The following is a 288,358-nucleotide window of genomic DNA, read 5'->3' as shown; positions in this document are numbered from 1 at the left end:
CTGCCCAAGGGAATATTTAAAAATTGTAAAATACAATGTGATTATTAAATAAAAGTCCATATGGGGAAATAGGAAAGAAGGGTACATGAGAACTGTGTAACATATTTGTAATGCAAGGATAACTTTTCCTCAAACTAAGGACATAAAAATAAAAATAGAAAAAGGAGTGATTCCATGATCCCTTATATTGCATATGGCAAGGATAAAGAGTATCCAAAAGTGAAGTCAGGGAACAAGGACAGAGTGGAGATAGAGACAGAGTGGTAGCTTGAGATCTATCAAACCACTGCTTTCCACTCTTTGATATGCATTTTAAAATCCATGTTTATTATTAGTGTGTGAATAATGTGTCTAGAAGGTATGAATGTTTTACATATGTTTGAAGGTGAAAGATCAAATGTGTGTAGTCAATTATCTCATTCCATCTATGCATGGATTTTTAAACTTAAATTAGAAACAATCTTATTTTACATATCAATCCCAGTTACTTCTCTCTCCCATCCTCCCATGACCCCCACAGAACCCCCATCCTATCCCTCTTCTGCTCCCCAGGGAGGGTGAGGCCTCCCATGGAGGGTCATCAAAGTCTGTCACATCATTTGGGGCAGGGCCTAGGCCCTCCCCCATGTGTCTAGGCTAAGAGAGTATCCCTCTATGGGGAATGGACTCCCAAAGTCCATTCCTGCACTAGGGATAAGTACTGTTCCACTGCCTGAAGCCCCATAGACTTCCCAGGCCTCCTAACTGACACCCACATTTATGGTGCCTGCTTCTGTCCTGTGCTGATTCCCTAGATATCAGTCTTGGTGTCCATGAGCTCCCCCTTGTTAAGGTCAGCTGTTTCTGTGGGTTTCCCCAGCTTTGTTTTGACTCCTTTGCTCATCACTCCTCCCTCTCTACAACTGGATTTCAGGAGTTCAGCTCAGTGCTTAGTTGTAGTTGTAGGTTCTTGGGATTACACTCAAGTGCTTCCACTCTCTGAGTCATTTCCTCAGTCCACTTATTGATATTTTAAATCCATGTTTATTTTCATTACTCTGATATTTATATCCTCATGCTTAATGATGACCTAATACAAACTTTGTTGCATTTAATTATTAATGCCTGTCTCCTAGAAATATGTGGAAACAGAGCACAAGAAAAACATTTTTGGAAAACAAGTATCACATTTCTTAATCTAACAGTTAATAGTATGGGTCCTAATTCCTGCTACCAGATGAGATCTTGTTACTTGTAGGAAGTAGTGAACAGATAATGTAGGAAAGAGAAGAAGATCAGAAGTTGTCCAGGTAGGGTCACACAATCATTTTATTGTATGCTAGCAGATCATCACTGACAAACATGAACTCAGACATAATACTTGGCTGTCACCCACATGACCACTCAGGATCTAGTGTGGGGAAAGTTCTTCCTTTACTTTCAAATATGTGAGACAAAGATCGAGAGACTACAACCAGTCGTCCCTGGACTCAACATTTCCATGGGTCAAGTTGGGGACTAGATCAGTTAGTAAAATGCTTGCTTTTCTTTCAGAAGGCCTTGGGTTTGATTCCCAGCACCAAATAAAGCAGCCACTTTAACTGCTTTAACTGAAGCACTTGTGGTGTAGAAGAAAGAGAATCACAAGTTCAAGGTCATCCATGAAATATTCTTGATCTACTAAAAAAAAAATACCAGAGTTCCTTACTAACAATACACACTTGAATCTGTGTGCCCTAAAGCACTTCCTTGATGAACATTATCAAAGCAAGCCAATAGCTCTGATAGAGATGTATAATCGGAAAACATTACCAAACAGGATTAGACAAGCCTAAAAATGATAGTACCATGTAGGATTATCTTAGAAATGTAATAAAAACAAGGAAAAAAAGAAGAAAGAGAAACCATGAAATATAACATTAGTATTGTATGTATCTCCTTTGAAGAAAACATTACAAATGTAAAATCATACCTGTTGTGTTTATGTCTTCGGCAGAACTTTTAATCATGCTAGGATCTTTCCTGCATTGATCATCTGCAAAACCAAGCCTGTTAAGTCTACTAAATGTTGTGCATAATGGGGCAATGACTGTTTGAAACAAATGATCAAGAGTCATAGAGGAAATTGTATGTCTGCACATAGCTTTGATATCATCCTGTGCCATAATATAGGCATAAGGTTTTTTTATTAAATTTTTTTATTTTTAAATTTAAATTCAAATTAGAAACAAGGTTTCTCCACATGTCAATCTCACGTCCCTCTCTCTTTCCCTCCTCTCCTCCCACCCCCTCCCACCACCCACCCAATACTCTCTCCTTTCCCCAGGGAGGGTGAGTTCTTCCATGGGGGTGTCCATAGTCTGTCATTTCACCCAGGACAGGGTCTAGAACCTCCCCCAATTGTCCAGGGTGAGAGTGCGTCTCTCATTGTGGGATGGGCACCCAATGTCCATTTGTATGCCAGGAATAAATACTGGTCAACTACCAAAGGCCCCATAGATTGCCTAGGCCTCCTCACTGACACCCCCATTCAGGGGGTCTTGATCAGCCCCATGCTGGATTCCCAGACATCAGCCTGGGATTCAAGAGTTAACCCTTGCCAGGTCAGCTGTTTCTGGGGGTTAAACCAGCCCAGTCTTAATCCATTTGGTCATCAGTCCTCCCTCTCTGTTACTGGCTTTCTTGAGTTCTGCTCAGTGCTTAGCCGTGGGAGTCTGCCTCTGCCTCCATCAGCCACTGAATGAAGGTTCTGTTTCCCTGACTCTCTGGCCATGGGATTGTAGGCTGGCACGCCCAGATCTATGTCTAAAATCCATACATGAGAGAATACATGCCGTGTTTCTCTTTTTGTGACTGTGTTATCTCACTCAGGATGGTTTCTTCTAGTGTCATCCATTTGTCTGCAAATATCAGGATTCCATTTTTTTTTCTGCTGAGTAGTACTCCATTGTGTAAATGTACCACATTTTCTCTATCCACTCTTCGGTTGAGGGGCATCGAGGTTGCTTCCAAGTTCTGGCTATTACAAATAATGCTGCTATGAACATAGTGGAACAGACATCCTTGTTGTATGAATGGGCATCTTTTGGATATATGACTAAGAGTGGAATTGCTGGGTCTTGTGGTAGGTTTATTCCCATTTTTCTGAGGAGTCTCTACACTGATTTCCAAAGTGGCTGAACAAGTTGGCACTCCCACCAGCAATGGAGGAGTGTTCACCTTTTACCATATCCTCTCCAGCATAAAGTGTCCTTGGTGTTTTTGATTTTAGCCATTCTGACAAGAGTGAGATGGTATCTCAGAGTTGTATTGATTTGCATTTCCCGGATGGCTAAGGATGTTGAGCACTTTCTCAAGTGCCTCTCAGCCATTTTAGACTCCTCTATTGAAAATTCTCTATTTAGTTCTGCAGCCCACTTTTTAATTGGATCCTTTGGTGATTTGGAGACTTGCTTCTTGTGTTCTTTGTAAATTTTGGAGATCAACCCTCTGCCAGATGTGGGGTTACTGAATATTTTTTCCCATTCTGTGGGTTGCCTTTTTGTCTTGCTGACTATGTCCTTTGCCTTACAGAAGCTTCTTAGTTTCAGGAAGTCCCATCTATTAATTGTGGATCTCACTGTCTGTGCTACTGGTGTTATGTTCAGGAAGCTGTCTCCTGTACCAATTCGTTCAAGGGTACCACCCACTTTTTCTTCTAAGAGGTTCAGTGCGGCTGGATTTATGTTGAGGTCTTTGATCCAGTTGGACTTAAGTTTTGTGCATGGTGATAAACATGGATCGATCCACAGTCTTCTATATGCCAGTCTCCAGTTATAGGCATAAGTTTTAATTTGAGAACACAAAACATCCTGGGTCAAATCATGAGTTACAGTCACTTTAAAGAGATCTTTAAAAGTTCACCCCAATTTCCAGTTATGGAAACTTCTGCCTTTGGTTGATTAATCTCTAAAACAGGCATTAGATGATGTCTCAAGTATACCATAAATCAACACAATAAAATAAATAGGCCAACTGCTTGCAACATGCATAAAGATTATTTTTGGCAATAAGAAGTGATTGTTAAGTAAAGATAAGACAAAGAGAAGAAAAATCAGCTATGCTGATACTTTTAGATATCTTGTTCACTGTCTAGTGAAATAATTTTGGCCATGGACCACAAATATTTGCATGCTAATGAGAACACTACATATGCGCCATAAACAATTAATATTCACACAACATTTTCTGTAGTGAACATGGTAACTTTCTATGCCTGTTTAAAAACTGTCTGAAAGATCAGGACACAAGATTAGTTAATCTTTTTGGAAGTTAAGGGGTGAGGCTGTGTTGATGGCTTTGACATCAAAGCAGGCTATGGACCATATGAGCTGAACTTCTTTCTCACTGTTGTAAAAGAAGGGAGTTCACAGTCCTTCCATTAACCTTGCTCAGATATTACACAAAAGGGAGGGACTAGTGCCAGTACTTCAAAGCTGCCAGCTGTCAAGAAACAAAGGAAGACACGTGTTTTCCAGGTAGATAAGAATGATACAATAATGATTGGCATGGTGAAATATGCCCACTGATACAGTATTGGCACAAATGTCCTGGGAGCAGCCAATGACTTTCTGATTGGATTTATGGCATGTTTCCCAAGATGAAATTCATATCTGTCACCAAGAAGCCAAGAAGCTGTGGTTGACTGGTGATAAGCTTTTGAAGAGACCCCGCTACTATTACTCTGCTACATGGACATAGAATTAAACCCACTCCTAACCATTTATCATTATAAACACAGATTAGTGCATTTCTCAAACCTTATCAGAGAAACTTCTTTTTGTAGCAGAGGGCTATTAACACAGAGAGCCACCACTGGCCAAAGTGAGTTTCTCAACACTAAATTGGATATCTATATCACATCTCTTCTTCTTCTTAAGCTTAGAAATCATTACAGGAGAAGAGTTGGTGAATGGCTATAAGAAATAATACTTTTCAGGCACAACAGAGCATTTACATATATAAACTTACAGATATTGTTACAGTTTATGAAATACCAGTGGATAATTAAACTGAAGTCCCACCCCTAGCTGAGGAGTTATTGGTAACTGGAAGATATAGGAGAGAGTGTTAGTTTTCATTGCTGTTTGGTTGGCTGGTTTTTAGTTTGTGGTTTCTGATAGGTCAAATAAGCCATTCCTACAAGAGTGTTTAGGAAGAACTAATTAGACTTTATGGTTTTTTTAATGAGACAAAAACAAGTGGGTGTGAAATTAAAGGTGGACTTAAAAGTAATGTTGTATGAGAATGTAATAAAAATATAATGAATTGCATTCTCAAAGAATTAATGAAAATATTCTAAAAGACACATGAACTGAAGAGATGTCTCAGATGTTAAAAGCATATACTACTCTTGCAGAGGATCTGAGTTTGATTCTAAATACACTTGTCAGGCAGTTTCCAATTTTCCATAACTCTACCTTCAGAGAATCTGATGCCTTACAAGCATGTATTTGGAAAACAAGAAAATACTGCAATAGGTTTTTCCTTAGATTGTCAAATTAAACTGAGTTAAATACAGCAAAGAAGTAATGTAGCTTAATGTAGCTGACAAGAATACGAAGAGTAATCATTAGTTTGATAAAACTGAGAAATTTAGAATGAGATGGAGAAGGTGACAAAGATATACAAAAGAGAAAGAGAGAGGTGGTGATGTTATATGATTAGTTAGTAACAGAACTGAGGATGAATACATTGCTGCAGATACAGAGAAACAAATATTTAGCAAAAAGCAAATATGAATACCATGTTAAACAATCTTGGAGACTGAAAATTAAGTAGGTTCCTTGAAAAATACAATTTGAAATCTGAAAATCAATAACAATGAAATTAGTTACAACAACAAGCAAGAAATAAGGCAAAGTTGGAATCTAATCAAAACATCATTATATGTAATTACATCAAAGTAGCTAGCATACTTTCTCCCATATCTTTATAGTTTTGTCATTAATAGTTTCTTCAGTGTGTGTGTGTGTGTGTGTGTGTGTGTGTGTGTGTGTGTGTTGAATTCTTTTAAACTTCACATTTTGCAGCCTGCTTGTTAAGCATGAGGAATCTTGGAATCTATAAGAAAGAGAGAGAGAGAAAGAAATGTGTCTCCAAAATATTTCAGACATCTAACACAGTTAGCTATTTTTAAGTAAGGTTTATATTTGGGTAAGTGCATTTCTATATTCTCATTAGCCAAACTATTTCCAAACTAGTAGACATGGAAACGTTATTATCATCTGGCTGAAATTTGGCTCTGTTTCCACACACTATATTATTAATTCAGCTAGGGAGAAAATACATAAAGCTTGTGCATTTTCTATGCTTTTTAAAATAATTTCATTTGTGACAATAAATGAAAATGGATAACTTTTTCAAAGGCAAAGGAGGAGAATATATTATTGGCTAATAACAAAAGTATTCTTTCCAGTGGATTTACTCAATATATAACTAGGAGAGAAAGCAGATGTTAAGTACTGCTTGTAAAAAGTAGTGGGGGAAAATGTCTACACTATTAGAGCAAATAGAAGATTTAGATATGCTAATACACTTGTACTATGAATTGCTGACATCATATGCAAACTGATGGTAGTCTAGCAAGAAAAGTGAAAAATTGAAACAGTGTAAAAGCAGCATCCTGGAAGTCAACAGGAGACCTACGCATAGCAAACTGTTGAGTGCTTCTTCTAAGAAACTTAAATGAAAAACAAAAATAAAACACTGATGTAATAGTTTATATATGATGGAGTAAAATGAAGGAACTCAATAAAGCATAATATGAAATAATCTCTAATAAATAATCCTAATCCTAGTGGATTAGGATACAATGTAGATTATAAAATTAATGAGTTATAAAGAGTAGGAACTGAATTGTGGAGAGTAGATAATAAAGCAAAAGGGTGAAAGACAAAGGTTTCTAGAAAAGAAAACAGTGACAATAAATCTATAATGGAAAGCAAATAGAGGAAGTAACAGCCAGAGATAATAGCCCAGCTTGTTATTAAGTTTAAAAAAGAATCCTGAAACATAGCCAAATAAAATTCATTTTTAATCAGTTGATACAAGGAAGCCACATTGTTGGCAACAAAAGTAGGCATACTAAGGTCTCTTATAATTTTTGTAATTTGAATTTAATGATGAGCTAGCATTAACTTTTAACATCTTAAATATATCTCATATTTGCTTAGCACTTAGCACATTAGTTTGCAACTTGTAATTAGATACATTTTAAGTAAATTTAGAAATCAACTAAATTGTTTTACAACTTCATGATTTGGAATTCCCAAAATTTCACAGACCCATTTTTCTGATTTTAAAGTGAGTATGAGCGATTTACCTTTAAGCAAGTTAATATTTTTAAAATACTTCTTATTTTCTTCATTTCCCCTTCCATTTCCTCCCTCTCAACTCTTATGTATTACCCTCCTTATTCTCTTTCATAGTCGTGGCCTCATTTTATTTTGATAATTGTTGTTACATTTACAGATGTATATATTTATCCTTCTTGGACAGAGTTTCATTAAGACACAAGATGTTCTAAAGGGAGGTGAAACATTCCATTCTGTAGGAATGTGTCTCAAAACTCAGGAAGTAAACAACTCAGTTACTATGGCAAGTTTCTGAAACCTAGCAGATCCATTGGACCCTGCCTGGTCAGGCTTACATAAGCATTAAGGACTGCTGATAGAAACTCTCCAAGACTAGCCAACCTGTCTGGAAGAGGCTCAGACCAACTGAATTGTGTGTAAAAAGACACTCTCCAGCCCACCAAACTGCCTATAAGTGGAGTGGTGCAGTGTGCTATAGATTTCCAGCTGCAATGAGCCGTTGCCATCCTGACTTGTGTTTCTGGTGCTATAGCTGTCTGAATAATTTCTGCTCCCGTGAGTCACATACTGCCACCCCATATTCCTGTTAAGAAACCCCATAAAACTCATTTATTCACAAGGTTGGACTTTGGTGGTATCCCTGTTTTGGTTTGTAGTCAGTGTTATATATGAAGTAAACAGACCCTTTATCTCCTCTCTTCAGGATGGTGTCACACAGCAGTAAGTGATCACACTATGTCCTTCATCCATTTGAAAATTGAGTCTTATGTTGCAAAAGAAAGATAAGGAATTAGCTTCATTCTTCAAAAGATGATACTCAAATTCCTAGCTTCCTAAAGAGGCTGCCATTTATTCACTATATGTTTTGATATCTTAGTTTTTTAAGTAGGTAGTGTTAGCTTCCTGAGTTCATTTCTGTGCCCTCTGATCTAGTTCAATGCTATAATACTGTTTTTGTGCAATTACCATGTAATTTTTCCCCTGTAGTTTAACATGAAATAAAGTTTTTGAGTAGTTCCAGCATTATTCTTCTTACTAAACATTGCTTTGGCCCTTTAAGTTCCTTCAAGTTTCTATGGGAATCTTAAGATGATATGTTTTCTGGTTCTTTGAAGAATGCCATTGGAACTTTGGTGCAGCTTGCATTGAAGATATAATTTGTTTTCAGTCATAGCCATTTTCACATTAACTCTGCCATTCATGCATATATTATGTTTTATTCAGATCCACCTTCCATTCATTCCCTTCCAATTTCTCCCCCAACCCTACCTACTTTGCCCTTTCAACTTCTTATACCCCCTTTCATACCTTAAGATGCCTTTTTGTGATGATGCATGCTTGTGTGTCGGTCATAGGAGTAGCCAATGAAGTACTTGTCGTCTCTTGGGATCTTCATCCCTAAGAGCATCCCCTCTCCTTGCCACAGTACCCATCAGTTGCTGGTAGCAATTCAGTTAGCAATGAGAAACAACAAGTTCCTACCCCAACTATGCTGGGATTCTTGCTCCCTTGATCTTGTGCATACTGTCACAGGGACTGTGAATTTTCTTACAACAATATCAATATACACATTGCTGAATTATATGGCAATTTTATTTTAAAAATTTGAGGAATCTGTATGCTGGTCCTCCTGGGTTAATAATTTCTGATTTTCATTCCAGTAGTGTAACAATGTTTCCTTTTCTTTATAGCTTTACATTTCTCATTCAGTTTTTTCCTGAAGTAACCAAGTATAAGGTGATAACTCATTATGAATTCGTTCTGCATTTCCAAGATGAGTGATTTTGAGAATTTTTCATATGCCTGTAGACATTTGTATGTAACTTTTTGAGAAGTGACTTGAAAAGTATTGTTAATTTTTGAGATTAAAAATGCAATTACATAAGATTCTCATTTCTTTTTGTACATTAAATCTCTCCCATTTTCCTCTTTTTCAAATTCAGCACCCCTTTTTATGTTAACTGCTATTACACACACACACATACTCATTCTTAAATACATAGGTACAACCTGCTCAGTATGTATAATGTTACTTGTATTTATGTTTTCAGTGCTGACCTTCTGCTATTCAATAACTGATTGACATTCTCTGCTTGGGGAATATCATTACTCAGTAACATTGTAGAAGAGGGTGCCAAGATGTTATAAGAGCAAAAGAAATGGAAAATTTGCTGTGAGGTTACGTCTCCTAAGAATGTCAGAAGTTATTTCCATAAAGCTTCACCAACATGACTGCCTAAACACTCAACACAGACTACAGCAATAGACATGCTAACATGGACAAAGAAAGCTCACTATACCTCAGTCTTACATGTAGAACTACAGGGACAGTCAAACTTGAAGATGTTTAGTCTTTGTTTTCTTTGCAGAGAATTGGCTTATTTTATAAAGGTTGTATATCAACCACTTACCAGGATGAAGTTTGCAAAACTCTTTTCCCATTTTGTAGGTCCTCCCATTCATATATGAATGTTCAACAACGTTAGGACACTTTTATTCTGTAAAGTAGTTCATGGTTTCACACTTTGGTTTATAGTCACTTTCAATTTATATTTGTATATGATGTGAGGTAAAGGTTCAATTGCATATGAGTGCCCAGTTTCCTCAATTCATTTACTGAAGAAACTATTCTTGTCTTTATTATGCATTCTGGCACTGTTACTGAAAAATGTATTGAGCTTATATTAATGCATTTATTACTGGCTTTCAGTTACACTGTATTGGTTTATATGTCTGGTTTTGTACCAGTAGTTATGATGATGTTTTGATTTCTGTGGTGTGTGTGTGTGTGATGAAGCAACAGACCAGTGTTTCTACAAAGAACATTGTGAGATGGGATATGTACACATTATATTTATATCTTTGAAGAATTAATCTGGTTGACAATAGAGAGGCAGGGAGAAGGCATTTCCATAAGAAGAATGAGTAAACTACAAGGGAGATTGTGAGGATACTGAATGTTCTTTGGAGATTATTTGCTCTACAGTATGAAGCTAGATTTCCATCTGCTTTAAGACCTACCTATTATCCTAATCATGGCCCAAATAGGTAAGTATGTTTCTAAGAAGTAAATGTTATAGTATAAAATGATGGGATTCCTGAGTGTGGGAACAAATGGGCCTCTTTGTGTCTATATTTGTTTTTTGTACCTAAAATGGGCTTTTCCCCTTCCCCTTGATTTTTTTGCCATATTCTGATGTGTTAGTTTCTGCCTTACCTTTTTATTTTATTTCATTTATTATTATCCCTTAGAAACCTGATTATTTTCTAATGAGAGACAGAAATAGGGTGATCTTGATGGCAGAGGAAGTAAAGAGGAATTGGGAAGAGTGGAGGGAGAGAAAAACCTTAATAAGGATATTTTCTATGGGAAAGAAATCTATTTTTAATAAAAGGCAAAAATTTGAAAGGAAGTCATTTTCTCACTCATATACAGCTATATACCTTAACATTGTCTTATAGTCACTAATCTTGCTTCTTTCTTTCCTCTTCTGCTATCTCGCTAAAAACACAGAATATGAATCAACCATGGTTAAAATGGGATGATTTCTTCTTCTCGCTTGATTAGACAATTCATGGTTTGACATGCCAGGTCTTTGACACATCTAGGTCAAAAGACATATCATGCCATTACATCCACGCCATCTTTCTGAACTGGTAGCTTATTCCTACTTTGGGGAGTTTTCTTGTGTAAAAAGGATAATGGGATCTAGCTAGTGCAGACATGATATTTCACAAAACATCTTTTAAAAGACACACCTTCGCTATTATTCTTTATGTATATTAATTTTTTGTCTCTTATTGTCTTTTCTAGCTTTTTCCAATAATGAATTTATATGAATAGATGTAAATGTTTTATGATCAAGTCTAAGATGAACATATAAATGAACAGAAAACACAGAATATATGTTGAACCATAAAATTTTTATAAACCATAACTTTTCAAGCAAAATAATAATTAAAAATATTTGCAACAACATTCTTCAGTGGACATAGAAGAAACTTATTAATAACATTATTACAAGTCCATAAATTGAAACAGTTAATCTACCCAAGTGATTATTTTGGATCCAACTTAACCCATACTTAATACTGTAATTAGGGTCCAGAATCTGCTGCTAGGAAGATCATAGATTGTACAAGAGAACCTTCTATTATTTGCTGCTTGGACATAGTATTAAACTAACTCCTAATAACTAATCATTGTACCCACAGATTAGTACTTGTCAACTATCCTTAGAAAACTTTCTTTTCCCTTTAGATGGCAATTAACACAGAGGCTCACAAGTGTGCAAGGTTTAGTTTTTCCCTGAATGACTTGTCTATTGGCAAGAGTGGGCTATTAGCTGGACAGTGGTGGTGCACTCCTTTAATTCCAGCACTTGGGAGACAGAGGCAGATGGATCTATGTGAGTTCAAGGCCTGCAGGTTCGACAAAGTGACTTCCGGGACAGCCAGGACTGTTATACAGAGTAACTCTGTCTCAAGAACAAAACAAAGTAAAACAAAAGTCTGGGATACTGAAATCTCATACTATCAGTAGGCAACAGTCAATATGTACTTTAACCTCTTCTGATGTTTATTCTACAAGCTTTTCAAAGATTTCATTCAGACATTTTAAAATGTTTAATCAGGGCTTTAATTTATTTTTACCTAAGGGTCCTTCTCATATACATTATGGCTTCCATTTTTGTGTTTATATGAGATTCCTGTGTGTTTCTTGTGATTTTTCTTTGGCTTTTTTTCTGTTTTTTTATATCTTACTTTGATTCATTGCTAATTGTTTTATCTCATTATTATTCTTTAGATTGCTATTTGTTTTATAAGGTGAGTCTGAAAGGGAATGAACTTGAATGGGAGACAACTCTGAGGAGTTGGAGGAGGAGAAACCATAATCAGAATACAGTGCATGAAAAAAAATCTGCTTTTAGTAAAGGTAGAGAAAAGTAACTAGAACATCCATTTAAATCCATATACATATATACTTATATGACTATAAATACGTATACATGCACATGTATGTGTATGAAACTTCTGCAGCAGCAAGCTTCAACATGACATTTTGAAATGTTTTTCACATTAGTTACCTCTCTCAGTGTTCCCTCTTCTACTCTGCCTTCCTTTTCCCACTCAACTCATTTAACCCCTCCTGTCCCATTATTCCTCCAAGAGGCAATAGAACACAGTGGCATAAATGCTGAATCCTTTTTTGTATGTGTGTTCTTAAAAAATCTATTGTACATCTCTGTCTTGCAGTTTCATTCTTTTTTAAACATTCTTTGATTAGGTTTATACTAATTGAGATCTCTCTAAAACCTATTTTTATTATTGTTTAAGAAATCTTTGCATACTCCAGGGTCATGCATTTGTCCTCTTATGCTTTCCTAAAATAACCTTTTGATTTGAACTAAAGCTATGCTTTTTATATCAGCGAATTTGAACTAAAGCTATGTCATGAGATGGTCCAACACATTACCCAAAATGTTGCTTGGCTCTCTTTTGTATGTCATTGTTAATTGTATACTGTCTTTATGTTTGCAACGTTGTCTTATGAGTAGCTATTCAATACAAATCCCTAGGCTTGCTGTTGTTCTCTGATATGCCATGGCATTATTTTCAAACTCAGACTCTTTTTAAAAATACGTTTTCATTGACATAGAATTACATCACTGAATCTTGAGTGCCTATTTATTTGTGCCTCCTTCATTCCAGCAATGGTTTTCAGGACTCCTTGAGAACCATTTTCATATATTCTATATATTTTTCAAGATTTATTGACATCATGATGCCACTTCATTATATTATTTATTAAATTTTCTGTGCATTTGTTTCTGTTTGTAAATTAGATCTAGAATTCTTTTCTTATATTCAGCAATTTTATGAAATTCTTTTTAAGCTTTCTTTTTATGTACTCTTTGTGTCTTTCACCTCATGCATCTCGATCCCATTCATTTCCCTCTGCCCTTGCACACTCCCCCCAAATAGAATATAATTTAAGAGAAAAAACGAAAAAGTAAGGAAAAATATCTCCTCATGGAGGCTGTGGTGTAACACGGTGAGTCATCCAGTAATCACTTTTGTCCATATATCTTTACTTGCAAGTATTAATTACAAAGTCATTAGCCTGGTTAGAGGTCTCTGGTTTCTGCTACTCTATTAAACCTTGGCCCTCACTGGGACCCCTCTTGGATATCTTGCTTTTGCCCTGTGTTGTGAAGAACCTGCAGTTTTGGATCTGCAGGACCGGCCCCTTCTCATGCTCCAGCATATCATAGACGGTGTGTGTGGATGTTGGGTTGGGCCAACTGATAACCCTGGTTCTGGACCTGGGTAGTTTCAGGGTTGATCAGCCAGCCAGCTTTCCCTGGTCCTCACCACCAGAGGGAGCTATCCAGCATTGCCCTGGCAGCTGTGAGAAAGGAGTGGGCCTAATTCTCCTGCTCTCTTGCTTCAGGGTTGGCTCTCTCACACCTGAACCATCAGAACCAGCTCTGTTGTGCTGTTCAAGAGAGGTGCAGGGGCCACTCTCTCGAGTGCTGCCGCTGGTGAAGGGCAAGGACAACACTTCTATTCTTATTTCCTCAGGGTCATATCTCCCATCCACTACAGGCAGTGAGGGAAGGTGCAGGGGGCCGGCGGGGGTGGAGTGGTACATCTTTCCCCTACCCATACACCTGTTGAGGAATAGGAACAGATCTCTCAGACTCACGCTCTCTGGTGGTTCACCAGTATTCCTGTCAATAAGGTCAGCTCTACTGCGCTGTCCAGGCGAGTTGCAGGGTCCAGTCTCCTGAGCTCTGCAGCTGTCAAGGAGGAGGGTCAGTTCCATTACCCACCACAGGTGACAAGGGCAAGGGAGTGAGGGCAATTTTCCCTTGCTCTCACCGTCACACCACAGACAAGCGAGGCGGTACTAGCTATGCCCCTCTCACGCCCTCAGAGCTGGCTCACCAACCTCCCTGTCTACAGGATCACATCTACTATGCTGCACAGGCAAGGTGTGGGGCCTGGTCACCCGAGTGCTGCAGCTGGGTGGAGAGGAGGGCATATTTCCCTGACCCATGCTACCACATGGCATACAGGCTGGGTGCTACCTGCTCTCCCATTCTCACACTCACAGGGCCAGCTCGCCCATGCTAAGGTGGTTAGGGGAAGGGAAGCTATGGGCACTAAACTCTACAGGGCAATAAGAAATGCTGACATCTTCTTCAGGGAAGAGCACACCAACGGATTATCTAATACCAAGTAGTCATCCATGAATAGAAGCAACATTATACAAATTGAGTAGGTGGCACTTTCTGTGGGATAATCCATATGTGTACTGTGAATATGTATTATTCTCACTGATTAATAAAATAGTTAACAGGCCTGAAGCACAACAGGAAGTTAGGTGGGGAAGCCAAACAGAGAATGAAGGAAGAAGGACAGAGTCAGTAGAGAAACCAGTCAGCTACCAAGAAAGCGGGGCATGTAGAAATGAGATAACAAACCATGAGCCACAGGGCAATACATAGATTAATAGAAATGGGTTAATTTAAGTGCAAGAGTCAGCTAGTAACAAGCCTGAGCTGTCAACCAAGCTTTTGCAATTAGTATAAGTTTATGTGTGTTTCTTTGGGACCAGGCAGTTAGGATAGGAAAACTCTGCCTACAAATCGTGCTTCAATGTGGGGTCAGAGTTTCCACATAAGACCTAACAAAGCTTAAAAAATGAATCTGAACAAACAAAAATGGATTAAGAGCAGCTTCCTAGTCTTGTGTCTCTCATGCCTGCTGCAGTACAGAGATGCATTTCCTGACATCTGCCAGCATGCTATGAGCTAAGCCGCATGGCAGGTTCCCACAGTCTCACAAGGGCCGCGGCAGAGGGTCATCTTTCAGCCGTACACTGTGTGGTGGGTTTAGATTTTTTGCTCATGCAGACAGAAAAGGTGAGAAATGCACAGTAAGGACAGATTCAGACTAAAAAGAGCCTCAAACAGTTTACAGTGTTTCTAAAAATATGCATAGGCCTCATAATGGTGAAAGGTACTCAGAGTCTGAATATTGTATGTTATTTTGTCATCTTTGAATTTTTGACTGTGGAAGAAGAAGCCGGAGCTGCTAAGAGACATTAGCTTGTACATGCTGCTGGATTACACCAACCCATATATTTTTTTAATGTCTTGACTTTAAAATGGAGGTCAAAAATATGTTACTTTGGTTAGGTGATTCTGCTTTTATTTCCACAAAAAATAAAAGATTGTGAATTTGTTCAAAGTTAAAAAAAAAATCAGGTTTGATAGAGGAAGACCTCTTCCCCCTGAAATCCGGATGCAGACATTACAAAATAAATAAACCTGGAAGAAATGCAAGACACGTGATATATAACTTACCTGCTCAAACAGGTAACAAGAAACCATCTTTGGCTGACTTGTATGCTATACATAGTATACACTTGTATTAATGTAGATATGTATTTACCCTTAAAAGTTTATGTATTTTCAGAGTAAGGGGTTTAGACAGCAATAAAAATGGGTGGCCCAGGTGATCCAGCACACAGAACATCTTCCAGGCTGCTGAGTGAGATGATCCAGTCTCATAGGACACTACAGATGAGACTTAAGAATTATCCTAAATTTTCTCAGGGCCCAAAGATTTCTAGCACTCCCAAACAACAAGAAGAATCTAGAGAGCTGTGTCCACAACCCAAAAGAAAGAATGATGGAAATTTGCCTTTGTTTACAGGGGGTGGCTACAAATTATCATTGGTCATGGGGAAAAAAGCCTAACCAAAGAAGCTAGATTCAAAGATCTTTCTCTAGAGGAAAAAATGACGATAGGTTATAGCAATGATAAAATAAAATAGTAGATTATTAAATCTACTTTAATCCAAAAAACAATTATTAATCTCAAATATTTTACACTGGTATGGACATTGGTTTATTGATACAAATTTAAGTTAACTTTGTTATACTGTGCTTTTACTATTTTTTGTATGAACTCTGTAATTTATTTATAAAATCTTTCAGTTTGACTCTAATATTTGATCTAATTCCTGGAATTGCATAAGTAGTGTGTTAGTTAACAGCATCTTTTCTTTAAATTATAAACATTTACAATTTAATACATTCACCTCATTTATTTTTAACATTTTTTTTATTTTTAGACTTAAATTTAAATTAGAAACAAGGTTGCTTCACATGTCAATTCCGGGTCCCTCTCCCTTTCCTTCCCCTGCTCCCACGCCCGCCCAACAACCCCTCCAATATCCCCTCATTTCCCCAGGGAAGGTGAGGCCCTCCATGGGGGATGTCCATAGTCTGTCATTTCATACAGGGCAGGGCCTAGACCCTCCCTCAAGAGTCCTGGTGAGAGTGCATCTCACATTGTTGGATGGGTGCCCAAAGTCCATTTGTATACCCGGGGTAGTATATACTGATCTACTACCCAAGGCTTAATAGATTACCTAGGCCTCCGCACTGACACCTACGTTCAGGGGGTCTTGATCAGTCCCATGATGGATTCTCAGCCATCAGTCAGGTCACCTGTTTCTGGGGGTTAAAGAAGCCCAGTATTAACCCCTTTGCTCATCAGTCCTCCCTCTCTGTTACTGGATATCTTGAGTTCAGCTCAGTGCTTAGCTGTGGGAGACTGCTTCTGCTTCCATCAGCCATTGAACGAAGCTTCTGTTTTCCAGACTCTTTGGCCATGGGATCGTAGGCTGTCACTCCCCAAATCTATGTCTAAAAACCATATATGAGGGAGTGCATGCTATGTTTCCCTTTTTGTGACTGGATTACCTCACTCAGGATGGTTTCTACTAGTGACATCCATTTGCCTGAAATTTTCAGGATAACATTATTTTTTCTGCTGAATAGTACTCCATTGTGTAAATGGACCACAATTTCTCTATCCACTCTTTGGTTGAGAGGAATCTAGGTTGCTTCCAAGTTCTGGCTATTACAAATAATGCTGCTATGAACATAGTGGAACAGACATCCTTGTATGAATGGGCATCTTTTGGATATATGCCTAAGAGTGGAGTCGCTGTGTCTTGTGGTAGGTTTATTCCCATTTTTCTGAGGAATCTCCATACTGATATCCAAAGTGGCTGAACAAGTTGGCACTCTGACCAACAATGGAGGAGTGTTCCCCTTTCACCACAACCTCTCCAGTGGGTGTTTTTGATGTTAGCCATTCTGACAGGAGTGAGATGGTATCTCAGAGTTGTCTTGATTTGCATTTCCCAGATGGCTAAGGATGTTGAGCACTTTCTCAAGTGCCTCTCAGCCATTTTAGACTCCTTTATTGAGAATTCTCTATTTAGGTCTGTAGCCCACTTTTTAATTGGATCCTTTGTTGTTTTGGAGACTTGCTTCTTGAGTTCTTTGTAAATTTTGGAGATGAGCCCTCTGTCAGATGTGAGGTTAGTAAATATCTTTTCCAATTCTGTGGGCTGCCTTTGTGTCTTGCTGACTGTGTCCTTTGCCTTGCAGAAGCTTCTCAGTTTCAGGAAGTCATATTTATTAATTGTAGACCTCACTGTCTGTGCTACTGGTGTTAATTTCAGGAAGCTGTTTCTCCTGTACCAATTCGTTCAAGGGTACCACCCACTTTCTCTTTTAAGAGGGTCAGTGTGAGCCGGGCGGTGGTGGCACAAGCCTTTAATCCCAGCACTCAGGAGGCAGAGGCAGGCTGATCTCTGGGAGTTCGAGGCCGGGCTGGACCGACAGTTTCCAAAACATTACAGAGAAACCCTGTCTCGTAAAACCAAAAAATAAAAAAAGAAAAAAAGAAAAAAGAAAAAAAGAAGAGGTTCAGTGTGATGGGATTTATGTTGAGGTCTTTGATACAATTGGGCTTAAATTTTGTGCATGGCAATAGACATGGATCTATCCACATTAGTCTACATGCCTGCATCCAGTTGTGCCAGTACCACTTGTTAAAGATGCTTTCTTTTTTCCATTGTGTATTTTTAGCTTCTTTGTCGAAAACCAGATGTTCATACATATATGAGTTGATATCAGGGTGTTCAATTCGATTCCTTTGGTCTACCTGTCTGTTTTCGTGCCAATACCAAAATGTTTTCAGGACTACAGCTCTATAATAGAGCTTGAGGTCAGGGATGGTGATGCCTCCAGATGTTTTTTGTTGAGTAAGGTTGTTTTGCCTATCCTGGGTTTTTGTTTTTCTATAAAAATTGATTATTGTTTTTTCAAGGTCTGTGAAGAATTGTGCTGGTATTTTAATGGGGATTGAATTGAATCTGTAGATTTCTTTTGGAAGGATTGCCATTTTTACTACATTGAACCTACCTATCTAAGAGCATGGGAGATCTTTCCATTTTCTGATGGATTTTTAATTTTTTTCTTTAAAGACTCAAAGTTCTTGCGATACAGGTCTTTCACTTGTCTGATTAGCATTACCTCAAGGTATTTTATGTTGTTTGTGGCAATTGTAAAGGGTGATGTTTCTCTGATTTCTTTCTCAGCCCTTTTATCATCTGCATATAGTAGGGCTACTGATTTTCTTGAGTTGATCATGTAGCCTGCCACTTTACAGAAAGTGTTAATCAGCTGTAAGAGTTCCCTGGTAGAGTTCTTTGGGTCATTTATGTAAACTATCATATCATCTGCAAATAGTGAAAGTTTGACCTCTTCCTTTCCAATTTGTATCCCCTTGATCTCCTTTTTTTGTTGTATGGCTCTGGCTAGAAATTCAAATACAATATTGAAAAGGTATGGAGATAGTGGACAGCCTTGTCTTGTTCCTGATTTTAGTTGAATTGCATTGAGTTTCTGTCCATTTAGTTTGATGTTGGCTGTTGGTTTGCTGTATATAGCTTTTATTATGTTTAGGTATGTTCCTGTCATCCCAGATCTCTCCAAGACCTTTATCAAGAAGGGGTGTTGGATTTTCAAAGGCTTTTTCTGCATCCAATGAGATGATCACGTGATTTTGTTTTTCAGCTTGTTTATATGGTGGATTGCATTGATGGTTTTTCATATGTTGAACCATCCCTGCATCCCTGGGATGAAAACTACTTGATCGTGGTGAATGATTGTTTTGATGTGTTCTTGGATCTGATTTGCCAGTATTTTATTGAGTATTATTGCATCAATGGTCATGAGGGATAATGGTCTGAAGTTCTCTTCCTTAGTTGTTGACTTTGTGTGGCTTGGGGATCAAGGTTATTGAAGCCTTGTAGAAAGAGTTTGGCAAAGACCCTTCTGCTTCTACTGCATGGGATACTTTGAAAAGAATTGGTATAAACTGTTCTTTGAATTTCTGGTAGAATTGTGCACTGAGGCCATCTGGGCCTGGGATTTTTTTTGGTTGGGAGACTTTTGATGGCTGCTTCTATTTCCACAGGAGTTATAGGGCTATTTAAATTGCTTATCTGTTGTTGATTTAATTTTGGTAAATGATATTTATCCAGAAAAATTTTCATTTCCTTAAAATTTTCAAATTTTGTGGAGTACAGCTTTTCAAAATATGACCTAATGATTCTCTGGATTTCCTCACTGTCCATTTTTATGTCTCCCTTTTCATTTCTGATTTCGTTAATTTGCATGTTCATACTCTGCCATTTGGTAAGTTTGGACAAGGGTTTGTCTATTTTGTTGATTTTCTCAAAGAAACAACTCTTTGTTGTATTGATTCTTTGTATCATTTTCCTAGTTTCTACTTTATTGATTTCAGCCCTCAATTTAATTATTTCTTGGCATTTGCTCCTCTGGGGTGAAGTTGCTTCCTTTTGTTCTAGAGCTTTCAGTTGTTTGTTAATTCTCTAGTGTGACTATTCTCCAGTTTCTTCATGTGATCACTTAGTGCTATGAAGTTTCCTCTTAGCACTGCTTTCAAAGTGTTCCATAAGTTTGGGTATGTTGTGTCTTCATTCTCATTGAATTCTAGGAAGTCTTTAATTTCTTTTTTTATTTCTTCTTTGACCCATGCATTGTGGAGTTGTGCATTATTCAATTTCCATGAGTTTGTAGGGTTTCTGCAATTTGTGTTGTTGTTGAATTCTAATTTTAATGCATGGAGTTATTCAAAATTTTTTGTACCTGCTGAGGTTTGATATGTTGCCAAGTATATGTCCAATTTTTGAGAAGGTTCCATGTGGTGGTGAGAAGAAGGTATATTCTTTTTTATGTGGATGGAATGTTATATAGATGTCTGTTAATCCCAATTGGGTCATAACTTTTATTAGACTCTTTGGTTCTTTGTTGAGTTTCTGTCTGATATTCCTGTCTAGTGGTGAGAGTGGGATGTTGAAGTCTCCCAATATAAGTATGTGGGGTTTTATATGTGATTTGAGTTTTAGCAATGTTTCTTTTATGAACGTGGATGCCTTTGTATTTGGGGCATAGATGTTAAGAATTGAAACTTTATCTTGGTGGATTTCGCCTGTGATTGATTTTATTTTAAAATCTAATTTGTTAGATATTAGGATTGCTACCCCTGTTTGTTTCTTGGGTATATTTGATTGGACAATCTTTTCCCAACCTTTAACTCTCAGATAATGTCTGCCTTGAGGGTGAGGTGTGTTTCTTGTATGCAGCAGAAGGATGGGTTCTGTCTTCGAAGCCATTCTGTTAGCCTGTGTCTTTTTATGGGTGAGTTAAGTCCATTAATTTTCAGGGATATTAATGACCATTGATTGCTCATTCTTTTTATTTTTTGGAATGGTTGTTGGTGGCAGAATTATGTGTGGAAATCCGTTTCTTTTGACAGTTGTTAAAGTAGGATTATCTAATGCCTATGTTTTTCTTGTTGTAGTTAACTTCCTTGGGTTGGATTTTTCCTTCAACAACTTTCTGTAGGGCTGGGTTTGTGGATACGTATTGCTTGAATCTAGTTTTGTCATGGAATATCTTGTTTTCTCCATCTACAGTGATTGAGAGCTTTGCCGGGTATAATAGTCTGGGCTGGCATCCATGGTCTCTTAGTGTTGATAGAATGTCTATCCAGGACCTTCTGGCTTTCAGAGTTTCCATGGAGAAGTCAGGTGTAATTCTGATAGGTCTGCCTTTATATGTTACTTGCCTTTTTTCTTTAGTTGCTCTTAATATTCTTTCTTTATTCTGTATATTTGGCGTCTTGATTATTATGTGGCGAGAGGAATTTTTTTGTTTTCTGCCCCTTTGAGGTGGTTTTCTTCTCCTTCTTCTATACCTATTATTCTTAGGTTTGGTCTTTTCATGGTGTCCCATATTACCTGGATATTTTGTGTTAAGGATTTGTTGGACTTAAGATTTTCTTTGGTTGATGAATCCATTTCTCCTAGTGTATCTTCAACACCTGAGATTTACTCTTTTATCTCTTGTGTTGGTAATGCTTGCATATGTAGTACCTGACCATTTGTCCAGTTTTTCTATTTCCAGCCTTCCTTCATATTGTGTTTTTTCATTTTTTCTATTTCAGTTTTCAAACCTTGCATGGTTTGAATTGTTTTTTTTTTTTGCTATTTTTGGTTTACTTTTCGTCCATTTGTTGCATTTTATGAATTTTTTGGTTTGTTTTTTCTTCTGTTTCTTGTATTATTTGGTTTTCTTTTCCTTCCATTTTTTGGTTTGTTTTTTCTTCCATTTCTTGTATTTTTGGTTTGTTTTTTCTTCCATTATTTGCATTTTTTGGTTTGTTTTTTCTTCCATTTCTTGCATTTTTTGGTTTGTTTTTCTTCCATTTTTTGGTTTGTTTTTTCTTCCATTTCTTGTATTTTTTGGTTTGTTTTTTCTTCCATTATTTGCATTTTTTGGTTTGTTTTTTCTTCCATTTCTTGCATTTTTTGTTTTTTTTTTCTTCCATTTCTTTGAGGGATTTTCCTATATCCTCTATTAGGGCCTCTATCATTTTCATGAAGTTGTTCTTAAGGCCATTCTCTTCTACTTCATTTGCATTGGAATGGTGGAGTCTCCTTGTTGTGAAGTCTCTAGAATCTGGTGGTGTCATATTTGTTTGTCTGTTGCTGAGTTTGTTTTTGTATTGTCTCTTTCCCATCTCTTCTTCTAGTGGGTGCAGAAAGAGCCCCTTACTAGTCTGCTGGATAGGGGACCAGGGTTCCCTTTCGGTAGGTGCAAGCAAGTCCAATACTCTGGTAGTTCTTCTCTTCCTGGTCATAGTTCTGGTCCTGTGGGTGGAGAAGAAGCCCAGGAATCTGGGGTGTATAGTCTCTCACCTGGTCCCCTAGTCCCTTCGGGAGAAGAGGAGACCTGAGATCTGGGGTGCATTGCTCCTGCTGGTATTGGAGGCTCTGTGGCAGTCCCCAGTCGCTGCTCTCCTGGACCCGCTGGTGTCCCTGGACCCGCTGGTCCACTGTTCCCCTGGACCTTCTGGTCTCCTGGTCTGGACCCACTGGTTCCCTGATCTCATTGGTGGAAGAAAAGATCTGGGATCTGGGGTATGAGGCTCCTGCCGGGATGGAAACTTTGTAGCAGTCCCCAGGCAATCCCCAGGCACTGGAATGCAGGCCTGGATGCAGGGCCTGTTTTACCTAGTCCTGCTGTCCTGCTGGACCCGCTGGTCTTGCTGTTCCCCTGGACCTGCTGGTCCCCTAGTCTCGTTGGTGGAAGAGAAGACATGGGATCTGGGGTGCATGGCTCCTGCCTCTATGGGAGTCCTCAGGCACTGGAGGGCAAGTCCATATGTGGGGCCTGGTTTCAAAAACAAAGTTTCTGAATCCTAGCAATTAGAAGGCTGAGGAAGAACTCAACTTATAGGACTTCCTTTCCAACATCTGTTTCAACCCTCGGGGAACAAAAATGTGCTTTTACTCTTGTTTGGTGTATTGTGATTATGCAGCTCACATAAGATTGTTTTTAATTTAAATAAAATATTTTGAAAAGTAAAAAATCAAATTTTAGAATAAAAAAAGAAAGGAGTTAATAAGTCACAAGCCATATGGAAATATATAGATTAATAGAAATGGGTTAATTTAAATGTAAGAATTACCTAGTAACAAACCCGAGCTCTGAGCTCAACATTTGTAATTAATATATGCTTCTGTGTATTTATTGGAGCCTGGGTGGTCAAGACATAAATGCTCCACCTATAGGCACTTATGAATTTAGGTGTGTTTGTGTGTGTGTGTGTGTGTGTATGAAAGAGAGAGAGAGAGATACAGACAGACAGACAGAATGAGTAATGAAAAAAGACCATCAATTTGAAAGAGAATAAGGAAGGGTATATGGTAGAGTTTGGAGGAAGGAAAAGGAAAGAGGAATTGATCTATTTATATAATTTCAAAAATAAAAGTAATATTTTATAACATTTTAAAAATCCATTTAGTGGCTAAAATCAAAATCACCAATGACAGCTTATGCTGTAGAGGATATGGAGAGAGGGGAACACTCCATTGTTGGTGGGAGTGCCAACTAGTATAGCCACTTTAGAAATCAGTATGGAGATTCCTCAGGAAAATGGAAATCAGTCTACCACAAGATCCAGCAATTGCACTCTTAGGCATATACCCAAAAGATGCATATTCATACAACAAGGACATCTGTTCAGCTATGTTCATAGCAGTATTATTTGTAATCGCCAGAACCTGGAAGCAGCCTAGATGCCCATCAACTGAAAAGTGGGTAGAGAAAACATGGTACATTTACACAATGGAGTACTACTCAGCAGAAAAAAAATCAATGGGATCTTGAAATTTGCTGGCAAATGAATGGCACTAAAGAAAGGATCCTTAGTTAGGTAACCCAGTCACAAAAATACAAGCATGGTATGTACTCACTCATATGTGGATTTTAGGCATGAAACAGGGGACTGCCAGCCTACAATCCCACAGTCAGAGAGTTTGGGAACAGGGAGGTCCCTAAGAGAGATATGCATGGTAAGCCAGAGAAGAGGAACAGGACAGAATCCTCTGAGAGGGTTGGGAGCAGGGGGGAAGGGGGGAGGAATTTGGGAGAAAGAGAGGAGGTGAAGAGGGGGCAGAGTAGGACATGGAGGAGTAGGAAAGTTGAGCCAGGGGAAGAATAGAGGAGAGCAGGATGAGAGATACCATAATAGAAAGAGTCATTATAGGCTTGAAAAGAGGTCTGCCACTAGTGAGATGTCCAGAGACCTACAAGGATGACACCAACTGGCAATCTAATCAATAATGGAGAGGCTACCTTAAATGACCTTCCCTGATAACATGACTGACAACTACCTTGTATGGCATCCTAGAGCCTTCATCCAGTGGCTGAAGGAAGCATAGGCAGACACCCACAGCTAAACACTGAACTGAACTCCTGGAAACCAGTTGCAGAGAGAGAGGAATGATTGGCAAAGAGGTTAAGACTTGGTGGGTGAAACCCACAGACACAGCTGACCTGAACAAGGGAGAACGCATGGACCCCAGACTGATGTTTGAGAGGCCAGCATGAGACTGATCCAGACCCCCTGAACGAGGGTGTCAGTGAGGAGGCCTCGGCATTCTTTGGAGCTGCAGGCAATAGATCGATCAGCATTTATCCCTGTAATCTAGATGGAGTTTGGGAGCGCATTCCGTGTGGAGGGATGCTGTCTCCACCTGGACACATGTGGGAGGGCCTATATATGATGATATGACAGACTTTGCAGACACTCCATGAAGGGCCTCACCCTCCTTGCAGAGTGGAGTGGGGATTGGGTAAGAAGGGATTGGGGGAGGGTTGAAGGGGGGAGAGGAGAGGTGGGAGAGGGAGCTGGGACTGACATGTGAAGCAAGCTTGTTTCTAATTTAAATTTAAAAATGCTGGTGAAAAATTCCATTCAGCATTGTATAACCTTCACAGATTTAACTGTTTTTACCTAAAATTATATTGTCATCCTATTTTCAACCAAAGAAACTCTGAAGTTGAACAGGCACTATAATTCCCATCAAATTACCTATAAGTTTAGATAATTCTTCAAAGGTAGAAAATGACAATAAAATGAAAAAATAAAAGAACCAGAAACTAAAGCAAAATGATTTATGAAGTGTCCTCAATCTTCCTGTTTCAACCACACCAAGAATATTTTTTTAAATAGGGTGCAGGAGACAAGGCAGACAGAGGGAAAAAGGAAAAGAGAGATCATAACAATGATTTAGAAGAAAAATAATTAAGCATAAAAAATGGCTACAGAGTTACTGAAAAAGAAAACAGAACAAATTAAGAGAGAAACGGTGTTCCTAATTAATTATGACTAACTAATTAGAGAAGGATAATTTCGTATATAGTAAAGAAACAAAAGAAAACTTGGGGCTACTTCAACTTTCAAAACTGTGTAGTTGTCTCCATGATCTTAGACTCAGGCCTCTAGGACTATTGCTTAGATACTTTGGAAATGCTCAAATAGCTGGGATTCACATTACGGGGAGTAACATGTCAGACAATTTCTCTGGAATCTCTGGAACTCAAAATAACTTTGCTGTGCATTGAATTTATTCAAAAAAACAGTTGGAGAGTTAAAAGCATGTATCACTATCAATGTAAAATCTGTTATTCAAGAAACTCTAACATAGCAAGATTAATACATATATATATTTTACACATTCTCATATCTTATTGCCCTCTTATGCCATAGGAAGAAACTTGCTGTAGCAGAAATGGTGCCAATAGCAATTAAAGTTTATAAAATGAGATAATAGATCTCATAGGCAAAAACCTGAAAAATACCCACACCATTCATACAATTTCGCCTTGGAAATATAAAGAACAAAGTTACAGAAATCAAGTTGCTTAAAATAGCGAAGAATAAAGAGAACCATAGTGATTAATATTTATTTGACACTTTTTATAGATGAAGTTCTTGAAGTCAGGAATGATGCTATTCTTGACAGAGGTAGACTCTGGGAAGCTACTGAACTAGCTCGTGTGCTTAAAGCTTCATCTATTTTTTCAGATGTAGGCTGGATTTGGGGTTCTTCTTGATTTTCTTCCCTATGACGAAGAAGCCACCAAAGACAACATAATAAAATAAACAAAACCAAGAGCAGAAGTAGACACAGGTAACAAACCTTTTTCTTCCTCTTTATCTTGGGAGGTGGGCCACTGTCAATACTACCTCCATAGCCTCTTACCATGCAGTTAGGAGGATCCCACAAATAGTTGCAGTGGCAGTGATGTTTATTGTTGCAGATGCCCCTCCTATGACAGAATGTAGGTGAACAATTGCTATCCAGTGCAGATAAATGTACACAACGCCTACGGATGCAGATATGATCTTGACCACACTCTGTGCCATCTTTCACATCGCCAAAGTCGTCTAGGCGTGTCCCAATGTGGTAATCGGTGCCCCAACAAGGCAAGCCTTTGACCACAGCAAAGTGCACAGTACTGTGTTCTTTCATGTGAGGAATTTCTGTCACATTATCACACTGAAGTCTTCCACAGAGGGCATCATTGTTTTCACATTTTACGTACCCAGGTCCCTGAAGACCACAGTGGCCAAACCGATCACCTTTAGAGTGTACTTCTTTGTAGCAATTTGTATTTGCAGCCTTTGCTTTCTGGCCAAAAATCCTCCTACAGTATTCATTACGGTCATTGCATCGCTTTTCGTAGCAATACGCTGAGACATTGCAGGGAATTCCATCTTCCACATATACATCATCTGGACACGTGTGGGATGTTCCATTGCACCACTCTGGAAGATCGCATATGTTATCCTGCTTTCTACACACCTCCCCTGCTGGCAAAAATTGGCAGTTTTTACAACAAAGTCCAGTGGCACAGGTAGACCCCAAACTCAGAGTGCAGTTTGGCATACAGCAGAGATCTTTTGCACAGTGTTGTAAAGATCCACAGTCACACTGCTCTTCATCTTCAACAATACCATTTCCACAGTGCCCCAGATTAAAGATATCCTTTGTGTACATGTTTTCCATCAAACACCTTGCCTCCCTTGCAGTATGAGACCAAAAATAATTATAACTACAGTTGCTAAATTTGGTTATTGGTGGGTTACTAATGTCCATTATGCATCTTTTGTATCTACATTTACATGTCTCATCATCATGGTTCATGCCCAAATTATGACCTAAGTGGTGAGCAATTCCAAGGGCACGAAGGTTTAAAGTTCTGTCTATGAAAGTAACAAGTGCACAACTGCGGATTGGATCACACACCCCACTTGTTGAGGCTATGCCACTTAATCCTCTCAAATGCCTGTATATGAAAAGATGAGTGATGTCATGTTTTAATCGATGAAGAAAGTTCAAAACTTGCCACTGGCAATATAACTTAAGAGATTTTCTTACATCATCTACTACAATAGGGTTTTTTTTATTCCAAACCTCCAAACCAACCAATAATATTTTAATACCAATTACATCATAAATGGCATCCACCATACTTATCACAGAATATAGATTTGACATCATTACTGTGTCATTACTCTGATAGTGTTCATACAGAGTCTTATCCACCACCACTACGAATTCAACAATTCTAACATGGGTCCACCAGCCTTCAAAACCAATTTGCTTGAGTGCGGAATTACCAGTTTTTTGTAACTCTACTTGACATGTTATGTTATCTTGCATAAGGCTGGAAATACTTGATTTTGTGTTATTACTATCCATTTTATTTACCAGATGTTCAAATTTGGTAGAAAATTTCTTGGGCATGATTTCATAAGCAGTGTTATTTATCTCTAATAGTCCATGAAAGCCCCCAAAACAAATGTTGAGTGAAACTAAGGATTCTGTGTCACCCTCCACATAACCATGATAATAGCAGTCATCCTGTACAAAAGGGTAATCTTCAAGCAGAGAACCTTGGTCAGAGTAGGTGAACATTGGGAGGTTCCTGGTTAGAAACGGATTCTGGATCTTCATGTGGATAATATATCTCTGGCCTCCAAGTTTCAAGCTATAGGAGATCCAGCCTGGAGGTTCCATGCCACTGGATTTCTCAGGTAGCCTCAAGGGAATCACCACTTCTGTGGAACTGTAGTAGCTTTGATGTCCAGTCAGAGGGAGTCCAAGAAAAGACAGAAAAATTCCAAACAATTGTGTCAGGAACAAGATCCTTTTGAATAACCGTGCTTCAACCACAGTCATCATGAATATGTGCCTATAAAATCATTGTTTTCAATGAAGAACTAAGGTCTGGGAGTCATTGTTAATATGAATCCTACTAGGCTGTCCAGTGTGTGGGGTTCATAATCAGGCATCTGTCATCTGGAAGGGTCAAATCATTAGTTCTGTATTCCTGTAAGTAAAATAAAATAAAAGCCAATATGGACAAGAGTGGTTATGAAAGCATGGCTAGAAAGAAGGAAGGAAGGAAGGAGGAAATGAGAGAGAGAGGGAGAGGGGGGAGGGAAGAGTAAGGGAGGGAAGGAAGGAGGAAGGAAGGAAGGAAGGAATGAAGGATGGGAGGGAAGGAGAGAAGGAATAAAAATAGTTTGTGTTGTGGTCAAGGAATGATTAAAGATTTTGTTTGAGTGGCAGCAGTCAAGAATGTCAGCACTTTTAAGAAGAGGAAGGAGATAGAAAGTTCAAAGATAGATTGGGATATATAGAAAGACCCTGGAGGCAGACAGACAGTAAGGAAGGAAGGAAGGAAGGAAGGAAGGAAGAAAGGAAAGAAAGAAGAAATTGATTGGCATTTGTACTTACTTAATTCTTGAAAATCAGAGCCTGAAGAGATGATGGTTCAGCAGTTAAGTATACCACCTGGAAATTGAATATTGGGCAATTGTACCATTCCTGGATCAAAGAAGAAATAAAAAGACATTAAGCCTGACGTGGGTGGCACATACCTTTAATCCTAACACTCGGGAGGCAGAGGCAGGTGGATCTCTGTGAGTTCCACGCCAGCCGGGTCTACAGAGTGAGTTCCAGTACAGACTCCAAAGCAATACAGAGAAACCCTGCCTTGAAAACACACCCCCTCAAAAAAGAAAGAAATTAAAGACTTCCTAGAATTCAATGAGAATAAAGAGATAACATACCCAAATTTATGGGACAGTTTGAAAGCAGGAAAGGTCATAGCACTAAGTGCCCACAAAAAAACTGGAGAATAGTCACATTAAAGAATTAACAGCACAACTGAAAGCTATAGAACACAAAGAAGCAAACTCACCCAGGAGGAGTAGACAACAGGAAATAATCAAATTGAAACATAAATCAATAAAGTATAAACTAGGAAAACAATACAAAAAATAAATGAAACAGAGTTGTTTCTTTGAGAAAATAGACAAACCTTTATCCAAACTTACCAAACGGCAGAGTGTGATCATTCTAATTAACAAAATCAAAAATGAAAGGGGGCATAACAATGGACACTGAGGAAATCCAGAGAATCATCAGGCCATACTTTGGAAACCTGTACTCCACAAAATTCGAAAATTTAAAGGAAATGGACAATTTGCTGGATAGATATAACTTGTCAAATTTAAATCAAGGACAGATAAGCAATGTAAATAGACATATGACACCTAAGGAAATAGAAGCAGTCATCAAAAGTCTCCCAAACAACAAAAGTACAGATCTAGATGGCTTCAGTGCAGAATTCTACAAAAAAATTCAAAGAACAGCTTATGCTAATTCTTCTCAAAGTATTCCACACAATAGAAGCAGAAGAGTCGTTGCCAAACCTCTTTTCAGGAGGCTTCAATAACCTTGACAACCAAGCCACAAAAAGGCACAACTAATAAAGAGAACTTCAGACCAATATCTCACATGAACATTGATGAAAAAATACTCAATAAAAAACTGGCAAATAAGATCCAAGAACACGTCAGAAAAATCATCTAACATGATCAAGTAGGTTTTATCCCATGGATGCAGGGATGGTTCCACATAAGAAAATCCATCAATGTAATCCACCATAAAAACAAGCTGAGAAACAAAAATCACATAATCATCTCACTAGATGCTGAAACAGCCTTTGACAAAATCCAACACCCCTTCATAATAAAGGTCTTGGAGAGATCAACGATAACAGGAACACACCTTAACATAATAAAAGCCTTATATAGCAAACCAACAGACAACATCAAACTAAATGGAGAGAAACAATGAGATTCCTCTAAAATAAGGAAAAAGACAAAGCTACCCACTCTCTCTATACCTCTTCAATATTGTACTTGAAGTTCTAGCTAAATCAATAAGGAAAAAAAGGAGATCAAGTGGATACAAACTGGAAAGGAAGAAGTCAAACTTTCACTATTTTCAGATGATATGAAAATAGTGAATACGTAAGTGACCCAAAAAATTCTACAAGGGAACTCCTAGAACTAGTAAATACCTTCAGCAATGTGGCAGAATGCAAGATCAACTCAAGAAAATCAGTAGCCCTACTATATACAGAAAATAAAAGGGCTGAGAAAGAAATCAGAGAAACATCACCCTTGACAATTGCCACGAACATCATAAAATACTTTGGGGTAACACTAACCAAACAAGTGAAAGACCTGTATCTCAAGAACTTTGAGTCTTTAAATTAAAGAAGACATCAGAAAATGGAGAGATCTCCCATGCTCTTCGATAGGTAGGATCAACATAGTAAAAATGGCAATCTTACCAAAAGCAATCTACAGATTCAATGCAATCCTCATTAAAATCACAGCACAATTCTTCACAAATCTTGGAAGAACAATTCTCAACTTTACATGGAAAAACAAAAGACCCAGGATTGCCAAAACTACCCTGTTCAACAAAGCAACATCCGGAGACAACACCATCCTGACTTCAAGCTCTATTATAGAGCTATAGTCCTGATAACAGCTTGGAATTGGCACAAAATAGACAGGTAGACCAATGGAATTGAATTGAACATCTCCATATTAAATCATACATGTATGAATACCTGATATTTGATGAAGAAGTTAAAATTATACAATGGAAAAAAGAAAACATCTTCAATGGTGCTGGCATAACTGAATGCTGGCATGTAGAAGACTGCAGATAGATCCATGTCTATCACCGTGCACAAAATTTAAGTCCAAATGGATCAAAGGTCTCAACATAGATCCAGCCACACTGAACCTCTTGGAAGAGAATGTGGGAGGTACCCTTGAATACATTGGTACAGGAGACTGCTTCCTGTACATAACCAGTAGCACAGATACTGAGGTCAACAATTAATACATGGGACCTCTTGAAACTGAGAAGCTTCTATAAGGCAAAGGACACAGTCAACAAGAAAAAAATGCAGCCCATAGAATGGGAAAAGATATTCACTTACCCCACATCTGACAGAGGACTGATCTTCAAAATTTACAAAGAACTCAAGAAGCAAGTCTCCAAAACACCAAAGGATCCAATTAAAAAGTGGGGGACTGGCTGGGCGTTGGTGGCACATGGCTTTAATCCCAGCACACGGGAGGGAGAGGCAAGTGGATCTCTGAAACTTCCAGGCCAGCCAGGTCTACAGAGCGAATTCCACGACAGCCTCCAAAACAATACAGACAAACCCTATCTCGAATAACAAAAATAAACAACACCAACAACAACAAAACCAGAAAAGTAGGGGACTGAACTAAATATAAAATCCTCAATAGAGGAGGATAAAATGGCTGAGAGACACTTGAGAAAGTGCTCGACATTATTAGCCATTAGGGAAATGCAAATCAAAGCAACTCAGATATCATCTTACTCTTGTCAGAATGCCTAAATCAAAAACACAAGCGACAGTTTGTGCTTGAGAGGATGTGGAGAAAGGAGAACACTCCTCCACTGCTGGTGGTAGTGTCAACTCATACAGCCACTATGGAAATCAGTATGGATACTCCTCAGGAAAATGGGACGCAGCAATTCCACTCTTAGGCATATACACAAAAGATTCACATTTACATAACAAGGATGCCTGTTCCACTCTGTTCATAGCAGCATTACATTATATGTAATAGCTATATCCTGGAAGCATCCTAGATGCCCCACAACTGAAGAGTGGATAGAGGAAATGTGGTACATTTACACAATGGAGTACTACTCAGTGGAAAAAAACAATGGAACCTTGAAATTTGCAGGCAAATGGAGAACACTAGAAGAAACCATCCTGAGTGAGGTAACCCAGACACAAAAAGACAAGCATGGTATGTACTCACTCATATATGGATTTTAGATATGGATCAGGGGAGTGTCAGCTTACAATCTCAGTGCCAGTGAGTCTGGGAAACAAGGAGGTTACCAAGAGAGATGCATGATACCCCAAAGAAGTGGAATGAGGCAAGATCTCTTGAGCAGATTGGGAACATCGAGGGAGGGGTGAGGGAACCAGGAAAAAGAGAGGGGCATAAGAGGAGGGGAGAAGAAGGTATGGGTGAGCAGGAAGGTTTAGTAGAGGTAAGAATAAAGGAGAGCAGGATGAGAGATACCATAATAGATCAAGTCATTATAGGCTTGAGGAGAGAGCTGACACTAGTGAGATCTCCAGAGACCTACAAGATAACACCAAATGGCAAACTAAGCAATAGTGGAAAGATTACATTGATGACTACCTTATATGCCATTCTAGAATCTTCATCCAGCGACTGACGGAAGCAGAGATAGATATTCACAGCTAAACAATTAACTGAACTCCTGGAACCTAGTGACAGAGATGGAGGAGTAATGAGCAAAGGGGTCAAGACCATGATGATGAAACCCACATAGGCAGCTGACCAGATAAGGAGGAGCTCTTGAATCCCAGACTGATGGCTGAGAGGCCAACAGCGAACTGACCCAGACTTCATGAATGTAGTATCAGTGAGCAGGCCACAGAAATTACTGGGGCCCTGTGTAGTAGATCAGTGTTTACCACGGTGTATAAATGATCTTTGGGAGCCCATTCCAAATAGAGGGATGCTCTCTCAGCCTGGACACATGGGGAGGGGCCTAAGTCCTGCCCTGGATGAAATGGCAGTCTTTGGAGATTCCCCCCCCCCAAGGAGGACCTCACCCTCCCTGGGGAATGATGTGGGGATTGGGTGGGGGGTGCTGAAGGGGTGGTGGAGAGACAAGGGAGGAGGGGTCTGAGAGGGAGCTGGGATTGACCTGTGAAGCATTCATGTTTCTAATTTAAATTAAAACATATATTGAAGAAAAAAAGGGGCTACAGAACTAAGTAGAGAATTCTCAATAGAGGAGTCTAAAATGGCTGAGAGACAGTTAAGAAAGTGGTCAACATCCTTAGCCTTCAGGGAAATGCAAATCGAAACCACTTTGAGATACTCTCTTACTCCTGTCAGAATGGCTAAAATCAAAAACACTAATGACAGTTTATGCTAGAGATGATGTAGAGAAAGGGGAACACTACTCCACTGCTGGTGGGAGTGCCAAACTGTACAATCACTTTGGAAATCAGTATGGAAATTCCTCAGCATAATGGGAATCAGTCCAATGGGAACAGTCCAATGGGAACAAGATACAAAAATTCCACTCTTGGGCATATACCCAAAAGATGTACATTCATACAACAAGGACGTCTGATCCACTACATTCATAACAACCTAGATTCCTCTCAACTGAATAGTGAATGGAGAAAATATGGTACCTTTACACAAAGAAGTATTATTCAGGAGAAATAAAACAATGGAATCTTGAAATTTGCAGGCAATGGATGGCACTAGAAGAAACCATACTGAGTGAGGTAACCCAGTTACAAAAAGAGAAACATTGCATGTACTCTCCCATATATGGATTTTAGACATAGATCTGGGGAGTGCCAGCCTACAATCCCATGTCCAGAGAGTCTGGGAAACAGAAACTTCATTCAGTGGCTGATCGAAGAAGAGGCAGACTCCCTCGGTTAAGTACTGAGCTGAACTCAAGAAAGCCAGTAACAGAGATTTTCAAAGATCTACAAGGATGACACCAACTGGCAAACTATGCAATGAGGCATGCTCTCTCTACCTGGACTCTTGGGAGAAGGCCTAGGCCCCACCCTAAATGAAATGACAGACTCTAGAGATCCCCCATGGTGGGCCTCACCCTTCCTGGGGAACAGAGTGGGGGATTTGGTGGGTGACTGGTGGGACTTGTGGGAGTGGGGGAGGAGAGGAGGGAGAGGGAGCTGGGTTTGTGAAATAAGCTTGTTTCTAATTTAAATAGAAAAATAAATACGTAAAAAACAAAAACAGTTTCAAAACATCATGTACTTGATGATACAAAAATTTTATGTCAATTTAAAGTATAAATACATTTGATAGTAAACAATGTCATTGGGTCTCTTTTCATCATATTTTCTTTACCAGTTAATCATTAGTTTTTAAGATAATGCAGAATAGTATTAATACCTAAGTAAGGCAGATTATTAGAGACATGACACAAAAAGTTATTTGTAATGTTACAAAAGAAAAATACTATTACTCCCCGAATACACTGGAGAATCTTTGCTTGTCAAAAATGGATAACACTAGTTTTTGTGCTTAAAATAAATATGAGAACATGAATTATCCCCATTAAAAGTTTAAATTCTTACCTAATCAAATTTTAAGAATTAATTTCTATTTATATTATAAAACAGATAATAGAGGAGAAATTAATGATAATCTGAGAATAAAATAAATATATCAAGATATGGTACCATTTCCTAGACACCTAACTTGTTTGTTTTCAATAGGTCAATGACAACAAAAAGACAGAGGGTGGTACAGATTTAGAGTGAGAAAGTATAGATAGGGCAAATTTATGTAACTGTGGACTTTCATGGCTCCGGGTTAACATAAGCAAATGGTGTAACCATGGCATCTGAGATAAACGCAGTGAAAGAAATGCTTGATATGTTTGTTTTAATAATAACAGCTTTTGTGCTTTACAAAACAGCTATGTGGAGATTGCAAGGCCTGTCCAGGCTATTTGATAATTATCTTCTGTTTTGTAGCTTTCAGAACAGACTTAGATATTACTGTTTTATGTCTTGCATAAGCTACAACCCCAAAGATCTAAATGTGCTGCACTCTGACCTTTTGAAGTCAACATCCTTTCATTTTATCTATCTCTGTTTTACACACACACAGAGAGAGAGAGAGAGAGAGAGAGAGAGAGAGAGAGAGAGAGAGAGAGAGAGAGAGAGAGAGAGAGAGAGAGAGGGGGACAGAGAAACAGACAGAGACAGAAACAGAGAGAAAACCCTGATGGATAATTTCTGAATTGTTTCTTTAGTCATTCTCCTCTTCTAAGATATATAGGCTGATAATTTTGCCAAATACTCAATCTCTGATTCTTAGTTACATTACCAACCCCTTCTTCAATAAATATACCAGTTCTATTTACTGTAATCAGTCTGCACAAACCAGAATGTTCCTTTGAAATGTCACATACACATGTCCAAATGCCATCAGAGACTTATTCAGTCACATCACAGGACACTAGCTTCATCAAAACAAGACTTCAGCAAGATTTTTCAACACTTCATAACAAGAACTGTCTTCTATTACTTTCCAATCTACTGCTACCAAAATGTCTTTAAAAGCCCCATACCTCTGTCAACATCTCTGTTCATGATTGCTTTTATTCCTCCAGAAAAAAACAATGAATTTTTCTGTCTAAGCTCCCCTTTGTCTTTCTGAGCCATCACCAAATCATAATTGTTAACAGTCACATTTCTAGTTCGTGCCTCAAAATTAGCAGTTTCTAACCATCATTCAATTTCAAATCCATTTCCATACTTGGTCATGAGAAGATGTTGTTTCTTGGTACTAAAATCTAATGGATAATATTGACATCTCTGACAAAAATGTCATAGAGTAGGTTACTTAAGCTGAAAAACTTTGCTTTTTAAGGTTAGAGAAACTGGAGATTCTAAGGCAAGGGTGCCAATGCACTTGGGCTCTGATGACAGTACTCTTCCTGGTAGGAGAAGCCACCTTGACCTGTATCCTCATATGACACAGAGCTGCAAAGGAGAATGGAAATAAGGGAAGGAGGAAGAGTAGGGAAATAGAAGAGAAAATATGAAGGAGAAAGAATCAAAACAAACTCCTTAGTAGCTCTTCATAATGGACAGTAATCATGAGAGTCCCTCCAACAAGATCTCTTTTTAAACATAGTTCCTTACCAATGCTCATCATATTGGTCAGTACGGCGTTAACTTACGAATTCAGAAGGACACAGTTCTGCTCCACAACAATAGACTTGCCATTATTGTGACTCAGTACTTTCTATGATTATGACAAGTTTATGGGTTGCAATCTAAAGAACAGGAAATCTCATTTGCCTGTGATAACAGGTTAACGACACTTGACCTAGTACATAAGGACTCTGTTTAGAATCCTGAGAACCTGAGTGAAACTTAATAGCTCCCCAAATCCTCTTTTTTAATCACTCAGAGCAGGAGACAACACAGAATAGGATTTTTAGGGCTGTTTCTGTTTATCTACAAGACACGTATTTGAATAACTAGGTTAGTTAACGCTTTTTCTCCAAAATTTTAAGCTTAAGGGGATATGAGTATATGTCTTATATTTTTGGTCGTGAGCCCAGCCTTTAATGGCTGAGCCATCTCTTCAGCCTGACTATGTGTCTTAATGCAGACATAGCCATCAAAGGCAACTTGATAAATAGAGGGGTTGGAACCTTGCATGTAGTGTTTAGCATTGTAATCCCGAGTTCAATTCCTGGAAGTAAAATGTGAAAGAAAATGATGTGGGGATGGAAGAGTGTAGAAAAGAAGGAAGAAGTAAGGGATGGATGGGGAGAAGATGGAAAAAGGAAAAGAAGGGAAATGTGCAGACAATTCATTTTAAAAGGCAGAAGGAGAATGGGTAAAGGTAAAGGAAACTAGTGTAATAATAGGTGTCACTTGCTTTGAAAAAATGAGCATCATGTTCACTGTGATACGGGTACCTAACAGATGTTACCAATTTATTATCAAAACATATTCATGACACAGGTGAAACAAATGTAACAGAAATGAACGTTATTTTTTTCAGAAGAAAAATGTCCTTCTCCGAATCATGAAGTTAAATTACTGTTAAATCCACTATCATGTAGGAAGCCACTGTTATCTTTTAAGTATCCTTAAATATGTCATTATTGTTGACATGTGATATACAATCTTAATATTGTTTGCATATTTATGTTCATGTAAAGAAAGGAGAAAATCATTTAGCAGGTATTCAAACATTGATAACTGCTTTATTTTTGGCTATACTGATTGCAAAGTATGTGGTATATGGAATAATGACATCTAAGATGCGTAAAATTAATTTCCTGGAGTTTTCTCTTATAAAATTTTCTTAATTAGTATAAAAAACTCAACTTTTATGGTGAATCAGTAATATGGTAAGTGTATGTTGTAGAATATGATATATTAGGCTAAATACTTAAGATCTCCATGAAACAGTGTTTCTTTTTGTTGTTGTTATTGTTATTGTTTTGTTTTGCTTTTTAATGTCTTATGAGAAATGAAAATTAAAGCATGGGTCATCCCCAGCAAAACGTCTAAGATTAACACACAATCTTTATTTACCTTTTACGTGTTTCCATCACTACTACCACTATATGCACAGCAATTAGTAATCTGAACACAAGGCCAATACCTAAACTTATGTTTATTTTATTTTGTAGACATTGTGAATCAAATTATTTTCCTGATTTCTTCCATAAATAGTTTGTTGTAGTGAATAGAAAGTTACTGAGATTTGTGCATTAACTTTCTATCCTGAAAATAATTAATTATTCATGTTGATCAATTTCAATCTCATATTATAAAAGTTATCAAAATACACTCATCATAAATGTGATTAACCACACATATAAAATGAGCCCTTTGCTCTATTCTGTTGGTCAGTATATCTTTTTCTTAGGTCTTCATTCAAAACACACAAAAAATGTAAAGGGATATTAAAAGCTTTAGAAGTGAGGTTTTAGGGCACTGATTTTGTTTTTAAGAATAATTTCAAATGGTCAGCCCTGAAAACATGTATAAAAGTATCATTATAACTATAACTGAGCAAGTTATAGTTAGAAATTATGTGCATACACATATATATTTAGGCTTGTAATAACAATTAATAAAAGAAGAACACATGAATTTCAAGACATGAATTTGAAGACATGAATTTGAAAAAGAGCCAGAATGGGTATATAGAAGGGTTTGGAAGGAGAAAAAGGAAGAGAGAGATGTCAATAATATCTCCAAAAATTAGAAAATAAAAAATAATTTCAGCTGTTAACCTAGATATATTCTATTAATTCTTATTTTATATCAGTTCAGGGGAATACAAGTTACTTTTAAGTGCTAACACAGCAAACAGACCCATAGGGAAAATACTTCACTATATTGGGCAATATCTACATTAACCTGACATTTGTCAGACACATCAAGTGATTAGGTTATGGTTGCACTGACCGATTATTCTAGAAACGTTATTTTTAAACAAACAACAAAAAATACTGAGAGGCACCAAAACTAAAGACAAAGACATCAGGAATTATTGACTCTCAGAAGCAAACTATTAAAATTTCATTTTTTTCCCGTTTGCTCCATCTTCAATAGGTCTATGTATTTTGCATCCTCCCAAAAATGAATGTTTCTGCTTCTCCACAATCTTAATAGGATTAGTGTCGTGTGTGTGTGTGTGTGTGTGTGTGTGTGTGTGTGTGTTTTAGCAGTTCTAAAAAGTTTATTAAGATGTTAAGATTTCTAACACTGAGAGAAGTAGTACCCCAGGACTTTTTTGCCTGCTCTTGGTACTCTTCCTTTTTGCCTGCTCCAGCCTTGATATGAGACTTTGTGGCTAGTCTTATTGTTTTATTGCATCTTGTTATGCCATGTTTGGTTGATATCACTGGGATGCCTGCTCTTTTCTGAAGGGATATTAAGGATCGGTGGATCTGAGGAAGAGGGGAGGTAATGGGGAACTGGTAGGAGTGGAGGGAGAGAAGGCTGTGGTTGTTTAGCATGTATTGCATGAGAGAAGGATGATGATGATGATGATTATGATGATAATGATGATAAAAAGAAGTGACCAAGAGAAAAAGCTTTCTAGGTTTGGATCTACTGTGCTGGTCCTGCTTGGTAAGTTAGCTCTCCTACCTCATCAAAGATGCCATTACAGAAATCCACAATTGGCCAAAATCCAAAGAATATCTGAATGTGGTGTTCTTGGTCTCAGTGAGCACATGTACAACAAAGTTTTACACCTAAGTTTCAAGTAACATAGAATAGTAAAGACCAGAAGAGATACATGATCAGGAAACTGGCATTGAGTTTGTGTTTCTTATATAAGACAAGAAAGCCACACCTAGGAAATGTCAACAGTGTGGTCCCTAAATAAGCAATACCAGTTGACATGCCAATGTGGGTTGGGTACATCACAGAAGAAGCCGCCCCTAGGTGAAGAGTTATAGGCTAGTTAATGACTTCTGAGAGTAAGAGAATCAGTTTTCTTCAATGATGAACTCTCTTACAGGTTATCCAATACTCTGTAGTCATCAATAAATGTGTGTATGAATCATGAAATGGATTCAGCAGATTAATATATACATGTATATATATATATACTGACATATAATTATATATGAAACAGTGATAAGGGAAAAGATAATGAATTTAATAAGGAGGGGGCACAGGAGGGAGGAATGATGCAAATATAACACTAATGAGATTCTCAAAACTTAGAAATTGTTAAAGTATATTTCTAGTTTGATTTAAGTTGCATTTCACAAATGAAGGATGAATGTCTTTCATATATGTATTTGATATTTATGTTTATTCTTTAGCAATGTATCTGCTGAACTAGTCCTATATTTTAACTTGGGATTTTTCTTAACAAAAACTTTGTGAGTTCTCAATACATATCAAATACAAGTAAGAGATCATTATTAGTAAGAAAATAAAGCCATTTGAGTAAAAGTAAGAAAATAAAACCGTGAGTAAAAGTTATAGCCATATACATCATACTAGCTTTAACTGTCAATTTGATGTAAACCCAGATTCATCTGGAATAGGAGAAACTATTGTTATGAGATTGGCCTGCTGCAATGTCTGTGAGGCGTTTTCTTGATTAACAATTGACATATGAGGGGCCAGCCGACTCTAGGTGCCTCCATCGTTTACAGGTGGGTGGACAATAGAAGAAGGGGAGCTGAGCAAGTCAGAAAAAGTGCTCTTCCATAATTCTACCTCATTTTTTGGCCCCAAATTCCCGCTGTGAGGTAAGGTATTGACCTGGCTTCCCTTGATGACAATTTTACCCTACAAGCCAAATAAAGCCTTTATTGCCCAATTTGCTTTTTGGTTACAATTTTCTCAGAGCAAAAGAAAAACAAACTCATGCACAGTATAACTTATAGCATTATAGATCTTTAACAGAAATTTACATTGCCCAAATTGGAAAACAGCATTTTTGTTGACAAAATTCTCCTAGTGTTGTTGCCTAGTCTCAGTACAGAAGTTAAAAACTGGTATTCTAAGGCATTAGCAAAGCTCAATAACTATGCACTTTTGGAGCTTGAGAAAATATTTGCAATATAACCCTACTGATATATGAGTATCCTGAGTGTGTAGTCTTGTTTACTTATGAGTAAAAGGCCATGTTAAGAAGTGGGTCTGAATGAGCAGAAAAAAATGACGCAAATTTAGAGCAATGATAGTTGAGGAAGTTTGTTATAAGCAGTGTTTTCACCATGAAAAATGAAGTGTATGTATATGTGTATTTTTCTGTGTGAGTGAATGTAAACTGTGTGTGAGCACCATAGAGGATAGAAAATAGCATCAAATACCTTGGAATTGGAGTTACAAGTAGTTGTAAACTACATAATGTGGCTACAGAGAATTGACCTTGGATCCTGTGAAGAACAGAAAGTTCCCTAAAGAAAAAAAAAAGACATGGCTCTGAGCATCAGTTTATAGTAATGGTGCAACATGCAACATTCCAGGCAACTAACACCGGAGTACAGAAAACACTCTCAAATATTTGCCTGCTTTTCTAAAGCTGTGGAAATGCCTACTCATAGTGTATGCAATATAATGATTAATCTTAATTGTCAACTTGACATACTTTGGAAGTACCTGCTGAAGTAATCTAAAAAAGGGTTTGTGTAGATCAGCTTTACTTGTGGCTATGTCTATGGGGGTGTTGTCTTGATTATATTTATTTAATTGGGAAGACTCATACCATTTCCTAGACAGGGGACCCTTAACTGTGTCTGAGTAAGGAAATCTAGCTGAGTGCAAGTGTGGGAGTTTGAATGTAATTGTGTCCATAGGCACATAGGGAGTGGCATTATTAGGAAGCATGTCACTGTAGGGGGTAGACTTGGAGGTTTCATATATGCTTAAGCCATGTCCAGTATCCCAGTTCACTTCCTGTGGCCTGCAGATGAAGATGTAGGACTCTCAGCTTCTTCTTCAGCACAATGTTTGCCTTCATGCCACCATGTCCTGCCACCTTGATGATAATGGATTAAAACCTCTATAACTGTAAGCCAACTCATTAAATGTTTTCCTTTATAAGAGTTGCCGTGGTCATCGTGTCTCTCCACAGCAATAGAAACCATAGCTAAGATGGCAAGTGTACATGCAATAATTCATTCATCTGTACTTACTGATGATGATAATGTGAACAGTTCTCTCAAGCTCCTACAGGTATGGTTTTCCCACAACAATGGGTTGTATCTTGGTGCTATGAGTTAACCCCCGACCCTCCTCCTCCCCCTTGAGTTGCTTTGATTGGGAGATTTTGTAGCAGCAACAGAAACAAAACTGAGGCAGATTATTTGGTAATTGAACAAGATAATGTAAGACATTAAATATTTAGTACAATGAACGTTATATCAGTGTACTAGATGAAAATATTCTATCGAGGGCAAAAACACATCTTCTCAAATTTATAGCTGTTTTTGACTATGCAAAGACCTACAAATTATATTCTTTTGTGTCCTGCAAAACTTACACCCAAGTACTTCTGAGGAGTGCTTATTTTGCAAGAAAGAGTAAATTTAAAGGAAAGTCAATTTTCATTCCAAAGGGTGTGAAGCTTTTCTGCTGTCATTCACATGCCTAGAAACATCTATACCTGATACTCCAATTCGATTTCTCTTTCGGCAAGCTGGAAGGACAGTATTCTGCCCTCTGCTTCTGTGATAAAACACTGACCAAAATCGACTAGTAAAGGGAAGGGTTCATCTTAGTTCACAGGTTGTAGCCCATCATTGAGGAAACTAAAGCTGGAACTCAAAGGAAGCATCTGAAGCCAAAGCCACGCAGTATAGCTGCTTACTGGCTTGTTCCCCATCTTATGGCCAGGGAAAGGAAAAGTACAGGCTCAGGATCCCCAAGACCAAGTTCTCAGCACAGAGGAGATTATTTAGCCCCAGTGGGGACAGGGGTAGGGAATAAAAGGCAAAGACAGGAGATAGAGAACTAGGGATAAAGGAACAAGGGAGATGGGGAAGGGGCGTTTCCTGGGGCCAGGATGGGAAGACAAAGGACTGTCTCTGGATAGAGAGGAGACAATGGAACCCAAAGGCAAATGGTGGTTTATAAAGGTGAAGGGGAAACCCTGTATTAGGACAAGGTGTTTCATTTTAATTGGGAATGTTGATTAGGTAAGCCAAAGGGGGCTTTTGATTACTGAATTTTAGTACTTTGTTTTTTGAACCTTGGAAGTCAGCCTGAGGAGGAGGAAGTAGCCAAATAGGGGAATAGGGATGGGAGTGGGGATTCATAAGAAGGGACCTGCCAGAGCTGGTCAGAGTCCCTTCAACCAGGCACCTTTCTTACAAGGTACAGGCTCACCTGCCCAGTGGTCGGTCCGCCCACAGTGGGCTGTGTCCTTCTATGTTAACAACCAGGAAAAAATGCCCCGCATGTCCACAGGCCAATTTAACCAAAGCAATCTCCCCACTGAGTCTCCCTCCAATAACTCTGGGCTTTGCCGAGTTGACAGTCCAAGCTGACTATGAGAGACTGAGAACAGACCCTGAATATCTAGATATTTCTTAAACCTTCTGAAGCAGCTATTGCATCTAGTTTTCATCTAATATTTTGTTTTCCATCTTGTTTGCTCTCTATTTCTCAGAAAACCTGGTCTTTATTTAACAATCTGGGTAGCCACTTCCCTTTGAAATGGATAATTTTTTCTGGCATATTGATTTTGGCACAAGAAAAAGAAGTCTGAAAATTCTTCCAGATTTAATTATTTAGTGATCATTTGAATTGGACAGTTCTGAAAGAGAACACTACATAGAGTACTCTCTCTCTCTCTCTGTCTCTCTCTCTGTCTCTCTGTCTCTCTCTCTCTCTCTCTCTCTCTCTCTCACACACACACACACACACTATATTGTTGTGAGACACTTCATGCCTGTATGTCATAGAAGATACACTTTAAACCACCTGGAGAGGCATGATTATATGAAAATGAATTTCTATGACTATTAAAGAATTTTGTTTAAACTATGTTTAGGCTTATATTCATACAGAGTTCTCATACCTCGTAGTTATCTTTTTTGGCATAATTAAACAGCAATACTACAAGGAAAACATTTTCAGATTTCGTTAAATTTTACACAATGCCTGGTTTGAGGTCCGAAGTCACAGGACACCAAGTTCCACTCAGTTATTTACTCTTTCCTGTCTCTGTTGGCTACTTTCATCCTTGTTTTTCATGATTCTGAGAATTTTGACGATCCCAGCACAAATGGTTTGAAAGAAACTCTTTCAATTACTGTTTTGATGATTTTGATTTATTTCATAATTTCCCTGAGATATGTGGTTTTGGAAGAAAGGCCACAAGCATGAAATGGTTTGTCCTTAATATATTAACTGCATTTATGCTGTCGATATGCCTGGCACTACTGATCGTAAGCACCTGAACTTGATAGTGTTTCTTCAAATTCTCCCCTATGAAATTACAGTATTTCCATGCCATGCTGTCTGTACGGCTGTCACTGTACATGGCTCACACTGAAGGGACTGGGGAATTGAGCTTCTCCTCTCCCAAGAAACTTTGAACATGCACATTTTTCTTTCTTTTTTTAAACTGCCTTTTCTAGAATCTCATGGAAAATTATACAGCATGCACTGTTTTCAGACTGGGTTCTTTCACTTAGCACTATACACTTCATCTTTATCCATGGAGTCAAATTGTGTCTACTTTGACTATAGCTGTCCATATACTTTTTATTCTTCTATCATTATTTTTTTAAAGATTTATTTTTTATGTATGCAGCGTTCCAACTGAAGGCCAGAAGACAGTGCCAGATCTCATTACAGACGGATTTGAGTCACAATGTGGTTGCTGGGAATTGAACTCAGGACCTCTGGAAGAACAGCTGGGTGCTCTTAACCTCTGAACCATCACTCCAGCCCCATTTCTACCATTATTAATTCATTTTTCTCTCTTGGACTTTTCCAAAAATAATCTTCCTCATCTGAAATCTGAATCTTTCAATTATTCTATTTATTGTATTGTTGTAAAGGAACCCTATCAACATAGTGGTAACTGGGCCAAGTCAACTATACGTTTAAAATGAAATTTTAAATACTTAGTGTAACTTTGGCTATTACCAGTGACCTTTACATGAGTTCCTTATCTCACTCATACCCTTAGGTGAACTAGGAAATGTAGAGACCATCATGGGGAGAAATGTCTTCCTCCTATGTGAGATATAGGTCTGTCAAAGTCTCTCCTAACATTATGGCTTTTAATTTGATGAAGAATACACAGAGATTATTTAAAATATTTTTCCTCCTCCATGACCCCATTTGAACTATGAATGTTTCTGGTTTACCAAGATAATTTGGTGTAGTTCATAGAAGTAAATCAACAAATGAGAGAGAACAGTCATTAGGTGTCATCTGCCCTCAGGAGTTTCTTGCTCTGATAGGATTTTATATGTAGCCATCAGCAGTTCGTCAGAATTATTCAATTCCTTCCTGTGTATGGCTTCAACAACTTCTACTCCAGATAATTTGAACATAGCTATGGCATTCTATTAGCTTATCTATTTCATAGTTTAAGGAGCAAGCTTGCTGTTTGGTTTCAATTATCTGATTGGCAAGGCAACAGCATCCAACCTGACTGTCCTTTGCCATCATTAGAGCTGTAAAGAAATACTATAGGTAATTTTCTTTATGGTATTGATGTTCTATGGTGATATGTTTTAAACCTTTTAATTTATATAATTTTAGAAGGTACCCTCCTGGTTAATAAATTTTGATATTTATATTTACTTCTACCAAACCAATTCTCTAACATCCAAAATGATCATATGTAAATTTAATGGTTAGAATTCAATATTCCAGGTGAACCTGACCCTAAAATTGTTATAGAAATCTATGAATCAGCCTTCTTGACACATTCAGTTATTTCTACTGTTATTGTATTAGGAGTCTATTCAGACACTAATACTATTGAAAATTTTTGTTGCTCCTATATGCTAGAGAGACAGACACGCTTGGAAAATATTTTAAAATCCAACTTATATACATATGTGAGTACAATATATGCTACTATATGCACATAGTTTATTCTTGTGACTATTTTGAGTTGTACTTGATATATACCTTAGATGTATTGCATGTTTAGTAAAGTTTTAAAAATATACAAAAGATTTATATAGAAAATATTTTAGTCTCCTTTACTGAGAATACAATTGAAGGTGTCATCTCTTAACATTCAGGCATGAATCATTCTAACGAGGAATATGCCCCATGACAAGTTTAGATAACAGATATTTAGTGTCTGTGAGGGTAATAGAAATTGGTTGTTAGATCCACCTTGTGATCTGATCTATGTCAAAATACCCTCCAGGTCTCACTTCCACCCACACTCAGGACAGAGAGCAGAGGTGAGCACTGGAGCCCCCACTTAGACCCGAATTCCTCCTACTTGCCCTCTCTCAGATCCCCTGGCTTGGGGACTGCAGCCAGGTCGACTCATCCCTGGAGGGACGACCAAGCAACCAGGAGCCTAAGAAAGAGAGCTGGTCCACTTCCACCCAGACTCAGGGCAGAGGGAAGAAGAGAGAGAGAGCAGAGGCCAGAGAGTATTGGATTTGCTTGCACCCACTGAAAGGGAACTCTGGTCACCTAACCAGCGGGAGAGGAAGAGACTCTTTCTACACCCACTGGAAGAAGTGATGGGGAGAGGCAATATAAGAACACACTAAGCAAGAGAAAAACAAATATGACACCACTAGAGTCTTGATATTCTACACCAGTAGCACCCCAATGCAGATGAAGCAAAAGGGAATGATCTTAAAAACACCTTCATGAAAATGATAGAGGTTCTCAAAGAGGATGTGAGAAAATCCCTTAAAGAAATGGAAGAAAAAACAAACCAAAAAAATGCAAAAAATAGAAAAAAAGCAACAAAAAATCGAACAAATACAAGAAAGGGAGGAAAACCCAAAGCAAAAATTACAAGGAACAATTAAAACAGTACAAGGATTGAAAGCTTACATGGAAACACTAAAATACATAGTCTGTGTGAAGCAAGCTATTTAAAATTAAAAGAAAAAAGAACAAAAAATACAGTTTGAAGGAATGATGGAAACAGAAAAACAGGGGAAATGGCCAGATATTACAGATACAAACATAAGCAACAGAATAAAAGAGATGGAAAAGAGAATTTCATGTGTTGAAGACACACAAGGAGAAATAGATTAATCAATCAAAGAAAATCTTTAGCCTAACAAATCCCTACCACAAAATATCCAGGAAATATGAGACACTGTGAAAAGACCAAACCTAAGAATAATATGCATAGAAGAAGGTGAAGAAAACCAACTCAAAGGGACAGAAAACATATTCAACAAGATAATAGAAGAAAACATTCCCAACCTAAAGAAAGACACACCAATGAAGGTACAAGAAGATTACAGAACACCAAGTAGAGTGGACCACACAAAAAAGTACCCTCAACATATAATAATCAAGATCCAATATATACATAGTAAAGAAAGAAAACTTAGAGCAGCAAAGGAAACAGGTCAAATAACATATAAAGGCAAACCTATAAGAATTACACCTGATGTCTCCATGGATACTCTGAAAGCCAGAAGGTCCTGGATAGATATTCTGTGAACATGAAGAGATCATGGATGCCAGCCCAGACTACTATACCCAGCAAAGCTTTCAATCATTATAGATGTAGAAAAGAAGGTATTCCATGACAAAACCACATTTAAAAAATACATACCGACTAACCCAGCTGTACAGAAAGTTCTGGAAGGAAAACAAAAGTCCAAGGAAGTTAACTACAACCAGAAAAACATAGGCAATAGATAACCCACTTTACCAACAGCCAAAAGAGAAATGGGGTGGAAATCCACATACAATTTCACCAAGAACAACCATTCCAAAACAAATGAGATCGAGCAATAAAAGGTCATTAACATCCCTCAATATTAATGGTCTTAACTCACCCATAAAAAGGCACAGGCTAACAGAATAGATTTGAAGACAGAACCCATCCTTCTGCTGCGTAAAAGAAACACAACTCAGCTTCAAAGACAGAGGTTACCTCAGAGTTAAAGGCTGGGAAAAGATTTTTCTATGAAATGGTCACAAGAAACAAGCTGGAGTAGCAATCCTAATATCTAACAAACTAGATTTTAAACTGAAAGTAATCAAAAGACATGAAGGAGGTCATTTCATATTCATCACAAGAAGAATCCACCAAGATAAAGTCTCGATTCTGAACATCTATGCCCCAAATACAAAGACATCCACATTCGTAAAAGAAACATTACTAAAACCCAAACCACACATAAGACATCACACATTTACAGTGGGAGACTTCAACACCCTACTGTCACCACTAGTCAGGACTACCAGACAGAAACTTAACAAAAAAAAAAAACAAACAAAGGAATTTATAGAAGCTATGACCCAATTGGGTTTAACAGATATCTATAGAACATTTCATCCAAACACAAAATAATATACCTTCTTCTCAGCGCCACATGGAACCTTCTCAAAAAATGACCACACACATGGCAACATAGCAAACCTCGACTGGTACAAAAAATTCGTAATAACTCCATGTATCTTATCAGACCACCATGCTTTAAAATTAGAGTTCAACAACAACACAAATTGAAGAAACCCTACAAACTCATGGAAATTGAATAATGCCCAATTATACCACTCCTGGGAAGTAAAACAAAAAATAGAAATTAAAGACTTCCTAGAATTCAATGAGAATGAAGACACAACATACCCAAACTGATGGGACACTTTAGTGCTAAGAGGAAAGTTCATAGCACTAAGTGCCCACATGAAGAAACTGGAGAATAGATACACTAGAGAATTAACAGCACAAGTGAAAGCTCTAGAACAAAAAGAAGCAAACTCACCCAGGAGGAGGAGACACGAGGAAATAATCAAACTTAGGGCTGAAATCAAACTAGGAAAACAATAAAAAGAATAAATGTAACAAACAGTTGGTTCTTTGAGAAAATCAACAAGATAGACAAACCTTTATCCAAACTCATCAAATGGCAGAATGTGAACACGCAAACTAACAAAATCAGAAATGAGAAGGGGGACATAACAACGGACAGTGAGAAAATCCAGAGAATCATCAGGCCATACTTTGAAAACCTGTATTCCAAAAATTTGAAATTTTAAAGGAAATGGACAAGTTTCTGGATAGATATCACCTGACAATTAAATCGAGAACAGATAAGTTATTTAAATAGACTTATAACACCTAAAGAAATAGAAGCAGTCATCAAAAGTCTTCCAACCAAAAAAAGCCAAGGGCCAGATGGCTTCAGTGCAAAATATTACCTGAAATTCAAAGAACAGCCTATACCAATTCTCCTCAAAGTATTCCATGCAAAAAGCAGAAGGGTCTTTTCCAAATGTTTTAATAACATTGATATCCAAGCCACACAAAGACACAACTAAGAAAGAGAACTTCAAACCAATTTCCCTCATGAACACTGATGCAAAAATACTCAATAAAATACTGGCAAATCAGATCCAAGAACATATCAGAAAACTTATCCACCATGATCAAGTAGGCTTCATTCCAGGGATGCAGGGATGGTTCAACATCGAAAATCTGTCAATTTAATCCACCATGTAAACAAACTGAGAAAAAATTCACATGATCTTCTCACTATATCCTGAAAAAGTCTTTGACAAAATCCAACACCCATTCATGATAAAGGTCTTGGAGAGATCTAGGATAACAGGAACATACCTAGACATAATGAAAGCTATATACAGCACACCAACAGCCAATATCAAACTGAATGGAGAGAAACTCAAGGCAATTCCTCTAAAATCAGGAACTAGACAAGGCTGTCCTGTCTCCCCATAACTCTTCAATATTGTACTTGAAGTTCTAGATAGAGCAATAAGAAAACAAAAGGAGATCAAGGAGATACAAATTGGAAAGAAAGAGGTCAAACTTTCACTATTTGCAGATGATATGATAGTTTACATAATTAACCCAAAAACTCTACCAGGGAACTCTTACAGCTGATTAACACCTTCAGAAACTGGCAGGCTACAAGATCAACTCAAGAAAATCGGTAGCCCTATCGTATATAGACAATAAGACGGCTGAGAAAGAAATCAGGGAAACATCACCCTTTACAATTGCCACACACAACATATAATACTTGAGGTAACACTAATCAAACAAGTGAAAGACCTGTATCACAAGAACTTAGAGTCTTTAAAGAAAGAAATTAAAGAAGCCCTCAGAAAATGGAAAGATCTCCCATGCTCTCGGATAGGTAGGATCAATGTGGTAAAAATGGCAATCCTTTCAAGAGCAATCTATAGACTCAATGCAATCCCCATCATAATCACAGTACAATTCTTCACAGGCCTTGAAAGAACAATTCTCAACTCTATATGTAAAAACAAAAACCCCAGGATAGCCAAGACAACCCTTCTCAACAAAGCAATATCTGGAGGCATCACCTTTCCTGACTTCAAGCTCTATCATAGAGCTATAGTTCTGAAAACAGCATTGTATTGGCACAAAAATAGACAGGTAGACCAATGGAATCGAAATGAAAACCCTGAGATTAATCTACAAACCTATGAACAGCTGATTTTCGACAAAGAAGCTAACATTATACAATGGAAAAAAGATAGCATCTTCAAAAAATTGTGCTGGCATAACTGGATATTGGCATGTAGAAGACTGCAGATAGATCCATGTGTATTGCCATGCACAAAACTTAAGTTCAAATAGATGAAAGACCTCAACATAAATCCATCCACACTTAACCTGTTAGAAGAGAAAGTGGGATGTACCTGTGAACAAATTGGTATGGTATGTTCCTGAACGTAACACCAGTAGCACAAACACTGAAATCAACAATTAATAAATGGGACCTCCTGAAACTGAGTAGCTTTTGTAAGGCAAAGGACAAGGTCCACAAGACAAAAAGGCAACCCACAGACTCGGAAAAGATATACACTAATCCCACATTTGACAGAGGGCTGATATCCAAAATTTACAAAGAACTCAAGAAGCTAATCGTCAAAACACTAAAGGACCCAATTAAAAAGTGGGGGACTGAACTAAATAGAGAATTCTCAATAGAGGAATCTAAAATGGCTGAGAGACAGTTAAGAAAATGCTCAACATCCTTAGACATTAGGGAAATGCAAATCAAAACAATCCTGAGATATTTTACTTCTGTCAGAATGGCTAAAATGAAGAACACTAATGGCAGATTATTCTTGAGAGGATGGGGAGAAGGGGGAACACTTGTTCATTACTGGTGGGAGTGCAAACTTGTACAGCCACTTTGGAAATCAGTATGTAGATTCCTCAAAAAAATGGGAATCCGTCTACCACCAGACCCAGAAATTCAACTCTTAACCATATAGCCAAAAGATGCCCATTCATACAACAAGGATGTCTGTTCTACTATGTTCATAGCAGCATTATTTGTAATAGATAGATCCTGGAATCATCCTAGATGCCCCACAACTGAAGAGTGGATAGAGAAAATGTGGTACAATTATACAATGGAGTACTACTCAGAGGAAAAAAAAACAACGGAATCTTGAAATTTCAGGCAATTGGACAGTACTAGAAGAAACCATCCTGAGTGAGGTAACCCAGTCACAAAAAGACAAACATGGTATGTACTCACTCATATATGGATTCTAGACATGGATTAGAGGAGTGTCAGCCTACAATCCCAGGGTCAGTGAGTCTGGGAAACAGGGAGTTTCCCAAGAGATATGCATGATACCCCAGAGAGTATAATGAGGCAAGATCTCCTGAGCAGATTGGGAACATTGGGGGAGGGGAGAGAGAACCAGGAAAAAGAGAGAGAGATAAGAGGAAGGTAGAAGAAGACATGGAGTAGCAGAAAGGTTGAGTCAGGGTAAGAATAGAGGAGACCAAGGTGAGAGATACCATAATAGTTGGAGTCATTATAGCTTTGATGAGAGAGCTGACACTAGTGAGATTTCCAGAGACCTACAAGGATAACACCACCTGGAAAACTAAGTAATAGTGGAGAGACTAAAATTAATAGCTCCTACTTGATGATAAGTTTGATGACTACCTTATATGACATCCTAGAACCTTCATCCAGTGACTGATGGAAGCAAAGACAGCTAATCACTGATCTGACCTCCTGGAATCCAGTGACAGAGATGGAGGAGTAATGAGCAAAGGGGCCATTTTGAAACCCACAAAGACATCTGACTGGACAAGGGGGAAGGTCTTGAACCTCAGACTGATGGGTGAGAGGCCAACAGGGCACTGATCCAGACTCCATGAATGTAGTGTCAGTGTGGAGGCCTCAGAAATCCCTGGGGCCTTGGGTAATAGATTAGTGGTCACCATGGCATACAAATGAACTTTGGGAGCCCATTCCACATGGAGAAGTGATCTCTCAGCCTGGACACATGGGGAAGGGTCTAGGTCCTGCCCTGGATGAAATGACAGACTCTGGAGACCACCCAAGTAGGGCCTCACCCTCCCTGGGGAATGATGTGGGGATTGGGGGGAGGGGCTGGAGGACTGGTGGAGGGACAAATGAGAGGGGAGCTGGGATTGACATTTGAATCATGCATATTTCTAATTTAAAAACATGAAAAATACCCTCCAGGTTTATCAAACATAAAACAATTCTTTAGTACCACTTATCAAAGATAGTGTCACAACAGGCAGATAAATATATTTCCTCACTAATGTTTGAAAACTGGCCAATTTGTTCTGCATGTATGGCTAATGTATCACAAAATGCTTTAAAGATTTCATGTGAAGCCAGCAAGCAGCCATGGAAGGAAGCCAGACATTATTTCCACATTATGAATATACCTTTCTGCCTTTGAAACCAAAGACTGACATTGTAAAATATTTTACAGTATTGTCTAAGCTTTTCTTCAAAAGTAGGGTCTTTTGCAATATTTGAGATACTGAGATTCGAAGCAGGACAGTTCACTTGCTGTAATAGTTATCCAGGATATTCCCCATGGTTTTGATGTTCCCTTTTTAGGCAAGAATACCTCCTATGGATCCACTAGAATTACTACAGTACCCTAAACATGAACAGTTTGTTATTTTAGCCAGGTATGGTGGTGCATACCATTGATCTCAGTACTTGGTGAGTTCAAAGTCAGCCTGGGCTAATGATGGAGTACCTGGACAGCCAGGATTACATAGAGACACCCTATCTCTAAAAAGTTTGTTCTTTTAACAGTTTTTGAACTACTAAATACATTATTTTAAGCAATTTATAATATAGTGCAGTAGAGTAATAAAAGTTATTACTCTAGTCTAACTGAAATGTTGGCATTCTTAATCAGTATCTATTTATAATTTAAGGTTCTCAGTAAAAATAATCAACAAAGTGATTGATACATTAATTAGCCTGATGAAATTGTTGTATAAAATAACCATAAGCAAAAATATCAAACATTACCACATACCCACATTAATACAAAACCTATCAATTGAAAATTAAAGATAAATGTAGTCTACTAGCCATTTATATTTGATGCTCCTAATTAGATTAATTGTATTTTTGTCTAAAAGGCTTAACAAAGTCACAGCCTGTTACAAAGCCTTTCTATTACTAGTTTACATAATGACCTTCTCCAGTATTTACAATGTATGTTTCTTTTGGGGGATAGTTGATCACACTGTGAACCCTGAGTTTGCATTTGCATTGATTAAATAAAATTACCATTGTTCAGGAGGCTGACTTAGTAATTAGTTGACAGAAAGTAATCATAGAGCATTAGAGGGCATTGAGAGAGAGAGAGAGAGACAGACAGACAGACAGAAAGAGTACTCTATGCAGTGTTCTCTTTCAGAGCTGTCCAATTCAAATGATCATGTGTTGAAAGGTCATAAGTTAGTGGCAAGTTAAATCATATTAATATCATATTAATAGTATAAGCTTTCTGAAAATTGGATGATAGAGACTACCCAGCAATCTGGTTTGTGTAAAAGTACCCTCATGGATTATCAATGGTGTTATACCATATATATATATATATATATATATATATATATATATATATATATTTGTTTGTGGATTTTGTTTAGAATATGTGACCTACAAACATAAAAGATGAAATACACTATTCTATGCATGCTCTAGTATATTGATTGGTGTATTTTTATAGATACAATTAAAGAATAGCACTTAGGGAGACAAGAACGTTCATATCCCAGTGAAAGAAGAGTAGTACTATGAAAATACTAGATTATTATAAGTTGAAGGTAGGGAAAAGGACACAGCAAAAGTTTGCATTTTACTTAATTGTTTGGAAACAGTGAAGTGAAAGTTGGCAAGCTAAGACACCAGTTGGAGTAGATTGAAAACTCATACAAATCATTTCAATGGATGTTTCTTTTGACTCTCTATGCTATCTTTAAATAAGCAGGATTTTGACCTTATGCCAAAATAAATCATTTGTTTGACATTGGTCAGTGGTGACTTCTGAGTGGTTACAATTCATATGTCAATGCATATTTGACTTGTTTTGATCTCTTTCATGTGAATGGGTGACAGGATTTAGACAGAAGGGACACATCGCAGGTGGTCGAGCTAAGTTTGACCATAATGCCAAAGCTGGAGAGACGGAAGTTTGACCATAATGCCAAAGCTGGAGAGACGGCTGTAGAGTGAAGAGCACATCTTGTTCTTGTAGAGGACAGGAGTTCATAGTTCAGTGTTGAGCGCATGAGTTAGGTGAATCCCAACCACCTCTAATTTCAATCCACCTCTAACACCCAAATCTACACAAATTAACAATTAAAAAGAGAAACATTTAAATTGAAAAAATGCCTTAAAATCACAGGCAAGAGATTGTTTTTTATCAAAGACTTCCTAACTGACAGATGCTGTTTCAATTTCTGAGAATGACGCTAAATGGACTGTTAGAATTCAATAGTGTGAATGTCCTCTCTAATTACTCCTCTTATTTCTAGGCAAGGTTTTTGGACTTGAATGGTCATGTTATATTATATGTTGGTGGTCTAATTTTGTAAAAGTAATTTGATTATTCTAATTTTTTACAAGTCACTTGGTTTTGAGTGAGACTTACTTAATCACATGAAAATCATAAACGCAGGGGAGTATCCAGGTGACCACAAAGATACACAAAAGACAGTCTTGAGTACATTAGTACAGAGCTATTGCTAAGATACTCAGTGGTATTACCACAAGGAACTAAATTCTCTCAATATTAACAACACTTCAACCAACATAGAGTTCCAGAACGAATTGCTGTAAGGTGGTTACACCTTGCTTTTGACTTGTGAGACCGAACAGGGATTACAGCTAAGTCTTGACTTGTCTCCTCCTGTTATACAGAAACTGCACCATGTGTAGCAATTATTATCATATGCTCTTAAGTGTGTGCTCATTTTCTATGCAGCAATAGAAAATTGATGCATTTGGGAACCTATTGTCTGGTACAGCTAGTATCACTCAAGGAGTCATTATGTTTTTATTTTTTACTTTTTTGTTTTTTTCAACACAAGGTTTCTCTGTGTAGCTTTGTAGACTAGGATGGCCTCGAACTCACAGAGATCTGCCTGCCTCTGCCTCCAGAATGGTGTGATTAAAGGCATGTGCCACCACTGTCCAGGTTGTAAATCTTCTAAACTATGGGAAATTTATCTACTTTCAGTAATAGGCAATCAGGCTAGAAAAATTTACCTTCTTCTGATAAAGCATTACCTATAATCCTCTTTAATTTTATGATTTATCCTTCTTTTCAGAAAATTTATAGAAACTATATATAGCAGATAAAGCATGCCAGTCAGTGTGGGCTATAGATTAAAGTAATTCAAACAAAGATCATCTTATTGTGTAATTGAATATATGGAAGTTGAAGGTGCTTGGGATCCTGGTTGATGTTTCTGTTAAAAAAATCAGTGTCTCAATAAAACTTAGGGTCAGTTATGAGCATCATCTATTTTTCCATGAGATAGAAAGCAAATAACTCTTTTAGCTAAAAGACACCAAAAGAATCAGGAAAAATGTATAGCTCAAAATTGTGAATTGACCTTATACACTAAAGATAAAATATATTTACAACTACAGAGAAGCAGTTGAGCTAGATCTAGATACTTGAAATTTGAACAAATTATTTGACCATCTTTTAATTTTTTATGACACAGTTTGAAGTTAATAACTTAATCCCATGTAATATTGCAAAGTTACTATGACATATCCCCAGAAGAAAGGTAATTTCTTTTACCTGTGATTTGTGCTAACAGTACAGGTGTGTGCGTGTTAAATTACTTATGGCCTGCTTATGATGAAAGGTGTTCTCCAAGATGTCCAGGAACAGGCCAGAAGGTGAGTTTCTATTTTACACTGGACCCTTACAGCTTCCCATGTACTTAAATAGATGTGATGTCATAAAAGAGGAAAGAATGTTCCATAAGTAAAGGTCCGAAGATGGCTGTCATGGGTCACCAGAAATAATAAATATTTTACCATTACAGTTCCCTGTAGTATTAAAGCTTTGGATCTCATGATAAAGTTGGCTAAAAGTAATGGTGACTAGAAAAGATACCACCAAAATTCTTTAAGCTATTTTTTCTATGTAAACAAATCTATCCTTACAATTTAAGGTAAATATTAGGTATTTAACTGTTCATTACAGAAACTTCATGATCTCTTCTTTAGTTTGCATTTATTTATTAATTACAACAGTGTAAGTATTTTTCCAACACCCATTCATCTTAATGTGGAAAAATTATACTTATAAAGGGTTGTGCTGATTAATCAGATGAAAACATTATCTTTGCAGCAACAATATACCCTGAAACCTATTCTCCTTTGTCAAAAGACATTTTCAGATATTCAGCAGGGAGTTGATCTGCTAATTGGAACATTTCTTTGAAAGATTCTTGTATCAAAAGGAATTAAAAACATCCTTAGGCTGGATCAAGCAATAAAATTATAGGATCTGTTTTTTACTTCCCATAAAAACTTGTTCTCAAATATTTGTAAGAGAAACAGGACAGAAACAATGAAAAGAAAGACAGTAGTGTCTTAGTGATGAGACAGGCTAGGCTTCCATCAAGGACAGAGATTTTCAAATATTAACACGTAGTTACAAGAAACCAAGATGAAAGCAAGCAAACAAATAACATTCAGAATTTGGGAACTCAACAAAAAAGCAGTTGGACCTTAGTCTGTCCAAGAGACACTTGTGCTTGATGCAAAATGGAGGTCTAAATAGTCTGCTGTCTCTTCAGCCATCTGTAAGAGGAAGCATTCATCAGATCTTATTTGGATGTAAGAAAAGACTGACAAACCAAAATGCTTACAAAAGAAATCTCAGCCACTTCCTTGCCAACATTAGCACTATCATGGAAAAGGAAAAACAAAATTTGGATGTTTAACAACATCTCAGTTAAAACATGAAAAAGCATTGAAGAAAACTAAGTGAGTCTCAAGAATTCACGATTGATTTGAATACTTGGCATAATTCTGGGGTAACGTTCCACCATTATAACAAATGCTTGAGATAGCTGTCTTAAAAGCAAGATATTTATTTTGATTCTGAGTTTTAAAGTTTCAGGTCATAACCAGATGTTTCTGTTGCTCCTAGGCTGGTGATAAGGCCACACAGCAGGCAGGAAGCAAGGGTGGCACAAATCCAATCACCTTAAGGCCAGGATTGGAAATGACAAAGAGTCACAATCATCTCAAGGAGACTCCCTCTAACAAATTAAACCCCATCACACCCTACCTCTTATGGTTTCTATCACTTCCAGAAAGTGCAAGGATTATCCCTTAGCATACAGACTTTTGTCAGAGTCGTTCTAAATCCAAACTACAGGAAGGATTTTTTTAAAAAAAAATCATTCTATAATCAATTCTAGTTTTTCAAAAGTGCTTGTATGAAGAATGACACTGACATTTTAAAAGGATAAAACTAAATCTATACATTGTTTTAAATAGTATGAAAATGTGTTACCTGAATCAAATATATTAACCTATGAATACAGAACTTAAAAATAATTCTAAAATAACTCTAGCTAAAAGTGCTGGAGTCTAGGAAAGATAGCACCAAAAGGTGGGATACTGTGACAAGTTACTCCAAGTATAGTGGTATTCAAAATAGGAATTTATTGTCTCCTATTTCTAGATCAATCTGGATACAATGATTGACAGAAACTTATCCATCATCAGGACTCCTTGGAAGAGTTGTGCCTTTCCTTGCCCAGTTTCTATAGATTGTCCTTATTTCTTGTCCTACAACTGTGTCTTTCTTTTCTGTAGAACATACAGTGCAATCTCCATATCACAACACCTTTAACTATATCTTCAGAAGGCTGTTTCCATGGAAGGCAACATTCATTATTCCAATGATTAGAATATAGATATATTTTTGCACGATTACCATTTAACCCACTAGGATGGGAGACATAAATCAATCAAAAGTCTATATTAATCATATTTTAGAAATGAAGAATTAGTTACAGTCTTCTTGCTTCCAGAATTACAAGATAATAAATTTGTGTTTCAAAATCATGTTGTAATGTGTTTCATCATAAATAGGGACCTAGTTCAATAATGTACTTCATTTTGAAACTATATTTATGGAAAACATCTTACAAATCATATAATATGAAAATGCTGTTTCTAAAGTTTTATACCAATCTCTTTCCATTCATATCCATAAGTATAATCAGTAAAGAAAACCAAATTGGTGAAATAGTCTTTCTCCAGGAAAAGTACAATGCCAAGCTGTCAGCCCTGAAACAATACAAGTAACTTTAAATGGATTGAGCAGGTTGTCTTTATATAATTAGGAATATGTTTCTCTCTCTCTCTCTCTCTCTCTCTCTCTCTCTCTATATATATATATATATATATATATATATTTAGCGTCTTGATTAAATTAGTAAACATACACATTTTCTAATCAAATGAAAGCATAAAAACATTACATTAGAAACACTTATCAAATATACAAATTTAAAATCATAAAATTATTCCCTTCCAGCAAGGTGTCTGAACAGAGATGGCTGCTGGAGTTAGCCTCATACACAAAATAACACCAACATAAAAATGAACTACTCATCTTCAGCTAGCTCATTTGAGGGAGAACAAACATGTGACAGACACACTAACTTATATGGAACAGCAAATAAAGGAGGTAATAAACTCATCCATTTTGCGACTTCATATTTCTAGCTTGCAACAGCTTTGAAACAGGAACCTGTTTTGATTCCTACATCCTCAGTAGCATCATAGATTCCTATGGCATTCACAGGGACAAGCCCCAGCCAGGGTGATGCCGAGGAGTCAAATGACACTATATTACTTCTGAAAACTACTCAGCACACACTGCACCTCCCTCCATTCATGTCGCTCCCAAACAGCACCACCTTGAGAGCACTGTGGTCACATGCATGCTGAAATTCCCAAGTTAGCCTGAGAAACTGTTATATAATGTAATTTGTGTTCCAGGAAAAAAAAAACATTAGCAATCCTTAGAACTAAGGGCATCACATTTTCTAAACTCAAATATGCCGTGATTGCTAACTAAATGATACACAATAGCCAGTAAAATAGTGATAATAATTTAGTTTATGCTTACAGAATATACTTAAGTGCATTCAAATTAGCATTTAAATTATGATTAAATCAAAATTGGCTTTCTTCACATGCGAATGAACTATTGCCTTCACAGTTGCTCATTAGTGTAATTCTAATTAGGATACTAGTTTTGGCCTGTGATTAAGTATCTTCACTGATACGGTATATCTTAGTGTTGAGGTAACATTAGTGTTACATAATAGGAACACCTGTCAGAAAGTGTTAGCTTTAAAATACCTATAAGCTCATAGAGCATTCATCCATCATCTACCTTGTCAATAATGTGACATAATTTTAAACAGATTTGCGTAAATGTTTTAACACTATTTACATAACTGGGATATGATTACATACATATTTAAGTACCTTCCTCTATGAACATTTATTTTTATCAGTTATATAGAGCTGTTCCATATTTTTCAGCCAATGTGAATCATATCTCATCACTGTCTAAATTGGTAGACTTACAAGAGAAAACAAAATTATGGTAAATCTATTACCACCACGCTAAACTGTTAACAGTATTCTTTTTGTTTACAGTATTTACTTAAATTAAAATTTCCCAATATCTATGGTGATTATAACATAGTTTACAAATTTATAAGATATCATACTGAGGTATTGCAAATTCTATGGCCACTAGAAGCAAGAAGATGTATCTTTCCTTTTCTGGGAAGTTGATATATTATTAATATCCCATGGGACATGTCAAATATAAAAGGGGCATATCTACATCTACTCATTTAACACAAACTTGAAGTGATCTTAATAGGTACAAAGCACTATTTACTTTCCTTGAAAGCATGATCTCATTTGATCTTACATCATTTGAGATTTAAGTAGAATTGATGATCCAAATTTCATAGCTTCTCAGATCAGAAATTAATAGGTTTTTGCATGAAGACTGCAAAGCATGGTCACTAACATTAAAGACCATGATTGTAAGCAATGCTTAGCTGCTTCTTGGAACCTGGTGTGAAGCTATACCCATATCCAGCCCACACAATCTACTCTCATCATCCACACTGTATTTGCCTCAGTTTGATTTGAGTCATCTAGTAAAATTGGAGAGCTCGATAAGGACAAAGAAAGAATAAGATGAGAATTTTCTTTTACTGAAAGATTTTAGCTAATTTTAAAATACTTTTTCTTATTTCCAGCATACAACTTCTTGTTCAAACATTAGATAACCTCTACTTTGCTAATTTGATCAGTTATCATAAATGAAAGTTTTCCTATCTATGCACATATTTTTTGATTAAAAGACTTGATGTCTTTTTATCATCAGTTCTTGCTCCTTTTCACACCACTGAGAAGCATTTTATAAATTTTTACTTGTTAATATTGTTAATCCATCTGTTAACAGTCAGAAGTGAACTCTCTCATTGTGAATATTTTCGCTCTCATTTCGTTCATGTCTGTCACTTGGCATATCCATATAGGTAAAATCTCAGTCAGAAACTCTTTTAGGAGGCTCACTGGAACTATTTATCCAAGCTGCCAAGGGGTAAAGCAATCAGTAGCACTACCCAACTGTGAAGCATAGGTTACAACAATGACCTGCATGGCAAGACAGTTCCGAAGGCTCAGAGTTGCACTAACATCTTGGGGATAACGAGCCACCTTCTACTTAGATTTAAGGCTAACTCAGTAGGAGGGAATTCATTTATGACACGGTAAACTCAGTCCACTACCCAGGGCTGGTGGGGGTCACAGAACTGAGAGAGCCTACTAGAGCCACTTTCATAAACCAGTATAACATTCACTGCATTCTAATGCCCACAGACAAGTGTAGCTCTCATCTATCATCAAAGAAACCTCTTTTTGCAGCAGAGTTCATTACAGAAACCTCTAACTGTTCAAAATCCATGTGTTGGTTATCCCCAGATAATACATCTACATCTATGACACAACACATACACCTAAAGACTCGGGTACATCTTGGAAGAGAGGGAGTAAAGATCTTAAAAGCCGGAGGACTAGCATGACACCTGTGAGGCTGTATTGTGTAGAGGACAGGAAGTTCCCACCCAGGAGATCTCATCAGGATGCCTATCTAAGCAAGATCTGACCAGTGAAATTGTCAGGTGACTTTCCTACATGGATGAGTGAATTCTCACTGGGCCCCACCTCTAGATGAAGAGCTATAGACAATGAATGTCAGCTAAGACCGGGAGAGATGGTCTTTTCCAAGACAAGCATATATTGGCTATACAATACTAAATGCTCAGCAGTAAAATGTATACATAGGAAAAACACTAAAATAAACTATGAGCTAATTTATACATAAATTTCTCCCTTCCTTTTGTATTTCTGTTTGGATGTATTCTGCAGAATTAAGAACACTAACTCAAACATGCATAAGGTAAGAACTCTGGGCAGGTAATTTTTGAACAGACTGATGAATCAGAGTCTACAAAAGTTAATGCATGCAACAAATACCTTTTTTTAAGAATACTTCCATTTTTGTGATAATCTCAATGATTGACTTCACCTCAAAACTCGAAATTCAGGAAATCTTGTCCCTTTCCCCTTCTCCGGGGGACCATGTATGTCTGTCTCTCTTAGGGGGCATGGGGAAAGGGGAGAGGGAGTTAGAAGAAAGAGAAGGGGATGAAGAGGAAGGGAGGGGAGGACATGAGGATACAGGAAGATTGAGTCAGGGGAAGAATAGAGGAGAGCAAGAAAAGGGATACCATAATAGAGGGAGTCATAATAGATTTAAAGAGAAATCTGGCACTAGGAAATGTCCACAGATCTACAAGATTGGCACCAACTAACAATCTAAACAATAATCAAGAGCAGGCCTTAAATATTCTTCTCCAATAATGAAATTGATGACTACCTTATATGCCATCCTAGAGACTTTATCCAGTAGCTGCTGGAAGCAGAAGCAGACACCCAAAGCTAAACAGTAAACTGAACTCTGGTATCCAGTTACAGAGAGGGAGGGATGATGAGCAAGACAAGATTGGAGAAACCCATAGAAACAGCTGACCTGAACAAGGGGGAGTTAATGGAATCCAGACAGATAGCTGGGAAACCAGCACTGGCTTGATCCAGACCCCCTGAACGTGGGAGTCAGGGAGGAGGCCTGGGAAGTCTATGGGGTATACTCTCTCAGCCTAAACACACAGGGGAGGGCCTAGGCCATGCTCCAAATGATATGACAGAGTTTGAAGATGCCCCATGGAAGGCCTCATTCTCCCTGGGGAGCAGAAAGGGGATGGGATAGGGGTTCTTTGGTAGGCAGGGAAGGCAGGGAGGGAGAGGGAACTGGGATTGACATGTAAAACAGGCTTGCTTCCAATTTAAATTAAAAAAGGGAAAAAACCCTCAAAATTCTTTATTTGTCTGGTTTTGTTTGCTATTTCTGGAGATGTTTTACTGTATGGCATGCTTGTTTTTTCTCTGTCATTGCTTTTGTTTTTATAAACACCTCCACATTTTTTAAGTTTGTGAAATAGTAGTCATTAATACAGTATAAAAGCAATGTGTTGTTTTGAAATAATGTATTCCCTACTACTAAATGTGTTATACTGATAAGCTATCAGACTTAGTAATTAATGAAATGATTTCCAGAAGGAAAATTGAAGATATGAAGTCAATAGATACAATGGGCACTTCTAATGTTTCCTTCATTGAAGTGGCTAAATAAATATTGAAAGATAAAAATTAACAATTTAAAAGCATATATTTATGTAAAATTTCACAAAATAAAGTGGTAGCAACTACACACAGATAACATGTAATGTAAACCTATGTGTTTACATTGGTATAAGCAGAGAACATATATATATATATTATGTATACATATAATACATATATATATCTGTTGCAAACAGTACAAACAATACAATTGTGCATTTTGTTTGAACTATACCTACAATAATTAAAAAGGGAAAACATTTAGCTTGAAACAAGAAATAAGCAACATTTCTATTATTATGTTTGTACCAAAATATTATGCTAATCATAAAGGAAAAATAGACCATAAAAAACTGCTCCGGATAAACATGATTCGTAATGAAATGTACAAAATGGAAATAAAAGCATTGTGTATGCTCTAAAATACCACCACATAGAGATGCAGTGATTGTATTGATTAAGGCCATAATAATTAAATAGACTTCCTATAAATAGAAAGTAGTTAAACTGCCACACACATCAATAATGAAAATGTTTATTGCAGTATAATACAAGTGTACAGCAACTTTTATTCTAATTAAATCATTGGTCTATTTGGAGTAATACAGAGTACAAGACCCATTTTGTTTATTTAGGACAGTGGGCTTTTGTTAAGTAATGAGAAATATGTCAATCACAAATTTATTCTTATTAATCATTAAATTAAAGTCATTGTATTTGGTGGAATTACCTGTATGCTTCAAAATATGGGAATACATAGTTTAGCACACTTTATACTTTATGGCTCTTAATATATATATTATTGCATTTTTACACAAATTCATTTATTGCTCACAATTTATTTCTGGTATTTTTCTGGGAAGTAGTGCTATATGTACTCCTTGTACATATGCTATAGAATTTTCTCTCTCTCTCTCTCTCTCTCTCTCTCTGTCTCTCTTAGAAAATGAACATAAGCTTTTTCTCCTATAGGATATATTCTGATTATAGTGCCCCGCCCCAAACTCCTGCCACCTCCTATAACCACCCAAATCCACACCCTTTCTTTCCTTTCATTAGACAACAAGTATCACAAAATAACTAAACAAGTAAACATACAGACAAGCAAATAATCATGAAACTATAGCAAACAAATAAAAGAAAAAGTAATAGGAAATAACAGAGAAAATAAAAAGCCAAAGAAAAAACACAAGAAACATACATAGATGCTGAGAAACACACATTCTTAAACAAAGAATACAATAAAAATTCAAAACAGGTAATTATTATATATACTCCAAGGACTAGTAAGAAGGAAAACAAAATAAAACGAAGTCCCTTAAAAAGAATTATGAGACAAAGGACCTCCAAAAATGTCATTGAGTTTGTTGTGCTGGCTGGGGAACTGGCCTTAAGAGTGTGCGGTGCAACCTAGATGCCCCTCAACTGAAGAATGGATAAAGAAAATGTGGTACATGAAGTTACCAGCCCCCATGACAGGCTAACATGTGCTTGCATGACTTTGCGGCTCCTGTCCTGGTCACTAGAGGTCAGATGCTCTCCTCGTGGAAAGGAACCAATCAGAAGTTAGCTGGGGGGCTGTGCTTCATGGCTCTGGGTATGCTTTAAGGACAAGTGCACAATAGTGACATGCAGAGCATAGCAACCACCCTGGTAGGGCCTATGGGCCATAACAACCAGTTGACCAATCAACACAGGGCAGGCTGTCTAACCCTAGAAGTGGACCAATCCTGAGACTCCCCTTATGCTGCTCTATAAGATCCCCACCTCGAGGTTACTTGGGGTCTTTCTCCAATCATCAGCCATGGTGGATGGATGAAGGGCCCCAGTTAATGGGTTAGCTGGTTAAACAACTACAATTAACGATTCTTTGCTTTTGCATCGAAATGGGCCTCTTGGTGATTTTGGGGTTCAGAATTTGGGCACAACATTTGGGGTCTCACTTGGGATACCCTGATTTCACCACGACACCCCCTTTTGCTGAGTCACGTGGTGCCATGTCAAGTAACTTTCTGTTTTCATCTGGGCAAGTCTTTCAAGTTCAGAATTTGGGCACAACGGTACATTTACACAATGGATTACTATTCAACAGAAAAAAAAAACAATGGAATCTCGAAAGTTGTAGGCAAATGGATGGAACCAGAAGAAACCAACCTCTGTGAGGTAACCCAGTCACAAAAAGACAAAAATGGTGTGTACCCACTCATATATGAATTTTAAACATAGAGCAAATGATTACCAGCCTACTATCCACACCACCAGAGAAACTAGGAAACAAGGAGGATCCTAAGAGAGACATACATGGTTCCCCAGAGAAGGGGAAAGGGACAAGATTCCTGAGCTAATTGGGAACATGGGGGTAGGGGAGAGAGAGTTAGGAGAAAGAGAAGAGGAAAAGAGGAGGGGAAAGGAAGACATGAGAGAGCAGGAAGATTGAGTCAGGGGAAGAATAGAGGAAAGCAAGAAAAGGATACCATAGTAGAGAGAGCCATTATAGGTTTAAAGAGAAATCTGGCACTAGGGAAATGTCCAAAGATCTACAAAGATGACCCCAACTAACAATCTAAGCAATAGTGGAGAGGCTACCTTAAATGTCCTCCCTGATAATGAGATTGTTGACTACCTTATATGCCATCCTAGAGCCTTCATCCAGTAGCTGCTGGAAGCAGAAGCAGACACTCACAGCCAAACACTGAGCTGAACTCTGGAGTCCAATTGCAGAGATGAAGGAGTAATGAGCAAAGGGATCAAGACCAGGCTGGAGAAACTAACAGAAATATCTGACCTGAACAAGGGGAGTTCATGGACCCCAGACTGATAGCTGGAAAATCAGCATAGGACCAACCCAGACACGCTGAATGTGGGTGTCAGTTAGGAGACCTGGGCAATCTATGGGGTCTCTGGTAGTGGATCAGTATTTATCCCTAGTATATGAATGGACTTTGGGAACCCATTCCACATAGAGGTACACTCTCTCAGCATAGACACAGGTCTGGGCCCTGCTCCAAATGATATGACAGACTTTGAAGATCCCCCATGGAAAGACTCACACTCCCTGGGAAACAGAAAGTGGATGGGATAGGGTTTGGAAGGAAGGGAGGGAGAGGGAACTGGGATTGACATGCAAAAATGCTTGTTTCTAATTTAAATTTTAAAAAAAAGAGTGGATTGTGTACCCAGTGAGACACCATTGGAGAAAATCAGTTTTTCATTTGTAAACAGTTTTCAATTAGAGATAGCTTCTGGATGAGGGACCTTGCTCAGTTCTCAGCATTGGCACCTCTTGGCAGTAAACTTTTGTTACACCTAGCCTGTTATACCATGAGAAGAGAGAGAGACAACATTTTGGGTTCTAAAGATTTTAATAATTTACTATGTAAGTGAGTCACTGATTGATCAGGGCTGTAGGACAAAGACTTGTTTCTCCTGACAGCTCCAAGCAGGGACAGAAGTGGGGTTTATAAGCATAAAATTCACCAATATTTGTTGCCAAATTACAGGTACAATATTCACCGATCAGGAATCCTTGTATGTTTCATCATTGCCAATCAATATAGAATGCAAGACTTTCAGCCCGACCAATCAGATTCATTTGTTCCTTTCTTGTTGGGAACAGCCATGATGCTTCTTAAGAATGAGAGATGGATAATGACCATTTCTATGGTTTAGGAAGAGGGCTCATCCGCTGTTGGAAAGTTCTCACCTCCCCTAGAGCTTCAGAACCTGAACTTCATTTCATCCTGAAGGTAAAATGGAGTCTGAAGTCAAGACGGCCATACTCAGGCCAAGGTGCTTTTGCCTGCTCCCTTCAGTTTAAATACTAAGAATTTTTATAAATCCTTGTTAATCACATAGTTTCCTTGTTTCTATTTTTGCCCCACTAATTACTGAAACTTTTGTATCTTAAAACAATACAATCACTCATCTTCTTTCTGCACCATAATAGTTGACTACAAGTTGTTTGGGCCCTGTTGCAAGTGTCTCATCAGATTGAAAGCAAAGTGTTTCCCAGGACTGATTTAATAATTGATTATACACAGCCCTCATCCAGAGTCACTTGGGTGTTAGCAGACTTTAATTCTTTAAAGTAGTGGGACTGAGCTCTGTCTGTCTGTCTGTCTCTCTGCCTGCCTGCCTGCCTACCTGTCTCTGTCTGTCTCTGTCTCTGTCTCGTTTGTCTGTGTTTGTGTGTATAAATCAAGAAATGCTCTTGGACCACAGGCTACATTTAGGTCTTTGCCAATTTCTCCTTTATTGGACATCATTCTGAAGTTCCAATTTCTCAGATTTCAGGAAGGCCCAAATATGCTTTACAGAATTGTCTGAATGGGATACCCCACCAAGCACCAAGATAATCTACCTTTTGATTAACTCTAAGTCACTCTAAGTCAAGTGATTGATAATCTAGTTACAAGTGTGAAATCATATTTATAAATACTCTCTATATTCACAAGAAGAGTGCCAAGTAAGGGGGCACACACCAGGGGAAAGGTACCTTAGAAGCCAAAGTAGAACTATGCCAACTACACTATACATAGTTATTAGTAGTGTGCTCTGTAAAGGGGAAAATTTCCCTTGACGGACATAACTCCCTGCTTCACACTACAGCTTTCATGACAAGAATTTTTCCTCTTTTTTTCTTTTGTTATCTTAAGTTTTATGGGGGGGTGCTGAAAGGGCAGAGAGCAGATATAAAGGCATGGGAAGTGAATGGGATCAAGATGCATGAGGTGTAAGACACAAAGAATAAATAGAAAAGAAAGTTAAAAAACAAAACAAAACATTAAACCAAGCCTGGCAGTGGTGGTGCATGCCTTTAATCCCAGCACTCGGGAGGCAGAGGCAGGCAAAGTTAGTTTCAGAACAGCCTCCAAAGCTACAGAGAAACTCTGTCTCAAAAAAACAAAACCAAACAAAAAACCCAAAACAAATGAGGCCTGGTTTAATGTTTTTTTAGTTTTGTTTCTGTTTTGTGTTTTTTGTTTTGGTTTGTTTTGAAGGATTGTAGTGGTACCACATTATATATATATATATATATATATATGTATATATATATATACATATATATATATATATTCATTTTCTCCCAAAAGGTCTACGTTCATTATTCAAAGTAATTGCCTATGTTATTGTTTATTTTGAAAAGGAGGATTTGTAATTTGTCTTGAGCTGAACTGTTAGAAGTACAGCCTGTACTAGGCTTGACGTAGAAAAAGAAATGACATAACAAACTATCCAATGGAGTTAGGGTGGAGATACAGTATAAGAGATTCAGACAGCATCCATCTCTACAATTCTATAGATGTGATACCCCTTTCTTGTTATTTTCAAAGTCCCTGATTGTGCTCACAGTGATTTACCCAGCTGCTAGTAGAACCCCTAAATTTCCTCTTGTTTGTGGGATGAGAATATTATTGTAGAGAAGAATAAACAAGTCTCCAATTTGGACTTTTCTCCCTAGACAGAATAGAAATTCACAATGCTGTATTCTGTGTCAATTGATTGACTTTGAAACCAGATTGAAAGAATTAAAATTTCATTTTCCTTCCAATTCATATTTAAATTAATTCATCAACAGTGGCTTCTAAAACAAAGTTCAGCAAGCTATACCATGTGATAAGTGCAAGTTATGGCATTTAATTAGATAGCATATATTTTCCTGGAAGACAGCAATACAAATTCTTACTCAGTAGCTATTTATCGTGGCCACAATAATGAACTCATAAAGAAGTCCATTCCTTAAGTCCCTAAACCAGTGCATATGAAAAATTAAAAGAGAAAAGACAATCAAGGCCACTGAACAGGAATCTTATCCTGATGTGTTGACTGCAACACAGAACTATAATCCTGAAGCACACATAAAAAGGTCCTCTGAGAAGAACACAGACCACCATTGCTAGCAAGGTAAAGTGGGCAGCCAAAGAAGCTGGAAATGACCAACTAAGGCACTCTCCCGAAGGGTCTATGGAAAGAAATACACCTTGCTACTTTTTTACCTTATCTTTGTGAGATGCACATTAGAATGTAGGATAACAAATTTATGTCAAGCCACTAACCGTGCAGTAATTAGCCATACTCACATGCAAAAATTAATATGGTAGCTATTAACCAAGTACATGAATTTCATTTCATGGACCATCAGGGATGAAAATCAAAAGCACTCACTGAAGTAGAAAACACATAGCACATGATCTTGCCCCGGGTCCTGATCTAGTTTGCCCAATTCTGTCACAGTGTGTTGGAAGGGATTCTAATTTTTTTGGTTATTTTGTAGATCATCTGTTCTGATGTTTTGTGGAGACCTTGAGAAGCAAAAATTAGGAAATAATATGCATGTATTATTGAGATTATTTGCTAATACAAAGGCACTGCAACACATGATATTTTGATGTTTGGAATTTGTTTGCTTGCTTTATTTATTTATTTTTGAGAAATCTTACCCTGCATCCTTGGCTTGCAATTTTCCTGCTTCAGTCTTCAACATATTAGCACTACAGATATGCATTAGCATATAGCCTTTGATGAAATACTTAATGAGCTAAGCATCTATTATTTTCTGGGACTCTATAACTCCTTGCCACTAAAATGAAGCCAGCACTTAGAAGATACTTTGCATTACTGAAAAATATGTACCAAACCTGGGGATTCCTATATGAAGTGACATAAATCTGGCAATTTACAATGAGACTTGGAACACAAGGTAGCACAGCAGCTAGTATTTGCCATGTTATTTAAGTCACATCTACAACAGATCAAAAAAAACTATTGATCAAAGAGTACTGGTAAGCTGAAATCAAGTCTCTTCCAGAAATGACTTATGGGTGAATAGTTTAGGCTTGGAGCGCCTTGGGTGTCTCTGCTGTGATGATCAAATGCTTTTGACATACTACAACTATAAAATTCTATCATCATCACATGGGAGTACAAATGCAGCCCTGTTGTTATGATTTTCGTCAAGTGGTCATGATGTCAAATTGACTTTCAAATATTTATTTTTATATATCCTGGCTGCTGTTTACCTTGGTCAGAGAAGCTTCATTTTGCAGTAGGCCATGGTTAATATACAGACTCATAACTGGTGACAGTGCTGACAGTGAGTGACTGTGAGTGCTCAGCCATAAATAACACATCCATATCCACCCCCTACATGTAGATCATATCATAGGAGACGGAAATATTGTAAAATATGGAAAACAGAGAACATGTTACACCAGATGCACTCAAGAATTCTCAAAACTGTGGTACATGTAAAAGACCTATGCAAGCAGAAAAACATCCTACAAGAATTGGGGAAAGACTTAGGAGGTATACTCGTAGTTGAGGAGCTTTGGTAGCTGATGGAAAATGGGACCAGATAATTATCTTTCTTCGGGGTTGTGACTAATGATAGTTTGGTCATGTTCCAATTGACAGTGGGAATCACTAATTAGATATACTGGAATATATTGTTTTTAAAAAGAGAAAGGCAAAGTTAGGAAAGGAATGTGCTAGAGAGATCCAGGAAGAGTTAGAGGGGAAAATAGGGAATGGAAATGAGAATAATATACTATACTCATTAAATGAAATTCTCAAGAGATAAATAACCATGCAATAAGTGAAAATTATCATCAAGCAAGGATGACTGTATCCAAATAGAACTTTACAAGTTTGGTCCAGAGTCATATATTGCCACGGACCACATTATGCTCATCTATGATATAGAAAAACAACATTGTCTGACTCATCTTTGAAAAACTTATATAAAAGTGTTAAGGCACAGGCCAATTAGATTTTGGGATGAGGAATTTCTATCTTGTAATACAATCTCTAAATTTGGAGACATGGTAAAAACTGCTCCTGTGGAATGAAATGACTATATGATTCATACTCTAATCATTGGCAGATCTGTTGTATCATGACAATAAACAATAAACCAGCCAGAAGTTGAAGGTGGTATATGTGAAAACCAGTCCAAGCAAATATAAATAGAGTAAGTCAATTATATAAACAGATAATCATACTACCTACCCTGTTACCTTATTTTTGTATCCACTTCAAAATATATGGCCTTGCATGAGGTACCTATGCTTTTTCTTCACTTTACAGAAGAAGAAAAAACAGGAAGTAAAATGGGAGAATGAGGAGTCAACTGGAAGTGAAAGGACAGAAGATGAGAAACTCCAGTCCGTTTTAGAGAAAGATTTCCTGATATATTTCAGCGATGATCAATATGCGTGACAGCGGTGCAGGAAAACGTTCCTTTTAGAAATTGGTAAGCAATATACCTTCTCACTAGCTTCTATAGTAAATTCTCACATAAATATCATCATGGGTTTCTGAAAATATTTACCAGCCAAACACTTGAAAAATTCTAGAGTAGAAATTTAGAAAATTAGGAGTCTGATGTATGGAATCTAATAGAACATACTATGCAGCATCCAGCATGGCTGGGTCATGGAACGCTGACTAGGAGTAACATGACAAAGGAATGAGGAGAAGACAGATACACAGACACAGGGCCACCGGAACGCTATGGTCAGGTGGGCTGTGTGCACCCTGACAGGGGAGTGGCACCAGCTGTAACAATGGTAAGGAACCTCAGGGTATTTGTTAGGTACTGCACAGGGGTTAGCTAATCTTAGGCGGTTGAGTCTATAGGTAAGTAGTTCCAGGTTACAAAACTCCAGGAGGAAGAAGTTGCTAGTTTTTCACACATTGATCAATCAATCATAAATACTCTGTCAATATTCTCGCTTGGACCAAATAAAAATTTTGGTCATTTCCATGCCTGACCTATAGGAAAAGCTTAGACAATTTCCTGGGGGGAGGAGAGCTAAGGCTTTGGTTCTTGTCAATAATATACATTCACTAAGAGTTTCTTTGCTTTTCCAAGGTGTAGAGCACAGCTTTGTATCCTTGATCTTTTGTTACTGGAGAATCTTGAATGCTATCTGCATTGTATGAGCTTTGATTATAAGAGCAAGCCTAAACACATTGGTCTTGACCCTACATAGGGTTGTGTAATTGAATGTGTGGACTATGGAAAACTTGACAACAGAAAACATTTTCTGAACACACAACAAGAATAAAATAATTACAACTAAAAATGCAATAAATCTGAGGTGTGTCCAAAAGTATGAAGCTATATTACCTGGGATTCAAAGTAGTCTTTACTATTATAAAGCTTGTGCTCTGAGCATGTCATCAAATAGGACTGCCTAACTACCTCTGCAAAAGTCAAGTCTGCTGTATATTGTGAGCTGCTGTATATTTATTATATTGCAATGTTCTCTACCCTTACAGAAACATAAAAGTTTTAATACAGAAAACAATTATTTTTATTTGTTCATTTTCTAGCATATAAATATCAAATTAATGTATCTTTATGTTGCACTGTCAGAACATGTTATTTTAAAATTTCCCTTAAGTTTTTTAACTTGTGCAACTGTTATAAAATTTTTATTTAAATTAAAAACAATCTTATTTTATATACCAATCCCATGTCTCTCTCACTCTGTTCTCCTATTCCCCCATCCCTCCATCACCCCATCCCATCCCCTATCCACTCCTCAAAGAGGGTGAGATCTCCCATGGGGAATCATTAAAGTCTGTCACATCATTTGGGGCAGGGCCTAGGCCCTCTCCCCTGTATCTAGGCTGAGAAAGTATTCCTAGGGGTAAGTACTAGTTCCACTGCTAGAGGCTCAATATACTGTCTAAGCCCCCCCACCGACACCCACGTTCAGGGCGCCTGGTTTGGTATTATGCATATATGAATTCTGAAAAATGTTGAAGACATTTGATTTCCTGTATTATTAAATGTTCAGCCAAGATTTAATTTTCTTTGTATAAATAAACAAGCATATCTACCTCATTAGCAGGAAAATTGCTTTAATCTTTTATAAAAGGTAAAATAAAATTAAAATTCTGATAAAGTATTATCTTAAAACAATTTTTAAAGGTTAGTTACCAGTAAATATTTGATTTTACATGTGTATTATTTACACTTTACATGTTTATGCACTTATATAAAAAGTCATATAAAATATCTCAGATGAAAACACTCACAAGTGGGAAAGGAAATTTAGAGGATAGAAGAGAAAGTGTTATTGCCTGGATATTAAATGCCTACAAGATCTTAACCATTAGAGGCTTCTTCACAACATAGCAGTAGCATATAGCAGTAACATCAGAGAAGTAGCATCTCTGAATACAGATGTTATCTTAGGGAGGTGACTGGACTCTGATACCTCTCACCTACCTCATCGTTCAGTGTATTGATCTATCAACTGAATCACAGATAATGACCTTTAGGGATACTGTTCTAAAAGCAAGCTCTTTTTCTCTTTGCTTCCTGCCACTGGGAGATGAACATCATTCTTAAACCACACATTCTGATGGACTGTCTTGTGTCCAAATGTAGTTTGGCCAAGCTCCCATGAAGAAAATTCTGAATCTATGAATCACAATAAGCATTCCTCCTTTGTTACAATGTTTATTATGTCACAGTAATGTAAAACTCACTAACTCAAGACATAAAAAGGAAAGACTGATCTTAATATAGCATTTACCTGTTACTGATTCCTTCCTTTCATATTTCTATTTTTAAAACCCTTTTTGAATATTAATTAGGTAGGCTTTGAATACATGAAGCAGATATCTGTCAAATTCAAATTAAATGAAATATATTTTTAACTGCTATACGTATTTCAACAGGAAACATGAAGAGAGAATTACAGAAGTTGAGTTATGCAAAAGTCAGGTTTCTTGGATTTTTCTTCATTTTCATTTGAATCAGAAAGAGCATCTGTCTTTACCAATGCCATGGCAGCACCTTCCTCTCAGACACTCAACTTTCAGAATAATGAGAAATAAGGACTTTTATTTGTTTAACTATCCAGATTAAGGTTGTTGTTACAGAAGTATATACTAGTCTATTCTTTTTTGTTACTAATTACAAACTAACACAGGCATGTTACAAAGAGAAGTTTATTTAGGAACACATCTAGTCTTTGGATGAAGGAGCATGCTTACTGGGCAGTGACCTTCTGGATGACAGAGGCCCAGGTCACAAAGAAATACATGATGAGAGTCTGAATTTATACACATTAAAAAAATATGTGTCTAGACTATGGACACCCCCATGGAGGGCCTCACCCTGGGGGAATGAGGGGATAACGGGGGGGGGATGGGGGGAGGGCACGGGAGGAGGGGAGGAAAAGGGAGAGGGACCTCGAACTGACTTGTGAAGCAACCTTGTTTCTTATCTAAATTTAAAATGGAAATTAAAAAAATAATAATAATAATAAAAAAAAGGAAAAAAAATCTGTGTCTATATGGTCTCTCCTAACTGAGCCACTCATCAATCAAAGGTATTCCAACTCAGCAACCAAACACAATCTTAGTCAGTTCCTGGAGGCAACATATCCAAACATCATAGGTAGTTCAAGGTTTCTCCAGGTTAACATAAATTAAAACTCAATATATGATGCCATGTGGGGCACACTGAACTGTCTCCCTAACCATATCAAACACCATATAGCTTGTGCTGAGATGAGGTTCATCTGTTTCCTCGTAGGGTATTCACAGTAGTGAACGTCATGAAAGCATCATTTGCCTGAAGGAAGTAACAGTCCCGGATCAAAGGGCAGCGCTAGTTCTTACTTGTCTATCCATAGACTCCTTATAGAGCAATCAATGTATGCTTACAAATGCAATGCTAACATGACTCTTCGTGGCAACTAACTGCTTCCTAATTTGCTGCACAGGAAGAAATACATGTCTGGTACTATAAATCTGTTCTAAAGCATATGGCTAGGGAGGTCTCGGACTCTATGTAATCTACTATCCATATTTTGATAAAGTTTACTAAAAGTGGTTAAGCTGCTTGTAATATACCTGTAGACTTGTAAAAGGCTAACCTTAATCAAAGAAGCCTTGTAGCAATGGATAGCAGTCAAAGTAGACACTTGTAGCTCATACTGAGAAAAAGGGACTGACTGGTAAGGGCTCAGTCTTTAATGGAATATCGAGACCACCGACTCTGAGGCCCAGAGGACATTATGGAAGAGGATATGGGAAGACTGAAAGAACTGGGCGACTTGGGGAAGAATATAAATTGTTATCTTGAATATGACATCACTGTTGTAATCATAAACACATAGTAATTTGGGCACCTGCAAATCTTGCCCCCAAAAATAGAGATGTAAAAAATTGAAGTTGGAAGACGATGGACATCGTCTGGAGTAGAGAAAGAATAAAAAAAGGTAACAACAGAGGGGAATACTGTCACAGTACATTGTATATAAGTAACTTTCAAAAATTCATCTAATTTTTCATGCAAAGATATTAGTGCTATTTGCATCCCCAGAATCAGAAGATTCTTCTATGGTAAACTAAATTTAAACCTCAATGAGAATTTTGCTTTCATAGTTTTGAAAATTTTGTTTTTCATTTACTATAAATCTTATAAGCAAAAGGGATCAGAAGCTAAATAAGGCACAATTCTGGTATCAGTAAACTCCTTATCTACTGGGAAAAAAACAGCCAGGAAGCATGCAGGAAGAGTAAACATTTAAGTGTTAGCAAATAAAAAGAGATAGGAAAGTATAAAGTTCAGTTCAGATGAGGAGCTCACAGGAGGGTCAAAGAAGATGGCGGCACTTGCATTAAGACTTAATATATTAAGACTCCATTTTTTTCATTCAAGTCTTTAAGCAGCAGAGATGGGAAAGGTGAGGAAACCAACATCTCACAAGACCACTCAGTGCCTTGCTACATAGTCTCAAGTTCATTACAGGATCCACAGGGATTAGTGCCATAATTTAAATTAAATCTCAGTAATGTAACTAATCCCAGGCTAACATGATGGGTGAAGTGAAAGTTGATGTGCTCAGTTTCAAAGGAGGTGGACATAAGATAGGTACCCCCTTTGGATTGGATCAATATCATTTTTATGAGACTGTTCATTGAATAATCAAAACAAACAAGCAAAAAAACCCTGGCATTCCTCCCTCCCCCCATATATCTAAAACTCCAGTGTTCTCTTTCTCTGTTACTGAGGCTATCTACTTACTACCTCTTGGTGTAAGATTTCCCTGTTGTATAACAATTACTGAATATTTTCATCTTTAAAATAATTTTCATGTATTTATGCATGACTTCATATCAGGAGACAGAATGGTTTAGTTGGTTTTCTGCTTGGGCATAAACAAGACTACAGTCCAAGCATTAGATATGATGGTGTTCTTGTCAGAAGGTTCTCTGGGAAAAAATATGCCTCCACTATTCTTGAGGTTATTATTATTATTTTCACTATCATCATCATCATCATCATTATTGTAATGGTTTTTGAGACAGTGTTTCTCTGTATAGTCCTTGCTGTCCCAGAATTTTCTCTGTAGACTGAATTGGGCTCGAAATTAAAGATCTGCCTGCTTCTGCCTACCAAGTACTAGGATTAAAGGTGTGCACCACCATGCACCACAAGTTATTGTTGTTTAGTGCTTGAAGTTATGACCTTCAATTTCATGCCAGAGACTCACTCAAGAACTAGAGCCATCCATGGTTCTTAAAGCCACTCTTCTTCACCCTACAGTATCCTTCTTCAAACATATCACCCCAGAGAAAGAATCTCAACCTAGTATGCTGGAATGGTGAAGATTACAACACAATTGACATCTCATCAAATTTGCTGAATTACATCAGTACAAGCAAGTTATGAGTCCTATTAACAGTCAGTAAAAATATATGATATAAAGGTACATACAAGGAAGGACTCAGACAGACCCTATTACTTTTATCCAAAGTCTGTCTTCTGGCATTCAGATTCATATCACTTATATGAACAATGCACTCACAACCTATCAAAGCTTTCAAGGGTCTCATTTACTACAATATCAATCCAAAGCTCCAAAGCTCCTGTTCTAAACCAGGCCCAGTGACAATTGTGGCTTCTATTCATAATCTGCAAATGACAGCTCATAGAACATAATTCTCCATCTGTAGACACAAGAAACTAAAAAGACATGTTATCAAGCCCCAGGCCAGCAGCATAAAACAGAGAGATGGCATAGTCTAATAAACATGAGCAGGGCAGGTTTAACACCAACTGCAATGAGAGATCCAGAGTAGCTACTGGGTAGACAGATTGGAAACACACATGGTCAAATGTCTGGCATTGCTTGATTACTTTTCACACTCCAGGCGCAGCCAGCTCCACTCTTAACAGTTTTCCTTTTGTGGAAGGCTAACACATTTCTTTGCAGTTGAGAAGTTCATCCGTCTGACTCTTCTCCTCGCAGAGTTTTAGGCAGCTGACAACTTCCTTTCACTCGGCACATTTGCTGTCACTTTCAGTCCAATTATCAGTATTTTCTCTCCTATTTTTAACAGTTTATCCAAACTTTTATAGATCATTCCTGATTTCAAGGAAGTTTATTCCATTTGATAAAAGTCACTTTAGCAGATGCTTTGAAAAGAACCTCATCTCTCAGTCTCCTACTGAGGGAGTTGGGGATAATAGGTGGAGGAAACCCGAATTCCTATAGTTTAATTAAGGAGCTCTGGGAAACCCACTTTTAAATGATTCAAAAGGCCCGTGTGTTATCGAATTCTCTAGCTTTGGGGGGTTTTGTGCTAATTAAACAAAAATCAACACATCCACATATTGACACTCCCCCCCCCCCCGCCCCGTGCCAGGTTTTAAGATAACACATGTGAATTTCATCATCTTTTGTACTTGCATGTTGAGTGTTCAGAATTGTAACCCTTGGTCTGGCACATACTTGGGTCATTATCTACCACTTATCCATAGATTTTGATTCATCTGCTTTTGTATTAATAGTGTAAGAATTTGAAAATCAACTGTTAGTTAAATCATGGATGGCACGGTGACATACAGCTGACATAAGGGTTTTTTTGTTTATTTGTTTGGAATTTTTTTCTTTTATCTTTTTCTTCCCTTTATTTTTTCCTAATGGCGTCAGAAGTTTCAGGCCACGATTTGCTGGCTCCAGGACTGTGTGCCATGGCAATACTGAAAGTGAGGGTGATGGAAGCCTGGGGAAGAGAAGGAAGCTGATAAAACATGCAGGACACAGGGCACACCCTCTGTAGCGAATGCTCCATTGATGCGATCCCTCCAATTAGCCCTGCATCCTAGCTTTTTTTATTGTTTTTATTCCAAATAGGGTTTCTCTGTGTAGCTTTGTAGGTCAGGCTGCCTATGAGATCACAGAGATCCGCCTACTTCTGCCTCCCGAGAGCTGGGATTAAAGGCATGAGCCACCACTGCCTGACTGCATCCTAGCTTTTACCAACACGAAAGAACTCTAAAAATGTTGACTCCATCAACGTATTTAGTGAATTTCCCATGTCAGAGCCCTAATTATTCATCACTTTGCAAGATTCTATCAGCTAGCAACCAAGCCTTCAGCATGTAACTCTTTTGAGGGAACAAATAAAACTAAAATCCAATGCTTATATGAAATATTTTAGAGCTAAATTTATCTCAGTGTTCATGGGAACGAGAGACTTTTATAAGCAAGGGACTACTAAGGCAAAAGTGGGGGGGGGATCCCCAGTCCATTCAGTATTCATTTTAAATCAAGGACTGGGTGCACTGGAAATTCATGTAGCTAAGTACTCTCAAGATGACAGTAATCCTATGAAAATGAAGTTTCCACCAACTTCTTACTCTCAGGGTCAAGTTATAATTGACTGCATCTGCCGGTTTGTATTATGTGGAACTCTCCGACCCATCGCTTTCTATTGGCAAAAGAGGGAAAGGTAACACTTTTTTCAAATTGTTATGGAGTGGTTGTTCTTGTGTTTGGTAACATATCACAGTTTCCATGCTTAACAGTTCCAAAGTGTTATATGAAATTATGTTTAGACTTATATCATGAGGCTGTATTATACTGAAATAGATGGCAATGCACATAAATATTAAATCACCTCTTTTATGTTGATATATGTATGATATAGTTCTTACAATACTATGCTACTACACTTGTGCTAAATTTTAAGAAGATTAGTATATTAATATCCTATACCAAATACTTTGAAAAAAACAAAGGTTAAAAATTTATATGTTAATATGAATGTAATTGAAAGCAAGAAAGCAAGTGATTAATTTTTATGAAATCCTAGAAATAAGAAACAGTAGCTTATGTATCATTCTTTATAGGTTTACATGTATCATTTTCATTTTCTAGTTAAACAAAATATATTCCTGCATACAGTTTTGTAAAATATTAAATGGGTAATATCATAGGTAGAAGAGAATGCAATAACTATGGTGTAATTAAACACACACGAAGTCACACAGACACAGATGTGTACACACAATTATAACAATAAAAAGAAAATGAAGAAAATGTCTAAAAACACCGACCATCAAATTTGGTATTTAATTTCACAAATGCTCTTGAATTTTTTTATGAATTGAATTTCCTCTCAAAGGTCTCTATTTATTGTTAAATCTGATTTAAACGCACAATTATAATTTTACTTAAAGATACTTTAAAGGATTTTCCACCCTCTAAGGTAAATATCAGTTTGAATACAATGTAGATCCACATGGTATGTGAGCAGATGAAAAATGAAAATTTTATTTTATGGGATTCTAAACCTTAAAACTGAATATATACACTGAACACTATACTTAATATGTAGAATAAGGTGATAAGTCATACTAACTACATTAAAGTGATTGTGAAATAAATCATCTTCTCCATGCTATAAATTAGAAAAAGACATACAATAATACTTTGCATTGTTATTCACCAAGGCATCTACACACCATCAAGAGAAAAATAAAACAGAGCAATGCCCAAGACTAGTTTTCTCAGTAATTATAAAAGTTTGTTTTTAACATGGATCCATTTTCTTACAAGGATGCTAAAATAGACTGAAGAACATGAGTAAACACTGGAAGTCCTTTGCACAGCTGATGAGAGACACTGCCAACATTCAGTTAGCCACAAGTGAATTAGAATTGCCTTAAATTTCACATTATGATGAAAAATACTTAAGATGCCAAATAGGTATTTGAATATGCTTTATATAGAGGGAAAATCATGGAGCCCATGAGAATACTTAAAAATGTGAGGATATCCCCCCCTTTTTTTTACATTAAGTCGTAGATAACTTGGCTTTTGATTCAGGGAACTTGGAGAAGGAACTTAGTTACCCTAAACATGATGCTTTTCTGTATTCTCAGCCTGGGAAAGTTGCAAACATTTGGTATAGATTTTTGTAATTTTATGTGTACAGAAAATCTTTTGGGGTCATTTTGTTCTTGATCTTAATTCACAGTTTCTCTTCTTTTGAAAGAACTTACTTTTTAATTATGTATGTGTGTGCATGCCTGAGCACGCATGTGTTTCTGTGCACACAAGTGCTGATACCCTTGGAGACTAGAATTCAGATGCCCTGGAGTCGAGATGCAGCCGTTATAAGCTGTCTGATAAGGATGCTGGGAAAAGAGCTTGTATACCCTTGGAAAACAACACTACATGCAGTATATGTCACTAAACTGTCTCTTCAGTCCCTCTAAATTTATTTCTTAAATGATATATAAGTACAAATAATTTGTAAAATAACATTTATTTCTTACAGCTCAGCATATACCTATTTATTTTTCAGGAAATTATGCCACCTTCAGTTTCTTAATAGAAGATACTGAGAGGTCTATGAAAGTATCTTACCTGTTGTCCCCCAAAGTTAGCTGTCTCCATGGTTACAGCATGATTTTTTTAGGACATTTCTGTCTTCTTTTGTTTACTGAATATCTCAGTATATTTCTTCTCAGAAATGTCAACTATGCTACCAACTCCTACTAGAGACATAACTGCAGCTGCCACTGCCACAGATTCAATGTCTGTCCCTGAGGCTGACCTTGGTGATAATGTCTGCATCAATTATTATTTACTACCAATATTGAGGACCCCACTGACTATGCCAGCACTGCTGTCAAATCACCAGGTTCATCTCCATCAATCAGCAATGTTTATCATAGAAAAAGCTCTTCTCTTTCTGTCTCTTTTACTCTCTTTCATATTCAGTAATTGTGATTAAAAGAAAGTTAGTATTAATCATAAAATATTTTCACTTTCCATATATATGTGTATGACATAGATATAAATAAATGATAAATGTCAGACCGACAAGTAGGCAGATAGATAGATAAATACTAGGCAGATACTTTGCCAACTGAGCTATATCCCTAGTCTTAAATAGTGTTACTATCACTTCTTGAAGCACTTCGGGTTATAACCAAGGCTATGTCTAAGTTAGGTAAATAAACATTCTGCCATTGTACTGTATCCATATACCTCTGGCCCTAATTATAAATACTGATGTCTTCATCATAAGTTAATTAAAATTCATTTTATTTTAATTTAAATATTGTTTTAATATATATGCTCTGTTATTATTGTAGGCAGCAGAAAATGCAAAGGGATATTTAGCTTATAAAGGGGTGACCTAGCTCATGAGGCTTAGAAATGGGACAGAAAATAAGTTGACAGAGGTCATTATTCAGGAGTTAAGTGAATGATCTGATGGAAAACAGAAGAAAGTGTTCACTCTGTAGAGGATGACCAAGAATGCCTGCTATCGGCATGATTTAAGCCCAAATAATAGGAAAGGGAGGAATTATCCTTGTAGATTGTTAAATATCATGGTTAGAGAAAAGCACAATTGCAAATGTCTAAAGAAAGTTGTTTAAGTGTTTTGAAGAAACTAATTTGTCATTAATGTATACAAAGTAACTCAGGAATAATTTTATATTCACTTAATACATAAACATGGATCACTTTTTCTGCTAGAAATGCCTTAAAACATGCTTAAATTTTAAAAATTAATATGGTTCAAGCTGAAATTTTAAAAAGAAAATCCCAAATACACCCAAAATGTTACTGTTTTAAAAATACCTTAAATAATAAACGAGTTCTCATTAAATAGAATAATAAGTAGCTTCTGGTTTGCATAAAGCATGTGTGCATTTTGGAAGCCACCATCTTGTTCTAACAGCAATTGCAATGGTGAGATCACAGGGCTAATTAGTCCATCCCAAATCTGACAAGCATGTCAATCATACCTCAAGAAAGGAAAGACAGCTTGGAGATGACAAACAGTACTTGTCAGTGGAAACTGCAATGGGAACCACTATCTGGTTTGGAAATTGAAGGAGACACTGAGAAATTGCTTCAGAGTTTGTGTGTACAGGTACTGAGAATTTTAACACCACCAGGGGAACTCAGGCTTTTGAGCCCAGTAGATTCTCACATGCTTAGTTCCCGGGACTCTAAGAAGTTTGCCACAGTGACCACTGTACTTGTGACTGGGCAAGGGGAAAGAGACCGTTTTCAACAGGCTAGAGGACATTTTCTGAAAAAGGCAGTTCTCCATACTGACAACTTAGTGCAAACATGATGGAATTTTACCAGACTCTGACTGCTGTCACTTAGGTCTGAGTTATTCCTGCAAAGCTGGTATATTGAAAGATGGACCTCCAGAACAGCAAAGATCAGAAGCATTTGTGAAGTTCATAGCTCAGGACACATAGTTATAAACCCTGAAATCTAACCATAGGACTATAAGCCCTTCCCTAGTAGCACACTATACCCATTATCACTGAAACCTGTTCATAGAAATTTTGTTTACTCTTTATGCCAATCCTACCAATTAATAAAAATAATCACAGCCGGGCGGTGGTGGCTCACGCCTTTAATCCCAGCACTCGGGAGGCAGAGGCAGGCAGATCTCTGTGAGATTGAGGCCAGGCTGGACCGACAGCCTCCAAAACAATACAGAGAAACCCTGTCTCGAAAAACCAAAAAAAATCACAATGAACATATGAGAAAACAGTTCCAAGAGCCAGAGAAATCAGGTTCATATATGACTCAGATTGCAATGATCAAAGTGGCAATGTAAAATGTTTAATATGGTGAGGGATATAATAGATTAATTACACTTCATACAAAAATAGGTAAGAAAAGTAGAGATTTAGAAATTATAAGAATTAAAATATGCTAATAAGAAGTATAACAGGAAATAAAATTAAATATTTTTTATTTCTTTTGACACAAAGTCTAACTATGTTATTCTGGCTAACCTAGAACTCACTCACTACATACACCAAGCTAGTCTTGAACTCATCAAAATCTGCCTGGTTCTTCCTCGTTAGCAATGGGATGAAGGGAGTTAAAAGACGGTAGAAACATTTGAAGGAACTATGACCCGGATTTTCCAAAATCAATATCAGACACTAAACAACAGATCCAGGAAGCTCAGAGAACATCAAACAGTGCAAATGCCAAAACAATTATACCCAGGCAAATAATATTCAAATGCAGAATATCAAAAACAAAGAAAAAATAACCTGAAAGGGGCCATAGTTGAAGCATAACAGAGGGGAGAAAGATAGGAATTGAATCTGACTGCTCAGAATCCATGTGTGATAGAGGGCAATGAAACAATCCATACTCTTCACATCTCAAGCAACTGCACTTAAAATGTAGAAGAAAACCAATTTCTCAAGAGACAGAAAGTAAGATTGTAGCCTTCTTGGCAGGGGAGTTACCTTAAAAGAAGAGTTTCAAAAGGGAAGTGACAAAGGAACTAATACAGTTTGATATTAAAATTGGAAGAGCATTAGAAAAAAAGTAAATTAGGGCAAGATAGAAAGTTTAGTATTCCTATTCTTAATTCATCCTAATTATGTAAACATTATAAATATAGGCTTAGATATACTTACATAAAAGTAAAGTTAAAGCAAATTATATAAGGGCTGGGAGAAAGGAATTGGAACACATTATTATTCTGAGACCTTCAAATGGTTCATGAAGAGGAATATTGCCATTTGAATCATTGGAAATATCAATGACAACTCTACAGCATATGTGGACAAATATAGACATGGAAATAAAACAAGTGTAACCATTGTTCTTCAAATTGAAAGGAGGTTGAATCACATAAAATGTTTCAGAAAATATACAGACAGTTTAAATACAGTGGAAGACAAGGAGGAACATAGAATAAATAATACAAACAGAACTTGTAATATACTTAGGCATTAATTTAACTATATCTACATTAGAAACCTCAATGATGTGTGTGCTTATTCGTGTGCACATGTGTTTAGGTGCACTTGCACATGTTTGTATGGGGTATGGAAGCTAGAAATCATTGTGTCTTCCTCTATCATTCTCAACCTTGCTGTCTTACAAAATCTGATTGGCTAGAATGGCTGATTAGAGATCCCCAATGGTGTGTGTGTGTGTGTGTGTGTGTGTGTGTGTGTGTGTGTGTGTGTGTTAGCAAGAGAGGAGAGCGAGTGAGTAAGAGAGAGAGAGAGAGAGAACATTTATTATGGCAACACTATTTCATAAAGCAATTTCCAGAGAATTAATTCATTAGAGATGATAGACATTCCTAACTAATGATAAAAAGATTAGTTCTCCAGTTAATGATAATAATCACCAACATATATGAAGAGTCAAAAGTATCAAAGCCACTGAGACAAGAGCAGATTGTGAAGGAGAGCAATGTCTTAAAGCCATAGCTATCAAGATTCTAGTATTGACAAAACAGTAGACAAAGGGTCAAAGGAATATTGAGTTCAAAAATAATACATACAGAACACATTTTAAAAGGCAAAATGAACTTAGTTAAGAAAGTACAGTACTTTTTAGCAAATAGCTCTAGAGGTGATTATTTTAGGGGTCAAGTTGGCAAGGTTAAGAGATTGCTGCAATATGAGTAAAAAGCTATTTTAGCTTTTTGGTGAGGATGTTTCCTAAAAGCGACCATGCTGTTGGGTGGACTGAGTGGATAAAATGTACTTGAAGTGCACATGCAGCATTCAGTTGACTTGGTTTTTGGACCAAATATGCTATTTGCTTTCTGTTTTCTGGAGCTGGAATACATTTTCATTCTTCCCTTAGACATCAGAATTCCAGTTTCTCCAGCCCTTTTCCTGCGGACTTAAATGTCTCTTGACACCCTAAGATTCCTAGCCTCCGGCCTCAGACAGAGAATCATGTCAATACCCTCTCTTCACACATGGACTAACACAAACTTTTGGAGTATTAGGCTCCCCGGAGCATGTTATGATCTTATAACCTCCAGCATTATGTGAGTCAAATCTAATCAATCTTCTTTTCTGTACACATCTACCTATTAAAACCATCTATTGGTACTCTGTCTATTGTTAGCTCTCTGAAGTACCTTTACCAGTATAATGATGAAACAGCTGGAATACCATGCAGAAAAATGTAGCTGGATACTGACCTTACAGTCTTCGTAGGCGTTAATTAAAAATATATCATAGACCTAAATGTTAAATTCTGCTCCATGAAAGACACTGTGAAGAGAACAATGTGAAATCACATATTGAGAGAAATTACTTAATATACACCTCACCAGATATTAGGTTAAAAATTACATACAAAGATCTCAAAATTCAATAGGAAGAAAACTACCCAATTTTAATATCAGTCAAAGTCCTCAATGAACATTTCACCAAAAATAGGGGTGGGAGCAAATAGTTGCACATAAATATGTTCTACATCATACCACCAGGAAAATGTATATATACAATAATGGACACCATTAAACAATGCTAAAAATACCTCAATCTTTCATAATACAAAAGCTGGCATTGGATTAAGAAAAAACCTCCATTGCTTGTTGGAAGAAATAAAAAGAAATAATTTTGTTTTAGAAGTCAAACTGACAGTTTATTAAAAAGCACCAAACTATTTAATCCACAAAATTCAACAGTGTTGACCAATATTTACCTAAGATATTTATATCTGCTATATAGATAGATAGACAGATAGATAATTTGTAAAACATAGAAATAGCTAGATGAGATACAGTACAGCAATAAACAAATGGTTGTGTACTTCCAAACAGATAAATATTATTTAGTTTTAAAAATAAAGGAGCTATAGAACCATGGAAAATCATACAGGAGTCCCAAATGCACATATTAAAGAGAACATCGATACACATGCATGGAACTCCAGAGAGGCAAAACATCGAAGCAATTGAAAGTAGAGTGATTATTAAATAATAAAAGAAACAAAGCATGACTAGTGCATGCCTCTGTATAATTGTCCACACAGAGATAATGTAAAAATCAATAATGAACTCTAATGTAAACTATGGCATTTGTATGATAAGGATGCTTTGATGGATTTTTCTCAGTTTAAACAAATACTTCATTGTGTTATGGGATGTCAGTTACAAGGTGCAATTGTGGCAATGGTAGTGCTTACAACACCTCTAGGCATTCCATTCAGTTTCCTTTTTAGCATATCTACATCTTCTCTAAAATAGTGTTGATTATTACATATAGATAGCTCATTTTGAGAAATGTTTGCCACGCAAGCATAAAGACTTCAATTCAATAACCAGCACTCAAGAAAAACAAAGTGTCTGAAGTTGAGGACCCTTATAATCCCAGTGCTATATAGATAAAGACAAAGAGATCTCTTTAGGTGAACCCTTGCAAGCCATCCTGCCCTAACCTGTGAACCCATGTTCCTGTTCCAAAAAGCAAGGTAAATTTTAACTCCTTGTGCATGTATACATGCATACAAACTTGTTTGGCGCACGCATGCGTGCACACACACACACACACACACACACACGAACACACGTACAAACACACACACACGAACATGCACACGTGCACACACACACAGACACACGCATGATTCTTACACATTTTATTAGATAGGCATAACATTTGAGAATTCGAAGTTTTTTTCAGACAATCTGAAAAATATTAAGGAATCTGATAAACTGACCACTTTGTTCATGGTTTCATTTATAGGAATTTTGCAGAATAGGTCACTTTATGAAAGCAAAAAATAGCTTAGTTTTTGTCAGAGGCCAAAGATAGAAAGGAATTAAAATGACTGTCAAAGGGTATGAGGCTCGTTGCTAAAGAGTTTAAATGCTACAAATTCATTAACAAAATTACATAGAAATACTTAAGATCTGCTGAATTTTATATCCAAAGAGTAACTAATGGTATAAAATATATCTTATTTCTTAGTAATACTGTTATTTTAAAAGTTGCATCAACAAAAATATCTTCTTTGGTCACTAAATTGTCAGTCCTTATTATGAATACATTAAAAGAGTTACAGATATCTAAAATAATAATGAAAATTTAAATAATTCTACAGACAGAAAATTTTAAAAGGAACTGAGAAGAATAAGAAATATATGAAAACGAATATAAAATAGATGAATAATTTTACATATATGACACTGACGCTCACTAATAACACAGTTTTGAATGAGGTAGCAGGAAAGCAGGCACCAGTATTGGAAGTTGAACTTGAGCCAGAATAGGCAGTCTTCCAAATCTGCTGATGGCTTTTAAAGTCCGCTTAAAAACTCAGGTATCTCAGCAAATAAAAATCACACTCATGGTAATACTTATAGACACAAATAAATAATAAAATGCAAAATATCTCCTTAAAATATTGATTCGTCTAACATTTTTCTTTACTAGCCACCACAATAAGCAGAAAATGCATGTTATATATTCCAGGTAACTAAAAGTTCAAAACTATTCAGAAAACTATTTATAATAATTCGTCAGGAACAACTAAAATTCTAACTACCGTGACCATAATTTTCTAGCTGCCATGTGCTTCCCCAGTTTCAACACATGGGGAATCAGGATCCTGAGAGCGGTGCTTTGTAACCCAGTTCAGGAACATCTGGGATGGTGGTTTATGTTTACTATGAAAATACCAGCATGGGACCGATCCAGACCCCCTGAGTGTGAGAGTCAGTGAGGAGGCCTGGGCAACCTATGGGGCTCTGGGCAGTGGATCAGTGTTTATCCCTGGCATACAAATGGACTTGTGTGTCCATAACACAAAGAGGGATGCTCTCTCAGCCTGGAATCTTAAGGGAGTGCATGGACCCTGCCCTGAGTGAAATGACAGACTCTTGATATCCCCTATGTAGAAGGAAGTGGCGATAGGGTGGGAGTCTGGGGGGATGGTGGGGATGTGTGGGAAGAGGGGAGGGAGAGGGAACTGGGATTGCATGTGAAACAAGCTATTTAAAATTAAAATAATAAAAAAATAAAAGTACATACATTAAATGAAAAAAAAAGAAAAATCCCCCTTGTTATCTAAACAGGCTGAATTATTATGTAGGCCATTTACCACCTTTATCACGACTACATGCGGCAAATCAGTGTTCCCAGGCAGAAGCTGCAACTGACCACACAAGGTAACCTACCCAATGTTACTGAACATATACTACGACTACTTACTTTCTCCAGACATTTATTTGTCTATATTCTGTTAAGTTGTCCAGTAAAATTGAAGCATATGATATACACTTAGAGAATATACTGTTTTTAACAGTGAATCTCTTGGCCTTGGTGGCAGAACAGGATATAAATGAAAATCTCTAATATCTATGATAAATTCTATAAGTGATATAATTACACAATCTAGAGAAAGGCATGCTAAACCCAATGAACAAGTAGATGTACGCAATGTTTCACAATAACTTGTTGTTTACACTGCTACACATTCACACTTTAGGTAAAACCAATTGCCCTTCAAAACCACATGCATATTATACATGCCAAAATGAAATCAGTGTCATTTTACCAAGTCTGATCTCAAACTATTCATTTGTTTAAGGAGTTACATTATCTTCGAGATAATGTAATTGTCTGTTTACAGGTGCATAAAACAGAGTTTGAGAATCACTTGAAGGTTTGATACCATAGCAGTTTTTAATTAACACATCAACAAGTACCTTTTGAGTGACACGTAGCAAGAACCATGGAGATGGCTCAGTAAATAAAAGCACCACATAAGCCTAATAGCCTGAGTTCCATCTCCAGGCTCAACTAAAAGTCAGATGTGATCAAGACCATCATTGTGTACATCTGACAATAGGAAATAACCTATAGCTGTGATATAATTAATGAATGAAACTTCAAAATAATGTACCTAATGAATTAAACATCAAAATACTGTAACATGCAAAAATGAGTAAAATTGTTGCTGTTTTTTGTCAGAGATAATTTTTAGTTGAAAGAACTAAAGTATAGATACTGACATTTTCTTTCTCTTATTCTTTCTTTCTTTCTTTTTTGACACAGGGTTTCTCTGTGTTGTTTTGGAGGCTGTCCTGGAACTTGTTTTGTAAACCAGGTGGCCTGGAAGTCACAGAGATCCACTTTCCTCTGCCTCCCGAGTGCTGGGATTAAAGGTGTGCACCACAGCGCTAGGCTAGATGCTAACTTTTAAATTTCAAAATGAAGGTAATGATTAGTATTCAAATTCAGATTTGGTTAGTTCTGAAATCGGTGTCTTCAGGTTTTCTAAAATGAGGCTTATGTGGACCCCTCTAGAGCAGATATGAGTGGATATAAAGATCTGGGAAGTAGAAAAGATCCCAAACATAAGATAATCACTAGGATAACTTTTAGCTTCCATTCTTTAGCAAACTATCCCAAAACTTACTGACATGAAGCTTCATGAGAAGGACAAATTGAGTGTAGGTAAAGTTGTTTTGTTGTATTTGTTTTCTAAATCAGATGTGGTGACATGCATGAGGAGTTCCAAACCTCTTGCAGAAGAATGGGAAGCAGAAGCAGGAGAATGGCCCGAAGTTCATGGCCCATCTAGCCAAATGCTCAAGAGAGTGGCAGAGAAAGAGAGACCATGTCTCAAACAAGATAGAAGGAAAGAACTCTGGAAAGATTATCCTTTAATTTCCATGGGCATGTCGTAGCATATGCACACATGCAGTCTCAACACACACACACACACACACACACACACACACACACACACACAGTGTGGTGTAATAAAAACAGAACACTAAAAAAGAAATACATGGGAAAATTTTATTACAAAACATAAAAAAATCAACGTTATTATAATATCTGACTGGAAAAAATACTTTTCAAGAAAGGTCTTACATATTTTATCTAAAAGGAAATACATTAAAATATACAAGGTTAAAATAAAGAGTAATGTATTAATGGAAAATTTAGCAACATGAACATAGAGGGGTGCATTTATAAAAATTCTAACAATAACAATTAAAGAAAAAAGATCACAAATTTGAGAATGAGTGGGGGACACAGACATAGCTGTAAACAGGGGGAGGTTAAATAGTTTAAATATAGTACAATAGTATGAAGCTCACAAAAATATTTCAAAAATTAGAAGTTATTCCATAGGAAAATGTAATGATGGGGGATGGCCTTCTGTATGCTGTTAACATATGTTTCTCTTATTGACTGATGAATAAAACACTGATTGGCCATTAGCCAGGCAGGAAGCATAGGGGGGAGCTATGAGATGAGAATCCTGGGAAGAAGATAAGAGTGAACCTTGAGGAGACGCCAGGTAGCTACTGGGAAGATAGGATGACAGAAAAGACCATGTAGAAATACATAGATTAATAGTTATGAGTTAATAATTAAGACAGAGCTAGAGGTAAGAAGCCTAAGTCATTGGCCAAAGTTTGTAATTAATATAAGCCTCTGTGTAATTTTTTGGGGCTAACTGGCTCAGAACCAAGAGGAACAGAAACTCTATAATATGAAAAATAATTAAATGGTATTTTCACAGCATCTTTAAATGAGAGAATCTGGTTTAAATTGTAATATAAGGCTAATTATAAAATATTTTATGGATAATTCAAATGTGGGAAGAAGTAAATTATGTAATACATGTTTTACCTTCAAGAATAAATAAGTTCCACTTGAATAATTAGGCTTTTAAAACTACTGACACTTTTCCATTGTCTTAAATATTTACACAGAGTAAAGTTTAGTCATATTGTATGACTTTTCCTGGTAAAATATGAAGTAATGTCAGTTTGGCCACATAGAACAGTAACATAACAAGGAAATGATTCCACCCAAGTCTAGCTGAGTGAACCAATGAGTTTATTGGAGTTTCCTTCATGAGCATAGATATCTCGAAAGCATGGTTATTGCTGAATTACAAGAAATTCCAGCGCATCACGAGGGAGAATTCAGGAAATATGCATACCTGGGACTCCCCATGTGATACTTGGCAAGTTGGAATCATCGTCTTCTTCATCATCATCTTCTCATCTTCCTTCTTCTTTTCTCCTCCTCCTCCTTATTTTATATGCACACAAAAAACGGTGTTGTCACAACAAACTATATAGTTACACCAACAAAAGAGACATTTATTTTAAATTCTTCACTTTCTTAAAAGTGAGGAACCAATCATCAAGTACCCTATCCACTTTGAGGAGACCAAAGGAGCCAGAACCAGCACACACTAACAAATTTGGAAACCACATGGGCTGTGATGTCTAAAGATTTGGGGATTTTACAAATTATCCTGCAATAAAGTAATAAAATGGCTATTTTTGAAAGTCTTTATTAAAATGAACATGTTGTATGCTTTATTGAAGATTGGAGTCTTTTCCCCCCAATGTAAAGGGAAGCCTTTTTTTTTGAGAGAAGCCTTTCCGCCAGACTGGTTCTAGAGCCGCATCAGTTCCAAATAAACACACAAGAGGCTATATTAATTATGAAGCTGTTGGCCTTGCTTGTTTCTTACTGGATAGCTCTGACTTAAGTATTTATCCCATAATTGTTAATCTATGTATTTCTCTTACCAGAGAGGTTTCCGGGCCTCCTACCCCATGGCGTTACATCTTGACTCCTGTGTTTTCCCTTCCCAGAGTCCTCCTGGACTCCTAGTCCCACCTATTTTGATTCCCTATTGGCAAGCAGTGCTTTATTGACATATACACAGAACTTCCCCAACACCCCAATAACTATTACTGCCTCTATATATTCCCAGCAGAGGGACACCATGAATCTTGTAAGTTTTAGAAGCTTCCTGACACTTATGAATTGATTTGTTCCTGAACCATGGGAAGGTTTCTCTTTATTTTCTGGGTCATAATGAGCCTCCCTCCTGGATGAAATATTTCAATACTGAGGAAACAAGTCAAAATTTAGGAATGTTGCAAATTTCTAATAGCAGCTTAAGAAAATAAAATGAAATTTCAGAATCAATATTTATGTCATAAGTATTGTCTGTGGTTCATGGCACAGAATGTGTTAAACTTTTAATACACCAATTATCCCAAAATTCTGCAATGGCAAATCTTCCTTGAATGGCTGACTTCTACATTTCTTTCATAACTGGAAGAAAATAAGCGTGACTCTCTGTTGATACCTGAGAAGAGGATTTCCCCCAGAGCAATTGAGTTCAATTGTAATTATTCAATGCCATTTGCAAAACATGGGTGATAACATTTCCAAACACTGAAATTTGTTGACAGTACATAAATTTTTAAGTTACATTATACCATAAATAATCTTATTACATAAGTATAAAATGTGATCTTAGTATTAAACATATTAATAAGGCATTGATGCATTTTTGTCTTTCCACTTGAATATATTCTCTACTCCCCTCTCTCCAGTGTAAAACTATACTACTTTATTAGCTATAACATGTTCTTTCTTTGAAATTCATCAGAAGACTGAGAATACTGTCATTCCTAAAAGATACTCAATTTTACCTTCTTTTAAAATGGACAAACACATTTCATTATTTCCTGTGCCTTTCATCATTCCTACAATCACTAAGACATTGTAATATTAATAACGGACTAACTTACAATTTGTACTGTAGCATTTAGAACCCTAATTTAAGCATGATAATCTGTTCAGCAATTTCAAAGTATTTATTGCATTCAAAATTTTATTTGTCTACTTGGAATTTTTAATTTTTATGTGCTTATCAAACTGAATAAATAATCATGTGTTTAATTTCTTCAATTTTCATAACTTACTCTGGGGATTTATTTTTTCATTATTATTCTTTATTTCTTTTTTAGTAAAACATGCCAATATATGTTACAGGATTCCTGTCCAGATTCTGTTGTCACTTCAGCCCCCAAATAACACACAAGACACAATATTAATTATGAAGCTGTTGGCCATTTTATTATAAATAAGGAAAACTATAATTATAACTATCTTTCTTCAACTCCAACAAAGACCACAGAAGGATAATATATAAACACTACAGTTGACAGAGACATCTCGCTACCTGGACCGTCACCGAAAGTTCCTCTGCAATGTTGGGGCATCTATCTTCAGGCCATAGGCCACAGTGTACTTGGCAGACTTCTCAGCAAAGCAGAAAGAAGTTCCTTTCCCAAGTAACCCATCCTTATATTTAAATTTAGAAGTCAAAGCATTTAAAAAAGTATATGTTGGATTAATTTAGTAGCATTTCTTTTAGCACTTGTTATTTCCTTAGCAGTCAAACTTTTCAAAGACAACAGAATAGCATACAGTTTTCGGACTCTCTTTGTACTTTTCATCTTTATGTGGCTCTTTTCTTTTTACTCTATTTCTTTTACTTTTATTTACTTATTTTTCTCTGAGACAGGGGTTCTCTATGGAAATCTGCCTGCCTCTGCCTCTGCCTCGAGTGCTGGGAATAAGGAAGAGCGTGTGCCACCACACCCAGCTCATCTCTTTATGTTTTTTCTTTTTACTATCCTGTTTCTTTTTCTCTCCAAGCCTAGGTATATTTTTAAACACAGTGTAAACCTTTAGAGGCTTTTCTTCACCTGAATCTATCTCTACTGTAAATCTTTGTGTTTTTCTGGTCATGTGTCTGTTATCTGCTAAACAACATTGCTAAAATCAAAACTGTGGCTGTTTTAACTGCTGTTTTTGCAAGATGGCGATAAGTTTACCGCCAGCACTGGACAGCAAGTCTCAGCTTGTCTCTAGCAAAACAGAGCCCACCTGAGAAAATTCTGCTACCAAGAAGCCTTGCTTGTCTCTGTTCTTTTGTTTCTAAAATCCCTTTTACAGTTTTGTCACTCTACTTGAAAATTCATATCCCACACTGACACCATATTGTTGCGGGATTCCTGCCCAGATTCCGTTGCCACTTTAGCCCCCAAATAACACACAAGACACTATATTAATTATGAAGCTGTTGGCCATTTGCTATGGTTTCTAATCAGCTAGCTCTACCTTATTTATTTACCCATAATTACTAATATATGTTTTTATAAGGTTTTATCTTACCGAGAACACAGACTTGCATCCTCTTCCCAGGAAGATTACGTGGTGACCACTCTCTTCACTACATTTCCCAGAGTCCTCCTAGATTCCTAGTCCCACCTATCTTGCTTCCTTATTGGTCAACAGTGCTTTATTTATACCAATCAAACATACACATGACTTCCCCCATCAAATATACATATCTGGTTGAGTAGGAACTCTACATAGACCAAGTTTTTTTTTCCTTTTGCCTCTGTCTTTCAATTTATTGGAGTCCAGGCATTCAACATGCCAGAGTTCATTATATTGAAAAAGACCTGTCTCCTTAATGTAAGAGCTACTTGGTAATAAAATACCTTTTTCTGCTAACATGCTAACTTCTATTACATAATTTTTACTTTTTAGATTATTGGATTGAAATGTATGGAAGGAAGCTAAGGGTAACTTTTTACTACTTATAAATGCATTAATTATAGGAGGGCTTGAGTATCTTTATTTTCACTTAAAAACTGCCTAAAACCTAGTAAGACTCATCATTTTAATATTCTTAATTCTTCAACTCACTAAGCTATTTTATCACATATTATATACTTCTTATGTCTTAAACTTCTATCATTTCTTTTGTTTTATTATTTCATCTACTCTTGCATGTCTGGTTGCTTGTTTTTCTCTCAGAAAATGAATCCTTGTGCTAAGAAATGTTTCTTCTATTGTGTCTTCTCTATCACTCAATTAACTTGAGTTTACTACTAAGCTGGCCTTTAATTTACCTTCTGAAATAATTATTTGGCAAATCAGCATTTCTAAATTGAGAAAGCATGTAGGATTGCAATGCACTTAATTTTCTTTGAATTCTTGTTATTTGTTCAAATACTGTCTCAAAAACAAATTTATTTTGCTAGCATGAGGTCTGTTTGTACAGACTGATCTCTGTGGATGCTTGTTATCTCTTTTTAGCCTCAATTTTGACTGTAGGAATAAACAAGCAAAGAAAATCAAATTTCTCCAAAATAGCACTAATGGTGCAGGAGCAGGTGGTTTCCCATCCCAGAGAGGGTGTCAGAATAAAGCCCCTTTGTTTCATCAAAGTCTCAACTTTGGGATCTAGGATCCAGTCTAGTTCCTCCCTTGTCACATATAAAATCTCTCTCTCTCTCTCTCTCTCTCTCTCTCTCTCTCTCTCTCTCTCTCATGGTTTAAGAATTTATTTGAGCTCTTTTGTTATAAATTGTTGTTACTTACATACATAAATAAATATGTAACTACTACCTGACCATTTAGTGTTTGATAAACAATTGGTGTGCTCCCCTGGGGAAGACTATCACTCCCACTCTCATCATTCCTAAATTGACTACAGAGGGCTATATGGGAGGGTTTGGAAGGAGGAAAGGGAAAAAGGAAATGATGTAATTGTATTATAATCTAAAATAAATGCCCAAAAGACAAACAAATGGATGAATTAGGTTTTATCGACATATTTATGTGTGTGTACATACACCTGTATGAATTTTATAGTACAATATACAACTAATAATAATAATAATAATAATGAGGACATGCTGCCAACAGGAAAAAATATTCACCAACCCCACATTTGACAGAGGGCTGATTCCCAAAATATACAAAGAATGCAAAAAACTAGTCACCAAAATATCAAATACTCCAATTAAAACATGGGTTATAGAACGAGATAGAGAATTCTCAATAGAGGAATCTAAAATGGCTGAAAGACACTTAAGAAAGTAAGAATGACTAAAATAAAAAACACCAATGACAGTTTATGCTGGAGAGGATGTGGAGAAAGGGGACCTCCACTCCACTGCTGATGCGCATGAAAACTTGTACTTTTACTTTGGAAATCATCAGAAAAAAACATGGAATCTTGAAATTTTCAGGCAAATGAATGGAACTATAAGAAACCATCCTGAGTGAGGTAACCCTGTCACAAAAAGGCGAACATGAGCCTTCATCCAGTACCTGATAGAAGCAGAAGCAGACACTCACAGTTAAACACCAAGCAGAACTCCTGGAATCCAGTTGCAGAGTGGAAGGAGTGATGAACAAAGGGGTCAAGACCAGGCTGGTGAAACCCACAGAAACAGCTGACCTGAACAAGGGGGAACTCATGGATCCCAGACTGATAGCTGGGAAACTAGTATAGGACTGATCTAGACCACCTGAACGTGGGTGTGAGTTAGGAGGCCTTGGCAATCTATGAGGCCTCTGGAAGAGAATTAGTATTTATCCCTAGTATAGGAATGGACTTTGGGAGCTCATTCCACACAGAGGGATACTCTGTCAGCCTAGACACATGGTGGAGGGCCTAGGCTCTTCTCCAAATGATATGATAGACTTTGAAGATCCCCCAAGGAAGTTCTCACCCTCCCTGGGGAGTAGAAAGGAGATGAGATAGAGGGAGTCCATGGGGAGCAGGAAAGGAGGGGAGGGAGAGGGAATTGGGATTGACATGCTAAACATGCTTGTTTCTAATTTACCTAAAAAATAATCACCAGAAAAAAATAATGATATCATGAATTTGAGATGTAATGAGAAGGGAACCATATCAGCCATTCTAAGATTTACTAAAAAGCTGCTAGGATAGTAATCTTGAACATCTCCCAGAATGCAGACAATTCATCACATTTGTTTAAATCACAATTGGAAGCATCCTCTTCTTATTCATTCCCCAGCTTGGAGAATATATGCTTCACAACTCTAGAAAGTTTGTTTTTTCCTAGTAATCGATCTTATTTTTAAGGAATGTTTCAGAAATGTAGCAAGGTCCCTGAAGAACTCAGACCTAGAAACCAGGCAGATAGCTCTAGTAATGTACTCCATGATTTGAGTTTTAACCCTTAATTATGAATAAAGCTGACCATCGTTAATCCTGTCACTATTGTGCTAATGGCTCTTTGTCAACTTGACACACCCCCAGACATACTGGGAAAAGAGAATCTCAATTTAGGAGTTGTCTCCAAGGAACAAGTTTGTGAGGCCTTTTCTTTATTATGACTTCTGTGGCTGACCCAAGATGGCTGTGGCTGGCGGCATCACCTCTGCATAAGTGGTCTGTGTAGTATAAGAAAGTAAGCCAGTAAGCATTTTTTTCCATGGTTCCTGACTTTGCTTCAGTGTCAGTGTTGGGCTGTGGTAGGACTTGAAAAATGTATTTCTTTAACAATAGCTAATATAAGAAAAACCATAATGTGGATTTCTTTTTATTATAGTTTTTAAAGCTGTAATACTTAACCAAGGAATAACTAACTGAAAAGCATGTGTGTCTTGTAAGCTTTCACCAGATTCATTGAAGCAATTAGTTAATTGAGAATGGAATCACCTAAGAGACAGTGAGTTAGCTCAGTAGGTAAAGGCATTTATACCAAGCTAGATGACCAAATGTGATCTCAAACTCATAACCCTCCACAAGTTATTTTATGACCACCAATCATAGCATAAGCATGTGCATACATGTGTGCATGTATGCACATATACAAATATAATACGAGTATATAAAAGAGCTGTATGAACATATGAGTCTTCTGATAGTTTATGATTTAAATCAATAAACAGTCACATAAAAACATCTTCCAAAATACCGAAATAAATTCAGAAAACTTATTTTGACTGGATGAGAATAATGTGATCTACTAAATAGGAGAACTAAAATAGTATTTGCTGTAACTCCTTTGAGCTGGTTAGTACCTAGTGCTTTGTATTTGTCCCATTAAATGGAGTATTACAGAGGTACTTAAATTGCAAATTACACTTTGAATTCAACTATGAAAAATATTGTGAGACTGGTTATGAATACATTCTCAATATGCAGCTTAGCTGTTGAAAAAGTTAAGAGTTGAAGGGACGGCTTTCCGAATAAATTCCCAATGGATTTCTGAAAAATAGACAGAAGAAATGAACATTTTGATACCGACCAACAGCAAATAAATTTTTATATTGCACACACACACACACTAGTGGTAGTTGAATGAGAAAAAGGAAGAGGGAGCAAGGAATGGAGCACGGAGGAAACAGACAGAGCTCTGAAATTATCAAAAAGGAGATAAGCCCATTGGTACTATATGCTAGTTCCTCCCTTTAAAATCACTCTGAACCTTAGAAAACTGGGTTTGGGGGTGGGGTATATTCTAAATGATGTCTCTAGCAGCAGCTTCGGGAGAATTCATCCCTTAGTCTTTTTAGAAGTCTCATTAGCGTTGAAGTCAATTAACTGGCTTCAAGCTGGTCATGCCCATGAGATACTTCCAGAGGAAACTGATTCTGCTCTGCGCGGGCACCGCATATTCAGCTTCCAAAGCCCTTTTCAAGCATTTCAGTATAATATGTCTTGACTAAATTGTGTCTTTTCCGTGAGGCAAGGAACATCCCCACATAGCTCTGCCCCCTAATCCTGGAAACCTTTAGCACCTCCTTTTCAGCCCCGAGGCTTCGTTCTCCACTCCCTCTGGGAACCTAGTAGGCTCTGCACCAAATCTATTCTACCCCTTCCCTTTTTTACGTGGTGAAAGGCTGAGCACTCCCATGCGAGGTAAGTGGCCTGTCACTCTGTCCCGCTGTGCAGCTGTGATTGGCGGGAAGGACAAATCCTCTGGCCCCGCCTCCTTCTGTCTTTGCCGCGCTCCGTGGATTTTTTTTTGCAAAGGTGGAGAGCGATATTCTGGCGCTTGGACCTGATGGAGCAGCATTCCCAGTTTTGACTGCTGTTGTTCTGTCTCAAGCCAGTGGGGTCAGAGCCAAGAAAAAGCGAGTCTTTTCCTGCTGAAAAAGCTTTGGGGAACTGTTGCTCAGGACCTAGGCACTCCTGACGCATCGTCTCAGTCTCACTCCATTCTATGGCTCCACTGTGAAATCACTCGCATTCACGTTTGTAGCCCTGTGAATCCCTCTGCTCACTGCTTGGAGGAGGGGTCCAGGGAAACATCAAGTGTTTGGAAGGAAGGGCTCCTGAGTACTGCGGGAGCTGTCTGAGGTGCTGAAACCTTCCAAGTGTTTGTCTCCACGAGCCCCAGAAGGGGTTAGATGGCACGTTTTCATTTCTGCCCTTCTGGTCCCTCATGCCTCGGATAAGACTCTTTTCAGGATTGTGAATATCGCTCTGTATCATGGCACACGTGAGACACTTTCGGACACGAGTTTCTGGATTTTACTTCTGGGAAGCTGCACTGTTACTGAGGTAAGTCCCCAGGCATTAATTCTCTCATTAAGAGCTCAATAAGCCAATGTATTAAGCTGCAACCACTTGTTAATGAGGAAGCTGAGAAATGGGTGATTGTGTACTGACTTACTGAAATTCTCCTTTTAATCACACTTTTCTGTCTTAAAGACCCTCGTCATCACTCTATTGAGACCTGTAGAAACGTAATTTCCTGTTATTTTCGCTGGTTATATGTATTTAAGTAACTGAACTATTTCTACATTACTGTTTAAAACTTAATGATTTTTAAAAAACAGACATTTTTCCTTTTCATATATTCCCTTAGATTATTCTTTGAAATGGTGAATTGTGTGTTCTGAATGTTTATTTATTTTAAAAAGTTACAAAACATTAAGAATTTAGAAGTGGGGTAATATTAAATTAGAAGGAAACATATACAGCACAGGTATTTATTGATCAGAGAAATGTCATTTTCAATATGTGCAGAGATTGCATTAAAACGGGGACTTTGAGGCACTACTTTGCAATGACCTAATTCAATACATGAAGGCAAATTCATTAATAAATCATCAGATATGTTCTATGCCTACAGTTGTCTTTTGGAAGCAAGCAGAATAAAAGGCCTATCAACTTGCAAAATTGCTGTGATATGACATTTTTTACTATGTCCCAATCATGTTAGGTAGGCTTTCTACTTTGCATATTACCTAGAAGAAACTAATAGAAGCTAGGTGAGAGTTAAAATAGTTGAGACCCCATTGTTAAGCAAATACTGCTTGAAAGAAAATGCTCATATAGATATTTAAACTAGCAACATAAATTGTATGCTACTATAGTTGCTTAATGACTGTCTTGGGGATTTTCACTTAATGACTGACAACCTTTTCAGGAGTGCCAAAGTTAAATATCTAGAACAACTGAGTTGGTTAAACATATGCTGGTTTCCATCTGGTGTAAGAATTCTTCCTTGTGTTAGCAAATCAATTTTTAATCTTTTGGCTACCTTAATAAGTATGCCTCTCATGAGCTGCCCTGTATAAGATCATATAGTTCTGGCATGCCTGCATGTAACAGTTGAAATGATTGAGAAGAAAATTACATTTTGTACAAATGTTGACCGCCTTCTATATTGAGAGCTTGCAGCATTTCAGATCACAGTATTTTCAGTGGAAAGTGTTTTATAAATTTTTGGAACTTTCAGTTGACAGAGATTTTATATGAGTAACTTCTTTATCTGAAACTGGAATCAGATGAGAGTAGGTCATTATACTGTGAAAACTTTAATAACATATGAAAACTAAGTATTTTCACTCCCAGTGGTGGTCCTGAAAAGAGGATTTGCATGAGAATGAAAGACTACCTTACTAAAAATGATGTATCAATGTCTTTGTGGAAGTTATTCTTTGTTAACTAAATCTGTTTGTAATATATTAATAGAAAAGTAAAAGTAAAGATATTGACTTGAAATATGTACTTCATTATTGTTAGCTATAGTCAGTTTACAGTCCTACCAAGCAGCAGAAATCATTATTTTAACATAATGATATTTTAACAAACTCTTTCCAGAACAACATAGAAGCAAGAGCAGCATCAATCAAACATCAAAGTCATGTATAATGTTCTGGTTCAAATAATTTTTACAGGTTCTTAAGGTATTAAAAGTTGTATTTAAGTAGTATACACATTTTGAAAATAGCCATATACATAAATTTAGTTAAGTTTTTCATAATGGTAACATACCAAGATGATGAGATCATAGACCAAGAATTAGAAGTATCAACCAATACCACACCCCAACTACCACCTCTATCTCCTTCACCTTTCCCAATGGAAATCAATATCCTGATTTATGCCACAAATGTTTTCCTTGATTTGTTTATTATAAATAAAAATAATTTGCATCTTACTCATTTTTCAGACCACTATGCTTGAATGATTGTCCATAGTGCTGCACATAGCAGGAACTTATTGTTAAGTATTGGTGCACTTTATATGACCACACAACAATTAATTTATCCATTGCTCTCAGTAAATTCATGAGCTATATTCATGGACTAGTTTGGGCTAATATAACCCTACCATGAATATCCTTGAACATCTTGTGATGTGTGAATATGTGTGTATGTATGTATGTATGTATTTATGTATGTATGTATGTATGTATGTATGTATGTAGAATGTATGTGAGTACTGTGTGTATGCCAGCCCTGAGATTTTCTCTGGAATAATTGCTGGGTCATAGGGCAGGCATGAATATGGTTAAACAGTATATTAAACTTTGGTAGATGTTGTCACCTTTCCAAAACAGGTGTATTTAATTCTAATCTTATAAGTGATGTCTGAGTTCCTCTTGTTTACTAATACATAACTTGACTAATGTTAAGATATTATGAAATGTTTAATGTTTTCCTTGATGACTATTGCATGGCTACAAATTTTTTAAAAGTTGGAAAGAGTAATTAAGTTTAATAAAATCAGTCAAAATTATCAGAATGAAATACTTATTGCCACACTGCAATTAGAAGTAACTATGAGGAAGACATGTCAGTTTTGGGATATTTTAAAGAAAAATTTACAGGAGATGGTTCTTTATACTTACATTTCAAAATTGTATAGACATAGAATATTAATTTCTAAGTGTTAAGGGTGTTAAAGCTTTCTGGCTTTGCTAGAATATTGCTGTTTTATTAAGAACTTTTTCATGAATTTTAGTTTTCATCTTAATAAAACCAGAAACAAAGCATCACTGTTATGTTCTCTTTGAAATGCAGATAAGTGGTGATTAAGAAGGGTTTGCAGAATAAATGCCAAAAACATAAAACCACAAACAAAATTTTCTTTAACGTGGTGAAGCACTGATACCATTCAATTTTTTTACTAATAGAGGACCAACAGAGGTTTGCTACTTGACAAAATTATAACATTTTGTGGCTAAACCTGACTGTGTAAACTTCAGACATGAAAGCAAATGAAAAGAAAACAGGTCTTAATATATTACCTCAAAGTCTACCAAAATATTTTGTCATTTGAAATTCTTGGTTTTGCTTTTTATTATGCTCTAGAAGATGAGAACAGTCCTTTTAAGTGCCTTTTCTTGGGAGATCTGTTTTCTTATGTAACACAATGAAAAATAATATATTTCATAGAATAATCTTACAGATTATTATATGAGGTTACATACACTCAATTATTTTATAGCTTTAATGAATTATACCTCTCACACATGATTCTTCTGCTTTTGAAAGAAAAATATTACATACAGATAAATCATAGCCCAGAATTCCAATCTATGTTGCAGATTACAGAGCATTTTATAAAATTCCCTTTTTAAATAAACTTAATTCTTTTTTACTCATACAACCCTATACCAAGGTGTGACAATCAACAATTGTGTTCTTATGTATACCATTAAGAATTTCAGTATGATTCATTCACCAAAGTCTGCACATGTGTTTGTGTCCAAAGCATGCTTAATTATGCTTGGCTGGGGAGTTGTCACCACCAATCATAAGACTTAAATCACAGAAGAGAAAGTTGGGTCAGGTGTCAAGAAATAGACAAACTCTGTTTTCTGCACCTTGAGGAAGGGATGTGGTTGAGAAGACTTGATAGTTGTTTTGAGTTATGTCAAATATGCACTCAATAATCAGAAAAGAATATTTTGAATATTGAATGATAGTACAGTTATACAGTGTATTCTTAAGTTACTAGAATAAATCATAGTTTATGATTTAAGATTATATGCCTCTTGCGATAATTATTAACATGGCTACCACAATAAAAGTTGAGGGAAGGAGAGAAGGCTCGGGTTGAGGTGCTTGTTGCTAGGCCATATGACTCAAGATATAATCCTAGAAACAACATGGTAGAAGGGAAGAATAGACTCCTAAAAGCCCTCTGATCTCCAAACATGTGCTGTGGAATGTACATGCTCCAATACATAAATACTTATATAAGCACAGAAACACATACAAGTAAATAAACAAATAATAATAAGCCCTCCCTAGTAGGGAGACAATGCAATGAAATGGAATATGAATAAAATTGCAATCAGTTGACTTAAGTATAACTCAGTAGCATCTATTGTAGGGATAGTGCTAGATTAGAACTTGGATCAAAATACCTATGTATCTATTTCCTGGAGAGAGAGTTTCCTTAAAAACTATAGGCAATTACTGGGTGCAGTGTTATTCATGTGGCCTCAGCTACTCAAGAGGCTGAGGTCGGTAGGAGAGTTACTTGGACCAAGAGAGTTCATGTTCAGCCATGAACATATAATAAGACCCATTGTAATAAACCATGCAGATAATCTTAATGTTGATAATAGAAGCTGGTCTATTGTGGTGGTAAAATCCAGTAATACCAGCTACTCTGGGGGCCTAAGAAAGAAAGACTGAAAATTCAAGGCCTTCCTGGGTTACAGAGCATGTTTCTGTGTCAAAACTAAACTAAATAATGAATAAACAGTAAAGCTGGGACACAGCTCTGTAGTAGAACACATGTATAGCAATCATAGGCCTTATATTAAATCTTCTGTACAAAATAAAAAAGAAAAAGATATAAATACTGACAAAACTGAATTTTCAAGAGAAAATCCTTACATGTATTTTTATCATTTAGAAACTAAATTTGCATTTTTCTTCAAAAACTTGCTTTAAATATTAGAATTCCACTGAATGTTTGGGTCATTTCAAGACAAGGAAACCCTGAAGTGGTTTAGAATGTTTCAAACTGAGGTATTACATTTGTGTCCTGCCATCCCTTAGGTCTGCAGAGAGAGGTATAAAATAATTTAGCAGCTCCCAATTGATTTTAGCATATATATATAAATATATAAATAAATACATAATATATAAATACATATATTTATTATGTAGTATATATTACAAAATATATATAAAGAATGAAAAAAAACATGCATAAACAGATACAAATATTACAAATATAGGGCAGAAAGAAGTTACAAGGGTTACAAGGGCAAGAGTGACAGACTCAGGTCCAAACACCTGCACTCATGTGCACGCACATGCATGCCCACACACACAGACAAGCACACACACACACACACACACACACACACACACACACACACACACACGTATGCACATACTCTTTTCCTCATACTGGCTTGTCTCATCCATCCTTGATCTGGAGGCTTGTGTTTATTCTTATTGTAATTTGCTATGCAGTATTTGCTTGATATCCCTCAAGGCCTGCTCTTTCCTGAAAGGAAATGGAGGAGGAGTGGATCTGGGGTAGAGGAAAGGTGTCGGGGAAGAACTGGTAGGCATGTGAGGAGAAGCAAACTTCGGCCAGGATATAAAGTATGAAATAAAAACAAAAAATAAAGACGAATGGGAAATGCATTGGTGTTGAATGATAGTGGAAGACAAAACACAGGGTAGCTAAGAAGCGTTCCGCTTATATCTCGTGTATCTTTTGACTTGCCCAAATGGTTTTCATTGCTTCTCCTACTATCTTCTCTCTAATTCCCTTCCATGTTGTTTTCTTCATATTTAGAATACCAATGCTCATGGGAAACAACTAACACAGGCACATGTCTGCATAGAACTGTGAGGTAATTATTCATCAGTTGTCTTGGCTTTATTGCCTCCCATTCAAGAATGGTAGCTTTGTTTTGCTTGGAGGAGTAGCCAAGAACAGGGAATAATGAGTTATCTTGATTTGGATTGGAGGCAGGCATTCTATGACAGAACCCACGAAGTATGTGTATCAATTGAGTGGTTCAGACACAAGGGTGAACCTATGCTTAAACTGTGTGCCAACAGCATGCATTCCCTTGCCTAATTGTTGCCAACCTGTTGTGATAGTTCTTATGTTAAGACTGTACAGTTACATCACCTGGAGTCATAACTGAGAAATAAAGCATATGCTTGCTTTTTTTGAATTACTAGATCTTTGCAGCTTTGACAATAAAAAAATTGTGTCATTTAACTATTGATACTATTTAACATACAGTAGTTTCAAAAGCAAAACAGCAGGAATTAGCACTATCCCTTTTTATAATACATGATTTTAAGGAGTCATTAGGCTTTCTACAAATATATTTTAAGTCACAACTGCCCTGACAAATGTCACTATTGGATGACTGTCATATTTACATATGTTTACAAAAGAACACCGCCATTTACTGTATTTCTTTGTTAATTTGGACTGCTAATTTTCATATTGATCTCAAACGTGTGAAACGTCTTAGGTAAAGTTACAATGTCGTAATAAAGCATAACCCCAGTACATAGTATTTGTATTTGCTCTAGAATGTCTCCTGTTAGGTAAATATAGATAATCAAGTGTAGCTGTTATAACAATTTTAATTTTTAAATTAAGTTTTTAATTATAATTAGCTTTTCTCTCACTGGAAAACTCTAGAATGAGAGAAAAATCTAGAAGAAATAATGAATTATCAGTAGCATGTGAGACATCATCAGCTATAATGTTTGATTTGCAAAAAAACTTCTTGTTAAGATTTTCCTAATAATAGTTCAAATGTGAGTCTGGAAGAAGATAAACAATTAGAAGCCAGAGAAATAAAATCCCACTTCCTCCATGAAAGGACAGGAGAAAACATGAATTCCATCTCTTCACCTGGCTAAATTCTCCCCCATTTTTGTCACCTTATCTAAAACACTACCTCTGGTCTCATCCATGCCTAGTTTCAGTGAGGACGTCTCTTCCATTTCCCAGTGCCATGTGTGCCAAAGGCATGGGGGTTGTTTGAGTATGTCCCCTTCTCAAAGTGTAAGTTCCTTCAGAACAAAGACAGTGACATATTCCTAGTCTCTCTACGACTCACATGAATATCTTGCATACAAACAGTTCTCCTTGACTTCTGGGAATAAGTCCTGTGTTTTGTTTACTTTTCCTAAAAGAAATTAACAGTTTCAAAAAGACCTCTCTTAGTTGGGTGATGGTGGCTCACACCTTAAATCCCAGCACTCTAGAGGCAGAAGCAGGCAGATCTCTGTGAGTCTGAGATCAGCCTGCTCTACAAGAGCTAGTTCAGAACAGGCCCCAAAGCTATACAGAGAAAAAAAAAAAGATCATTCCTCTTTTCAAACATAGCCGTACACACTGTTGCCTTTTCCATTTCCTTACCCATGCCTCTTTTGTTCCTTCTGAAGATGATCCTGGCCTGCCTTTCTCTACTGCATGATACCACTTGTGAAAATTTACCTTTTCAAGTGCCAGTAAAGCATAAACCACCATCTCATTCATGGGATACATCTTCACATCAGTTTTGACTTTTGCCATTCACTCTCACAGATGTATGTGTTTGTGGGTAAATGAATGCATGTATTGGAAAACAAAGGACAACGTGTGTCATCTTAGCCACCACCTACCTTATGTGTTGAAGGAGAGTTGTTTTTTTATTGAACTGGAGCTCAAAGATTTAGTAGCTAGGTTGACAGGTCAACGAGCCTCAGGCCCTTATCTCTGCTTCTACACTGCTGGAATTTCAGGTATCTACCACCACACCAAGCCTTTTTACAAGGGTTCCAGGGGTTCAGACTCAGGCCCTTGCATTTGTATGTCACCTGCTTTAGTTATTATACTATTCCATACCCCTGGTTTATGTTTGCTAATGCGTCTGTACAGGAAAGAAGAAACACAACCGTGAAACAACCCTGAACACAAGCCTGGCATTAATCAATTGTTAATAAACATATAGAAGGTCACACTTAAATTTCTGTCATATATGTTACTTCTCTGAGGTCAGAGCCACTGGCATGTTTCCAAGTCCCTAGACACAGGGAAAATGTTGATAGCATAGATATCTGTTTCTTCTTTTAATCTATCTATTTATATGTATATAAAGATTTAGACCAAGAGACCATTTATTTATTTACTTACTTATTTAATTTTATTGTTGATAATCACTGAAAATATAACCATGGATAACTACCAAAAGTAGTAACAGTTACAAACACTGAAAAAAAGCAAGAAACTTTGTCTTTGAATGTGAACACGGACAAAATCTTCCTGAGGGTGAAGGAAATATAAATTCACATAGAGATCCGGATGGGACCTCAGAAGGAAGAAAAGAGGGAGGACAATTTCGAGTGGAAACTGCTTCATTAGCATGGATGACATTTCCAAAGGGGAGCGGGTGCAGTTAGCTTCACAGTGACATTTCTACCACAGGGGTCCACATTTTCTTTTAAATAAATGCATACTTTATGCTATTTTTGGACTATCCTCTCCTGAAAAAACCTGTAGGATATCAGCAAGTGCTTTTTAAAATATTATTTTCTCTATTCCGAAGTGCTTTATGTGCTTTCCTTTGATGGAAGATCACATTTTGAAAATCTAATTCATTTGTGTGTGTCTGTTACATGTATTTGTTAATTTCTATCACTTAAGATCTGTTTATTCGGAGCGTAGGAAGGTTAAGGAGTAAACTTTAATTATTGGTAAAATTTTTAAAAGTCAACAAAAGGTAGATGGGGATATGGCTGAGTCAGAATGGTGTTTCCAGAGCAATGAAGAGCATCCCAGTTCTATCTCTAGAGCCTTTGGAAAACTATGTGCTGCTGCATGATTGTAATTAAGCACTAGGGAGGAAGAGATGTATGATTTCAAGGACTCTTTGGCCAGACAGCCTAGCTATGTTGATGACTTCCACATCCCAGTGATAGGCCCATCTCCAAAACACACTATGGCATCTGAGGGGCAACAACCAACATTTTCCTCTGGCATTCACAGGTAAGCATACACATGTACACACATCCACATCCATAGGATCTTGCACACAAATATATTTATGACACACTGCACACACAGAGACCACCACACAAAATTACACATGTTTATGAATTTTCATAATATTTAAAAACTTATTATTTTCTTGACCAGAGTTTAAAAATTGAATATGTCAGATAACCCTAATTCTGAGAACTTTTGAAATTGTATCTTTGTGAACTACTTACTGGTTGTTAATAACACTAAGATGCATAGCCTGGTATATCCACTACTTATTCAATGATCCTTTAATAAGAGATTTTTCTTTAGTCTACTTACATACTGAAGAGCCTTTCATTGTGTAGCACATCCTGCAATCTAATACAAGTATATGAACATCTTCATGTCCCTTTATTCCTCTTATTTTATGTAGTGGGAAAAATGGAAGCAGCAGGATTATCTAGATTAGACTTTTGTACATTTTACTCTTCTTCAAGTTGCTACTTTGTAAGGATCTTAAAATACTTGAAAGGACTTTTGAATTCTTTTTTTCTCCCTTAAACCCTCGGGATTTAGGATATCTCTTTCTTCCTGAAAATCTTAAACAGTGAGCATCATCAAAGCAAGGCTCATTCTACTGCAGATCTCTGCTGGTGTCTTCAAGATTATAGTAGTGTTGAATCTTATGTCTAGCTCAAATATTTCTCCTTAACTAACATCACACAAAATTCCAGTGTTGCTTCACTTCTTACCATTTTCTGTGTATGACTCTGTGTTTTCATATATATATCAACACAGAGCTAAGACTATACTGGAAAAGTTTAATGGATATAAAAACATATCAAAGAATTAGAGACAACTAGCTCTTAATGCAGTGTATAATTATAAGCCTTCCTAAGAAACAGCTAGCTTCCTTTAGATTTTTTCTAAAATAGCACACCTTACATTTTCTGCTCTCTGAATTCTTTTGTCAGCATGCACCTAAACAAGAAACTTGGAGACAATACTCTAGGTCAAACTTCATTTCTTTTTTTGAGAGTCTCAGTGGCCTTCCATGGACTGAGTGATTGTTTCAACTGTGTTCCCTTTAAAGTAGAATGTATATAGCTGTATGCATCTATAGAATACATTGTTTAAACTGACATGATCAAAATGTGATCATCTGCCCTTAGCAGAAATATGTACTGATCATTGTAGTGATGGCTCCTTATTTATTTTAATAAAAATACCTGTCTTATAAAATCTATTTTATAACTAACATTCACTATAGTCATGCATTTAAAGGCTATTTAATTATAGCCAAAATTATCATTGTTTTAGTTCAGATAAAATTCATTTTGTGGGATTCAAGGAGCTGCTGAATAGTATCAATTGAAGGAATTTGTCTTTCTGTCACTTTTAAGGGACCTGTGGTCTGGAACTCTCTATGGCCATAATATCCTAAGACTCATAGCGACCCACCAGTTTCTGCCTTCCAAGAGCTGGCGATAAAGGTGTACACTACCACACCAACTTTTGTAAAAAATTAATAAAAACAATATGGGGAGGGTAAGGAATATGATCAAAATTTATTTTATGAAAAAATTTTAATTAAAAAATTTTAAAAACCTGAGGAAGTATGAACACCAAGGCTGGCATGGGGGGTGATTACAAACGCTTCTAATCTTTCTTTTTGCTGTTCTTGACGTGACATTGCTTCTGTGAGATATACAATAAGCCAGAGGAGGTTCATTTTTAGAAACAGTCCTAAAGCTCTAAAGTTTCCCATTTTTCAGTCAACTGTCCAGTTCTGGCCAGTACACTCAATACAGAAATTACATATTCACATTTCATTGGAAGTAACGTAGTGTCAAGCCTAGAGATTCTGCCTTGAGGAACTCTAGAGAAAGTATTACTGGAGAAAGAATGAGTTATGGATCAATAGTGAGCATGATCAGGTTGGGGTTCATATATAGAAAGATTGCTGCAATTGAAGGCTAGCCTGGACAGCAGAATAAGACTAATTCACAAATAAAATCAAAATCAACACCAAAACAAAAAAAGTAAAAGTGAGCTGTATCAAATGTGACAGTATTAATTAGAATTAAGCATTTTGATTAATCTTTCTGTTGGAAAATATGACACCATGTTTCAAAAGTTTTCTGTTCTTTACATTATTTTATGTCCTTGCATGAAAGCAAGAAATATTGGGCTATTATTTTCCCTCATAACCTTGAGTTATTTTTTGCTTAGTTTTTGTTTTGTTTGTATCTTGACATGGCCAGCCTAGTATTGCAAAACAGTCTGTGTGTGGTGGATAAAGACATGCTTTATTGAATAAAAACAAAATCTCTTAATGCTAAAGGAGATAACATTTATCATATAGGGCAAATACTTTCATATTGCCCCCCCAAACTATGCATCTAGATCAAAGGTTAAAAATAGGATGAGAGAGGGTGGAGGCACGGTATGTTGGTTAACTATGAAATGACAACTTGAAATGACTAGCTTGAAGTATAATGTGAACACCCTTGATCGTGACTTTTTCATTTCACTTTTAACTCTTGGAAGGAATGCAGATGAATAAAAACCTTGAAGTCTAGTATAATGTTAACTCTTGAGAAACTCAATAATACTGTATTTACTCTTATATCTATGTATTTAGTATTGCCCATCATAATTTTTATGGTATTATTTGATTTACAGTTTGTTCTGTGTCATTTTTTTAATCTCCTTCAAAGAATGTGATAGTGAAGTAGATGTGAGACTGCCTGAACCACAGGAAGAAATATCTTCAGTCTGCCTTAAATGTACTTTAGACACAACACCTTCCACTGCAATGCATCATTTACATAAACATTCATAGTCACACAAATGGGAATATCTATGAAAATCTGAGTATCGGTGTTCTGTTGACTCAGTGCTGCTTACAAAACATATTTTTAGCATGATTCCATTTTAAATTCTCTGCACTTTTCTTTCATACACTGGAGATTGAAGAGACAGGTACTTCCCTTTAAAATATCTTGCTTGTATATCTTGAATTTTTATCACATTGAGAATTTATTTTTAACATGTACTTTAAGAATATGTGTTGGGATGAGTACTGATCTACTGCCCAAGGCTCAATAGATTACCTAAGCCTCATCCCAAGTATACACACCGACTTTGGACTCCCATCCTACAATGTGAGGTGCACTCTCACCCTGAACTCTTGGGGGTGGGTCTAGGCCCTGCTCTGTATGAAATGACAGACTATGGACACCCCGATGGAGGGCCTCACCCTCCCTGGGGAAATGAGGGGATAATGGGGGGGCTGGGGTGAGGGCACGGGAGGAGGGGAGGGAAAGGGAGAGGGACCTGGAACTGACTTGTGAAGCAACCTTGTTTCTTATCTAAATTTAAACTGAAAAATAAATTTAAAAAAATAATATGTGTTGGTGTAAATTCAGTCAAAAGAGTAATCAGTAAGTTCAAAATAAATTAGTATTATTTCTGTTGTGTATATTTCCTTGGTGAATTTCACTAACTGTTAAAATATATGTGAAAAATCATCTGAGATAGTCCCGGTCACTTCTTTTTTTAATTTTTATTAAAATAAATTATGTCTTACAAACATGCATGCATGCTTCACATGTCAATCCCAGCTCCATCTCCCACCCCTCCTCCCTTGTCCCTTCACCAGCCCTCCCCCAACTCCCCACCCAACCCCCACATCATTCCCCAGGGAGGGTGAGGGCCTCCTTGAGGGTGGTCTCCAGAATCTGTCATTTCATCCAGGGCAGGGCCTATGCCCTTCCCCATGTGTCAAGGCTGAGAGATCCTCCCTCCATGTGGAATGGGCTCCCAAAGTTCATTTGTACTATCCAAGGCCCCAGAGATTTCTGAGGCCTCTTCCCTGAAACTACATTCATAGAGTTTGGATCAGACCCCCTTTGGCCTCTCAGCCATTAGTCTAAGAGCTCCCTCTTGTCCCAGTCACTTCTGATTGGTGAGGTAAATAACATTTTTCTTTTGCTGTAGTTTTTTATGTTTTGTATATGAACCACTTTGGTAATACTAAAAAGAAATTTACATTGTTTTTTTTAAACAAACTATTTTTTAAGTCTAAGAAGTAGATTTTTAGATAAAATTCAGAACAAAACCATCCCTCTTGGACAACTGTACACTGATTATTTTATATATCAGTTTTGACATTAGTCATTCAAAACATTATTAAAGCCATCCTCAACGATTCCATTTTGTAAATTAAGGTGTTTGATGTTTAAAAAAGAACAGAGTTCTCTTAAGCTACATATTAAACTACCTACCCTTTATCAAACAGAACACCAGAAGATTTTTTAGAAACTACAGCAAATAGTATATTAATGGTCTTTGTTCATCTCATTCTCCATGAAGAAAGTTATATAGTGAAGGCTCTGCCCTCAGTACTGAATTTTCCAGTCTTGTAGAGAATATAATGATGTACTATGTTACATATCAATAGTGAACACCAGTGAATGGCAGAGTTCTACATAAATTGTGTTCTGTAAGTGACAATTTGAGGAGGAATCCTTCTGGTTTGGCTAAGTAGAGGAAATGTGAAGTAGTATGATATTCAAGCAAAAAAAAAAAACTGGTAAAATTCCAGTAAGCAAAATGCGTAATGTAGTTCCCAGTGACCAAGCCTCAACCTATATTGTTAGTAGTTACTATTATAGCTTCAGTGGCCTGTGCCCATATTCCATATGCTAGATGCAGAACTAGGACTGGTATGTAAAAAACATTGTTTTTAATTTAAATAAAAAATAAAAAAGGCCGGGCGGTGGTGGTACACGCCTTTAATCCCAGCACTCGGGAGGCAGAGGAAGGCAGATTTCTGTGAGTTCAAGGCCTGGCTGGACCGACAGCCTCCAAAACAATACAGAGAAACCCTGTCTCATAAAAACCAAAAATAAAAATAAAAATAAAAAAGAAGTAACATTCATGGATGTGGTGAAAACTTCATGCATAGTGTCGGCTCGTGTATGTGTGCACATGTGCCTTTGCTGTGTGTGATGAAAGCTAGCAGAATAGGCAGATTTGTAAACCACCCTGAAGAAGTGAGAGAAACACTTCTAATGAAAGAAGATTTTGCATGTGTATGTCAAAAAGAAAAGAAAATTAAAATACTCTCTACCAAAAGGAAGAGAAGAGCCATGGTAATTAGGAGCAACATTCTACAGCATGCAATTCATTTTAAGAAGTCAGCAGTATTTCATACTCTTTTAAAGATAAAAGTTTATGTTGAAACACATTTCTATGACCTCCTGGGAGGATACAGAATAAATCTGCTGTTTTGTAGGGTTGAAGCTGTGGTTGCTAATGGAATGATTGTTGTGTCACTATTGTGATTGTATATTCATAATTTTTCATGCAATCACTGTAGGCATTTACTTCAAAAATATCCCAAAGTGTTTACGTGAATTTATTTTTGCATTTTCAATAATCACTTAGGTAATGCATGGTTTGTTTGTCACTAAAGAAATCCAAATACTTCACATAAATCAAAACTATTCCCCAATATTGCCTGGTCCTCTCCTTAGAGAGCATGGATAAAGAACCTAAGGCTTCTTTCCAGGTTACATACTTAGGGAAATGTTAGGGAAATTACACTGCCTTACTTGCATACTGTGAGAGAGACAGAGAGACAGAGGGAGGTGGGGGGAAACTGCAATAGAAAATCCAGTCACTCTTCTCCTAACATATTCTAACACAGTAAAGATGAGGGAGACTTCTGTTTGAGCAGTTTAGGAGAAGAACTCAAGCACACAGAGCTCAACTTTCCTCCTCCCTATTTTTTCCATGAACTTTTGAGTAACGGAGTGTGCATGCCTCAAACAAACCACAGAATGTCCCTTTAAAACGGCCTTAGCAATTGCATCCATCCTGTGCTTTCTTGTACACATTTCAAATAAATTACATTTTACCCACTCACTCATCATTTTTTTGAGAAAGAGAACCACAACTTTATTGTTTTCTAGTTTTAGAATTTAGAAAGCCCTGACTTTCTAATTCATCATCATATTGGGTAATTTCTTTTTTTTTTTTCTTTTAATTTTAAATAGCTTGTTTTACATGTCAATCCCATTTCCTCTCCCTCCCCTCCTTTCACAACCCCCCACCATCCCCCACAGCTTCCAAACCTATTGCCAATTACTTCCACATAGGGGCTATCTAGAGTCTGTCATTTCACTCAGGGTAGGGTCCAGGCACTCCCATAAGAGTCCAGGCTGAGAGAGCATCCCTTTTTGTGTTATGGACACACGATGTCTGTTTGTATTCCAGGGATAAACACTAGTCCACTGCTCAGGGCCCCATAGGTTGCCCAGGCCTCCTCACTGACTCTCACATTCAGTGGGTCTGGATCAGTACCATGCTGGACTCCCAGGTGTCGGTCTGGGGTCCAAGAGCTCTCCCCCCTGTTCAGATCAGCTGTCTCTGCTGGTTTTGCCAGCCCATTCTTTGCAAATTTGCTCATCGCTCCTCTCTCTCTGTCACTGGGTTCCTTGGGTTCAGTTCAGTGTTTAACTGTGGGTGTTTGCCTCTGCTTACATCAGTCACTGGATGAAGGCTCCAGGGTGGTTATAGACATCATGTTCATTATCAGGAATGGGCATTTGAAGTGGTCTCTCCACTATTGCTTAGCTTGCCAATCGGTGTCATCCCTTTAGATCACTAGAAGTCACAATGGTGCCTGATCTGTCTTCTAACCTATGATTTCCTCTTCCCCCTATTCTACCCCAACTCAACATTCCTGTTCCCCCATGACCAACTCTCTCTTCATTTTCTCCCCCATTATTCTTCCCAGCTCCCATTCCCCTCTCCCCTTGCAGTGTTCCCCATCTGTTCAGAGGATCTTGCCTCATTTCTCTTCTCTTGGGAACTATGCATATCTTTTAGGTACTTTCCTGTTTCCCCGACTCTCTGTCAGTGGAAGTGCAGACTGGCACTATCCTGATCCATGTCTAAAATCCATATATGAGTGAGTACATACCATGTTTGTCTTTTTGCGACTGGGTTACCTCACTCAGGATGGTTTCTTCCAGTGCTATCCATTTCAAGATTCCATTGTTTTTTTCTGCTGAGTAATACTCCATTGTGTAAATGTACCACATTTTCTCTATCCACTATTTAGTTGAGGAGCATCTAGGTTGTTCTGGCTATTACAAATAATGCTGCTTTGAACATAGTGGAGCAGATGCCCTTGTTGTATGAATTTGCCTCTTTTGGATATATGCCTAAGAATGGAATTGCTGGGTCTTGTGGTAGATTGATTCCCACTTTCCTAAGGAAACTTCATACTGCTTTCCAAAGTGTCTGTATGAGTTGGCACTCCCACTAGCAGTGAAGGAGTGGTCCCCTCTCTCCACATCCTCTCCAGCATAAATTGTCTTCGGTGTTTTTGATTTTAGCCATTCTGACAGAAGTTAGAGGTATCTCAAAGTTGTTTTGATTTGCATTACCCTGATGACTAAGGATGTTGAGCACTTTCTTAAGTGTCTCTTGGCCATATTAGCTTCCTCTATTGAGAATTCTCTATTTAGTTGTGTATCTCACCTTTTAATTGGGTCCTTTGGTGTTTTGGAGACTTGCTTCTTGAGTTCTTTGTAAAATTTGGAGATTAACCCTCTTTTAGATGTGGGGATAGTGAATATCTTTTCCCATTCTGTGGAATGCTTCAGTGCAGAATTCTACCAGAAATTCAAAGAAGAGCTAATTCCAATACTCCTGAAAGTATTCCACACAATTGAAGCAAGAGGCTCACTGCCAACCTCTTTTTACGTGGCTACAATTACCTTGATACCCAAGCCACACAAAGACACAAGTAAGAAACAGAACTATAGACAAATTTCCCTCATGAGCATCGATGCAAAAATACTGAATAAAATACTAGCAAACCGGATTCAGGAACACATCAGAAAAATTATCACCATGATCAAGTAAGCTTCTTCCCAGGAATGCAGGGATGGTTCGACATTAGAAAATCTATCAATGTAATCCACCATCTAAACAATTTGCAAAAGAAAAACAACATGATTATCTCACTAGATGATGAAAAAAGCCTTTGACAAAATCCAGCAGTCCTTCATGATAAAGGTCCTAGAGAGATCAGGGATAACAGGAACATACCTGAATATAATAAAAGCAATATACAGTAAACCAACAGCTAACATCAAACTAAATGGAGAGAACATCAACGCAATACCTCTAAAATCAGGAACAAGAGAAGGCTGTCCACTCTCTCCATATCTCCTCAATATTGTACTTGAAGTTCTAGCCACAGCAATAAGACAACAAAAGGAGATCAAGGGGATACAAATAGGAAAAGAAGAAGTCAAACTTTCACTATTTGCAGATGATATGATAGTTTACATAAGTGACCCAAAAATTCTACCAGAGAACTCCTACAGCTGATAAACACCTTCAGTAAAGTGGCAGGATACAAGGTAAACTCAAAAAAATCAGTGGCCCTATTATATACAGATGATGAAGTGACTGAGAAAGAAATCAGAGAAACATCACACTTTACAATAGCCATAAACAGCATCAAATATCTGGGGATAATGTTAACCAAGGAAGTGAAAGACCTGTATACCAAGAATTTTGAGTCTTTAAAGAAAGAAATCAAAGAGGATACCAGAAAATGGAAAGATCTCCCATGCTCTTGGATTGGTAGGATCAACATAATAAAAATGGCAATCTTTCCAAAAGCAATCTACAGATTCAATGCAATACCTATCAAAATTCCAACACAATTCTTCAAGGACCTTGAAAGAACAATAATCAACTTTATATGGAAAAACAAAAGGCCCAGGATAGCCAAAACAACCCTATACAATAAATGAACTTCAGGAGGCATCACCATACCTGACTTCAAGCTCTATTATAGAGCTATAGTTCTGAAAACAGCTTGGTATTGGCACAAAAATAATTATGTAGACCAATGGAACCGAATTGAAAACCCTGATTTTAACCCACACACCTATGAACACTTGATTTTTGACAAAGAAGCTAAAACTATACATTAGAAAAAAGAAAGCATCTTCAACAAATGGTGCTGGCATAACTGGGTACTGGTAGACAGAAGACTGCAGAGAGATCCATGTTTATCACCTTGTACAAAACTTAATTCCAAATGGATCAAAGATCTCAACATAAATCCACCCACTCTGAAACGTTTAGAAGAGAAAGTGGGAGATACTCTTCAATGAGTTGGTACAGGAGACCACTTCCTGAACATAACACCAGTGGCACAGACACTGAGATCGACAATTAACAAATGGGACCTCCTGAAACTAAAAAGCTTCTGTAAGGCAAAGGACACAGTCAACATCACTCATCAATTTTTGATGTCAAAAATTTTTACCAATTTTAATGACATCTACCTTTAGTTGAAATGGACACTCTCTGGTTACTACTAAACTTGAGAAGACTATTTTATGGTGAATGTGTTTATTTTGTGTAAACTGCTTATGCATGCACTCTATCCACTCTTCCATGAAAACTGTTTTCTAAATGATTTTAATTCCTTAATATAGTTCAAATAGTAATGTACTGTTAGATATATACTTTACAAGTGATCTACTAAATTTCTTTATGAAACGTAGGATTTCTTAGGCATACACACAAGTTTTTAATATTATGAACTATTGCAATTATGTTACATTTCATCTATGCCCATTGTGTTGTTTGCTCTCCAATGTTTTCTCAAGCCCATTCAGTTTGATTTCCACTAACTTCCTAACAGTGTACCATTCAGCCAATAGTGACCTCTATGTTGAAGAACAGAATGGCTAATTTTCTGTCTTCATCTATTTGGACTGTTAATAGCTGTTACTGGCTGGCTCATTGCTTCCTGCTCTTTAATGTCTTTGTTTTAACTGGCTTCCAGGACACGTTATACGCTGGTCTCCCTTCTTGCTCTTCTGTTCTTGGCCAGCTGGGCTGTTTTCTTGTCTAGCCTTCCATTTTTTCTCTTTTCTGTTTGTTCAATCTTTTCATGACAATATCTAGCCTCAAGTCTTTAAATAGATTCACATAATGTTATGTGGTATAACATAGTATAAAAATATTTATGTGGTAAACTTCTTGACCTCAGCAGTGTTTTGACAAATACAATCTTCAAAGTGAAGTTTATTTCTGCCTTATAATGCTCTGGTAGACTACAATCTGAATTATATGAGGTAAATGATTTGGGCCCATTTTGTTTATTGTGGAATCCAGAGTCCCCCAAATAGGACTTAGCGTATTGAACATTTTCTAGGAATATTTTTAAGAGAAAATGAATATGTGTAGGTATTAAACAACCCTTTTCTCTTAAGGCTTTTCACTTTTCCTTGTTTGTAAAAGTCTAATCTGAAAAATCTTAAGCAAATACTGCTTTACTTCTAATCCTTTACTTTTAAATTATTCCAAAAGACAATTTGCATATGGATTAAATTGTCAAAAGAATTTTGAAAAGCACCTTCATAGCACTGATTGGTCCTGCATCCTACATATTTGTGTTTCTAAAGAGCAGTATTTTCTTTCTTTCTTTTTTTTTGTTTTTGTTTTTGTTTTTTTTTTTTGCGACACAGGGTTTCTCTGTATTATTTTGGAGGCTGTTGGTCCAGCCCGGCCTCGAACTCACAGAGATCCACCTGCCTCTGACTCCCGAGTGCTGGGATTAAAAGGCATGTGCTACCACTGCCCAGCTAAGAGCAGTATTTTCAAACACATGCTTTAACTCTGATGATTATTTTCACACATTTAAACAATAACTTCATATTGTTTATTATTGGTTCACATTTTGTCTACCTTTAATTTTATAATTATGTCTCTGTCTTTATTGAATCTTATTAATAATTGTGCTGGGTAGGTTCTTAAATCAATTTGATACAGAATCCTTTTAGAAAAGAGAACATCATTTGTGAAAACGCTCACACCAGATTGGCCAATGGATAAAGCTGTGGCACACCTTCCTAGTTTATAATTGGTGTGTGTGTGTGTGTGTGTGTGTGTGTGTGTGTGCGTGTGTGTGTGTACCTTCCTAGTTTATAATTGGTGTGTGTGTGTGTACCTTCCTAGTTTATAACTGGTGTGTTTGTGTGTGTGTGTGTGTGTGTGTGTGTGTGTGTGTGTGTGTGTGTTTATTGCACAGGAATGTTATTACCTCTGTGCGGATAATCCTATATGGCATGGGAAAGCAGGGTGGGAAAGCTACTGGGAGCAAGTCAGTCGAAGCACTCTTCCATGGCCTCTGAATCAATCTTGCCTCCACGTTTCTGCCTTGAGTTTGTGCCCTCGCTGATTAAAAGCTGCAAGAGGAAATGAATCTCCTCCTTCACTATTTGCTTTGGTCATGGTGTTTCTTAACAACAATAGAAATTCTAATTAAGACAGTACCCTTTCTTCGTGTATTTCATTTCTCTTATGCTCCAAACTATTATTTTTGTCTTTGATTTATATTTTTGTCAGTGAAATATATATATAGGTATACTCCTTAGCAAATGGTTTCCTCCACTTCTGTAAGGCTTTTTGAGTTGATACTGTCTGTGGAAATCACAATGTGTGTTTCTAAGTTAAATAACCTCCTTCCTTGATTCTTTTTCTTGGTTTACTTTCTCAGTTTGCTCTAATCAGTCCCAAGGCTTTTCCAAAGAGAGCTTTTGTGCAGGTAATTGGCAAATGACTTGTGTTGTGACTGTTTAATCGGTCTTCTACCTTATTTGAAGATAGTGCAGGATTCTTCTGCAAAAGTACTGAGCAAACATGGGAAATTTAACTTATTATCTTATAGTATCCATAAATGATGGCTAAACAGATTAAAGTCATTCTTGCTTTGCTCTTTTGAATTTTTCTTTAAGATTTTATTTTGTTTTTGTGATTGTTCTTTCTACATGGAGTTGTGTTTCATTTATATACACATTAATCTATTTACTTTTCTCCCCCCAGCTCTGTCCAGATCATCCCTCCCTTTCCACCTAATCCCCACCATTTCTGTCTTTCCTTAGAAAACAAACAGGAATGTAAAGAAAAATAATAAAATGAAATGAAATAAAGCAATATAAAACAGACAAAAATGTAAACATAATAAGACAAAACATCCAAACAGAGAGAAGATTAAATAGTAAAAACTCAAGACGGACATACAGAAGCAAAAACACACATGTTAGTGCACATAGGAATCCCATAAAAACACAAAACTTGAAGCCATGATATATATACAAAGGAACTGTAATAAAGTTAAAAACAAACAAACAAACAAGCAACAACAACAAAAACCACTAGACCTAGCAATTCCACTCTTAGGCATATATCCAAATGAGGCAAATTCATACAACAAGGGCATCTGCTCCACTATGTTCATAGCAGCATTATTTGTAATAGCCAGAACCTGGAAGCAACCTAGATGCCCCTCAACTGAAGAGTGGATAGAGAAAATGTGGTACATTTACACAATGGAGTATTACTCAGCAGAAAAAAAAAACAATGGAATCTTGAAATTCGCAGGTAAATGGATAGCACTGGAAGAAACCATCCTGAGTGAGGTAACCCAGTCGCAAAAAGACAAACATGGTATGTACTCACTCATATATGGATGTTAGACATGGATCAATATAGTGCTAGTCTGCACTTCCACTGATAGAGAGTCTGGGAAACAGAAAAGAACCTAAAAGATATGCATATATGCATAGTACCCAAGAGAAGAGGATTGAGACAAGATCCTCTGAATGGATGGGGAACACGGCGAGGGGTGGGGGGAGTGGGAGCTGGGAAGAAGAGAGGGGGTGAAGAGGAAGAGAGTTGGTCATGGGGGAACAGGAATGTTGAGTGGGTGGGGATAGAATAGGGGGAAGAGGGAATCATAGGTTAGAAGACAGATCAGGCACCAGAGTGACCTCGAGTGATCTAAAGGGATAACACCAATTGGCAAGCTAAGCAATAGTGGAGAGATCACCTCGAATGCCCATTCCTGATAATGAATTTGATGTCTATAACCATCCGGGTACCTTCATCCAGTGACTGATGGAAGCAGAGGCAAACACACAATTAATCACTGAACTGAACCCAAGGAACCCAGTGACAGAGAGAGAGGAGTGATGAGCAAATTGGCAAAGAATGGGCTGGCAAAACCAGCAGAGACAGTTGATCTGAACAGGGGAGAGCTCTTGGACCCCAGAACGACAGTGGGGAGGCCAGCATGGGACTGATCTGGACCCCCCCAAATGTGAGTGTCAGCGAGAAGGCCTGGGCAACCTATGGGGCCCTGAGCTGTGGATCAGTGTCCATCCCTGGAATACAAACAGTCATCGTGTGCCTATAGCACAAAGAGGGATGCTCTCTCAGCCTGGACTCTTAGGGGAGTGCCTGGACCCTACCCAGAGTAAAATGACAGACTCTAGATATCCCCTATGTGGAAGGATTTGGCAATAGGGTGGGAGGGTGGGGGGAAAGGGGAGTGAGGGAGGAGGTGAGGGAGAGGGAACTGGGATTGACATGTAAAACAAGCTATTTAAAATTAAAATAAAAAATGATTAAAAAAACATTGTGAGATAAAGAACCTCCCCTGATAAAGCGGTTTTTCCTTTGGGAGTGTTTTATATTTGAGATTCTGTGGGAGAGAACTGAATTTCATTTTCAAGAGCTATTGAGAGAATCTCTTTATTTTTAATGTTTGACAGTTTTACTAAAAGTAAGTCATTCTCCATTAGTTCTACCTACTTTTGACTTAAACGAACTCCTTTTACTCTGAAAAGATATGCATTTTATCCATTTCCTTATATTATATATCTACATGATAATATGTATACTTTCAGGAAGAGATTATTTTCTCCCTTTTGTCTTCCAGGGACTTGAAAGTGAATGTTTTTGTGTCTCTTTTATACTGTTTTCTTAGACAAACTTATGCCTCCAGTCACTCAATTCTGGGAATTCAAACTCACATCTTCAAATTTGCATGGTCAAAACTAGTACCCATGGAGCCATCTGTTGAGGCCTCAACCTGTGGTCTCTCAATAAGCATGGAAGCCAATGATTCTGCAGGGCCAGCAGGACAATAGGTTCAAGAGGTCCACCTATTTCTATCTCCTCAGCCTTGAGATTGTAGGCTTGTATATGTGTTAGGATTCAAACTCAAGTCCTAGGACCTGCACGGGAAATACAGAATAAATCATTTCCCACATCCCCACATCCTCTGCATTTATAGTTCATAATAAATTTATTGGTTAGTTTAGTCCAAGAGTTTTCAAAAATTAGTTTTATGCTGAATGGAAATACTAAACATAATTTGTCTGAAAGACTCACACAAGAAACAATTAGTTTAATCATATATATTTTCTGGTACATTTATAATTTGATTTCAGTTTATGTTTTTCATTGTGAAGATTGAAACAAAGTATTTTTTGTTTTATAAATGTGCTCTATCATTGATATCTCCAGCCTGTATTTATAAAATTCAATCCAATTATTGTAAAAGCCGATTAAAAACAATAATCTTCCCAGACAAAGAAAAATATGACTTAAAAATGTTTAAATGAAATAAAAATAAGAACCATGAACATGAGCAGAAGTCTCAAGAGGAAAGATAACTTAACATTCAGACTTTCTGTCCTATCCTTCCAAATGTTCAGTGATATTCTAACACAAAAAGATTTTTTATTGGTCTCTGATACAGTACTAATTTAGCAGTTGAGAAATCATATTTTAAAAGCATATTTGCAAGAAATGTATCTTTATGTGAACTATTCTCCTAAAGACTATTTGTTTGATAAAAAACCCAATATATAACAGTAAATCATAAGATATAATAAAAATTTACTTTCAATCAATATCAATCTTTTGTGCTTACACAGAAATGTCTCAGTAATTGTTCATTTCTCTTAATATAAGTCATTTAAAATAGCAATGCATTTCATTAGCCTTATAGTTTCTGTGGGTCAAGATTGCTAAACTGTTTAATCAGGTGTCTCAGCTTAATTTCTCTTGAAATGGCATCAAATCATTAGCCACAGCTGTAGTCACTTGGTATCTTGGCTCTGGGTGATAATCCAGTTGGGGAGTTGCTAATGTCTACTGGGAACAACTCTTAACTTCTTCCATCAAACATTCAGTGTCTTTACAGCAGGATCTCCTACTTTCCCAGGTAGAGTGATCCAAGAACTCTCTGTAAGTTGAAAGTAACAATGCACTTCATTATATAACAAAAATATTATATGCCATCTTCCAGCCACCAGTCCAGTCAACACTAAGATGGAGTAAATTAGGAAAGTGAGTAAAAAGAATGACGTGCCAAAAGTTACATATTTTAAATGACTGTAATTACCATTGCAAAATTCCTCTACTTCACATAATGTAGAAAAAAGTTTTAATTTCTGTGGAAGCTCTTTATGAATCACCTAGATTCTTCTCGTCTTCATCCCTGAATTATATGGTACCCATCATGTTCTCCAGTCTCTTGGCATTGTGTTGACACCCTTTGTCTCTATTCTAATCTTCTTGAACCTTGGGTATTTCCTATGTGTCTTTGCATCTAGATGGCATCTGTCCTTTAAAACATTTTTCTGTCTGAAAGGTTGAACCACCCCAACAATTTTTACACATTTTCAGAGATGTATACAGATAGATTCACTTTGAATTATTTAAGATATGCTACGGAAAAAACCAATTTAAATAAATCTATTGAAAATAAAATTCAATCTAAACCCAAAAGCGTTTTTTAAGTGCAGATTCAATCATTGAGTTATAGCAGGTTCAGTGTCATGAATGAGAATTTTTAAAAAGTGACGAGACAAGAATGTTAGCTAGTGCTCATAAAGGCAGACCTCTTTTTAATGTGACTTTTAATCTTTCTTGCTGAAGTGGTTTCAATTACGAACTACATTCATAACCAGGGATGAGTCAATCTGATTCTATTTCTGCTTGTATTACTCATTCATTACTGAGATATCTCTGTATAGTCTCTAGTCAGGTTGCAGGATGCCACTGTAGCTACCCAGGCCATTTACATAAATTAGCTGTAGTCGATTTCTCTTGAGTTCAATTAAAGAGTCATGGTGCTAAATGCAAAAGGAAAATCTTGTCATAACATCTTGATGTTTTAATAAACATATTTGCACCTTTTGCCATTTGTTTTATTAAACTTTTCTGTGGAGAAAAAAATGGGTCTAGCTTTTACATCACTGTGTTCATACTGATAAAAGAAAGTCTAGATTGCCCAAGGCCAAACAACTAGTTAGTGACAGGAAAGGAATACAGAGTAAGACTTCTGACTATGCATCTGGAGTTTTTAATCACTGCACAATGAGGCCTTCTGTTCAATTATCCTGTGCATTCAATACATAATAAAAAACCATTAAGCCGATTCTAAGCAATTTCTGTATACTTTGAAATATTTAATTAGTTTACTTTAAAATAAATAAGTCATTAGGAAACTACAAATTAGTGAGTTAATTACCTGTGTTATGGCCTTTTGGTTCTTTCTGCTGAAGTAAAACCATGCCAAAACTAACAAGTATCCTACTCGTTAGCCATGAGATAATCAGCCTTCATGAAGCTACACGAGTCATCAAGAATTTGAAGCATAGAACTATTAAAGTGTTCAGTAACAATGAGTGATTGCATGATAGATATATTTTGTATAGAAATGAATATTGTTCTTTTGTACTTGTTACACTGTAGCTCAGTGGTACAATGCTTTCCTAGCATGCTTGAGACCTTGGACTTTATCTTCAGCATAATAAATAACAGTAGCAGTAATAAAATTTATGGTTCTCTTTCTCATGCCTGTTTTATGGTACATTGCATATACATCAAGATTATTCTTCAATAGTTCTTAGAAATCCTAGTACTTAGTGAGTCTGTAGCTAATATCTTTAGTTTCAGGGAATCTTCAGCAATTAATTCTTTAGTTCCTGCTTCTGTCTGAGTTCCCCAGTCATCCTTATTTCCCCACTTTACAGCTATTCCGTTTCTTTGCAGTAATTTTTGCTCTGTCCTCTAGTTTTCATTTATTATCTTTTCCATGTTGCCTTTTATGCATTTTCTTTTACTTTGTGTTCTAAGTGACTGATTCTCTCATTAGTTGTGCCTAATCTGTTGTTAAACTGAATTTATTTTGAAATTTTATCATTTTAATTTGGTTGGTAAATAAAATTAGACTCTCCTTCCTGAAAATTTACACCTTGTGCTTTAGTTCTTTAAATGTACAAAAGAGAATCATGTAAAGTCAGTGTGGTGATGTTGTTATCTGAATCTTCATTATATTATCGTGACTTTTATTATTAGTCCTTTCACTTCATCATATATATGCATGTTTTTATCTCTCTTCTCATATATATTTATTTTTCCAGATTCATTACTGTGCTTGTATGTATATACATACAAATGTGTGCATATTTATATGTATGAGACATAGGGTATTGGTTTGTTCTTTCTCCTTACATGTTGTGACATTGTTACATTCTTTTATTTACAATGGTAGTTTCCCAGTATCTAGAATCATTGTATTCCTATATAATCTCTGAAATAGATGATTCCATGGAAACCTTAGATACTTCTAAGTTTTCTGTATTTCCGTTTAATTTGCCAACAGTTATAATTCTCTGAGATCTTTCGTTCTTATTAATTTACATCTTTGATGAGTCTAGGATGTAATTGTTGTAATATTATGCTCATAAAATTTTCAAAACTTTTACTCTATTGATAAGTTCTCACTTGTTGCTCCTAAAATTTATTGCTTTACATAATGTAAATAGAAACCTAGAAACTGTGTTCATTTCCATGAGTTTCTTTACTCTTTATGTATTAGCCATGACAGTATTCACTGTGTATATTTTTGTGTATCAAGAAAAGTTTTTTTGTTCTCCTTTTGTTACAAAGAGAAAAAAACAGCATGGTTTGGACACCGAAAGAATGGTGCTATAAACAGGTGTATTTTGTGGGAGAGACAGAACCACATGGCATTTTTCATTAGCTAAGAACAAAAGAAGCATATTGTTACTCATCTATAGCAGTCTGGAAAATAAACCTTACTTTGATTTAAAATGTAGGCTGGTGGTTTTAGTGAGTGAATAATCTGGGGAATATTGCAAACTTTTGGAGATGTGCTCTTCTTCATCTGTAATGTATACATAATGATACCACCAAGGTTGCTGTGATACCATTACAAAATGCTGTACCTAAGAAACCTGGAGGCAGCTGTCATTTCTGTTGGCAGTGTAAAAATTCCCCATACTCATAAGAGTGCAGAGAGAAATGAAATCATTTAAAAACAATACTCATATTTTATTGACACATTGCCCAGAAGCAAGAATCAAGATTCCTCTAGTCCATCAATTTTTACTTATTTATGTTCCTGCAGAGGTGTTCCAAAATATTCCTGATTACATTTCTTCTATTTTGACCTTCTTGTTAATGATTAATATAAAAATAAAAATAACACATTTATTAATAATGTCTTAGCTACAGTAAGGTATTATTTTGGTTCAAATTGATCAAAATGTTACTTATTTGAAGATAGACTTGGTTCTCTTTAGTTTTCCCTATGGACACATAGAGAAATGGATAGTATGCTGATCTCTTCCATCTGGGTCCTATTTTTCAAACTGTGGTGGTTTTTACTTCTGTTCAGACAATGCCAAGCAGTAACAACTGGACTTTATAGTCACAAGGAGTGATAATCTTACGAAACTTGCTAATGGAGACAGAGAAGACACAGTAAACTCTTTCTCTTTCACACTCCACATTTCTGTTCAGAATCCAAACACTCATTTACTCCTCGCAGGTCACCTTGTGCAAATTAACTCATAAAAATTTTGGTTTTTATTTTTAAAAAAGTTTGTAATCACACATGCAAAGAATTCTCTTACAGATACATTGTTTTCCCCCACTATAAATTTCAGAACTCCTCTTAAGTTACAAACATTCATTTAGCAAGGAAAGTACAGCATTTGAGAGTTTTATGAAAAGACATTTATATGTGTCATTGGCATTGTTCATCCAAAACTCTACTGTTTATATTATTCAAAGTTCTTGACTACTTTGACGTTAGTTTAATTCAAAGAGTCGATTCTTCTAACCTTTTAAAGACTCCACTGGAGAACCCACTAGTATCATTATGCCAAAGAGACATAGTATAAATCAGTCTTGTAAATCCCCATCTCTACATCCATAGAGTAGTGCAGCTTTCTGACCTTATCCACGAAGGTTCTTTGTGTGCTAGGTGATAGTTAACACAGAAACTCACAACTAATAAAAGTTCAGACGATGTGTCAGGGGACTGCTCATTCTCAATGGGACATCTAGATCACATCCCTTCATAAGGCTCAGTGCTATCTCAGAAGAGTAGAAAGATCATAAGAGCTGGAGATCATGGAGAACCAAAATAAAACAGTGACTCCTGGACACAGCAGTATTACAGCACTCGTCAAGTCACAGCAGTTATGGCTGCCTGCATAAGATCTACCCAAGTTCAAGCCAGTCAACATTATAGTATGGAGGGGGCAGGGGACTCATGAACCCCCTACCTAACTGAGCAGCTATAGAAGATTGATGGTTTCCGGGTACAGGTCACTTTTCTCTAAGGGTGTGGTCCCTGGCATGCTGACTATGCTCAGATGATGACGGTTCCACTCCCTTGAGTGTGTGAGCAGCACTGACTGGACTTGCTGGATTATTTACATCAAAAGAAGAAAACACAGAGTTGAGGTGGGATTCAAAGAATCAAAGGTGTCGGGGGATGGCTGGGGTTGAAGATGAACAAAATCTCTTATATTGAAATACTCAAGGAATTATATTTAAGGTGTTTCTGAACTTTCCACTACTGTGTCTTTGTACAAATAACATGTAAATTACTTCGGTTTAAATAAAAAGACTTTGATGGGAATGTGTTTGAGACCACACATAATTTCCCACTAAAGTTAATGTAATAGAGCTCCTCAGTACACTAAAGAAATGAGCAGCAGCCAAGCGTTGACGGGAAGCTAATTAACACAGATTTTTGAGATGTTGCATAAATAAAATAGTCAAGTTTGCTTCTTTTAAAAGTACTGATCATGATTTTCCCACAGTCATAGTAACTTGCTGTAAATATCTTAGGTTTGTATATTGAGAGGTTTGAACCAAAAAATTGGCATTGATGATTAAGTCTATTTTCAGTAGTATCTTAAGTGAATCCTAAAACTTTCTCGTTGCCTATTTCTGTCTTGAGGTTTATATATTAATTTACATGTAATATATTGCATATGAATGGGCAGATGATGTTGACACTTTGAGAGAACATTTCAGATTAGTTATGTAGAACCTTCTGTGTGTTTTCTTATGAGATCTTTTAAATGACTATAATCCTCTGACATCTGACATTAATATGGTAAAAAGCTCATATACTACTATGTAAGAAGTAAGTTTTAAGAAGAACATGTAAGAACAAGAATTCGAGTTGACACAAAAACCTCACTTGCCTATGAAGTTTATGATTTTTAGAAAAGGAAAAGAGATGTTTCATAGACAATGATTCACTGTGTTTTTTTAGAATAATTCCTTTTCACTAAAAATTAAACTTATCAAAATAAAACAAAACACTTCTGTTCAGCTGTGTGGCTCTACATTAGCCCACTTAGGAAATGGTAATAGACTGATGGTAAATGTGGTCATATAACGATAGAAACTGACTTATCATGGTGCTGCACTCTGAAAAGCCCAACATTAAGCTAAAAAATATGTGTCTGGTGAAGGTGTGCTGGTTCAATGATCACTGCCTTATCACTGTGACCTCATATTTGGAGTAACTAAAGCAACTTCTGGAACCTCTCATATGATGACTTTATTGTCATGAATCTACTTAGTTGCCCAAAGTTCCATGCTCTATTACCATCAGCATGGAATTAGAATTCCAACAGAGAACTGGAGGAAGACACAAACACTTAAGTCATAGTAACTGTAAATAAAACTTGGGGTATTAATCTGCTAAGCGTTTCTGTATATTTTGTAGTCAAAACTTGCTTTGCAATTTTCATTATGAAGAGATTTTTATTTTATTTATTTGTTTATTTTACATCTCAGCCACAGTTCTCCCTCCTCTCTTCCTAGTCCCTTCCCCCAACCTACATCTCTGTTTCCTCCAGCCCAATACATTCCTCCTTTGTTTCTGTTCAGGAAAGGGTAGGTCTCTCATGGATATTAACAAAACATGATATATCAAGTTCCAGTAAGACTAAGCACCTCCCATATATTAAGGCTGCTTAAGATGTCCCAGCATGGTGAGTATGATCGCAAAGACAGTAAAAGAGTCTGAGACAGCCCTCACTTCAACTGTTAGGAGTCCCACATGAGGACCAAGCTACACAACTGTAACATATATGTGGAGTGCCTGGGTCAGTTCTATACAGGCTTTGTAGTTGTCAGTTCAGTCTCTGTCAGTCCTAGGAACCAAGGCTAGTTGATTCTATGAGTTTTCCTGTCGTGTCCTTGACCCCTCTGGCTCCTACAATCCTTTCTTCCACACTTCTGCATGATTCCACCAGTTCTGCCTAATGATTGGCTTCGAGTCTGCATCTGTTTCCATCAGTTGCTGGATGAAGCCTCTCTGATGACAGCTGGGCTAGACACCAATCTATGAGTATAGCAGAATATCATTAGGCATCATTACATTGATATTTTTTCCTCCAGTCATGTGTAGTTCTATCCTAGGCCTCTTGGTCATACAGCCTATTGGTCTTGGTGCTCCAGGGGTGGGCTCACTCTCCTGGCATGGCTAGATCAGTCATTGGTTGGTCACTCCCTCACTTTCCATGCCACCCTGACCCCAGCACATCCCATAGGCAGGATAGACTGTAGGTCAACGGTTATGTGACTGGGTTGGTTTTTAACTCCCCCCATATGAAGTCTTGCCAGGTCACTGGAGATGGCTAGTTCAGGCTACATACTGCTATTTCTAGGAGTCTTAACCTGGGTCATCCTTGTAGATTCCTGGGATATTTCCTTGCTCCAGGTTTTTAACTGATCCGGAAATGCCCCCCTTTTCAATACTCTTCCCCTCTGTCCCCCCAAACCTGATCACTGATGTTTCCATCTCCAGTCCATTTATTACATCTCTTCTATTTCACCTTCCTAGGGAGATCTTGAACCCTTCTTGTTACCTAGCCTCTCTGGATGTATGGATTAGAACATAATTATTCTTTATTTCATAGCCAATGTCTACTTATGAGTGAATACCTATCATGCTTGTCTTGCTGAGTCTGGGTTACTTCAGATTTTCTCTAGTTCCATCCATTTGACTTAAAAAATTAATATTTTTATTAGGTGAGTAATACTCCATTGCATAAATATACCACACTTTCATTATCCATTTCTCAGTTGAGGGACATCGAGGTTGGTTCTAGGATATGAATGTCTCAAATAAATCTTCCGTGAACATAAATGAGGTGTCCTTCCAGAGAATCATCAGGTCATATGCCAAAAAACTGTACTCCACAAAATTGGAAAATCTATTAATTATAGACAAATTTCTTGATACTACATACCAAAGTAAAATCAAAATTGGGTAAATAATTTAAAAAGACCTACAACCCCTAAGGAAATAAAAGCAGTCTTTAAAAGTCTCCCAACCAAAAACAGCCCAGGGAAGACAGTTTTTGTTTCTTTTAGTTTTTTCTCAATAAATGTTTTTATTTAACTTAGAAATGTGAATATTTCACATGTCAGTCCCAGGTCGCTCTCCCATCCATCCTCCCTTGTCCTTCCACCTGCTCCCGAGCCTCCCACCCAATCCCGACATCATTCCCCAGGAAGGGTAAGGCCCTCCTTGGGGGAAATCTCTAAAGTCTGTCATTTCATCCTGGGCAGGACCTAGGACCTTCCCCATGTGTCCAGGCTGAGAGAGCATCTCTCTATTTGGAATGGGCTCCCAAAGCTCATTCATAAACCAGGGTAAACACTGATCTACAACCCAAGGCCCCAGTGATAACTGTGGCCTCCTCCCTGGCACTACATTCATGAAGTTTGGATCAGTCCACTGTTGGCCTCTCAGCCATCAGTCTGGGATTCAAGAGCTCCCCCTTATCTGGTCAGCTGTCTTTTTGGGTTTCATCATCATGGTTTTGACTCCATTGCTCATCACTCCTCCATCTCTGACACTAGGTTCCAGGAGTTCAGTTCAATGTTTAGCTGTGGGTATCTGTCTCTGCTTCCATCAGTCCCTGGATGAAGGTCCTAGGGTGGCATATAGGGCAGTCATCAACCCTATCATCAAGGAGGGGTTATTAGAGTAGTCTCTCCACTATTGTTTAGTTTGCCACCTGATGTTATCCTTGTAGATTTCTGGAGATCTCACTAGTGTCAGCTCTCTCCTCAAGCCTATAATAACTCAATCTATTATGGTATCTCTCACTCTGCTCTCCTCTATTTTTACCTCAACTCAAACTTCCTGATCTCCCATGCCTTCTACTACCCTCCTCTTATCCCTCTCTCTTTTTCTTGGTTTCCTCTCCCCTTCCCCAATGTTCCCAATCTGCTCAGGAGATCTTGCCTTATTCCACCTTCTCTTGGGTATCATGCATCTCTCTTGGGAACCTCCTTGAATCCCAGACTCACTGGAACTGGTATTGTAGGCTGCAACTCCCCTCATCCATATCTGAAACCCATATATGAGTGAGTACACACCATGTTTGTCATTTTGTGTCTGGGTTACCTCACTTAGGATGGTTTCCTCTAGGACCATCCATTTGCCTGCAAATTTCAAGGTTCCATTGTTTTTCTCCGCTGAGTAGTACTCCATTGTGTAAATGTACCACATTTTCTCTATGCACTCTTCAGTTGTGGAGCATCTAGGGTGCTTCCAGGATCTAGCCATTACATATAATGGAACTGACATCCTTGTTGTGTGAATGGGCATCCTTTGGGTATATGCCTAAGAGTGGAATTGCTGGGTCTTGTGGTAGACTCAGACCCATTTTACTGAGGAATTTCCATACTGATTTCTTTCATACTAGTGGCTGTACTAGTTGGCACTCCCACCAGCAGTGGAGGAGTGTGTTCCCCTTTCTCCATATCCTCTCCAGCACAAACTATCATTGGTGTTTTTTATTTTTGCCATTCTGACAGAAGTAAGATGAATCTCAGAGTTGTTTTGATTTGCCTTTCCTTAATGGATAGTGATGTTGAGCACTTTCTCAAGTGTCTCTCAGCCATTTTACACTCCTCAATTGAGAATTCTCTATTTAGATCAGTCCCCCAATTTTAATTGGATCCTTTGGTGTTTTGGAGACTAGCTTCTTGAATTTTTTGTAAATTTTGGAGATCAGTCCTTTATCAGATGTGGGGTTAGTGAATATCTTTTCCCAATCTGTCGGCTGCCTTTTTGTCTTGCTGACTGTGTCTTTTGCCTTACAGAAGCTTCTCAGTTTCAGGAGGTCCCATTTATTAATTGTCGATCTCAGTGTTTGTGCTACTGGTATTACGTTCAGGAAGCAGTCTTCTGCACCAATTCGTTCAAGGGTACCTCCCACTTTCTCTTCTAAGAGGTTCAGTGTGGATGGATTTATGTTGAGGTCTTTGATGCATTTGGACTTAAGTTCTGACCATGGCTATAGACATGGATCTATCTGCAGTCTTATACATGCCAATATCCAGTTATGCTAGCAATATTTGTTGAAGATGCTATATTTTTTCCATTGTATAATTTTAGATTCTTTGTTAAAAATCAGCTGTTCATAGGTTTGTGGGTTAATCTCAGGGTTTTCAGTTTGATTCCATTGGTGTACCTGTCTATTTTTGTGCCAATACCATGCTGTTTTCAGGACTATAGCTCTATAATAGAGCTGGAAGTCAGGGATGGCGATGTCTCCAGTCATTTCGTTGTTGAGCAGTGTTGTCTTGGATACCCTGGGTTTTTTGTTTTTGCGTATAAAGTTGAGAATTGTTCTTTCAAGGTCTGTGAAGAATTGTTCTGGTATTTTGAAGGGGATTGCATTGAGTCTGTAGATTGCTCTTGGCAGGATTGCCATTTTTATTATATTGATCCTACCTATCCAAGCACATGGGAGATCTTTCCATTTCCTGGTGTCTTCTTTAATTTCTTTCTTTAAAGACTCAAAGTTCTTGCAATACAGGTCTTTCACTTGTTTGGTTAGTGTTACCCCTGGGTATTTTACGTTGTTTGTGGCAATTGCAAACGGTGATGTTTCTCTGATTTCTTTCTCAGCTCTTTTATTGTCTGTATATAGTAGGGCTACTGATTTTCTTGAGTTGACCTTGTATCCTGCCACGTTGCTGAATGTGTTAATCAGCTGTAGGAGTTCTCTGGTAGAATTTTGGATCACTTATGTAAACTATCATATCATCTGCAAATAGTGATAGTTTTACCTCTTCCTTTCCAATTTGTATCCCCTTGATCTCCTTTTGTTGTCTTACTGCTCTAGCTAGAACTTCTAGTACAATATTGAAGAGATATGGAGAGAGGGGACAGCCTTGCCTTGTTCCTGATCTTAGAGGAATTGCCTTGAGTTTCTGTCCATTTAGCTTGATGTTGGCTGTTGGTTTGCTGTATATAGCTTTTATGATGTTTAGGTATGTACCTGTCTTCCCAGATCTCTCCAAACCTTTACCATGAAGGGATGTTGGATTTTATCAAAGGCTTTTTCAGCATCTAGTGAGATGATCATGTTATTTTTGTTTGTCAGTTTGTTTATATGTTGGATCACATTGACGGATTTTCATATGTTGAACCATCCCTGCATCCCTGGGATGAAACTTACTTGATCATGGTGGATGAGGTTTCTGATGCGTTCTTGGATCTGATTTGTCATTATTTTTTTTCTTTTTTATTATTTATTTTTAAGTTTAAATTTAGATTAGAAACAAGGTTGCTTCACAAGTCAGTTCCAGGTCCCTCTCTGTTTCCCTCCCCTCCTCCCATGCCTTCTTCCCCAACCCCCTCAATATCCCCTCATTTCTCCAGGGCAGGGCCTAGACCCTCCCCCAAGAGTTCAGGGTGAGAGTGCATCTGACATTGTTGGATGGGAGTCCAAAATCCATGTGTATACTCGGGATGAATACTGATCTACTGCCCAAGGCTCAATAGATTACCTAGGCCTCCTCATTGACACCCCCAGTCAGGGGGTCTTGATCAGTCCCATGCTGGATTCCCAGGCTGATGCCTGGGATTCAAAAGTTAACCTTTGTCAGGTCAGCTGTTTCTGGGGGTTAAACCAGCCCAGTCTTAATCCCTTTGGCCATCAGTCCTCCCTCTCTGTTACTGGCTTTTTTGAGTTCAACTCAGTGCTTAGCTATGGGAGTCTGTCTTTTCTTCCATTAGCCACTGAATGAAGGTTCTGTTTCCCAGACTCTCTAGCCATGGGATTGTAGGCTGGCACTCCCCAGATCTATGTCTAAAATCCATATATGAGAGAGTACATGACATGTTGCTTTTTTTGTGGCTGCGTTACCTCACTCAGGATGGTTTCTTCTCGTGTCATCCATTTGCCTGCAAATCTCAGGATTCCATTGTTTTTTTTTCTGCTGAATAGTACTCCATTGTGTAAATGTACCACATTTTCTCTATCCACTCTTCGGTTGAGGGGCATCTAGGTTGTTTCCAAGTTCTGGCTATTACAAATAATGCTGCTATGAACATAGTGGAACATACATCCTTGTTGTATGAATGGGCATCTTTTGGATATATGCCTAAGAGTGGAGTTGCTGGGTCTTGTGGTAGGTTTATTCCCATTTTTCTGAGGAATCTCCATACTGACTTCCAAAGTGGCTGAACAAGTTGGCACTCCCACCAGCAATGGGGGAGTGTTCCCCTTTCACCACATCCTCCCCAGCATAAATTGTTGTTGAATCAAAAACACCGATTTTCCATTATTTTAGTGAGTATGTTTGCATCAATATTCATGGGGGATATTGGTCTGAAGTTCTCTTTCTTAGTTGTGTCTTTGTGTGGCTTGGGTATCAATGTTATTGAAGCCTCATAAAAAGAGTTTGGCAAAGACCCTTCTGCTTCTATTGTGTGGAATACTTTGAGAAGAATTGGTATAACCTGTTCTTTGATTTCTGGTAAAATTCTGCACTGAAGCCATCTGGTCCTGGGCTTTGTTTGGTTGGGAGACTTTTGATGGCTGCTTTTATTTCCCTAGATGCTATAGGACTTTTAAAATTGCTTCTTGATGTAATTTTGGTAAGTGATATTTATCCAGAAAATTGTCCATTTCCTTTAAAATTTCAGATTTTGTGGAGTACAGCTTTTCAAAATATGACCTGATGATTCTCTTGATTGCCTCAGTGTCCGTTGTTATGTCCCCCTATTCATTTCTGATTTTGTTAATTTGCATGTTCATACTCTGCCTTTTGGTAAGTTTGGATAAAGTTTGGTCTATCTTGTTGATTTTTTCAAAGAACCAAGTCTTTGTTACATTGATTCTTTGTATCGTTTTCCTAGTTTCTACTTTATTGATTTCAGCTCTCAATTTAACTATTTATTGGTGTCTGCTCCTTTTGTTCTAGAGCTTTCAGTTGTTCTGTTAATTCTCTAGTGTGACTATTTTCCAGTTTCTTAGTGCCATGAACTTTGCTCTTACCACTACTTTCAAAGTGTCCCATAAGTTTGGGTATGTTGTGTCCTCATTGTCATTGAATTCTAGGAAATCTTTAATTTCTTCTTTTATTTCTTCTTTGACCCAGGAATGGTGCAATTGTGTATTATTCAATTTCCATGTTTTCATGGTTTCAATATACTACTTGAAGTTCTAGCAAGAGCAAGACGACAACTAAAGGAAATCAAGTGGATACTAATTAGAAAGGAAAAAGTCAAAGTATCATTATTTGCTGATGATATGATAGTATATAATAGTGACCCCAAATATTCTACCAGGGAACTCTTACAGCTGATAAACACCTATAGTCAAGTGACTGGATACAAGATTAACTCAGTAGTCCTCCTATATATAAACCATAAGTGGACTGAGAATGAAGCCACGGAATCAACACTCTTTACAATGGTCAAATAATGTAAACTATCCAGGTGTGACTCTAACCAAGTAAGTGCATTTCTTTTCTTTTAATACAAATGGTGGTAGGCACAAAATCATTTATTTCACTTTCTTCTCATTTCCTAGTGTCTACTTACTTCCCAAGCAATCCAAAGATATCAGTGCATGGCACATTGAACATTTCAAAGACTCAAAGAACATACATTATATGGTTACTTTAAATTTTTTATTTAAATTTTTCATGCAGTATATTTTGATTGTACCATTTTTCCTACTCCTATTCTTCCCAGATTCTCTCTACATTCCTACTCGCCCAACTTTATGATCTGTCTCCCATAAAAAGGAACAAAATTCAAATTGAAAAATTTAAACTCAAAACACACAAACTAAAAAAAGAAAAAAGAAAACCAAAATTTCATAAAATACCAAAACATCAGAAAAATGAAACCCATTTTATATTGACCTGAGCATGGGGCATGCCTTGAGATGTGATTGATACACTAGGTGGCACTCCATTAGAGAAAACTGATTTTCCCTCTTCCGGAAGGTATCAGTTATAAATAGCTTCCTGACTAGGTGTGGGGATTGCATCGGCTTCCAGTTCATAATGCTGTGATTTTGTCTGGTTTGAAAATGTGCAGGTCTTGTGCGTGCTGCCATACTCTCTGAGTGATTGTGAGTGCATCCTGTTGTGTCTGGAATATACTGTCCTTGAAATTATTCATCACATCCAGATGTTACAACCTCCCCACCTCTATTCCTCATCCTGAGCCTTGGGGAGAGGGATTTGATAAAATTATTCCATTTCAGACTGAATAATCCAAAGTCTCTGATGAGAGTGTTGTCTAGTGTCAATTGCCATCTTTTCTACAATGAAGATTCATTGATGAGCACTGAGCATATTGTTATAAGTATAACAGTATGCCCTTATGAGTCATTTTATTGTTATATTTCTTTAGTAGAATAGTAGTGATAGGTTTTCCTCTAGGCCTATGGCTTATCTATTATCAAGTGCTTAGCTATTTCAACAGTGTTGGCATTGGCTCCATCTCACCTACTGGGCCATAAATCCAATCAAAAAGTGATTGGCTCTACTCAAAATATTCATACCACTATTTTGTCAGGTATTTTGTAGGCAAGTCTCTGTTGTAGGTCACAGGGTTTGTAGCAGGCTGAAATTGATGATTCATTTTCTCCAATGGTAGTGTGCAAAGTACTTTTCAGCACAATGAATGATAGTTAGCAGGGGTGAAATTTCTAATTGGGTTCTAGATTGATTTCTTCACATTCAATGAAGTGAGCAGGTTATGTCTTCAATGGGGTCCCACCATCACATTATAGACAGTAATCAAAAGCTTTGGCAATAGACTGTGATCTTTGGGAGGGGTCTCTGGGACCCCTTTGACCAATGACTACTGGAACTGGTGTTTTGGTGCCATAAAAATGTCTACTTGGAGCATTATCTCCCCCATTATGTTAATATTGGAAGGGACAATCAATATATAAGGCCTTTTTGAAAAGCCATATTGAAACCTAATACTCTAATACTCTAGGACCTTTCTAAAACCAACTCTGTCTCTCTCTCACACACACACATATGTATGTATTATACATAATGTATATATATACATATATATTTATGGAGTCACTACTTTACTATTCTTAATGTAGTGACCTCCATCAAATAAATTATACTCAAAATCAAAATTGGTTGCTTCTCTCTCTCTCTCTCTCTCTCTCTCTCTCTCTACATATATATGTGTGTGTGTTTTTGTTGTGTCAAACATAACACTCTATAAGAATTTAAGTAATAAGATGTTTAGTAATTTTATTATTAATGAACTTTTTCCTGTATAAAAGCTTTATGAAATCTTACATGTTTTAAGATTATTCATCATCTCTTTTTCTTCTGTCTCTATCTCAACTCTGTGGGTATTTCATGTATTCAACATAAATTAGTAATCAAGTTAAATAAATTATTTTAGATATTATGTGCTGTATCAAAGGATCCATAATTTCTTGCTTAATTTTATTTTATGATAAAAATAATTTATACCCAGCATAATAATAGGTTAATACTTGACAATCGAATCCACTTTTGCTTTTTAGGGAAAGTAGATCGTTTTATGTGTTTCCTGATGTGTATTGAAATGCCTTACACATTTAAGATTATTTGGCACAAATACATCTTTCATATTTCATACTCGTACAGTAAACTAAGAGATGCAGTATTTTCTCTTCAAATTATTATAAATATTAATTGTTTAAAAATTATTGCTGGTAATTAAGTGATATGTTTGAGCATGTGCACATATATATGTATATATGTGTATTTATGTATATTTAAATTAATATACTTCTCTACTTATAGTCTGTTCTCCTTTTAAATTCTCTCAGACTAATGCAGAGACTTTGCTAGGCTTCAGACATTGTAGCTTAATAAATAATTTAGTGAAGTTCTACTCTCAAAATTCTTGTCCTTAACAAAAAATGGATTATTATATGTTAGCATTCCTGGTGATCTGATGTTGTGATATTTTATGAAATAAAGCTAGAAACACAAAATTCTGTAGACAAAAGCATATTTCAATTTTAATTTTATAGGAGTAACTCGAACCAAATTTCATAAAAAAACAATGATTGCAATATTTGACTTATTGAAATGGAGCATAAACTTAACCAAGATGCCTTATTTGCATGTGTTAAATTTATTGTTTTTATTGTATAGACTAATAAAATAATGGAAGAAATAAAATATTTTAATCATTAATTATTAACTGATTAAATGATCAAGGTTTATTTTATCATCAAAATAATAATTGTACTTTCTGCTTTTTTAAATCTCAAAAAAATTTGAGATATTGAAGGTAGGTAGTGTTATTCAGCCAGGAATTTAGGGATGATGGTAATATAGTGTACCTGTGCACTTTGTGGTGAACTCATAGATGATCTGTTGAGATAGCAGGAAGCTGTCTTTTCTTCCTCCCAGATCTCACACACACACACACACACACACACACACACACACACACACACACACACTGCAGACACAACAAAATACATCTTACTGATGTCAACTAATAGACCAAAAATATTTACTGGTATAACTATGTCACATTAACCATATAGAATCCATTCTATTATCTTTATTATTTAATGTTTTTTCCTACTACTGATGTCTTTTTTAAGCAATGAAGTCACACACTTCAGATAATCGAGGTATAAAATTTAGTATTCTAATACCAACCCATATCTGTGTGGTGATATCTTGCTTGAACTAATAAAGCTTGTCTTGGGGTCAGAGAATAGAGTTTTTCTTTAGTTAGCCATAGAGGTCTGGAGGTCTGTACAGACAGACAGGAAGTGATGTAACTGGGCAGAAACAGAAACAGGAAGTCATTCTCTTGTCTGCTGAGATGCTAAGGAGGTAAGGTGTGCTGTAGCTTGCTCCTTCTCTTATCTCTCAGCATTTCCCTTTATATCTGACTCTGGCTTTTATTATCTAAACCAATTAAGAACTCCTTTTACATATCTGTGTTGGAGAGATTTTTAAAGAAAAATTTACATAGATGTGATCTTCATAGCCACTATTAGAAAATTTCAGTGAATCTTCAGATTGATTCAAATGTTAAAGTACTATGATAATTTGTTGCAAAGAATAAATACTTGATTATTATGAGATGAAATATGTAACTTTGGATCTAATAGTACATTTTAAGACTGACATTGCATTGTAGTATTTTCAAACTTTGTGTTAGAAATAAGCCAACAACCTATTTGAAAGCCACCAGACTTTTTGAAAGATAAGTCCCATGTGAACACATAGAATAATATTATAATTTTATTTTTTATCTACTAAAGAAATACAATTACTTTTTGTGAAAAATGAAGAAGACACCATAAATCTTAATTTAACATCTTAGTAATTTCATTTTCCATGATGCCATGTAGTACTATTTGATGTACCTGGAAAGGATATGCAGTGAAACTTTCAAACACCCAAATATTAACATCTAGTATTTTCTATATAAATAACCTCTTCTCATTTTCTTATAGAGATACCCATTGCTTGTGTAGGTATAGATGACATTTGGAGAAAAAGATGATAGATGATTGCTAACTTTGCTTGTGTAGGTAGAGATGATAGTTGGAGAAAATGAAGATACATGATTGCTAACTAGATAGATGTTAGATAGATAGATGATATATTTATTGATTTTAGTTCTGCCACTAGAATATCAATCAACTACTTACAAATATGCAGTTAATTAGTATGTTTTGACTTCTCAATTTGAAAACTCAAAATCAGTACCAATGCCCTTTTTTTAATATCAAATTTTGATGTTAGTTATTAGTGTCTCTATAGCCTAAAATAGCATTAAGGAATTATCTGAGGTTCTAAATAAAAGAAATAAAGTTATCCAGAATAGAAGGGAACTCTAAGGTAGAGACATAAGTGGTTGGATCTTTACAGGAAAAAAATAAACCAAACCATAAGGCCAATATGGCAAGAGGTCTAAAAGGTATGCTTGGGAATGCAGGGGTGGGCTTCAGGGTCATATGGACCTCTATCAACTCTTTTCCCTGGAAACACTGAGAAAACTGGAATCCACCATTTTCAAAACTATGGCAGTTAATCAGAGGTTTGCAGCAATCTAGGAAGTAGCTTAATTACTAAAAATATCTAATGAAACATTTGGAATTATAGCTTTCTGGATTCCTAGTACAACTTCTTGAGTGCTGTGGGAACACTATGAAGCAAGAACAGTCAATCACAAGGGGTAGAATAGAGATGCAACATTCAGTGCCTCATTCTCAGAGAGCTGCTGTTATTTTTCACATTTGAAAGTTCTCTGTGAAAATGCTTTGGCACAGAACCTTTTATTAAATGTAACTTGTAACTCACCCACTGCAAAATTCTTTTTTCCTGAAGACATTTATCAAAAGTATTTATAGATATCTTTTTTTTAGTTTGACAAGTACCTGAGGCAATATATTACAGCGAGAACAAATAATAGACTCATATTCATTCTTAAGAAGGGAAATCAATGGATTTGTATTGCATAGGGGTTTGGAAAGTTTCATATGCTCCTAAATATCTAGATGGTCTCATGCATGTATGGGGTAGTGAGTACATAATGCAGTGTGGACTAAATTGTGTCATTCCAAAATTCATATTGATTCCATAAACCCTATTATCTCAAAACATAACTTGGAAATGCAAGAATTAGGGTAAACTGAAGTCATATTGGAAGTGACTTATACAATAACTGATTATTTTTAAGAAGCCAAGAAGAAAAGCACACACAGACCCTGTGAAGAGACTGTGAGAAGTTGCCGTGTTTAAGAAGAGGGAGGAGGCCTTTTAGAAATCCAACATTGGTGGTTCCTTGATCTTGAAATTATTTTAATTAATTGTTTATTGTTGTGATAAAGCGCCATAACCAAAAGCAATGGGCAGAAAAAGGATTCTTTCAACTCCTAGCTTACAGTCCATCATCCAGGAAAGGCATACCAGGATCTCAAGACAGGAAGAGAGGCAGTACCTGATGCAAAGGCCAAGGAGGAGTGTTCTTTACTGCCTTGTGCTCCCTGGATTGCTTCTGCAGCAAGAAGATACCTCCAGACTCACCTATAGGCCAGTCATATGGAGGCATTTTCAAAGATTCTATCTTCCCAGATATGTCTAGTTTTATGTCAAGTTAATAAAAGAAGAAACCAAAAGAGCAGCCCACACAGAGTTCTATTCTTTAGAAAAATAGGAAAACTAATTGCTGTTTTTAAACCCCACTGTTAGTAGTACTCTATGGCAGTCCTATCAGCAAATAACCTCAAGCATGTAAGTGTTCAGGAAAGACCACAGAAGACCTCCTCAACTCTGTCTGACTCACACACACAGATCTCCACCAACATTTGGTGACTTAGCCTAAGAATTTATAGACACCACTTCCATTTTAAATACCTATGCTGTCAAATGATGATTAATGTAGGTATTATGGATTTAGTTCAAGAGACTTAGCCTTACAAAATACAGTTCAGCTTTTCTCAACACAGGTTCTATCCATTTAACAGCTAGTTTCCCAGACCAAATATATGGTAGGTTTTTCTACATTGACACCCATATTATAGATCTGTTTCCTCCCCTCTTTTTATTCATCCAGCATGTCTTGCACACCATGTATCCTGATCCCATTGCATCCACCTTCTGCCCCTGCAAGCCCGCCCCCAATAAGAGAAAAAAAGGAAAAAAATTAAAAATCTCATCATGGAAGCTGTCTTAAGCTGTCTTGTGATACAGCGTTCCACACAGTAAACCCTTTTGTCCGTATATCTTTACTTGAAAATGTTTGGAGCAAAGAGTCATTGGTCTGGTTCGAGGTCTTTGGTTTCTACTACACTGTGGATGCTCAGTACTCTCTGAGACTCTTCTTGGATATCCTAATGTTGCCCTGTGTTCTAGTGATCCTATATCTTTGGTTCTATGAATCAGGCCTCTTCACATGAATCCAAAAGATCATAGTTGGGGTGGATATTGGGGCAGGTCACATCGAAACCACGGTTCTGGGCCTGGGCAGCTGCAAGGTTGGTCAGCCCACATGTTCTCCCCTGTCCTCACCACCAGGGTGAGGTCTCCAGTATTGCCCTGGTAAATTCACACTTGCAGCAATGAAAGAGGGGTGGTGTCAGTTCTTCTGCTCACATGCCCTCAGGTTTGGCTCTCCCCTACCTCCACCATCAGGACCGGCTCTGCCGAGCTTCCCAGGTGAGGAGTATGGGCCACTCTCCTGAGTGCTGCAAGGCCAGGGTCAGCCCTCCATCTCTTCTGATGCCAGGGTCAGGTCCTCCATCTGTCTCAGGCATTGATGGGGGAAAGGCATCTCTCCTATGCCCATGAGTAATGAGGACCGTGCTCCCTTGCTCATAACATTGGTGCTGGGTCACCCACACCTCTGAAAACTGGTCCACCTCTGTTGTTCTGTGCTGCCTAGGCTGAGGTTCAGGACCGCTGCCCTTAGTGCTGAAGCTGGCAAGGGAGAAGGTAGTCTCATTCCTCTGCTGCAGGCAGTAAGGGGTAGGGGGTGAGGCAATGAGGGGATAAGGGGGGTTATCTCTCCCCCACCCACACAACTTGTCTGACTTGTCCACACCACAACCAATAGGGTAGGCACTATTGCTTTGCCCAGGTGAGGTTCAGGGTCTATTCTCCTGAGTATTGCAACTGTTGGGGATGAGGGGCAGCTCTCCCACTCTTATGGCCACAGGCATTGATAGTGTATGAATGTGTGTGGGGAACCTTAACAAACTGTATACAACAAATAAACAACATGCAAGTGCAAATAAATGAATTCAACGATTTGTTATTGATAGAGGAAACATTCTAAATGAATCAAGAATATTGCTATTTATATATTTTATAGTCATTTTGTTACTGCTGAGGAAAAATGCACAAAGCCTAAAAGGTAGGAGTTGTTGTCTCAATAGAAGCAATTAAATTATACATTACAGCTACACTTTCGTACTTTTATACCTCAAACACTAAGTATACTTTTAGCCCAAATGGCAATCTGACATCAGGTCTGAGTAAATAGATTCTGAAAGCTTAAAAATTTGTAAACAGAGTTTGTTTCCATGTACAAGACAACATAATGCCACCTCTAACAAATGAAGAAATACCTGTGAAATGTTATTGATAAGCATTGATCATAAATCCATAAACATTTCTCTCATAGTGTTCACTGTGCGATATTTAAATTTCTTTTCGTGTTGTTGCCTAAGATACTCTTAATTCACATTTTGCTTTTTATAGGAAGCAACGTTTGATTTCTGTTTGTAAAGTCTCTCATGTTTCTTTCATTTGCAGTTTGGTCGCCACTAAGGAAACAAACAGTGCAAGATCTCGAAGTGCTCCAATGTCACCTTCTGATTTTCTGGACAAACTAATGGGGAGGACATCTGGGTATGATGCAAGAATCAGGCCTAACTTCAAAGGTAGCTATTGTGCTTACTTCTTACTGTGCGGTGTGCTTAAAGAAGTTAATATTTCAAATTGCTTCCACAGGAAGTTGAGGGGGTGGGGGTAGAATAGGGGGAAGAGGGAATCATAGGATCGAAGACAGATCAGGCACCAGAGTGACCTCGAGTGATCTAAAGGTATAACATCAATTGGCAAGCTAAGCAATAGTGGAGGGACCACCTCGAATGCCCATTCCTGATAATGAACTTGATGTCTATAACTATCCGGGAGCCTTCATCCTGGGACTGATGGAAGCAGAGGCAAACACACAGCTAAGCACTGAACTGAACCCAAGGAACCCAGTGACAGAGAGAGAGGAATGATGAGCAAATTGGCAAAGAATGGGCTGGCAAAACCAACAGAGACAGCTGATCTGAACAGGGGAGTGCTCTTGGACCCCAGACCGACAGTGGGGAGGCCAGCATGGGACTGATCCAGACCCCCCAAATGTGAGTGTCAGTGAGAAGGCCTGGACAACCTATGGGGCCCTGAGCTGTGGATCAGTGTCTATCCCTGGTATACAATCTGTCTTCATGTGCCTATAGCACAAAGAGAGATGCTCTCTCAGCCTGGACTCTTAGGGGAGTACCTTGACCCTACCAAGAGTAAAATGATAGACTCTAGACATCCCCTATGTGGAAGGATTTGGCAATAGGGTGGGAGGGAGGGTGGAAGGGGAGTGCGGGAGGAGGGGAGGGAGAGGGAACTGGGATTGACATGTAAAACAAGCTATTTAAAATTAAAATAAAAAAATACACACACACACACAAAAAAGATATAACAAATCGCTTCCACCAGACACTACAATGCTTATTTCCAATAGTGTTTGAGATATACTGTGTTAATAAGAGTTGTACCTGCATCAGAAAAGCCTGGTTTTCATTTTCAGAGATAGCATAATGTGCCTGCTTTGAACAAACAGTACTATTCTTTCCTTAATATTTATTGGTTTGGTTTTGATTTTTCTAAGGCAAGATCTTGCTGTGCAGTCTATGGAGCCCAAGCTAAAATCAAGCATCAAGCTCATGGTCATTCTCCTGCATCAGTCTCCATAATGTAGTATTATAGGTGTACATCACCATGCATGGGTTCTAAATAGTTTTATTTCATATATCAAATTATATCACACATCAACTCTGTGTGTGTGCGTGCGTGCATGCACATGTATGTATGTATAAATTACTACCTGTTATTTCATCGTCTGGAACAAAAGCCCAACATCCAGAGTTTAGGTTTTATATCTATGTCTCTATAAATGAGAAGCAACCAGAAAAAAATAATAAATACCTTTTTTATTGACAATATGGGAATTAAACTGACATAGTTTTTGAGCTCTGATTTGTCTGAAAATCTTCATTGTAAAATTAATAGGCACTTGCTAGAGCAATTTATATTTTAGAAAGTACTAATTATAAAATGCATATACTTCCATCCTGATTGTTTGTTCACTATTCACATCTTCTATTAACATATTTACTTTGTCATAATCAATGAACTAGCACCCCTATCTTGCCCAGAGCAAGTCTTTATGTTGAAAAGATTTTACAGGCTATACACATTCATAAAAGCATGGTACCATTTCTACATCATAAGCATAGTTACACTGCACTAAAATTCTACCTCTAAATTTAAGATTGCATAGTCAAAGTCATACTTAATAATATTGCTTATTCATATCAAACTGCACCAAGTTTCTTCTGAGTGAGAGAGTGCAATTTAGTTCAGAACATCGAGTTGATTTGTGTGGGCATTATTGCATCTTTTGTATTTTCCTCCTAACCATTTTCTCTTTCTCTTTCACTCTGTCATTTTAAACATATTTTCTCTAGAGAATGAAATTGGAAAGGAAAGGCTTTCTGAGTCCGACCTTTGCTTGGTGTCGAGTGTTGAGTTTTGTCATGCAACGGTTTGGCTGTGAACGTTCCTTACAAACACAGGTGTTGAGCAGTTGGTCTCATGGGGTGTGATATAACTTCTAACTGGTAACGTCTAGCTCGAAGGATGGTTGCTAGAATTGAACAATTTAGCCTGGACTGAGCTCTCTGCTGCTCTGTAGACTTCTGAGGAAGCCATACCTTATTTCTGCCACCCAGAGCAAACTGGTCTCAGCCATCTTGTTTTTCTTGTCATGATGAAGTGTATACCCTAAAACTGGGAGCAAAATAAAACCTAGAAAAGCCATTCTACATGGTTTCTTTACTCTTCCACATTACAATGAATGCTCCTAATACACTATGCTTACTGGCTAGGAAAGAAGACTTTACTCTTGAAGCATGGAAAAGTATCATGTCTGTTCCAATTGTCACCAAAGTTATTTACAATGTTTCAAAAGCTCTGGAAGCCAATAACAGGCCTGTTACACAGGAAATGAGGAAGAAGGAAGTTTCTGATGTCCTTTTACTCAGTCCTGCTCCATTCACTTGTATTCTCATTCTTTATCTCATCTGACAATTATCTTTAAGAGCCTTTTACTTTTTATGCCATTAAACTAATTATGAACGTCCCCCCATTTTCTTTGGTACATTAATTCTCACTTTTGTTTGGCAATTTCTTCTTCTCTAGACAGAAAGAAAGCTGTTTTCAGGGCTTTATTGGAGTAAAAATTTTCTGGTATCATTTGAAACTTGAAGAAATCTTAATAGGACAATTGAACAGCAAATAAAAATTTGATCATATTATATAACAACACTGTAGTTAACTAAACTATTCTAGCAGTCACTTTTGGGATTCACTTCTCTTAGTTGTTACTAATCTTGGTTCCTTCCATTGGCCTTTCATGAACTTTAATAGAAATTGGACTTCAGCAGAGAGTATTATGTTAATTATCACTCAATTCTCAAATCCTCACAAATATTTATTTGTTTTCGCTCTGTTACTCTAGTGCCAGTGTTCACTCTTTTTATGGATAGAAATAACATTATTTTCATAGTATCGTTGTGATTTCTTTCTACTTGCAATATTTCTCTATATTAATACACTTCTGAACATATTACAAATCAATTAACACTGCTAGTGACTATCTGACCACCACATTTACATATTCACATATACAAAAATTAAATGTTTACATATTTATATGTGTGTAAATATATATAGATAATATTATATATGCTATCTGCAGGATAACAGTGCATTGTTCCTACACACACACAAACACACACACAATATATATATACATATATATATATGATGAATATTTTAAGGATTTTACTTTCTTATTTTAACCATTTCTATGCACCAAGACACTATTTTTCTTCCTACTTTGGGGAAACTGTTTTCTATTTGCATGTCTATGTATTGGAAGATCATTGTGACAGGGTTGAGGTAGATGCTTTTCTAAAATAATAAATGTCTACATGTTCAAAGTATATTTTACTTTTCTTCTGTTTTTACTGTTAAATATGTTTTGTTTTGTTTGGTTTTTGTTTGACTTAAGACAGGGTTTCTCTGTATTGCTTTGGAGCCTGTCCTGGAACTCTCTCTGTAGACCAAGTTGGCTTCCAACTCACAGAGATCAGTCTGCCTCTGCCTCCCGAGTGCTGACACTGAGAGATGGCTCAGCTGTTAAAGGCTAGGCTCACAGCCAAAAATCTAAAAATGTTTTCATTGAAATAGAATTACATCACTTTCCTATTACCTTTCATCCTTCCAGCCCCTCGCAGTTACCTTCCCTGTAATCATTCCTAAGCCTCCCAATCTCAACTTGATAGCCTCTTTTTCTTTCATTACTGTGCTATATGTAGATATGTACAAATACACATATATTTAAATTGCTTTTGTTGCATGCATATATGTGCAAATGCACAAATATATGAACACAGTCTGTTATTGTTGATTGTATATATCAGGTTCCAGGGCTTACCACTCTGCATTTGACAGCCAAAAGGCATGTTCATCACAGAGAAAGCTAATTATCCTCCCTGCAGTCATTCATTTCCTCTAGATCTTTGTGTAGGGATGAGGACACAAAAAATTCTCTTTCATGCTATCATATCCATTGATATCCTAGGAAATACTGTTTACAGATGACTTGTTGATCCTCTGGGTCTTACAGTCTTTTCATCCACTCTTGTAAGATATTCTCTGAGCCATAGATGGAGGAGCTGTGATCTAGATATATTAATCGGGGTTGGCTCCCCGCAGTCTGTTGACTTACCTTTAAATTACTATTTTATGTTACTTTAATTTCAAAACATCCTCAAACTAGCAAAATAACAAGAACAGTGAAACCCCCAGCTTTTAAAATTAAACTATTTCAATGTAAGTTGGTGGTCTGAAATTGTGCTAGAAGCAAGACCATTAACTTTGACAACCACTAAAACTAGCAACATACATGAAGATATCATTTCCATCTAACTTCTAAATTCTTAATCATATTTCATGTAATTTAAATAATAATGACTCCCTAACAATGTTATCCACTGTCAGTTATAATCACTGTCTCCTTCAGTCTGTGACATCTCTTCATTTTAAAACTTGAAGATGTAATTTTCATAAACTATATTCTAATTAGTTTCTCTCTCCTAACTGCTCCCATACCCTTTCAATCTTCTCACCTACCCAAATCCATACCCCTTCTTTCTCCCTTATTAGAAAGCAAACAGACACCAAGATTGATCTTGGCATTAAAATATTTTTCAGTACTTAAACTACCTTGCATTTGTCAAGTATTTCCTCAACTGTTTTTATAGTGCATATTGGCTGTAATATTATAGGTTGCATCTTATCAAACATAAGTCATGTTGGTATTTATCATTACTGGTAACTTTCACGTGTAATACTTATGTCGTATCCATTAAAATACACCTACATATAGGAGATATATCTAGGCACACATATACAAACATTGCATAAACACATTTGTACAGATGTCTGTATTTACATCCTTATATGTCATCACTGAAGGCCATAATTTCACATTGATATTTACAATACTAGTAAATGTAAGTTTATACTAGTTTATACTAGTTTCTCATTTTTCATATTTAACTTTCTCATCTGAGAGCAGAAACATGACTCCCATTACCCTCCATATAATTATTTGTTTAATCAAAATGAAATGAATCTTTGATGTTGCATTGTTTCATTTGTCCTCTATTTTGGTTACACTGTGAAATCCTGCTTGGTTGTATCATTAAGACAAGAGGGTCATTCACATTCCATCTCTACATGCTAAGAGCACACAAGCACACACTCTCTATCCTTTTCTGGGTCTTACATGCCTTACCAGTTTTCTCATTGTGATAACACGCTTCTCACTTAATCTCTACCTAACATGTGTGTCTTGTAGTCTTTCTTTAAAGAAGTGTTTCTCTCCTTCAGAAGGTTACCAAAACTCTAGGTACCCCTGGCACAGAAACCTATCTTGCAATGGTCACCTCAAAAAAAATAGAACCGCATTTCTGTGAAGCAACATTTTAAATGGAATTCTATTTTTATTCATAAAGTACAAACTATAAATCTTTATTTGCAGTCATCAAGAATATTTTGCTCATTAAAAAAACAGGACAGTTCTCCCAAGTGACATGTATATGCATTTAACTAAAATAAAAACAAATCTCTGGGTTGGGTTATTTTTCATCTTCAATTATACTGTCTTTAAGAATGTTAAAGCTTTAGTACAGAATTCTGGTAAAAATTCCTTAGAGTCATTCTTATGAACATTTGAGTTGTTTGATTGTTTGCTCTACATTGGCCTAATGAACGCTTTCTCCAGTGTGATTAAAAATAACATCATTAGCAAGTGTCTGAATTGCACTTTGATATTCTGCCTTTCCTTCATCTCTAAACTTAAAAGCCATGTCCTATGTCTTTAAGGGATATTTAAAAGAAAAATTGCCCAGAAAACATCTGCAACTACTGTCATTTGCCTTTCAGGCCAAGGATGTCGACTGTAATGAACAATTTAGAAGCACAGTTTGCCATATGGGTGCTGTAGCAGTTATTTGCTCTGTTGCTAAACATAGTGGTGTATTGGATGGATATAACAGCTTTTGCTTTGGCACGGAGAAGTAACAGATTGGCCAAGGATGTTAAACAGGTGCTGTCTGTGATAGCAAGTAGATTTACAATCTTCTCTGAGTTTCCTACTGCATAAAAGTTTTCAATAGATATAGCAACATTTAAGATAAAAGGATGCTCTGTAATTGCTAACTTACCTGACCTGTACCAGCCTTATGGGTAGATCACAGTTTCTTGAAAGCGTGACCTGCTATATTCATCTCATTCTTTGATTCGGTCTCCATGCTCACCATCCTCAGTGGGGTCCATTCCATATTATTCTAACACCATTACAAAAATCCCCTATATGCTACCCCCCAAAGCTTTATCCATAAGTAAAATTAAGGATTCCTAAATGGTTCAAGTCTACCTTATTACTTTACTTATTTTTGACAGTTTTGATTAAATGCTAAGAAGTAAAACAACTTGGGAATAAAAGAGCTCATTGGCATATAGGTCACAGTCCAAAATAAAGGGAAACCAAGGCAGGAAGTTGGAGACTGGAACCAAAGCAGAGAGCATTCAGGAATGATGTTTACTAGCCTGCTCAGTTTGCTTTATTATATAGCCTAGAATCATCTATAATTGGTCCTCCCATATCAGTCATTAATCAAGAAATGTCCCAAAGGCTCACCACAGGTCAATCTGATGGAGGCAATCCCTCAATTGAGGTTTTCTCTTCCAAGGTGCCTCTAGCTTGTGTCAAGATGACAAAATTTAATCAACAAACTCTTACATTATCAAAAATCTGTAAAGACCCCAAGATGACTATAAAGTACATATAAATACTTTGATATCAAAAGAGTCCTTGATCTAAAACACTGACCTTTATAACCAAATTGATATTTACTTTAATATTTCAAATGATTTATCAATATAATTTACATATGAGCATGTCTTTCGAATTAGTATATGCTGTATTTTTGAAAATGTAATTAGTATTTGATGCCTGAATTCATGTGTCCTTTCTTCTGTGGGAAAGAATGCACAAAATAATAAGTAGTTGGCTGAATACCAAATAGTACTTGTGTGCATTACATACAGGCAAAAAATATATCTGACATGACAGAGTATAAAGCTTAGCGCTGAGACCACTGACAGTTCCTTTACTTACAAATTAAATTTGAATGACTGTTTACTTTTGGAAACAGCTTTCTGCATCTTGTTGGTGACATGTTAGAGCGCCATGAGCTGCCATTTGTACAGTTATAACAGCTATCCTTCTTTTTGTCCTTGCTCTTTTGTAGAAACAGGTTAGTTTCCTTGTGACATTCTTTGACATTTATATTCAAACCTCTGTTCAACAGAGGATGGCATCACCATATTTTATGCACAAAAATTAACAATTTCATTGGTTTCTCCTCGTAATATGGTATTTAGCAAAGCCCTTTCTGAACTTTCATGGGATAATGAACAAATGCCCTGAAACACTGGTTCTCAAAAAATTTATTAAAGTAGAAGTTATTATTTTGCCCTGATTTTTTTCTCTACTACCATTCATACCTTTATGAATAAAAATCATCCAAAAATGGTACTAAAAATAATCAGAGAATACCTCACCTTTTACTCAATGCCTAGTAAAAATCAAAATTTTACAGCAAAGGCCCTTTCTGATAAAACAAGGAAGGCAAGTCGCCCCCTTCTGTTTTCTTTATCTCATTTTCAACAAATGAATGGGACTGGTAGTCCTGTTACAGCTCTTCAAGCTGTCTTCCCAGAGTACATGTGTATGCATCTTATTTTGCATCTTTATCTGCATTTTATTTGAAAGTGAATTAAAGCAACACTAGCAAATTTGCGGTTTTCTTTTCTAAAGGAAAATCAAGAAGGTATAATATAATTAATCTGAAACTAAAGTTTGATCCTGAGACTTGCAAGAGAAAACAGCAGTGTTTACTGTTAATGGAATCACAGAGTTGGAGCCTGAAAGTGTGAAAGGTTCCTTTAAGTTTCGAATGATACCAACCCCCTGTGAGTACTTTCAGAATATGTCACTTTAGACTTAGGCAGAGTGAAGGAAAAGCTTATCTCTGATACTTAATTGTGACATCACACTTTCCTTTTGATGAAATACAAAGAAACGGTAGAGCAAATTCCATTTTCTCTTACCACCAAATTCTTTGGGCATTTACCGCAAGTTATCTCAATAAGTTATTATTGCGTTCATTTGTTTGATTTTTCTTTTTTCAATTTTACGTTTGAGATTGTATGTAAATGTACATGTATGTTCCTAAATGTAACCTGTTGAACCATATAATATTACTTATATGTATGCTTTCCGGGCTGACCACTTAGCACTGTTCTCCTCCCTGGAGATGAGTACCTCTCCCACTCTCAGCTTTACACACTTGTTTAGACTTCTGTGTGTGTAGGTTTGAGGTCTCATGGCATTATCCCCTGTCCATGCTGGGGATTCTGTCAATGCTTCTTTATTCTGATCACATTTGGAGAGTCGTACTGGTGAGACCTTATGTGTGCTGCTTCTGATATTATTAGCAGACACAATCTCTCAGCAACTCCCTGCTCCTCCAGCTTCTACAATCTTTCCACCTCTTCTTTGCACCCTCCCTGAGCCATAGGAATGAGAGTGTTGTGTAAATGTGTCCAATATAACTAGGCTCTAAAGCTCAGCATTCAAATTGGTTTGGGTCTTATAAATAAGCAATTTAGTGTTGTAGGCATATGCTTTTATCCCCACCCAGAAGATACAGATTGAGTCTTTTTTATATATCCATCCATATCCCAAATGCAAAACTATTTTTTAAATTCTGTTACACAGACATAGTTAGAATTTCATATTTATGTCACTTTCTAAAATTATTATGGCAATGTAAATATTCTCCAAGTTTATCTTTAATTTTCCACAAGTTCTGAATATGGCATTATGATTCCTAGCTGACACAATTTTAGAAAGAAACGTAAGTCATATATAGGATCACAAATCACCATTTTGTAATTTTCTATGGCAATGCTGGAAAATGGAGGCATAACATCAAAACTTCGAAGCAAAACATTATTCCTAGCTTAAATTTTTATAAGAAAACCTATGAAAATGCATCTGTAGGTAAGGAAGTTCTAAACTGTTATGGCCATATGTACTTTCTCAAAAATTAACAGAAGACATCTTCAATTAAAATGAAGACATGAACCTACAAAGAAGAAATGGGCATCATGAAAGAGCATCCCACAAAACAAAGCAGCGGGAACATTTCCCAGGGCACTGTTGGCAACTTGTACACTCTAAACAGGTTGACTATTTTGCTATAGAGAAAAATATTCTTGATAGGCCCAAGAAAAATGAATCCACTATAATATCTGAAGGGTTTCATGCATAGATAGATAATTTATGTATTTCAGGCCTTGTGGTCAGGAATAACACACATGGGAGGAAGCTATGAGGAATATATAATACTATTATCAACTTCAGAAAAAAGGATTTGTAAGAAATGAAATGAAATTAAAGGTATTTTCTGACTTAGTGTGTTTCCCCAACAGTTTGTAAAAATCTAAATGACCTAATTTTCCTTTGAAAATTGCTATTCTGTAGGTACAAATTTGTTTCCTTATTTCACACATAAACCTTTATATTCAAACCCCTGATCAATTAGGGATGGTAATGCCACATTCAGAACTTGCGTATGAATTAATAATACACTTGAAGTATATTTGCATTGCTACAATGGTGTTAGAAAATGAATATTACAAAAAAAATTAAAATTTAACTCTGTACAGGTAATAGGATATTAAAGATACTTCTATGCTTGGAGTATGGAGAGAAATATGAAGAAAAGATTCAGTCCTTAACAGATACTGATGGTCCCTCATGGACAGCCTCACCCTCTCTGAGGAGTGGATGGAGGATGGGATGGGAGAGGTCAGTGTGGGGCATGGGAGGATGGAAGGGAGAGGGAAGTGGGACTGGTATGTAAAATAAGATTGTTTCTTATTTAAATAAAATTTATACAAAAAACAAACGAGATTCAGTCCTTAGCATTGTGTGAGCATCAGAACATATATACTTATACCATTAAGTCTCTTAGGTGAATACACAAACAATCTCTGTCTTTTGTTGTTGTTTTTGTGTGTGTGCACATGTATGTGTGTGTGTGTGTGTGCATGTGTGCGTGTGTGCGTGTGTGTGTGTTCTATGCATGTGAGTATGTAGGTCTGTATGACATTTGTTCAAATGTAATAATCATCTTATTTACTTGAGAAAAAAGTCCCTCTCCCTTGCTGAACTGACAGTTTGCTGTCTAGGCTGACATGACCACAGAGCTCCTAAAACCCACGGGTTTCCACCTATCAATGCTGGGACTCCAGGCACACACATGAATGTCTAGATGTTTTTCTTTAGGTACTTAGGACTGGAACTCAGATCCTCATCTTTGCACAGCACAAGCCTTTACTCACAGAGCCCATTCCCCAAGCTTTCAAAAAATCTGTAAAAGCAGTTAATTTTTTTCTAAAAAGAGGAAGGTACAGATGAGCTTATAGTAACCCTTCAAAATAAATTTACTCTTATGTATTAGCTAAGGAAACAAAATGAGTTATTCTCATATGTTAGTTTGTATATTTTCCTTCTATGATTAATTTAGATAAATTTTAAAGCAGAGAAATTTAACCTGTACAAAAAAACGCTTCATTTATATAACTATCAGACTAATTACAGAACTTGAGTGTTTATAGAATATCATCTAAAGAATATTAGGGAAAAGATCACACTGTTATAAAAACATAGTTTTTAAAATTGGATCTTACCATGCTACATATAGCACCTAAATTGTCCCCTGTGGCATTTGTTACTTTTGATATCCTAATGTACAAATGGTAGAACATTTTTCAGGCCTCGATTATTTTGGAGTAAGTAATATTCTATACTTGGCAAGAAGCACTCAAGAGTTAATTGATCCCAGATCTCCCAGCTCAGTTATCATTAGTGTATCTCTGTGAATCTTCCATTTGCTGTTCACAGGTTTTAGATATTTAATGAGGTAGTGAGTAAATGGAAATAACGAAAACAAGATTTCTTGAATTTATGGTGCCTGCAATCAGAAATTCAGACAGTAGTGAAGGATAGTAGAGTGGGGAGTCTCCTTTCTCAATGGAACATTGGCAGAATCATCAAAATTAGTCTTCAGAATCCTAAAAATAAAGCTCAAACTTGTAACATTCTGGGACGTGTTTATTCAAGAAAAACTGATGGATTCTTTAACATCAAAAGGCACTCAGATTTGGTCCATTGCCCAGGCTTATAGTAGCCTGAAATGCAGCACCATTTTAGCAGCTTCCAAGAGAATGGACAACCCTAGAGCTCTTTCGACAGTACATCCCAAGATTATTGTCATTCTGTGGCCTGTCTGGAGCTTCTCAACAGAAGTTACTTGATAATTGACTTGTCTTAGAACATGTTTGAGGAAAGCCTTGGTTCGGTGGAAGCTGTCAGAACCTGGTTGTGCTCTCTATCCATTCTGACTGAGCATGTGCCCTGTACTAAGAAGAGAAAAGCAAGGTAGAGAGTCAGAGGGTCATATCGTCTTGAGCATAGAAGCCGTGCCTTCAAAGAAAATGAAATTCCCTGACTGGAATTTCAGGCTCAGGGAACTCAAGAAACCTCTGTGCAACCATTCTGACCGCAAAGTTCACAGAATAAAATTTCAGTGACTAGAAGCCACTGTAACTCACTGAACAACAAATAATAAAACCTAAAAGCAATAAAAAGTGTGGATTGGAGGTGAATGTGTATATGGGGCTGGATGTGTACTGCCAAACATTGTCTAGCTATATACCACCATGGCCTACTTAATATTTCTTATTTCAACAACATTTTAGGAGACATGCAAGGACAGAAAAATATCCTGGAGAAAAGACCAGGAGAATGTCACTAAAGTGACTCATAGACTATATTCATCAGACAGTCCCCAAACAGCTACAAATTGGAGATGAAGGAAATGGGTTCTCCCTTCTCCCTTCTCATTTTCTTCTTGCCCGTACAAAGCCTGAGATTAACCAGAATTGTCACCATTTGGTCTTCATGGAGCATGAAAATAGACCTTAACATAATTAAATCTCTACCTCACAAGGATACATTTTTATATTTTAGACAGTGTCACTGTTCAAAGGACATCACACCAACCTTGAGATTTTTTCACCCACACTTGCAGAATAACTGCCTGCTAGGCTGCATATCTATGAACATACAAGAAATACCCCTACTCTTTTTTGTAAATATTGAAAAGCATAGAATAACTCAAAAATATTTCAGATGAGCATCTATCAGCCTTCATAATTTTCTTCTCTTTTTCAGGTCCTCCAGTGAATGTCACATGCAACATATTCATAAACAGCTTTGGCTCCATTGCAGAAACGACTATGGTAAGCCTGTCCACTTGATAACACGTTTCAAACTGGATTAATTTCTAATTACATTAGTGGGAATTTTCAACTTAATTTTATATAATGAGATTTTAATAAATGAAATTGTGGAATGACTAAATTGCTATCAACTGTAGATGGTAATGTCTATGTAGAAATTATATATTAAAGAATCAAAATAAAGCATTAAAAACAAGATTGGATTTTTCTAATTCAACACTATTGTGTTAAAATTCCACTTAAAATTAAAATCCTACCAGATTATTTATTTCTAGTACTCAACAATAGCTACCATATACATATTAGTAAATATCTTGATATTTAATTATTCTCCGTGCTTACAGTCTACTTATACCATACTTTAATTTGTCCTATGAAATTTTCAACTGAATAAAGCACTTTCCCAAACATAATACAGTTTTATAATAAGCGTTAGACCTAGAGACACAGGAGCCTAATCCCAGCTACTCAGGAGTCTGAGGCAAGATGATCACAGGTTCAAATGATGTTTGGGCTACATAGTGAGCTGCAAGCTAGCCTAAGAAATGTAATTAGACAACATCCAAATAAAAATGTGAAGGGAAAACAGAGATCTGGTAACATGTGGCTTCATGCAGGTGCTTCTCATAGTACTGAAGACTTAAGTTCAGACCTTAGGATCAAAATCAAAACAAACACATAACTAAAAGAATTCACACAAACTATAACTATGGTGTATATTCATTTCACATTGATGTCTAACTACATAAAATCGGGTTAATAAGGCCCTAGAAAAGAAAGCTGATAATTATAGACCAACTTTGTTTTGAGTTATTTCATATAAATTAAATATTGTATATTCTTATTTGATCTATCATAATAATTGAGATATTAAACATATAGAAAGGCAAAACTGTGTCATTGAACCACTGAGTATCTGTAAAATAGCCTAGCAGTCAACATTTAAGACAAATGTGTGATAGTTCTTAAATTCCATAATTATACTGTATTTCTAAGCTAATTTGCATTAACATGCCAAGTAGACTTAATTAAACTATCATATAAAATTCTTGAAAAATAGTATTCCCAAGTATGTCATAAGAAAATTACAGTCATTTACATATTTCAGACTTATATAATAATGAAATTTCTTATGAAATATAATGACAAAAATTGCTAATATGGAAATGATTTTCACTGTTGGTTGACTAGGTATTATACAGAAAAGAATTCATCTCAACAGAAAGAACTTTTAAGTACCATTTCCTTCAAATTGCTGCAATATTTATCATTAAACAAAATTTCCATGGTTCCCTTCAAGAAAAGCATTGCTGAAGAACAATTGGGTTTGAACAACACATGAAAAAGATTTGTAGAGACATCTTTAACACAGCATATAAATGTATATGATTTGTATTACTGCAAACAAAGAAAACTACAACTTCTTATATAAGCACAGTGTGATTCTGTCAAGAGTCTATCTTTAGAGTAGCTGTAATTGTTTCATACTGGCACATTCTAGAGTCTTATTGGATAGCTAGATCTGTTTCATTTCCTGTATATGTGTATGTTCTGTCTAAATCACCAAATGAAAACTACAGCTGGCTTTTTTTTTCTGTGTGATTCCTAAGTTAAATTTATGTCCTTAGCAACTCTGTCATTGTAACTGCAATCCTAAAATCCTGGCGGTACATTTCCTTTTATTTCTCCTGTACAAGATAGCTTCCAGAAAACACCTCCCATAACAATAGTTAGAAAAATTTGCTGTCTTGGTGAAGTAAGGTGTCAGTGGTTGAATAAAATAGAGAAACTCTGATTTTCAGGTTCCTGGAGAATTCTGGGTTTTATGAAGTAATTCTCGAGACCACACTAAACTGTCCATCATAGCTGCAATATGACTGTGCTGACTAAATTTGTTAATATTTTGTATTGTAAATTTTGTAAACATACAGACATAGCAAACATGGATCAGTTTTATATCCTTTTTGCAGCGTAGCAAAAATTTGCATTCCTATATGTTGCTTAGTAAATGTTAGCTCTATAGGCAATTTTAGCAAATATTTCTTACTTTTTGACAGTCAGGAGCAAGTATAAGTAAAGATAAATAAAGACCCCAGAGATTAAGTGCTCATTAAATACTTTGCATTGGCCTCTTTCTTTTTTATTCTTCCGTATTATTAATATGTGTTCTCATCCAAATGCTCAGATTAGACATTTTAAAAATTTCATACTGACAGCTACTACAGCTGAAATATGGTTTACATCTCTCAAAAGAATAGAGAAAAGCCGAACTTGCTAGTTTATTTTGATCACAAGCATCATAAATTATTTTGTTCCCAGTTGATGAAATTGTTATATTTTATTTATAATATCCACCAACATTACTCTCCAAATAAATAACATACTACTTACTGTTTATGGGCTGCCTTTGTTTAAACTAATTGTATGCTTATATATGTTAACATATTTTTAAATTAACTGTGCTAACAATATGTTAATATTTTATTACATTTTATTTATTTTTTATTCTCTGGTGCATTTGCCTGCACATGTAGATGTGGGAGGACATGTTGTGAGTGTTGGTTTCTTCCTTCCACCATGTGACTTGTGAGGATTGAACATTGGCTTTCAGAGTTAGAGCTAGTTGCCTTATACACCAACCAATCTTTCCAGCTCCATGTTTTAAAATATATTCACATTATTCAATTCTGTTGTTGCATATAATCTAATTCAACTAAGATTATCCATTAAATTAAAAAATTGTAAGATTGCTTAAAATTATTCACTAATATCTTTGTGTCTGAAAATTCATATATAAATGTGACTTAATAATTATTCTATATACATCTAGTTAACAACCTTATGAACTGTCTTCGTTGTTCTTATTACACAAATATTTGAGCACCCTCTGATGGAGGGAACTTATTGACTATTGAATATCCCCATTTCAATGGACAGTATTAATCTCACCTGACTTTAGCATTACTTTTCCTGTAGAAGACAATCTATTTTTTACATTTCATATTTCCTTTTTGGATAAAAGTATATTATTGTATAATATTCATGTTTTAATGGAGTGCTGAGTATTGGATAGACATCTGCCCTATAATTTGGTATAGAAACTTCTCATGGTTGTTTCTACAAAGCAAAACTTATGACCACTAAGTCAAATGATGTATATTCCTGGAATTAATGTTCGAATAGTAAACAAGGCTTACATGCACAGATGAAACACTTCTAAGGTAAGTTTTACATTTAACTAATAGGTATGGAAGTAGTCCTTTGGGTATGTATCTATAGCAATGTCTCAAATGGTTATATTGACTTAACTATGTATCCAAGAAAACAGTTGACACATGTGTTAAAGAACTGGAAATTTCTCTACTATATGGCAAAAAATCGGTATTGGCTCTTGAAACATTATATTCTGTCAACATTCATAGAATAAATACATTTTACAAAGTAAAAAAAAACTCAGGTTCTGTTGTGATGGCTTCACAGTTGCCTTTCTATGCATAGATGCAAAACAAGGATTTGAAGAAACTTAAGTGGTTGTTGTATTTTCAGAGAACAGTCAAACTGTTAAGTGTTTCCATATTGTATACAAAAGCTATGTTTAACTTCTTGTTGCTAAAATGAGCATGCACTACTTAGATTGTTTGGGGATTTTAAAACAATATGGGATAAAAATTAAGTCAGTACACATGTTGGCAGAATCATAAACTACTTATTCTTTTAAAAATATTTTAATCAATAACTTTAGAAACACAAAGATGCATTGATAATAAGCTAAGAACTAATATGCTTATAAACATGGCAGACAAATTGTAGCTATTTACTTTAATCTAAAGAGTGGCTTCCCTATGCGTTTTGTGGTTTTTTTTGTTTGTTTGTTTGTTTGTTTTTGGTTTTATGAGACAGGGTTTCTCTGTGTTGTTTTGGAGGCTGTTGGTCCAGCCCGGCCTCGACCTCACAGAGATCCACCTGCCTCTGGCTCCTTAGTGCTGGGTTTAAAGGTGTGCGCCACCACCGCCCAGCTTTCCCTATGTGTTTTAAAGAAACCTTTGATATCAAGACACAAGCTTCATGATATATATGAATATATAAACCAAATGATTATACTGAACTATCCACGTATAACCAGTTTTATTTTGTTTGCTCAAGCTTGTGTTTTGGGAGATGACCCAAATTTACATACAAAATAATACTGTTCAATTTTCATTTTAATAAGTTTTCCACAATATGTTTACTCATTCTGTATTTCATAAAACACTTATTTCTAATATTATCATTACTACAAAAGAACACTATATTTAAAATCTACCATTGCTCATTATCTAGTAATGTATATATTCTATAAAGTATACATACCCAAAATTGGAATTACTTGATTACGATAATATTAAATTTTTCCAAAGTGCTCATTTTCTCTTAAATGCCTAATAGCTATTTTTAGCAGTTTCTCAAGTTCAACCACATTTAGTATTCATTCAGATTTATTTTTTAAGTTATGACTGGCATCCAATTGGCATTAATTGATGCTTATCATGTTTTTACTTGAATATAAAGAATTGATAAATGGAACAATGTGATGTCTTTTGTGAAAAAGTTGTTTTTATATTCTCTGCACTTATGACTGTGTTTATTATGTATGTGGTATACACGCACATATACACTCCCCACACAATTACTGACAAAATACATATTTTTTTTCTTACATGTCAATCCCAGTTCCCTCTCCCTCCCCTCCTCCCGCACCCCCCACCACCCCCCCCAGCCTCCCACCCTATTGCCAATTCCTTCCACATAGGGGATATCTAGAGTCTGTCATTTCACTCAGGGTAGGGTTCAGGCACTCCCCTAAGAGTCCAGGCTGAGAGAGCAACCCTCTTTGTGCTATGGACACACGATGTCTGTTTGTATTCCAGGGACAAACAGTGATCCACTGCTCAGGGCCCCATAGGTTGCCCAGGCCTCCTCACTGACACTCACATTTGGGGAGTCTGGATCAGTCCCATATTTTTGAAGAAGTTGTTTTACCTCAATATGTTTATAATGTTTCCTTGATGCATGAATGATTTTAGATTTATCTTAAAATTTTTAACTTTGCTTTACTTGGATGATTGTGTTTATAGAAACCTGATTCTCACCCAAGCTGATAGATGTATTTTGTTATTCTTTATGCTAAAATACTTTGTTACCTAGACATTAGTTAACATGGAATGCTTCATTCTATTTTTTATTATAATGTAATTGCAACATTTTCCCTTCCCTTTCCTCCCACAAAACCTCTGCTGCTCTCCTTCAAATTCATGGGCTCTTTTTTTCACTAATTGTTATTTTATTCTCATATGCATATATATTCCTAAATATGATATGGAACAATTTGTTTTCATTTCACAACTGAATGGTTATCAACATTGTTTTTGATATAGCCTCTATCATACATATTTCTCCATTCTTGGCTTTAAGTCCATGTCAATGCTCTATTTATCTGTAGCTATTTAATATACTCTTAGGTTAAATACGGTATTTAGTAGAACAACTTTGCTAATGTATTAATTTTGTTCATTTCCATGCTTTCCTAAACTATTACTGTTTAAATTACTTTATCACAAAGATTAGAATTGTGTTTTGAAATTCCAAAAATAAACACTAGCATGTAAGTGACCAATGAGAATTGTATTTTCAAGCATTAAGTATTTCTATTCATAACTGTATTGCATAAATTCCTGTTCTGGGCTTAGAACAATAAGATTTTATTGTCTTTTGTGCACATGCCTGTTTTGACTGCACGTGTACACCACGTGTATGCCCGGTGCCCATGGAGGTCAGAAGAGCTCTGGTTATGCATGGTTGTGAGTCAACATGTCAAGTGCTGGGAAGTGACCCAGGGGCCTCTGCAAGAGTAATAGTTAGTGTTAACTGCTGAGCCACTTCTCCAGACCCTTTTCTGAATTTTGTCTTCCAAAACAGCCTATAAACTCTGATAAATTCTTATACACATTTTAAACCTAATTACTTTCACATTGCTTTTAATTTTTCCTTTGTTTTTTTTTACTTTATTATATATAACTTTTTAATTTTTTGAAATTAAAATATAATTATGTCTTTGCCCTTCCCTTTTCTTCTTCCAACCCTTTCCATGTACACCAACTTGCTCTCTTTCAAATTCATGACTTCTTATTTAACTAATGTTATATCTATTTTTCTGTAAATACACAAATTCAACCACCTCTGTCTGTGTAAGTTTCCTTGTATGTATATGTATGGGATAACCAATTGGGGGCCTCTTGCCTGGGAACTAATCCCTAGTTGCCTCAGTTATTTATCTACCATTGGAGCCTCATCAGATTTATTCTTCCATGTTAGTCTATTGTTGTTATCCTTGTTCAGGTATCATTTAAGCAGTTAGGTTGTTGAGACTTCATGGGTGCAGCTTCTTTGACATTTCTAAAAGATGCAATTTCGGAGGGATTTCCTGTTCCTTGGGTCTTGCATTGTCTTCACCCCCAGTTCATTTTTGAAAACCATATTTTAAAATTGCATTAGTAATCGTTTATTACTAATACATTAGAATGAGCTTTTTAAGCTTAATCTAATGTGTTCTAATTTCAGCAAAAAAAAAAAAAACAGAATTTTTGTAGGACCTGGGCCAAGTGTCAAATAACCTGTGTCCCATTTTATACTAAGAGGTTTGCAATTCTTTCATTCACTATAAATATCTAGGAATGACAGCATGTTAAATTCTTCACTCTCCCTTGGGAGCAGAGTGAAGATTGGGTGGGGGGCTGGGGAGGTTGGTGGAAATCAGGTGGGGAGCTAGGATTGACATGTGAAGCAAGCTTGTTTCTAATTTAAATTTTAAAATTCTACTTTTTGGCACTTCCATAATTTACATATTTTTATCTTGCTAATTCAACTGAAAGAGGGTTAAAACAATATGGTTTCCTGTCTTTTAAAAGACTACATACTTAATATACTTTCTGAATAAAACTGAATGCACTGAACTGAAACAAATAAACAATAGAAATGAATATTTAATCCATGAACACAATGACTCAATTTGTTATTTATAATTTCTCAGTTTCTGTTTTCTTTCAGTTACTCTTAACAGTGTTTTTGAGGTTGTAATATGTGGCAGTTTGAATGTAATTGGCCCCCACAATCTCCTAGATTATGCCACTATATGGAGGTATGGCTTTGTTGGAGTGGGTATAACCTTGTTGAAGGAAGTGTGTCACTGGTGAGCTTTGATGTTTCCTATGCTCGAGATACTGCCCGGTGTCTCCATCAGCTTCCCATTGCTTACAGGATGCATGACTTCCAGCTGCCTCTCCAGTACCAAGTCTGCCCATATGCCACCATGCTCCCACCACGATGATAATGGACGGAACCTGAAACTATAAATGAGCCACTCCAATGAAATGTTTATTTTTTTCATAAGAATTGCTGTGGTCATGATGTCTCTACACAGAAATAAAATCCCTAAAACATCATGTATTTCAAGTTTATTCCTAAATTTTTATATATATTTAATAAGATTAAAATATTTTATGAACCCCTTTTATTTTAGGGTAGTTAATAAACAATGAACATTTATAAAGGTACTCTGTGTTTGTGTGTGTGTGTGTGTGTGTGTGTGTGTGTATTAAAGCTACATTAAGATGTCTGTCTCAAAAAACCAAAAAAAAAAGATGTTATCTCACTCTACGTATTATTAATTAAGAAAATATGAAGCAGAAAATCCTAGCAACGACAGTAAGGGAAATGGGATCTTTTATACATAGCTGTGGGGAATGTAGATTAGTCCAGGCATCAGAGAAGTCAGTAGGTGGTTACACAAAACTAAGATAGGAGTGTTCCTGTGACTGAGCTATAATACTTCTGTGCATTTAATAGGACTCACTCTGGGTCAACATGTCACAGGTGTGTGTATATATCAGTGTTCACTGAAACACTGTGCACATTAACCAGTAGGTGGTTACTCACAAAACTAAGACAAGAACTCCCCTGTGACTGAGCTATACCACTTCTGAGTATTTAACAGACTCTGGGTCAACATGTCACAGGTTTGTGTAAACATCAGTGGTCACTGGAGCACTATACACAAATAACAATTAGGGAATGACCTTAGAAAGCCATCTACAGATATATAGAGGAAACGTGGTATATATCTGTAAGGAGATGAATTCACCTACAAAAAAAAATACGAAATTATGTCCTTTCTTGAAAAATGGACACAAGTTGAGATTATTGTATTAAGTGTAATAAAATATACTCAGAAAGACAAATGTATATTTTCTGTTTTTGATAATTCTTTGTTTTACATAACTATCATATATTCTACATGCATGCCCACACACACATGAGAAATTATCCAAGAGAATTAGATGGACCAACCAAAGGGGGAAGATGGAGAAAATAGGAAGGGATTAATTTGGCTGAAGTGTATAATATTCTTGAATGAAAATGTCTATAAAAACAATGACTATGTAAAGTACATCTGTGAAATTAAATATTGTATAAACATATCTATAACTTCCCTTTAAAAGGCTATCAATTATATCTTTCCTATAAGTGACATATATCAAATTGGGGATTTTTTATTGCTTGTTAAGTTTCCTTTTAAAATTGTATTGTGTGGTGTGTGTGTGTGTGTGTGTAAATACATGCCATGACACTTATGTGGAGGTCAGACAAACATTAACTAGAGCAGGTTCTTTCTTTTCACCCTTTGCAACTGGGGATCAATGTCAGTTTTTCATGTGTGGCAATAAGTATCCTTACCTGCTGAGCCACTTTGTCTTCTGAGATTAATACTGTGTTTTCTCCACTGATAACCCAGGACTGAATAAAATGATTGTATGAATTCTGCTTTATTTTGTTAATATTATGGAATGCATTGGTTGAGTTCCAAATAGCAAGGCATAAGTGATTTCTATGCATAACCCTCACTTTACCATAATTTGCTATATTTTTGTAATTGCTGTATTTAACTTTCCAAAATCAGTTTTAGAATTTGTGTCCAGTTTTAGCTGTGAATTCCAAATAATAATTTTATTATCTCACATACTTAGAAAAAGTTATCTAATGTCAATATGGTACCTATTTCCAAACTAGTTAGACGTGTTTGTTCTTCCTCTGTTGGTTAAGACACTTACTGTAAAGCTTATTTCTCTCATAAGTATTGGTCTGTTCCAGCAGTTTAACCTGTCCAAAGGCATTTAAAATCAAGTTTCATTTCTTGATCCCATGTATGACCACTTAGAACTTCCCTCATATTTTCATTTGTGATCCTAACCTTTACTGCCTGAGCCATCTCTCCAGCACTGTTCAGACTTTTCCACTGCATCTGCCTAGCCATAGCTTTCTCAAGCAATACCTCCATTCCCAGGATTTTGTAATGACTTCTCTATATAGTTCTTTGATGCTTTGGGTCTTCCTCTTAAGTAGTTTAAATAAGAGTATGTTTGTAATTGTTTATACTAGAATTTCTTATTACTGTGTGAACTTATGGTTAATATTTATCATTTCAAAATTGTATGTCTTTGTTTTTATTCCATGGATGTTTTGTCTGCACGTGTGTCTTTTCACCACGTGTGTGCCAGGTCCCTGTGGCATTCAGACTGGGCATCAGATACACTGGACCAGGAGTTATAGATGGCTGTGAGCCACTGTGTTGGTTCACAGAATCAAACCCAGATACTCTGCTAGAGAAGCCTGTGTTCTTAACTGCTGAGTCATTTCTCCAGCCCTCAGTATTTAACTTTGAAGACTAATCATGTTAATCTTTGCGTATCTGTTATTTCAAAGAGTGTACTATGCTGTATTTTCCATACCTGAAATTTTCAATCATTTTTATCTCTTCATATTCTTTTGTTTTCATTCTTTTAATTTCTGCATTGGAGAACTAGCACTGAAAAATACTTCGCTGAAAATTCCTACTTGTTTTATCGAATCTACATTTCCTGTTAAAACATTTTATATTCCTTCCCTGAAATTCATTCAATGACTTTCATTAAGGCTACTAATGAAATCACAGTCATTGAGGACATTTCAGGGGGCTGCTTTATAAGGTCTATTGACCCACATGCTCCTGGTCTGCAGTTATCAAATAAACTTCAATGAAATCATACTGTTGTACTCGATTTAGAATTCACTGTTTTTATTTTTCTTTATATATTTTGTACAAATTTTTACTAACAATTTTGTGACCACAAGATCTCTAAGGCAATGCTTCTCTCTGAGGCATTCTTTGCTATATCATTACAAGCTGATATAATGCTCATTATGGAGTATCTCCTAAATGCAAGCGATTGCATATGGACAGGTAATTTTTGTATTCTGGCTGATAAAACATATTTCCCTCCAAAGATAGTTTCCTAAAATATATTCAACATGGGTGGATAAAATATAATTTTGCTTTTGTCAATTCATGTAGGTCTACAGTCCTGAGTTTCAATCCCAGTATTAAATCAATCCTGTGACTCCTGAAATATGAGTTAAATATTTCATTGCACAGTAAAATGAATGTGGGCTAATAATATCTAAATACACTTGTATTTTCCCATCTGTCTTTCCATATAATTCAATATTTCTTCAAAAAGAATTTGTTTCATGCTATCTTGATGCAAAGATAATTTCTTAATTTTCTATGAAGAAATAAGTATGTTCAGAAATTAGAGACTCTGCAAGGTTTATGGTGATACAAGAATGCTTTTTTTACATCTAAGACATTAAAGAGAAATTACTTAATAAATTCACTGTGACATATTTTTCATGACAATGGTATGGAAACATGTCCAATTTAAAGGAAGTCTTTTTCATTCTTTTGTAACTTTTGCCAGAAATGACTTCTTGGTCCTTCAAATGCATTGCCAATGAGTTAAGTTCTCATAAAGGGATTGCCACTTTTTAGGAGTGTCATTACAATATTCAGAAAGCAATCCTATGTTACATTTACAGATTAAATAACTCATTTCCTTCTGGGAATTGCCTGGAAGCAAATGGATAGCCTTTTAATATTAACATTGAATCTGTTAACATCTCGACCTCACTATATTACTTTTACAGTAGTAAAGCCAACCAAAATGTAGTAATATCTTTGGTCTGGAATACTTTCAATTCCATGCATGAGTAACCAGTGACAGACAGCATGGATGTGCTCTGAACTACCATTTCTAAACATCAAGAAGAAATAGACTCATTTATGGGAGTATTTGCAGTAAATAGGTATATGAGATAGTCGCAAACCTTAGGGACCCCCATCCAGTTTATGAATAAATCTCAGCTTAATATATTCATCCACAAGATTTTCCTTAAACCATATATCTCAAAAAGAGACTCTCTGGAGATTTTTTCTGGTGTTAAATTTCTGGCAAATAATATTGCAAAATCCATAATTATTTATAAATAGTATAGTGTTGTTAAACAAATTGTTTAAAAACATTTTTTTTCTTATAGGAGAAAAAAATGTGCCAAAGACAAAAGATACTGATGACTCAGAGAGATAAAGTATAAAGAAGAGAGCTATTCCAGATCTTTATCTCTGGGAATCTATCTTTTAGACCATTTGTCTTTCTAGAGTTTCTTTATGATATGTAGATTAAAAAGTTAATTACTTCCCCTGTAATCGGATTGATAACCACACTAATTGTCATCATAGGATCTTCACCCCGTAACTGATGGAAGCAAATGCAGGGATCCACAGCCAAGCATCAGGCCAAGCTCCTGGAGTTCAGTAAAGAGAAGGAGGAGGGACTATATGAGCAGGGAGGTGGGTCAAGATCATGAAGGGGAAACCCACAGAGACAGCTGACCCAAACTTGCAGGAGCTCATGGACTCTAGAAGGACAGCTGGGGATCCTGCATGGGACTGAACTAGGCCCTCTGCATATGGATGACAGTTTTCTGGCCTGGTCTGTTTGTGGAACTCCTGGCAGAGGGACCAGGATTTATCCCTAGTGTATGAGCTGGTTTTTTTGAAGCCCATCCCATATGGTGGAATGCCTTGTTCAGCCTTGATGGGGCCGGGGGAGGGTTTGGTTCTGCCTCAAATGAATGTGCCAGGCTTTGTTGATTCCCATGTGAGACGTTACCCTTTCTGAGAAGTGGATGGGAGTGGGTTAAGGGGAGATGAGGTGAGGGGAAACTGTGGTTGGTATGTAAAATGAATAAAAAATATTTATCCCTAGTGTTCAAATGGACTTTGGGAGCCCATTCCCTGTAAAGGGACACTCTCTCAGGACCTAGGCCCTGCCCCAAATGATGTGACAGACTTTGTTGATCCCCATGGAAAGCCTTACCCTCCCCCGGGGAACAAAAGAGGGGATGGGATGGGGGTTAGTGGGAGGCATGGGAGGATGGGAGGAAGAGAGAACTGAGATTGATATGTAAAACAAGATTGTTTCTAACTTAAATAAAAAAATCTAGAAAAAATATTAAAAAGTTAATTATATAGTGTTTATAGAAATGAAGGTTTGTGCTAAATTCTTTAGTGTTAAATGTAAAGGTACAGATACATGTCACCTAATTTAATTCATGTGTCTCTAATCTGAATTTGAAATGAAGGTATTGTTTCCATGTAGATCTCTTTAAAGGTGGGTTTGGCATATAACTATTTGCTACCAGACCATCTAGCACCTTCTGTGGATGACCAAGTCCCACAAAAACAACAGTTCGTGAGATCCTGAGATTATTGGCAGTAGTCAGAATTTGTCACTTTGAGTATCAATTAATGTTAAATATGCACCAATTTCAATTGTTCCTCAGCTGCTAACTGAATCTGGCAGACACAGAAGGTAAAGTTAACACCGAAGTGCTGTTGCACCGGTTGTTACCTGACTCTACCAGTCTATCCACACAGCAAGTTTTGTATCAGAAGGGCTCAAAACATGCCAGGGTGACAAAAACGTGGGTCTACACTGAAGACAGGGTATTAATGAGTTCACTAGAGAGAGAGAGATTACGCCCTTCCCTTCTCCGATTTCCTGTCACATCAGCAACAGAAGCCACGCCCAAAGAGGGCATGGCCATTAACACCAATTCACTGGCAAGGCGAGGTACTACATCACTGTGCCTTGTCAAATATGGCACATAAAGGTTATGAGGTAAATAATACTTGTTACTTAAAACACCAATAGAAAAGGGAGATTCCTACTGGACAAGATCTTTCTCCCTCTCCATCTCTTCGAAAAGGAACTTGGTACATGGAAATTAAGTTTACAAGGAAAGAAAAAATGTTTTGCTTTACAACTCTTCAAGGGGACCTGAAAGTATAAAGAAACCCTTTGCCCTATGGAGAGCATGAAAACAAGACAGGATCAGAAACACAATAGGGCTGTAATAAGGGCAATCCTTTCTACATTATTCTGTAGTTGTTGTGGAACTTTGCCAACACTGTAGAGAGTAGCTAAATTGTAAGACAAATAATCCTGTCACAAAATAATATTAAAGGGCTCAGTCAACAAAAATGAGCTTATTAACATATGTCTATCAATAGTAAATAGATGCATCAAGTACTCACAAATAAATCCCGGGCAACTTTCATTTGTGATCTCATTTATTTTCTCAGTTGAGTTGAATGGAGCCTAAGTTTTATCCCGGAGACAGGAAATACACCTGTAAATTCTCCCCAGACCTTAGAACAATAAAATATTTCAAATATTCTCTCACTCTCTCTCTCTCCTTCCCTCCCTCCCTCCCTTTCTTCTTCTCTTCTTCTCTCACTCCTTTACTCACTTTTGTTCTTCCAAAGCTTTGCGTTTAGACTCTCTACCAGAGCTCTTTGCACAAACTGCCAGACCCTGCCTGAGCCCATAAGATAGACTTAACCCATTTCTCTGGTGGAATTCTTCTTTTTGCCTTGGGTTGTGTTTTCAGTTTTTTCCAATTTGTACAGTTATTCTTTTTTTCCATTTTTAAAATTTTCTTTTTCATTTTGCATTCCAACCAAAATTATCCCTCCTACTCTCCTTCTACTCCTTGGTCTCCTCCCAACTCTCTTCACCTCCCCCCTAGCTCACTCCAAGTTCACTCCTCATGGATATGGGTTCCCATGAGCAGTCAACATAGTCTGTCACAATAGGTTGGGGCAGGGCCAAACCCCTCTACCATGCATCAAAACTGAGTATGTCATCCCACCGTAGGGAATGGGCTAGAACAAGCTAGCTCATGTACCAGGATTACCTCATGGTCCTACTGCCACTGATCATGGCATCTCATCCTAAGGAACTGGCTCCAACAAACAAGTTTGTATCTTTGTCCTACTGACAGGGACCCCTCAGCTAGTCCAAGCTTCACGACTGTCTCCACATATGGAGGGCCTACTTCAGTCCCCTGAAGTCTTCACATTTGTAGGTCTAGAGTTCATGTGTTTCCAGGGGCTTGATTCAGCTGTCTCTGTAGATTTATCCATCATGATCTTGACCTCACTTGTTCATATATTTCCTCCTCCCTGTCTTCTACTGGATTCCCAGAGCTTGGCCTGGTTCTTGGCTGTGGATCTCTGTGTCTGGTTCCATCAATTACTGAACGAGGACTCTATGATGATGGTTGGAGTATTCATCAATCTGATTACAGGGGTAGGTCAGTTCAGGCATCCTCTCTACTATTTCTAGGAGTCGTAGCTGGAATCCTCTTGGGAGTCATCCTAGCACCAGGCCTCTTCTTATGCCCATAGTGGCTCTCTCTATTAAGATATCTCTTTCATTGAGCAATGAAAGACAGCAATGTGCAGTCATTTCTTCTGCGCACCAGCTCCTCTTGTGCTTTTTACTCACTGATTTTTTTAACTGTCATTTGCCAAGTTATAATATATCAAATGATTTCAATAAGCATTTTGAGAAACAGATTCAAGAGGTTAAAAACTCTTATATTTTGCTCTTTATCCCAATGTAGCGAGATATAAAGATAATTACTGCCCTTCATTCAATCGATCATGAGATTAAAATTATTAATCAGTACTTGACAGCAGACATGAAAAAAAAAAATATATATATTTGTGTGTCTGCTTTAGTTTCCCTAAGGTGATGATTCCCAAGCACTGTTTTTCATTATTCCTCCCTACACAGGCCCTTTTCATAACTTTCCCTTTAATTTACTTTCCCATGAAATCTTAACACTTCATTTATAACATGTATTTATCCATCTACTACGAGTTTTTCTTAAGAGGAAGATTTTCTCAACCGCCAAGAATGATACTTGTACTCCCTTGAGAATAACATACTTCTTGAGATTGAATATTCAAAAGCACAGATTTCATAATTGTAGTTATTGTTTTTGTGGTCCTGGCATAAAACTGATGGCCTCACAGATGCTAAGAAAATGTTCTATTATCTAGCTATATCTCCATCACCTAGAATACATATTTGTGTGACATTCATGAGTACAGATTGCACTAACTAATCTATCTGTGTACGGGGGTACATGGGATGAGCAAAGACAGTTAATATTCTGAGAAGGAATTAATATTATCTTCTTTCTCCATATATTTGCAAACATGTAAGCTGAAAGCCAAATTACATTCTCTCTTTTCTTATTATAGTGATAAATCGGTTCCAGATGCTTTTTCCCAACTTTACATGTGCGCATGTGTGCAAATTGACACCTGAATTAATTGTAGATACATTCAAACTACTTTCAGACTTATTCTCATAATGATGCATGAAAAAATTATCTCATTTATAGTCTGTAGCATTTCATCCTTTTATTTCATCTATGTAAGCATTATTAAGTCATATTTTTAAATATTTGGTAAAAATTACTCTCAAAATATTCTCCTGGTAGGTTTGTTCTTTGCTTTTTCCCCACTGGCAAAGGAACATACATGTATATATAATGAAATATAATTGAATCTATTCCTTCTTTCCCTCTCCAACACCCACATCACATCCCCCTCTCAACTTCATGGCCTTTCTTCTTCTCTTTTTAACAACTCACTAAATCTAATTTGTGCTGCCTATATGTGAATTAGCATGGGACCATGTACTAGAGCATGAAAAATCAGCTGCCATATCTTCAGTAAATAATCATTCTCCTATACCCAACAACTACCCATTGCCAATAGTTATTCAAGAAGGGATAGCTCCTGGAGATGGTCTATAGCCAGGATTTTGGCTGTCTTCATCTTATGAAGGTAACCACAGTTATTGTAATCGTCATGACATAGCCAGAAGATAACATTTCACAACTCCCTGCCTCTATGATCCAGCTCTCACATTTTTTCGTCTCCTCTTCTGGGGTATTCTCTGAGCCTTGGTTTTGGTGGTGACCGTGTGTGGTATTAATAAAGATGTTGTGTTCATGGCTGAGGGTGTAGGCTCATAGTCACTGCACTTTAATCAATTACACATCTCTCCACTGTCTGCTGTCCACGGTGTAAGACAATGAGAAGACATGGAATAGCAAAAGATAGATTGCAATCTAGAGTGATGAAAAAGTAAATGCATGGAGTCATAAAAAAGGCAACAAGACAGCAGCTCCTACCCTTGCCCCCTGTAGGCAGGAGAAGCTGAAGCTACAGATGCAAGGACATCTAGGTGGTCCTGGTGACATCTGTCTAGCAGCCCCAGCTACAAAATGACGATCCAGTTCTCATAAGCCTGGGTGCAGTAGAGGGTCTGATGGAGTGGTGACTTCCCTTACTTATGAGAAGTGGAAAAATGGAGAAAAAAATGTTCTCTGTTGCTCTCTGTCTGCCAGAGAACTATAACCCAGTGCTGTCTTCAGACAGGCGCCTATTGCTTGAGACTGAGTTGCTCTGAAAAGCTGTGAACAAGCCACAGCATAGAGACATGAAGATACTCTCCATATTTACTGATTGAAAAACCAGAAAAGACAGGAGTGGAGATAAAGAAGTTTTGGTGCATGCCCACTGGTGAATTTAGACAGCAGGAAGCTGATGAACAAAAGGCATTGGGTTAGTGGCTCGATATGATTTGATAAGGACTGAAACCAAAAATTTAGTCACTGCACATACGGAACTCCCTAAGCTCCTATATGACCAGCGGGTCACTTGGCTTCTGTGGCTGCCTCATTATCATGGGCAATTCGCTTCAGGTGGGACTTACAGTCTTGAGACCACTATAACATTTTATTTATCACTTTCCACCTTTTCGTGGTGTTGTTTGTTCTAAGAACACTAACTTATTTTTCAATTGTCAGTTTCACTAACGAAGTATCATAGATGGATCTGGAATATGCATGTTTTACCTGGGATATAGTTTTACTTAGAAGCTTTTTTGAATAGTTAAAAGATAAACTCACCTCTCAGTAAAATGTCTAACTTAACAATGACCTGGATCTACTGCGTATAGACCCTCATATTAATTCAATTATTCAGAACAAGTAGAATTTTTTTCTAATGAGCTACTCACAAATTTCAATCCACTGGCCCTATTGTGTTTATATGTTATGAAAACCTTTCTGAGGGAGTTCCCCTATGGTAATCGTGTTTATTTGACCTGGTATTATGCATGACAGAATGTTATCTATGGCACTAGCAAGTACAACCATCATTAGTTGGTTAATGAATTGTTGTCTTTGTGATAGCTGGGACTGAAGTGAGGTCATTGGGCAAGCTCGAAAACTGCACTAGCTCTGATTGTGCTACCATCTTTAATATTTGGGAGGTCATTTTGATGGCATCACATACCAGAAGCATTGAATTCTGTCTTTTTGAGAAAGGTGATGAAATGTTGTAAGACAGGCTTTACAAGGCATGTCTTTAGGCTATAAAAATGAAATGTCACAACAAACCAATGGGAAGATAACAATATTTGTTGTTAGGAAGCTGATAAGCTGCAGTTGAATTAGTGGGCTCAGTGTTTACGTGCATATTGACAAGGGGCTCCATCGAATCACTTGGTGTTAGAAGAATGTATTGTTTGGTGCTTTAATAAGCTATTTTGAGAAATAATTATTTAATTCATATTAAAAGTTTGAATTTCTGCCTACCTTCCTTTCATCTCAAAACAAGGAAGCAAAAGAAAACATTTGAAACAAAAGAGACAGTTTTTCCTCTTAAATTCTGCCCTGGGTTTAGAAATACTATCCCCTGCAAAAGCTGAGTAACTATTTGATTCTGGATGCAGACAATCTACTTTTTCAATCTTCTTTCTTTATGGGCCTTCTCTTTCTCATTACTTATGAGGGCTAGATTATTTGCCCTTGACAATTTTTAGTGCCTTGCTTGTGGAGGAATATGTTCTAAAACTTAATTCATTCTGAAGAATTCAGCCCTTGGAGGTAGTTTTATTGCCTTTAGTCTTCAAATCTTATTTCTCAAAATAGCTTATTAAGGCAAAGAACAATGCATTCTTCTACCACCAAATGAATTAAGTGAGGGACCACTTGTTAATATGCACATAAATATTGAACCCACAGATTCAATTGTAGCTTATCAGCTCCCTAACAAATAATATCGCTATCTTCCCATTTCTGCATTTAAATAAAAAGGCAAGGCATTTTGTATTTTGTCACACTTGGATTTTTGCCATTGCTTCGTTATTAGTTTCTAAATCACTGCTTCCATAAAGAATGCTAAAGACTGTATACATATTACCAATCTTCCTGCGTATCTAGGGAAAATAAATGCTTTCATTGAAAGCCAAAAAAATCTTGAGGTAGGAGATTGCTTAATGTAGTTTAAAATCAGTTCTTAGAAGTTGCAAAAAGAAATCTGGAAAGAGATATCATCCTAGACTCCTCAGCAAAGAGTGCTGGAACGCTTTGTCATCACCAGCAAAGAAAAATTTCTCAGCAGAATATTGATTCCAAGTGAGAAAAAAAATCCTCTGTAGGAGACAAAAACATGCTGCAGGGCCTTTCCCACATGATGTCATTAAAGGTCACACAGTGTTATCCTGTCAGGGGGATGGACACAGTACCTGACAGGAAATAACCTGTTTCCACACAGAACACCTTGCTTTGGAGACCTCATTGCTTGCAAAAGGCAGTACAGTGTGTAGCATGCTGAGTTAGTCATTAGCCTGGAGGGAAATGACAGTCTCTCAGGGTCCCTGCTTGCCTATCATGTGGCATTAGTAAAGCAACTTAATGGTCTCAATCTGTGGGAATTTGATCAGTTAGAACAACTTACCTCTTATGAAAGTAGTCAAGTACAAACACCAACTTAATTTTAGAGAAAAAAATTTATATAACTGTGAATTTGTAAATAGGTCAGGACAAAACCATGCTATGGGAATGCAATAATGGTACGTACATGTTTCTCAAAGTTTTAGCATCAGTATCATGCTAAACCCATTTTACGATTGACATCCAATTATAGTAACATTTTCACATTATATTCCACTAAAAGATAGCACAGATTACCAGATACAAGTATGAAAAATGAAACCATACTACAGTTTGGCAATATATTTTACCTTACATTCAACTGATACCTTACATTCAACTCTAAAATATGCTCTGTGTGTGTGTGTGTGTGTGTGTGTGTGTGTGTGTGTGTGAAAATATTCATGAATTTAAGAGTTAGCAATGTTGGGTACATGGGAGGAGATTGATGAAGGATTGGAAAAGGGAAATATGGGAAATATGGTAATATTTGAAATTTAAAAATTATAAAAAATGTCTACATGTTCTCAAAGGACATATAGAACTATTCATGCTAATGGTTTTCTCTAGCCAGTAAAAATAATATAGAATTATTCATTACATTTCTCTTTTAGTTCTGAATTTTTGTAGATTGTTTATATACTGCTTAGGCAACAGTAAATTGTAAAAAAAATTAAACATTCACTTCATTTGACTCAGAAGCAGCAAGTATTTTATCTGTTATTCTCAAGGACTATGTAAGTAAGGCTGCAGTATTCAATAATAGTTTCTAAAAAGAAGTGAATTCTGAGGCATCTGTAGGGTACAGTGAGCAGACTCCACTCAACTTCTTGGCCAACGTCCAAATCAATAAACAGCTTCTAAAGAATTATCTGAATTTCTCAGAAGAAAACAAATGCAAAACAACTTAATTTGTCCTGAACATGTTTAACTCTCTAAAACTTTTGCAAAATGGAACATTTGTTTATGAATCTTCAGCTCAGAATTGAGCATAGTAAATGGTATATCCCAAATAAGCTCTCACTAATTACAGAATTCCCCTGGACAAAAAAATGACTTAAAATTCTGAAATGTAAACAATGATTTATATTTTAAATGAGGAAGTCTTAGAGTTCAAAACTATTTGAAAATATTCAAAATAATCATTAGAATATTTTATTTATGTGTCCAAAATTTTATTTATACCAAAAATTATTTGCCAATAACATCTATTCCTTTGTTCTTGTTTACTAAACTGTGTTTTTCCCAAACACAACGCAGTTGTCTTAAGAGAATATTGAAGTTGTGAAGGAAATTGTAGATAGTATACCAAAATAATAGATTACACTTTGAAAATATGAGCATATACCAAAATATAGATACTGTGCGTGTGTGTGTGTGTGTATGTGTGTCTGTGTCTGTGTGTCTGTGTGTCTGTGTACATGCATGTATGAAGCCAGAGATTAATTGCTCAGGTGCTGCCTATGTTGATTTTGGATTCCTAATGAACCTGCTGAGTGGAGTAGTCTGGCTGACCAGTGAACACCAGTGATCTGCCTGTCTCCCCTGTGAGCACTGGAACTACAAGTATGTGACACCAAGTTGCCTTGAATAAAATGCAGGTTTGGGGGAGATAACTCAGGTTCTCATGCTTGTACCTACAAGTGCTTTGGTCTAGCTACCTAAACCCAGATAAATACCTTCAAAGTAGAATATTTTAAGTAAATAAGCTTGGTTTGTATAATTATGTTTTCCATTTTTTATTATACACAGATTCAAAATAAATCTTCCTTGGTTAGTTACTGGTGAAATGTTAGTCTCAAAATACACATTCTATTAATTAAGCCTAATTGCTTTAAATGAAAAGTGACACTGTGACTGTTACACTTTGCCACCATCAAATATGTTGATGATACAAGACAGATAGAGCTTGTAGTTGCTTACATGTTTAAATAGAATCTCAAACCTTCTATGCAAAATTATGTTATGAAGCAGGTAGATTCGTGTTTGAAATAATTGAATTTCATCAGTTAACAATACTGTTTTCATCTTTTATGATGATTGTGGTTTATGATGCAATGTATACAAATCTATGTACATATATACATACTTATACATGTTTGTGGACTTGTGATGGCATGTCACATATATATACATATATATATATGCATATCTTTGGAAAGTATGTCAACTTCAGGTAGAATTTTCCCAATAAGATACTTCAGTTTTTAATAAATTAAGCATGATCTCTATATTCTTAAATACACTTTACAGATCCTGTAAACATTATACTAAGTGAAAGAACATAGGCACTAAGGGTCACAGATTGTATCACACCCACCGATGAACTGAAGTGCCCAGTGCTACTGAGTCTATAGAGGTGGACAGCAGATCCCTGGTTATCAGTGGTTGGTTGGATGCAGAGATAAGAGACTGCACAGTGGGTACTGATTTTCCTTCTGAGGTGACAAAAATAATATGGAACTAAACAGTTATTATGGCTACACAATATTATTAAGGTATGAAATGCCATTAATGGCTAATCCTATGTGCATCCAAGAATACATTTGAACACTTATTGTACATATCTCAGTTTACAAAAGATATTCCAGAAAACTCACTGGCTGGAAGGTCTTCAAAATGATGTTCAACGATGATTTTATCTATCTTTAAAGTACCAAGTGCCTTTGGCCTCTTCAGAAAGTTTCTTTCTATGAGTTGGAAGGAATTTTCAGGCTTCTTAGAATGGTGAAGGACATTTTTGGTGCTGATAAAAAGCAAGATGTGCTCTGAAAACTTCATTGTCTAATGACTTTTACGATTTGAGTTATATGTTCTGGTAAGGAAAGATAATTGCTTGACAGAAGCCAAAAAAGGACAAGCGGATCATGCTCACATAATGTAAAATATGTATTGTAAATTAATATCATGCATGGATGGTTGCATTCATTGTAACATGTATTTGTGATTCCCGTCAAGCAACAATACAGTTAAGTAAAATAACTTGTTCTCAGTTGGAGTGAGTACGATTCCAGATGCAGATCTGGGGTTTTGAAGGAAAGTCATAGTAGCAGCAGGATTTTCATGTCTGCATTGCCTAAACCAGGAGGACTCCTGCTTTGTTTTCCTGTTTGGTGTATCATAAAATTAAGTGGTAGATAGAAACATAGTGTGGGAAGTTGAATGGATTTTAATTCTACTCACCAGTCTGTCGGTACAACTCTCTGTGAGAACGTCGTCTGCCTGTTTATCTAAGCCAACATAGAGAAGGAAAGTGCAAATAAAAGGAATGAATGAGAGTGTGAGCAGGCATGTGTGGTAGAAGCAAATAGCAAAAGTAGTGGGGACGTGTGGATTGCTGCTATGAACACATGAAGAGAGTGCCTTTCAACCCCAAACCTAAGAGCAACAATGATTATTAGTTTCCACTGCTATCCAACAGCTACTAAAAATACTGGCTGTGTGCCAGTGTTTCCCTACAAAACTAAGACTGCCCAAATTAAATGAACTTATTTATTGAAATAAACACCCAGATTTTGAAAGAATGTTTACAAAAACATGGTTGCCTTTTCAGCAATTCTGACCCCACAGTGTAAGGATTGAGACATGTTCTTAGTGTATGGCTTACAATATTGAATACAGAAAGAGGTTTCTGCCAGTTTAGCACATTTTATGTTCTAACCAATATTTCTTTTCTTTTGCTTTCAAACTTGGTACAAAATTATATGGCTTTATAGGTTTTGGTAATTTAAAAACTATTCTGACCTTTTCAAAGAGAATAAACATATGGAGTATGAAGAGGAACTCAGGAGGAGTTTTGAAATAACCTTTCAAAGACTCCAAATATTTTGTATAAAATGGCTTTCTTCCCTATCGGCTGAGTAACTGAGGAATAAAGCAGGCTTTTCCATTAAGCCATTATTTCAGAATCAGTGGTCCCAGACGACCACCCTCCCTGTGGATGCTCCTTGAGCAGATGGTACAGACAACATGGGGGATATTAAGGAGACAGTGCAAGAAGCAATTACATCACCATTGAGTATTAGTGCTCAGTGATTCTGTACAGTGCTTCAGAATTGGAGAAGTCTAGAAAACAAAAGTAACTGAGTATTTGGAGGACTTATATTTATTCTTATTTTTTTACAAATTAATTTTCTGGTCAGTTTTTAACTTGGCAGCTTTGGATAGGATACCTTAAAACAGGAAAAGCTCAGGATTATTTCTCAATTGGTCTATGAATTTCTAATTGTTATTCAAATCACATATCCTTTCTAATTAAAAGGAGAAATTTATTGATAGTAATATCAGAAATATCTTGAAAATAATATATATATACATATGCATATTAAAAATTACCTTGTCACTGTGCAAAAAAAATCTGTGTAATCCCAGGGGAGACCATGGAAAAGAACTATGAACACAAAATCCCATCCCAAGCTGAGCAGCTAACTATTGGGAATCCATAGCTACTGGGAGAGGGGGGTTTCTTTCCTTTCTTTCTTTCTTTCTTCCTTTCTTTCTTCCTTTCTTTCTTCCTTTCTTTTTTAGTTTTTTTGTGATTCTTTCACTTAAATTAAAAACAGTCTTATTTTACATACCAATCCGTTTCCTCTCCCTCCAGCCCTCCCACTCCCCTCACCATTTTGCATCCCAGCCACCATCCATTCCTCAGAGAGGGTGAGATCTCCCTTGGGGGATCATCAAAGTCTGTCACATCATTTGGGGCAGGACTGAGGCCCTCCGCATTGCATCTAGACTGAGAAAGGATCACAGCATGGGAATGGGCTCCAAAAAGCCAGGTCATGCACTAGGATAAATATTGGTTCCACTGCCAGCAGCCCCATAGACTGCCCATGCTCCCAACTGAAAGTCACATTCAGGGGGCCTGGTTCGATCCTATGCAGCTTCCCCAGCTGTCAGACTGGGGTATGTGAGTTTCCACCTGCTCAGGTCAGCTGCTTCTGTGGAGATTTCCCGAGTGCCAGATTTCTCCTTAAGCCCATAATGACTCCCTCTACTAAGGTATCTTTTTCCTTGCTGTGCTGGTCTGTTCATCCCCCAACTTGACCTTCCTGATCCCTCATGTTCTCCTCCCCACAAAGTTTGATGTTCAGGGAGGGAGGATAACTCTGGGGAGTTGGAAAAGGGGGTTAATATATTCAAAAGAAATTTCATAAAATTTTCTTAGAATTTATATATTCCTATTGCTAAATGCCAAACATTTACTGGTGCTTATATCTTTTCTGAAATACCAAGTACAGCCACAAGAAGAGACAAAAGATGATTCATGGAACATCTAGCAGGCAGAGGGGGGAAAGTCTGGTATGTAAGCTTAGTTGCAGTTGGAGGGAAGTACCACTGGTGTGCAAGTACTGATCAGATTGTGTTTTCAATATTCAGGGCAAAACATGAATTTTACTTGCGTAAATAACAAAGTGTAAGATTTCAGAAGCCCCTTTATGTCTTGCTTACTATATTTGATATTAAATAAATAAGAAAATGGTTGGGTTTTTAGTTTGTCTGTATAGCTCCAGTATATTTCAGATAGCCTAAGCTTTCTTCAAGCATATGCATAAACCATATTAAATAAAGTCCATAGGTTTACTCACTTTAAAAATGTAAGGAGAAAACTAATAATAAAACTCCCTGTTGTGTAGTGTGGTCAGGTACACCTGTAGTTTTTTCACATGAAAGGTGGAGGCAGAAGGGTTAGGAAGATCAGAATAATCCTTGGTTACATAGTGAGAGGGAGGCTATCCTGCGACTCTGGCTCAAAAAGCTGAAACTATGTGTGCAAAAACCACACACACACACACACACACACACTCTCTCTCTCTCTCTCTCTCTCTCTCTCTCTCTCTCTCTCTCTCTCTCTCTCTCTCTCATACACCATGCTAAACTTTGGTTAAAAACATTCACTCTTCTTTTACAATAATCTTTAAAATATATAGTTGGAAGATGTCAGTATAAATATCAATTTAAAATATTTCTGGGATTAACCATCATTATTATTTTTAGTATTTGTGAGTCATCTTTTATTTTCAGAAATTATTTATTTTATACAACTTGTCATATTAAACAAATTTTGATATTAAACAAAATTCAATAGTAAACAAGTGTTTCATGTCAGGTGTAGAGGTACACACATTCAATCCTAGCACTCAGGACACAGAGTCAGACAAATCTCTAGGAGTTCTGGGCCAGCCTGATCTACATGGTAAGTTCCAATTCTATCTACAAAGGCTGCATAGTGAGATCTTGCCTCAAAAAATATAAATAAAATTTTATGACTCTAAAAGTATACATTGTTATTTTTGCAGAACAGAAATCTTTCAGAATAAATATAACTGAATTTTATTAGATATGTAGAAGAAATGTTTCTTAAAGTATAATGGAGAAAATACTTGGCTTCAAATGTCTAACCACTATCTAATATTTTAATATGGCAAATCAGAAAAGTAAAATTTGAAGGAAAAAAAAGCAAAAAAGTGTGATGAACTGTTATCCTCCGTGGTCTTTTATTAGAAAACTCGAGGGTCACCGGTTAAAACAGTATTATATCGCTGCCGTTTCACAGCTTTCTCCATCGTATACATATTCCAGATTTCCGTATTGCAATTGGTGAAGCTACAGTGACATACATTAGTACACTACACTTCTTAAAGCCTTTCTCTATTTTTCTTCTGTTCTCCCCCCTCTTCAGGATTACAGAGTAAATATTTTCCTTCGTCAGAAATGGAATGATCCCCGTCTTGCCTACAGTGAATATCCCGACGATTCGTTAGACCTTGACCCGTCCATGTTGGACTCCATTTGGAAACCAGACTTGTTCTTTGCTAATGAGAAGGGGGCTAACTTCCACGAAGTCACCACAGATAACAAGCTGTTGAGAATTTTCAAAAATGGAAATGTCCTGTACTCAATAAGGTAAGCACAGACAGACTTAAATATCCAGTTTTAGTAAAACTGGGTTTGGTTTTTGCTTGTTTTGTTTATGCCTGTTGGCATAGTGTTGAAATGTGGGTGATTGAGCTGTGCCACTAAATGAGATTCCAAAGACATCTAATCAGTAACAACAGTCATAATTATCTAATCCAGGGACAATATGAACACCAAAATCTATCTTAATAAGTCAATGATGAATATTAAGGTAAGTAAGTTGGCAGGATCACACAGGCGACTGAAAAGTATCTGGGTCATATATCAAGGCTCTAGAACTCGTCCAACTTTGGTAGGCCATCAAATATCAAATAGGTACAGACTTAGTAAACAGAAAAAGTAACTATTTACAGGGATTTGCTTAATTAGCTTCACATTTTAAACACCTTCCAAAATATATGAATTATTGTTGAAAAAAGTATTTTGTAGTAGTTGTTTTCTTAGCTGTGATAAACAAAAGGCCAAGGACAGAATTCATGGCGTCTTTTTGACAGGAGACTATGCGATGCTTAAACCGACATGCTACGTTGAAATATCGTATCAATAGTAACATGTTCTTAAATGTAAAGAAACTTAGATGTCATATTTAGGCTTTAAGCATAAATTAACTCCCTTTCTGTCTTAGTTTTGTTGTTCTTATTTATTGTTCTTTTCGTAAGGAATAGACGTATTTCATTTTCATCTTGTCTTTCAAATATCTAAGGTGTTTCTACTTTTACCAAGTAGTAAAATGTGTATGAAAATGAATTTTTAATCTTAGTGGCATGGTGATTTTGAAACTTTTCAGCCAAGGGATTTTCCAAGTTATGTTGTTTTGTCTTTACTTTTCATCTCTTCCTTCTATTTGACTCAGATGGCTTTTCATATTTTCCTCTTTCATGTGCCTATACTCCCCTTTAATAATTTTCCCACATCCCAAAAGTGTCTACAATTAACTGGCAAATTCTTTAGAATTCTGAAACCTGGTAAATCATACCCATGAAACAAAGAAAGTACTAGGACTCATCTCTAGTTAAGACAATCCCTATTTGGAAGAAAAGTTTCAAGGTGACCCCAGACCTGGATAAGAGGGTTCTGAGACCTTTAGGGAAATTATCAAAATAAATAACAGAAAAGTAAGAATATAACTTCTGGGAAATTGCATTAGGCAAATATTTTCCTATTCTACCTAAACATAACTGAAAGCACTGGACACAATATATATAACAAGCTAAAAGAAATACTCAAGAGGTGGATGAAGCTGACTAGCTTACTATGGGCTCTGAAACCTGAGGACAATGCAGCATGGATGATTCTTGAAATTTTTTTCTGGCCTTATATATCCCATACTTGAATATTGGTTAGAAGACCTTGACTTCTACTTGTATATGATGAAATTCCAATAAGAAAAAAAACAGCAAAAACGGGTTAAATACAATAGATTTTTCCTTCTTATCCTTAGTTTGCTAAATTACTTTTGACAGCTGAGCTCAAATTATAACTGATGCAGAAAGAAAATGAAAATACAAAATCAGACAATTGCAGAAAATGCACTTCAACATGTCAATGGTGATTCTTAGCCTCAATTGGGTTCTAATTTTTATAACAAATAGACATTAGCAATGCTGATACTACTTAGTGGTGATGAATACTGATTCAGTAGGCATATATTGGTGCTATTAACAATTGGCAAGATGCTTTGTTAAAATGTGACAAGATTCATGTGTTTCCCAACTTGATAAATTTATTTCCAGGAATCAAAATTACATACTTACTGTATGTATGTAAAATCTGCATACAGAAGTACCTCTTATAGCAACAACAACAAAATAGCTTATACGTTCATTAATAAGGAAATGACTGAGGAGCTGGAGAAACACCTCAATAGTTAAGAGCTCTGACTGCTTTTCAGATGACCCAGCTTCCATTCCCAGAACCAATATGGTGGCTCACAATTATCTATAACTACAGTTTCAGTGGAATCAATAAATGTTGTCTAGTGGGCACCAGACACACATGTGATTCACAAATGTATGCGCAGGCCAATGTTCATATTCATAAAATAATATAATAAATTTTAAGAAAGAATATGACTGAACCCAGTGATAGGTTCATATTATTAAATATTTTGCATCAGTTATACATGAATATATTGAATAATAGCTGCCTAAAAGATAAATTTATGGATATATATAATGCATAAATAAAATATATATGAATATATCTTAATGGATATAAATTTTGAAGAGGGCAAGCTGAGGGTTTACATGGGAGAGTTGACTGGAAGAAAAGAGGATAAATTTTGTAATTACATAAAAAAGTATTTAAAGTATTACAAATACATATAAATACATACATATATATCTCCTAGTGTTAGGAAGGTGGAAAAAGGCATGTGTCTGAGATCTTGCTAATTGGTCAGAAGAGCCTACATGGTGATTCACAGGTCAAAATCAGAGAGCCTTCATCCAGTAACTCATGGAAGCAGATGCAGAGATCCACAGCCAAGCACTGGGTTCAGTTCCAGGAATTCAGCTCAGGAGAGAGAAGAGGGATTATACAAACAAAGAGGATCAAAATCATTAAGGAAGACTCACAGAGACAGCTGACTCTGGACTGACAGCTAGGGAGCCTGCATGGGACTTACCTAGGTCCTCATTATGTGGGTAAAAATTGTGTAGCTTTTTCTATTTGTGGGACTCCTAGCAGTGGAATCAAGACCTGTCCCCAATGCTTACCTGGCTTTTGGTAACCTGTTCCCCATGCTGGATTACCTTGCCCAGCCTTTAATGCAAAGAATAAGAACTTAGTCTTCATATATTCCCACATTATTAAAAATAAACTAGAGTTCTTCATGTGGGGAGAAACTTTTGATAACAATGTTATGTCTTGCAAGCTTATAACAATAAAGTATGTCCATTTTGAAGATTCCTCCACCAAGTTAGATCTATTATATATTTTAAGACCACACCAATTCCTCCATTAAAATACATTGTGCTACAATTGTCAAATTTTATTTAAAAGAGAATTCTATATTTGTCAGGACCTAGTTATTGTGTCTCTTGTAAATGCTGGAGTATTTTGTTTGAAAATAGAGGAAGATGATGGATTTATATCTTTTGTAAGTGGTATCATCCATTACAGAAAGCTTGTATTTCTTCTAATATTTGGAGAAAAGGCTATGGAATGATTCAGAAATGCATCTTTTATCTTTCAGTATGAATTTAGATGAAACAGATGGTCTTTTGGTTCATAGTCATTCCTGTGTCCTGGATCAAATGATCAAACAAAAAATATTTTTGTGAGTTGATTTTGGATATCTCACAGGACTTTGAAATCTTCAAATGCTCCAAATCTTCAGCTTTTTGATAGAAAAAACTATACTAGAAAACAAACTTGCTCAGTTTGCAAATGGAGCATCTGTGCTGTTTCATGTGAGATCTGGCTTCCTCGCCTGTTGAAAGAAGGCAGAATTTCCTTGGCAATCGCAATGAAGGGAACTTGAGCAGTCATCTGCATGCCATCTTTAAATCTCACTGAAACAGTTAACTGAATTGAAAAATGAGGAAAGATGCCACTGGTGTGCAGGAAGTTGAAACAAACAGACAATAAACTAACAACAGACATGTAGGGAGAACATCATCTAGGAGGCTTGGGAATGAATGTGGGAACTGACTTAGACAGACATGGCAGAGTGGAAAAATACCAGAAGGCAGAAAATAATTATGATCTTCAAACTTTTGGCAATTTTAGGCAAGAAGGACTTCAAAAATGCAGGAGAGCAAAGAACTAAAATGAAAAGGGGGAGGAGAAAGAAAGAAGGAGGAGGAGGAAGAGGAGGAGAGGGAGGAAGGAAGGAAGGAAGGAAGGTGGGAAGGAAGGAAGGAAGGAGGGAGGGAGGGAGGGAGGGAAGGAAGGAAGGAAGGAAGGAAGGAAGGAAGGAAGGAAGGAAGGAAGGAAGGAAGGAAGGAAGGAAGGAAGGAAGGGAGAGCAGATTTAAACTTTTAGGAACATCAGTGAACCTCCTGTCCTGATTTTCTCATCCATGGGCTTCAATCAAGGATTTCTTTTCTTGCCTTCATACCTGGGCAGAAGCAGGATAGAAAACAGCCCAGAAGTATTTCCAAGAGTTCCAAGAGCAAAGACATAGGCATCATCTTGTAATTCTCAAGAGGTATCAAACCAAGAACATGAGAATGTGATGAGATAGATTGTAAAGGAAACAGTTATGTGGCTTGATGAACACTAACATTCTGAAAGTCACAGCTAAACACCTCTTGCACAGTACATGCATAATATATTTCTGGTGGAACTTAGCTACCCTAGGGAAAAGAGCAACTGAGGAGCTAGCGATGCTGACAGTTGTATCGCCATATAATCCTATAGCTATGAATATTATTCCATAATCTTATCTCTTCAGCTGTACTACACAGAACTTTTACTGTCTCTGTCTCAGAAACAGCCACTTGAAAATATCTTCTCATTTTCTTTATGGCAGAGACCAGAGAACCAGGCAAAGAAAAAACAAAAAGAAAAAAAAACTAACAAAGACATGACTGAAGAGAGGCCCAAAAAGAGTACTTTTAAATTCTCTGGACAAATAAAATTGCATGTATAAATCAATACTTCCAGAAATTAAGATAAACACACATTAATACTCTATATGAGCAATAGTGGGGAGAATCAGGTAAGATAGAAGAAACTTCCAAGAAAGTAGAAAACATGCACACACACACACACACACACACACACACACACACACACACAACCAATCAGATGGCAGAAGAATGTAAAAAGTCTGAGCATCAGTACAGAAACCCAAACATGAATTGAAAGGCATAACAGAACAGAAAGAATTTCCACTGAAATAGCACATACAGATACCCTGCTGTTTTTAACCACTAAGGAGTGAGTAGCAGCTACACTGAGTAGAACTTGAAGCAGCTGTAAGAATATAAAAGTGTAAAGATACTTAACATGAGACTCTTATTAATACTAAGGAAAAAACACTTTTCAATAGTAGTAATTATGCAAATTACCAACCATAACACAAACATTAATCACAAACTCCTAAGATGTAAGTGTTTGTTATTTGTTTAACTACAAACTTGGGCTTGGTGGGATGTTAAGTATGCACAGAATATGTTATGAATTTTTTTAAACCTTATATTTTGCCAAGACTATTAAACAAGAATTTCAAGTATTGAGTAGCGATGCATCTTTTTATAACAGCATAAATGTATTAATATCAATAATAGGCAAATAGCTGAAGAAAGTCTAGCATTGAGGTATGAACGGTTGAAATAATGCTGTTAATTTAAGGAAATGGAGTTTTAAATTTAAAACTATATTTATTTTATGGGTATAAGTATTTTGCCTGTGTATATGTATATGCATCACACATGTGTCAGGGACTTGCTGATGTCATAAACGTGCATTAGATTCCCTGGAGTTATGGAGGGCTACAAGGTTCCATGTAGGTTCTGGAAACCAAACCCAGGTCCTCTGAAAGAACATCATGTGCTCTTAATAACTCAGCCAACTCTTCTGCCTTGGTCTGACTGGTTTTTATGATTTATAGGACTATTTAAATTTTAAATCTTATCTATGAATTATACTAAAAATGTTTAAATAAATTGCCTTTTGAACAAGCGATTTGGAGTCAGATATTTACCTCAAGATTAAGTTCCAAATTGTATTTTATCTTGCCTATAATGTTAGCCTATCTCTGTTTTATGGTTCCTTAAAACACAAAATTCCTGAGTCAGAAATAATGGAATTTATTATTAGGGGAAAACAAACAACAAGAATACTTCCTCCCATCTCCACAAGTGTCTCTGGACTAATGCAATGTGTTTAGATGAATAAAAGTGTGCAGCCACTTATGCGACAACTCTGGAAGACAGAGTTGGAGAACACACTATTTTTAGAGCAAATTGCAAATAAGCCTTCTGTTTTGTCCAAGTGCACAATATAACCCAGTGTCAGAATGTTAGCAGAGTCTATAATCCTTAGACATGGTGCAGGTAAAATTCTGGTGCTGCTGTCAGTCTTGGTATGCTCAGCCATAGATGTAGGGAGAACCAGAGACCCAGTGAAGACTGACTACAACTTTCAGCCCTGATTTGGACTGTGCTGGCTACTAGCTGTGATTTGAGACAACTCTTTACTTAAAAAAAAAAAAGAAAGACACCTCATTTTCCTTCTATGTATGAAAACAATAACACCAAGTAAATCAAGCCACTAATAATGAATGTGAAACACTTAGCATGGTGTTAGGCCTGCCTGCAATCGGCACTAAAGCTTTCACTTGTATCTTTCAAAAGAGAAAGCAAAGCAAAGTCAACCGAAGGATGAACTGAAGTACATGAGAGCCAGTTAACATTAAATACTGGCTACTCTAATAGCACTCTAGCGGCTTTGCTGCTGGTACCACAGAAGCCTCATCCTTTTAAAATCAAATAACAAGAATGTTTTTTTTCAGCGTTATTGCACACAATTCAGTGATCACAATTTCAACCTTTATTTTAGCCAGCTAAAATTTCTATTGCTATGAACTTTAATTGTATAAACAATTAAAATTAACCTGAATAATAGATATTTATTTCTGAACACTGACCGATACCATTGGATGTAATCAAAAAAGTAACTTATGTTAACTGATGCTTCTTAAAATGTTGTCCGTTCATTGCAAAGTCTATTTATAGTGCTGAAAATATATATTTGGGAATGTAGCATGTATATAAGCAAACGTGTTTCTTTTTTAAGATTCATGATTGTTCATGTCAGCTTCCCACTAGGATCATCATTGATATGGTTATGATAGGTTGGTTAGATTTATGATTTTGTTAACCTTTTGGTCAGTTGACAAAAAAATCCTCCCATATTTAACTGATAGTAACTGTTTGCAATGTCTGTCCTGGTGTTCTTACACTTGTATATATTTTAAGTTATTCATTCCCTATGAAATCATTCATAATCACATACCAAACCACTCAATGAGGTAAAATCACTGAGAAAATTTCTTATGCTTTGCACGGTTCAGACAAACCTTTATAACCATTGTAAAAAAGACTATGTATATGTCTTACTTCACAGTTAAGGACTAATAGTGTGTGCACTTTATCATTTCTGTGTTATGGTAATATATAAAACTGAAATGACCTGATGCTTTTGAGTAGTGTTCTTAAAGGTTAAGACCTTGGAATCTAGGCTAGACACACCCTTACCAAGTTGCAAATTCTGCCTTGCCCATTTCTGTTACATAGTATCAGATTAGTTATGTTAATTCTTATGTTTTCTCACTTAAAAGAAGTGAATATTATTTACCTATCTTACCAGTTTTTGCTACATAGCAATGCATTATTATCTACAAGATATTTTCATCCCTTTCTAGTACAAACTAACTGCCATGAAGGTGTTAGTATGGTATTACAGAAAATCTCTCAAAGCTCCTTACATCATCTGACAAGAGGCATTGTCTTTATGTTACCAAATTACAAAATATTGGGAAATATTGTAATATGTATTTGAGCACAAAATGTTCTTATGTATAAAATTATATACCAGTAAGTAATAAATATACTTATTTTGAGTTAAAAGACTACTATGGGTTCAGAAAATATATTTAATTTCAAACAGAGATTGGGACAGACATCACTCTATAAGCAATACTACTTTAAAAATAGATAATAATTAAATTTTAATAAGGCCAATAGTTTTCAAAGACAAGTAAGCCTTTTGAAGATCACTGTTTCAGTAATCCAAGATTTCTTACAGGGCAGGAAGCAAGAAGTGCATATCCTGTTTACACGTCTTGTCTCAGAGAGAGGACTCAGTGTCCTCTTTAAACAAGTCATCATTCATGTCCAACACAGAATGAGTCAGTGCTTCTTTACTTAGTTTAGCTTTGATATTCTCAGAACACGGGTCGGGACATATCTTTAATTTGCATGTTGTGTTTTAATGAGCAAATTCAATCTTGTAGCCAGCAGACACTTGTTTGTCAATCAGTGTTTTGTTTAGTCAATATTTTACATTAAGTAAAAGAAAACAGAGCCAGTCAATCAGTTTTTATAGGATGTGATTTGCAACAAGTTTTCTGCAAACTGACTTTGCCAAATAATTCTTCTGAACATTTTTGCTGTTGCTGGAATTATGTAATAGCTCCTGTCTTAAGCAAGAGAAATGGCCAGGTTATAAATTTGACAACGCATATGTGGTGAGTGTGCAGGCAAATATGGGAACACTTTTTACTTCCTCACAAAAGGTGAGAACCTTCTGCAAGCTGGTGCTAGAAAGTGGCTGGCAAGAGCCTTGGGTTTTTGGAAAATGAATGTGTGTGAATTTCAGGATGTGCATGTGCATTTTCTCCAGATAAACCCTTTCACGAGACAGGGAACATCATGTCCACCTAGTTCTAAAGTTGCCTTTTGAATAGAGTATGCTGTAAATACACTCTATTACTTAGTATCACTTAACCAAGCTACAAAGACCAGAAAGAAGTCTGGCTTTTGGATATCAAGATATGTGATTATTTTAGCTTGCTAAGGACTCTAACCTGAATGAATTACCCAACGATCCTTCTGGAACTGTTGAAAGTTCAGCAGTCCCATTTGTCTATTCATTTATGTCTCCCTAACACTGCTAACTGAACCTATGTCAGCAAAATATTCAATGGAGACTATATATCATTGTAACTTTATGTCTATGGTCTACATAAAAGTGCCATTTTAGTGAATGTAGCTATATTTACTAGATTGCTATTTTTTGTTAAAGTATAAACAACTCCCAGGTGTGACTTAACTAATTCATCTTTGTGCCCACACAATAGAATTTTGAGGAAGGGAATATGGTGGAGTCAACACTCAATCATTAAAATTTAATAAGTATTCAGTATTTCCTATATGCCAAGCACTGATCTAAGAGAATCCCACACCTCAATTCTCCAGTAGGCACCATTGTCATCTTCATTTTAGAGATGAAAAAGCTGTTGATTAGGGAAGTTGGAGTAATATGCCTCTGGCTACAAAGCTAAGGTACACTAACCACTTGGCATGCCCACTAGTACAATGAATTTCAATGAAGAAATTAATCAAAGTAGAGGATCAGGGTTTCTCAGAAAAGAACTTTGAAGAATATTGGTCATGCATCTGGTTCTCCCTCTGTTTCTCTCTCCCAGTTTCATTGACTATAAATTCTTGGTAAAAATGAAAGATATATCAGTAATATATTTTCTCTATATATATTTATATGTTTCAATATATAATATGAGGTGTATGTGTATATGCATACATGCATATGCATGTATGTAATAGATCATGTGGAACATATTTGCTAAATCTCTGGGAGTGCAGAGGTCTCTTTGCAAGGGCAGGATGCTGGTGGAGACCTTCTGCCTTTCCTTCATGTGAATAAAAACGAGAAATTGGTTTGATGTACACGAAATAATGTCATAGTGCTATAGAACTGTTTCCTGACTCCCATGGGACCTGGTAGAATGCCCAAGCCAGAAGCAGGAGCCACTGTTTACTCTGATAACAAACATTCAAGTTCTTCAGATTTGTTGTGCTCATTGCTTCTCTAACCCCTGACAACTTCAAGTTGTTCAGATTTTCTGTCCTCGATGGCTCTCCATTCACTGACACTTCCCAAAGAGATTTGCAAGAAAGATCAGAATTGTCATCATTTCATATTATTCCTCTACACCCCATTTTTCCATATTTAGAAGTTCACTTTCCTACATAGGCTGACCTCTTAAATTATTACAATGTAATTTTAAATGAAATATTCCTTGTGACATCTGGTAATTCCATAGAAGTCAAGTTCAGATTTATCTTCTGGAACTATTTCGAAGGAAAGGCCTCTTCTAGGCATTTCTACCCTACTATAAGGGAAAAAATGAATAAGCAAAAGAGTAAGTAATTGTACAGAATGTTATGCTTGCAATGGTACTTCAATATCTTTCCTGCCAAAACAGATTAATTTATAAATATAGCTATTTCAGAATAAATGACATTCTTAAGCTGAAGAAAATCTCATCTGCAGTTTCATCGTTCTCAACATAAAAATTGTTTTCTCTAGGCAATAGGATATTTATGTGTCGGTGTGAAAGAGGTGCCTTTAAAAGAATTCCTTCCATCCTTGCAGGCTAACATTAACACTGTCCTGTCCGATGGATCTCAAGAATTTCCCAATGGATGTACAAACGTGCATAATGCAACTAGAAAGCTGTAAGTATGAGCAACTGATGTTTTCCCGGGCACTTTTTAAATGGAGGACATGTAAGCTTTAGTGGATAGACAGATAATTTATTTTGTAATTCACAGGGCACATGTTTATTGAAAAAACAAAAGTAAAATGGGCACATCATTGGAAACAAACTGTCATCCATATTTGCTGAAAGCCTTAAGAGGTCCAGACACTTTCCACATGTCATTGCATAGTTACAACAAAAACATACTTCTTCCCAGGTTTTTGGTTGTTAGAATGATCCCTTACAGTGTGTAGGGAATGTGCACACAGTCAGAGGTGGTGGAACCTAGCTGCCTAGATCCACACCTTATAGTTTCCATTAATCAGCGCTTGGTATTTTAGCTGAATACGCTGTGTGTGCCCCATCAGGAGAAAGGGATTTTTAATGTATCAGATACTCGCCAGAGTTTTCAGAGTTCCTCCAAAAGTCTTCCTGGGAAATGGATCCATTAACACCATTGATCCATGCTAATACAAAACAGTGTGCCGCCAGGTGCATGTTTCATGAAACATTTTCATAATAATATAAGTGATATGATAGTACATGAATAATAAATATATATGTAGTAATAAGTATATGAATAGTAAAATGGTTTACAGTATTTAATCAAAGGGGAACTAGGAGTAAATATACAACTTACTTATATAACTATGTAATATATATTAAAGAAAGCTCTAATTTGAAATCTTTCCTGAAGAAAACTGGAAAATTTATCCACAGGTTCAGTCTTGACAGGCAAGTTTTGTAGTGACGTAGAGGTGTCACTAGATGGCGTACAAAACTCATGGGGGAAAATGACCTCACTCAGCACTGTTTTTCTTCAAGACATATAAGCATCTATTTCTCTGTTAATTACTCTTTTCTTTGAATTTTTAGTGTTTATTCTGAAAGTGTCTCTCAAATATTCAACACAGATAAAATGTCAAAGTAACTGAAAGGAAAACAAACGATCTAAAATTGGGATATTTAGATATTTTGCATATTGGTAATGCAAGTGGAGGGATGAGTAATGAAAGTTTCCTAATAGTAAATTCTTTGGACTTTGTGCAATAAAGAAAATCAGCAAGAGAACAGCTGACTATGTATCTTGGTCAATGCAACGTTAGGACACAGAGAAAAGTTCTCTCCTTCTCTCTGTCTCTGTCTCTCTGTCTCTCTGTCTCTGTCTCTCTGTCTCTGTCTCTGTCTCTGTCTCTCTCTCTCTCTCTCTCTCACACACACACACACAGAGAAGCACACACAAAGTGGCAAAACAGGCCACAGGACAAAGCAGTTCATTGGCGCCATGTTTACTGAAAGCTATTCAGAGGTCAGAGAGGAACTGTTCAAACATTAAGGAACAAAGAAATTATTTGGTAATTACATTTTTACTTATTTATTTAATGCATGTGTGTGCATGCCTGTGCCTGCGTGAACACATGTGTGCAGGTACACCTATACATGTGAACGTGTTCATGTGGAGGCCAGAGATGTAAGGTGCCTTCTTCAATTGCTTCTCTACTTCATTGGTTACTTATTTGTGGATAGGAGCTCACTGACTTGATGGCTGAGAATCCTAAGAAACTCTAGGGATCCTCATGTCTCTACCTCCAAACACTGTGCTTGAAGGTACACTCAGATTTTTATGAGTGTTTGAGGATTAAAATCAGCTCCTCATATTTGCATAGCAAGCACTTTAACAATGGAGCCCTGTATTAATGGCAAAGGCTTTACAACAAAGATTATTTTATCAATGATCCAAGTTTATGAAATAATTTTTCTTAACAGTCTAAGAATAGGAATAGAAAATAGGGACAGAGCAGGATGCTGGTTTTGAAATGTAATTTTAGGTGTTAGGAAGGCTGAGGCCTGAGGATCATGAGTTCAAGGTCATCCTGGGATGTATTTATTCTTTTAAATTTTATTTTACATCCCAACCTCAGTTCTTCCCCCCATCTCTCCTCCAGCCCCCTCCTCGACCCCAACACATCACTAGTCCTCTCCTCCTCACTAGTAAGGGCTCTCATGAGGAAGCAACAAAGTCTGACGCAATAAGTTGGGGCAAAGCCAAGCCCCTCTCCCATGCATTAAGGCTCAGTATGGCATTCCACCAAGGGAATGAACTCCAACAAGCTAGCTCATGTATTAGGTTTGTATTGTGGTCCTACTTCCAGAACCCCTCTGAAAGTCCAACCTTCACAACTGCCTCCCACATAGAGAGGACCTAGTTCAGTCCCCTGGAGTCTCTACCAATGTTGGCCTAGAGTTCATGAGGTTCCACAAGCTTGGTTTAGCTGTCTCTGTAGATTTCTCCATCGTGATCTTGACCCCTTTTGCTCATATGTTTCCTGCCCCCTCTCTCTGACTAGATTCCTGGAGCTATGCATGGTGCTTGGCTGTGGATTTCTGCATCTGGTTCCATCAATTACTGGATGAAGTTTCTATAATGATAGTTAGGATATTCACCAGTCTGACTATAGGAGAAAGCCAGTTTGGCACCATCTCCACTATTGCTTGGAGTCTTAGCTAGGGTCATCCTTGTGGATTCCTGGGAATTATCCAAGCACCAGATTTTTCCCTAACCCCATAGTGTCTCTCTCTATAAAGATATCTCTTTCATTGTTAGTGAGCCATTTTTACAAATGAAAGCACAAGAGAGGGAGGGCTTATGACACCACTCAGTGGTAGACAGAGCACTTGCTTAGCATGTTCCAGGAAGTCCTCAATAAAAATTCCACTAATTTCCCCCACAAATAAAACAAGAAAAGTAAAAAGGGGAACGAACGAATGTGGACGGAACAATGGTCCATATAGATGATTGGTATAAAGTGGATTTAAAGGTTCTGTGTACCTGTGAGTGAGAGCTAAAAATATCATACAAGTAGGATCATATAAGACACATTAATAAATAATTGGAATATATGAAAAGGAAATATTTATAGGACTTGCAATAAATGCAATATTAGCATGTTTGTGGTTTGGATTATTTAGTTCCACAGTCAAATGGAGTTAAAACTGAAGATAAATTATTAAAAAAATGTGAATTTTGGCTCAAGAAGTCAGATGAATTTATTGAAAGAAAGCAAAACAACTACAACTACAAGGACTACACCCTTAAGTAATCCTTTCATTTATAAGTTATTGGGAAGAAATTCTAGAAAAATGTAGTCATAGATTACAAATAACCAATAATTCTTTGAAAAGTGGGTTTACCCACGCCTTCGTGAGTGACTGTCTACCCAGACACATGTGGGCAGCAGTAATTGGATTCAGTGGGTTAACAGTAATATTTTTAAATATTGAAGTGGAAAAAGAATGTGTTTAGCATCTTAGGGGAAACTGGAGAGGCAGAAGGGGTGAATTAATATACATTAGATGCATATATGGAATACTCAAGCAGTAAATAAAATATTATTAAAATAAATAAGGAAAGCTAATCAGGACTACTTTGTGGGATCCAGGAGAGGGACACTCAGGGTCGTTCATGTATCTGGCTTCCTCAGAACATTTCTGGAGAAATCGGAAGTTGAACACAGGAAAACAGAGCCTCTTGCTACTTCCCTCCTGCTCCTTCATTTCTTTATCAGGAACGAATGCTCTGCCTCAAGTGGTCCTTTAGCATCAGTATTAATTATTTCCTTCCTTCTGGATGGAAACTTTCCTCATCCACAGTGGAAGCACCATTCCTTAAGCATGCTCCATTAAGAGATGCTCAGAAATCTTCTGTAGAGAGGGTGACTGTGGATATGGAGCTGACAGAGAAGAGATAGCCATAAATCCTATTTTGAGAAAACTAGAAATTATCCCACATGTCTCAAAGTATATATTTATGACTTGAGACTAAAACTGTAGGTCATGCACAGCAAAGGTCCACACAGTAGTAGTTTTTGAACTTTCAGTTTCCATCTACTGCATGTTCTCTTTTAAAAGGATTTTTTCAGACATGAATCTGCCCTTTCAAAAGACATTCTTCTTCATAGTAGTTTTACTTAAAAATACATTTCTATTTACAAATACATTTGTAAATTATTTGCATTGGTATGGAATTAATGACCAGCAAACACAGATCTACTATCATGATTTAAGTTCTATCCCTAAAGAATTTACAGAAATAGGGCTAAGAAAAGGCCCTGTATTTGATTTCTAGCTTTTTATTCACATTATAAAAACATTTGTAAATTTGTCACTCCTGTTAGAAGTGTCAGCTGTTTGCCAAAGGTGACAGGGTTTTTAAGTATCATTGCACAGTAAAATTTTAATTCCATGCTTCGTATGTAAAGAATAACGAAAATGACATAAGGAAAACAAATCAATGATGTGTAATATTGAAATAAATTTCAGTTGGTGACAGAAAAGTACAAATAATGTTATGTGGTTTCACCAGGTTATATTTAGAAACACACACACATACACATACACACGACAGCAATTAATGAAAAAAAATAGGCCAGGAATTTGAGGGGTGTATAGGAGGGCTCGAAAGGAAGAAAGAGAAGGGAGAAATATTGTCATTAAATTACAACCTCAACAATAAAGAACAGCATAAATGTAGAAGCAAAGAAATATACTTTTTCTCAAGCAGTGACCTAAATCATTAAAAAAATATTTTTGAAAAGGTGGGAGGGCCTTGAGGAGCAATTTAAAGAGAGTGCTAAAGACTAGAAAATCTTTGAAATGTACTTTAATAGGATTTGGGGATAGAAATGTCTAAAAATAGACCTTGTGCAGGTTTGGGGTAGAGCATCTAAGTGTGGAAGGATTTTATTATTGACATTTGCAGATTGAATTTTTTAGCTAGGTCTGATAAACAGATTGCTTATTCTGGATCTTATGTTAACCTTAGTTATAAAAATGACAGAGCTTGTGATTTTTTGTTTTGTTTTGCTTTGCTTTTTTACAATTACGTCCTAATAATTTCTACTGTTCTCCCAATTCTCTTATAATTTAAGAGTTTGGATTAGGTTCAGGGTAACATTGTGCTTTTTGTTTGCTTACTCAGAGATACAGATGGTTCTTGTTTTGAGAGTATTTGTTTCTTAATCTCTCTAGTTATGATGTTAGGAGGAAAAAGACAAAGTATCGACTGGTGAATGTGTTACTTTAAGATAAATTCCAATTTGAACTTTAATGATCCCACTCCTCACAATAGTCATGACTTTTTACCACCTCGTCAGTTCACATCTTTGTAAATTGGATTTTCCAGTTATCAGATCTTCTGAACATATGGCAATACAACGAAAACATGAAGCAGCCACCGGCTTATAAAGTGATGATGTCACAAATATATTAAGATTTTATATCTTTCAACTATATTACCACTTTAATCTTAGTCACAACTTAATGAAATAGGTTAACTTCCTTCTTAAAGATAATCAACAATGCTTAAAGATGTTGTCTTTCCCAATGGCATAAAACAACAGAATAAACAGAGCAAACTATGGCTTAGTAGCTTCCAAAGACATTACGTAAACATCAGTCACATTTAGATCGTCAGGTGAGTTCTGTTTGTAAATCACTATGATAGTCTTAAGTTTTCTCCACAAGCTATCAATACCCAATACTTGAAAGAAAAGGTTGCTTTATATTTTTCATATTTCCTCTCAGTTATTTTCCTAAGTGGTACAATTGGCCTCAATCTCAAAGCAGAGTGCATTGTCAGTGAGTCGTCCTATGAGCACCAGCCAACAGCAAACTACTTTGACTGGGACTACACCAGTCAAATACCACAAACAAATTCTATGTTCCCCATCCTACATTTGTCCATGTAACTCACTTTAATAAATATCAAGTCTCTACACTTTCCTCTAGTTAAATATCATCTTGTTGGGCTAGCCCATCATCCAGATGTGACTAATCATCTGGAGATTTGAACCGCATACCATCATGCTTTTCCAACAGGAAAAGTCTTAGAAAACTTGGCTACAATATGCTACAGATATTTCTCTTTTGTTTCCCTTGACAGATAATGCCATTTTGACCTGCTGAACACCACTGAAACCTTGATTAATGACCACTGATCAAATCATCTTGAAACTCTAAGATTATTATGACACATAAAAAAACTATCTAAAAATTATCTATTCAAAAGTTAAGTCAATTATTGATCCATGAGAGTTTATAAGACTATGGTGTCATATTATGGTAACATGGCTTTAACTTTATGATCCCAAACTAGGCTCCTACTGATTTCTTTCTGACTTCCTATCTGCAATTTCGTTTAATGTTGTTGGGATTCAGTACTCAGGTCTGCTATAGCTCACTCAGCACCTGCCTGCTAACAGACTTGAATATACTAAACTCTATGCAGTTATTTTTCACCTTTCTCAGATACAGCATCATGTCTTCTATTTGACCTATAAGACATGCCCATTTCTCAGAATACTGTATTTCTTCACAGACAGAGAGGAAAACGCTGGATGATCTATATTCTTCTACAAGGTCTCTGCTGCCCATTCTCCATACTTACTTCTCTGCTCCACAACCATTTGTTACATTATATTCTATCACAACATGCTACCTTACATTTTTACATATTTATCGCATACCCCATCTAATTCCTTTTCATGAGGTTCTTGCTCGTCAGTCTTTGTCACTGAAATCCCCATGAAGTTAGGATAATGTTTCATCTTTACTGTTGTTAATTTGCAAACCTCTTGCATAGAGCAGCAGAGGGTAGTCTAGTTGAGTTCATGTTTAACTCAAGCATTCTTTAAAATGAAAACAAGTCACACTCTGTTCCACTTTCTTTCTGATTCATGTTTCATAGGAAAGTCTGCAAATGTAAATCCCTTTTTTTCTTAAGTTCCTTGCAACCCCTCACCGGCTGCACCGAGGTCTGCTCTAGAGTGTGCTATCTCCAGTTCTCCACCTCAGACAATTTCCCTTTTGATGATATTTAATGTCTATTTTGTTTTATGAAGATGCACTTTTAGTGTGTGTGTGTGTGTGTGTGTGTGTGTGTGTTTATGCATGCATGCAGGAGCCTTTAGAGGCCAGAAGAGGGAATCAAAGGCATTAGAGCTGGCATTACAAGTATCCAGCATGGATACTGGGAAGCAAAAATAGTTCCTTAAGAAGAGTGCATTATTCTGAATCACAGGGCCATCTGTTCAGCTTCTAAAAGTTTTATTTATTATTATTGTGTGTGTTTGTGTGGGGTGCACATGGTGTTGGAGACTCAGAATTGAACAACCAATAGTGGGGCTCATCCCTGAGAAAGGCTAATTACCTTTCTCCAGAAGTCATTTGTTGCCCATAATTCCTTATCTAATGGTGGGGTCTCACAATTACTTCTCTCTCCGTGTTACCATGCTCACTGCTATTGCCATTGTCCTAGTCTTGTTTATACAGCCATTTCTAGGACAGGTTGTTTCACTGAATGCTTGTGGGTATTATGTATCTTATAGTCCTTCCTCCACCTCCTTACAAATGTTCACCCAAGACATAGACATAGGAGCTACAATATAATTATATCCACTGGGGCTCTGTTCCCCATTATTGGATAATTTCTGCATTTGTGGTTTTCTGTCATAGTCTCCATGTACTGTAAAGAGAGGCTTTGATAAGCATTGGTAGTTACACTTATCCAGGAAAGGTGGCTTGTGCAAAAAACAACACTTTTATGTGTAGTAAAGTATATGCTCTGTTTCAATTTGTGTTGCTAAAACAGAATACTGCATACTGGGTAACTTCAAATAGACATTGATGTATTGTCTTCAAGCCCAAGGTCAAGACACCTATGTATATCAGGGTCTTCCTGCTGTGTCTTTCCATGTCACAAAACCAAAAGGGTCAAGAGACAAAGTAGGCTGAATATCGTAGGCTTGGAGTAGTAGTAATAGCACCTATGAGGAGGGATTTCATAGTCTTATTATTTTTGAAATGCTCATCTCTCAATATTGTTGTAAAGACAAATGCTTTATGAATGAGTTTAGACGTTAGAATTTTCAAGTCAGAAATCATACAGAAACAGGGCCATTGAATACTCAGTGGGTAAAGTTCCCATCTGATGACCGAGGATCAATCAATATCAACAACCCATACAAAGGCTGAAAAACCAAACTAATTCCACAAAACTGACCTAAAACACCAAAGATCACCTGCAATTTAAAACATTAGTGTCTTTTCTTTCTGTGATTCTTGAATTTGCTACTCTTTTCTATTCAAAGTTGTCACCATGTATTCCTTTCTTCAGTTAATTCTATAGACAACTTCAGGTCTTCCCAACCATATATTTTCTAGCCTTCTGAGAGCAGCATCTTTCAGAGCTTGGGCAACATTCCCCCTGGAGATGACTCCACAGTATAATCATGAATACCCCTTAATCCAAGTTCTCCACTGGCATCTGCCAGAGGAATTCAGGAAAAACCCCACAACTCCATGTAGAGAGTAATTATGTTAAACATTTATAGTTCTATTTTGTATTCTTTAATGTGTTCAATCGTTTTTAAATTGAATTGTATAACACTATGCATACTATTTCGGGATTCTCTTTAAATACTTCCTAAAAGAAGAATCTAGAGTTAGTCTCCTTTTTAGCATCAAAAAAATTCTTCTGTTGAACTATCTTAGGATGTGTCTTTCAGAAGTGAATAGTGATACAGCGAAACATCAAGCGTAAGAAATCTCAAAAATAAAAGCGCAGCTCCTTTCCAGGCTCCACTCCAAACAGTTTGGACATCTAGGTGCTGGCACACTGATTAGGCTCACTGTGGATCTCTTTGGTGTGGTGTGTGGTCAATGAGATTAATTCTTTCATAAATTTGAATGGTCTTGAAGCTTTGACCTTCTGAAGCTACACTGGATTGTTTTTCTCACCACCTGAAGTTTATTCCAAAGAAGTAGTCAGGGAGTGTCCTGCTGTGACCTCTCCTACTGCAAACCCCAACTAACCACAACACCTTTTTCTTGTTAAAATGCTCTAGTTCAAGGTTAGGTCCTTTTAAAATTTTAAGTGAGATCTCCCGTAAGAACTTTTAACACTGTGTGTTCAACATATACCAATCTTATGAAATCTTGAGAAATGTGAACAAAATGGTTTGTCTGGCATTTAAGAAGACAAAAATTCTCTATATTACCACCATTATCCCAAAGAGAAAGGAGAAGGCGAAAGTAATTCCAGTCTTCAAAGTACTTGTTAAGATTAAGTTATATGTCAGTTACACGAAAGGGTTTCAGAGAATGTAACAGACCCTTAATTTAGCAGGCTTACAAATTTAAATGAAAGCACATGTGACACTATGAGTTATGGAAAAGGATTTCAAATCAAATGTACAAATCATAAAAAATCAGTTAAACGCATTTTGACATAGCAGTTGGTCCTTGTCAAGTCAATAAAAGTGACTTGAGTAATATTTCTCCCAGCGAAAATCAGCATGTGCCGAGAGTAGGTTTTTCCTTCCCTCTTTTTTTTTTAATCCAGATGTTGATTAAGAACACAAGAATTTGCAAACTAGGTCAAAGTAGAAATAATTTTCTGTCTCTCTCCTAAAAACATTTGAAACAACTGAAACAACTAAACCAAATGCTTTTCTGACTTTCTTTTAAAATTAAATGTGAATTTTTAACTCATCAATTGAACTTAATATATCTCTTTGATACATATATATCTTTGATATATTAAGTTTGATATATTAAGAGTCTTCATTTGAATAAACATATTTCTATTTTGTATATGTTAGTGATATCAGTTATTTCATTTTAATAACACAGCGTTTCAAATGCCCATGTAATTAAATCTACAATGTTGTAAACAGTTATGGGATGGTAATTATACAAAAATGTTACTGTATTAACCCAGAATTTTAATAGCATAGATTATATCTTCATTTTAAATACAAGTAAATTTTATTTTATTTAAACAATTATTATTATTATTATTATTATTGCCTCTGTGTGTGTGTACATGAACGTGTATGTTGCAGGTGCATACATGCCGTTACACACAAGTCTAGAGGTAAGAGGAAACTTTTGTAAGTCAGCTCTCTGTTTTTACCTTGGGCTCCAGGGATTGAAATCAAATCCTCGGGGTATGGCAATTATTTTTATTCACTGTGCCTTCTGGACCTAGATTGTATTCTTTTTCCCTAGAATATAGAAATTAACCTATTTTCATTCATTAAAACTTTTCCATGCTGATTTCAAGTGTATCTTTTACCTAAAGTCTTCCTTCATAGTTCTGATTCTGAGTTGTATTTTCTGTAATATTTCTCTACTTTGTCATTCTTAAATCATTGAAAGACTGCAGCCTTATTTGCCTAGATTTTCATTTATTGACAGGTCTACACTGTTCTCCTAACTGGCGCCGTTATGTGTGTTTTTGTACTTCAGATTAACTACCAGTTGAAGAACACGGTAAAATTTTCATTTAAATTGTGTTGAAGTTATGAATCAATTTTCAAAGAGAAGTTTTTTTAACTTCTACAGGAGGCCATAGCATTTCACTGTTTGTACATTTCTGTCTTTCAATCATTATTTAAAGTCTACTTTTCTTTGTAAGTACAATTTTAAAGGATGTGATGATATTTAAAATCATCACTCAAGATACTACATTGAAAGTATTTTTGTTTCATTTCTTTAGAAATGAGAACAGGTTAATAGCATATAGCAGATAAAGTAATGGAGAAAAGACCATTAAGTGGGATGGAAGGTGAATTCCCAGTAATAATATTGAAAAACAGAATTTTTTTCTGTGTCTAATGAGAAGTGAAATAATAGGGAATGATGTATGTTGGGATTGTCTAGAGACTTCTCCTGAAGCAGTATTATTGTCTGCAGAGTTAAAGGGAAGTTTGATAAAATGGCAAAGGCTTCAGAAAGGTTAGAGGGGATTGGAAATGAAAGTGTTTGGATAAGGTTACTTACTGTCAACTTTTCTGAGTGATTCTGAGATCTCCCTTTAGGGTGGCTGAGTCAGCACAGGAAGCCATATAAATTTTCTCTATCAGTGTGGCAACTTGAGTTAGATTAAGTGAACAGATAAAAATTACATAGGTAGGTTCTTCATTGAGTGAGTGGATAAACAGATCAACAGAGAAACAAGCTAACCAACACTTTAAAAATTTTTTTGTTTTAATTTATTACAGTTGTGTTCCTTGGAAGTAGTCTAGACTCTAGATGATCCCACAGGGTCCTATAAACCCCGGGCTAGTAATTTCCAATTCTTAGCTCACCCACCAAGGGGTTTAAAATAAAGAACTTCCATATCCTGTTGTTTGGAAATGGTAAAAATTATCTTGGAACAATGACTGAAGGCTAATTCAGTGGAGATAAGGGCTCCTTAGAGGTTGTGCCTGAAATTGTCTCCCTGTTGTTATGGCAACAAATGAGAACATCCAAGAACAATAGTGCCAATAGAAATGACCACGCATTTTAGCCATCTCAGCCATTATTGGATGTCAGGACCCAGTCACAGAAGAATGATCATGTATCTTGCAGCAAGGTTAGAAAAACCCAGCCACACCACATGTGTCTAAGAAGCACATCACTCTCTGCATCAGCCAAGGGACCTAACATTTTTCCCCTCAGGAGAGGACCTTATCATCCAAATGTGGATTAGTTTTCAAAGGACAAGTAAAATATCTAAGCTATTGTTCTCATATAACATTATTGACTAAAGAGTTTTTTATTTCTTTTTGTTTTTTTAGCGATATTTATTATTTTAATATGTTAGAGTTTCTATGCTAATGCTCCTCAAGCAGAGTAGCTTAGGCAACAGAAGTTTGTTTCCTCACCGTGTGGACTCAGGCTGTCTAAATTTATCATGTCTGCAATGATGGCTTCACCTGAGGCTTCCTACCCTGGCTTCAGTGTAGCCTTATAGTCTTTGTTCTCTCATGACTCCTCCTCTATGCATATACATGCCCAAAAGGCCCCTTCCTACGAGAACAACAATCACATAGGAACAAGGCCCACTTGAAGAGACAGTTTTCCACCGCACACCCATTTGGAGTTACAAATACTGATGGGTTTAACTGTCACCTTGACAAAATTCAGAAGCACCTGAAAGAGTCTCAGTGAAGAATTATCTAGATCAGGTTCACCTGTGGGAGGTGTCTGCGAAAGACAGTCTTGTTACTTGACCCAGTCCATTATAAGCAGCACCATTCCCTAGGCTGTACAGTGAACTGTGTAAGAGTGAAGAAAGTTAGCAAAATAATCCACAAGCAAGCACACAGTGGGTGACTTTTTCTTCGGGACTATTCTTGACTGTGGATATAATGCATTCTTTCCTTGACTGCCCCATAATGATAGACTATATAATAAAATGTAAACCACATAAACCCCTTCTTTCTGAGTTGCTTGTAGTTGGGATATTTTAAATTAATTTTTATTTAAATTAAAAACAATCTTATTTTACATATCAATCCCAGTTCCCTCCTCCTCCCATCTTCCCATGCCTCTCACCAACCTCCCCATCCTCCCATGGGGGATCATCAGAGTCTGTCACATCATTTGGGGCAGGACCTAGGCCCTCCCCCATGTATCTAGGCTGAGAAAGTATCTCACCATAGGGAATGGTCTCCCAAAGCCCATTCCTGCACTAGGAATAAGTATTGATTACACTGCCAGAGACCCCACATACTGCCCAGGCCCCACAAATGACACCCATTCTCAGGGGGCCTGGTTCGGTCCTATGCTGGTTCCCCAGCTGTCAGACAGGGGTCTATGAGCTCCAATTAGCTCAGGTCAGCTGTTTCTGTGGGTTTCCCCATCATTGTCTTGACCCCTTTGTTCATCAGTGCTCTCTCTCTATAACTGGATTCCAGAAGTTCGACTTAGTGCTTACCTGTGACTCTCTGTTTCTGCTTCCATCAGCTACTGGGTGAAAAGCTCCATGATGGCATTTAAGGTAGTCATCAATCTCACTATCGGGAAAAGGCATTTAAAGTAGCCTCTCCAATATTGCTTAGATTCTTAGTTTGTGTCATCCTTGTGCATCCCTGGATATTTTCCTAGTGCCAGGATTCTCATTAATCCCATAATGGTTCCCTCTATTAAGGTATCTCTTTCCTTGCTCTCCTTCTTTATGCTTTCCCCAACTTGACCTTCCTGATCCCTTATGTTCTCCTCCCCCTCCCCTTAACCCCTCCTCTTTCTCTTACCTCCCCTCTGCTCCACTTGCCTGTAAGTTTCAAGATTTCATTGCCCACCTCCCCCTACCCCCGCACCCCTGCTGAGTAGCACTCCATTGTGTAAACATACCACATTTTCCTTATCCATTCTTCAGTTGAGGAGCATCTAGGTTCATTCCAGGTTCTCATTAAAATAATGCTGCTATGAGAATAGTGGAAGAGATGTCCTTCTGATGTGAATGTGCATCCTTTGGTTTTATGCCTAAGAGTGGAATTGCTGGGTCTTGAGGTAAAATGATTTCCATTTACCTGAGAAATCACCATACTGTTTTGTAAAACCCACCAGCAATGGAGGAGTGTTCCCCTTTCTCCACATCCTCTCCAGCATAAACTGTTGTTGGTGTTTTTGATTTTAGCCATTCTGACAGACTTAAGATGGTATCTCAGAGTTGTTCTGATCTGTACTTCCCTGATGGCTAAGGATGTCTTTCAACCATTTTATATTCCCCTATTGAGAATTCTCTATTTAGTTCTGTACCCTATTTTTAATTGGGTTATTGATGTTTTGGCAACTAGCTTCTTGAGTTCTTTGTATATTTTGTAGATCAGCCCTCTGTCAGGTGTGGGATTAGTGAATATCTTTTCCCTTTCTGTGGACTGCTGTTTTGTCTTGTTGACTGTATCCTTTGCCTTACAGAAACTTCTCAGTTTTAGGAGATCCCATTTATTAATTGTCATTCTCAGTGTCTGTGCTACTAGTGTTATGTTCAGGAAGTGGTCTTCTGTGTCAATTTGACAAAGGGTACTTCCCACATTCTCTTCTAAGAAGTTCAGTGTGACTGAATTTATGTTGAGGTCTTTGATCCATTTGGACTTAAGTTTTGTGCATGGAGACAGATATATCTATCAGCGATCTTCTACATATCAGCACACACCTTTTGTTGATTATGCTTTCTTTTTTCCATTGTATGATTTTAACTTCTTTGTCCTAAAAGATTTTATATTGGTGGGTTAGTAAAGTAGTTCTAAGCTTTTTAAAATCATTTCCAAACTTAAAATTAAATCACAACCATTTGTATTCAAAGTTGCACATTTGTTAATTCTTCTGGATAAAGTATTATTTTTTCATTGAGGAAAATAACACCTTCTTGACCAGAAAAAAAGAAAAATAAAAGAAATCCTAAGAGACTAAAAATACCTTCCTTTAACACTTTAGAAATTTTCTCTCTTATTGAAAATAACTTTTTTCTCACATATGATATTCTAATTATGATTTCCCTTTCCTCTGCTTCCAGTTCCTCCCTTTCTCCTCACTCATCATGACCCACATTCCCTTTGTTACTCATTAAAAAAAAGCAAACAGGATGCTAAAGGATGACAATAAAATAACATAAGATAAGACAAATTTAAACAAAATAAAAAGAACCAAGAGAAGTCACATGTAACAGATAGAGATGACTCACTCATTTATACACTACACTAAAACACTAAACTGGAAACACACACACACACACACACACAGAACCTATAGGGTAAAAAGAGGGACCAACAAAAATAAACAAACAAAAAAGCTGAAAACAGCCCTGATACATTATGAAAAAAGGAACCCCTAAAGATACCATTGAATTTTTCTATTGGTCATCTACTGCTGGGCATGAAGCCTTCCCCTAAGAGTAGTTTTCTTCCCCAGTGAGAATCCCTTCGTGAATATTATTTTTTCATTTGCAGGTGGTTATCAATTGTAGATAGCTTCTGGGTTACAGATGGGGCATGAGTCCACTTCTCCCCTCAGGTCTGGGACCCCATCTGGTGCAGACCTGCAGGCCCTGTTCATACTGCCTCAGTCTGTGAGTTCCTATGTGCATCTATCCTGTTGAATTAGAGGGTCTTGTTTTCTTGGTGTACTCCATCCCCTCTGGTTCCTGCACCCTTTCCACTTCCTCTTCTGCAAGGTTCTCTATGCTCCAAGGGGAGGTATCTGATGGAGACCTCCCACTTAAGACTGTTCCAAAGTGTTCCATTCTCTGCATAATGTCTGGTGGTGGGTCTCTGTATTTGTTGCTATCTGCTGCACAAGGCAGCTTCGCTGATGATGGCTGAGCAAGACACTGGTCTATGAGTACAACAGGATGTTTTATCAGAGATTTGTTTGTTTGCCTGTTTTTTATTTTAATTATTTTGATTTTACCCTAGTCCCTGGGGTATCTAGTCTTAGGTTCTTGGTTGTTCAAGCAGATTAGCAGAAAATTATTTCTCAGTCATCCAATTTTGGCTTGAAATTTCAGAATCTGTTATTCACAGAAACTATTACCAGTTTCCTTCCCATGGTATTTCCATAGCGTGTACAGTTTTACAAGTGGACTGTCAAGTACCTAGGAAACATTGTTAATGTATCATTTCACTTTTCAAGTAAAAATGATGTGTACACACACTCACACAAAACAAGAAGAAAATCTTGTTCAGTTTGTTCTAAATCAACTAGCGTTGTACCTTATATAGAGTAGGCAGACAAATGCTATATACAGGCTTCCCAAGTTGCCACACAGTTTACAAGGATAATTACATAAGGATCAGACTGTAGTAGATTAGTACCTGTTGCTAATGACAAGATCAAGGACACTCTTGAAGCATTGATTTTACAGAAAGGTGTTTACTACTTCATCAAGCATGAGCATGGTTAAATGAAAATGGCATTCTTTACCTAGGGATATGGCACTTAGGAACACACCAGCACAGCCTGGTGCCACTGCCTGTGTTGTGTTAAAGCATTATCCATCACTGTTTCAACATGGGGAAAAATATTAGAACAATGAAAATAACAAATAATGTGTTATTATGACCTTGAAAGTGCTTTGGGCTTTGTGAGTTGTATGATAGGATCTGGCTACTGTCATGTTATAAAGTACTATTTTGTGACATCACTTCCTTTATCTAAAGATATTTATCTCCTAATTTTACTTATAGGTATTTTTAGAAAGTCAATTTTTCAACTCAGAATTTAACCCAACACAAACATGTATTGATTTGTCAGATCCTTTCGTGTGCTTCTTTGTGCACTAGATCTGAATGAAAGGGCCATTTCTGTCATCTGTTATAATCCTTGTGTGCTTTTAGCTTATTTCAAACAAACTTGATTTGCCTTTTTCCTGAGGTTCTTTTTCTTTTGCGTTCCTCATTTGGGGACCATAGCTTTCAAGGTCAAACTCAAATGGAGCAGAATAACTTACTATGCGTTTATATTCGATAAATACTTGTTGAAAAGCAAGAATTGAGTCATCCATTTGCAGGTTTCACCATAGTCATCAAATAAAATTGAATGTCAAGTTCAGGTTAAAATCTCTGTTCTTTGTGTAAATTTTTTTCATTGTGAGATTATTATGCAATTCAAGGCAAATGAATTTATCACCTTGCTCTCATTACTAAGTCTGTTTTCCTTAATAATATTAGCTTCTATAAAGATTTGCTAGCCAAAGGAAAAGGATATTAAAGCACTTCAGACTCTGGGGAAGTGAATCTATTAAAGTGTGTTTGAAGGTTTACTGAGGCAATAATGTAATTAAGTTTCCTTCAACTCTCATTGGGTTACTCAGTATAAAGGAAATAAACTTTAAACATGGCCATTTCATTATTTACCTAAGGCTTTCAAGCTTAAGCCTCCTATGAGTTGCAAATAAACACAGTAATATGGCTGTAAAATGTCCATTCTTTAATCACTTGATGTGAACAGTTCTTCACCACAATAACAAGTTATATGTTCTCATATAAACTGGAAGAGAGAAAATTCGACCTTGGCTTCAATGGAATTTCAGGCAGCTAGTTTCTGTTTCCAAAAGATTCTACAAAGCTTTTATTATGTCAAAAGTGAAAGAAGTTTGACTTATCTTTTCATCCATCTTTCTAAATTGGGGCAAAAATAATCTCAAATACTTTGTCTTCTGTGATTCTTTGTATGGATTTAAGATATATACTTCAAATGGCAGCAGATGAAACTGGTGCTTATGTTTCCCTTATTAGATCATTGACAAATGTGCATCTGTGTTGGCTTTAAACAGAGTGTGACTTATAATGCATGTAAGAAAAATGATTTGTGGATAAGAGTGAATCGTTCTTACTGGGCTGTGATGGTGCTTGCCTTTAATCCCAGCACTCAGGGAGGCAAAGGCGGGTGGTTTTCTTTGTCCAAGGCCAGTCTGATCTACAGAGTAAGTTCCAGGACATGTAGAACTATACATAGAAAACTGTCTTGAAAAAAAAAACCAAAACAACAAAAAGAGTGAGTCATTCTTTTATTACCAGTCCAATCATTATTCATTATATCATTGAAAGACATTCTAGGATAAATAAACCAATAATTAGGTCTAGAGCAGTGGTTCTCAACCTGTGGGTCGTAACAGTTTTGAGGTTCCATATCAGATATACTGCATATTAGATATGCATTATGATTTATTACATTTATGAAGTAGCAGCAAAAACTAATTTATGGCTCAGGTCAGCATAACATAAAGAACTGTAATAAAGGGTCACAATATAAAGAAGGTTGAGAATGACTGGTCTAGAGAATAATGTAATTACATATCTATTTTTGATCCAAACTACTCAATGTGTATTTTTTTTATCATCTCTACCAAACAGAATAAACTTGCAGTTTCAGACCATTTTGTCCATGTTGGGACTTGGGACCCAGAAGCAGATTATATAACCTGAGGTGACTAAAGCAAGGAAGGCATTAACAGTTTACTGAGAGATATTTATATTTTAATTAATTTTCTAACCAGGGACTATTTGGCTTTATCAAATAGTCCTGGAAACTAAGGTAGCAGAATAATGTTTAAAAATGCTAAATTAATCAAAGAGCTTTCCATCCCTTGAAAGAATAAATACTATCTTCCATGTTGTGTTCTTTCAAGCCCACTTCATTTTCTTATGTTATGAAAATGGAATCAAGAAATGTACTATTCAGGGGATAGACTCTAGGTCTTAGTGATCCTCTCATTCCATGTGTTGACTATACAGAAAAGTTCTTATTGCTTCTATTTGAATGTCTGCTTTTGATATAAACATTTCTATAACATTTTGTCTAGTTGGGTACACAATGAATGATCTCATTTTTGAATGGCAAGATGAGGCACCAGTACAAGTGGCCGAAGGACTCACTTTGCCTCAATTTCTGTTGAAAGAAGAAAAAGATCTGCGATACTGCACTAAACACTACAATACAGGTAGAGACTGAATATTCTTCTCTATGATTATGATTTTGCATCTTACAATATGCAGATTATTAAAATTTCAATGTCATGTTAATTTTAACAGTTTTAGCTCATGGAATAGAAAATGAACAATTTCAAAATTTATGGGTGCTTTCCCTCATTGATTCTTGTCATATTTGATTTGTATGAGATCAAAGAAATGCTTGATTCTCAGTTACACTTGAAAATTCTTTATGGAGCAACACTTATAAACGTTTCATTTCTATAGAAAAATATTAAACTATTTTTGGATATAAACACTATATATGTTAACAAAAGGACTTGTTTTAAATAATTACATCATTTGCCATGCATTCATGTATTCAAAACATTTTTCCTATTTCCTATATTTTTAAATATTTTTATTAATTTATACTTTCAGTTACTTCTTGGACTGATAGAGGAACCCTTTTTCTTGATACCATATTAAATAACTAACACCAAGGATTAAGAAACTTTATGTGGTATTTATATCTTTAGGAAATTGATTCACTTCTCCTAATTGTTGTGGGCTGTTCCCATGAATTTATCCCAACTGCAAATGCCACTAAACTTTCACAAGTCAAGCTTCCCCTCAGTGTGATGTGTATATGGTTTGATGTTAGCATGCTAACATCATCTGTAACTCTTACTGTGTCTTTATGGTAAAGTATGATTCATTGTGACCTCAGTATTTTCGAGAACTGACAGCTCCATTTTCCTCCCATAAAGTCCCAGTCTCCCTTGTCTCCTTAGCCAACTCACAATATCTAATTCTTAATTGTCATTTTCAACTCACAAATTAATGTGTTATCTAACTTGTGAGCAAGTTCAAGGTTAACATCTAAGCATAAAATTAAAGAGCATGCAAGACAATGGCAGTGCCCTTGCCCATTTCTCTAATGACAGAAAAACTGATAACTTCATTTAGGATATGCTGTAAAGATTTCTAGAGGTAATATATAGCTGTACATTAGATTCTTCAGACTATAATCACAGACTACCATACATTTGGTAGATTATGCCAACATAATTTCATTCTCTCACAGCTCTAGAAGCTAAATACAAAATAATCACATAACAGAAAATATATGTTTACTTTGGAGGCTCCAAGGAAGGTTCCTTCCATGGCCTTTTCTTAGTTTCCTGTTTCTGACAACTCTTCGTTTTTGTTGACTTACATCACTTTAGTCTCTTTCTCCATAGTCACCTGCTGATCTCTGCATTCATGCGTGTCTCTGTAGCCAGATATCTCTCTTCCTATAAGGACATCAGTGATATTAGAATAGGGCCCCATTAACACAGAAAAGAATTCCTTGATTATATCTTCAAGTCAATTGTTTGCAAATGAAGCTATATTCACAGATTCTCTGAGGATGTAAATTTAAAAGGACACTGTCAACACAGAATAATAGATGACTCTGTAGACATCTGGGGGATAATTTTGATGATATAGGGTCAAGAGACTCATTTTAGCAGGAAGTACATTTGCCTACCTTTATATTTTTGCCCACAATTATGAGTGATTACTTCAAGCAATTAATTGGGTAGGAATTCTCCAGAAGACCTAGTTGTCTAGTATTTGTATGATATAAGAAATGAAAGTATCCTCAATTATCACTGCTCAAAAACCATATAAAAATTTCACTCATGTAACTAACTTGTATCAGAGGATACTTAAAGAGTAAACAATAAATCCAAGAATCAAATCACGTAGAAGGCAATTTATTTGAAGGACTGATAACAAAGTAGTAGAGATAAGTAAACATATTAATGTGATGTTGAGTCAAACATTCACAACATTTATTTGAAGAAAGAGGTATATAACACAGGTATAAAGGCATACATTTATACAGTGTGTGTAACTAATTTGTTTTTCACTGTGTTCTAAAATTATCTCAAAAGTTATTAATGCAAAATAATACATATTTAGTTTTCTGAAGCATTATTTATGAAACCACTAATCTTCCTTTGCATTTATCTCTTAGTGCTTATAGGAAGTGTAAAGTTCACTGAAAAAATAGCTCTGACTAAATAAGCATATGGAAGCTGCTGGAAAACAAAATGTAGATAACCTTTACATAATAAACATATATCTCAGAACAAGTGTTAGAAACTGAACAAAAAACAGATCTTTGAGCACTTTGACAAGTATGAAAAGCTATTTGAACATGAAAATAGGATTGCATACTAGTTCCTGGAAGAGTTCACTCCCTTGTCACATTGCTTCCAGATGCAAACAGAAAAAAAATAAAAGGAAAGGAAAAACCCAGTTTGAATGTGTCTCTTCGTTTTAGTAGAAATTCTTACAGTAAAATTATTATGAAAAGTAAGTCACATTTGACGGACGGCATGACAAAACCCGGCTTTTATTTAATGGTTGCATTTATTTTATGAACAACTAGGAAAGTTTACATGCATAGAAGTGCGATTCCACCTTGAGCGGCAGATGGGCTACTACTTGATCCAGATGTACATTCCCAGCCTTCTGATTGTTATTCTGTCTTGGGTCTCATTCTGGATTAACATGGATGCAGCCCCAGCAAGAGTAGCTTTGGGCATTACCACCGTGCTTACTATGACGACACAGAGTTCTGGATCCCGGGCTTCCTTACCAAAGGTAAGTGTCCTGAGGGGAAATGTGTCTAATGCATGCACAAAAATGTCAGATTGATCAAAAATTCATTAGGTGTATTCAACATTGATTCTTAAATCACTAAATCTTGCAAAATGAGGTTATTGAAGAAAATACTCAATAAATCACTGATATCTGCTATGTACATCATGTGCAATGGCTTCCTGTTATTTAAATATCAACAGTCATTAGATGCACCATGGAATTATTTTGTATCTGTATATTTAAATACTTATAATACATTGAAAAATTATTTAAATTGATATACATGGTGATTTTAAATGTGGGCACGATACATAGATACATGCACATATATACACATATTATTTTCTTAATATATTTTTAGAATATAAACTGAGACACTGATATCTGTATGCTTTGGTAATGTATTACCAAATTGCAAAATATTATGGTAATTACTCCCCATCAAGAACTGCATCATTTTTTGTTGGTGCTATGACCTGGTTTCCATTACTTTGTACCCCTACCTTCAAGCTCCTAGGCAACTGTAGGTCAGTAGGAAAGAGTGCTTATCTAAGGCTATAATTTGAGTGCATTGTAATTAAACCATTTGCTGTATAAAGTTTGTCGAAATTTCAATACCTCTCTCAATAAGACATAGTAAAAATAAATATGAGTTTCTGTTTATCTGCATAGCCAGATAGAAATAGAAAAATATTTTCTTCTTATAAGATAATTTCTAAGAAGCATCTATTATCTAAAGCAGTGCATCTTAACCTTCCTAATGCTGCAACCTGACCTTTTAACACAGTTCCTCATATTGCAGTGACCCCCAATCATAAAGTTATTTAGTTGCCATATCATAACTATAATTTTGCTACTGTTATGGATAATAATGTAAGTATCTGATGTGCAGGACATTGATATGAAACTCCCAAAAGGCTCTCAACCCACAGATTGAGAACCACTGATGCAAAGAAACCCCCTAAATTTTCCAACACAGCAAACTATTATTTTTCTTAAAATGATGAACTTCAACATAGTAAAGCAATATTAACTTATTGTGAACATTTGATGCTGTATCAGCTCCCTGAGATAAATTATAAATGTACGCACAGTCCCCTTAGTGTTTTCTATGAATGCATTCTAGTTCAACTGATTAAGTTAAACTGTGTGAGTAAATACACTTTGGTCACAAGATAATGCAAATGTTACATGAGATAGAAAAAAATGGTGTTGAACAAAGTCCACTTTTCTCAGCAAGAAGTGATGATTGTCTTCAAGATAATGACTTCCTTTATTGACACTTTATTATATCTTTTAAATAGTCCAAATCAATTTGTGGTTTTATAACATATTCCCCATGTGAAAATTACAAACTTGCTTATTTGTTTAACCTGGGTTTCAACGCGTATGCATTTGTGTATGAATGTCCTAAGGAGTCTGGGTGATAGTAGAAACTGCATGGTCAAATTTTAAAAGGAATTTACCCATATCTGTCTTATTTCCTGGGATATCAGGAAATGAAATCTAAGTTAGTACTTAGAAAAACGTCAGCATATTTCCATTTTAAGAGTTTACAGGTTTTATGGAGCACAGAAGACAAATATTCAGGGCACAGAATGGGGCAAGACTGAGAGAATTGAAATGTGTGAATAGAAAGAACAAGAGTTTTAGCATATTTACTTAGACATACTAGAATTCAGAAGGGCCAACTTTGAACATCCTGTGCAAACAAACATCATTAACAGACTGGATCAGTCTATTCAAAAGAACAGAATATCTCTTGAAATTGGAATTTAGATTGTTTCGGGGAAGGTTGTTTGTTTCTGTGTTTGAGGGCTAGTGGAGAAGACGCTGAGAATTCACCCGTACATTTCAGTCACCTAAAAGAACAGATTCATATCTGCTGTTTGAAATCTCAAAGAACTCACAAAAGTTAACCTTGATACTGTGACACCCACCCAAAGACTCTCAAATTCAAATCCCCACATCGTGTTATCAGTTTTCAAATACAGAAAAGCAGTCGTTCTTAAGAGGTACCAGTGTACATCATGAGTGGAAGAAGAGTTAGTGAAGTCACTCATGATTTTAACTCAAGATCTAGTTCAGATATGAACCCTAAAATGTCTGCTTTCTAAAGACTAATGATCAGCCATAGGAACTTTAATAGCATACACTTGTATCTATGCCAGTACAACTCCAGCAAGGATCTGAAAATACCTGTATTGAAAGGAAGTTCATCCAAACTCTGCTTCTTAACACTAAGTACGCTGAGTGAGATTCTTGGCCCTAAGAATTGTCTAGGTCTTATTTCATTATAATTATTCTATATAACAAGTAACAACAAAATTGTGTGTCTTTGTGTCATTTTTCTTACACAGGAAATTATGAATTATCTTGGTCTCTTCTAGGCTTCTTTGACATTGACTGAATTTTCAGCATCTGGCCTTGGTTTAGACTGCAGAGTAGTTAAGTTTGCTCCTTATGTCTCATTATGTAGTAACTATGGTTACCAGCCATGTGCCCCACCCTCTCAATTGGGAAATGCATGAACAGTAGGAAGCAAGCAGGTACAAAATTCCTTTTGGGTCAAAGTTGGCAAAGAATCAATTTCTGTTCTCATTCCACGAGTTATACCAAGTACCATGGCCAAACCCAAATAACCCAAGTTGATTAGATTGGGAGTGTATTCCATGAGCAAGGAAGCTTTGGAGAAGAAGAGAGAAAGAAATGGTTACAAACACTTCTATCTGCTAAAACTTTCTGTGTCTTTTCCTCAACTAATCTGTACAAATTATAAAAGGATACAAAAAGTAAGAGGGGATGGAGATTCAGAGGAAGGAAAATTCTCAGGGAGATTCTAGATGGGTCCCTCCCACTTTATCCCTATCACTCCAGCTATCTTATTTCCGAAAAGCTGCTACATGTAAAAAGACAAAGAACACTGAATGTCTAAAGATAGCTAATTAATTAAGTTTATCACAGAGGCCCAGAAACCTCTGGTCCACCACGATTGCAAATTCTAGACTAAAGGGTATTTAAGGGTTGAGAGACAGCACCTTGAACTTAGTTTCAGTTACTGTCCTCTCTTTCTTTCTTTCATTCATTCATTCATTCATTCATTCTTTCTTTCTTTCTTTCTTTCGTTTTTGGGGGTTATTTTGCTTGTGAAACACACTTTATGAGAAGTGAAGCAGCTTCAGGAGAAGATAAGACATCTTTTAGACATTTCCATCCTCAGAACCTAATGTTGCATGTGTGTGTGTCTACTGAGTACCACATGCACATTTAAACAACATGAGTTTTTCAACTATTTACTCAATTCTTAGTTTTAAAGAGCAAGTGAGTACGCCATTTTCATTTTTCTGATGTAGCTTGAAAATTCAGTTGCAATAAACTTTACCTCTGCTTGTCTCTGTTTTACTCCAGAGTACCACGAAATTAATTGAAAAAGAACTTAAAGCTTGCAATTATCTCCCTCATCGTATAAGGAAAACAATAGCTCTTGAAAAATGTAAAAATAGTTTCATTACCAAGCATAGAAGTAACTATTGCTGATATAAAATTAAAGCGAATCCTTATGTTTCCTTAATGATTTTATTATGCTGGCATACAGATTATTGTGGGTTATTTAAATTGAAAAAATAAAAGATGAAAATGAAAGGAGATATATTTACTGTGGGTTTCTTAAAATTAATTAGCAAACACTCTCAATGGTCTAGAAAATACTCAATGGATTTAAACAGTAAGTTATATATCTGTAGCAATATAAATGGGCCAAGGGGAGCATATAGTAATCAAACTTTATCATTACAGCAGTGGAAAGCTATTCCAGTCAGCAGTGTGTTCTCCTTACGATTTAAATACAAAATACAGTTAACTGATAATACTTCAATAAATTCTGGAAAAATATAGCACACGGGGGTTCACTTATGCTTTATTATTGTAACATAATATCCTAAACTTGATTTTCATTTTATGATAGGACATAAATGTGAGCAAAATACTCAATACATTACTAAAAATTTTTACTTGAATAATATAAGTATTTATACATGCTAATTTTTGAAAAAGAGGAAAAAGAAAACTGAACAGAAAATGAAAGAATCATTTACCCAAATCTTTATAATTACATATTATACAATGCATATTAAATTAAAATGTTTTAATTCTGTATAAAAATTCCCCATGACTATGATTTCTAAGCATGGATGAGTCCATAGAAGATGAAATGATGGGTATTTCTTGTTGTCTTTATATCTTGCTATATTTACTAGGCTTACTAAGTATAAAATTTGCAATTTCATAAACATTTTCTTTCCACTTGACATATAGACAGAGCTGCTGTATTTTTTCAATTTATTTATTTTTACTTTTGAGATTATAACTACACCATTTCCCCTGTCCCTTTCCTTCCCTACTTTCTTTCAAATTCATGGCCTTTTTTCACTGATTGTTTTTATATATATATACATATATATATCTGTAGTATATATATGCATGTATACATATATATATTAAGTTTAAGTAAAATTCCAAAGTTTACATTTTCATGACAACACCATAGAATGACTTGATGATAAAACTAAATTTAAAAAACAAAACCTGCATATGCAATTTTGAGACTAATTTTCACCTAAAATTCTCCTTCACTATATACTTTACTGAACACATATATATGTGTGTTTATAAGTATTTACATATATATACATATATATGTATATATCTCTCAGAACCATATTTATGAACTTCCTAAAAGACAAAATGAGACAATTGTACCTTTGTTGAGAGAAAGTCCTTGGCTCAAAAATAGGTACTTAAAAGACCCTTATAGGCATCATCTGTCTCCAAGATTATCATAAAGTAACACTCTAAGAAAGATGGTCATAATAAGTAGGCAGCTATAGAACAAAATCTCTAGCATGTAAAACAGGAGCAAGAAATCACACACTCTTAATTTAACATCAGATGAATTGGTCCAAAGTTAATAGATTGTGGATGCCAGAAAGTCTACTGGCACCCTCTCAAGAACCATCTCTAGTGACATCTAGATTTATTTTACATTTTCATGTAAATGTTAGAAAACATTAGTCACACCTGATGGAAGATAGGAAGGCAGGGCTCTGGGACTTGAAACTGGAATGAGAGTTAACCATGACCTTAACCATCCTTTTGTCTTTCCCTGGTAGCACTTTCAGAAGTGCCTCAAGGATGACTCTAGTCACTAGAAATAATTCAACTCAGGACAAAAGACTTCTTCATTGCCTTTTGACTCTTTTATTAAATTTCATTTTACGTTCCAATCACAGGTCTCCCTCCCACCCCTCCTCTCACCCACTCACATCCCCACAGTCCACTCTTGCTCATGAGTAAGGGCTCCCATGAGGAGTCAACATGGTCTGGTACAATAGGTTAGGGCAGGGTCCAACCCCTGCATTAAGACTGAGCATGACATCCCACCATAGGCAATGGGCTCCAACAAGTTAGCTCAAGTACTAGGTTTGAATAGTGGTCCTACTGCCAGAAGCCCCTCAGATAGTCTAAGCTTCACAGCTGTCTCCCATATACAGAGGGCCTAGTTCCATCCCCTGGAGTCTCCACAGTTGTAGGTCTAGAGTTCTTGAAGTTTCTGTGAGCTTGGCTCAGTTGTCTCTGTAGATTTCTCCATCATGATCTTCATCTCCCTTGCTCATTTATTGGCATTTTATCTCTTAAAGTAAAAACCTTCAATATGACAAACGTAGCATAAGAAGCATTATGCATTTACTATATGTCTGCACATAATCAGAGTGACTGCAGCTTCAGTGCAATCACCGAGAGTCACCTCCCCCAAGGCTATGAGTTAAAAACCCCAGGACGTCAAAGCTCCAAATATCTCACCTCCATCACTAGCTACTGCCTAATGCTCTTCGTCAACACCAACTCAACTTGCTTTAGCTTATGCTTTAAAGCACTGTTTATTATTTCTCTTTGTTGAAATTATTTCATCTCTGACATTAGATAATATTTCTCCTATAATCATTACAAAAAGGTTAACTTTTTATGCTGGGTCTCACATCGTAGTGAACAAACTAAATAATCAAGTAAATTTCATAGAGATCAGCAATAAAAACCCTAGAAAACAAAGCAACATATAAACAGACAAATTCCCAGCATATTTTGAGAAACACATTTGTCTGTATGCCTGATCCACTTTCTTATTCCACAGTCAAACTGATCCATCATGGTTCTCTTGACATTTCTGGAACTGGGGAAAATCTACAAAGATGGATGGCAGTTAGAGGAAGAACAAAACAACTTACCCAAAGGCATACACTGCAATGTTCTGTAATATATATTTCTTTTTTAAGAAAAATAAATTTAGATTGAAGAAAAATTGGCAAGGCGTTAACTCTTAAACAACCCATGGAAAATTGCCTTATAGATAGATGTCTGCATGGAGGCTTAGGTTTTACTTTAATCAGTTTCCAATTCTTAAAATTTAAGCTTTTAAATGCATCTAAATTTTTGTGTGTGCAAACAACGTATGAGTGCCAGTCTGAGTAATAATTAGCAATCCACAGCCAACATATCTTCATTCATTAATAAACTGTCTCTGTGAACTTCGGTGTAGGGATTTAATGGCCTCACGGTAATGCTTTTGACCAGCTTAGGAGGTGATTGCAAAGGCATGTGTCTAGGCAGGCCTTTTAACCTGAGCATATGGTTCCATATCTACAATGCTGTTTCTCCAATGTGCTTGTCAGACAACAAAGATAAAAACATTGCTCTTGAGTGGTATTGTTGTAATCTTGCACAGGGGCACTGAACTTATGAACTATTGCCCATTGATAGATACAACGTATCACTCAAGATCAGAAAGAACAAATGAAATGATTTCAGGACTAAATCCACAAATAAGTTACTAACTGGAAGAGGGATGAGCACTGTAGTAAAATTATCAATGCTAAATGCACTCTTCCTTCTCTTCCTGCATCTCTCCTTTCCTCTATTTATCTTTCTCCCTGTCCCTCCTTCTCTCCTGTGCCCTCTCTCCTCATCTTCTTCTTATGTTCTATTTCTACTCCATCCTCTCTAAAGCAATATGGTTCAAACAAAGTCATTTCATAGGTGAAAAAACTGGGAGCCTAGAAACCCTTTACTCTCTTTTTTTAGACAGCTGTGTTTCTTTGATTAAGAAGTTCTCCATGGCAGCATTGCTATGACTAGTTTTTGTACTGCCTTAGGACTGATTTACTATGCTCTCCCTGACAGTATGGATTTTAAAAACTTGGCTACATTTCAGGCACCCCCTTCCCTTCAGTCACCACGATTGATAACTTCTTTCTAGGAGGCAATGTGTTTGGCTCTTCAGTGAAGCTTATCTTACATTATCATCTTAAAATATCGTAACTCCTGAGCACATGGGGCTTCTTGCATTTGTTTCAGAATGAAAAATAGAAAAACTTTTTTCTGACTTTCTCTGACTCTAGTGTAATGCTGTGTTGCTCCCTCTGGATTTCCACCTCGGGTACTAGGGAAGTTTGGCAGTTTTTGTTTTGTTTTAATTTGAGGCTGATTCTGAGTAGTTCTGGTTGCTGAACTTTAACCAAAATGACCCATGCCCCCTCAAGCCTGTACCATTAATCACCCAAACTGACAAGCACAAGTGCCCTGCATTTCCTCCACCACTCTGTCACAAGACAGATTTACAGTGACAGCACACCTCCAGGACCACACTTCAACAAAAGTGGACATGGTACATGTAATTTCCAGCCAGTGAGATTTCCATGCTGTCTATTGACATATTATATCATAGGCAGATTCTCATCAAGCCAACTTCCATTATTTATGTTTTAAAGTATGAAACATAGAGAAATTTGTGTTTAGGCAAGTTCCCCAAGTATAATTTCTATCCAAGACTGAGGTGGCTTAGTTCTGTCTGGCATCCAAACTCATCAATAATGATAAAATTTAGTCATATATGTTCTATGTTATTTGTAATGCAAATGTTCTCTATTTTCTAATTATAACATTAAGATAAATGTGCAGTCTATAGAACATATATTATAAACCTTCAAAACATTTAATACTTAATAATTCTTTGAGAAATTAATACAATGACCTTTGATCAATTTTACCCCTCACTCATTCTCGTAACTCCTCCAACACACATCCCCATCTCCCTACCCAATCCAACTTCATGCCTATTTTTCTAGCTTTTGAGATTATAACATAGTCATATAATTTCCCCATGTCCTTTTTCTTCATATGTCCCTATCCCCTTCCTCTCTCCAACCTCCCCTACACCCCATATATCTTCCGTTGCTCTCTTTCGAGGTCTTAAACTATATACAAAAGACTACTGGTAGCTAATGAATGCTGAGAGTAGAAGAAATAGTTTTCATGACATTTTTTTTCAATGATCCACTGAAGCCAGTTTGTACTGTCTACATACTCTTGGGTGATAGATAATTCACTGGAGTGTGGTCAGCCTACCAGTAACTATCAATTTAATGAAAACTGACTCCCACATCTCCAGAAGTGAGTCCTCAACTATTCATAGTGCCACAATTACGGTAGAGGTTCATGAATCATTCCCTCTTCTCAACAGAATGTTGACTGGCTTGATTTTATGCAGGCAAATGCAGTTGTTAAGAGTTCATAAGTTCAGTGTTCCTGTCATGTACAGAAAACACTACTCCATACTGGTCCTCCCAGACCTTTAGCTCTTACAATCTTTTGTGCTCCTCCTCTGCAAATATCCCCCAGCCTTGGGTACTGGTAATATAGGTGTCCCATTTAAGGCTAAACACTCCACTGAGACTAACTGTAAGTTATCAAGTAGACAATGCCTCCCTAGATTAATATAAGTTCAGTAGACTGTGATCTCCTTGGTTTTAACTAGATGAAAACCCTTGCTACATTTTATGTCCTCAGGGGGACTCATCACTGTATTTTGAAGAATAAAAAGTTTTTCCAATTTTAAGTTTTGATTCTCTTGATCCAAAGATATTTTGTTTCTCTCAAGTAAATACCTGGACCCCACCCATTTCCTTTCTCACAGTGTCTGGTAGTGGGGATAGTCTGTGTTTAAGATCAAAGCAAACAAACATGTAGGAACTTTGACTTTTATCTATTAGGGAGAAATTAAAGATGAAAGTCGACACAAAATGAACTCCAATTTACAATGTTGCTCTTAATTTTTAGTGGTAATTTAGTCTAAACTGGGAGGAAAGAGAATAGTAGACCATATTTATGGTCTCCAGATGTACATTAATTATTTACAAATCATCACCTTTGAAATTGGTAGTTCTATGACTTTAAGCAAGTATTTAACTAGGCCTCAATACCACCTCTGCAGTGAGGAGCTTTGCCTCTGGTTGTGAAAAGGCAGAGGAGGGTAGTGAGAAGTGATCTTCTATTATGAACACTTAGGAAAAGATTTCCTGAGAAAGTAGCTTATGCTGTCTTCTGAAGAATAAACAGGAGTACCTCAAAGGGAATATTCCAGACAAATGTAAAGGCAAGTCAAAAGTTCCTAAGGCAGGAAGAAAGAACTTGTTGGGTGTTTTCAGTTTCCAAAAACTCAAAGGGAATGGAAGCTAGGACATAGTAAGAAAGTGGCAAACACCAGTGATTAATGCATCCCCAAAGACATTCATATCTAGTGTAGTCTCCTTTGCCCAGTCATTCTTCCATCATTCCATATTTCCTTTGCAAGAGTTCTACTTACATAGTTTTGTTATACATTCCATACTTACTTGCTTCAACATAACATCCATTAATGATTTCTATTTCACCAATACAAAAAAAATAGAACTTGATTCAAATCATTGGCATTTAATAAATATTGGATGAAAGGGTTAAAAACAAAATGGGTTACATTGATAAGAAAGATAAACAAAGGGTTTTATGTGACCTGAAATAACTTTGAGCCTTTAAATTCATGATGAGAAAATACTGAGTTTTAGCTTGAAGACAAGGCAGTCAGATTTGCCCTTAAAAGTAACCTCAAATATCATATCTGTGAGACTTGAGAGTTGGCTTTGTGGTTAGGAGCACTGGCTGCTCTGCCAGAGGACCTGGTTCAAACTCAGCATTCACATGACAGCTCATAATCATCCATGACTCCTATTCTGAGGAATCTGATACCCTTAGATAAGGAGAACACTTCGCCTGTGGGATGCTGGTTGAGGACAATTAGGATCCCAGAGAGTGGCTGGACCAATGGATACAGTCACAGTGCCAGAGACAATAATGAATGGTAAAGGAGCAATGTGGTTTTCAGGAATGAGGCTTGGAACAGGAGACAGCTGTTTCCAAGAGGGCACAGGCTGAGCTGGTTTTCAACAGTATTAATTAACATATTTTTGAGCCAAATTTCTCACTTTTAATGGAAGATGTGACTGAAAACCACAAAGGCTAGAATAAGCCCTAACGTGTTGAAATAGAAACAGAGATACTAGAGTGTATTCATGTTTAAAAGATGGATGGAAAATAGATTTATTGGCAGATAGATTATATGCAAGTAGATAGATGATAGATATATATAGCAGATTCTCTCTGTCTCTGTCTCTCTGTCTCTGTCTCTCTGTCTCTCTCTATCTCTCTATCTCTCTCTCTCCCCTCTCTCTCGTGCACAAAATCATGTTATCCTCAAAGATAATTAGATAATTTGACTTCTTCCTTTCCTATTTGTATTCCCTTGATGTTTCATATATAGAATATTTCCCCGTTTTTTCTTATGTTTGAATTAATGCCAAACTTGCAAATAATAGCAAAATATATTCAAGTCCTATAATTATAACTGATCCATAACATTTGTAAAACAAACAATATCTTAAAGTTCTTAGTGACTAGATTCTTTTCACTTATTTATAAAATATATTCAGAATCAGAAAATAACAATTGTATTTTTGAAGGCAGTAGCAACCAAAGTTAATTTTCTTGCTCTTTTTCGCCTTGTTTCTCCCCTGGCCAGGTTTCATATGTCAAAGCTATTGATATTTGGATGGCAGTATGCCTCCTTTTTGTGTTTTCAGCACTTCTGGAGTATGCAGCAGTGAATTTTGTATCAAGACAACACAAAGAACTTCTGAGATTTCGACGGAAGAGAAAGAATAAGGTAAGCAGTTACTTTTATTAGGTTTAATGGGATATCAATTTGCAATGCATAGCGATTTGTTGTGTGTGATGCAAATGTACAGGAGAGAAATTTGGGTTGGGGACTAAATGAAATGATATTCTCTCATTTTTGTTCAGTTGAAAAAATGTGCAAAGATCATTTCTGGGTGAAATCATAGTATTGAGTTATACTTGTGTAGCATATCTGGTGCCATGATATGCTTTATCAAGGGTCTTAAATATATTTCCAAGAACAATATCACTTATGCTTCAGTTGATAAATATTTCATCTCCTACTTGCAATGCTAGAGTATTCACGAAGGCATCTCTTAATGCAGACATAAGATTTAATTATAAAACTTGTTCTTTTTTCTGAGCTAATTGATTGTTTCCATAAAATATCATATAAATATTATGATGATGAGTTCATGCAGTATAATTTTCTTCTTATGCTCATTTTCATATTTAAACATTTTGTTCTGGTACATTCTGGTAAACAAAAAGTAAATGCTATTGCTGCCTTGGTAATATCTGATCAAAGATGGACACCCAAGAAAATGCATTAGGAGCATTAGGAAGTCATAGAAAGTTGTGGAAGGAGCATGCTAGCTGAATTTGGTTGTCTACAATGTGTTTGTTCTGCCGTTAAAACCTGTTAAGACATCTTCCTTTATGGATAACATGATTTTGAGTAACCTTCTTTCCTTTATAAAAACAGAATTTCTCTCAACAGTAGATCTATTGTTTACTTATTACCATGTAAATGTGCCAACTGACAACTTAAAGGAAAACCTTTGTTCAACACAACACTGTCAGAATCATATAAAAGTATTGCCACAGTCCTACATAATGAGACATTTAAATAAAAAAAAACCTTAAGGACAATGGTCTGGCTTATATGGTATAAAATGTTAATGATTTTTAAAGGATTAATGGTTTATTAATTATTTACTGTTTACATTTATTAAACATTTTAAAGCAAAAGAAGCTCTGTCTCAGCTTAAGTGCACTTAATATTAAATATATTCTAAGGCAACTGACTTCTAAAACTTATCAAAAACCCAATAAACATCCACAAATATTGTAGGAAAGGGGAATTAGCACTGAGACAATATCATACTGGACATAAAGCAGCACTCAGTTTTCCATTTGTTAAGTTTGCATGGAAACAAAACAGTATCATTCACCTGTTAAAATGCATTGTGATGAGGATATTAGCTTTCACATTGGCCTCCCACCTTCCCCTGGTCTTTGGTCAGTTACGGTTTTGTCCTCCTCTTACTCCTGTTCTCTCTCCTCCTCCACTTCTTCCCCCCCTCCCCTCCTCTTCCTTCCCTTCTTCCTGACTCATCCCCCTCCTCTTTCTCCTTTACCACTGCATTCCCCTCCTCCTCCCTTCCTGCTTCTCCCTGAATCTTCACCCCTTCCATCCCTTTCTCCTCATCACCTCTCTCACACAGACTTTTGCTGCCCTTTCTCTCCTGATTCTTAGACTGACGAAAACAGTTTGAGGCGTCCAAGGCTTCACAGGGCCGAAGCGCATGCCTTTCTTTCCTGCTGGTGACTGATAAGATTTTCCCGATCACTATTTTTTGTAATTCGGCAACACTCAGTTTCCTTACCATTCGTATTTGATTTTTACACTTTTCATTTCCATTTCTTTACTTGTTTTTGTCTTTCCTATCTGCTGTAGCACACCTCGACCACAGGCTACATAGGCTAGAAATGAGAAGTATCATGCATATGCTATCGAATAGGAAAAGACTGCTATGTCATCATCACTCCACCCTCAACAAAACTGATAATGAACCAGACCACAATTTAGATATTCAATTCTGATTCCTCTTTTCAAGAGAAATTTTGACTGAAGTGCTGCTTTCTTCAATTTTACCACATGTAGGAGTGAGATAAAAATATTTGATGTACTTGATGTCCATTACTGTTTAACTCACAGCAAAGATTAATGTGTTCAGAAACGGGTGTACCAGGAAAAATTAGAAAGAAATGCAATAATAATAATGGTTTATCATTCTCTCCTCACCACTTGAAATATTCAGGCAGCATATGTGACTAAGTATAATTAAAATTTAATGCAGAACAAAGCCACTTATTTTTAATTTAATGCTTTTAAATAGATACTTTGTATTTTTGAACATCAATGAATTGATACATATGTATGCTAAAATGGTGTGTGTGATTAAAGTCAATTGTGTAATTATAAGTGACTTGACTCTCTGGTTTCTCAATCCCTTTTGGTCCGCTTTACCTTCCCACAGACAGAAGCTTTTGCACTGGAGAAGTTTTACCGTTTCTCAGACACGGTAAATTGACTTTCTTAACTCTAAGTAGAGGAATGTGATCATCTTTAAAACGCAGACAGCACATTCTGCTCTGAGGCAGTGTTTGGTGGGGAAACACAGTCCCTTTCCTACTTAAAGCTAAGCAAACATCATTTCTCTTTAGCTAGGAACAGTCATCTCTTCTAGGAGTTATACTCTTGTCTTTCCCTGCTCAATGAAAGGCTAAGTTAGGATTCATTTATTCATAGTTAAATATAACTGGTCAAAGTGATTTTAAACATATATATTTTAAAATATTATATATTTCTTACAGTGTTCATCACAGGGGAAAATCATAGAACTGGAAAAAATTAACTTAAAATATATGGGAGCTGTGTGTGGTGGAACACACTTTTAATCCCGGCACTAGGAAGGCAGAGACAGACAGATTTCTGAGTTAGAACCAGCCTAACCTACACACCAAATTCCAGATGAGGCAGACCTATAAAATGAGACCAGATTCACTAATGAATAAATAAATAACAATACATAAGCAAGAAAATAAATAGAAAACTTATTTATACACACAATTCTAAGAGCAGCTGTACAAGCAACCTGAGAATAAGGTTCAAAATGCTTTTGTGCTGTCTGTGTATCTTTAGAATATGTTCTTTATGAGATTATGTATAGACATTAACAAATTTGTTTTAACTAGAACACCTTTTCAAATTTATAAATTAAAATATATAGATATATCACAAAGACACACATCCAAACATGATGTGTAAATATCTAAGAAGGAAATTTACAGTATTGGTCTACAGGTGTTTTATAATTGTACCAGAGGCAAATATTTTGTCTGAGAAATTGCATTATAAATAGTATAGTTTGCTAAACTGGAATTTTGGGGTAAATTATATTTTAAAGCAGCTCCCAAGATGCATTCTGCTGTGTGTTCTTAATGTCCCCAGTTAAGAATCTTGCAAATGAAATAACATTAAATGAAGCCTTTTACCATTTCAAATTTTCTTCCATACTATTTTGACCCAGTACTACTTTAAAGTACTGTATTGACTAGTTTCATGTCAACTCGACACAAACTAGAACCATCCGAAAGTAGGTAACCTCAACTGAGAAATATGCCTCCATGAGATCAAGCTATTGGATGTTTTTTTAATTAGTGATCCATGTGGGAGAGCCCAACCCATTGTGGATGGTGCTGCACTGTGGTGGTGGTCCTAGGTTCTAGGTGAAGCAGGCTGAACAAGCCACGCGGAGCAAGCCAATTAAGCAGCACCCCTTGGCCTCTGGAAGCTCCTGCTTCCAAATTCCTGTCCTGTTTGAGTTCCTATGCTGACATACTTCAGTGATGTGGAAGTAAAAGCCAAATAAACTCTTTCCTCCCCAATTTTGGCCATGGTGTTTCATCACAACAATAGAATTAACTAAGGCAAATACTTAAGTTCTCCTAGAATCTTCAGTCACTTAACTAGTTTACTTTGTTAGTCAAATTTATATGTCATTTTCCAATACCAATATTTATTGGTTTTATCTGTGAAAAAATGTCATATAACTTATTGGCTGTAACTATCCTATAAGCAATACTTTAATTTCATGAAATCTCAATAGTCAGATGTAACAATTTCAATATAGGGTCAAATACTTGCATACATATTAAAATATATAATAAGTAAGGAATTCATATGTAAAATCTGCATAATTTTTTATCATTGCTAACTTAAAGGATTTCAGAAACTATTTAATGAAAACTGGATATTCTATGAATTATGGCTTTCTAAAGATTTCTGATGAAATCTTACTCTTATCTCACAATCAATTATTTTCACCAGGAAAACAATATGGTAATGTAAACACTTTCTTTAGAAAAGCATGAATTTCCTGTTTTTAACAAGTAGGATAAGCATTGTACAAATCTGGAAGTGGTAACTTTAACTTTCATAAAATATTTTTGTCAAACCTGGGCAGACAAATTCTTTATCCTCTTAAACTACCTCTAAGCAATCTAAGTCTTAAAATCCACATATCAAAATAAAACAATATGAATAGAGTGTGTCCATTTTCACAAGCAACAATTTCCATGAGTTTCCATCCACATTCTAATTTGGAAGAATAGTCAAAGTAAACAAAATTGCTTCCTTACAGAAGGTTTGTTACAAGAAGAGATCCTGCATTAGTGCAGATGGAATTCTTAGAAATGTTTCATAATTTAGTATAGTATTGGCTTGACCTTGGTATGTAATATTTGGAATCACATATCTTTTCTTTTCTATTAGAGATGCAAAAGAACCCTTTGTCTATTTGTAAGAGTAAAAGTTTGCTCTTGTATCCAAATTTCCCCACCCCACACTGTCATTACCTGCTGTGTGCTGACTCCCACCTCGCCATGTCATAGACGCTATCTCCAGTGCTGAATGTGTGTGGGTGTATTATGCATGATATAAAAATATTTTGGTTAGAGGTTACTATTTTCATGTACGGAGAGATACAAAGACACTGTAGTATTTCCAACATGCATTACCTGTTGAGAGCTTTGAATGACATTGGACTGCTTCAACGCATTTCATGTAGCTTCCTTCACATTACAGTAGTGATGCAATGCTTTGGTAAGAGAAAATTCATTTTTGCAATATTCTAGAACCTCTGTCTCCTAAGTATTATCTGCATATGCAAATAAAATAGGAATGAGCTCGTATTATGACCAAAATTTGTGTTTGGCTAAGCCAATATCTATCTTTATATAATATATATAAAATAACAGCATTTTGAAAATTATAATAAAACATTAAAATACTTTTATTGTAAATGTATCTGTTGTCTTACTTTAAAATAGCTCAATATAACTTTTAAGACTAATATGTAAGCTATGTTTCTGTCTTGTGTTTTGTCAGGTCTACGTCTTAAAACAAATACAAACTATATGTGTAATGTGTTGGTTAAAAAGATGAAATCTCATGGCTGAAACTATATGGTATCCACATACATGAAGTCATTTAATGTGTTCCACTCTAGATTTATTTATGGCATATTCTAGAATTAACTTATTCTCTAAATAGGTATGACTTACAATTTTTATGTATACCTTTAAAAAGTGGTTTCTGAGTAATTAAACCCTAAAAGAATTCTTTTCTAAATCTTACCCTTATGAGGTATTGAAATTTTATCTTCTCAAGGAAAATAAAGATTTTGATTATTTTCTGAATTATTTGTAGTTTGTTAAGCAAACTACTCCTCTGGGGTTTATTTTGAATACTATTCATAAAACAATATTCAGTAATGTAGTGTAGGTCTGACAAGATGGTTCTGTAGGCAAGGGTACTTGCTATGGGGATAGATGAAGTCCTGGCCTGAGCTCTGTTCTCAGAACCAAAGTGAGGAGAGGACTGACTCCCCCAAATTGTCCTCTAATCTCCACACCTATGTCGTCCTATGGCACATCCTTGCCAACATACACACACAACACACACAGAATTAATAGGCAAACAGACAAATAGTTAAAAGGAGAAAACAAGTAATCTAATCCCATCTAACTTGAAATTAAAAAGTCATAATTGCCTCTATCCCAAAGTTAGCTAAAACAAACGTGCTGCTTTCCCACATGCCACCAGATCTAATCTTATAACTCTCAACAAATAATTACTGTTCACCACAAGAATTCAATCTACTATACCAGAACTAAGGATATTTTTTAAATGTTCTATGAGCATTTAAAAAATATTCTATTTTCACAATTCATCTAGATCCTTAGCATTCATCTTTAAAACTTCACATTTACCACTTGTTTGCCCCTCATTATTTTTGAATCAGCATTGAATACATCCAGCATGCACTCAGCTCTAAGGCTAAGCCATCTCTAATAAACACAAAGCTCAAACAATGTCATATCAACATCTGACTTTCAACTATGAAATAGTTTGATTGACCATACTTGTATCTTCTTAAGATTTATTTTTTGAAACAACACAGAAACATATAAAGGTATATTGCATAACATTTTGTACTAATTTTAAAAATACATTGCCATCTTTTATATGATTGCATACTTCTCTAAATGACAGTACCCCCCAATAAAATAAGAAATTGTTTTTTTAATTGCTAATGAATGCTGAATATTTTGTGATCGCTCAGTGGCAGTTTTCCTGTCTTCATCACTTTCACATTCAAAGTTTATATTTTTGATTCATCATTTTAAAGGCCCAGAATGAGATAGAAAGTTCATTCTGATTGTTCTGACCTCACAATATGATAACATATTATTCTGATGACAGAGGTGAGATTTAGTTGAAGGACTACATCTAAGCTACCCCTGTCAGCCTATTCTGTCATTTCAATTTATAGTATGTAGTTGCTAACTCATCCTTCAATGTGAGGCTCTAAACACAGTGAAAGGACGCTTAGAATTTTCACAGTGTAGTTCTGATGCAGTGTTACTAAAATAGTTTTGTCTGTTCTCAATTTAAAATGTTTTATAAAAAGTCTTTTTATGAAAAAAACATTATGGAGTAACTAAGTGGCATTTAAAATTTTTTCAATGTCTTCCTTTGAAACTGGATTAAGGAATAATAATGGAGTTTGTCTCCAGATAAATTAAACTAATATTTTCATTTTGCATTTTAAAAAGTCATATTGTATAGCTTATTTTAGTCCAGTCTACTTAATCTTTATTCTATATAGTCTGTATTTTCAAGTAACATGTCTTAATTTTATGATCACTAGATATTAGCAAATACACACAGAGTCTTTCAGTCTAATATTCACATGATTTTATAATTACTTTTGTGACATGCAGTTCACTATAATGTACAGTGAAGATATTTCAAAATATGAGTTATATTCAATAAATATTTGAGAAGTGATTGGACTAAGGACTGTTAATACCAAGATAAACATTTGCAAACACTTGATAATTTTGTCTCAGGATGGCCAAGTGGTCTAAGGCGCTATTCAAAACGCCTAATTTAAAGTAATATGTCACATCATATTCTAATTCAATAACCTAATAATTATAGCCTTCTAAGGCAGATTCAGCATTGTTTTATTATTTAGTATTAACCTCTCAGGAAAATTGCAAGAAGTCACTTCAGAAATTCATTTGACTCTTTTGTGGTCTTAGAAAACTCATAGGAAAATACTTCATAAGTTATTTTCTTCTATTTTTGGCTGTGAGCCTAGCCTTTAACGGCTGAGCTATCCCTCCAGCACATAAAATATTTTCTAAGTTAAGACTTCCCACTAGCTAAGTACATTATTTTTACTGTCTCAGAAGGACAAAATGACAAAGTTCAGAGGACATTTGACAGGAGGAAATTCTATTTGGGGTTCATTGTCAGATAGCTTCCTTTATACAAATTAGATACAGACCACACAAGTCACCTCTTTGAAACTTTCTGAATAAACAATTTCCCTAAATATTCGAGTGACCCCTAGTGACCCCTCAGACCAAAACATGGAGCAATGCCCACCGGTTGCTTTGGTCTTGGTATATATTTTTATCAAACTTCGTAAGAATTCCCACAGCTGTCATTGAAATGCATCACCTTTGGTGTTCAACATTGAGAATTTTCTTTCTCTACATCCTGTCAGTCATTTTAAAATTCTACTATCAGATGCACACTCATATAACAAGGACATCTGTTCCACTATATTCATAGCAGCACCATTTGTAATAGCCAGAACCTGGCTGACCCTCAACTAAAGAGTGGATAGAGAAAATGTGGTACATTCACACAATGGAGTACTATTCAGTGGAAAAAAAATAATGGAATCTTGAAATTTGCAGGCAAATGGATGGCATTAGAAGAAACCATACTGAGTGAGGTAACCCAGTCAGAAAAAGAGAAACCTGACATACACTCACTCACTTATGGATTTAGACATGAATCAGGGGAGTGCCAGCATACAATCCCACTGCCAGAGATTCTGGGAAACAGAACCTTCTTCCAGCGACTGATGAAAGCAGAGGCAGATACACACAGACAAACACTGAACTGAACTCCTGGAATCCAGTGTCAGAAAGAGAGAACTGATGGGCAAAGGAGTTAAGAGTGGGCTGGTTTAACCCACAGAAACATTTGACCTGAACAAGGGGGAGCTCTTGGACTCCATATTGATGGCTATATGGAAAGCTTGGGACTATCTCAGACCCCCTGAATGTGGGTGTCAATGAGGAGGCCTAGGTAATCTATGGGGCCTTGGGTAGTACTTATCCCTGGCATAAAAATAGACTTTGAGTGCCCATGCCACAATATGGGAGGCTCTCTCAGCCATGACTCTAGGCCCTGCCCTGGATGAAACGACAGTTACTGGAGATCCACCATGGAGGGCCTCACCCTCACTGGGGATCGGAGTGGAGATTGGGTGGGGGACTGGGGACCTGGTGGGGAGGGCAGGAGAGAAGGGAAGAGAGAGGGAACTGGGATTGACATTTGAAACAAGATTGTTTCTAACCTAAATAAAAAATAATTATTATTTTTTTAAAAATTTCACTATTTGTATTTTCCCAGAAATTGTAGTCTACATGCATTTTCATCATGGTTAGTTCCACAACTAGCAAGTTTTTAGGCTCTGAGTCCCAGATCTGTTTGTTCTTGTTTATGTTTCAAATACAATTCATCTTCTAGTTGCATTATACAGAAGGGCCAATAAAAGTCCAAATTAAACCCAACAGAGTTCATTAGTATTATATGTTGGTGTTACTTAGCTGAGTCCAGAAGAGAAGACAATTTTCTCTTCAATGCTTGTGAATTACAGCTATTGGCTTTACAGTCAGTTAGTCCTAGAGTTGACCAATGATGCTGAACCTGGAGTCTGGATTAATTGGTTTCTATTGCCTATTGCATGTGTTACCAAAGCATCCAAATCTGCCTGATTTTTCCTTTGAAGAGGAAGTTATCATCATTAATAATTAGTTAACTTTAACTGTGATCCCTACAAAATGTCCATAATTTTTCTGGAAGAAGCTGGAATGAAGTTTCCCTGAGAGACAAGGAGACAGTAATTGTATCTCTCCCACATAAATGTATTGTGTTTGGCCTTATTGTTAGATCAAGATTAAAAAGAAAAAATCAAGAATATCAGTCAAATGATAACTACCTCCCTTGCCCTGACAAAACTGAAAATTTTCATCATAGCAGTGTTTGAAGATGAATGTAGGAGTTCTTTACTGAACACTATTAACAGCCATCCTGCAAGAATCTGTCTAGTTTGCTCAAGGGCCACAAAGACTGTTCTAGCAAAATCTATTAGGACTAGCACCCCTGCCTCCATTCACTTAATTAGAGATGAGTATTCTAAGTATCTACTTTCAACCAATGAATTGTCTTTTAAAAATGTTTTTATTTAAATTAAAAACAATCTTATTTTACATACCAATCTCAGTTCCCTCTCCCTCTTGCCCTCCCATGCTCCTGACAAATGCCCCCATCCTCTCCCTAGGGAGGATGAGGCCTCCTATGCGGGATCATCAATGTCCATCATATGATTTGGGGCAGAACCTAGGCCATCCCCCATGTATCTAGGCTGAGAGTATCCCTCCGTTTTGGGCTCTCAAAATCCGTGCACAGGGATAAATACTGTGGTTCCACTGCCAGAGGCTCTATAGACTGCTCTGGCCTCCCAACTGACACCCACATTCAGGGTTTCCCAGTCTGGGGTTCATGAGCTCCCACTTGCTCAGGTTAGCTGTTTCTGTGGGTTTCCCCAGCATGGTCTTGACCCCTTTGCTCATCAGTCCTCCCTCTCTAAAACTGAATTCCAAGAGTTCAGTTCAGTGTTTAGCTGTGGATTTCTGCTTCTGCTTCCACCAGCTACTTAATGAAGGCTCTATAATGGCATTAAGGTAGTCATCAATCTCATCATAGGGGAAGAACATTTAAGGTAGCCTCCCCACTATTGCTAAGATTCTTAGTTAGGATCATCCATTTGGATTCCTGGCAATTTCCCTAGTGCCAGATTTCTCTTTAAAACTATAATGGCTCCCTTTATTAAGGTATCTCTTTTCTTGCTCTACTTCTCAATTCTTCCCTTGGCTTTGATGTTTAGTTTAGATGAAGATTTGGATAATTGTAACAGGTCCATTGTAATACATCCAATTAAAATTATACTAAAATTTTTTTCTAATCAATATTAGGCTCAGACCAGAAATAGCAATGTGTGTTCTATTCTTTCAATTGTACATGGAGTCAAAGTCCCCTCTGTATTCTCTTCATTCCTACCTAGAATCTTCTTGACTACTGACAACCTACAACCATAGCCAGTCACTTTTCCTCTCTTTTCATCAGATTCTCTTTGTCTTCTCTTATTGCATTCTTGCTCGTTTGTAATAGTATCAGATATTTTCCATTGCTTTACAGTATTCCCAAAACCTGCTTTTACTGCCCTTGACCTTTCTGTTTTAAATATTGTTTTATTTTTATTTCCTACTTTGAGTTGTGTAAGAAAATTCTGACCTTCAAGACTGTCTTTAGGTGAGTCAATGGCCTTAACTTTGTCCAATTAGATCTATTTGAGGGGATGGAATAAATTAAAAACTTTTATCAGTGTCTTTATATCCATTTTCCACTATTATCATTGCACCTAATGTGTGATACAAATAAATCCAGAGAACTTCTTTAAGAGTGGTAGCTTCTAAAATCGTCCTATATACAGTCTCCCAGATGTGCCAGGAAATCACTCACGGGAATCCTACCTATTTTTACTATTATCTTTTACCTTCTTAATAACCATGTATGAAGTTATTTCTTTTAAATAGTCAAGAGAGACTTTCTTCCCACTAGTGAACTCAGCATGATCTTTGCAAGAATAAATGTGCTCATGAATCTACACATCCTTCCACTTTCTGTAAAGAAAGACTTCCCCTACCCATGGTCATTCTACAGAGTTTCAATGAGAGGGTGTGATTTGATCACCAAGGTCAGACATTCATGAATAAGAATGCTACAGGTTGGAATTCAACATTTCTACCAAACATTCTGATGATGATGCGGCTAGCCTAGGTTTCCCACTGCACTTAATAGATCTGCATTTGTACAGGACTGTTCCACTTCACAAGATGACTTAACAGCACCACAGACTTCTCCCGCTAGAAAACTGGGCATTGATCACTAAGGCCAGTAATTCCCGAAGAAGAACATTCAGCATTTCTGCCAAACATTCTTATGCTGCACCATCTGGAAGTCTATCATTAGCTCCTTCAATGATTAACCTGAAGAGTCATGAAAGCATGGGTCACACAGAGTTCTGCTATCTCTACAAATAGTTACACTGAAACTATTTTGCATTATTTGGTGGCTCCTGACAGCATATGACTGCCAAACACTAGGAATGTAGTTTGAATTTATAGATGACATAAATGCAAAGTACACGCCAGATCCCAAAGACTTAGTATCAATTAGGTGAAAATTTTCAATTTATATGTTGCACAAATGCTGAAATATCACTTTGGACATACCAAATTCAAAATTCTTAATTAAAATGAACTGCCTACGTCCTGTAGCTTGCATATATATATGCTCATATATTTATTGGATATAATAAACTATAGAAGTGCTAGTTTTGAATGTCACCCACCAGTGATTATAGATGTAATCAAGATCAAACAAAATATTCTTTCAAGTTTTCACCTTGAGCCAGATCAGAAAACCAACTGCTTCACATGCTGCTCTCCTTACGAATAATTGGTTCCAATTACACGAGGATGGTTAATTAGGAAAGAAGTCACTGGAGCTTGAGACGCATCCTCTTCAATTCTTATCTCATTGCTCTTCCACGTAACACTTCCCCAGGGGATAAATCCTGTAATAAGACTCAGGTCTGATAAAATTTTGCCTATCTTTTGCTTCCTTAAACGCAGAGAAGATCAGCGTCAGATTCTCATTAGAGGATACCAAACCAAAAAACTTCTAGGCCTATTGAGGTGCAACTCTTCTAAAATGTGTCTTCTGTGTCCATTGCTGAAGTTCGGGGTGAAATGTTGCTCACACTCCCTAAGCAACGACAACCGTCTTTCAACTGAGCATAGCCCCATCATCATCTTACAGTAGTCTGGACCATTTCTCTAGAACACAGCTGCTTTTCCCCCTCACTCACACAGATGCAAGCACAACAGACAAGGGTTATGTGATTTCTTTTACACATGTAAGTTATAGAGGTTTTTTTAACCCAATCTTTTTATACTGCCAATCACACTGACTAAAGATGTACAGACCTATAAACAGCCCTCTTCATGCTTCCATGGTTCAGTTCCTTACTGTGAATGAGACTGACTCCATTCTCCATTTCGCTTGATTCTATGTTTACAGGAAAATGATACCTTAGAAACCAGGGGTATTTCTCAGAGTGCTATACCATCTCAGGACTGATGTCAATCCATGACTCATGCACAACCAAGTATACAAAAAGACACAACAGAAAAAAAAGGTTGTTCATTCATTATGTTTACTTTTCAATAAAAAAACTTTACTTGAGAAGAGTAGCTGTGGTCTAAAAGATTTTAAAATAAATAGTCAAGAATGAATGGGAAAAAAGGCAGTCAATGAAAAGTTTTGTTAAACGTGTATTTTAAAATCATGAAATCTTAGTATTTTGATACTTAACTCTTCAATTCAGCTAATATGCCAGCATGGGCGAATGCTCATGGAAAAGCTGCTTTGAGCTTTTAAGGATGTATTTTAAACATGTACATTGATATAATTTAAATACTATATTGTATTTCAGCATTAAACGACCTGCACACATAATTTAAATTGCTGAGATAACTTACGTTTCCATTCAGGTGTGCAAGCACTTGCAAAATTTATTACTCCTAAAAATGATAATATACCTTTTACATAATAGCAATTGAATTCATATATATATATATATGCACATTTTTAAAGACAGACAATTTCAAAGCATGCAATACATTTACCATAAAATTGGTTTTTGTAAGTCAAAACATGGTCACATAAATGAGCACATTTACTAGAGTCTTGAAAAAAATGATTTCCATTTTCTTTGTTTGCAAGATTGCAACAATAGTCACAGGTAACTTGGATGGACGCTTTATTTCAAGGTGATTTTAATTGTCATATTTTAATTACTTTCACTTAAATCCAATTGCGTAATGAGTCTTAGGGCTAAAATGTTTCCAGTAATTATATGCTTTTGTCTTTTAGGTGGAACTGCCTCAACGTCATTATTCTAGAAAACTGCTTCATACATTACTGAATCAGCCTTGTTTATTTTCTCACTTTTACAATCCATAATTATTTATATTTTTCACTTTCATATTTTATAACATACAGTTTATTGAGCAGCTACATTCATACACCTAATGCAGATTTCAAGTTGAGCCAAATGATAATTTTATCTCTTAAACTAATACAAAAAAGAACTATCATAGCAGCTTTATACCTATAAAATATATTAATTAGTACCTTTAAACTAACAGTTTTACCAGGGGGAAAAAATTGAGTCTTGTTATCAGTAAACATTTATTCTCACATTTTAATTTATCGATTTTATTATATATTAGTTGATTGCATATTTTATCATAGGGATGTTATATTTACTAATTTTCCACTATATTTTATAGAGTTTTTAATTTAACATTCTATGTGTATGTATGTATGTATTTTTGTATGTATGTTTGTGAAAGTTTTTTTGTACCATGTGCTTGCAGTGTCTGTGGAGGCCAGAAGAGGGCAGAAAATCCCTTGAGCCAGAGTTAAATGCAGTTATGAGCCACTCACTGTGTGGTGCTGGGATCCAAACTGAGATCTATAAGAGCAATTAGTGCTCCTAACCACTTAGCTATTTGCCCTGCCCCAAATTTAGTTTTTTATGTAACTATGTGGAATTTCCTCTTTAATTTGCTATGTTTAGAAGTTAATGGTATAATTTCAAACCTTGTTTATGAATTTTAATTTTATAACAAGTCTATTATTTACAGTTGATTTAGCCAATGGGGCAAGAAGTGATAATAAGCTCACAGTTTTAACATGAAGTAAACCTTTCAAATTCTAGTCATAATTCACCAAACTCGAGTATCTGTGATGTAGCTGTACACATACTAGAGCATGTTATTTTCTTTAGCTCTGGCAAACAGGATAGTATAAAATAGAGAATCAACACAAAAGGTAACAAGAAGCAAGAAGCATTTTCTGATAGACTGTACTTTCCAAGGAAGTAACTAGAGCTGTAAGAAATAAGTATTGAAATGTTGTCTCCATGAGAAAGAGTAATTCAGTCAATTATTCTGGGGTTTATTTCCCTTTTGTCGGGTATTTGTACATTTAAACTCTCGTCCAAAAAAATTTCTAAAATGCACATATTTATGATAAATTACTCATTAGCTTTTGCTCTTACTCTCATTTAGATGCTTTGTGACATGCAAACACCACAGAGTTTTTAAATCTCTCCATTAAAACTTCATTTGGGAGTGTCATTGATGAGCATACCTCCATGAGGTAGCAAGACAAGGAAAACCTCCAATCAACCCATCCTCATGTGCTTCAGCTATCTGTTCTTCATATTAAAGCAAACATGTGTCACAATAAAGGTTAAGCTGTGATTCTGAAATCCTTACTAAGACATCTCCTGATGTTTTCTGTAAACAGGAAGATGAGGTGAGGGAGAGTCGCTTCAGCTTCACAGCTTATGGAATGGGGCCGTGTCTGCAAGCAAAAGATGGTGTGCTTCCGAAGGGGCCCAACCATGCTCTCCAGGTGATGCCAAAGAGCCCGGATGAAATGAGGAAAGTGTTCATCGACAGGGCCAAGAAGATCGACACCGTCTCCAGAGCCTGCTTTCCACTTGCGTTTCTGATTTTTAACATTTTCTACTGGGTTATCTATAAAATTCTGAGGCATGAAGACATTCATGAGCAGCAAGATTAAGCCTCTGACGGCGTACAGAAACAACTGCAGGTAGAGGAAAAATGTCGCTGACGTCAGACTGGGTGTGTGTGCGTGTGGCATGCAAGGGATGACCAATGCATCAAGACAGCCTACAGACAGTTTATCTTGATTTTCGATGTAAAATAATGAGACAAATTGGCTCTTTTCAGGGATACAAAACACACAATGTGGGGGTCCTGTTTCATATTACTTATTACAAGATGACCTGCTTTCCTTGTGTCAATGTGTGTTGTATATGTTATACTAGCACACACAGTAGACATGATAATTACTTTCGGGTTTCTTGACTTTTAATTCGGTTATAGTAAAAAATGTGGAATCAAGATTTGTACAGTAAAATTCATGAGACAAGTATCACAAAATGATGAAGATAATAAAAAATAATAGTTTGAGATGTATAGTATATTTTAAAAGGGATAACAATGCCATTCAGTGTCAAGTTAGAACACTATCCATAGGAAAATTGTAGAACAAACATATACAATAACAAAATATTAAATTGGATGGTCAAACTAAAAGGCATCATTAAATATCTCTCTGTGGAATTTTGAAATAAACAGCTTAGGCAATCATGCTGTAATAAAAATTCTACTTATATTTCCATCTCTAAGAGTGAAGGTAAAGATACTGAGGACAGTCTTTGTAAATAAGTGTTACATTTATTTTTAATTAGCTCTACACAATGGAAAATTTTAAGCCAGCACATTTGCTTTTGCTAAATTTAATAGTAGCTTGTCTGTATGTTTGTTTTTATGTAACTAAACAAAATTCAATAAGACTTTTCTATTTAGTTTAGAATGAAACTTTTATTATTAATTATACTGAAGTACTTACATTTTGATATAAACAAATTCAAGGAAAAATAAAAATAGATTCACAAAAGATGACTTCTTTTTAATAAGAATCATTTTCTCATCAAATTTATGTGAGCCTAAAATTGCTCCAAATAGCAAGGGAATCGGTTTTAATTCTAAATGATTTAAACATATCAATTATATCAAGAGAGATTGTTTTAATCTTCTTTAGTTAATGCATTCAAAATGTAGCCATCACAAGTTGTGGGAAACTTAACAATTTTGCCTGGAATTTGTCCTTGACCCATGCAATTATTTCAGCTACAGTGGAATTGTCTTAGTTCAGCCCTATAGCAGCTACTAAGAGAAAGTGTATAATAAAATTCCTGGTAAAATTAAACCAGGCTCTGATTTATTTGCTGTTTTTCTTATTAATGCCACTAATATTACATTTGAAAAAACTTTTAGAGTGATTTTAGATATTTTAGTTATTGATTAGTCTATAAAACTATAAAAAGTAAAATCTATATAAAGTAAAAACATCAAGAACTTAAAAAATTTCAGATATGTTGTAGAAAAATCAACTGTTTTTTAACTAAATGGTACTATTTTATGACCTTCAGCCATTGTCAAAACTCAAAGCAGAAACTGCCATTTAAAACTAAAGACTTGTAAGTGTCTCTGTAGTTTGGTTAACCCAACCATAGATTTTAAAACCAACTTTTAAAAAAGTAATCCATGCTAAGTGGAGTTTGCTAATAAAAGGCAAAATATCACATTTATAAGTAATTACACAAGATAAGAACATTGTGTTTGTGATTATATGTAGTCAGCAAGTGAAAAAATCTGTTATTGTGTGCTTCCTTTGCTTAGAAAATACACACGTAAATGTTGGATATATATGCCATCCTGTGAGCCCAAACTATGGAAACATATTCCTGTTCAGGCTGAGAATTAGCCAGAGGGTTTGAAGTAACAATGAACTACACCCCTTCAAAGTTGGCAAAATGCTTGTATATATTTTCCCACACTTTGTATACCTTATTTCGAAAGTTTTCTGACATTATTTCAATTGAGTAAATCCTGCCAGAAGCAAACAGAAGCATAATGATCACAAACACACATATACCCTGAAGAAAACCACAGGTGTGAGTAGCCTTCATGTTTGAGGTAATTAAATATCTGAATTTTTTTTATCTCTGAGGCTGGAAGGTGATATATCAACCATGAGATTTGTCAAGAATGATATTAGCTCTGTAGAAATACTGCTAACTCAAAAGTACATTTTTCTTTATCTCTCCTTATAAATAATTCTGCTTTCGGTACTTACCCTGCCCTCCAACACAAACACTATAAACAGCCTTCGTTTATGAAGCAACAGTTACAAGGCAAACGGGGCTGAATTAAAAGGGCTTAAAGGAATGTGTACTCTCTAATGAGCTAATGGGATAATTCAGAACCTTTAAACCTTGAATAACAACAATATCCTGAAGTATTTGCCTCAAAAGACCTGTATCAAATGAGATTTTTGTTTCTTAGTACAGAGAATTGGAACCAGCATCTGCTACACGTTAGGGAAAAGATTACTAAGCCACAATCCAAGGCCAAAACCAGAATTTTTTAAAGGAAAAATTTTTTAAAAGCAATGGTATGAAACAATTAAATATGCATATACACCAATTACAATTCATTTAAGACCAAATTCCAGCACAAACTCTAAAGAATTCTGAATTAGCCATACTAGAAACTATGGGAAGGGATTCATGAATTTTATTTCACTTAATTTAAAAATTTATGCATTTTTAACTTGAAATATTTGGTTCCACAGTAATGCAGTCCTCGGTGTCTGTTTTCTTGTTAGTGTAGATGTGTACAACTTTTCCTTTCCTGTCGGGCTCAGACTCAGCTTTGGTTCAGGTTCTGAGATAGGGAAGGGACATTGGCTCAAGAAGAATTCTGACAACCAGGTGGATTGCACTTAAGTGCTTGTGAATAGCTCGAGCTGTCTTTGTTTGTACTTAAGAGATTTTCTCACCAGGGTTGCATGAACAGCTTTACTATTGGAATCAATAATACAATAAGAGAAAAAAAGAACCCACAAACTGCATAAATTCAACAAAGAACTGTGCTGCTCTGTGGCTCACTGGTTGTTGCCATATAAGAGATCTTCTCAATGGATTTTGCCTCATGGACAGGAATTCAGAGCTGATGGAGACTGGTCTGCATGACTGCTGACACTTTTCCAATCACTACAAGATCTAGACCCTTCTTTATGTCTTATAGTAAATATCAGAATCACTATAGAAATGGGAAAGAAATGCTTCAAACCACCCCAGTTCTCTCCAGCAGTTTTTTCATAATATGTACCCCAAAACCTAACCCAGCCCTAAACTCTGCTATACAGAAAGAGTATCATGAACGCTTACCTTATTCCTCAGTAAATGTTTATTGTATGGATATATTCTAATAATTGTAATTTGAATTATAAATGCATGAGAATCCATATATACCCATTACATGATCACCTGCATTGATTTATGAATGTTGGGTATCTGTGTAAGATACTTGAAGTTATAATGAAAATTGTGAAGAAATACATATGTACTTAACAGAAGATGGCGAGTTTTAGCTACTCTAATATTTTTATAACTAAACAGACTATTTGGATATAGTTAAGCATATCTTTCCCATGGTTTTTAAATTACACTCATATCATTTTGTGGAAACATAGGCTTCTAATCATAGCACACTGTACCTTAATGTACTAGTTACTTGGAAGAATGGGATCTCGTAGCAGCGATGAATTTCCTTTTATTTATAAAATGTGCACTCCAGGAAATTGTCCTATGAGAATATGAGAGGTTAGAAAATAAAATAGGAAATATCTTTCATAATAAAAATTGGAAAATGGAAGCATTCCAAGCCAACCCACTCCAAGATAGAGTTCACACACTTTGCGGCATAAAAAGCATCAAAAACTCTTTAAAGTTAGCAACATATGCTCTGTATTTCTCAGACAAGTTGGTCAGTATTCATTGATGCTAAAAAAGGCAAACACTATAAGAGAATGGACATCTTTACCAGGATATTAGGAACACATTAGTGTGATTTCTAATCACACAACAGTTTAATTTGACAACGAACCCAAGGCAATTATATCAGTGAAAGTACAACCTATAAACATAAGAAGTATTCTACCTCAGTGAGGAGATTGTTAAAGGAGTGACTGAAAGAATTGCTATCTCATGCTTGAAATTGAAAGACTCTTTTAATCAATACCTATCAAGCAAGCACAGTTATAATACTTGCATTCCTGGCCTGTGAATTTGTGTTCATTTTTAACACGATAATTCTTATTTTAGTGCCTACGATTGACTTCAAGGCTGAGCAATAAGCTGTTAAAGAGGCATTAATCCTTTTAGCTCAGTGACTTCAAGGAGACTATAAACTTGCAGTAAATTGTTAGCTTTTGTGCATTTTGGGAAAGAATTTAGTCATCAAAACTGCACAACATTATAACTGTCAAATTTCAAGTCCTATAAAACTGGACCCAACATTGTCTAACCTGTACCAGTAGAACTAGATAAGCTCCCAAGTGCAATGTTGTTCAAATAATTGTAACAAGAACAATTTAGCTGAATAATGGATAGTGAATAATGAATAACAAATACTGGAAAATATTCCCACAAAATTAGAATTCTACAAAAGACTTACATGTCGAATATAACCCCTAAGTCATATACTCCATGATGCCTTCAAAATTCATTACTGTGTTTTCTTTGTGGTCTTACAATTCTACCCATAACACTACATGCTAATTGCAGGAATGTGGCTCAATGGGGAGTGTGCTTGCCAGGAACAAAAAAAAGACCCCAGGGTCAAACACCACTGACCATAATAGTGCACTGCTTTAGACTGTCTCTTAGCTCCCATATAAAGACAGAGGGAAGCAGCCTGTTCCATTGTAGTTATAATCTGCATTAAAAATTCGCTGTTATCCAAAAATTATGTTTACTTCCTAAAAAGGAAATTCCACTCCATTCCAATTAGAGTTCACTATACATTTCCTAATACCCACTGGCACTGTTTTTGGCCATTCAATAACTTTATTATTTTTTTAAGAAATTCACTGTAACACGTTTTCCAATAGTAAGATGTATTGAAAAATGGTGAAATATAAAATTGTTATTTTGTAAAGTGAATTGATAAAAGTTGTGTGTAAATTATTTTCAGTAACTTTTAATTTCTTCCTATAAATTAGCAATTATTTTAAAATTAAATATTTATTAAATACGTTTCAGATATAAAGATATATAAAATCTTGGAAATAAATAAAAAATTTTAAAACCATGAAATAAACATAATTTTTATTTACAATAAAGATAAAATTGAAATATAATGACCTGATTAGGTTTTATTTTAATACTTGATTTTTCTCTGAAGTAGTGAGACAAAGAGAATACCAGCTCCACACACAGTGTCTAGCCAAGCTTGTTAATGTACTAGAGGAGTAAGGAACCCTGAATTATATGCCAAAAAACAGATTCAGTTGTAAAACTGTACTTGAACTTATTTGAATAAATTGCATTTCCTTATTGTTTCATCTTTATGAATTATGCAAAAGCTTTTCCTTAAGATTACATTAAATATATGATGAGTGATGATACTCTGAAAAAATATAGTGAAGTATCTTGGTATTTTAGGGGTAATGTGCAATTTATTGTGGGAAACAGAATAAAAAGAAACCATGTCACATATTTTTTAATGAAATCTCTTTACATGATGTGTAGTGACTTCATAATATTAGTGAGAAAAATGTTCCAAAAGGCAATTCCACAGAAAAGTATTGCTATTTTATTATGCTAATTATTTTGTGTATATACAAAGTGTATCTTCTTGAGAGGGATATCTGAGTCTGTTGTTCAGTCCAGACTGGTATCACATTTATCAAGACAGTATGCTTTAAACAAATTAAAGTGTTATGCATGACTTTATCAGTTGGTTTTTGTTATATTAACTTTAGGTTAATTTTTCAGCTAACCAAACCTCTAAAGAATAATTAACCTGTGAACAATGTATAGTCTTCCTCATGTAACTGCAGATAATTTGATCAGAAATATAATAAAAAATTAATGCTGTTTTTCAAGACTGTGATTCTCTTTTTGTATAATTATCTATATAGAATTTTTTTAATTTTTGAAGCATTACATTATCTTATGTCAAAAATTATACTATGCTTCTCTCATTAGAAACTATTACATCTTGGATTTTAAAGCCCAAGATATATCATTCAAAGAAGATTGATGTCTGTCAGATTGCTTCATTTTTGACTAACATGGAATTAAAAAACCTCATGTCAAAGTCTATGGGCTGAAAGCATTTTCCTTAAAATTTGCTTATTGATTAAGTCATTTTCAGTTGATTTATTCACAGACACTATTTCAAGATGGAGTTTTGGTAATCTTTTATTTTCTTTAATCTACAAGTTTTTCTTGCTTTTCACACGTGAGGATTGAATGTACGAATGATGCAGCATCAAATAAATGAAAGAAACTTTGTGTTATAAGAAAACATAAAACTACTATTGTCAGTTATAGGATTGCAATATGTCTCTTATCATTGCAGAACCTTAAATTTACTTGTAACAACCTTTTACACACCTTTATATATTTAATGCACAAGATTCTGTAAAATTTGTAGATTGGAAAATCCTTACTAAATTGGCACATATCTCCTCAATAAGCCAGCCTTCATTAAGTATTAGAATGGTTCTTGTTTTAATATCAGTAATATCTCTTTACTGCAATAGCTAGGGCACTGGGCAAAATCGTCTCAAAGAATAAGAGCTACAGATATGTAACAATAAAATAGGTAAGCAAAATATACAAATTAATTGTGACTATACTAACAATAAAGAGAAATTTATTGTGAACTTAAGTTTTAATCAATTTTATTACTATAATTTAAAACTACCATTATTATCCTCTCTAAATTAATTATTTTCACTACCACGGAATATTTAGTTAGCTCCACGTGCTTTTTCTTAATTTACTTTTGCCAACAATTGCCTCCTTCCTTCCTTAACCAAATGACTTCTGAAATTTGTTTTCTCTTCATTATGCTGTATAAATCGGTGTTGCCAATTTACTCACTCATGGCATCTTAAATCAGAATGAAAGTATAGTAGTAGAACTGTGGTATGCTAGAAATACTTACCAATTTCGTTCATAGGGTCTCTGTATGTTTGAAACCACATGTTATGCTGTCCAGCTGCTTCTTGTCAGCCACTCTACTAGCATCTGAAAATTCACTCTAGTAAACTAAGCTAAGACATTGTGGAGAAAACCAGTGCTACATGTAAACTACATCACTGAAGATCAACTTCATCCAAGAGGATTTACAATAGGAATAAACACTCCTAAGTATAGAACTGGCTTCCATTCTGAGTGTGACAAGGACAACTGGGGATTGGTGCACAGACAGAGGTTACTGGTTAGAAAATTACTAACAGGAACCATCAGTGTGGAGGGATTGCAGTCAAATTGACTCAGCAACATTTTTGATGAAATCAGGGTGAAGCAAAAGATACAACAGGTGAGAGAAAAAGAAGGTCGACCAGATGTCAAGGTTGGTTGGCTTTAAAAAAAATAAATAGCCTGCCAGATCCTTACTAACTCTGCATTATGCAGTCCAAGAACAGATATCAAGCTAGGGAGTACTCCTTAAGGGATCAGAGAAGATAATGACCAGACTGTGTTCAAGGAAAGAGTTTTGTGTTCCTCAAGGACTCACTTATATGGTATAAGGTGTTTTCCTGAAAAATATAGTATCCACATAATGAACATCTAAAACTTAAATGCCATATACTCACCATTGAGCAGCCTTCTACTTCTTGTTCTTATAAACTGAATCTGTTTTCAAACTACTCATCATAAATTCATTTTTCTATGTCAGTAGTATGCTGCTTTTCATTTTGGAAGGAAAGAAACATAAAATTCTTCCAAATAAAATGCTACAAAAATTGGATGGGTGATGCTGTAACGATAAACGGCACACTTACTGAAAGTAAAACTAAGTATTTATTGTAGAAATTACTCACAAGATACCAAACAAGTAAACCAGATAAGCCCAGTAGTTTTCAGCTGCCGAACTGGAAGCTGAAAGCCGGAAAGAAGAGACCAAGTCTTCTTTTCTTCAGTCTTTTATGCCTTCCCCCGTAATGCTCCCTAGCCATGCCCAAAATTGGGCCTGGCTAGTGATGTAGTTCACCGCCTACGTACGTATACATCTTTATGTCCGTCCGTATACGTCTTTAGTCATGCCTAAAGTGTGTGTGGTTAGTGGTGTGGTAAACTGCTCTTTTATTACCTCATCTGTATGCGCCTCTAGTAAGTCACATGGCTAATGGTGGCATACAGGCTTCCTCCTACAGATGGGTAGGGGATAATTGACACAAATATACCCACCCATGCCCAGATAACGATTTAATTGTGTGACTTGGTCTCATTCTTATTTCAGAGCAAGCACGTATTGCAAATGCGTGTACATATGTCTATATATTTAGACATATATAACACAGACACAGAAGGACAGGGAGACAAACTAAAGAAACAGAGAGAGCAAGAACAGTTCTTCATTTTTCAAAGTGATCTCACTTGAAACATATATTCTGTGGCAGTGACTGCTTAAAATTGTAACATGTCCATTCTGAGGTCAAGAATCAAAGAACATGGGACAGAAGATAATTTCAAACATACTGAGAGTTTTCATACTGTCAAAACTTATTGACACAGTGAAAAATCTGCCAAACTATTAATTTCTCTTCCAACTACTGTTCAGTTCCATTAAGTATTAATTAATGTTTAATCAGCACTAGGCACCACATTGTTCTCTTCAACCATGGCAGAGGTGTGTGTGTGTGTGTGTGTGTGTGTGTGTGTGTGTGTGTGTGTGTAATACACTCAATTATGGTAAAGAAAATGCAAAGAGCTCAACAACTTGTGTAACTTAACATTAAATCATGCTCTACTTCTCTGTGCTTCATTCATGGTTTTCTAAAGTCGACTGATGCCAAAAAGATGAAAGTGCTAGATGTAGTTAACTTTATTTATAAAGAGAAGTATAATAAATATGCATAATTCATATGTAGTTTCTCCAACATTCCAGCACGAGAAATTTCCATCTTACAATATGAAAACACTACAGAAAATGTAATCTAAGTTTGTAAAATATGTATGATAAATAATCATATATAAATAAAATATTGAGATACGTTTTCAAAATAATCAAGTTTTAGTTCCAACTCTGTAATACTACTTGTTTTCTCTTGTGTTATGGTTTAAAATATCTACCACCAGGTGCTAGAAAGATTGCTCAGTTAGAAAGAGATTCCCACACATGCATGAACAACTGAATTTGAATCCCCAACACCCATTTAAAAACTCAGGCAGAAGTGTGAGTGCCTATAGTCCATGCACTGGTAAAACAGAGACAGGAGAATCACTGTGACCTGGTGGCCAGTCAGTCTAGCTGAAATAATGACATCCAGGTCCAATGCGAGACTTTGTCTTAAAAACTAAGGTGAAGAGCGATTGAGAAAAATGTCTGATAACAATACCTGGCCTCTACATATATGTTTACACAGTTGAACATGTACACACATACACCACACACATAATTTTCATCTCAAAGTCATAACTATCTTTAAAAAATAAGTGTCACACACACCATTAATCCCAACACTCAACAGGCAAAGACAGGCAGATCTCTATGAATGGAAGGCCAACACGGTTTGCATAGAGTTCAAAACATGTGTATACTTGTGTTTGTGTGGGTGCACATGTATGCAGTTTGCCACAGAGGCCAGAAAAGAGTGTCAGATCCCCTGAGTAAAAAATACAAGTGGCTATCAATCACCAGACATAGGTGATAGGAACTGAATTCAGGTCCTTTGAAAAATTAGCAAGTAGTAATCTTAATCACTTAGTCATCTCTCCGGTCTCATAAAATATGATTTTAAAAGTAAAAGTGACCTGCAAACTTCATCATAATAGAATAGCATAGGAATTGACATCAGCCATAAAAACCCATGTTGTGTTTGCTAAGATGCACCCACTGGAAAAAAGGAGGAGCCAAGAAATCATTAGAAAAAAATGGTGTTTACAAATTAATTTGAGCAGTTTAGAGTTGTTCTCCTTTAACATGTATGTATTTCCTTAAGTATATGTTTATTATTTAAGAAACTGACAATTACTTTTATTTTTTATTTAATATTCATTATGAAAGTTGAAGCAATTTTACTTACAGTTTCCGTATATTCACTATAAAATACTCCTAAAATGCTATTGCAGCTTATAAACAGCAGTCATTTTCGAAACCTGAAAGGCAAACATGAAAGCCAAATGACAATGATGGTAAAAATAAGTCATTTAGGTTTTACAATAAGTGTTTTTATGTGATTCCCGACAAGTTAGAAACTATTAGAAATTCAGCAGTACAAGAGTTCAAATAAAACTCAGCCAAATGTGCTCTACTCCTTTGCCTCTTACACATTTACCTCTGCCCTTGTCATCTCGAGGTTTTAAAATTTACATGACACTAATTAGGTCCAAGAGACCTGCTCAGGAGACATTTAGTAGAACCAGAAAAAAACTCTAAGCAAAAATCGCACACTTAAATGAGACAATGAGTCTGCCAAAAGCAATCTAAACTTGGGTAGTTAGCTTTAAATAAGGTTTGTTCTCTCCAGTCTTCTCTAGTGGGAAAAAATGAAAAGTCGAGAAAGAACATGTGCATTCCTTAGATGTTAGAGACTGGTGGTTTTCACAAGCTCTGTCAACAGAGGAATTTGAAAGTTTCGACATAAGGTTCAGGATCAATTGAAAACTCACATGTTCACTAAGATCAACATCTTTAGAATTATATAATATATATTTTTGTTTACACTGTACAACCATTAAAACTGAATTTCTCATTGACAGGCTATTTATTTAGTAGAACCATTCATTATTTTATTACTTAAACTTGAACGGCAAGAATTATGTTCATTTAAAAAATAAACTAGTGGAATTTACCCAACTGATTATTGCTGGTTATTGTGAAAAAAGAGACAAACAATGTCACGGGATCTTCCTTAGTCATTGTTTTAAGCTAACTGTACATATTTTGCTTGGATATAACACCACTCTAGTTTATACCATTTTAATTTTTCTGGTCCCCAAGTCCTTCCATGTTAGAAAAAGTTTATCATTATTTTTAATATGTCAAGACAGTTATTTGTGTGCATTAAACACTTCTTAGCATTCAAGTATTATTAGCCCCCGCATGTCTTTAAGAAGAGACATTTAGAGTAAAAGAAACTACATATCAAAATAAAATAGTAAACATTTAATGTGGTTTAAAGATTGCTAAAATCTGAAATTTGCTCTAGTTTATCACAAAAAACATTGTAAGACAGAATGTAATTGACTTCTAAATGTTGCTCATATTGCTGCCAAAATTCAAGTTTGCAAATATTGCTATAGTAAGACTGAAGTTGACTTATTTTTTCTGTCACTCCAGCTCCTTCTAATTCTGTCACCCTGGAGTTTCTTTCATTGGTGAGACACGTAAAACATAAGTAAGAACTTTACCAACATTTACATTGTGTTTCCTCAGTAATGGGATAAACTTGAAAGACACCTGTGGTATCTTGAACATTACAATCCTTATGTAATGATGCATTTTAATGTAACAAACATTGCATTAATGAGACTACTATGATAGACATTGTATACATCTGTGGTAGATTCTGAGGTCACAGTGTCAAAACCCAATATATTAAAGCCAGTGAGAAAATGGATCAAGCTGAAAATATATCAGCAATTTGGTGTGAATGAATACTTTGCATGTACTGCTATAGCACATTGAAGAGAGGAGACTGGGGTCATGTTGATGTTGTGTGTGGATTTTAAATATGTGTATAGTTTCAGCCCCATAACAAATCTTCCCATAATAAAACAATCAATTGAAAATAGAAAAATGTTATCTGACACAATAAGTATTTACTGTGTGACAAAAGGGAATAGAAAAGTTTCTCAACATTGTTATATAACAATATAAGCATAGGAGAGTCATTCTTTGTAACCAAGGTTACATTCAGCCCTATGACTCATAACTCATGACATAAGCAAAAGACTACTTAATGTGCATATTCCTCTATAAGTCACTATGATTCACCATGATGTTAGCACATGTTACATTATGCAATTCCACAAACATCTCATTGTTGTGAAATACTTGTTCTACCAATCATTACATATTGTTAACGCTATTTTGTCACCTTACAGTATTCTATTCCCTTCAGAAAATACTATGAGGTGGCTATCATCCCAGGCAACCAGAAGCTTAACATGAATGAGTGAGGAGACTTCAGTTCTTTTACTGTATGCATCTGTGATGATGTATATTTGAGCCTTAATGAAGAGGCAAAATACAGGTAGAAGTTTCTAGAATCCTGTGCTTATAAACATGACGACTAAAAACAGAAAATGGACTCTGCCATGGTTGTTGCAATACGCAGTTCGGAAAAGTTGTTGAGAAGCAGTATTGCAACATTACCACCTCAAACAAAGAGCTGAGGTGGGGGAATAGAAACAGGTGGAAGATATCCCATAATAATGGATGACACATATTGTTTACAAATCGTTTGCCTCTGGCTTTCACTTCTCAAAAATAAATAAATAAAAGGTGGTTTTATACATATTGTAAAAATTTAGCTACAGTAGCATCTGAAAAAAAATAAACTCATAGGATGATACTTATTAAAACGAGATAAAAAGAACATTGTATGCCATACTTAGACTACCATGATCAAAGAATGGCACACTGGGTTAGTTAAGGTGGTGTTTGCTGTAAAGATGTGGACAAAATCATGAGTGATCATGGCTATGGGAATTTAAACTACAAGAATGCAAGAAACCCATGGTTCATTTAAAATATGCCCTTGACCAACAGTCACTTGAGAAGCCATTGTGGAATGAGTAGTGAGCAGATCATTCATTGCAAAGCTGGTGTTTCTAGAAACTGTGGTGTCATTCAAGACTTAAAGCAAACATTGGCAGTAACTATGTGATCATGGTCTCACGGTTCTTACAGTTCCATTTCTGACACTGATAAGCGGTCTGCATGTAATTGACTGCTGCTAGGATTAACAAGAGTTTTCATTTTTGCCATGTCTTTCCCAGATATAGTCCCTATACATCAGTTCCATTTTTCAAAAAACAAGATAGCTAGATAGGTCCTAAGGTGCAATACCCAAAGTTGTACTCTGACCTCCAAGCACATAAACACACATGTTCATAAACATTTCATGCATATGAATATGCAGAAACGAAAATTCATAAATAAGTAAAACTGTAAATTATAATCATGTATAAAAATTATCTCATAATTTAGTATGCAAACATTATAAATATGACTATAAATATGACATATTTAAAATTCAATCCAAGTATCTGACTGAAGAATGGGTATTCTTTGTCCTTTAAGCTTTTAAAATTTAGTGTCAACATAAAAACCTTACAAAACTGTCAAAATTTATACTTGACTTTTCTCTTCAAATGCATATAATACAGTAAGAAACTGACAATATTTGAAAAAATAAGAATTTACATACTACAAGGCAATCTGAATTTAACTCTTTATAGTAGTGGAAGTCTATAGGTTCCAAATTTAAAGACTTAATTCATATGAATGCACAGTAAATTTAAGAAAATCAACTACAAAATAAAACTATGAAAAACTGTCATGAAACAGTACTATCTTCATGTTAATCCCATGTAATCTACTCATTTCTTAAAGTAAGTTTGAATCAAACTTTAAGAATCAAAGATTTTTGTATGGTGTTCATGAAGCAATATTTTTATATACATGTTTGTCCTTGATTTTTACCATGCTTACCTCCCAAAGGAAATGTTATACAGTCAAACCTAGCAGACACTGGAATTTCATTACTTTTTCTATGGCAGACATATACAATTTTAACTTTCTTGTCATAGCATATTATGTTATTCTCAGTCAATTTTACCCCTCAAAAGTTTTGACAATTACCCATATTATAACAAACCTCCACTCAATCTTCAGAAATTTAAAATAATTTCTAAAATCAGTTACCATAACTAAAGTCATAATTTTCCATATTTCTTATCTACCAAACACCAGAAAATGATGTATCTTTCAGTTATTTGAAACTTCTCACTTTTACCATCAATGTCTGTGTCTGTTCCTCCTGATGTGTCTACTAGGCAGATCTTAATCTTTTCACATATTGATTCAAAACCCTCTTCCCTGTCTCAGGTTGTAACTGCAGTCCTGGGGCTTTGCTCTAGAAAAGGGGTCGTTGGAGCACTCCATCAAATGTCATTGCTTAAAGTGGAATACTTAGGAAGCCTCTCATCATCTTCAAACTATGGCCCCAGTCTCACCTCACATGAAAGCACATACATACGTTTTAATCCAGATACATTCAATTACTTACAATTTTCTGAATATTACCATATTTCAAGGGCCTTTATACACAGTATTTACTTTACCTAATATGTGTTGTTAACACTATTTTACCACCTTTTAGTATTCTATTCTCTTCAGAAAATACTACAAAATACATTATAGGTACCAATTATGTAGAAGGCCAACAGGGGACTGGCCCAGACTCCATGAATGTAGTCTCGGTGAGGAGGCCAAAGAAATCACTGGGGCCCTGGGTAGTAGGCCAATGTTTACCATGGTGTATGAATGATCATTCCAAATAGAGGGATGCTCTCTCAGCCTGGACACAAGGGGAAGGGCCTAGGTCCTGCCCTGGATGAAATGACAGACTTTAGAGATCCTCCCAAAGAGGGCCTCACCGTTCCTGGGGAATGATGTGGGGATTGAGTGGGGGGCTGGGGGACTAGTGGAGGGACAAGGGAGGAGGGGTGGGAGAGGAAGCTAGGATTGACAGGTGAAGCATTCATGTTTCTATTTTAAATAAAAACATTACAAAAAATCATAATACTTCAAATGAAAGGTAGTGTTTTGAATATATTAATGTATTTAGTAGTCCCCTTTATACATAAGGAATATGTTCCAAGATCTCTGGTGAATTTGCAAGGTGAACAACACAAAAACTTGAATAGATTATATTCTTTTTTCCTTTACTAAGTGAAGAACTTCTGCCTTCTCACTTAAAGGAAGTCCTTTATTGTACCCCTTGGAAGTCCAAATTACAAGTGTCACAACTAATGTGCTTTAGTGATGTTATCATTAAAATAGGGGATTTCATGAAGAGAGGAACGGTGACATCGCACACAATAGTCAATCCCACAAAAGTGGTTAAAGGTAACTAGCAGATAAGTAGTATATACAATGTGGATATGGTGGACACAGGATGATCCTGATCTCACGTAATTTGAAGTACAACGTAAGTACAATATTTTAAACTTTTAAATTCTCTTTTTTGTTTTTTTCCATTTTTTAATTAAATTCTCTGGTGGTATGATGTGGGTAATAAAAATGACGGAAACCACACACATGAAGAAAGGGCTACTGCACTCCTGGGGATCCAACTACAATTTTGTATGAAAACGATGTACCTATCCCCAGTTCCACAAGTGAGGAGATGAATTGGTACTTGGACAAACTTCCAACTTAAAATAGGTACCTGAGGACCAACATAAAAACATGTGGACAAATGGATATCAAAAGAAAACAGGAATACAATGAAGAGAAAGAAAGAAAACAGTATAAATATGTGAATTCAAATGTGGTCCCTGACTGACATAACAAGCACTTGTGCAGCAAGAATTAAAGCATTCAAGAAAACAGAAACAAGAGAAAGGAAATCGCAGGAATAGCAGAACACTCTGTAGAGACATTTATCATTGCTTCAGCCTGACTCATTCTTGGTTCCTTCTGTGGTGGATGACAGTCTCACCTAAGGTCATTTTAATGTCCTGTCACACCCACTGTGGCTTACGCACAGAAGAAAGGATTAAACCTCAAGACCTGTTCTGAGAAACAGACCGGAACATTTTAACCCACTTTTTCTTGTTGTTTTGATTATCCTGAAATTCTAGGCGTGAGACTAGACTTTTGATAATATTTTCCTCTTTGCTTCCAGCCTTTTTGCCTTACTGGACCCTGATATCCTATGAATGTCTCTGTGTAAATCTGAGACTCTCTGTTCTTCCAAGAGCTAACCTCTCTGTTCCAATAAGCTTCTAACAGTTATAAGCCAAATGTGAACAGGCTGAGACATCTGGCAGAGAAAATGATACATAAAAATATCCTGAGAAGCAAAATAGTTGCCTAAGCTGTAGGAACTAACTACAGTAAAACATTAGGAGAAGACAGCAAACAATGTCCAATGCCACTAAAATCAAAGCTCAACAATGCATTGGGCTCCTTTGACAATAAATGAAAGAAGGAAAAGAAATTAGGAATATCAACATTTGCAAAAACAAGAAGAAAAAAGGCCATTAATGATAAATAAGTGTCTATATTAAAATATAATATATAGACAAGCTATGAAAAGAAAACTGGGCATCTACTGATTAAGAATCTACATACATGCTAATGTACATGTGAAGACAATCCCTCTAAGGGCTCAGCTTACAGTCGCCTTCAGTCTTTCATTACCTAGTGCTCATCCTTCAACCTTCTCTATGTGGATTCTTAACCTCTCTTTTTTACTTTGATGATAAAGTGATACAAGGGATTTTAGTCTCAAAAGCCAAAATGTATATGATTTGTTCACATTTTATGTGAATTTTCTAGTATACTCTGAATCTATTCTATAACTTGTGAATATGTATTCTTCGTATAAGATAAAACACCCAAATACCATTCCAATTTACAAGAGCATACCTTTCCCATTACTATATTTAGTTATGGAATGATATTCCATCTAATCATTTTGCCCTGCATCTTACTTCAGGGAGGAAACAAAGAGGAGCAGACGGGCTGGGGCCCAGCTGGCATAGAAACACTGTCTGCAGGTCAGTCCCTGGCGTTCTCTAACATGTATTTTGTAACCTTACACTGATTTCTTTGTTTTATTTTGGGTTGCCTTTTGAGACTGACTTTTTGAAGTAGCAATATTCAATCCTTTGCCAGTCTTGACAGAGCCCCTACTGAAGTGTTATGCCACCCTTCCCTGCTAACTTCCAACTCTGCTATCGTAAGATCAAGATGGGGAGCTTTGTTCCATGCTTTCCATCTCTGTGAGAACAGCATGACTGTCACTCCCCCTCTGTGTTTCATTTTTCTAAAGCTGCCCTTTTTCTATTCAATGTGTTCTTTAGCCCAAGCTGCATCGGGATTGAAGATGAAGAAGGTAAAAGTAAAGAAAGACTCAATACCCACATGTTAAAGTATAAGATAATATGTTTATACTACAATCAGATTACAGACTTAGATAAAAAGGCTTTAAAAGAAGGATTTTCTAAATACTTTTAGCCACCCCCAATATAAGAAGGTCAAATAAACTGTTAAGATTCATCTAATTCAGGGCTATATATATAAAAAATACCACAAAAGGTGACAGGATGTACTCCCCACACTCCAAATTATGCCACTCAAATCAAAGGATTATTTTGATCTGAAGGAATGTATAAAGTAGCAGATGCGAGAGAGACTTTTTAATCTCCTTGTTCTTCCTGCGAATGGCAGATAAAGCTTCCCCTGTGAAATATGCTTTTCCAGTACCAGAAGAAGGGAAAGATTCCCCAGCAAAGTCACAGGGAGAAACTTCTGCACAGAGCTTGAAAAAAAAACAGCTTCAAAGGGGTCAAGCTCAGGCTGGGAAAACCCACAGAAACAGCTGACCTGAACAAGAGGGAGCTCAAGACTGACAGCTGGGAAACCAGTAAAAGACCTACCAAGACCCCCTGGATGTGAGTATCAGTTAGGAGGCATGGACAATCTATGGGACTTTTGGTAGTGGATCAGTGTTTATCCCTAGTGTATGAATGGACTTTGCGAGCCCGTTCCACATACAGAGATACTCTTTCAGCCTAGACACTTTGAGGCCCTGCTCCAAATGATGTGGCAGACTTTAAAGAACCCCCATGGAAGGCCTCCCCCTTCCTGGAGAGCAGAAAGGGGATTGGATAGGGGGGCAGTGGAGGGCACTGGGGAGGAGAGGGAGAGGAAACTGGGATTGACATGTAAATTAAGCTTGTTTCTAATTTAAATAAAAAATAAAAATAAAAGAGAAAACCTGCCTTCTCTCCTCTGGGGAACAGTGGAAATATGGGGAAGAACTCAGATAAGAATAGACAAGTGAGAAATACATCCCCCTGCTAAGGTGGATTCTCATTCAGAGTGTGCAGGTTACACGGGTTTTGTGTCCCACTCCCCATGGAAAATTGTCACTGCTACTCTTGTCTGCTGTGTACCAAGACCACACATGTGCATAGTGCTTCTCAGACAAGCAAAATTGAAACTAAGACACTGAGAAACAGAAAGCTGTAATGAGAAGGAAGTTATTCCATGTGGTTTTCAACATCAATAAAATATTAAAGGCATTCAGACTACTTAGGAGGCAAGCAGGAAGGTTGAAAGGAGGGAATGGCTACAAAAGAGTTTGTGGGGAGTAGGTACTACACCTAGAAATGGGTCACTGCCTTGTGTGTGATGAGAAGTCATCACTGAGCTGTGTTTCATCAAAGTTACAGTGACTACTTCCTTCACCTTCAGACTCCCTGAACTCCACTCTGACATTCTGCCTTCAGCATCCCGTATCAAGCCAAATGCTTAGAGGATTTGACTTTGACATAATCATGTCACCTTGTATTCGTATGCTTTCCTGAAAATCCATTCCTCCTCTCAAGTGGCCAGTGTGTTCTAATTCTTTCAACTGAGTTCAGGTGGGTGCACCTCTTTCCCAATGCCGGATGCAGCAGAGTTCAGTCATGGAAGCCTCTTCCCAGAGATTAATATTTTTTTCTGTGTTTCCCAAATCCCTACATCTGTTGTTATTATTTTACCTTAGTGTTTATGTCAGGACATTATAATTTATAGGTCTTCTTGCCTGTCTGTACTGGATGATCTCCCTAAAGACTAGGGTTGTTTCTCTATATTATTAACCTCTGTTCTTTGTTTTGTTTTACCTTTAATTAAATTTAAATTGCATGTGATGTATTTGCACAATATATACATGTGTGGAATATGTGCACACGTGAGTGGGAAAGTACATAATATGTCCATGTAGGAACTTGAGGAAGCCAGAGGAAGAGGTTAGGTGACCTGCTCTGTCAGTCTTTGTCTTACTCTCTTGACTCAGGGTCTCTAACTAATCTGGAACAAGGTGTCATCCAACTTTTGGAATTGCCCTTTACCCTGAATTCCTCTGCTAACACACCAAATACTAAGATTATGTGTGGTTCCATTTATGAGTGCTGGGGACTCAAACACATGCTTGCACAACAAACATTCTTCCCCCTGGAACTATCTCCCCAGTCCCCTCGAACATTGATTGTGTGTTTATTAGAATCATATACATACCACTCCCCTTTACATAAACAGCATTTGAAACAGTGTCTAGCATATAAGTAACACTAAAACATACTTGCAAAAAAAAAAAAGAAGACATAAAAGTACACAAGCAAACCACATGGAAAACTGGGTGAATTTTGTTGAAAGGAGAAAAATATGTCTTAAAAGATTTAGCTTTTGATCAAGTATTATCATAGTTAGGGCTTAAATTTAATTGTTTATGAATATCAAATTTGTGTTTCCAGTTATATAAACTTCATGCCTATTTTTAAACATTTACAGCCATGCAAGTGTTCAGGAACGTTAGTGTCCTGGCTAGTTTTAGGTCAACTTGACACAAGCTAGAGTCATCAGAGAGGAGGGAGCTTCAATTGAGAAAATGCCTCCATAAGACCTCCATAAGGCTGTAGAAAAGCTAGTGTGGCATTTTCTTAATTACTGATCCAAGATGGAGGGCTTAGCCCATTGTGGGTGGTGGCAGCCCTGCACAGGCAGTCCTGGCTCTCTAAGAGAAATCAGGCTGAGCTTTCATGGGAAGTAAGCCTGTAAGCAGCATCCTCCATGGTCTCTGCATCAGCTCCTGCCTCCAGGTTCCTGCCCTGTTTGACTTCCTGTCCTGACTTCATTTGACGATGAAAGTGATATGGAATAAATAAATGCTTTCTTCCCCAACTTGCTTTTGTCATAGTGTTTTGTCACAGCAATAATTACCCTAACTAACACAGTGTTTTTACAATACATACTAATTTAGAGATGAACTTATTGTAATTCCAGGTATCTGTTTTACTTATTAAGAGGTTTCAATTTAATCTCAATGCAAGGCCTTTTAAATATCATTCATTCTGACTGTAGAAAACCTGTTTTGCTGCCTTAACCCTCTGCCAGGTCCTCCAGCAGTCAGGGCTGGAAGGGCCAGTCCAGCTGGTCACTTCCCAGGTTGAGCAGGATGGTGTCAGTGACTCAGACACCCCTCCTAGTCACCAGAGAGAACCGCACCGAGTGGTGGGGACCTCTCAAAGCTGAGTCTCACTTTATTGTAACAGGCATGTGCTTATATAGACTTGAGAAAGTGGGTGGGGACCTCAGGATGAGGTGAGGTGTAAGGGCCAATAATATTCCACCACGTTAGCAGTAGCTGGGCAGGGACAGTTTTGCTGAATCACTCCTAGACAGAAGTGATAGCTCACATACAGGTCTCTAAACTCTAGTCAGGCTCAGGAAATTCCACTAGGCCTTGTGTCCAGGCCTTTTTTAGGCCCAACAGCTCTCCCCAACATGGTTGTATTTAACAAACATCACATTGATTGGAAGGGCAGTTTCATGGATACTTAGACATCTCTTCATGTGACTTTTCTTTCTTATTATTTCATAGGTTAGTTTTTCTGTTGCAAAAAGAATAAACTGAAGGTCATTCTTGAATAAGTAGAATATCCTGTCTGTCTTCATTTCCCTTTACAGTTGGCTGTATTTTTCTAAACTATTTTATTCTTTCTGTTGCAGATGTTAAATACTGAATTTGAGCATTTCTTAATCTTTACCACACTTGTTGTTTCTCCTGAAACAGAGGTTATAAATCAATGTCAAGGTTTAATGAAACCATAGACAGTCATACACGTTACACACACACACACACACACACACACACACACACACACACTCCAGATTTTTAAATCTGTGAAAGTCTACTTAACACATTGGTTTTTTAAGAGCTATTCCCTAACATTTAAACAGACTTTTCTGTGCAAGACCCTTCAAATAAAGTCTTATATCAACTTCATGGAATAATTTGTATTTGTAATTATTTACAGTAGTGGGATGTTTTATCTTTGCAAATTTCTAACCAATACTCTTTCTTAGGGACTTTTCTTGTATATACTTAAGAATATAATTCAAGTATCAAAATATTTCTCTGAATTGACATTACACATGATAGCCAAAAGAAACTGGACTCTGTGTGCCATTCTGTAATAAAAATCTCAAGGGCAGTTTTATGTGTGTTACAACCCACTACTAAACATTAAACCGAGTCTTTCACTAGAAATTTAAAATGTGAAATTTTGAAATAATAAAATAAAAACCGTGGCTGTGAGTCACGTGAAAGCATTACTGTGCAGAAAAATAGGCCACCATAAAAACAATGCTTGTCATGGGGATGACTTTGAACAAAAAGCAATTAAATAACAGAAGAAACTGTAAGGGCAATTAAATCTCCTTTTTGCACTACCAGAGGGTAATTAAAGTCTTCTACAAACTCTCATGTGCCATCCTTCCTATATCAGGTGATAAAACCACTTTCTGAACCAGATGTAGGAAAGGAAATCAGGGCTGAGAACATTTGCAATAAAGTCAATAACAACTCCCCTTTTAGTTTAGATTCCCCAAACATTGTAATTACATGTTCACAATGGCCTCTTTTTGTTTACATTAGAATATGATTATTCCCCACAGAAACAGCTGACCTGAGCAAGCAGGTGCTCACAGATTCCAGACAGACAGCTGGGGAACCTACATAAAATCAAACAAGGCCCCCTGAATGTGAGTGCCACTTAGGGGGGGGCTTGGGCAATCTTTGGGGCCTCTGGCAATGGAACCAGTATTTATCCCTAGTGCACAAATGAGCTTTGGGAGCCCATTCCCCGTGGAGGGATACTCTCTCAGCCTAGATACACAGGGGAGGGCCTAGGTCCTGCCCCAAATGATGTGACAAACTTTGATAATTCCCCTGTGGGAGTCCTCATCCTCCCTGGGGAGTGAATGGAGGGTGGGATGGGGAGATGGTAGGGGGAATGGGAGGACAGGAGGGAGGGGGAACTGGGATTAATATGTAAAATAAGATTGTTTTTCATTTAAGTAAAAATTAATAAAAAGAATATTATTATTCAACTATAATTATATCTTTTGAACTTTACCTCTTGTGGAGCTCACACACACACACACACACACACACACACACACACAGTTACAACCTATCCATCTTCTCTTCTATTAATCTGTTTCATACTCTCTTAATTTTCAGGCCTACATGAAAATCCTGAGAAAACAAGTGTAGAACTTTGTCTCCTCTAAAATTTTAATCTGAAAAGTAAGAACTAATCTCATACTCCTCCTCAACAGAACTATCTGTTGATTCACTGAAGACAGCAGAACAGCATCTTAACTTATGAACAAATCTTGGTCAGGACTCTCCATAAACTATAGCCCAATGATGCTTCTATTTGCTATATTTCTACACACTCTGAAAACAAATGACAGCAGGAACTATGGTGTCCTCTCAAAATGTACAAAATAATTTCAACTTTTTATTTTAATTTTTCCTGAACTTGAGACTTAATTAAATGTTGACTATCCTTTAAATTATAGGTTAAATATAAGCCCTGTTCCTTGATCATTTTTGGTTAAACTAGAATCTTCATTTTGTCTGTATTTGTGTCTGTGCCCTTAGGACATATTATTCTGAAATTGAATTAATTTATAGAGGTAATTGCTAGAGGTCTGGTTTTGAAGAACTTGGAGAGGCAAAATGAGGGTGTAGAAATGATGAAATTACAGAACACAAATATGAAATTCTCAAAACAATCAAATAAAATTAAGTTGAGAAGCGAATGTGTTTGCATTGTCACAGCTGTTGCAACTTTATTACCCTTTAGAAGTGCTTCCTTATTAGCTTCCTTAGATGAAACAGTCATCCTAGATGATCTGTAACTATAACAAATATACTGGATGTTGTGAATTTCAAAGCAACTGACCTTAAAAACAGGGGAAGTATTTATAGACCTTAAAGTTACACAGATAACTAATATGAAATAAATATGAAGGTAGATATATTTATTACTAACTAGAACAGAAATCATCTTCACCAACATTATATCTGAATTCTGTGCAACTAAAAGTGTAGTTGTATTAATTAATATTGCCTAAACAGAAAGCCACATTTAAAACTATGTTAACCATGGACTTTTCAGATTTGCAAAGATGTTTAAAACTGATCTCATAGGTCCCCTTAAATATGAAAAAAATAAATTGCTCCCCACAAGTTATGTAACACTTTTTAAAAAGAAACAAATCTGGACACTAGCAAAAATTAGTGAAAGTGTGACTGAATGATTGATAGCAGACAGTGATTGTGACAAGGAAAGAGGCCCGGGCCAAATGAACTCAACTCCAAAGTGTGTAGTTGGCTTAACTCTTTAAGGGGAGATGAGTAGGGTAGGGGAGTGGAGGATGACTGAAGCAGAGTCAAAAGAGTAAAAAAAAAAAGTAGAAAATCACAGGTCAGTCACAGTAAAACATAAGACAACTTGTGTCTGCTAACTGATGCTGACAGGTTAAAGAAAAATCTGAGATGAAATAAACATATAAAGCTGTAGAGAAATACAAGGGCTTCAGAACCAGATGGGATTTCAGATGGAAGAAGGTTTTGAATGCCTTATCTGCACAGGTGTAGGTTTTGTTTATAGTTAGAGAAAAGAGGACATCTGCAGGAGCACCATTGTAATTTTAAAAAGCGATGCCACACTACAGAGCTTGGGTGGAGGGGATTTTTATTGGGTGGGGGAAAGTGAATGGGAAAGGGGGATGGGGAGGGGGCGATCAGGCTTTGTGGACTGGAATGGCAGAAGAGAAGAGAGAGGCCTGGAGAGAGAGAGAGACAGACAGACAGAGAAAGAGAAAGAGAGAAAAATGGAAGGTGGGCAGGTCCTTTTTAAAAGGGAACATAGTGAATGTGCACAGGTGGTGCTCTTAGTGACTGCAACTAGGGGTGTATCCTGTCAGAACCCCAAGGTCAAGTCAGTACAGATGCCTGAATACTAACAACCATGGTAGGTTTCATTCAGTGTTTGGTTTTGAAGATGCTGAGAATATGCCAATGTTCCAAATTGGGATAATGGTTATTTAAATCTGAAGATACTTGAGGAACTAGAACTTCAGAAAGCACCATTTGACCTGTACTTTCCTACATGCAGCAAAACATAAAGACTTTTTGGAGAGAGATGTCCTTTTCATTTCAAAGCTGGAAAACAGCATTGATCACAGAGACTGGTAACCAGGGCTGTAGTGAACGTCAATTAGCAAACTCACCAACTGTCTTCACATTATACCTCTCAATAGTATCCCTTCAATAACTGTAGTCTGGGTATTCATTTATCCTTTCACTACTACATTTACCTGGTGGCTGTCAAATACATGTAAATACACTTTGCTTCATCAGTTCTTCAGGTTTTCCTGTCCTGCAGACATTGCTATGTAAATTAGATTATGAGTTCTCAGATTAGGGATGCACAACTTGTGTTTCAAAAGTCAAACAGACATGGCTGAAAAGCATTTTAGTTGGCTTCATTAGTTATCAATGAAATGCAAATGAAAACCACAGTGAATGCTAGGATAAAAGTTGCTAAAAATCAATTGTCAGACAGAATCTTATGTTGCAGAGCAATCAAAAGCCTCCCACACTCATGGTTGGAATGTAAATTGGTACAAACCACTTGTTAAAAGATTTGGCAGTTCTAAAGAAGTTAAACATACCCTTACATTATGACCTACCAGTTGCACTCCTACATATTTGCACAAGAGAAATGAAAACATACATCTATGATTCCTTACCCAAGAATGTTTGCACCACCTTTATTTATAAGAACCAAAACTCATAGATAATGTAAATACTCATGAACACCAGCATTATATAAATAAATGTTGATATATTAATTCACTTGACAACATCATCAATAGTAAAAATAAACGAATTTCTGTTGCATTCACTACATAGAAGAATCTTCCAGGCATTATGGTTAAGGAAAAGTTAGATTTAAAACAGTATCATAGTAAAAAAAATCCATTGAAGCACAGATCTACAGCAGGAAAACCTGTGATTTGAGGTCATATTATTCATTGTCTTTAGCTGAGAAGAGGGATGCTCTAAGAAGAGTGTCATGGTTGAGGGATTCTTCCAATTGGCAGTGTGATCAATTCCTCATAGGAAATACGTACATTTGTTAAAACTCATAAACCCTGCATGGTTTTACATATTACAAATATTTCCCTTTGAACAAACGGGTAGAGGTTGTCAATAAATATTATGGTTATGCTTTGTGTATATGTCAATTTTGTACCATAACTACAAAACACCAAAAACAAAATTCTAAGGAAGATAAATTTCCCATAGACTAGAAATACATTCGATATACATTTGTCCTAGTGTTGAACATATCTTATAAGCAGCCCATTCTTGTCCTTGCTTGCATTCTATCAAATCACTGTGACAAGGCTGGTTGTAATAGTTAAGGCCACTTCAACAGAGGTCACTAAACTTGCTATAGTAGACAATGTCTTCTCTAAGGTCTTGTCTCATCTCCTACTTTCAAGTTATGATTACTGGAACTAATGAATCAGAAGCAGTCCAGACATCATTCACAAAGTTGATTCCTGTTACTTAAATGACCCCCCACAGATAGGAAAATGGGTGTTTCTGGGACTCAGCCTAGAACATCATTACCTGTTGGATTTGGTTGGCACTGGCTTGCTACTAAATGCTTTAAACTTGTTCTAATGAACAATGGCATATAAAACAAGCCATATCTGGCAAGGAACTTCAAGAAAGGCCAAGAAAATCTCCATGGATTTAGCCTTAGGCACACTGCCTGAGTGATTGGAGGGAAGGAAGCCAATATCCTAGCTTAAATAGACCTATCATCTTATCATTTTTGAGAATTTGACATTACCTTTCAAAAAGCCAAAATCTAAGTTTGTAACCAGTTTTTATCAGGCACTAATGTTTATGTGTTATTTTAAAGTTCTGTGTATAATGACTCCTATAAGCTGATTTCTTTACTTTCTTGTATGATGCATTTTTAGAGAAGCAATGCAACAATAAAGAACACATAAGTAGAAATAACACAGCAAGATGAGTGTGTAAGACCCAGTTCCCCAGAAACAGGTGCTGAGGTGAAAATAGCACCAATTGATTTTATCCAAGAAGAAATCTTGGAGGGGGTAGATAATGAAATGGAGAAAACAAGTTAGAGAGAAAGGAAGAATTCAATAGCAAATGTAGTCACAAGCATGAGTTCACCATAGGCAGCCTTCAGCTTGATGCAACCAAGGAGTTGGAAGGTACACCTCAGAGTCATTGAAATCACGCAAGGAAGCCAGACTTTAAACTGTTATGCCCAACAGCTACTCAGCAGCAGTTTGCTAGAAGGTCGGAAGGTTGAAACCTCTGGATAAATCTTTTATTATTTCGTTGACACACTGCCTTCAGTGGACCTTCGGTCAAGTCTCATAAAATGATCCTCCTAGGTTGTATCTAAAGGTGCAGCAATAAGGAACTCTCAGCTCTCAAATAAAGTGAAAAAAGGTATCCAAGAACTCCAGGTGGAGCAAAGCACTGACCACCGACTCTAGAATAGTTTTTACAAAGATTGTACAAAGCAGTAATTAAGAATAATAAACACTCACCATGTGATAACATTGTTTGTTCTTATTTTGTGTGTGTGTGTGTGTATGTGTGTGTGTGTGTGTGTGGCAGTCAGAGGATACAAGCAAAGCAGGCATCAATTTTCTCTTTCTACCCTATAAATTTAGAAGATCAAACTCAGGTTGTTAGGGTTGGTGACAAGCTCCTTATCCACTGAGCGATCCCACCAGTCCAATTAGTAGCATCTTTATACCAACATTAATTTACCCTACTAAATGTGAGAGAGAGAAAGAGAGTTCTTAGCTTGGAATGGTAGTTCATGCTTTTTCCTTGCTTATTATTTTGGCACTGGGGAAGATTATTGCAAGTTCAAAGCCAAACGAGGCAGTGTTGGGTATGGGAGGGAGGAAGGCTGTGCTAAAATTCTGCATGGTGGAACCCACTTGTATTCCTAGTTCTCAAGGTGTAGGGAGAGGAAGATAAGATATTCAAGGTCACCTTCAATTATATAGTCAGTTTGAGTCCAAACTGAGCTACATGAAGCCCAAGAACATACATTCTACAAAAATTCTATATCCTATGTATAACGTACATATGTAGGTGTGTGTAAATCTTTCTTTTCTTACGATGAATAGAAAATATTAAACAATGTGTGTTATTTAAGTTTATTTTATATTCATGAACTGGTATGAGTTTCTTCATAGCCTTTGAAATACTACTCTTTAACCCGTGGTTTTAATAATATCAGTAGCATCCTTTCTTAGTGATTTTCTGCTATGAGGTAGCATCATAGATTAAGCAATTCATAATAGACACAAGCTCATTTCACATTGTAGTAGAGTTTAAAAACTCCAAAACTGAAGATATGACACAAGATGAGGACCTTCTTGCTATATCCCATAGAAGAAGGTAGAAGCAAGAAGGTGAACTAAGGGAGAAGTGAGGGAGCAAATACATTCTTTATCTAATGAATACAGCAGAATTAATACTCCAGGTGCAAGAAAAATTAAAGCCTGATGATTAGTAAGATTCCACTCTTAATGTTGTTAGTGCAGTAAATAAATTTCAACATGGGTTTGACAAGCAAAAACCCTGGAAACAATTGCATATACAAATAAATAAATCACATATGTGAATAAGGAAAGTTACTAGTAATGGGATTATTGTGTGACAAAAGGATGCATCCCTTTGCTTATGTAGCTACTGTCAACTTATTCAACAGCAATGCCATGCCCTGTTATCCTTCCACCATCAGTGATGTCTAGGAATATCTGCTTACCAACATCTTTATTGGCATCATAAATTTAAAATACCATCAATCTGACGCCAGCCAGGCAAGCAGGGAGGCTGGCTGCAGGTCTTCACCACGCCCTCAGTGCCTCCAAGTCTAATGCCCCTGCTTTGCAGCAAATCACCTATTGTAGCCATTCCATGCCCCATCTCCCGTGGATCACACAGAATTTTTCCTCCTAATTTGACCCCCCACACACAATGCTATTTCCCAGCACCCAACACCAGCAGGCACTGGAGAAAAAAGAGTATCTCTATTTGCAGATGATATGATTGTATACATAAGTGACCCTAAAAATTCCACCAGAAACTCCTACAACTGACAAATACTTTCAGCAAAGTAGGTGGATACAATATTAACTCACGAAACCAGTAGCCTTCCTATATATAAATTACAAACAGACTGAGGGCAAAGCTTCCTAAAACATATACATATATGAAGTCAATCTAAATTAGAGTGCCAAACAATGGGGGATATAGAGCCCCAACTAGAAATCTCTTCTCACCAAATGAAGCTTCTTATAGCAATACTTGTTTACATTTAATTGAGTTTATGGCCAAAGGGGTCCCATGAGATCCTTAAATAATCTGGACTGTTGCCAAGACTGTAGGTAGATATTCTCATTACTGAAGACACTTACACAACTCATTGAACATGCAGAAGATGAGCTTGTGTCTACACAGAGCCTTTACCTCTACTGAGTCTTTGGTAAATGAAGGTATTCTCAGTGCTACAAAAGGAGAAACACAGACACATTGGTCTACAGTGGTATCCTGCCTATAAGATATGGTAGTAGAAGTTCATAGAATAACTAAAGCAATATCTATCTGATACAAAGGCCTACTCCATGAGATGGAAACCACACCTGACTTTGCTTGGATGATAAAGAACCTGAAATTAGATAGTCCAGGGACATAGGGTGAAACCACACTCTACTGCTTTAAAGTAAAAATGCACTTTGCAATAAGAAAACTCCTAGTGACCTGCTATTCTCATAGATCAGTGTCTTATTCAGCCATCATCAGAGAAGCTTCCTCCTGCTGCAGATGGAATAAATACAGAGACGCACAGTCAGACATGAAGAGGTTTAGAGATCTTGGATCACTCAGCCCTAAATTGAATGTCTCCATCAAATCCCTCCACTCATGGCATATAGAACTCTTAGGAAGAGGATGAAGAAAGAGTTTAAGAGACAGAGGAGTGGAGAACACCAAGAAAACAAGGCCTTTTTAAATCAACATGACCAGCAAACATAAGAACTTAAAGAGAGTGAGGAAGTTTCCACAGGGCCTGAGTGTTTGTTCACCAGATGAGGTTCCTGAAGTGAAAGAAGTGGACACCAGCCCCCTTTCCTAACCCAGAAGCCATTTCCAATTGATAACAACTTGCAAATTAAATCTAGTTTCTCCCAAAGGTGACTCACTTGAGAAACAAACTGGAGAGTCAACAGCATGCTCAACAGTAGAAGGCCAACAGAAAAGTAACTCAATAGCATCTTTTGAGGTTTCTTGTCTCATGATGTTATGTCAGGACTTTCCTTTTTTTTCTTTTTCAATTTCATCATGTTATTTTTATTTTTATTTGATTTATATATTTTTTTCTTCTCCATTTTTATCCTATATGTCGTGTGTGTGTGTGTGTGTGTGTGTGTGTGTGTACAGATAGATGTAGATATAGAGATAGATGGATAGCTACATACATACATACATACGTGGATGATGGGTGGATGGATGGATAGACAGACAGACAGACAGACAGACAGAAAAGAGAGATAAAATATACATGATGTCTTCCAGTTTAGTGTTCTCAAGGGATTGTTGAGTGTGCGAGTGAGTGGGACTTGTGTCTTTTCTTGGGCTCTTTTCAATATTTTTTTTGTTTTGTAAAATTATGGTGTATTACTTTTGCTTTTACCTTTTTATATTATATTTTAGGGTTTTTCATTATTATTCCTTAAAAGCCTGTTTATTTTCTAATGAGAGATAGAAATGGAGTGGATCTAGATGGGGATGGGGGTTGAGGAGGAACTGGAAGGAGTAGAGAGAGGAGAAAATATAACAAGAATATATTATATGAGAAAATATCTATTTTTTCAATAAAAGAAAAAATTAGTTTTTAAAGTAATTTTAGAAGTACAGAAATATTGCCATAGTACAGAGATTTTCCATATACCCTACAACCTGTCTGTCTCCTGCTGTTTATAGCTTATGCCAGGTACTACATTAGAATTAATATCCCAGTTTTGACACATTATTTTTAATAAAGCCCATACATTATTCAGATATTTCAGTTTAAGCATAATGTTCTTTTTCTGTTCCAAGAGCCCATCAAAGTTTCAACAGCACTTTCAGCTGCCATGTCTCATCAGACATCTTGTAGCTGTGACAGTCTGTTAGCATTCTTTCCTAATGACCTTGAGAGATTTAAGGAGAACTAGGCAGGTATTTTGCATAGCCCCTTCATTAGTCACTCTCTTTTAAAATTATTAGATGTAGCCAGTGGGTATACTTCCCTTAGTCTCATGATTAAATATGCAAAAAGTGGCATTAATTCACCAATAGGAAGCCCATCAATAGGGGTTTCTTACAGGTAGAAGTTTGGGTATTTTCTAGGATACTTGTTGTGAAATAGTTGTGGAGCTTTTCAAAATTACATTTTCAGACAAATGTCATTGTAAACTATGAGGATTAAAATGTCTATAAAGACAGTTCTGAGACATTAGGTGTCAATGTTCAGATAGCTTTAGATGCCATTCTGAGTTAAAAGCTTGCCAATATGGGATTCTCTCATCTGATAAGAACCCTGCATTTTAGTCAGTACTGAGAAAGGTGATCTCTCTCTCTCTCCCTCTCTCTCTCTGCGTCTCTGTCTCTCTCTCTGTCTCTCTCTGTCTCTCTGTGTGTGTGTGTGTGTGTGTGTGTACATATTTTCCAAAGGAAAAAATTTAAATGTATGCGACGAATATTCAAGGAGTCTGTTTCACGGTAGGGCCAGTTACACAGAAAGCTTAGTTCAAGTGTCATTTTCACAAATATGTTTTTTATTACTCTGTAGCCTCCCTGTTCTCTCTTTCCTGATTAAGTCTCCTAGAAAACGATTAATGATCATGTATTAAAGAAACCAATTTCAATTTAAATTGCATGGTAACAAAGTTAGATCATAAGTACATATAGATAAACTTTAACAGAAAGGATCACATGGCTAGACAAAACTACCTTTCACAGGGATTGTGATCTACAATGAATGAATACAGGACCTTGTAATTACATCTGTAAGCCATTATATTGGGATAGAGGTCACACATTGTGTGGGATTGCTTTTATTGTCTTTTTCATGTCTATGGAATTTATTTTTCAAATGTTTTGCAAATTAAGATTTTATTATTTTGTAAGTCAGCCACTATTTTTAGTCTCTGTGGCTTTTTCAAATAGATTACACACGTGGGACATCTTATACAATCAGTAGACACTATGGCTAAAAAGGAGAAAATAGAAAAATGATGTACCTTTGTGTATAATTAAATGTATTCTGCAAGCTCATTTAGTTCTATTTTGTGAGTTCCAGAATTTGTACACTTTTGTCTTACCCTAAGGCAGGCGTGGAAGTCATCTTTTTTTTTATAGGTTTTATACAAAGTCTTGTAGTTTGCATTCATGGAAAACATGAATTGTGTAAGCACTTATGTTTCTTTATACCTTTAGCATACATACAGTGCAAGGTTAATCAGCTGTTTTCAAAATAATATCAGTTAAAAATAGAGCATAAACATAAAATCGAGGAAAAAATTATCTCTTCATCTTGAAAACTATTACAAATGTAAAAAATAACTTTTTTGCAGAAATCCAGTGAGATATGTGTGTGTGTTTCTGTATGGTATCCTGTAACTAGATCTTAAATTACATCCAGCTTAGTTTGAAGTGGGTCTCTAAAGATACAAAATCATCACTTAAGCTCAAAAACCCAAACAGAAGGTCACAAATTAAGTGTTCCACAGAGTTAGAGGGCAGAGTTTGACTCATATACTTATAAGTCATGTCATAATTTTCCTTCTTTAAAAAAAAGTTTAACTAAACCACATTTTTAGTGAATTCGTGAAGGAAACAAACTAGGGAAACTTTGGAAGTCCAAAACAATAAAATAATAGATTCAGTCCAACAGTTCAAGAGAACAAATTATTTTAAGAAGAAGGAACTGCATTGTATTGTCATAGTACCTTTCAGCAACATGGTAATTATACTAACTGGCAGAGTTCATTGTGCCATTTTCTGTTTGATACAAAAATTTTATTCATAAATTTGAGAATTTTATGCATACATACAATATATTTGTGTATACCCTCAACTGCTCCACCCAAGTCATCCCAACTGCATGTCCCCTTTATGCTTGGATTATTTTGTATTGCTTTGTTTGTGTTTCTTTATAACCCACTGAGTCCTATTTATGCTGCATACAATACTTATGCTGCCCAAACACTCATGAGTGTGGGTGACCAGGGATTATGCACTGGGGTGTGGATGATCTCTCAGGAGCCATATCTGATCATTTTGACCAGAAGCATCAACTGTCAAAATCAAAAATCAAAGAAGAGTTCACATATTTCCAACACATAATGGCACCTGATATATATTATCATTACAAAGGGCAAGGAAGGGAGCATAGTGAGGTAATAGTGAGGTAATACAAGACCAAAGCAAAATCAGAATTCTAGCTGGGCAAACTCCAGACTCCTCATCTCCATGTGTGATGTCAAAACACTCTTCAGATCTCCAACTTCATTCAGTTTTGTTGACTACAAAACACTTCTTTCTCTTGGACTGGTTCCACACCAGATTAGCAGCTTTCATTGACTACTAATGACTCTTACATCTCTGACATCTTGGGGTCTCCAAGACAATGCAAGCTTCAACTTCACAGTTTTACAAAATGGCCTCTCTAGGCCTTCATTCAGGGACACCCTTGATACATGCCTGACCACAGCAGCTTTTCTTGAGCGTGGAGACAAATTCCATAACCTGTTTCTTTTATCCTTAACTCTAAAGCCAGAACCACATGGCCAAAGCTGCCAAGTTCTGCTTCCATTCTCTATGAACCTAAACAATTCATCAAAAAAAACATTAAGAATATTTGCAATATCAGAATTTTTCTGTGTGTCAATAATAGGCACATTTAAAAAGGACTCAGAAAAAAATTTGTCAACCAGCTTGTCTCCTTTTTTATGTGATGATAGTTCTGAAGGGAAAATGTTACTTAGCTGTCAGAAATATACCAATCTGTGATTAAAGTATAGTCAATCCTCTTTAAGCAAAATGTTTTTATTTAGAGTTTCCGGTCTTTTTTGTGTTAAACCAGTCAAGATGTAAAATAATGCATTGTTCACAGAAAAAAAATGCTTTTCTGAAACTATGTTTGTTCAGTCTCTGTCCCCTCATACAGTTCAAGATCCAGATGCATCATTTTCCTGCCAGAAGTTAAGGCTTGCTTCCATTCATTTTCATTTCCTGTTGCCTCTAGAGCTCCATGGAGAGAAAGTGCTATATCCGGAGTCTCTAAGATGCATGGCTTTTCCAGCCCAGCTGTTTATTTAATTAAAAAGATGGCAGAGAAGTCTATTTGTTTGGAGCTACATACATGTTCTTCAACAGGATCTCCTCCTTTATTTTACTTTAGCTCTTTTACAGATTACGAACTTTATATCCACCTCTAATCACAGCGGATGATAGCATGAACCATGGGTCTATAACTGACAACACTGGCAGTGAGAAAGGTAAACTATAATAAGCATTCCTAATTTCTCTCCCACGTGCATTATAAAGGAAGCAATTTCACAAGTGTAGGTAATCAAATCCTGCCCATCAGTGTGAACTCCAATTACAAGTAACATACATGGTGCTGAAATAATAGCTGAATTTGGGTGTAGGTTTCCAGGGGAAAGACAAATAAAATACTGGATCAATATGCTCCTCCTTACAGCTTTATTTGCTGTTTCCATTCACATTCTTTCTCCTAAAGAGTTTTCTCACATCACAGCCGAAGTACAGTAAGTCTTTAAAATACACTATAAGAATACTTGCAGTATCAGAATTTTTCAGTTCCTTTAGGAGAGTATCTTGTTATGTAAATTGGAAAATAATAAAGAACTGAGTAAACTGACTAAACCATAAAATGCTTTGCATTGTTAAGGTTATCCCTAAAATATAAATGGCACAGGAATATAGTATCCCAAACAAGAGAACTAGTGCCCAGAACTGATGGCTGGGAAACCAGCATAGGACTGACCCAGAACCCCTTAATATGGGTGTCAGTTAGGAGGCCTGGGCAATCTATGGGGCTTCTGGCAGTGGATAAGTATTTATCCCTAGACACATGGGGGAGGGCCTAGGCCCTGCTCCAAATGATATAACAGACTTTGAAGATCCCCCATGGAAGGCTTCACCCTCCCTGGGGAGCAGAAAGGGGATGGGATAGAGGCTTGATGGGAGTTAGGGAAGAAAGGGAGGAAGAGGGAACTGGTATTGACATGTAAATCAAGATTGTTTCTAATTTAAATTTAAAAAGGAAAGAAAGAGTAATAAATAAATATTAATATTAAGTTTGAAAATATTTAATACACAATACATATATGTATTACAAGTACATTTTAGAATGCATTACTAATATGTGATACATATAGTCCATATTTTAATATGCTCTAGAATGTATAACACATATTTTAATTATATAAAACAATTTTTCAATTTAAATATATTTTGGTAATATTCTTCCCCTCACCCAAATTCTTTCTGATCTCTCCACCTCCATTTCCACACAACTTTAAGTTCTCAGAAAATAAACAAAAACCAAATACAATAAAATCCCACAGAATAAAGAAAACAAAATTAAACAAGCCACACCCCCCAAAAAAACCACCAAACTGTAACCAAATAAAAGCACACATACCCAAAACTGTGGAGTCCATTATATATTAGTCAACTACTTCTGAACGTGAGCCTTGCCTTGGAGAGGTTGACTTACACAGTGTCCCTCTGTCAGAGAAAACCTTATAATACATAGTGTTTAACATAATAAAATTAGTATTTTGTGCAAGCAATATCCCAGGACCCATGGAATAGACTCCTCTATATATTATCTACTTAAAACATACACTTCCTTGTGAGATACATCCTACTCAACCTCTTTCTTTGCACAAATAGAGATAAGTGGATTCAATTAACAGCAATGACATAATAAATGGCACAGGTAGGGCACTTTATGATCACATTTTATATAATCCTATTATACACCCCCCAAAAAAAGACACTTTAGAAAAATATTACCCTTACTTTTCAATTTGGCAATTGGCTTGATTGTACTTTAAAAATTAATCCTAGCTATACAATGGAATAAAGAAAGCATCTTCAACAAATGGTGCTGGCATAACTGGAGGCTGGCATGTAGAAGAATGCGGATCGATCCATGTTTTTCGCTATGCACAAAACTTAAGTCCAAATGGATCAAAGACCTCAACATAAATCCAGCCACAGTGAACCTCTTAGAAGAGAAAGTGGGTGGTACCCTTGAACGAATTGGTACAGGAGACAGCTTCCTGAACATAACACCAGTAGCACAGACAGTGAGATCAACAATTAATAAATGGGACCTGCTGAAACTGAGAAGCTTCTGTAAGGCAAAGGACACAGTCAGCAAGACAAAAAGGCAGCCCACAGAATGGGAAAAAATATTCACTAATCCCACATCTGACAGAGGGTTGATCTCCAAAATTTACAAAGAACTCAAGAAGCAAGTCTCCAAAACAGCAAAGGACCCAATTAAAAAGTGGGCTGCAGAACTAAATAGAGAGTTTTCAATAGAGGAGTCTAAAATGGCTGAGAGGCACTTGAGAAAGTGCTCAACATCCTTAGCCACTGGGAAATGCAAATCAAAACAACTCTGAGATACCATCTCACTCCTGTCAGAATGGCTAAAATCAAAAACACCAATAACAATTTATGCTGGAGAGGATGTGGTGAAAGGGGAACACTCCTCCATTGCTGGTGGGAGTGCCAACTTGTTCAGCCACTTTGGAAATCAGTATGGAGATTCCTCAGAAAAATGGGAATAAACCTACCACAAGACCCAGCAACTCCACTCTTAGGCATATATCCAAAAGATGTCCATTCATACAACAAGGATGTCTGTTCCACTATGTTCATAGCAGCATTATTTGTAATAGCCAGAACTTGGGAGCAACCTAGATGCCCCTCAACTGAACAGTTGATAGAGAAAATGTGGTACATTTACACAATGGAGTACTATTCAGCAGAAAAAAAAAACAATGAAATCCTGAGATTTACAGGCAAATGGATGACACTAGAAGAAACCATACTGAGTGAGGTAACCCAGTCACAAAAAGAGAAACATGGCATGTACTCTCTCATATATGGATTTTAGACATAGATCTGGGGAGTGCCAGCCTACTATCCTATGGCCAGAGAGACTGGGAAACTGAACCTTCATTCAGTGGCTGATGGAAAAAGAGGCAGACTCCCACGGCTAAGCACTGAGCCGAACTCAAGAAAGCCAGTAACAGAAAGGGAGGACTGATGACCAAAGGGATTAAGACTGGGCTGGTTTAACCCCCAGAAACAGCTGACCTGACAAGGGTTAACCCTTGAATCCCAGGCTGATGCCTGGGAAATCAGCATGAGACTGATCAAGATCCCCTGAATGTGGGTGTCAGTGAGGAGGCGTAGATAATCTATTGAGCCTTGGGCAGTAGATCAGTATTTATCCCAGGTATACAAATAGACTTTGGACTTCCGTCCAACAATGTGAGATGCACTCTCATCCTGAACTCTTAGAGGAGGGTCTGGCTCTGCCCTGGATGAAATAACAGACTATGGACACCCCCATGGAGGGCCTCACCCTCCTTGGGGAAATGAGAGGATATTGGGGGGTTAGGGGGAGGGCACGGAAGGAGGGGAGGGAAATGGAGAGGGACCTGGAATTGACATGTGAAGCAACCTTGTTTCTAATTTAAATTTAAATTAAAAAATAAATAGTAAAACATAAAAAATAAAAAATATATGAAAAAAATGATTCAGTAATAAGCTTCCCCCAACCCCAGTGGTTCAAATGATAGCATGTCCCTTCATTAACTACCACCCACTACAGTAAAATGCTTCTCTGGAAGTTGCCTAGTTCTTTCTTGCCTCCCCCTTCAGCTTTTCCTACTAGCTATATCCATTCATTTGTGATACCTGCCAACCTGCAGAGCCAATCTCTACCAGGGACCGCCAGTACCCAGACTAGGCAATGATTCAGAGTGAGCAACAGCAATCAAAGAGCAGTAAAGCCATTCAACAAAGATGAGAATGTCATCAAAGTATCATGTCAAAGGCTGAAAGTGCAGACACCTACATCCTATGTCAAAAATGCAAACACGAACAACCAAGACAATATTCCTCCGTCAGATGCCAGAAAACTCTCTTGCAAAAGCACCTGAGAAAAGCAATTTAACAAAGACTTCAAAATGGCAATGATAAATGTGTTCACGGACATTAAGGAGGTTGTAAATAAATGTGTAAGTAAAGACCATAGAAACACAGCCAGCTGAATAAAATAATGAAAACAATTCAAGACATGAAAGTAGAATTTTACAAAGAAATAGAACCCCTAAAGAAAACCAAACTTAAATATCTGGAAATGAATGTCAAACAAAAAAAAATCTCAGAGATAAGCCTCACCAACTGGTTAAAAGATGTGGAAGGGAGATTTCCAGTTCTTGAAGATAAGCTAGTATAAATGGATAGCAGCTGGGTCAAAGAAAATGTTGACTCTAGAAAAAAATTCTGGAACAAACATCTAAGAAATGAAGAACATTTGAAAAAAACAAAAATACAAATAATAGACAGAGAGGAATAAGAAGAAATCTGTGTCAAAGTACAGAGAATACTTTTTTCAATTAGAGATGAAAATATGTCCAATCTAAAGACAGAAATGCCTATTGGGTACAAGAAGCATGCAGGACACATAATAGGGCAAGAAGAGAAGTTCCCTATGACACATAAAACACTAGATATATGCATTAAATTTAGAAAAGATATTTAAAGCAGAAAGGGAAAATAAGCAATCCACATATCAAGGAAGGCCTATTACAATAACACATGAGTTTTCAATGAATGAAGACTCTGAAAACCTGAAGAAGCATGTTCTATAAGCTCTGGGAGACTGCATATTCCATGTCAGACTACTGCACCCAGAAAAATCTTAATCACAAAGCACAGACAAAGAAAAACATTCCACATTAACACCAGTTTAAGCAAACATTTTCCCCAATACAGTTTTACCAAAGGCACTAGAGGGAAAACATGAACCTAAAGATGCTAGCCATACCCAAGAAGACACAGGAATAAATAATCCCAGAGCAGTAAATCAAAAGAGGTGTGAAAATTCCACAGCACAACAAGAAAATAACATGAACCAATAAATACTGTTCATTAATAACTCTCAGTATTAAAGTTCTCAATTCCCCATAAAAAGACTAACATACTGGATAGGAAGATAGGACTCATCTCCTTATAATCAAGGACAAACACCATATTATAATGAAAAGATGGAAAACTGCATTCCAAACAAATGGATTCGAGAAGCAAGCAGGTGTAGCAAGTTTAACACATGACAAAATAGACTTTAAATCAAACTAATTAGAAGATATAGAGAAGGACACGTAATACCCATCAAAGGAAAAATTCACCAAGAGGATATTCCAACTCTAAGTATTTATATATAAAACACAAGGACACCTAAGTTCATATAGGAAATGCTACATCTAAAATCACCATTGACCCTGACACTGTGATAGTGGGTTACTTCAATACCTCACTATCATTAATATACAGATCATCTAGACAAAAATTAAACAGAAACATTGGTGTTAAATAACATCATAAATCAAATGGACCTAGCAAGTGCCTACAGAACATTCCACCCAAACACTAAATAATATGCTTTCTATTCACCGTCTCACGGAACTTCCTCCAAAATTGGCCATAATAACTGTGTTGCTGGGTTCTTCCCAGGGGTCCCTAACTTCTCTAGCTGTGACCTTTGACCATTCTTAAAGTACTAGGCATGATTTCTCTCCTGTGGAGCAGGCCTCAAATCCAAACAAGGAAATAGAAGTGACTGAATGCCCTGCAGCAGATGGTACATCTCTGTCAACACTCTCTTCCCAGGGCTCAGAGATCATCAAGTAGGAATTGGAAAGATGTATGAAGCTGGACGATGGAAATGGGTGCTGAACACACAAAATCATAGCAGCTGTGGGCTTTTTGTACAATATCTTCAGGATAGCCACCCAGCTAAAAATTCTCTTGAGTGTGAGGTAGGAGTGGGGCCTCACGCCTAGATGAGGAAGTATTGGCAGTTGATGGCTGCTAGAAGAAGGAGAGTCACTTTTATTTAGGAGTATGATACCTATGTTCCCATGGAGGTTCTTAGATCTATGTACACAGTGGCACTAATTAGACTCGGTGAGTTTAAAAAATTTTAAATAACTGAATAAATAAGTGCAAAAAGAAAATAAAGTTAGAAGAAGTGTATTGGAGAGTCTTGCAGCCAATTGGAGGTGAGGAGTGTATATGGTCAAAGACACATTGTATACATTTGTAAAAATTTTCAAATAATGAAACAATATGATTTAACAATATGGTTATCACCTAATGCCTCAATGCTAGAGTTATAGTAGTATCAAGGTCATTTAGATAACATTTTTATTATTATAGCTGACAGAAACTCAACTTTATATTACAGAATAAATTAATATGATTTGATTCTATGTTTTCATCGAATAATTATTCAATATAGCATTGGATTTTCTTGTTCTATATTTATAGATTGAGCAAAACCTTGAAACAAGTTCATTTCCTACTGCTGATGTAGGAAACTAGGTGGCAAGAAACGTGCTATCACAGTTCCGAAGGACCAAATGTGAAGTCCAGTATGATGAGCAGGGTCTTGTTTTGTGCCTGTGGAATCCTTTCCTCTTCCAGGCTTTGGCTGGAGGCCTATGCCACTTAGTGTTCTTGACTTGCAGTTCAGCACTCCAGTCCCTGCCTCTGTCTTCACAATGTCCTCCCTGCATGTCTTCATGGCATTAAGACAGTGATCACCATGCATCAGACCCACCCTAATGGCCTCATCCTACAGTCACATTCATAGACTCTTGAAGGTTGAGGTCAACATTTTTCTAGGGACACAATTTAACTTAGCACATTCATTTAAGTTTTTAATCACATTTTTACATGTATAAAGAAAATGTCAACTTTCATTTGCTTTCTCAAATTTAGGGAATTAAAGCACCTTGACAAGCTAAGTCACTAATGTGACAATTCTAACAATTCCAAAGAACTTAGAACTTTAAATATTTTATATAGTTTAGTACAAATATTACTTCTCAATGTTTAGACCCTATAAGCACTGTCACTGACTTTTATTGTATGTAATTTATAACTTGCCATTATAATCAAGCTCAATCAGAGAACTAAGAATCACAATGGCAGGAGACATTGCAAATACTCAGTGTCTTGTGATACTGAAGAGAAACATCTTCCCAGTCAAATGTAAATACTGAGGCTTCTGTGACTCTTTAGTGTGGTCATATATACCAGCAATTCCACCATCCGGGTGATCAGCATGGCTACATGGAACTTGTTGCAGAGGCCTGTGGATCCCTGTCAGCTGGAGGCCAGCCTGACCTAGAGTTAGTTCCAAGTAAGCCAAGAATGAATAGTGAGACTAGAAAATACTGACTGAATCACAATACAAATTCAAGTTTATCGGTTCCTATCAACCAGCTTTTGCTTTTGGATTAGATGTTTAAGAAGTAGTTTTACTCACTACATTTAAAATATGTGTGTAAAATAATCACAGAATTCTTGGCAGAGTTATACTTTGAAGTTTCTACTTCTGTGAAACCTGAGGTTTGTGGAGTTTCTCTTTCAGTCCCAAAAGCTTCGTTTTGAGTTCTCCAGGCTTTGGTGGAATTTCAGGAATTGTCAGGTCAGGCCGGCAGTACCAGTGCGCCACCTGGGCCTCGGAGCACATGGCCAGGAGACTGGAGGTGAGCATTTTCAAGTAAGCAGACCAGGGCATGCCTCCGGGCATGGTGGAAACAGGGAGTGCACAGGCCCAGGGCGACTGGAGGTTCCCGCAAGAGGCCGGACCCTGCATTGAAATTTTTGTGCGTCTAAAATATTATGGTGGTAGCCTGTATGAGTACTGACTGGAGTCACCGAACTATTGAGGTTGCAATTACATTAGAATACTTTCATATTGTGGAGGGAATTCTTACTAAGAATTGCAATTATTTTAGGTATCCTAACTTTATTATTTAATATATCTGAGTGTTTCGCCTACATCTATGTATGTCCACTATGTGATAGGAGTGACAGGATGTTGTGAGCCACCATGTGAGTGTTAGGAACCGAACCCATGTCCTCTGAAAGAGGACATGAGTGATATCAGATGTGAAACCAACTCTTCAGCCCAATACATAAATTTTCCATGTCAAATATTTTATGTTAATTAGTGACATACACTCTTCATAATAATTTTGTTAGCCCAATGTAATTACTCAAAAAAAAAGAGTATGTGTCATTGCCCTTTAAATCTGTAAACATAGAGAACCATGCTTACAGAGAGAAATGACAGCATTCAGTGCAATTGCAAAGGAAACATCATGTTTCCTCTGTGTAATGATGCAGCTTGTCCAGACTCAGAGCTTTTTGCACTTGACATGTGACCTTTGGGATTGTTTTGCATGGTATGCACCTTTCTTGGTGTGAGTCACATAGTTTTGCCAAATGAAATACATTAATTACTGCCATTCTTTTGCATTAGAAATTTGTACACTGCTCCCAGAAGAGTCACGGTTTCAAGTGATTCAAAATCTTAGAACTCTGAAAGGTAAAGGAAATTGTTTTATGCCAAACATGATAAAAGCTTAGTTAAAGGAAGTAAACATTGAATGAATGTTGGACAGACCTAGTTTCCTTTGTGTTCATCTCAAGCATATCTTGAAAGCCCTATTAACTGTGTTAATTTATGTAACAAATGTCACCACAGAATCATGTCTCCGGAAGCTTCTGTGTTCTTGTAGGCACAATTACACTTTTCAAACTTCAAGGGAAAGAAAGTATGACTGTAAAAATACTTACAGGAAGACCTTTTTTTAGATCTCACCGTATAATCGTTCTTATTTTTCTCACCTGTACAGGCAGGCCACTAATCCTCCCTGTTAACTTGCCAGCCTTTGCTTCTGTCAGTTGAATTATTGATCCGTCTCATCAAGCCTAGCATTTGCATTCCATTGCCCTTAACCCTGCTTGCGCCAGATATTTCTCAGGACAAACTGTGGCGTTTCCCTTTCTTCTTGCTGGCATGTGACCATTGTTCCTAACCAGCCATCTTCACTTCTCTGGCAGCCCCAGTTCCAATTCAGAATCCTCCACAGTTTCCAGATGTGAAGGCTAATTATCACTCGCTTGGTTGACATTATTCTAAGTTATGGTGATCTCAAAAGAGTTTCTCTTTGTAACTCTTTACGTGTGTGTGTGTGTGTGTGTGTGTGTGTGTGTGTGTGTGTGTGTGTTTGTACAGAAGCAATTGTTCTATTGGCACACGGGGTCAGAAGATAACTTGTGGGAGTCACTTCCTCCTCCTCAGGTGAGTCCTGGGGATTAAAGCTGTCATATTAGGTAGCAAGTACCAATCTGCAATCAACCATCCTGCCATCCCTGTCTTCATAATAATTCCTATAAAACTTATGAACTATTTTTTTTCTATTTGTATAATTTTTATTGAGTTATTTTCTTTTTTTCTTTATACTTGCATTTTTGTTCATTTCCTTTTATATTCCCTAAGATGCCATAAAAGAAAGGAAATATCTAGGAGTCCCATGACTTTGAATAACACCTACTTAAGATGAATTGAGACTTAGTTAGTAGGACTGAAACACACACTTCTAAAGCTTGAGAACTAAGATTCAAATATATGAAATATATGATGTTTTGCTTCTGGGGTACTTTATTGAGGTTGATTGCTCTAGTTCCACCTACTTGCCTGCAAATTCCACAACTTTCCTTTTCTTAGCAGATGAATAATATTTCATTGTATAAATATACCACATTTTAATTATCCATTCATTACTTTATAGGTAACTGGGTTAGTTTCAGTTTCTGGTATTGTAACTGAAGCAGCAGTGAGCATGCAGGAGCAATTATCTCTGTAGTAAGACATAGAGTCCTTTTGGTGTATGCCCGAGAGTAACATAGCAGGATCTTGGAGTAGATTAATTTTCAGTTTCTGTGGAACTTTCATACTGAATTTTATAGTGTTTGTGCCAGTTTGCAATCCTCCCAGTAATAGTTCCTCCATCCCTGCATCCTAGTCAGCAGATTGATTTTTTTAAATCAATCTTGACCTGAGGTGAGGTAAGATAAGGTTAGGCAGCCTGTGATAGACCACGTGGGAGGAAGGGATAATCAAAGAAATGGGAAATTGAGCACAGTGTGGTAAAGAGATAAAGGAGAAAGTAGAATAGAAGAACTAAATAAGGAGAGGGGTGGGAATGCACAGTTAAAAAATAAAGGAGAATACAGGAAGGGAAACTCACAATAAAGGTCTTTTGAAAAGCTGAATGCAAACATACTACTGTTGAAATTTCCTAAATTATGAATATGTCTAAAGAAATTCAAACTGAGACAGTGCTCCAATGAGACATTTTATGTCACTAAATAAGGTCTCCAGTGCCAGGAAAGGATTACAATTTGTTGAGTCATGGGCCAAAGAGATCCCATAGATTCCCCCCTCATACCCCCAAATCACAGGCCATTTTCAAGGCAATTTGTTACCTTCTACAATCTGACAGTAATGCTGAAGACACTAACTTGTCACCAACATTGAGAAGTCAAGCTGCTGCCCAAGGGATCTGGAAGCTGCAGATCCAAGTGCTAGAAAATACTCTGCACACTACCAGAGGAAAACAGTAATTGTCAAGTTCACATAGTACAAATTCTGTGACCTATAACCATGGCCCACCTACAATGCACACTAATGCAATGGTGACTTCAATGTTAAGGGGGTAACCGACTTCTTTTTGGTTGCATCTAAGGCCCAGTCCATGATCTGAAAGCCATACATGACGCTGCAAAAGTGCCAAGTATCTACAAATAGATAAGTCATGGATTCTAGGGGAAACTTACTACAATTGTTCTTCTAAATGAACACAGCATTAGAATGACTCCTAATGACATACTGCTATTCCCAAAGATCAGGACATAGCTCAACCCTTATTAGAGAAGCTCATTATTTCAGTAGACACCCTCAACTGAACAATATGTATAAAGCGACAGATTTTGGAGCCCTCTGTCCTAAATGAGACATCAACATCAAATTGACCCCCTCAAAGCTAAGGACAATATGCAGAAGAGCCGCAGAGGTGGTAGACAACTCCCAGAAAACAGTTCTTCCACACACCACAGAGCCAATACCCATATTAACACATAGGACCTGTACAGATCAAACCAGACTAAATTCAGCACTCAAAGTAAGAGATACAATGCCAGATCCCTACCAAGAAGCTACATGTATTTTGTGACTACCGGATAAGGGGAAATTACTTTTCTTCAGTGAAATAACCCTGAGTATATCAACCACACACAAGGCCGGCCCCATGTTCAATAGTAGTTGACTAACACAAAATTGACTCCATAGTTTTGTGTTTGCTTGTTTCTTGTCTTTTGTGAGATTTTAGTTAGTTTTGTTTTGTTGTGGCATTTTTTGTGTTTGTTTGTTTGTTTTGATTTAAGATTTTTAATTTGTTGAGAAAGAGGTAGAGAGAACATGATGTCTGGTGGGTATGGTCATATGGTGGATCTGGGTGGGACAACAATATGACTGAAATATTGCATGAAAAAATTAAATAAAAACACAAAAAGTATAAATAAAATTCAATGATACTTATGTTGCTTGTGTTTTTACTGAGTAAAGTATACTCTTATGTTATTAACCCCTAAACAACATTCAACATCAATTATGAACCTCATATTTATATTGAACTGGTTTTACGTAATTAAACATGACTAAAATACTGAGGAGAATGTGAGTAGATAACATAAGAAAAATATGTTTTATATGAGAACCTTAATCATCCTCAGATTTTGGTCTCTGTGAGAGATCCTTGAGTCAGTCAGTCAGTGGCTCCTGGACCCCTGGGATGACTGTATATTGTTGAGCTCGTTTGCTGATAGAACACATGGAAGATAGACCTGAGTCATCAGGGAAATCATTATGTTAGTAAATCTCCACTTAGCAAAGGTAGCTTACTGTTGTCAACCATTATAGTGCAACTAGTGGTGAGTAATTTGATTACTGCTATATAGGTCAGCTCAGAGCCTGATTGGCACAAGTGTCTAAATAACAGAGCTAAACTGTTGCTTCCAAGGCTGGAATGGGAATTTTCTTAGGTAACCTCCTCCCGGTGGACCTCCAGTAATGTCTAACATCACTAAGCTATAGACACTGAGTTTGGACAACAATAGAAATCCCTTATTTTTTTTCTTTATTATGAAATGTCAATCATTTTAAGAAGATGTTGTAGTCTGCTTTTAGCACATGCAATGTCTAATCTTGATTGATAATTACATCTGTAATCAAATAAAACCCAAGCATCTGAACGTATCGGTGCAGTGTTATCTTGATTTGATAATCTGAGGTGAGAATGCCTACCCTAAATCTGGCCTTACGGTGACAGTCCACATAAAGGGGCATGAAAGAGGAAGCTTTGTTCTTTGCCTGCCTGCTCTCTCTCTCCAGCAAGTTCATCTTTCCTACTGCCAAGGCATTACTTCACCGGGATTAGAAGCTTCCTTGGAATTCCAACATAAACTGAAGAACCACTTAAACATCCCCCATTATGGGCTGAGCAATTGCTGGATGCTTAGCCTTTCCATGAAGAGACGGCCATCCTGGATAAACTACACAACAGTCTATAAGCCATTCTGGTAATTTCCCCTTTAATGTGTCTAGATTAAGTCTAGCAGTCCTTTTCCTCCAGAGAATATGAATATAGCATGTAAGAGGGAAATACACACACATGGAACATTATTGAGAAAATTGTGAGTAGCCCACCTGATTCTAAGTATGAAAACCTCAAAAGGTGATAGTGTAGCTACATTGGATTGTGGAAACCTGAACAAGACTAAAAAAGAAAATTTGAGGAAGGTATAGACTGTATATGAACAAAACAGTATTTTCTTAAGGTAAGCGTCTAATTCCTAGCAGTGAATTATACTGTATATAAACAAAACAGTATTTTCTTAAGGTAAGCGTCTAATTCCTAGCAGTGAATTAGAGAGACATGAAGGATTCTGCAAAGCCCTGTTTCCATGACAATGCAGTCCCTTTGGTTTTAGTGCCAATTTTATCATTGCAAGGTTACAAGAGACAGAGGTCATGCCTTTGCACAGAGGTGAGAAGTTGTTCAAGCTCTGAAATCAAGAGTTGACGCATTGGGTTGTGTTCTAACCTTACTGAAATTCTCTATTGGACCTGGAAATAATTTTTATTCACAATTCCAATATGGTTTGCTATGTGCTTCATTTTAGTTATTAGTATTTTATATCTGTATTCTCTGCTGTATAATCTAGGTCTTACTTAACTTTCAGAGTCAGTGAAAATAAATAGGCTTTAAAAGCTTGTGAGGTGAGCTGAGTTAATTATTGACAACTTTCTCATTTATTCTTCTGTATTGTTGGCAACATTCGCTTATGAAGAAGAAACCCTTTTTCTCGTTTTCAGCTACCTGAATCTGACATGTGACTTTTAGCTTTTCTCCCCAATACTTCTGCCTCTCTCTGATAGTCTTTCCTTCCACCTACCTTTCTGTAAACATAGGTTTTGTGTTTTAAAATAAATGTTAGTGTTTTTATAACCCTTTTACTTCTCATAAAAGTTTGCAGTTCTGGAGAGAAGTGGGTAGAAAGAAACCATGAGTTACTTACTGGTTGGATTACCAGATGTGAACAAAATTGCTGAGGCATTGCCAACCTATGGATCTTTGAATGGATTACAAGTCAATAGCAGCCACCGCTTCCTAAGCACAGATCAAAACATTTGCAGGGTATTTACACAGTCCTTCCTGTAAAGTCATGATCAGTTACAGGTGAGGAAACTGAGACTCTTGTTGGTTAAGCAATTTACTAAAGGTGTCATAGACAGTAAGGGTAGAAGGAATAATCAAGTGCTCTTGGAATGGTAAAGGTATACAGGGTGGGATGGCATTACTGTTAGATCCTTTAATTTGTGGTTCTAATGTTTGTAGAGTAGCATTCATTTAGACTAGTTTCGTAGCAAAACTGGGTCAAAAGTATGTCTTTTCCCACCCACGCTGTCCACTTTGTGCCAATTCTCTGCGCCATTTTGATACATTGTTACAATTTATGGACCAGCACTCAGACCTCTTTAACTCCCGAAGTGTAGTGTGAAAATTACTGTTAGGTTACGTGCATATTCAGACATCTGGAGCTACATCTTCAGTGATTTTCCTGTTTTCCCCTTTCCCTACAGCCTCTATAGTTTGTCTTCTGGGAAATATCAGAACTGGAGCCATATAGTCTTCCATGGCTTTCGAAGATCAGCTATAATAATTTTGGTATTCCTCCATGACATTTCATGGCCTGACAAATGACACCACTTTTGAGTAAACAAGAATATGGGGAGAGTGGGACGAGGGGAGGGAGTGGGAACTGGGATTTGTATATAAAATGAGAAAACATTGTTTTAAAATAAAATTTCATGTCTAAAGTAAAGAAAATTAAAAAATATATTTTCATTTCAATTTGAAAAGAGATGTGGGTATAATTTCCATATTTGAACATTTCCTGATTCTTTTGAGTATGGTCAGAAACTTATATAAAACATTGGTAGAAAAAAAACATAGCACATCATTTAGTACAAAAATTTTACAAGGTAATGAAAATATCTAAAAGTGGAACCCTGAGATGCCTCTTCCCACGTGATAGAGATAAAACGCTGCTTTTGTTACTGAATACGCATTAATCCTGAGTGTGATGCACTTCACACCGAAGGGACAGAAAGGAACTTCATTTCCGTTAGTGCTCCAAGATATGAAACCAATGACATCCATGCTCTCAGTTCTTTTTCTTTTTCTTTCCTTTTTTAAAATTTAAATTAGAAACAAGCTTATTTTACATGTCAATCTCAGTTCCCTCTCCCTTCCCTCCTCCCCATCCCATCCTATTTTTGCTCCCGAGGGAGGGTGAGGCCTTCCATGAGAGATCTTCAAAGTCTGTCATATAATTTGGAGCAGGGCCTAGACCCTGCCCCCATGTGTCCAGGCTAAGAGAGTGTCTGTCTCTGTGGAATGGGCTTCCAAAGTCCATTCCTGTACTAGGGATAAATACTGATCCACTACCAGAGGCCCTATAGGTTAACCAGACCTCCATGCTGACATCCTCCTTCAGCGGGTCTGGATCATTCCTATGCTGGTTTCACAGCTATCAGTCTGGGGTTCATGAACTCCCCCTTGTTCAGGTCAGCTGTTTCTGTGGGTTTCTCCAGCCTGGTCTTGACCCCTTTAGGCTCATCACTCCTCCCTATCTGCAGCTGGATTCCAGAGTTCAGCTGTGGATCTCTGCTTCTGCTTCTATCAGCTACTGGATGAGGGCTCTAGGATGGCATATAGGGTAGTCATCAATCTCATTATAGGAGATGGGCATTTAAGGTGGC

General features: G+C 36.5%; 3 protein-coding genes and 1 pseudogene across 7 annotated transcripts; 2 read left to right on the top strand and 2 right to left on the bottom strand.

The window, feature by feature from the left end:
- Window positions 1-4,947, top strand: part of LOC101844466 — a 14,834-nt pseudogene extending 9,887 nt beyond the window's left edge.
- Window positions 4,948-25,730: 20,783 nt separating this feature from the next.
- LOC101844738 (disintegrin and metalloproteinase domain-containing protein 29) lies at window positions 25,731-55,993 on the bottom strand. 3 transcript variants are annotated; one of them, XM_040742296.1, is made up of 4 exons: window positions 55,868-55,993; window positions 40,933-41,019; window positions 28,897-28,986; window positions 25,731-28,486 (listed from the first exon to the last, which is right to left on the bottom strand). In XM_040742296.1, the coding sequence occupies exon 4, from the start codon at window positions 28,336-28,338 to the stop codon at window positions 26,053-26,055; it is 2,286 nt and encodes a 761-aa protein (XP_040598230.1). In that variant the 5' UTR covers window positions 28,339-28,486; window positions 28,897-28,986; window positions 40,933-41,019; window positions 55,868-55,993; the 3' UTR covers window positions 25,731-26,052. The 3 variants fall into 3 exon arrangements, with proteins under 3 accessions (XP_040598230.1, XP_005075263.2, XP_040598231.1); XM_005075206.3 differs by lacking the exon at window positions 40,933-41,019; XM_040742297.1 differs by lacking the exon at window positions 40,933-41,019 and having other exon boundaries at window positions 28,897-28,953.
- Window positions 55,994-98,558: 42,565 nt separating this feature from the next.
- Window positions 98,559-244,630, top strand: Glra3 (glycine receptor alpha 3). 3 transcript variants are annotated; one of them, XM_005075143.3, is made up of 10 exons: window positions 98,559-99,143; window positions 143,652-143,779; window positions 156,109-156,176; window positions 181,915-182,138; window positions 192,279-192,361; window positions 210,518-210,655; window positions 213,067-213,281; window positions 224,224-224,367; window positions 226,643-226,687; window positions 239,260-244,630. In XM_005075143.3, the coding sequence occupies exons 1-10, from the start codon at window positions 99,073-99,075 to the stop codon at window positions 239,536-239,538; spliced, it is 1,395 nt and encodes a 464-aa protein (XP_005075200.1). In that variant the 5' UTR covers window positions 98,559-99,072; the 3' UTR covers window positions 239,539-244,630. The 3 variants fall into 3 exon arrangements, with proteins under 3 accessions (XP_005075200.1, XP_040598203.1, XP_040598204.1); XM_040742270.1 differs by lacking the exon at window positions 98,559-99,143 and adding an exon at window positions 139,192-139,217; XM_040742269.1 differs by lacking the exon at window positions 226,643-226,687 and having other exon boundaries at window positions 98,561-99,143.
- Window positions 244,631-280,510: 35,880 nt separating this feature from the next.
- On the bottom strand, window positions 280,511-280,714 carry LOC101829260 (protein BRAWNIN-like). The gene has a single exon (XM_040742295.1). It carries the CDS (start codon window positions 280,712-280,714, stop codon window positions 280,511-280,513), a length of 204 nt encoding a protein of 67 aa, XP_040598229.1.
- Window positions 280,715-288,358: the final 7,644 nt, after the last annotated feature.

The sequence above is a fragment of the Mesocricetus auratus genome, unplaced genomic scaffold (assembly GCF_017639785.1).
Source record: "Mesocricetus auratus isolate SY011 unplaced genomic scaffold, BCM_Maur_2.0 Super-Scaffold_6731, whole genome shotgun sequence".
Taxonomy (NCBI): domain Eukaryota; kingdom Metazoa; phylum Chordata; class Mammalia; order Rodentia; family Cricetidae; genus Mesocricetus; species Mesocricetus auratus.
The sequence above is the reverse complement of the archived record's forward strand: the minus strand, read 5'-3'. Positions and strand labels throughout refer to the sequence as shown.

Excerpts from the sequence above, each read along its gene's own strand:
- LOC101844738 (XM_040742296.1), bottom strand. The coding sequence starts at position 28,338 with ATGATGACTGTGGTTGAAGCACGGTTATTCAAAAGGATCTTGTTCCTG.
- Glra3 (XM_005075143.3), top strand. The coding sequence starts at position 99,073 with ATGGCACACGTGAGACACTTTCGGACACGAGTTTCTGGATTTTACTTC. Across the intron at positions 99,144-143,651 it reads GAAGCTGCACTGTTACTGAG|TTTGGTCGCCACTAAGGAAA; the intron begins GTAAGTCCCCAG and ends TTTCATTTGCAG. Across the intron at positions 224,368-226,642 it reads GACGGAAGAGAAAGAATAAG|ACAGAAGCTTTTGCACTGGA; the intron begins GTAAGCAGTTAC and ends ACCTTCCCACAG.
- LOC101829260 (XM_040742295.1), bottom strand. The coding sequence starts at position 280,714 with ATGCCCGGAGGCATGCCCTGGTCTGCTTACTTGAAAATGCTCACCTCC.